The sequence below is a fragment of the Sciurus carolinensis genome, chromosome 2, assembly GCF_902686445.1.
Source record: "Sciurus carolinensis chromosome 2, mSciCar1.2, whole genome shotgun sequence".
Taxonomy (NCBI): domain Eukaryota; kingdom Metazoa; phylum Chordata; class Mammalia; order Rodentia; family Sciuridae; genus Sciurus; species Sciurus carolinensis.
The window spans coordinates 46,031,113-46,319,470 of NC_062214.1; the positions used below are offsets into that span (position 1 = coordinate 46,031,113).

The window sequence follows — 288,358 nt, forward strand, 5'->3', positions numbered from 1 at the left end:
TTGATAATTGCCATTTGACTGGAATGAGATGAAATCTCAGTGTAGTTTTAACTTGCATTTCTCTAATTGTTAGAGATTATAATTACACAATGGAATATTACTCAGCCATAAAGAAGAATGAAATAATGGCATTTTGCCAGTAAATGGATGGAATTGGAGAATAGCATGCCGTGTGCAATAATCCAATCCAATAACCCAAAGGCTGAATGTTCTCACTGATATGTGAATGCTAATCCCAAACAAGGGAGGATGGGGAGGGGAAGAATAGAAGTCCATCATATTAGACAAAGGGAAATGAAGGGAAGGGAGCAGGGAGGGGAATAGGAAGGACAGTAGAATTAATTCAACATAACTTTCCTAGCCTTGTATTTGAATATACCACCAGGGTAACTGGTCATGGACAATCACAAGAATGGGATCCTAAATAGAATAAGTTGTACTCTATGTATGTATAATTTGCCAAAAATACATTATGCTGTCATGTATAACTAAAAGGAACAAGAACAAAAAAAGGGATAGGTGAAGCAAATATGGCAACATCTAGGTAACTGGAAACTGAGTGATAGGAATTTAGGGGGTTGTTGTATATTTTTCTTTTGAATTCTTGGCAATTTTTATAACAAACTTTGCTTTTAGATGGCAGCAGCATGGCAACATAAATAATGGCTTTATTCAAATGGATGTATTTGCTCACCTCCCAAATCTTCTCCTTCACTGGTATCCTTTATTTTTGACCTGCCACTGTCCCTCCCCAAGACCTCAATGTAGACAATGTGCCCCCTTCCACCACCAAAGTCCTCTGCTGGGAAATTTAGGGCATGTGTGCTACTGGTTTCCCCTGGTAACCTGGACAGTAACAGGAACTCCCATGGATAAGGACTTTACCTGGAACTTTAAGATTAAAAGAAAGGAGTCATTTTGAGACCCCTGAAGGAAACTGAGAATTGAAAAAGGTTGTAGGGGCAGAGTCTGATCCTTATTCAAATCCCAAATCTACCCTTAGAAAATTACTTTTTTTTTTCTGAGCCTCGACTTTTTCAACTGAAGAAATGGGAATAACAATATTTATCCTAAAAGGATTGATGTGAGGAATAAGTGAGATGGCCTTTGTGACAATCCCTAGGATCTTCTCTGGGGCATGGCCTGTGCCCCCTCTCCATCCTCCCCTCTCTCCTTGAAGGAGAGATGTCCTTGGCATCCTTAGGCTGCACTTGTGTACAATCTGGATGGGAATTCTGTTTTCCTGGGACATAAGCACTGCACTTCCTGGGAAGTTTAAGTTACTTCTGTTTGGGTTTGTTGTTGTTGTTTGTTTGTTTGTTTTGTTTTGGTATCAGGGGTTGAACCCAGAGGCACTTAACCACTGGACCACATCCCCAGACCTTTTTTTATTTTTTATTTTGAGAGGATCTCACTAAGTTGCTTAGGGCCTCACTAACTTGCTGAGGCTGGTTCTGAACTTTTGATCCTCCTGCCTCAGCCTCCCGAGCCACTGGAATTACTGGCATATACCACTGCACATGGCAACTTGTTTTTCTTACACATTTATTGTTTCAATGACTTCAAATTCTGTTCTTCATGATTCTATAGGTCAAAAGGTCCACTGTTGAGTTTTTCTCTGGGAAGATTCTGGCAGTGTTTTTAACCACAAAGAGTCCACACTTATTGAATCTCACCTTTCCCTACTGCCTGTCTTGGAGGACTGCCCCCCTCCACCTGAGGTTGCCACTCTCCCAGGCCACTTTCTCACATTGCCTAAGAAGTACCAACTTTAGGTCCAGACCAGATGAGTCTACAGAAGAAAAATCACCACCAGTGTCAGACTTCCCACCTATAGACGTTCCAGCAGAAGCCTTGCTGAGGTCTCCAACTTTTGTCTGAGCTTCTGATGGCTTGTGGGAGACCCAGGGGATTCTGAGATGCAGCCCAGCCTGAGAGATAGAATCTGTTTTCTACAGCCACTGATTTTAGCACGCCAACAAAGTTTCTACTCAACAACATTTTATACATACACTTTTGTGTATGTATAAAAACATGGACATAGAAAATACACATATTAACTTTTTGTGGTTCTGAATCTATTAGCAACAGGAGTTTTAAACAGGAGATGTTAGCAATGACTTCAAGGAGGATGTGGTCTTGGATGAAGGCAAAGCTTGGAAGTTGAGCAGAATGTAGATAAAGAAGAAAAGGAAAGATGGAAGGCATTCACAAGCTTGACTTCCATTCAGTCCCTGTTTTCTTTGTATTACAAAGAAAATAAATTTTCTTTACAATTTGTAACCAGAAACCTCTAGAAATGTCATCTAATGGGTTCATTTTAGAGTGAGATGAAAAAAGGGAAGATAATATTGGAAAACTCAGATGATAGTTCATATCAAATCTTAGTGTTTCTGGAGTGTCCACAGTCATAGGTAGACTAGACCTGACCCTCTGAAACAGGCTTCCTGTGCTCCTACCATGCAGAAAGTAGATCAAGGATGATACAACATGTGTGAAACTAACATGCAGTTTCAAGATTTATTTTTCAGGCTAGTGTATGCTTGAAACAGTAGGGTGAGCAGTGGGTTGGAATAAAGGTGAAGGGACAATTATTGGAGAAGTTTGTGTCAGTAGAGGAGATCGAGCTTGACATTGGACAGAGTGACTAAGGTGTATCTGGTCTATGTACCCATGTGGCCTGAAACCCCCACTTCCCCATTGCTTCCTCTGAGGGATCCTATGATGCCAGCTCAGAGGATAAGAGCTCCCATAAGCAGCTCAGGTGCTTTCAGAAAATCCCAGAGCACAGTCAATGACATCAGAATTTCTGTGGTGGGACCCAACATCTATATTTTTTAAAGCCCTCTAGTTAATTCAGTGTGCAACCAAGGTTGAGAATCTCTATTCTCCATGTTCATACTGTGGTTCTTCTGGATTCTACCACATATTCAGACCACCTTTGAAAAATTACCCAAACTTTCAGGTCCAACCACAGAAATTCTGATATCAGTGTGGGGTTGGCTAATTCAGGCACTGCTAGTTTTCAAAGTCTCCCCAACATGATTCTATGGACCACCAAGGTTGAGGACCCCTGTTTTAATTTTAAAGAAAGCAGTTAACAACTGGCCAGAAACTCCTACCATGCCCCACCCAAGAGGTGGCAGAAATAGTCAACACTCCTACAGACTACCCTTCTTCTCATCGTTTTTGCCTCTGGAAGACTCTGGGAGGGGAGAATGGCCTTTGGGAAGGGAAAGCTTCATTAATCACTCTCCTTTTTGGAGAGTGGAAGGGTTGAGCATAGGGGTAAGGGAGGCTTTCATAGGACTCTGGTGAAGATAGGACCCACAGGAAGGGGTAGTGACAAGTGGTTGGTAGCAGCTTGTTCTTCCATATAGGAGAAATTTGGGAGGTGTTGCTGATGCTGGACAAACCCCTGTACCCCAATATACTCAAGTACCCTGTAGAAGAGTTGGTATATGACTTGACTTGTTGAGGGCCTTAGGGTCAGGCACTGTCAGAAGAGCAATGGCCACAGGAGAGAGAATCCCAGTTGCTTCTAGCTGAGGAGAGAGCCACCATCCTCTCTTCTCTCCTCATCCCAACGCCCTTCTCCCACCCTGTGCACCTGATACCCCCAAATTCCAGAAGTCAAGATTCCTACTGAGGCCCACCCTGTGAACAAGGGAAATGAGATTTCAGTGCAATTCTATGGACTGGATTTAATAACCAGTAGCAACTGAGGAAGTTCTGTGATGGACCTAAGATGTTAGGGACTAGAACGTTGGAGCAGAAAATGCAGAAAAAGACAATTACTGTCTAAGGCCTACTCAGTGGAGAAGCAGGTATAAATGGTTACCATTGTGTCATCCCACCAGGTTCTAAGGACCTTGAGGTCAGGGAATGAGCCTAAAGTTTTCAAAGTTCCCAGAGATCAGCCTCAGACTGGGCACAGGCCAAGGACTGTACTTTGTGAGGAGATATACACACAGAGCTGCCTGACAAGCTTTACATTCTCCTTAGTCAATTGGTGACACAGATTTTTGTTGTTGTTGTTTTAAACTAGGAATTTCTTATCTCTGTGGAGAAAGGAGGAGGCTATGATAAAATAAATGTGCACTCATTTATAGTATATTATTTATTGTACAGTATTTTACAGTACAGAACAATATGGCAGTGGCAGTAACAACAAACTTAAAAATCATTTTGGGCACTTACATTTAACTCTGAGGTGGAATATCTCTAAGTCCACAGATAGATATTCCCTGCCCATTTCCTGGGTGCCCCTTGGCAGCCAATGATGACACCTGGGACCCATGGACCTTGGTGTTTTTGTACTGACCCTCAAGCTGGAGAAGTCCTGGAGATCTTTAATTTCTTAAGTCAATCAAACTTTCTTCACTTAGAATGAGCCAGGATTCCAATGTGGAAAAGTCTTTAATAAATATATGCTTCAGTAACACACCATGAAACCATCGTGTTGCAGAATTAATTTACATGAAACATTGTAGGATTCCTACTACCTCATGCTCCATACTACCCCTGTTCTGAGCATCTGGAGGTTACCTGGGAATAGGATGGAGGATTTCTAAACTTTGGCCCCCTAAATCAAGAGGAGAAACAATCATGTTCTTTTCAGTGTTGAAATGAGTACATAGACTCTTTTATTTACACTGATAATCTAATGAGTAATCTGAAAATATGGCTGAGGGAGGAAGATTACCAAGAACGATAAGCATGAAATGAAGTATTTTGATATGTAGGAAACTGCTTCTAAAATATACTAGCTGGTGTTGACTGAGGAAAATACTCTTCAGATATACCAGGCTTCCATTATGGTATATCTCTTTATACAAAATTATCAATCTTTATGATATATGTCCCTGCAGTTTTTTCATATTCATATTTTAAAAGGATGCAGATTATCACATATATACAATTTTGCATTTTTCATTGACTATGTAGCATAAATGTCTTCATGTTGTTACATAGTCTTCCTAGTCATAATTTTAATGACTGAAGAATATTTTGTTAGGTAACTTTTAATAATTTATTTAAATATAATCTAATATAAGATCATGGGTTGGCTTCCATTTTTGCCATTGTAAAAATGCATTTTTATAAGCTCCTTTTTTATTATTCTGAATGATTTAAGAGTAGATTTCCTGGGGTGAAGATTCCCAGGCACAATGTTAAATTTGCCAAATTTTCTTCCCAAATAGGTATACCAATGTACAATTCTATTATAGACAACCTTCTTTTTATGGTCTTATTAAAATCTCCTTTTATTCACTGAAAAAAAGTGTGGAAGCCATGAATTTAATGGTATAATTACCATTATTTGATAATTTCTTGATAATTTCTCCAGAGATGCTCCAAAGTAAAAATGGAATTATACACACTTTTAGAGAGGAGAAAAGGTAGAGAAGTCTGGTGAGTACTATCACTGTGTGTGTGTGTGTGTTTGTGTGTTGGACTGTGTGGAGAATTGGGGCTTAATGTACCTAACAAACACCTAATCTTTTACCTAAAAGAGGCTGAGCTGATCAGATGGTAAATGGGATAAAATCACTTTCCTACCATTACATGCAAGATTTCTAACTCTTTGTCGTCCACTTGGTTCTTCATAGGCAGTAAGTCAATGGGGATGCTAGTGTGCAAATGACAGGAGGCAAAATCCCGTTTCCACCTTAATTTCTCATCACTTGTTCAGTACCTATTCATTTAGACTTTCGTTTTTAATACATGCATCTTCCCTTGGCTATACTATAATGCCTTTTTTTTATCCCTTTCTTCTTCATAACCATGATCATGAACACAAACATAATGGACATAGCATTTCTTCATTTAAATCTCTCTTTTATTCTATTAATTTTGAACTGAAGCTCTTCCTGAAGGATGACTGTATTACAAAAGAAAGGAATTTTCTAGACAATATTTAGTACATAATAGTTTTAAGAGGCTTCATGATTGCAAGAGACAAATTAAGCAGCCTCCCCTAATATATAGACAACATCTGTTACACAAAGTCGCCATTAATGATAACACCGGGATCTCCTTTGTGGCTGATTTTCATCCAGCTGTACCTACCCATAAAAGGTGCCAGCAGAGAGGGCTGCACATTTATCTGTCAGTTCAGAATGACTTTAGAAAACGGCATGTAAACCCAAAGCAAATCTTTGTTAACCTCTGAAATCAGAGCCTCCATCAATCACAGCTAAGGACAGCTTATAACCTCCTCACAGTCAACTTGCCATCTCCATGCAGTGTTTTATAAGATGCTCCAAATCTTAGATTGCTGATACAGAAGAAAGCCACACACTGAGAAACTGAGCATTATGTTGCCCATCTATAAAGGGACCAACATCCCCATTGATCCATCAATGACACGTTTTTGTTCCAAAGCTTTATTTGAGGACTGGGACTGTAGCTCAGTTGTAGAACACTTGCCTAGCACATGTGAGGCACTGGGTTCAATCCTCAGCACCACATAAAAATAAATATATAAAATAAAGGTATTTTGTCTACCTACAACTAAAAAATATTTTTAAAAGAACTCTATTTGAGACATTTATCTGAAATGTACCAACAAATTTGTTACTAAATAGCAAAAATCCTACAAAATCCCTGGTAGGACCAATTGTTTATGGCCAATAGTTTGATTTTAACTGTCATTATTCACTTTGATATTAAACATTGAAATCCTTTTTTTAAACTTTATTTTATTTATTTATTTTTTTTATGTTGTGTGAGAATTGAACCCAGTGCCTCAGATGTGCTAGGCAAGTGCTCTACCACTGATCCACAAACTCAGTCCTAAACATTAAAATTCTTAAATGGAATTCATCCAGAAAACTAATAGAAGGGCTCCATTTTCTTCTGCAGGTCTGAGCTGTGTAAAATCGCTCTCTTACAGTTTGGTTATGGAATATACATATAAACACTTTTTGTTTGTTTGTTTCGGTACCAGAGATTAAACCCAGGCATGATTAACCACTGAGTCATGTTCTCCAGCCCTTTTCATTTTGAGACAGATTCATTTGAGCAAGAGCTAAGTTGCTGAGTTTGGCTTTGAACTTGTGATCCTCTAGCCTCAGCCTCCTGAGTTGCTGGGATTACAGGTGCATGCCTGGTCTGATTTATTTTTTTCTCTGGATGTATATCTTATAGTGTAATATATCAATTTACACACTTAATACCTACACCAGTGCCTGCAATGTTTTAGGCTTGTTGTGAGATGCTGGGGATACAATAAGGAACAAAGTAAGCAAAGGCTCTGCCCTCAGTCAGTTTTATCCACCATGGGAGAGAGAAAAAATAAATGACTGAAATTATAAATGAAGCAAGAATGATTGAAAGGTGGTATTTTAAAGGTGGTTTTCAGGGAAGTACTCAATTTGTACAGAACCCTAAATGAAGCAAAGGAGATACTGATGTGAATATGCAAGAAAAGAGCAACCCAGGTAGAGGGAACAGCGACTTTACAGGCTGTAAACTTGACAGGGTCCAAACTTGACAAATGCAAAAAAGAACACAGAATCCTGCCTGGCTGGATGCTGATGTAAGAGGTGAGATGAAAGCAAGTTTGTGCAGGTCACCAGGGGATCAGATCTTGGATGGCCTTGAAGAAGTAGGGATTTGGCTTTGTGTGAAGGAATGCTGTTGAAGTTCTTAAGCAATGGTCTGTTATAATCTGGTTTATATTATAATTTATAGTTATATTATAGTTATGGTTTATATTCACTTCAATCCAATATTGAATTAACCCAATGGCATAATTTTTTCACAACAGCTGGAAGATTTCTTTGAGCCTAAAGAAATCATAATGTAACTCATTTTTTCCACCTGTAACAATGAGAAGATTTCCCTGGAAAACAATATCTTTTTTTTTTTGTACCAGGGATTGAACCCCGGGGTGCTTAATCACTGAGCCACATCCCCAGCCCTTTTTGTATTTTATTTAGAGACAGGGTCTCACTGAGTTGCTTAGGGTCTTCCTAGTTGCTGAGGCTGTCTTTGAACCTATGATTCTCCTACTTCCACCTCCTGAGCTGCTAGGATTATAGGTGTGCGCCACTGCACCTGGCTCCCTGACTCCCTGGAATATAATCTTAACCTGTATTTATGGATTTCCAGGGTGCTTATATAGATGGCTGTCAGGAAGTTCATAGAATGCCTATAAATGTATGTTTATGCATATATTTAAGAAGAATCCAGACCTTAGGAAGACTGAGAACCACTAGTATAGATGTCCCTAAATTCAGTTCCAGTTGTAATATTCCAAGATCTTCTAAGTCCTAAATGTAGGTGACAGTCTTATATTAGCAATTTTTTAAATGAAGGACTTAATTAGTTATTAGCTCATCCCTTTCTTTATCATTAATCAAGGGTATATTTTCAAGTCTCTTTGTCCCATCTGGTAGATTGTCCTGTCTTCATCCCTTTCTGTATCTGTGTCCTTTGCTGTGTAACTTCACAGTGTGGGGAGTACTTCCTCCCACCGTTTTTTGGGCAACAGGATATAAGCAGATGAGAAACAAGCAGAAGCTTGGATAGCACATGCAAAATCTTGCTCTTTGACTTCTACCATCAGCATGAGAAGAATATGCCTACGCTAACTAGTCAGTCCCATGAAGAGGACTGAGAGGCTGTGGAGCAGGGCTGAGTCACCCTAACCTCGATGGATTTGTTGAGACCCAGACATGTGAGTCCTCTGAAATCAGCCCAGCATACCGCCCAGTTTACTCAAAGATAACATGAGCTAAAGAAGTACTTACTGTTGTATGCTGCTGAGATTTTTTCTGAGGATGTTTATGCAGCAGTAGTTAACTGATATGCCTAATTGCTGCCACACTTGCTGCCCCTTTTTAAATGACACCAGATTTGAGATCCTGAAAGTTATGTTAATTTGTAGGGATTCAGAGCTGAATCCCTAATTTCAAATTTTATAACCATGTTAATCAATCCTGATTGTTTACACTTCCTTATGGGTACCCACTCTAGTTTTCTCCTTCAAAAACTGGTACAGCTGCTCCCAGAGCCCAAGTCCTGGAGGGTTCCACTAGTGGCAGAAGGGTGAAATTTGCAGGCCTAATCACATAATGCTGTGACTCAGCCTGGCAATGGTATATGCCACAGCATCCTAGCTGGATACAGGAATGCTAATGAAGGACACAAATCTTTATTCAGAGCAGGGGTATAAGCTGTGGAACCTTGCTAAATGGTTGTAATGAATGTAAACTACAGTAGACCAGCTGAACCTTAGGGTACACTTAATTGCCCAGGACAGCTTAATCTTCAGCCCTCCCAGTTGCAGGAGGATTACTTGTCTTTGGTGAACTCAGTGGAGAATTGAAAGTAAATTTGCTTAAACAATAGTAGGGTTTAGAATAGGCATAACAGAAGAATCCTAAATAACCACTACTAAGATACAAACTACAACCAAATCTAACTCTTTGCTAACTAAAGACTGTTTTCTTGAGGAAAGAGGGAAGAGAGCAGTCTCCTGATCCAGACTTTTATTAAACTATAATATGAGTCATGAGGAGAACAAGTGGTTTCTATTTAAAATAAAAGGCATGTTCAATTCCCAGTGCCACAAAATAATGATGATGATGATAATAATAATAATAGACATTGTCAAAACAGCATTATCATCATCTCAAATTTACCTTTACCCTGGATAAACCTTTAAAAGATATGGGATATAATGATTTTGCTGATTTTAAGTTTCACTGTCCTTAAAGCTCTTCAATTCTTCTTCTTCCCCAAATGAATAGAAATAAGGTACCCTTGGTTATTAATCAGCTCACTTCTTTTTCTTTAAAAATATTTTTTGAAGAGTTGACATAAGTAGATGGTGAAATTGCTTTCACATGATAGGAAAATAATGAAAATTAAGTCTTTCCCACATGTCCTTTTTCCTTAATCCCTCCATTCACCTGAAGTGAGTGAGCAGTCTTGTCTTCTGTAATATAAACATTCCAAAATTCATTGAAAAATTGGATAATTCTCTAGTCTTTAAGATTCGTGAATGCTGGCATAAAGGCCCAGAGATTATTTTCTCATACTTGTTAACAAGATAATTTCCTCAATTGTCTACCTAGCTTCAATTATACAGACTCAGATTAAGTGCAAAAAATAATGAGCATCCTTTTCAAATATAGACAGACACAAAGAGTTTTCAAAATACATCCAACTCTGTTAATAGACAAAAACATGTACTGTGGAGGAAACAATTTTTTAAATTTTTCCAGTGTATTTAGTTCGGCAGAAGACTACTATCTACATACCAAAATAACTTCTTTTTTTCCTCCTTTATTAAAGAAACCTCCTTCCTAAATAGATTTTATTTAGGTCAAAAATATGATCCATTAGAAATGTACATTTTGCAACTTCCTAACCAGATGTGAATGTGTGACTAGTTTTTGGCTAATTAATTGAAAGTAGAAATATGATACGATATTTCATTCAGAGCAGAGGCACGTCTTTCTCTGTTCCTTACTTCTCCAGTTGGTCTTGAATGTGGATGTGATGACTTGGCCTAAAACCACCATCTTGGATCATGAGGACAAGTGTTGTTCTAGGGCTGGACAGAGAACTTCAGAGAGCCAGGTTCCTGGATACTTTGCAGAGTTTCCCTGCCAGTCCTGGACTCTCCATCTCCAGATTTACTTTGTAAGAGAGAATAAACAAATTTCTGTCTTATGTAAGTATTTTTGATAGTCACTAGCTGAGGCATTTCCAATAGTTTAACACTAGATTCTTTTCTTCCCAGATTCAACTAACGTTCACCATTTTAGTCTAGAGTCCTCCCTATCTGTGAGAACAGGTTGGAGAGCCTTAGTTGATAAGTGAAGTTCATTTATCCTCTGATTGCTCCTTGCTGCAAATAACTGGAAACCACAGACGGACATAACCAATGGCTAGGTGAATAGCTCAGTGGTAGAGTGTGTGTCCAGCATATGCCAGATTCCATCTCCAGCACCTTGCTCCCTCACCCCGCCCAACAAATACAAGACAACACAGCCAGATTCAAATGTGCAAGATACATGTAAGAAGTGAAAAAGAGAAAAAAATCAGGGCTAAAAGTTAACAGTTGTTGATTCTAAGCGGGAGATCAGGAATACTCATCCTATTATTCTTTCAACTTTCTATGAGTGTAAGAATTATCATAATAAAAGATGAAATAAAGAGTCACATTCTTAAAAAATAAGCAATAATGAAGCAGCATACATAAAACAAGAGTTGGTGAATATGACACAGAATTAATTGGAAATCTTGAAAAAAATATAGTCCTAATAAAAATTCAAAAAAGGAAAGAAAAATTGGCTAAGTGAAAGCTAAAAATAAGAAATTCACATAGATGTGAAACAGATAGAAAGACTTTAAAATGATTCCATACGTGAGAGATACACATATATGAAAACTTATTTAAGATGTAGATGATCTCTGGGTCTGGTGGGCCAACCCTTATAATCCCAACAGCTAGGGAGACTGAGGCAGGAGGATCACAAGTTCAAAGCTAACCTCATCAATTAGTGAGGCAAAGCAACTTAGCAAGACCCTGTCCCTAAAGAAAATATAAAAGGACTGGAGATGTGGCTCAGGGTTGAGTGCCCCTGGGTTCATTCCCTGATAACAAAAAAAAAAAAAAAAAAAAAAAAAAAAAAAAAAGATATAGGTGATGGATTTGGTGATGGATGGAATGACTCCAGCAGTCACCTAATAGGAAACAGGAGAATAGCTCAGGGCAGAGAAACAGCATTTGGGGGGACAATAGCTTAAAATGTTCTAGTACTGAGAAAAGTCACATGCCCTCAAGTCAAAAGGGAACTTCTGGGCTCAAAGAGGAAAAATAAAAATAAATCAACATCTAGACCTATCATAGTGAGAATGGGAAAAGAAATCTCACTGTGAGGAAGTAAGTCTCTTCCTCGAGGAAGGAGAGAAAAACAAGGATGACTTACCATGTAAAAAATATGCTGGGGTTCTGGATACCAGGGTGATAGAGATGTCTTAGATCTTCATTAGGGAGGGATTACACAGATATAAACAGTCATCAAAATTTAAATCAATTGTATATTTAAGATCTTTGTATTTCACTATGTACTTTATCTTGCTTTAAAAAGATACTGAGGTCAGGGTTGAAGGAATTCTCTGCTTACCACTCAGAACTGCAGCTAGACTGACAGCAGAGTCCTCATAGCTACTGTAATGTCAAAGACAAGAAAACAGTGCCTTCAAGGCGCTGAGGGGAAAGCAGCTATTTACCTACCTTTCAAGAATGAAGACAGAATCAAAATATGTTTAATCATAACAATTTTATTTTCGGTCTAAGAAAAATGTTGAATACTATAAAATATGTGAGGGTAGTTGTGATTTATAGGAAGTGAGACATATTGAAAAACTTACTAATACAAAGTGTACAGATAATTGTTCATGGTTATATTTGAAATGCTGACATTAAAAGAATAAGGTTTCCAAATGAGCAGAGGGTCAAAGTGGTGTAAAATGTTATCAATTACAACACAAGACAGAAAAGAACAAAGGAAGCAAAGAAAGAGGATATAGCCAAAAAATATAAAGTGGGAGATATTAGTTCAAGTATTTCAGTAATCCTAGTATATAAATTGAAAGAAAAAGGAAGAAGACATCATGAAACATTGATCAAAAGAAAGCTGGTATAGCAATAATGTAAAAAAATTAATTTTAAGTGAAAAAATGGTAATGATGATAAAAGTACAATCTACATAAAAATATAAAAATCAGAAATCAATGGATAAAGAAACCGTAGTATATATATACAATGGAATATTACTCAGCCATAAAGAATAATAAAATTATGGCATTTGCAGGCAAATGGATGAAACTGGAGAATATCATGTTAAGTGAGATAAGCCAATCTCAAAAAACCAAAGGACGAATGATCTCGCTGATAAGTGGATGATGATACATAATGGAGGTTGGGAGGGAGGCAAGAATGGAGGAAGGAGGAACTGTATAGAGGGAAAAGAGGGGTGGGAGGGGTGGGGGGGAAGGAAAAAATAACAGAATGAATCAAACACCATTACCCTATGTAAATGTATGATTACACAAATGGTATGCCTCTACTTCATGTACAGAGAAACAAGTTGTATCCCATTTGTTTACACTAAAACAAATCAGAAATCATATTTCCTAGTAACATGGCTTTGAAATAGAGAAAGCAAAAACTGACAGAATTACAAAGAGAAGTCGACAACCAGACATTCTGTTGGGGGATTCCTGTTTTCATGTCAGGCCTAAAATAACCCTTGCATCTGCACAGTTACGAAGAGTTACATTTAGGCTTTCTCTGAATGCTCTTATCCAGAGGCACAGGGCTGAATCCTGGCCAACTCAACCATCACAATGGATTGCTCCTTGAGGAAGGAAAGTATTTCATTCTTACTCTGAGTCTACAGCTGCATCGTTGTCATTATTGCTTATTGGTGTTGGCCCTGTACCAGTAGGCCTCTAGTTTGTGCCTGCATGGGATTGAGAAGTGTGGATGAGTCACCTGTCTCTCCTATCACCTCAAAATGACCTTTCCCACTAGCTTCCCTTTTCTTCTTCCTGTCCTTAAGGAGCTATACTGCTATGGTTCGAATTTGTCTCCTCCAAAATTCAGGTGTTTCCAATGTGATAGTATTAAGAGGTGGGACCTTTCAGAGGTCATTAGATCTTTTTTTTTTTTTCAATTTTATTTTTTTATTTTTTATTTTTTATTATTGTAAACAAATGGGATACATGTTGTTTCTCTATTTGTACATGGAGTCAAGGCATACCATTTGTGTAATCATAAATTTATATAGGGCAATGTTGGTTGATTCATTCTGTTTTTTTTTCCCTTCCTCCCCACCCCCCTCACCCCTCCCACCCCTCTTTTCCCTCTATACAGTCCTTCCTTCCTCCATTCTTACTACCCTCCTTATCTCTAACCCTAAACCTAACCCTAACTCTAACACTAACCCCTCCCACCCCCATTATATGTCCTCATTTGCTTATCAGCGAGATCATTCGTCCTTTAGTTTTTAGATCTTAAAGTTTCTTTCCTTATTAATGGAATTAAGTGTGTTATAAATGTAGCTTACTGCATTCAGTATCTTGCTCTCTTACCCTCCTGCATTCTGCCATGTAAGTATCCAGCAAAAAGGAGCTCACCAGACTTACTCTTGGACTTTTCTGCTTCCAGAGCTGTGAGAAAATAAATTTCTCTTGTTTCTAAATTATGGTACTCAGTCTCAGTCTCAGTTATTCTGTTATATCAGCAGAGAATATATCATTCATTTCATCACTATGTCCATCTAAACCACCAGCATCCCAGATTTCTGTGGATCCAAGTCTGCACTACAGATGTGTTCATAGTTAATCCTCTTTTTCCTCATGCTTTTTCAAATGTTTGCTGACAAATACATTTGGTCCAAGAATTTTTTGATTTGTCAATGGTTTTATGGATGTACTGGAGACTATGTTGTAACCAGGATGCCACCATTTCCATCAATCCAGAGCTTGATTGATGGGTTCTAGTAATTAATTACACTTTAAATTTTACGTGTGTTCATGTGCTCTTGCAAAAATGTTTGTAATTTTCTCTTCTAACATGCTTTGGTGATGGGGTGACAGTGCCACTCCTTTTCTCTCTCACTACTTCATGTTGTGAATATGGCAAATACACAAGTAGAAATTGCATAGGGACTGTACAAGTAGCAGTAGTGATTAGTGTGAAGTGTAACCTTATTGAAAAATTTGGAACTTAATTTTTTTAACAGAAAATATCACCTATGCCATAAATGAAAGGAAATAATTTACCAAAGGAGATATTCAGTGAGCATTTTCCCCTTCTACCCCTTTTGCCCAGCTTCCATATTCTCCACCTCACGTGTAATCAGTGTTTTGTGTGGACGTTTATGTAAATGCGGACAAATAAAACTGTACACTCTTTATGTGGTGTCACACTGGAGGATTCAGCTTGCATTTTAATACTTCATCATATATCTTATAGATTTTCCCACATTGGTTCAAAAGGAATCTCCTTGTTCTTTATTTTTTTTTTTTGAAGAAGAGTTCAAAATAATTTCTACAGTTTTTTTAAAAAGTAGAATATAAATCTACACCCACTAAGTGAGGGCTTCACAAATGATTTCTTTCCAAGAAATGCTGTATAGAAACTTGCTGATATCATGTACTTTTGGTATTATGTGAGGAGAATGACACTTTTCCTTTATGATCTTCCTTCCCACTAATCTATAAATTCTGTAGAACCATGAAACAAACATCTCACAAACTCAAATGGAAAGGCAGTCTACAAAAGACTTAATTAGTATTTCTCAAAACTATTAGGTCATCAAACACAGGGTAGCCTGGGAAATTGTCACAGGTCTACAGAAAACCAAAGAGACATGGTACATTTCATGAGATCCCAGAACTAAGAAGAAAGGCTATTAGGAGAACATAGAGGAATACCACTAAAGAATTGTATTTAGTTAATAACATATGAATATTGGTTTATTAGTAATGAGAAGCATACCACAACAATGTTGGATGTTGCCAATAGGAGACCTTGGGGTGAAGTGTACATAATTGTCTACCGTTTTCACAACTTTGCAGTAAATCTGAAAGTATTCAAAAATATTCTTCCCAATTTCAATATTTTTAATTATCAACTACTTGCACATTTTTCTCTAGTTATTTTCCAAAGCAGTATAATATTCCATTTTAAGAAACTTGTTATCATTCATCTAATATTAGTGCCTTTATGGGCACTCAGGCTGCTCTTACTAACACTGTTGCTCAGAATAACTTCACACGTGTCACATTTTGAAGAGGATTGATCAAGCCAGGTATGGTGGCACACATCTATAGTCCCAGCTACTTGGTAGGCTGCAGGAGGAAGATACACTTGAGTCCTGGAGTTCAAGACCAGCTTGGGCAAAATAGCAGGACCCCATCTTAGAAGAGGAGGAGAAGAAGGAGAGTGACAATATCTGCCAGATGAATGTCTAAAATTGAGGGACCTACTGGGTCAGAGGACTTTGATGATTTAATAGGCATTATCTAGGTACAATATTAGGTTCTCTGTCTTTAGTGGACTAGGGAACTTATTGCACACAGAATAGTTTTTGAAACACAAATTTAAAAAAAAAAAGTTGCATTAAGATTTGTAATGGACTTGACTGGCAAGAACCTGATGGCTGTTTTGAAGGACAGATATTTCAGTCAATGCGCCCTCTCCTTCTCTGAGTGGATCTAATATAGATAAAGTAAATCTTGCAGAGATGCATAGGAGACCTCAGACTCATTTTGTCTCACATCTTCCCCTTAGTGATGCCTGGGTCAACTGAAGTATTACTCTAGCTAAACTTGGTCTGAAAATTAGAGGCAACTTAAACATTCAGTGGTCACATTGATGTGGCCATTAGAAAAGACTGATGTGAACATGTGGGGTAATATTTTCAAGCACTTAGATGATGGAAAGAGTGAATTATAAAATCTCACTTCCTTCATAGGGACAAAGGCAAAAAGAAATATACAAATGCAGAAGGAAGTATTTTTTAGGGTAAAGAGTTAAGAGTAATTTTAAAATTTATAGTTACTTTTTAATTTAATACTGTTTATTTTTAAATAAGACTCAAAAGAAGTTGCAAAAATAATACAGAGAGTAGCCTTTACCAAGCTTTCCCTAATAATAACATCTTACATCATCTCAGCACATGGTCAAAACCAGGAAATTGTCCTTGGGATGATACCATTAAGGATTGTAATTAAGTAATACTGTTATCATATTATTTTATAATAAAGTATGATTGAAGTTGATCTGTGTTTACTGTGTGGTTGTTTATTTGGCATAAATACAAACCACCTTATAGTCACTACAGAATATAAGGGACCACTCCTAGACTTCTGTTTTGGGGCCTATATGTAAAAAGCTTGACAGATCCCACTCTATTCCAAGAACAAACAAGAGGCTGGACCAATGAAAAATCAACTCTTCTTAGATTTGGGTCATAAGGCACACTGCTGCCCTCCAAATTGGAGGGACTGACAGGTAAATATCAAGAGTTACAACATGCCATGGCAGAAACTCATGAGTCTTCTCCATGGGAATCAGTGCCAGGATGGGGAACACCTGAGCTATAACTGAGGAGTTGTTGAATCCTCAGCATGAACACGTCTGAGTCAAAAACTCCAGGAGCACCCTGTCAGGGGGTGTGGGAGGTACACTTTTGTGAGTTCTACCTCCTGGAACTCTATCAGATTCTAAGTAAATATCAAAGAAAAGTCCCCCTGTGCTTCCAGCAGAGGAAGGAAAAAAGACATTTTGGAATTTGCCAGAACACTGTTATATATATATATATTATACACACACATATATATATATATATACACACATATATATATAATGTTATATATATATATTATATTATATATAAAATATACATATATTTTTAGATATTGATAGACCTTTATTTTATTCATTTATTTTTATGTGATGCTAAGAATCAAACCCAGTGCCTCACACATGCTAGGCAAGTGTTCTACCACTGAGTCACAACCAGCCCAGAATACTGTTCTTAACAAGGTCTGCCCTCAGGAGAAACTTAGCTACAGCCTAACCTGCTGGGTTTTTATCAGAGCCTAAATGATATTGGGGAAGGAAAATACCCAACTCCACCCCTTCTCTAGCCATTCTTTTCTTCGTAAGTGTGCGGAGGGAAGGAGAGGAAAAGAAACCTAAGGAAGCACAGGTGAAGTTCACAGTCCAGAGGTACAAACTCAAAGACTGAGACCTACCCATAGGATTGCAGATTGCTTACTTCCTCACCTTATCACCACATTACTAAAGGCTTGCTTACAGCAGTTCCTTTCATCTAGTACATGTCCAGCTGTTAGGAAAAAAATTCAAGGCAGACTAAAAGGTAAAACACAGTCTGAAGAGACAGAGGAAACACCAAAACCAGACTCAGACATGGTAGGGATTTTGGAATTATCAGAGTAGGAGTTTAAAACAACTAGGATTAATATGCTGAGGGCTCTAACGGATAAAGTAGATAGTATGCAAGATCAGATCTGGTGTGGTAGCAAACAGCTGTAATCTCAACTGCTTGGGAGAACAAAGCTGGAGTATCATGAGTTCAAGTATAGCCTAGGCAACATAGAGAAACCACGTCTAAACCCACCCCCACCACCACACACGGAAATTCAAAGAAAGAACCAAAAAGAAATGCTGTAGATTTTAAAAAGAAACAAAAATCCTCCACTATAGCAGAAATCAAGAATGCCTTTGAGAGGCCAAGCATGGTGGTACAAGCCTGTAATCCCTGCATCTTGGGAGGCTGAGGCAAGAGGATCACAAGTTTGAGGTTAACCTGGGGAAATAAGCAAGACCCTGTCTCAAAAAATAAAAAGGGTTCGGCGTGTAGCTCAGTGGTAGAGCACTCCTGGGTTCAATCCCTTAGCACTGAAAAAAACATTTTAATAAAAATAAAAAAGAATGATTTTTATGAGTCAATTAGTAAACTAAACATTGTTGAGGAAAGAATATCTGAGTCCGAGAATATCTAAATAGAAACCCCCAACACTAAAAAACAAAGAGGAAAAAATGATTGGAATAAACCAGACTGAATATCCAAGAATGGTGGGACTAAAAAAGGTAAGACATACACATAATGAAGATACCAGAAGGAAGAGAGAGAAGAAATGTTTTAAATAATGAAAGACTGAGAATTTCTCCCAAATTAATGTCAGACACCAAATCAAAGTTTCAGGCAATTCATAGAACACAAAGTCCAATAAATCCTGGAAAAACTGTAGGTATTTCATTTTCAAATTGCAGAAAATAAAAAATAAAAACCCTGGCAAAGGAACAAAGATAAGAATACCATTGGACCTCTCCTTAGAAACCATACAAGCAAGAAAAGAATAGAGTGACATACCTAAAGTGTTGAAAGAAAAAAAAAATCCCACCAAATTGGAATTCTGTACACTGTGAAATTATTCTTCAAAAGTAAAAGAGAAATAAAGATCAGACAAACAAATATTGAGAGGATTTGTTGCCAGTTACACCTGCCTTGCAAGAAATGTTTAAAAAAATTCTTTAGAGAGAAGGAAAATGATATGTTTATACCTGAAATGAATGACAGCAGTGATAAAAGGGATGGAAGAATTAGTATCATTTTGTTTTTATAAGGTATTCACATCACCTGTGAAGCAGTGGAATGTTATTTGAAAGTGGACTTGAATTAGTTGTAAATGTCTGTTTCAAACTCTAGACCAAACACTAACAAAAGTAAAGAATAAAATGCAACTAATATGCTAAAATGGGAAATCAAATCATATAAAATGCTCAGTTAAAAAACCAAAAAGGTAGAAAAAGATGGGAAGACAAAAATAGGAACAAAGTATAAAAATAATGTATTAGGCAGATGAACAGAAAGACAAGATTTATTATGGTAATTAGCTTCATGATTATAGAGGCTGAGAAAGTCCATGATATGCCATCTGCAAACTGGAGAACCAGGGGAGCTGGTTGTATAATTTAGTGTGAGTCTCCAAGACTTGAGATCACCAAAAGCTTGAAACCAGAGGCTGCCAATGCAGTCCTAGAGTCTGAAGGCCAGAGGACTCAGGATTTTGATGTCCTAGGGCAGAAGAAGATGGGTGTTCTGGCTCCAGAAGAGAGCAAATTCACCTTTCTTTGTGTTTTGTTTGGTCTGAGCCCTCAGCAGATTGGAAGGTGCCTACTCACATTAGTGAGGGTAGACTCTACTTAGTCTACTGATTGAAGTGTCAATCTTTTCTGGAAATACCTTAACAGACACACCTAGAAATAATGCCTTACCAGCTATCTGGCTATCCCTTAACCCAGTAAAGTTTACACAGACGACACACAGAAACAGTAACAAATACAGTAGATATTAATCCAATTATATCAATAAACTCTGAATGTCAATGGTTCAAATGCACCAATTCAAAGACAAAGATTGTCAGAGTGGGTTTAAAAAAAAAAACCTAACTATGTGTTACCTACGAGAACCTACCTTAAATATAAAGACATATAGATTAAAGGCAATTGAAGGAAGAAAGATAACCATGCCAACACTAATCAAAACAAAGTGATAGTATCTATACTAATTTTAGATGGCAAGACTTCAGAGCAAGAAATTTTATCAGATATAAAGAGGACCATCATGGAACAAAGGAGTCAATTCCCCAAGAAGATAATACTTACAGATGTGCCTAACTGCAGAGTATTGTGTTAGTCAGATTGGTGTCAGTGTGCAAAATACCTGAGAGAAATCAACTTACAGGAAGAAAGATCTATTTTGGCTCATATTTTCAGATGTGTCAGTCCAGGATCACTAAGTTCCACTGTTTCCTACCTGTGGTGAAGAGCATGAAGCACAGCAAAGCTGCTCACCTCATGGCACTGGGGAAGGGGAGAGAGAGAGAGAGAGAGAGAGAGAGAGAGAGAGAGAGAGAGAGAGAGAGGAGCTGGGGATAAGATATGACCTTCAAGAACATACCTACAAGGACTTACTTCTTCTGGTCAGTCCCACCTCCTAAGATTCTACCACCTTCCAATGGCCCATTAAATTGTGAACTCACAAATGGATGCATCCACTGATGAGGCTAGCACCCCAATCAGTTTCAGAGTCTGAGCCTCTGAACAGAACTGTGTTGGGGACCAAGGCTTCAGCATGTGAACTTCTGGGGTACATTTCAGATCCAAACCATAACAAGTATCAAAATACATGAAACAAAAACTATTAGAACTTCAAGGATAAGCAGAAGAATTCACTGATAGAGATTTCAACACTTACCTATTAGAAGTGGACAATCCAGCAAGCAAAAAATCAATAAGGACCTAGCTGAACTCAAAACACCATCAAATCAATTGGACACAATGGGCATCTACAGGTGCCCATTCCATTCAAACTCACATTCCTCTCAAACTCACAAGGAACATTCTTCAAGATAGATCCTATTTTGGGCCATAAGACAAACCCTCTACTAGACTTCTCCCAGGCTCCTGAAATAATTAGAAATAAAAAGTGCACATAAAGTAGGTTGGCAATTAAGAAACAAATTTATTTTTTGGTTTTTAGCTTTTTAGTTTTTCAGACTGCATTTTGACTCATTCTACACAAATGGGGTACATCATTTCGCTTCTATGGTTGTGCATGATGTAGATTCATACCATCCATGTAATCATATGTGTACATATAGGGTAATGATGTCTGTCTCATTCCACCATTTTTCATACACCCCTCCCTCTCATTTCCCTCTACATAATCTAAAGTTCCCTCATTCTTCTTTCATCCCCACCCCCAACCCCTATTATATATCATCAACCACTTACCAGGGAAAACATTCAGCCTTTGGTTTTCTGGGACTGGTTTATTTCACTTAGCATGATATTCTCCAATTCCATTCATTTATCTGAAAATGTCATAATATTATTCTTCTTTATGACTGAATAATATTCCATTATGTATATATACCATGATTTCATTATTCATTCATCTGTAGAAGGGCATCTAAGTTGGTTCCACAGTCTAGCTATTGTGAATTAAGCTGCTATAAACATTGATGTGACTGCATTACTGTAGTATGTTAATTTTAAGTCCTTTGGGAATAAACTGAGGAGTGGGATAACTGGGTCAGAAGGTGGGTCCATTCCAAGTTTTCTGAGAAGTCTTCATACTGCTTTCCAGAGTGGCTGCACCAATTTGCAACTCAACCAGCAATGTACAAGTGTGCCTTTTTCCCACATCCATGCTAACATCTATTATTGTTTGTGTTCTTGAAAATAGCCATTCTAATTGGAGTAAGATGAAATCTTAGAGTTGTTTTAATTTGCATTTCTCTAATTACTAGAGATGTTGAATGCTTTTTCATATATTTATTAATTGTTTGTATGTCTTCTTCTGTAAAGTGTCTGTACAGTTCCTTGGCTCACTTATTGATTGGGTTCTTTGTATTTTTGGTGTAAAGTTTTATAAATTCTTTATAAATTTTGGGGATTAGTGCTCTATCTGAAGTGCATGTGGCAAAGATTTTCTCCCACTCTGTAGACTCTCTTTTCACATTATTGATTGTATCCTTTGCTGAGAAAAAGCTTTTTAGTTTGAATCCATTCCATTTATTGATTCTTGTTTTGATTTCTTGTGCTTTGGAAGTCTCATTAAGAAGTCTGATCCTAAGCCAACATGATGAAGATTTGGGCCTACTTTGTCTTCTGTTTAGTGCAGGGTCTCTGGTCTAATTCCTAAGTCCTTGATCCATTTTGAGTTAAATTTTGTGCAGGGTGAGAGATAGAGGTTTAATTTCATTTTATGGCATATGGATTTCCAGTTTTCCCAGCACCATTTGTTGAACAGGCTATCTTTTCTCCATTTTATGTTTTTGGCACCTTTGTCTAATATGAGGTAACTGTATTTATGTAGGTTTGTCTCTGTGTTTTCTACAGAAATAAATTTCGATCTATCATGTAGAGATAGAATTTTAGTTCTTTGATAAAAAGGTGAACCATATCTGGGGATAACAGTTAAATATTTGTTGGCATGTCTAGAAATACATATGCTTCTTTATCTTAAGACCTTTCATTTTTCAAATATTTAAAATTGTATTGTATGTATGACTTATTCAGTCACAAATTCCTTTGGGAATAGGTATAAAAAGATTTTTAAAATTTCAGCAATTCTACTTCTGGATATAAATCCAACTGGAAAGTATACATCTGTCTGACAAAATATAAAAACTAACTAATTAGAGCAAATTGAAAAATAAAAAAATACAAAAACTAAAACATTCATTAAAAACACTGTTCATAATAGACCTGTGATACAATAAGAAATATAAATTGGGTGTTTGTTCCTGGTTCGACATAGCACTTTTAAAAACTTTGAAATTTCCTAAGTGATAAGGGTGCTAGGAACATCCTTTATTATTTACAATAAACCTCTTTCAACCACACCTGAGTTTATGTTAGTAAAGTGACTTCTAGTGGGTCCCTAGAGAGCATCAGGATGGGGCCTAGTGGCACAGGAACCAATTATGTGATCAGAAGATTAAAACTTTAGGCCCCATCTCCAGACTTCTTGGGAGGGGAGTGGGGTCGGAGATTGAGTTCAATCACCAAGGGTCAATGACTTACTCAATCATTCAGTGAACCCTCCATATAAACCCCTAAACAATGGGTTTAGGGAGCTTTCAGGTTGGGGAAACACAGAAGTGCTGGGAGGGTGTCATGCTAAGTGAAATAAGCCAATCCTAAAAACTAAAGGCCAAATGTTCTCTCTGATATGCGGATGCTGACTCACAATAGGTGGTGGTGGTGGGGAATGCAGGTTCACAGGGTTGGATGGGGGGTTGGGGGGAAGGGAGGGAACGGGAATAGGAAAGACAGTAGAATGAATGTCTGGAATGACAGTAGAATGTAGTGTGTCTGGAAAGGGCATGAAATCCTCATGCACTCTCTTCTCCTTTACCTTGCCCTGTGTACCTCTTCCATTTGACTGTCCTTTGTTGTATCCTTTATAAGAAACTGCAATAAGTAAAATTATTTCCTCAATCCTGCAAGTTGTTCTAGTAAATTATTGAACCTAAAGGGAATGAAAATTGTGGGAACCCCCAACTTTGTAGCCTAGTGAAACAAGAGTGTAGATACCCTGAGCACACAAGTACTTGTGACTGGCATCTAAAGTAATGACAGCCTTTCAGGACTGAAACGGTAAACCTGTGTGGTCTGACACTAGTAACTGTGGGCAGTTACTATCAGAATTGAATTGTAGGACACCCAGCTGGTGCTGAAGAGTTAGTTGGCAGTATAGAAAGAGTATACATATTTAGTGTCATAAGTGTTGTGAGTAAAAACAAGTTGGAAGTTCCAAACTGGAGTCTATCTAAATGTTCATCTATATAGTACAATGGATAAGTAAATTGTGCCATATTCATATTATGGGGACAACAATAAGAGTGATACAGGTGAATCTTACAGCTGTAGTTTTGCAAAAAAGAAGGTAGACACAAGAAAATACACATCATATAGCTCTATTTACATAAAGTACAAAACCCAACAAGACTAAGCTATGCTGACGGAAGTCAGGATAATTAATGGTTAACTTTGGGTGGGTAGTGACTGATCTGGTGAATAAGAGAGGAGGGCTTCTGGAGGTGCTGGGAATATTTCTTTGTTTATCTATGTGCTGGTTTCATTAGTGTGCTCACTTTGCAAAAATCCATCAAACCATATACTTATTGTGTATGTCCTTTTGGTATGAATATTAAACTTTTTCAAAAAAATGTTAAGAAAAAAATGTTAAGAAACAAATAAGCAAAAATTTGTTTGCTTTCTGTCTTTATCCTTTAAGAACCACCCTCACCTTTTAAACTGACAATTTTGTCCAAGTTCCATCTCTGGATCTGCTATCTTAATCTTTTTACTTCATATTCCTAAGAATTCCCAAGAATACAATCAATTTCTACAAATGCATCTTGGTGATCATTTGCTGTTTGCCTAGAGCTTCAATATCTATCCCACCCCTGGCCCACTGTCTTATCAATGTTTCTCCATTGCAGCAATTCTTCCAGAGATGCTTTGTTCCAGAAGTAGACTCAAAGCAATGCATTTTTTCCCCCAAACAACACAACCAATACAAAATGTTTTGTGAACCTTTTTGAAGGAGAGAAAAGAAATATACAATGAGGATATTAGATACTACTATTCCTCACTACATTGGACTATGATCCTTCCACATAGGATTCCTTCTTGGGGCTCTGATGATCCACACAATTTATCCCCTGAAATGGTATATATTTGAAGAGATAGTGGCTGAGGATTTTCTAGAACTGATGAAAGATATTAAGCCACAAATACAGAAAATTAAACTCATATCTATAAGATAAATAAAAGAAAAACACTTAATTACATTATAGTAGAATGCAGAATTCCAAAGTCTAAGAGGAAATCAAAAGTTATATCACCTATAAAGTAATGTAAGGTAGAGTTGCTACATATAGTCATTGCAAATTTGACATCAACTCTAGAAGTCATAAAAAAGAAAGTAAAGGCCAAACTAGAATTTTATACTCAGCACAAATATCCTTTAAGAATGGAAACAAAATAGACATATCCACTCAAAGAAAGCCAGACAATTTGCCACCAAGGAACTTCTAATGCGTATTCTTTAAGAATGAAAATGTTCTCAGCCAATGGTACAGAATAGAAGACACAGAGACAAACCCACATAAACACAGTTGTCTCCTACTAGGCAAAGGTGCCATAAACATACATTGGAGAAAAGATAGTCTACTCGACAAAAGGTGCTGGTAAAACTGGAAATCCATATGTAGCAAAATGAAATTAAATCCATATCTCTCACACTGCACAAAATTCAAAGTGGATCAAGCACCTAGGCATTAGACCTCTACTTACTAGAAGAAATTATTGGCCCGACTCTTCATCATGTCAGCTTAGGAACCACATTTCTCAACAAGATTCCTAAAGCAAAGAAGTAAAATCAAGAAGCAAGAAATGGGATGATATCAAACAAGAAAGCTTCTTCACATCAAAGGAAACAATCAAGAACATGGAGAGCCTGGAGAATGGAAGAAAGTCTTTCCCACACCCACCTCAGATAGAGTATTAATCTCCAGAATGTATAAAGAACTCAAAAAACTTAACACCAAGAAAACAAATAACCCAATCAATAAATGGGCAAAGGAACTGAACAGACATTTCACAGAAGAAGAAATACAGTTGGTCAACAAATATATGAAAAAAATGTTCAACATCTATAGCAATTAGAGAAATGCAAGTTAAAACTACACTGAGATTTCATCTTATTCCAATCAGAATCCAAGTAATAAATGTTGGCAAGGATGTGGGGAAAAAAGTACACTCACATTGCTGGTGGGAATGCAAATTGGTGCAACCACTATGGAAAGTAATATGGAGATTCCTCAGAAAACTTGGAATGGAACCACCATTTGACCCAGTTATCCCACTCCTCAGTTTATACCCAAAGGACTTAAAATCAACATACTAAAGTGATGAGGCCACCTTAATGTTTATAGTAACTCAATTCACAATAGCTAAACTATGGAACCAACCTAGATGCCCTTCAACAGATGAATGGATAAAGAAAATGTGGTACGTATACACAATGAACTATTACTCAGTCATAAAGAAGAATAAAATTATGGCATTTACCAGTAAATAGCTGGAACTGGAGAATATCATGCTAAGTGAAATAAGCCAATCCCAAAAAACCAAAGGCTGAACATTTTCTCTGATATATGGATGTTAATGCACTTTAAGCAGGGATGGAAAGAATAGAAATTCACTATATTATACAAAGGAGAATGAAGGGAAGGGAAGGGGTAAGAGAATAGGAAAAACAGTAGAATGAATCAGACATAACTTTCCTATGTTCAAATGTGAATACACAACCAGTGTAACTCCACATCATGTACAACCACAAGAATTGGAAGTTGTACTCCATGTATGTTTAATGTGTCATAATACATTCTACTGTCATGTATAACTAGAAAGAACAAATAAAAAACTTAAAAAAAGAAAATGGACTCGGAAGAAAACTCAGAGGTAGAAGAAGAAATATTAGTGAGCATGATATATCAGAAGTTTGTTCTGCAAAAATTAATAAAAATTCCTAATTGGGGGAGTCTTTCTTATTTCAGTTTTTCCCCTAAGCAGACCCTCGGACGAATATTTGAGTACAAGCCATTTATTTAGGAGGTGATGACAGAAAGTATTCCTAGGTGAGTGAAGATGCAAGACAGAGAAGAGAAGTATCCTAGTATTTGGGCTGTTATAACAAAGTACCTTAGATTGGGTGGTTTATAAACAGCATTTGTTCCTCATGGTTCTGGAGGCTAGAAGTCTGAGATGAGAGTACCAGCACGGCTGGATTCCAGTGAGGGTCCACTTCTGCTTGTATTCTCATATGGCAGAGAGAAGAAAGAGGAGAGAAGGTTGCCGTTGTGTGTGTGTGTGTGTGTGTTTAAATAAAACACTACTACTATTCACTGTGATCACCTCCCAGAAGCCCCACTTCCTAACACCATCACATTGGAAGTTAGGAATTCAACATACGAATCTTGGAGAAACACATTCAGTTCACAAAAGGAAACCAATGGAAGGTGCATGAATAAACAGGTAACTGCTGTTGACGACAGGGGCTCGATCTTACTAGGACTCTCTGGAACATATGCGTAGCACATCGCAGAATTTTCTCACAAGAGGTGATGAATAGGGGGCATTCCCTTTCTCATCGGCTGAGGACTGCTCTTCAGTGTGGACTCTTCTGGTCTGTTGCAGGTAGAGAATGTTGCTGCAACCAGAAGAAAAGTGTAGTGCCTGAGACAGGAAGCCATCAACATGTGGAAGATCTGCTCACACAAGCTGCAGGTGACTCTGGCTGACTGGGGAGATAGAGTAAGGCACTCAACAGTGTCAGTGTCAGGCAGGACTGGAACCAAACTGTACAGCGCTGAAATATTAAACAACAGTAGGATTTCAGTCAAGACAGGAGTGATCAGAGTTAAATGCTATAATGTATTATTTGGGAAAAATGTTAAGATATTAGCTTTAGACTTCATAAAAGTACATGTACAATATAAAATTTCAAGGTTTCCACTAAAAGAATGGAAATAAGTTGTACTTCTAAATCAGTTAAACAAGAGGAATAGTACAAAAAGAAAAATAAACTAATAATAAACACAATTTTTATTCTGTTTTATATTTAATTTGGGTTGACCTGTGAGAGAGAAATTCGGGGGAAGAGCCTACGTACATCTTACAAGTTCCCCAGTGATTCTTAGACACCTTACCATTTAAGAAGTGCTTGAATATGCTCAGAGCCAACAGTCTACATGGCTATCTAGAAAAGTTCCATGTGTAATAAATATACGACAGAAGCAGTCTTTGGTTTCAACAAGCACTCCATCACAGCAGCTTTAAAATATGCACACAATTCTTTACTTCTCTTTCCCTAAAAGATGTGTCTTAGTCTGTTTGTGCTGCTATAAGAAAATTATAAGAATGGGTAATTTATAATGAACAGAACTTTGTTTTTCACAGTTCTGGAAACCGTGAAGAAGATGAAGGTGTTGGTTGGTTTGGTGTTTGGTGAGGGGAATACTAGCTCTGACCCCACCATGCTGGCGAGAGCTGAGCCTGTTTTTCAGGGTCACCTTATACCAACCCATCACCACACATGAGAGTGAAGAAACCCTCTTGGAAGTGGATCCGCCTTTAGCACTAGCGACTCCAGACTCCAACTTAGGTCACATAAGGCCATAGACATTGAGGAGCAAAGATGAGCTGCCCCTCTTATGCCCTGAGCAGAATCCTTGTCCACAGATCAAATGGTATTTTATACTATTAAGTTCTGGGGTGATTTGTTTACACGGCTGTGTATGATCAGAACAGCTAAATTAGAAATTGATCACCTATAATAAAAATGCCATTGTGCTGCCCTACCACCACCCTTTCAACTCCACACTCACAATTTACTGGTACCCTTATGTGCATGAGAGACAGTGTGATGAAATGTGAGTTAATGCAATAAATGAAGGAAAGGAGATTCACCCAAAATGCACTAACAGCCATGGAAATGAGCTCCAACCTGGGGCTGGGTCCTTGTACAGAGCTGGTGTCTCTCGGAGATGGAATATTCTGTCATTATCTATTTGTACATCGTGTTCATGATACTTATTTGATGAGAACAGACTTCAACTGTGAGAAATTTGGGGGGGGTGTAAAAAAGGGAAGTAGATTTTCAGAGGTTACACTGGAGATAGTTATTAAGATCTGTTAAAGAACTCTTTGAGAGCATGGACACTGTTTTGAAATAGCAGCAGATCAATTCAAAAGTTCCATCAATGGAGAATAAAAGTTTGAAGAGAAACAGGAAATCTACAAAGTTTAAGTACCCCCTATCAAGATGTTTGTTAATCATGAAGAAGAAAAAGTGGAGAAACCAGGCAGACACCACCTTATTTATACAACAGATCAAGGTTAGCATCACCAATGATACCACAGAACAACATCAGGTAACCCTGATATCATATACAGAGAACCCAATGTCAGTTCTGTGGTATGCTTGCCAAACATGCACAATCCACTTTTGGTCATGAGAAAACACTGAACAAAGCAAAACTGAAATACATTTACAAGGTAACTGATTAGTACTCTTAAAAAGTTTTGTGGTCAGAAAAGACTGGGAAAGTGTCCCAGATAGAAAAAGAAAGACTAAATGGAAAGTAGGATCCCAGAGCAATTTCTGGATCAGAAAAAGGACATGAATAGAGATACTGGCAAAATATGAATTCTATACAGCAGTATTATAGCCAGTGCTAATTTCCTGGTTTTGATTATCACATTATGGTTATATAATATATTAATATTAGGGGACTGTGTTAGTCAGCTTTTCATTGCTATAACAAAATCCCTGAGAAAATCAACTTACATGAGAAAAGATTTATTTTGGCTCAGTGTTTCAGAGGTTTCAGTCCATGGTTGCTTGGCTCATTTTTTTCAGGCCGGAGGTGAGGCAGAGCATCCTGGTGGAAGGGTGTGACTGAACAAAGCTTCTCAGTTCATGGCAGCCAGGAAAGGGAGGGCGGAGGGGACAAAGAAAGAGAGAGGAATCCAGGGAAAAGATATACCTTCATGGACATGCCCCTAGTGACCTGCTTCCTCCAACAGACCTCTCCTCTTAAAGTTTCCATTACCATCTAACAGCACCATCACTTGGGAATCGAGTCTCCAACACATGACCTGGGGGCATTTTAGATCCAAACCATATCAGGGGCTCTGTGTAAAGGGATAGCTGGAAACTCTCTGAACTACTTTTGTAACTTTTGTTAAGTCTAAAATAATTTCAAATACAAAGTTAAATATCAAAAGAATTTAAAGTATCCTTTTAAATAGAAAGTGCAAATAAATACAGAGTGTTGCTTTGGTAGGTTTCACTGGCCTGGCAGATGTAAAGGCATAAAATTGCTTTAAAAAATAAATAATTGAACAGGGCATTGTGGTGCATGCCTGTAATTCCAGCAGCTTGGGAGGCTGAGGTCAGAGGCTGGTGAGTTCAAATACAGCCTCAGCAACTTAGCAAGGACCTAAGCAACTTAGTGAGACCCTGTCTCAAAATAAAATACAAAAAGGGTTGGGAATGTGGTTCAGTGGTTAAGTGCCCCAGCTGTAATCCCCAGTATAATAATAATAATAATAATAATAATAATAATAATAATAAATAATTATAGTAAAAAAAATAATAATAAATAATTGTAGTAAAAAACTATTTGAATATTTGAAGTAGATTCTTCCCACTTAAGGAACCATTGAAATACCCAAGAAAAGGAAAGCACCCTGGAGACAAAATGTGTCATTGACTGGTGTATTACAAAATGTAATTGTAATTGTGTAGAAAAACAAAACTCTATATTTGTGTAACTGACAGGATGCCCCAAATTCTGACTTTTCATAGCACTGTAAGAAACCAAGTGGTTTGGTTCAAGCTGTTTTAAATCCCAAAAGAAAAATAAACTTGAGCTCACATGACCTGCTGAAGAGGTTTTAAGATTTGACAATGAGGGGACTACAAAATATGTGCGTTTTTATTATTTGAGAAATTCCTTTTCTTTTACAAAGTTGGAGCAGAGTCTTTTAATAAGAGCACTTTCCCCTTATCTAGTAATTCCTTCTGGTAACCTGAGCATAGACTATTCCTTGGATCCACATTGAACTAGAGCTCTTAAGGGCTGAACATTTAAAATTCATTAGGTGACAAGTGCCAAGAAGAAAGATGGATCACCTGGAAGGATCCTGGACTCATTGCTGTGCACTTCGGAGTTCTTTCATCATGTTGATCATTAATAATCTATGAAAAGTGACATTTTAATTTTCACCTTCAATTTACATCGTGCTTTGTGGATTTGATGGCATTTTCCTGTTTTATTTCAGCAGCATCAGGGAATTGATTAAGTGCCTCCCAGGAGCGAGACCTTGAGATCCTGCCCTGCCAGGCTGGCGGAGGAGTGGGATGAATGCAAAGGACTAAACCCCAGCAGCAACCAAATGGAAACCTAGAAATTGGTGGGAAAGAGGTGTTGAATTTTAGAGCAGATAAAAAGACTTTGGGTTAAGGCTGAGGACAGCGTGGAATGGAATGGGTAGGAGGTAGCTGGGAATTCAGCTGGGGGAGTTGTTCAAAGTTTTTAAAGCCAGACTACAAAATTGAATTTATGAAGTTTTATTTGAAAGAATATGTAGAAGCAGTCAGGATAGGAAAAAACTTAAACCAGGAAGACCTACTAGTATCTGTTGCTAATAAAATGAACTGAACTTCATTGAGAGCATAGCTATCTAAAGCCTGTGCTAAAGACTTTTCATGATAATCATATTCAAACCACCTGGTATTTCCAGGCACTAGGTTACTACTATCCCCATGTTACAGATCAAGGCAAGGAGATTTAGAGATTTGCAATAATCATCACAGGGTAAATTTGACCTAAACTTGGGTTAGTTAATCGGAGAGCTGGGACTTTTATCCAGTACTCCAAATTCAAATAATTTTAATATTATTAATAGGAATAATGTAGAGGTAGACACAGATACTAGTTTATGTACTTTGTCTATATTTGGTTCTGGGAGTGGGGTTGTCAGGTGGGACTTCTTATCTACAAGAATGCAGATTGTCATGGTAAGTTCCAGGACTTGTGGTAAGAATGGGATGGAAAGAAGGGAGTCAGAACTCTGAATGTGAAAGTCCTTGGGAAGAAAGGAGCAGCTGGTGAAGCTGAAGAAAAGGCTATGTTGCTAATGGTCAGGGAAGACCAAGGGTGCAGATGGTTGAGAGGGAGGAGGGACATTGATTTGCTTTAAATAAGCTGGGGACCACTTCATGGCCTTGAGGATTGTTATGGTTTGGATCTGGAATGTCCTCAAAACTCTCATGTGTTGAAAGCATGCTCCCTAATGCAGCAAGGTTCAGAGGTGGGACTCTCAGGCAATGATTAGGACTGAGCTCCATTGATAGCTATCTGGTGGTAACGGTAGGCAGATGGTGCATGGTTGGAGGAAGTAGGTCACTGAGGATATGATCTTGGGCACTATATCTTGTCCCTGGACCCTTCCTTGCTTTCTGCTTCCATGAGCTTAGCAGCTTTCCTCTGCCACACTCTTCTTCCATGATGCTGTGCTTCACTCAGGCCCAGAGCAATGTAATCATCTGACCGTGAACTGAACCTCTTAAACTGTGAGCCCAACAGAACTTTTTAAGTTGTTCTTGTCAGGTGTTTTGGTCACAGTAACAAAAAGCTAACACAGGAGTGGAGAAAAAAAAAAAGATGCTTATTAGAAGAAGAAAAACAGATGAATCCCTTTAATTTTATCTAAATGGTATTAGCTGTAATTTTTTCAAGGTGTAATTAATTAATAGGCTGGCCTTTACTGAGGTTGAATTATTAAGAATAAATAATCCAATTTTTAAAAGAGGAGCAGGGTTCAGATAGCAATGTTCTTAATTTTCTGGTCTGATATAAAAAAGGGAATTTTCTTTCACATATTAAAATCATCCAGAATGGTTTGAGAATTTTATGCCCCAAATTACTACCTTTTATTTATTTTTGTTTAATTACATATTTGGGAAAAAAAAACCTTTAGATATTCTTGTTAGTTGTCATTGATGAAGTCATTACACATGTGGAAATATACATTTAGTGTAGAAACCACAAGGGGTACAGTTAAAATTGCCTAGTTCCACTTCCCAGAGATACAGTATTTGATCATGCTTGCTTGTAATTCTGCTGGTTATTCACACTCCATATAAATTATTTACCTCAGGAAGGACATATACTTTTAATGTTTATTTAAAGCTTAAATTGTGTACAAAATGGCATGGTATAGTGTTACTTCTAGTCAGAACAAATGGCCCTTCATACCTTTAGAAACAGACTTGACATTTTCAGCAGACTCTAAAATATCAAAATTCAATGTAAAAGTATGTTTTTAGTACATGACACAACTATGAACATCTTCATTCCATTACTACAATACACTATTCATGTCAATTCTATTGAAATAATTTTCATGCCCTATAAAATCTAAAATCTTTTAAATTCATGTGGTATTAGAATATTTAAGGAAATAAATTTGCTTTAAGACCAGCTTTATCAAAATCCACAAAGATTATATTGTGGCATAAATGTATGTATAATAAATGTTGGAACAAGATGGGGGGAAAAGTTTGAAAATAGATAAACTCCCACTGGGTATAATGTTACCAGTTTATTTTTCTGGGATCATTATTAAAGCATTCATTAGCCGTATCTTTTCTCATTTTCAATCACATAGTTGAACTCAAATTAGAGCATGGTCCTCCAACTTTCTAGTCATTGAATGTAAGAATTCAGACAAGTATGGATTGGCTTGTTTATGTTGCACCCTCTGCATTTAAACTCTCTGGGCAAGATGGATTTTTATCCTGTTTCCTCATTTGATTAATTAACCCAGCTGTGATAATTGTTGCAGCATCCCCCGGCTCATGCAGCCTCTCCAGCCTGAGGGACCAAGTCTCCATTAGAGCCTTTCATTGCACCAGAGGGGCTGGGGAGGACGCCTGATGATGGTGTTTCTAATTGCTTTGTCTAATTGCATAGGATTAGGGTGGTAAACTTTAAAAGCGTGTTTGCATCAAGAGCTGTATTTCAATTTGCCTTGTTAAATTATTTTCTCCTGTTGCCGATATCATGCCTAATTTTATAAAATGTCATCAGGCCCACAGAAGGGAGTGAAATGGGAATGGGGAAGGGTTAACTTAAGAGCAAATGCTGCAGCCCATCTCTTACCCCCAGCTTGGCCTATATGTCCATTAAGGTCACTATTCTGTTTGGGGGCAATACTGTCCCACTGTTCCACCATGCCACAGTCTATGGTGCCTTCATATACTCTACCTACTCCATTAGCACACCTTCTGGGGAAGAGGGCAAGTCCTAGAGCTTCCCCAGATTCTTCCTGAGTTGACAAAGGGGGACAGCTGGTGGGGGAGAGGCAAGAAAGCCTCAGAAACGGGACCTGTCACTGTAGAATAGGGGGTTCTTAATCAGCGGACCCTCATATTTCCACCTAATTTCCTTTGCATCCTAAATTCATTATTTTGAGAATGTTTCTATGGATTTTTTGCCTGACAAAGGGCATACATTTGTCCCTGGCATACAGACGATTAAGTCTCTGGGAGGTGGCTCCTGTCCTCCCACCAGCTGAGTTGTAATCCGCATTTCTGATCACTCCTCTTCCCGGCCCAACCCCAGCTAGATATACAGTAAGAAATCAACCAAGACCCATAGTATGTTTTTTAAACTTCTTTATTATTTATGGAATTTTGTCCAGCCTGAGGCATTTGTGATTGAAGGCATCAGCAGTGTATGAAGGAATAAATAAACATGGCCATTTCCATCCCATTCCTTAACCCTTGCCACTGTGGCTGTTCAATTCAGAGTGAGCTGAAGGTTTCAGAAAAGTTGATAATGGTGGTTAATTGCTGTGATGTTAATTAATTAATTAATTAATGGTTGTACCAGGGATTGAACCCAGGGGTGCTCTACCTGTTAGTTGCATCTCCAGCCCTTTATATCTAAAAAAATTTTGAGACAGGATCTTGATAAATTGCTGAGACTAATTTCAAACTTGTGAGCCTCCCAAGTTGCATTAATTAACATTTTATTCATTAGGGAGGTAAGAAGAGGTGACATATTTATTCTTTTATAGCTCCAAATGTCAGGTATTATCTAGACCTTTGATATCTGATATGGGAGCCACTGACTACATGTGGTTATTTAAATTTAAATGAATAATAAATAAAATTTAAAGATCAGTTCCTCAACCACACTAACCACATTTCCAGTGCCCGAGAGCAATGTGTGGCCACTGGCTATCATATTGGAAAGTGCAGGTAGAAAACATTGCCATCAGCATGGAAATATCCACAGATGTGTTGGTTACCTTGTTTACCATTCTCTTCCGAATTCTCTCTGAGCATGTCCCTCTAGCTTCCTTCTTTTCTCCCCTATCTCCTTTCTTTCTCACCCTCATTCATGTCTGGTTGTGTGACTCTCCACCTCCTGTATCTCACCCATGTCCCTGCTGTGAAAAGGTGTGTGTGATGGTATTTTCACTGGGTTCAACGCCACCATTTTCAAACAGTTCAACTCATTATCTCCTTGTGATGCACTTTTATTAGGAAGGACAGTTGTAACTTCTTCTGGTTTGGGTTTTTTTTTGTTGTTGTTGTTCTCGTTTTAACTAGTGGGGTAACAGACCCAGAAAGTGTAGAAACTGTAAGTAACTAACTTGTCCAAGATTGCACATGGACACCAGTCATCTTCTGATTTCTTTTCTTTTTAAAAAAAAATTTTTTTTTGTGGATGGACCTTTATTTTATTTATTTATTTATTTATTTATTTATTTATTTATTTATTTATTTATTTATTTATATGCAGTGCTTTGGATAGAACCCAGTGCCTCACACATGCTAGGCAAGCGCTCTACCACCGAACCACAACCCCAGTCCTATCTTGATTTCTCGTATGGGCTTCTTATGGTTTGTTCTTTATAACTATTTAGGATGGTCTCCTCCTCTGCTCTTAAATTTAAAAATAAGTCCAACATTTGCTGTGTCTCACTAACAGGGTGTCAGTATGAGAAGTACATTGAGGTGAGAGCTGGGAGACTAGTTACTAGTGTCCCTCCTCTGCCACAGGCCCCTTGGCTGTGTGACCTGGGACAGACTGTTTCCCTTTCAAGACTCAGCTTCCTCATCTGGAAAATTGGGGTGAGGGAGTCATTACAAAATGATGCTTAGATTACTTTTTACCCATACGACTTTTGATTTATTTCCCAAATGATCACTTTAAAGGTTGCCCACCCTTGTTTTGGGGTGATAACCATTCCAGCAAACATTCTACTGATAATTTAACAGAAGGTTACTTCTAATATGGCACTTGGAGTTGCACCTAGGTCTTGCTACAAAGTCTGGTCTCACCCCAGCAGCAACATCTGCATCCACAAGATACTTGTAAGAAATGCAAAACTTCAGGGCTGCTGAAACAGAATCTGCATTTCATAAGACCCCAGGTGATTCAACTGCACCTCAACATTAGGGAAACTGTGATCTAGGCACTGAGGAAACAAGAAGAAAAGCAACTCACCTGTGTATATGTGGCCAAAGGTAATGAAGGAGATATAGGTAAGTTGTCTATTACCCCAAACCTTCCCAGCCCCTCTAGGATACAGTCTCTACCTCCAGGAATTTCCAGTTAGAATCTGAGCCTCCTTCCATGGGCAGACTCCTATTCTCTCCTTTATCTGTCTCAGAAATGTGAGAGAATTTGTGGAGAGCATATTTAGCTCTGGAGTCCACTTATTTAGGGACTCATCATCTGCTCTTACAAACTTTTCCAACTCACCAATACTCAGACAGAGGCTCTTTGACCCAGAAAAGCCTTTTCATGCACACCCTGTTATCCTGCAATATTTTTAAAAGGAGGGATTAGAAAACTAGTTCTGTGGGATACACTTGGAGCAACATGGCCCTGAGTCCCTGAATGGCCCAAGGGAGAGCCAGCTATACACTCCCGAAGACCATAGGAGGCCTTCAGGAACATACTGTCTCTTACCATGAGGGAAGAAAGAACAGGACTTCATATTAGAATCTGGGAAATAACTGTTTGAACACAGTAGTGTCACATGTTTTCTGGGTGAATTATGGCTCTCAGTAACTAGGCTGTTTATGGGCTGATGCATGCTGGCTCCCTGCTCCTGAAGTTCACTGAGTCTGTGAGGGGAATGAAATATGTGGGAAAGCACCTGACCAAAGTGGAGGGATATGAGCTTTAACCTGGAATTGAGTTTTCCCGATCTGCCTTACCTCATGAACATGCCTTACCTCTGTCTAGAACAAAATCACCCATAAGAATGCCATTCAGTGCCATTTTGCTCACCAGCACACTTATTCATTGTGGTGAGACTGAAGAAGATCATATTCCAGTGGACAACATGGAGAACAGAATAATGAATTTCCTCCTGATAATTGACCAGGAAAAACTGAGGCTTGGAACAGTTGTTTGGACAACTGAGATGATCCTCCTTACTCCTGGGGAAATTCTCATGATCTTCAAAGGAAAAATCTCCCCTTGTAGAACTTCTCACCTGTGATGTCTAAGATTAGAATTGTATGTCAGCTCATGAACCTGGATGAGTTCCCAGATCTGTAGGGTTCATGTGCTAAGTTGGTGCTTTGGAGCAAAGAGCTGTCTGCCTGCAGACTAATTGCTTTTCAAGATGCCCATCAGAGGCAAGATGGCTCTAGGGCACAAGAGAATATGGTGTGCAGGAGGCAGGTTTTCCCTGCTTGTCTTGGCCCATGTAGTCACTGGGGTCTGTGTTCTATCTTCCCTACTCTTTTCAATAAATGCCATAGATTAAGTGAGAGAGAGAGAGAGAGAGAGAGAGAGAGAGAGAGAGAGAGAGAGAGAGAGAGAACACCATAGGTAGGTCTTTAAGTGTCTCCACGTATTAGTCAGCTAGGGTTTCCAGAATAAAGTACCATACACTGGATTGTTTTAATAACAGAAATTTATTTCTCATGGTTTTGGAGGCTGGAAGTCCAAGATGGTGGTGTTGGGAGAGTTAGTTTCTCCAGGGACCTCTCTGTGTCCTTGCATGGTCTTTCCTCCACACGTTTGTGTTGTAATGTCTTTTCATATAAGGACATTGGTGTCAGATAAGGTCCAGCCTAATGGCCTCATTTTAACTAATCACCTCTTAAAAGACCCTATCTCCAAGTGTAGTCAAATTCTAAGATACTAAGGATTAAAGCTTTGGAACATAGAAAGCAGCTCATGACACTTCATCTCCATAATCTCTTTTGAGGAATGAGAGTAGCTCTTTCTGTATATGGTTGTCACCCTGTGCCATGTGTTCTTGTGTCCTACATGTATAAGTCAAAAGTAACTACGTAGGCTGGACTTTAGAGAAGCCACCTGGTACCAAGTGTTTTGGACCTAGATCCTCAACAATGGAGGCTCTGCAAACTAGAGGGTGCTTCCCTGACCCAATCCACTCCTCCTTGGGAGGAAGGAAGGTGAGTTGCTCTCAGAGAAGTTGAGAGCTGCTTTATGGTGGGAAAAGACAAGTCACTGGCCCTGAGTGAACAGGAGCCATGTTCCCAGATCTGTAAGGACACCTGGATGTCCCAGGCATGAGCATGAAGAGCAAGAGACACTAACCAGCAACTCATTACTCTCTATGTGGCCCAGGGTGGCCACATAAGGGTTGGTATACAGGTTCTTAGGTGATGTATAGACACTGGCACAGCCCTGACCTTTGGGCTGGGACCTGAGTGTGGGCTAACACTGAACTGGAAGACACCTCTAGCTGCCTTCTCCAGAGTAGAAGGGAGTATTGGTCCTCTTCCATTCCTGCTTACCTTCACCTGAAATAAGATAGGACATCCTGGTAGGTGCATCCTCCAACTGGACTCCCCTAGACTTTTTCCTTTGTAAGGACACTGCCTTGTTCACCTGAGCAGGGAAATTAACTTCTCTGAAACTTACTCTTATTTGTAGCTCAGTCGGGGGTGTGATAATACGACAAGATGGATGTGGGAGAAGTGTCCAGCAAGTGCCTTAGAAAATAATAAATGACGGTGGATGTCATAGCCTTCAGGTGTCTGGGCTAGCATTAGAGACCTGTTTCTTGCTTTGTTCCACTTTATGAGGAAATGCAAAAATACCACAAGTGAAAACAAGTAACGAGGAAAGAGATGAGAGTTTATCTACATTTTTCAATTGATATTAGGCTATTAGTTTATTAGAATAAAACATGTTATCCTGACAGAAGAGGACATGCTGCGGTGATGAAAATGTTTTTTGTCCTGACTTGTGGCAGTAATGCGAGGTGTCCCACAGCAGCAGCCTGAGGAGGGAGGGAAGAAAGCGGTTGGCGTGGGTTGGATAATTTTAACCTCTTCATCACACTCCAGGCACCAAGTACAAAGGCCGAGAATTTTAATTCTTTGGGAACTGCGGCCCTGGTGTAAAGGGACCTCACGGAGACATCTCTTAAACCTGCAGGCGTGGGAACCGCATTCGGAGGCCCCGGGGGTTGGGGTGGGGTGGGGGTGGGGGGCTGGAATGCCCGATCTGGAAGTCTTTTCTTATCCAATCGCGCCACCCCGCGGACAGAGTTGGCACTGCATAATCACCAACCTGACACCCGTCGACTGGTTTTGAAGCGGGCGGGGGCTTAAGAAAGTAGAGATCAGCGTTTAAAACCACCAACGCCTTTGATGCGAGGCAATCAAGGAACAATCAGTGAAACAAGCTGTGGTTTCAGGCCCTGTTTTGGGGGTGAAGGGGAGCAGACGTTGAGAAATGTAACCCTCTCGGGCACTAGTCCACACACCCAAACAAAGCCAAAGGCCTGGGTGGAGGAGGTAGAAGGCATCCGCACTCTTTGAATTCCTGGATCCCTTGCACCCCAGTAGAGGCTTCAATACAGAATCGGGGTTACCTAGGGGGATATCAGTTGGGGTGAGGGGCCCAATTTCTTCCCTCGCCTAGACCCCAAAGTCCGGCGTCCGGGCGGCGTCTCCCCCTGGTGGCTAGGCGGCGCCACTGCCCCGCTCTCCCTGGCCGGGGGAAGGGGTGAGGTGCAGGAGGGCTTCTCTAAAGGTTGTTAGTCGTACTTTCGCCTAACTGAACAGGAGTAGCAGTAGCCGCAAGGGTGTCTCCTCCCTAGTACCCACCCCCGCAGAAGATCTGGACTAACGTCAGAATCCCTCTTTGGCATCGCTGCCTTCTCTCCTTGAATCCCCGCTGCTTAACAGCTTGGACACATCACATATAACTGCCCACCTCGCGTTCACCTACAAGGGCCGATGCGCGCGGGGACTGTTTAGGATCACGGAGAGCGCTCCCTGGTACTCCAAGGAACACCCCACCCCACACCCAGTGGCCCATAGGAAGTTTGCTGAGGTTTAGGCCGAAATGTGATGGAAGTTGGGGTGGGGAGCGCAGGTGGCTTGTGGGTGGAAAGATGGGGACCGGGTTACAGTAGTGGAAAAGGAAGGTCCGCAGGTTCACCTGAGGGTGAACTGAGGGTGCAACTGGGTGGGTGCTCCTTCGGCGGTCTGACTCTCTGATCTAATTCTGGTTTGGAGTCACCGACTCTTTCTCCGCTCTCCCACCAGCCTCCGACCAGAGGTGGACCAAAAGGCCGGAACCTGGGGAAATGCTTTCCGGACGCTCTCCGGGGACCAGGCCCCGCGCGCAGCGGAGTGCAGCGCTCCGGCGCCTCCTGGTGGCGCCGCCGCACGGAACGCGCTGGTTTCTCTCGCTGGAGGCAAACGCGTGGAGGGGGCACTCGGGTTCCGCGCGCTGGAGGCCCGCATTTCCCCACTTGCTCGGATGGCGGCGCTGAGGCCTATTCGCTTTATTAATAACGGTGCCCCAGGAGGGGAAAAAAAATGGAGCCTTTAAAAACCAGATTGGGTGGGAGAGGGGAGTGTGTGTGTGTGTGTGTGTGTGTGTGTGTGTGTGTGTGTTGGGGCGTTGGCGAAAGCAATAAAACTCAGATCGCTTCCTTGGCGAGATAGCGGTGGCTATAATGCGCCGAGGGGATCAGGGGTTTATTTGCAGATCCTGGATAAAAGATGATATATCGACACGGTTTAGAGTGTCACTGCGCCTGGCCTCTCAGGAAGCCACAAGTACATATTTCCTGAAATACCACCCAACACAATATCTAATCCACACGCCACTTAAGCACCTCACCAGTTTGCGCCTGGCTTCCAACTTCTGGGTGGAAGAGCAGGAGTTGGTGCGTCTCCATGCTCCCTCCCTGGCCTTTGTCTTCCGCCCAAGTAATCACTTAGCGATGGGTCTTAATAAATACGTCTGAGAACTGTCCTTATGCTTGGTAAATATTGGATTAGCTTTTCAATGACCGGGCTCTTGAAAAGGCTCGAGAAATCCACACCAGGTCTCCACTAAGCCCAACAGTCAATAGGTAAGGAAAATAAGTTATTTCCTTGGCTGGGGTGGGGAGTGTCGAGAAGGGGGTTCCCCACTCATATCAAGTTATCCAATTCTACAATGGCATTAAAAGGGGTAAAGGGGGATACCCAAGTTTTGGATTGGCTGGAATTTCCACCAACTCAGTAGTGTTCATTAAGGTCCAAGGGGTGCACATTTGGGTTCTATTTTTATTTACACAGCGCTCAGCGTTGAACTCTTTTGTTTAGCATATATTGTTTATCTGGGGAGCCAGGAGTTTTGACCTGACTCTTAAGGGAGAGATAGCATGGCCCAAATTATTTCCCACTACCGGCGTTAGCTCGGATGGCTTAGGGGAAGGCAAAAATGGGTAAATTCCTCGAGAACCCTGCTGTGTCTCCCCGTTACTGAATTTTGCAAACAAAAAGAGGCAGGTGACAGAATTAAAGCGGAAGGCTCTCCCACCTCCAATGTGGGGGAAGGGAAGGCTGTTGGAAGTTTCTGAACTGGTTTCCTGGTGGCACTAAGATGCAAGGAGGATTACCATGCGAAATTCAAATGAAGTTGCGCCCTTAGCTGGTTTGGTAAGCTCCGCCAAGATCGAGTACCCTTGGGACCTGTGTGGCCAAAACTGAGCCGGGCTGGGCACGCGGTCGGGCCCTCAGCCTCTCAGAACCTTTTTTGCTGGAACTCAAACGGCGACTCGGTCCTCAGGGGCAATGAATGAGCTGCGTTGGGTGTCGGAAGAAAACTCAATTTTCATCTGCTCTGCAACCGCGAAACCCGCACGGGACCGGAACAACCAGACTTTGATGGTTGCCTCCGGAGACCCGGAACCGTCGGATGGCTTCCACGACCGGCAGCCAAGCAGGGGAAGCCTGGCTGTTAGCTCCAACACATAGGAGCCTGGCAAAGGCGCGCCAAACCTGAGTCCAAACCCTGAAGGCGCATGGCTCACAGACCAAGACCAGAGTTTTAGATCCTAAATTTGGTAGTGAGGCGGAGAGGGGGCGAAGAGAGTGAGAGAGGGAGGAGGAGAGAGGGAGGTAGTAGGAGTGGGAGAAGAGAGAGAGAGAGAGAGAGAGAGAGAGAGAGAGAGAGAGAGAGAGAGAGAGAGAGAGAGATTTTCTTCTCAGTGTGTCACGGGGCCTAGGCGGGGCAAGCGCCCTCTGAAGCCATCAAAGACAGGGTGGCTTTTTTCCCCTCCTCCAACCTCCTCCCCAATAGATATAGCACGAATTTTTAATGCGTCTTCCTTTCACAGACAACAATACAGGGTTTGAAAGCCGGACACAATTTGGGTTTTGTGCGGGTCCCTCCTCGCGCTCCCTCGACCCAGCTGGCCATATGGAATCCAGCATGGAGTCCGAGGATGACAAAGGGACCCAGTGACAGGCCCAACAAAACCCCAAGGAGACTTCTGCCTGACTCCGGGATTCACTGCCCGCGATAAGCGCGCTGAATGGTGCGGGGTGGGGCGGGGGGAGGGCTAGCCCCTTCTCCCTCTTCCCCTCTCTCTGTCCCCTGAGATCCTTTCTCTGTCCCTTTTTAATATGCACGCCTCTAACATCTCCGGCTCCCAGCTTTCCCATTGTGCGGTTTTGTGCGGCCCGCTGTAGATTGGGCGAAGATAGACTGCCGAAGCGGACCCCGCGCCGGGTGCGCTCCCAGGGCGCTGGGGTTAGGGCCACACAGCGCTCCGCGGGAGCTTTTATTGACTCCATGGGGACCCGGGGACAGAGAGGCGGGCGCCAGGCCCACCTCCAGGCTCTTGGCAGTGTAAGCAGCACACCCGGATTGCAGGTCTGGGGGCCTGGTCACCAACCCCAATGTTTCCTCAACCCATACTCGGTGAAAATCTGCAAAGTTTGGGTGTTATGTGCCTCTCCCTTCTTCCCTCCTGGGTCTGGAAGGTTCTTGTGATTATTCTTGGCCCTCGGTAGGTCTAGGACCTGGAACAACCAAAAGCAACTCGAATCTTTCAAGCTCAGGCCTTTTGACAACCCTTCTTCAGGAGACTCTGAGCCCCCACTTCCCTCGCCCGAGGATCCCGGTTAGGGAAGTTGCAAGAAGGTTTTCAGTGGTTGCTACTGGGCAGGTTGGACATTGTACAACAAACGATTTGGGGGAAATTTTCTGGCCTTTAGGAACAGCAAGACAAAACCCCAAACATTTCCAAGCTTGTGAGGAGAACAAAGGGAGACTTCTCTGTATTTAGGGAATCTGCCCCTTTCCCGCGGATGAACCTGGATAAGTGAAAGGGCCTTTCCAGGGATATTAGAAAGACTCCGCGCCCTCAATTATCCTGGGACCAGTGCGCAACACGAGAATAAAGTGTAATCACGTCCCTGGGCGTGTTGCGCTGAGTGCTATTGACGCGCAGATTTGGTCACACGGATAATCATGTTTGCTTTAGATATTGAATTAAATCTGATCATCAACTGGAGGGAGCGAGAAAGTCAGCTGGGACCGCTTCCTTTGCCTGGCCTTCTCACCTTCCCCCTCCACAGTCTTGATGGTGGGAGCTCCGGAGAAAACCAGAGATACTATTTCCAAATGGGCTGACTTTCAATCTCCAGGCATCTCAGAGCGCCCGCTGGGCTCTGAGCCACAGAGCCACGGGTATTTTCAGAAATCCGCGAGATGGAAGAGAAAGGTGCACTGCCCCCGCCCCCCTTCCGTCCGCCTAGCCCCCTGAGACGCTCCCCCGCGTGGCCAAGTGTGTGCCAGCATCCGCCTAGGAGATAGGCTTCCAGTAACAAGGGTGGGATGGAATCAGTTCTCGGCTGGGGAAGAACGGATTGCAAACTCCCGGGGACCGCCAGGGGCTGTTTGCCTACTTTCCTTGGTCCCTACTCTAGCCCTGGAAGCCAGAGTGCCCCATCCCACCTCCAGTCTTTACTTTCTAACAATTCACCCAGTTCCATGACTAAGGACTAGCCTGGGGAGACGGTACCCCTGCCATCGCTGGGAGGGGACCAGGCAGGGATTCAGTCCCGGGGAAAGAGACTAGGAATCCTGAAAGGACGGAGGCCGAAAGAAGGAAGAAGGCTGTTGCTGGGATTGCCAATGACTCGCGCTCCCAGGCTCCTGGGGGCCATAAAGCTTTGAGGAGGATGCAGCAACCCCTCCCTCTCCTGCTCCCGGAACCCAGAGTGTCCCTACTTATAGTCAAAGCCTTGAGCGCTTACAGCCGCCCCCCCGCCCCGCTGCCAAAACAAAAACAAAAACAAACAAAAATCCCCACAAAACTCCTTCTGCGTCCAGGTCTTAGAGCCGGCTCCTACGCCTCCACTCGTCCACAGATTTTGAAAAGGGGGTGGGGAGTAGAAAGAAAGCCGACCAGTCTCAACCTCAGAGCCCCCCTCCCTTCTTAGTGCGAAGTAAATCAAACGCAACAAAGTGAAAGTCATCGAGTGTAGTGGCTTCAACAGCTTCTCAGGCTGAAGGAGCCACTCGTAGATTTGGGCGAGCGAGGGGGGCTTGGTCTCCTTGCCTCTCCGTTTCTCAAAGTCACTTTTCCTCCCGAGGCCGGGACGCAGGAGTTCACACAAGCAAGAAGCCAGGAAAGAGACCCAAGAGAGGCAGGGCCACCCCAGACTTTGGGCCAGCCGTTTGCAGGCTGGAAGCTCAGCGCTCCCACTTCGGCCCCGAGTTCTAGGCGCCTGGTCCGGCAGGTCAGTCCGGATGAGGCCTGTCCCGGGAGCATCAGCGCTCTGGCACCCCTGGCCTCCTAGCCTGGAGAAGCAGAAGCGGTGCAAGCAAGCGCTGCGGGCGACCAGACCTGGTTACTTGTCCAAGGCCTCTGGCCCGGTGCAGGGCAACAAAGTCAGACAAACGGGAAATCTGGGCTTGTTTGTTTGTTTGTTTTTTAACACAGGATTTTTATTAAAATTACTTAAAAAATCGAAAACTTTCAGCGCCCGGCGCTCTTGGGGAACCGCGCGGAACTGCTGAGCTCCAACTTCCGGGGCTCAGGACCCGGAAAATGGGGCAGAAGGCTTGTCGCCTACACACTTTTTTTCTTTTTCATATTTGAAAAATGTTTGCACTGAACAAAATGTTTTTAAAAAGCAAAAAAGAAAACAGGAGTAATCCAAACATAACCAAACCAAAATAAACCACCAAGAAAGGAGTTAGGCCTGCAAGGGGAACAAGCCCATCCTGAAAGTCATTTTGGCAACAATCACCACCGATATTTACAACGAAAAGCGAAATCTGCCACCAGTTGTCAGAACGTTTACATGGCCATAAATATGTAGCATTTTCTTATAAAAAATTCTCTATATTTTTAAAGTGTTCTCCACTTGCTTTAGAAGACTGCTGACAATATCGCTACTCACACAAACATATTTTACAAAATTCACGAAAGCGGGGTGGGGGTTCGCTCTTTTTCTCATTTTCAAGTGACGACTTTAACGCTGGGATGGTTTGGTCCCCCCCAGGGAGAGGCAAAGAAGCGAAGCTGCGCAAACATTCTGTAAACACGGCTTAAAGTTCAACCCTCTCCAAGGTTCAAAGGAGAGAAAGATGGGGGCAGAGTCGGGTGGATGGAATCTGCCACTTCAAGGAGTCGCAGGCAACCTCCCGGCGCCTCCCCAACGGAGCCGAGAGTCAACTCGACTCTATAATAATAATTATAATAATAATAATAACCACCATACGGACCAAGTCCTCCTCGCCGCCGCCGCCGCAGTCGCCGGGGTGGGGCCTGGGCCTAGGGCCGCGAGTCTCCGAGGGGCGGTGCTCACCAAGTCCACTGCTGGGCCTGGACAAGGGGGTGTGCTGTCGGGTACTGGGGGGTGCTGGCCGAGCTGTACTGGGCGTTGTACTGCATGTGCTGCAGTGACTGCGCGCTGTAGGCCGAAAAGGGGATGCCTGCCTGGAAGGTGGCAGCTGCCAGGTCCTGGGCTTTGAGCGCGTGGCACGGCTTGCCGTCTCTGACTAAGACGGGCACGGCCACCCGGCGCGGCGAGGGCAAGGGTGTCACCTCCATACCTTTCTCCGCCCGGGCGCGCTTCATCTTGTAGCGGTGGTTCTGGAACCAGATCTTTACCTGCGTGGGCGTGAGGCGGATGAGACTGGCCAGGTGCTCGCGCTCGGGAGCCGACAGGTACCGCTGCTGCCGGAAGCGCCGCTCCAACTCGTAGGTTTGCGCCTTGGAGAAGAGCACCCGCCGCTTCCGCTTCTTGCCTGCGTCCCCCCCGCCGCCCGGGGTCTCCTTGTCATTGTCCGGTGACTCGTCAGCCGAGGGCTCCGGGGACTTGGAGCTTGAGTCTTGTGGGGGCGCTCCCGCCGCCAACCCGTGCACTGGAGGGGAGAGAAGCGAGTCAGGCGCCTGGAGGCCGCGCGTCGCCTGGGCCAGACCTAGAGCACCTTGTTCCTCCGTGGGCCTTTGGCCCTCCGCTCTCTGCGGCCCAGCGCTGCTGCCTCTGCGGTGATCCCCAACCTGCGCCACGCCTGAGAACGCCGTCGGGGTCTTCCAGGGTAAAGGGGAAAATCTGTAGGAGTAGGGGCTTGGAATTTGCGGTTGTAGGGATTCGCACTGTGTGGGTGCGAATCGCGGGGGGTGCGTGGGAGATCATTGCGGGTTAAGGGCTCCGGCCCCCTTGAGCTGTTTCCTCTCTGTAGAGACGTGGGCAGATTTTTAAGAGAAACCCCCCACAATCCCAGCATTGATCGTCTCGGCCATTTAAGGCAGGTTTTGGGGGCTTTCTTTCTCTCTTTCTCTCTCTTTTTTGCTTTCGGTCTTTCTCGACGCCCCCTGCACTGCACAAAGCGTCCTCTATGATCACACAGGGGGCAGGGTGAGCTACTTATACCCAGGCCACCCCAAGCCTCCCCCACCCTCTGCCCGCAGCCGGACCAGGCTCACTGGCTAGTTCCAGTATGTCAGGCCAGTCCCTCCCGGCGGTTGGAATCTGGGGTCTAGGACCCAAGCTATCAGTCTCGGTTGACATCTGCAACCAGCCCTTGGGAGGCATTTCCTTTCTCCTCTGCCTCCTTAATTTCTCATGTTGAAAAAAAAAATATTGAGAGCAAGTCTTTTGCAGAGACTAAGGGGGCTTGACCAGGAGGAAAGAGGGCAACCCAAACAAATGTTAAAAAAAGCTATCTAGGAACCCAGGGGGAAGGATCTGAGCTTTGGCTTCTTTCCCCCTTTACTCCCAGCGTCCAGCCCGGGCTACAGCCACAGGAATGGAGGCTGTCACAGCCGAAGCAGCCAAGTTTCACTACTTACGGGAGTACTGGAGGCCCTCAGTGCTGGCCAGCCAGCGTGTATACGGGTTGTCGCTGCTGTCGTAGAAAGGGCTCTTCAGGGGCAGGCTCTGCACCGCGTCCAGGGCGCCCTGCCCCAGGGGCCCAGCCCTCTTGGCGGGCTCGGGCCCCTCGCTCTCCTCTTCCGGTCCCTCAGCCACCGAGCCCTCCTCATCGTTGGTATCCGGCAGGTCCAAGATGTCCTTGACCGAAAACCCCGTCTTTGTGTTGGTCAGCGACATGGTTCAGGACCCCGCAATTTATGCCGCAAAGTTGTAGCTTCACTTGGTCAATTCGTGGCGCTCCCCAGCCCTGGCGGGCGGGGGAGGGGGTTGGGGGGAGGGATTGGGGGAGGGGAGGGGGATGGGCTTTAATTATTGAGGTAATTATTATTTTTTTTAAAAAAAGAGAAAGAATCAGTGGGGAAAGGGAGGGGGAAAAGAAAGCCCAACTCAGAGCCTCTGTCTTCTCTGGAAGCACGCGGAAATGAGCGCAGGGAGCTGGGCTGCCTGCGCGCCGAGCGCCGGCCCGGCCTTAGTTTGTAACTCCAGGAGAGGTGCCAAGGCGGCGTCAGCTTGGGCTCCAGCGGCCGCTCCGCGCGCGGTGGCGGCTGGTGGCGAGGAAAAAATGGGCCATTGCCCGAGCGATCAGTCCATATAAGGCTGGGCTCCACTCACGAACCTGGGGAGGGGGGAGGGGGAGAAAGAGGGAGGGAGGGGAAAAGAGGGAGGGAGGGGGAGTAAGAGAGGGAGTGAGAGAAGGGTGGAAAAAGGGGAAGAGACATTAAAAACGCAAAGGTTGGCCACGTGTGGGCGGGTCTTGGGAGTCAAGTGGATGAAGACAGTATTTGCAGATGTGAAATTGTGGGTTTTGGGGAGCTCCGCGCTCCCAGCCAACGGCCCTCTAGAGCAAGATGAGAGGTGTAACGTGTCAATTAATTGCAAAGACCGGGAGAGCCTTTTTTTTCTCCCCTTCAGTATTTACATACAAAGGACCACCGCGTCGCTCGCGAGTCCACACACTTGAAAGGGCCGTTTTAACAAATTGCATCTTAAAAAAGAAAGGGGGGGGGGGAGGACCAAAACAGAAACCGGGAAGAGGAGGGAAAATATCCTCTTTAACATTCCCCAGTTCCTACCTCCCCGCCGCCCGCAACACCCCCAGCCGGAAAATTGGAGATTTGTGGAGTCTTTGGAAAAGGGGGAGGGGGCGAAGGCACAGTCGCGGAAATCTCTCCTTCCCCTTGCTGGTGGTTCCCTAAACAAGATCCGGTTCAAATGGCAAGAACCCAACTTCTGTAAGCCTCCTAGGTCAATATTTTGGTTGAGGCTTAAGGATGAGTACTAGAAATGACAAGGCAAGTAATTGATTCTAGTTAAACGCGAAAGAGCTCAAAACCCAGCAGAGGGCTAGGCTCAGGGCCGGCCAAAGCCACCACCAAGGACCACCCCCACCCCAGCCGCCCTTTATTTGCTAAAGGCTCATTTATTTCCTTCACTCCCCCCACTCCTCATTTCTTTGCGGCAGCGGAGGACACGTAGTTCACTTTCTGCTTTGCGGGCGGTCGAGGGAAGGGCGGGGTGGGAGTTAGGAGCTTTGACTCTGGCCGGATTCGGACCCAGGCCCTGCCGCCTTTGGCCTCCGCAGGCTGCTTATTCTGAGTAGAGGGAAGGGCAGACGACCCCGCTCCTTTCCTGCTCTCTATTATCCTGGTCTCTTCGAACCCCTCCCTCTCCAGTCTTCAACTAAAGGTGGAGCTGCAGGAGGGAAGCAGGCGGGATTGTGGCGGGGGCGGGGGAAGCTTGTGCTTCAACCTGGGTGAAGACTCAGAAAGCCACAGGGGAGGGGTCCCAGGATGGGCGGATGATGCTGAGTTTTCTTCGGAGTTTTCTATTCCCCACAAAAGTCCTTTAATTTCTTCTGGATGTCCCGGGGAGCGGGGTGCATTCCGAGGACGCGCTCTGGGTTCCCAGTTTGAATTAGGTTAGTGTTAACTTTCCAACCTAAGAACTGAACTTTCCCAGGACAAGCCTACTCCACCGCGCCAGGGTGGAAAAGGTCATTCCTCTCTTAGTGACCCTGGTTCCAGTTTAAATTTGGGGAGGGGGGAGAGGAGGAGGTTTGCTACAATATGCTTGTTCTCCCCACAGGAACGTGTGGAAGGAACTGTACCTAGGGGCGAGAAGGGGTGACGATTGCTTTCGAGGGTCCGGGTCTCTCTTCCCCCACTGCCGGCAGCCTGGGCAGCCTTAGCTAACACCGGCGAAGCAGAGTGCGCGGACGCCAGGTCCTTCTTCCGCGCAGCTGCTTCGGCCGCCGCAGCGCCCCCCGCTACCCCCGGGTTGCCAGCGCCGGGTGAGGGCGCCTCTCTCGGAGCCGTCCCTCGGCTTTCTGCAGCCTCGCTGCCTCGCCCCCAGTATGTGACGTGGGTGACAATGGCCCAGGTTGGAGCGAGCCCCTCGTCGGCGCGTCCTGGGTGGTCGGACCCGGGCAAACACAAATACAAACCGATTGCTAAGCTGCGGACAATGAGCGAAATGTAGACAAATGTCCCGCTCCCGTTGGAAGCCTTTGTCCCGGCTCGGTTTTTGCATTTATTTCAGTGGCGAAATAATACATGATTGACGCTCTCTTTCAATGTGTCCTAACTGTTTGGAATAAATCTAAGGTTGTTCCTAGTTGTCATGGTATTCAACCCTTTTCAATGGACTATCTCTTCATTCATTTCTGAATCCGTCCACAATATTAAGGAAACCCCTTCATGTCGACGCTCCCCGATTCCTCTTTTTCTCCTCCTACTTTTTCTTTTCTCCTTTCGCCCCCTTTTTCCTCCCGCAAGAATTAAAAACTGGTTTGAATCGTGTTCCTCAAACCTTTTACTTTTCGTGTTCCCCCTCCCTTTCCAGTCTCTGTCTTTCTCAGCCTCCCTGCCTGTTGCCTCTCCCTTCCCCCTTTCACGTGGGAGCTCACTGCTCTGTCCGGTTGGAGGAGGGAAATCGGTTTTCCTGGAGTCGGGGAAGCACCACCGAGTTTGGACACAGGGAGGGGGTGGGCCTGCCTGGGGCCATTGTTACTTGGCTCCTAAATAAATAACTGGCAAGAAAAAGTTCCTCAACCCAAGCATTGCAGAAAAGACCCTCCTTTTGTCCCTCCTCTTATCCCTCTGTCCTAAGGGAGAGAAGCTTTCTTGGGCACTAGGATTGCCTCCAGGATTGGGGTCTGGGGCCAGAATGAAGCCTGGTAGGGCTAGGCTAATTCTTGGGTTGAGTGGGAAAGGGGTCCTTTGGCAGGAAGTGTCCCTTATAAAAATCTCTCTCTCTCTCACACACACACACACACACACACACACACATCTCCAGAGCCCAGAACCATCTTTGTGGTGGTGGTGGTGGTGGTGGTGGGGTTGCCCCTGTCTTCCAGGGCCTGCTCATTTCCTGGGCTTGGAACTACTTAGTTCCCTGTAGTTTCCAACTTCTTCCTCCCTTCTCCCAGCATAGCGGGCTTTCTTTTCGATACAGTCAGTGCAGCTGTTGACTAGGTCTCCTCCCCTCTCCCCTGGGAGCTTGCAAGGTGCGCAGAGCACCTGAGAGACAACTGTTTTCCTACGGGAATCCAGCCTCCTGGGAATTAATCACCGGAGGGAGTGCTGACATAGGTGCCCTGGGACGGAAGTCCCCATGTCAGTTCACAAACGTCTGGTTTGCAACAGGGCCTGCCCTTTGGCCTCAACTAACCAAAACCCTAGGCATCTTAGCTCCAAAAGTCCCCATTCCCGAGCACCTGCAGGCCTACACTTTTCCCTGCGGGCGCAGGCACTCAGTTGGTATCTCCTTCCCCTCCACCCTCGCCCCAGGTGGTACACCCGTTTTTTCCTTCTCCGGATCTTGGGGCAACCGGGAGGCGAGAGAGAGAGCAGGAGAGGGCTCTGGCCTTGCCTGCAGTCGCAGCTCCCTGCCCTACCGAATCCATACAGCTCGGAGTCTCTCCAGGGACGTGGCGAGTCCATTTTCCCCATCCCGCCGGTGCGGTTCCCGCGTCCTCTTCCAAAGCTTTAACATTTGCAATTGAAAAGGCCCAGGGAGACCACTGGGAGGCCCATAATTGAAGGGGAGAAACTGGGCTTGTTAGAGGAAGATCATAAAATTCAAGTCCCCCAGGAACAGCCTGTGGACGTCAGCGCGGGCCCAGCTGGCGGCCGGGGGCAAGTCCCAAGCCCAGAGTTTACTCCAAGGTCTCCTGGATTTGGTGGGCCGAGATTGCGGCCAGAAGAGCAGAGGTCCGGGCGCTAAACGCATCTCTTCGGCCCAAATTAAACAGGTGATTGCACCCTGAAGACTCACCAAGAGGCGTTTCCCACGCCTCACTCCCGCCACCCAGCACCACATCCGGGCCTTTTGGAACCTGGGATCTCCTTTTTTCGCAGGATCCCGCACGCCCACCAGTTTGAGAGGCCCTAGTCCTGAGCCCCTTCCCCGCCGGGCGAAAATTATTTATTAACGCCTCACCTAAATACATCAGCGTCCGCTTGTACCAGTTTCAATTCTACGTGGTTGTCCCCCATTTCAGAATTCTTTAGTAAACTCTTTCCAGGTTCTATCTGGAGGTCAGGAGAAGACAATTTCCTGGGTTCAATCCGGTTTGGGTTAGGGCTTAGCTGTAATCTTCCGGAGAAACTCATGAGCTCTGCAGTGGGCCTTCTGTGCCGCAAACTTGGGGAAATTGAGGTGGGGGCCAGATGTTCTGAACCCAGCATGCCCTGAGCTACAGAGAGATTCTCCCAGCATCTGTGTCCAGAACGACATGCTCTTTTGATGGGGTCACCCCAATTGCTGTAGCCCTCCCCACCGCTGGCCTTAATTTTCTGCATTGGGGCCCCAGGTTCAGTACATATCACTAACTCTGTTCAGTCTTGCTAAGTTTATGATGGGTGCAATATGAGTCATAGGCTGGTGAGTGAAGGAAGAGAAATTCTCCCTGGAGGCTAGAGGAGAATCTTCTTTGGAGGCTCCTTGGAGCTCTTGGTCCACTGCTGCTGTTCTGGGTTTGGGGCAGACTAAAGCTCCAGCTCTGGAGGCTGGAGCCGGCAAGGAAGAGCTAAACAATTGCAGGGGGCCCGGGAGGGGAGGTGAATGTACACAGGGTAAGTGGCCCCACTTCATGACAAGTGGCCCTCTAACTCAGCCCAGTGTTTACCTGTTTACTTTCCCAGGTAGCTCAAACAGACGACCTTCTCGGTGATCAGAGCTTGGGGCGGCACTGATGTGTCCTGCCTTGTGGGCTTTTCACTTCCCCACACCCAAGGTTTTAGGCCCCCTGTTGGGTGGGGTGGAGGTGGGGAGTTGAACCCTAAACAGGAGCAAACAAGGCAACAGAGACACTTTAGGAAACTGGGAAGAGGCCTCTGCCCATGAATTGGAGCTGCTCTTAGTGTGCCTGTGGTTGAAGTGGGCATCCTCTGGATGGTGTCTAACCCTTTCCTCCCAATCTCTGTTCTTGGTTTTAAGGGCCTCTTGGGTCACTGGGCTCACATCTTCTTCTTTTAGGCTAATGAAAACTTGCTGGGTAGGTACATCCTCTAGGGGATTTAAGAGCAGAAGAAGTCCTAGTGGGGGAATCTTGGGGACCCAGTTTGAAGGAGGGGTTGACCTTGAGGGGTTCAATGCTTTAGCAGCCCTAGGTGGCACCCCTCACCCTCCTCACCCACAAAACACTTTCAATCATTAAAAACACTAGGTCTTTTTCTTTTATTAGGAAGAACTAATGTGTTTGACTTCATTTCAGTTCTTTTTCTTTTGGAATGAAAAGGACTGAAAAGAAACTCCTTTCCTGGTATAGTATGTGGCTGAGCTCTCAGGCGCCCTGCACATCCCATCTCAAGTGGAGTAGTATATTGTCTGGTTAGTGCCAAGGTGGAGTCTTCATTCACTCGGGAAACAAAGCATGTTGCACCTTCCTGCTTCAGTGAGGATTAACTGCGAGGACACAAAGGTTTTGTTGGAGGGGGAAGGTTTATTTTACCTCGGGTTGGACACTGGGAATGTGACATGCACTTGATATCAATAGGGAAGGAAAATGTTGCCCATTCTGATCCATGAGTATCATGATAAAGATGATCACCTAAAAGATGCCAATCTCCAAAACGGCATAAGGTGGCTTTGGTTTCATGTGGGGCAGCTGGAGCTGTGTCAGCTCCAGTATACTGAGTGAAAGAAATCAAAGCATGTGACCTAAGAGTAACACCCTACACAGAGATCTTTCCTGACTTAGAAAACTGAAAGTCAGTTTTGTCCCTGGCCAGCCAGCTTCAGTTTTGGTCTTCCCTTCTGTCTGAGGTCACTGGAAATCCTGCCTCCTGTGGGATAACTGGGTTGGGGGAGGGGTATAGCTGTGTGGATGGCAACTTTGGAAAGGCCAGGCCATGACTGGGCAGATCTTTGGCAGGAAAGTACCCCATTTCTTCATTAGCCACAGGTCAGATGAACCAGAAAGTTAGTCTGAAAGAAAACCTCAATTTATTCTGGGGTCAAGCCCCAGATAAGTCCCTGCCCCACCTTTGGTCCACATTGTGGTATTAACTTTTAAATACCAGGAGGGGAAGAATGAATGCCTCTTACACAGATAATCCCAAGTCACCAAGAAGGTGTTGGTTAAATAAGTTTTCCAAGTCCAGAGACTGAGTTCTGATTATGTGTTTCAGGAAAAGCTCATCCCTCCACTTTTTCCACAGTAGCAGGAATCCTGTGAAGCCATGGAGAGAAGTGATCTTGGGATCCTTGAGCCTGGAGTCCTACAGCAATTTACTTGTGGGTTCAGGAGGAAGGCATCTAAATAGGTGCCTCTTCCATATTCTTTTTCAAAGTGAAATATACCACACTTTGCCAATTATCTGCTTCCAAAGGAAGCACCCCACCTCCAAAGGAAAATATCTCCTGAGGACGGAAATTGTAATAGAAATTAGGATTTCTCTTTCTATTAATCAGCCTCATTGTGTGGGCACAAGACCCTGTGGGCATATGTTAGGACTTTGATAAATGCACTGTAATGAGATCTTTGAAAATTCATCCAATAAAATAAGAGGCAAGAAAAGCCGTTTAACTTTCATGGATGTTAAATTGAACAAGAAATGTGGCTCTAGGGGTTCTACAAAATGGAACCAGCCTCCCTCCAATATTGTCTTTTAAAACGTAGTTTTAAGCCCCCCTCGGGCCAAAGGAGCCTGTTCCAGGCAATCCATTATCACTAGTTTATTGGGGGAACCAAAAGCTATGTCCCCCGGGGCGAACCCCTGTGCTTTATTCGTTCGCGCTGCTCTAATGATTAAATATGTTACAATGAGATTACGCATCGTCAGTGTTGCCTTCAGGAACGTTCTTCCAGCCAAGCCCGACCTTCCCCTGATAAAGGCGATTTCAATGCAGGAGATTTGGGTTTCTCTGGGAAACAGAGTGCTCAAAGCACTTTCTTATCTGAATTTACTTCTTAACACGTGACAAAATCATTACCACAAGACTTTGGAAAACAAGCAGCCTCCCCTAACCGGTTAGCATTCCGCACTTAAAGCTGGGCCAAACGGGCTCATATGCTATGTATTCAAGCGAGGCGTAAGGAAGCCACGCTCTCTGCCTGGGCTAAGGGCTGGGGCTCGCAAGGACAAGGAACGCACCGACGGTCCCTAGGACAAGAAGAGGGGGTGCCTGGGGAATCTGTCTCTTATTTCTTTAATCTGGGTACCAAAGGTCTATACCTGTTCTCTAAACACACCCTAAGTGCCACCAAAGAGGGGAAGGAGCGAGAGGCGAGTGGAAGGGCCTTGTAACATTTGTGCGTGTGCGTGTGTGTGTGTGTGTGTCCGGGGAGGGGGGTCTGGAACCAAGGGGGCGCCCCTCCGAGACCAGACTTCAGCAGACCCCACAGAGGTTCATTTTTGATCCTCTGGCGATCTCTACTGTCGCAAACGAGAACTGTCCAGGACCGGGCGCGGCCCGGGCGGCACTCACTCCGCAAACCCCAGGCTTAGGTCTCCTTTCCAGTTACTGCCTCCTACAGCTCCAACCCTGAACCCTCACTGGTCCTTCTGACCTGAGACTCCTACCACTTGTCTTCCAGTCTTCCAGCTCCTCAACGCCCCCCACCCCGCTCCTGTCCCAGTTCCGCCTGAAGAAAATCCCCTTCCTCCGCTAGGCGCCATCTACAAATTATCCTAGGACTTTTGCCTCTGCTTTAACCCCCAATCCCAAACCCTCCACGGCGCACAGGGTGACTTACCAGGTAGAAGTGTAAGGCTGGCCCTTCCTTACAGCGGTCCTGGCAACTGAGGAGCATCCGACACCGGTTAGTGGGGAGGAGGCTGCCGAGGCGCGCGTTGCGCCCTCTCTGCCTCCCACTCCCCGGCGATTCAGCAACAGCCCCGCCGCATTTCAAGGCGCGTCTTTATCTAGTCCTCCACCTACCCGGACCCCCCTCCTACTGCGCCCTTCCCCCCACTGCGTGCCCTCTCGGGCGGGGCTTGAGGGTCCGCTGGGCTCCGGGAGGGCGGGGGTGGCTATGGGCGCCGCGCGCTTCCCTCCTCCTCTTCCTCTATGTCCTCCGCACCTGCCCAACCCCCCGGGGCAGTCCGGCTTTCCCCAGCCGGGTCGCAAGGTTCTCGGCAGGAGAGCCTGGCCTCGCTGACAAGTAAAACTTTTCCGACTGTAGGTGTGATTGGGGTGGGGGGCGAATTTCTCTCTAGGAGTGACCCCTCCCCCCAGGGACCAGCGAAGTCAGGGGAGGACTTGAGACGCCTAGCATTTGCCCACCTGCTGCTTCCTGACTCCGTAGCTTGGGGACCGAGCCGAGTCAGGAGCCGCCAGAGAAACGGTCAGGTCAGGGGGTCGCAGAGGGGACCCCGAAACCTGACAAATCCGGCGGGGACTGCGGTGCCCCGAGATTCCTCTCTGATGGTCCGCCTCGTGGACGGTGCGCTGAGCGCATTCCTGTCCCCGGCGGCTGCCGATACCCGTGGGTATCGTGGGGCAGGGGCAGTAGGTGCCTGACAGCGAGAGGTGGCGCCCGGGTTCCCCCATCTTCTCCACACGGTTCTTCTGAGGTTCCAGGCGCTCGGGGAACACACACAACGGAAACGAGCGCAAGCCGGGGGCTCACCTGGAGCGCGGCTGCGCCGCTGGAGCCCCGCCTCGGTCAGCGCGCAGGTTCCCGGCCGCTCTTTATCTCCAGCCGCCGGCGGCTGCCGAACGGCGGACGCTCGACTGTGGCTGAGCTGGCGGAGAGCCCTCCCCTCCTGGCTCCTGGCTCCCGGCTCCCGGCCCGGCGGCCCCACCCTCCCGCCTCGGGCCCCGCGGTCGCAGCGCAGCCCCAGCGGAGGGGGCAGCTCCCTGCGCCGCGCGCGCTCTGTTTGTTTTCCTTGCCCGACTGACGTGAGTCAAAATATTGGCCATATGTTCAGCGGCAATAAATTGGGTATGAGCGCAAACACACTTGGGCTTCGATGGCTCTTTCAGCTGCCACATGGCCAGCTTGGGAGGGAGGGGGTCCTACCCCGCCTTGACCCCTTCCCCCCAAACGCCGGGTAAGTACGTCCCTTAGCGCCCCTCTGAGCTGAAAATCTGGGACTCTGAATTTCTTCTCTCCCTCATCCCTCCTCAGTCCCCATCAGTGCCTCAGACCCTGTAGCTGCTGACAAGCCCAGGCTGCTGGTTAACAAGGTCGCCATCTATAAATTGCTTGGTCGCTAAGACGCCATAAAACCAAAGGGCCAGATGTGGCACGTTATTTATGTGTGAAACCGCGTTTACACTAGATACGCGGATCCAAGGCTAAGATAGCAGGACTTCGCGGGAGGTCGCAGACCTCTGGCCCTCGCCTACAGACTCCTCTCTCCAGTGAAGTCCCAGGTCCAGATTGAGGGGTGTCAGTCTTCCTGGGAAAGGGATTCGGCTCTCTGCAGCCTAGGAAGGAAGTTGGTTCAGTGCACTTGTGCCAAGGTGCCACCTGTCCAGGATTAGAGGCAACCTCTCTCCTCCCCGCCAGCTTTCTTGTTTCCTTGCTCTTCTCCTCAACCCCTACCCCGTCTGGAAGACTTTCATTTTCCAGGCGTTCCATGGGGCTCAGTTCTGACAACAGGAAAGATTGTAATTAAACGCTGGACTTGCTGGACCCTGCCAGGTGGGTAGAATTCAAGGGCCGGGAATTCTTGATCCCCAAAGGAAGAGTTTTTTGGGGGGCAGGATAAGAAGTGGAGTAGCTCACCTGGCTGAGGGAGCCCTTGAGAGTATTCCTGCCTCAAACCTGACCGATGGACACATGTCATGTGCCTTGTTTAAGTTAAATGGCATCCAAGGTGCTCAGAGAGAGGCAATGCTGGCATTGGATATGACATCCAGCCAGCCCTATGTGCTTCAGGAAAGGCAAGTAAATATTATGTCTTAATAGAAAACAATTGTTTTGTTTTTCCCCTTCAGAAGGCGGTCTGGAGGACTGCATATCCCCAAACTGATCACCTCACACTTTCCTCACGTGAATTCATTAAGTCATTGTCTCTCCTTGCTATTATTTCACTCTTTCTTGAAGTGAACCCAATTCTCTCTGTAGTTAATAAGCACTGAGCCAGGCCCCCTACCTTCCTTTTCATCTTCAAAACACCTGGGGTTCCCTGAATGGCATCTTCCTTCTGGCCAAGGAAAATAAGAGATGAAAAAATGTTACCCTACTGCAGGGAAAAACATAAGCATTTGACTTTACTATTACAAGTTACCCCAGGTCTGTGTTCACTGGATAACTGTCCTTAGGTGGCTGTTAAGGATGGGAAAATGATGCTACTGAAAGAGGGTGGGAGAGAAGGGGAGAATAAGTGTGGGCTGGGGATAGGGAGGAGAAACTTATTCAACAAGTGTAAAAAAGAACTATAAAGCCAACCTCTTAACCTTTAAGTCCTGAGTACAAACAGTACCTCTCTGAGTTTGCACTCCTTGGAGTTCCAAGGTGAATTCCCAGACTTCTTGTTAAAGTAGGAAAATCTGGGGCTACCTTCAGGCCTGCAGGATTTGTTGATCTTAGAAAATTACTACTGCATTTCCCTCTTGCTCTCTCTCTCTTTGCATTTCTCTCTCCTCTCTCTCTTTGCAGTTCTCTCTTTTTCTCTCTCTCTTTCTCTCCCTGCAGTGCTAGGGCTTGAACCCAGGATCTTGTACTACCTGGCAAGTGCTCTACCACTGAGCTGTACCTACACTAACCATTTTTGTGGACTTCAAAGTCATTATTTATGGCAAAAAAAAAAAAATCAAAATAAAACAAATATAGAGTCTTTTTGGGTTTACATCATCTCCTAGTGTAAACTCTGGGATCACTGATGAATTGCTTCTTTGGGTGAAAGTAGTGCTGCATAACCAAAGGTAGACAAGGAAATTTGAAGGCAGAGCTTTGTTGTCCTTGTGGGAATGGGAATCTTTGTCTAACAAGTGCACTGTGAAAATAAGCTTGTATTCCTTCCCTGCCTGAATCACTACTACCTGGTGGGCAATGAACTGAGATACATATAAGGAGTTTAGAAAGTCAGTATGTGGAGGGGCGGGGGATGTAGTTCAGTGGCAGAATGCTTGCATAGCAAGTGTGAGCCCAGGGTTCAATCCCACAGTCTTTTATACTATTATTATTTCAGAAATATTCCTATTCTACTCATGGACACAAACTTTATGACTTTTCACACTGGAAGAAACCTTCCACTAAGTTCCCCATAAGTATCAGCTACAAGTGTTTATGTTGTTCCTCTGTGAGAATGAGCAGTTTTCTGAACTTACGAGTAAACCATCAATTCAAATGAGTACTCTAGGATGTCTTGAACTGAGCTAGAATATAATTGAATTGTCTTGAAAACAAATATTCAGTGGTTCTGTCATAGAATAGTGTTTGCTTCTTATAGCTTTGGGGCTGCAGCATAGGCCATCCAAGTGAGGAAGCAAGGTGTTTTGCTTATGCCTACCTGGGCATCATATGTGAGATCCAGAGAGGCTCCCCTTGTGGTGAGAGCTGAGATGAATTCTGAGAAAAGTTGGCACTTTCCACCCCTGATGATGATGATGATGAGGAGGAGGAGCAGGAGGAGGAATTTGTCAAGGAACTCTGTAAATATACACAAAGGGATGCTGAAGATGATGATGCCCCTTCCTTCAACCTTAAGTGAAAGGGTTGGTTGTACTCATATGACATAGACTCCTGATCCACTTTATTTGAAAGCACACCTGCTTCTTTTCTTCAGTGTATCCCTTAGCACAGCTAAAAAGCAGAAGGCCACAGCCATTGTCTTAAGAAGCTCTTGGGCTCCAGAAGCCAAGATTGACATCAACTCCTTATCTCCTGCAGAGAATCAGAGTGAGAAAACACAGCAGGACATACGTTGTTTAGTTCAAGAGTTGACAGCTGCTGAAAACTTGGCAATATGTGTCAAATCTTCAAGAAGTAAAAGTCAAATACATGTAAAGACAGAAACTAGATTAATGGTGGCCTAGAATAGGGGGGATGGGAGTCTGAGGAGGGAAGTCCAAGGGGTATGGTGTTTCTTTCTGGGGTAGTGAAAATGTCCTAAAATTAGCCAGGCATGACAGTGCTCACTTATAATCCCAACTAGGGAGGCTGAGGCAGGAGGATCATAATTTCAAGGTCAACCTCAGCAATTTAGCAAGAACCTAGTGAGAAACTGTGTCTAAATAAATAAATAAATAAATAAACAAATAAATAAATAAAGTTCTGAGGATGTAGCTCAATAGTAGAGCACCCCTGGGTTCAAGCCCAGTTCAAAAAATAATCCCTAAAATTTATTTTGGTGATGGTTGCATAACTCTGTAAACATACTAAAGCCCACTGTATTGTACATATTAAATGGGAAAATTGTATGTTATATGAATTACACATCAATAAAAATGTTTAAAAGGCTAGCTGAGCACTATGACACATATCTGTAATCTCAGACTTGAGAGGCTGAGGCAGGAGGATGGTAAGTTAAGGTCAGCCTCAGCAACTTAGTGAGACCCTGTCTCAAAAAAGTAAAAAGAGCCTGGCATGGTGGTGCCTGCCTGTAATCCCAGTGGCTGAGGCAGGAGAATCATTGAGTTCAAAGCCAGCCTCAATGAAAGTGAGGTGCTAAACAACTCAGTGAGACTCTGACTCTAAATGAAATACAAAAAAGGCCTGGGGATGTTGCTCAGTGGTTAAGCACCCCTGGATTAAATCCCCAGTATCAAAAACAAACAAACAAACAAACGAATGAACAAACAAACAAGACCAATGTCTCCTTTCTTTATCTGGCTACAAAGCAGTGGACTAGAAGATAAGAGGAGATGAAGGAGAGGAGGAAAAACAAGTTATCCTGAAAGTAGTTTTTCATCTTTCCAGTTCTTATTCTGAGAATTTTTAAGCACATAGTAAAGTTAAAAAAACAGCAGAACTCTTGTATACCTTCCACTTGCGCTTCAATATTTGTTATATATTATCACATATACTTTATTACTCTAAATGCATTTTATTTTTGCTGAACATTTTTGCATTGAAAGTTGCAGGTGTTTTGGTATTTCTCCATGGAATATTTCAGCATGTATTCTTTACTGTGATCACAATACCATCACCACACTTTAGAAAATTAACAGTAATTCCTTATTATTGGATATTAATTCCTTATTCACATTTCTCACATTTCACCAAAAATAATATTTATTTTTATAGCCAGTTTGTTGTTTACAGATATAGGACTTATTCAAAGTTGATATACTGTATTTGATTTTTAAAAAGATTTTTATGTCCCTATTTCTCTTATTTTATAACGCTCTTCTTTCCCTTTCTCTCTCCCTCCCTCTTCCTTTCTTCCTCCATCTTTCCTTTTATCCCTCCCTCATTCCCTTTCCCTCATCTTTCCTCTCTTCCTTTTCTTTCCTCCTTCCTTCCATTCTGGAATTGACATTGGAGAACCCAGGGCATTTGGAGCATATTCCACATTCCGAATTTTTCAGACTGTTTTTTCCTGTTGTTATTTGCCTTGCTCCTCAAGCCCCTGCACAGCCATAAACTGAATGCCAGATCTGGAATCATGATTAGATGCATGCTACACATTTGTGTTAAGAAGGTCTTGTGTGGTGTGCCCTATTGCCTTTCATTAGGAGGTCAATCATGCCCCTCCATCAGTGAGGTTAAGTTTTTTGATCACTTGGGTTGAGATGGTGACCACCAAATCATCCCATGTGAATTAGTGCATATTCTTTTCTTTCTTTCTTTCTTTCTTTTTTTTTTTTTTTTTTTTTTTGTGGTGCTGGGGTTTGAACCCGGGGCCTTCTGCTTACGAGGCAAATACTCTGCCAACTGAGCTATAGCCCCAGCCACCTATGTGAATTAGTGAATGAGTGGTAAGTAAAATGAGGGTTGAGCAACTGCTGGGCATTATTTCCGTTTTCTTTATGGCTGTGTAGATATCTCCCATTGCCTACATTCTGTTTTTCCTTCTACTTGTGCTTGGTTTCCCTCCTTCATTCCTGCTTCTTTTAATTTTGTTTCCTCATTATAGTGTTTCTTTTTGATTGATTCTATTGATGACAATGAGGGACACTGTCTTAGCTGCTGGCATTTGGAACTAAATGACTGATTCATGGGTCATTTTATTGCTTTCCAGTAAAAAGATGTGTAGAAGACTCTGAGAGTTTGAAATGGAAAATCATGACACTTTTTAGTACCATTGGCTCAGAGGAATACTTTTTTTTCTTTTATGGTGCTGGGGATTGGACCCAGAGCCACATGAATGCTAAACACATGCTCTACTACTGAGCTGTATCCACAGACCCAGAATTATTGCATTTTAAGTCAGTTCAATTCTTTGGTTTCTGGTTGGAGAGTTTGTCTCCATGACATATTTTTGTTATAGACAAGAAGCCCCAAGGCAAAATTCTGCAGTTAGATTGGGCCCAGGCTCAAGGTAGTCTAGAGGGTGGGATGGTTGTCTTTTATTACAATGGATTTGCTGTAGGTCACTCCTTGTCTCCGTGGCTGCATGGATCATAGTCAGTGCCCCACTCACTCTTTTGTCCAGTTTTCCTCTTGTGGGTTATGAGTTCCCCACTAAGGAAGGCATATTGCTTTGGTATTTGCAAAACAGAGAAGAAACAACTAGTGTAGGTTTCTTTGCATCTGGCCACACTTGCCATATTGGAAGTGAAACACTTAGATAAAGTTATGGAGAGTTAAGTAGATTGCCATTTTCTCTAATTATTATGGATTCATAGTCACTGATTCTCTTGACAAGTTAGGAATAGGAGAGTGAAGGTAGGAAATTAGATTTGATTATACTTTCCCTATTCTGAGCATTTTCCATAGGTGGTGGGTAATCCATTGGCTGGATTGCAAGTTAACATTTGAGTCCTCTAGGGTTTTCTTCAAGAAGTTAATGTTTATCTGACATTGGTGGGTTTAGCTCTCTGAGGGATCTTTTGGGGAAAAGGTATCATGGCTGATATCACAATAAAGTAAATGATAAGGTCTGGCAATTACAGTAGCACAGGAAGAAAAAAATTACATTTGGACCCAATCACAAAATTGTCATCTAGATTATGGTTGTCAAATTTTAACTGGCGCTGATGTTGCTGTTGGGGAAAGAAACCTCATCATAAATCTCAGCGATTCTTTGACAGTTTTCAATTTCAATGGGAAGTATCATGGAAGTTGAATTTGATAAAGGACTTGGCAATGAAGAAAAGGTTTCCTTACCCCCACCCCTCTTGTCAATTTAGAGATCATCAGAGAATTTGTAAATCTTGTTTGGTTTAAGACTTAAAATTGCTTGTATATGAACTTTTTTTGTTTGTTTTTGTGGTGCTGGGGATTGAACCCATGGCTTCACTCACGCTAGGCAAATGCTCTATCACTGAGCTATATCTTCAACCCTTTCCCTTCTAGTCATACTAGATTAAGCACCATCCTAATGACCTTTTAATTTTAATAGCTCTGTAAAAACCTTATCTCCAAATAAAATCACATTTTGAGGTACTGGGGGTTAGGCCTCTAACCAACAAATCTCTTTCTAGAGAACACAGTTCAGCCCACCACACTTAAGATGGGCTTAAGGTGGGGACAGTGAAGATCATAGAAAGCCCAAAGCCCCCAAACCATCCCCTGAAGATGCTAGATTTAGTCCAATTTTAGTGCCTGCCTCTAAGTGTAAAGGTCTGGGGTTTGGATGTGCTATTCAATGACCATATGCAATTAAGGGTATATAACATTTTTAAGTGGATGGAAATAATTTGGAATAGTAATCTGGCTATAGTTTAGATCTTAAGTGACCCAAAAAGTTCCATGGGTTGAAGAATGGGTGCTATTGAACAGTGGTGGAAGCTTAGGTGCATCCTAGAAGGAGGCCTTCAGTTCACTGGAGGTATGTTTCTTTCTCTTTCACTTCTCAGCCATTAGGGGTTTTTTCTCCTTCATGTGCTCCCTGCTGTTTCTATCCTTCATTCTCACCAGGGGCTAAAAGCTTCATCATGGACTAAGACTTCTAAAATCATGAGCCAAAATAAACTTTTTTCTTTATAAGTTGATTATCTCTGTTATTTGTTATAGAGACAGAAAGCTGACTATCACAGATCCCATCAGGAAAATGAGAATAAGTGTATTGAATAAATTGGGAAAGACAAGAAAGTTACCTAGAACTGTTTTTCCTACTGTTGAAGCAACTATAAACTTTGCTATTTAAGCTCTGCCTATCATTGCTATTTCAACATCTTTTTTTCATCAAACCCACTTTTTTTTTGATATAGTAACATCTAACTGTATGTCTCTGATAGACATCTAATTCTCACTGCATTAATGGGAGATTTTAAGGCTTACTAATAACTTCCAGTGAATATTAAGATATAATTATAAAGCTTCTGTCTTTATAGAACTCATGACTTTTGGGAGATCATAGCATACCAAGCATGTCTTCATTACTATAATCCTCTTAACATCACTTGGGTTTGAGTTAAAAGTATCACTATTTTCATCTTGGGAAAGGAAAACCTAAAGAAAAGAATAGGAAGGTTTATTGTCTAATGCCACAAAGAGGAACAGAAAGGTCCACATTGTCTCTTTATCATATCCTTTATTCTGGGGAGTTCTGTATTTATCTAGATTGTCTCCCAAAGCAATCCTTATTCTTTATTTTAGCATCCCCAGTAGATGTTTGTGTATGCTGGCTGATGTCTGAGGTAGGAGCAGTTCAGGATGAATTGAGAAGAAAAATGACAAAACTTCCATTATAATGCACTGTTTATTATTGGATCAATATGATCGATGGCCACCTGTCAGATCTGTAACATTATCTGGGAACCAGCAGATGGAGCTGTAACAGATAGCATTCAGAGGTTTGTTTATTCTCCTGAGCACGTGTTTCCATCCTGGGGGAAATACCACTTCATTGTTAGAGCCACAGAGTTGTTTGTAGCCAGATGTTGAACACACCTTTTCTCTTGGCTCAAGTCTGCAGAACTGGAAGGTCGTTTAGGTGCAGGGCCAATCTTTTCACATGGAAAAAGCACCATGACTGTCTTTTACTTCCCACAGGCTCTTGCAGATGATTTCTAAGTTTGAGGAGACAATTAGGTATACAGTATTGCTTTCCGGAAACCTCACATTTAGAATCACTGAAGTGTTTACATATGGCAGACTGGAAGGGAAAAGAAGGACTTTGGTGGAGGGTGACTCATTTCATAAACACAGCATCCATATTGATAGACTCAGAAGGGTGCATTTGCAGACTGTCTCTTGGGATTTTGCAGGGACCATTTGTCCAGGTAAACATCCAGTACTATTCATTGAAGCCAGATATGACAGTTGTTTTTACTTGTGTTTTGAAGGGTGGTGGCAGATTGCTCTTTCCATCTTGCACTTTGGAAGATGTCCAGGAAACTTAAAATGTATTCACCTTCCCTTTTCTCTAGTAGGCAGTTTCTTTCCTAGGGGAAGGAAGGGAAACTTACTAACAGTTTTCAAGTACTATATAAAAGAACATCAGCAGTAAGGGAATGGGGCTCCTGATCTCAGCTTCTGAGATTAATAGGAGAGGAAACTCATTTGGGGGCAGCTTGAAGGACATGGAAGCAGCAAGGTGTTCCAATGGGAAGGGTGATAAATATTCAAAAGCATCCCCACAAACTTGTCTTCTAGTGTGGGTAATGCTGACTTAGAAAATGTCTGAAACTTCACAGCTGTTCTAAATGTAGGACAATGAGGGGCAGAAATAACACCCTGCCTGATGGCGTGTGAATGATGAATCTTTAAAACCTACTTATTGTTCTTTCTGAGGGAAGCCTGTGTGAAGTTCATCAACATCAACAACATTTTGAAACATTCGGCACTTAAAATTATTTTTTTTTCAATTGACGCTACAAGTAATTAGTGGGATTTGGGATCAAATATTCATTCTAGTTGACACCATTTTAAAAGGCAAAAAATTAAATTATAATAAATGCTTGAGGAAGGAGTATTTTTAAGGTGATAATGCTTAAAATTTAATTTAGAACTAATGTAATTATTTTGTTTCACTGTGTTGCTGAAAATAGTTCTAGAATATATCTGCCCATATTCTTACCAAGTGATTATAGTACATAGAGATAACAGTATTTTAAAGAGGCAGTCGGGGATCTTGCAATTTCTGGAATTGTTTCACAGTTTTGGAGGTAGGAGCATGGCAATTCCAGTGCTAGGGTGGAACCTGGAGTTTTCCACCACAGGGCAGGAGAGGCAGAGTTTCTGTCCCTGACGGGAGCCTCTTGACAGGTGGAATGTCAAAGGGGTTTCTGATCAGTTCCCTGCCAGTCAATTAGAGTTCTGTTGGAGCCAAGTCTGTTACTTAGAATATCCCTTCCCAAATGGTGGTAGGAGGAAAATCCATTTTTTGTTTAGATTTTTTAAAAAGGTTTGTTCATTTGTGACATTTTTTCCCCCCGAAATGAAACTAAAGCAATTTGATATAGGATGCCTCTTCAAGTTTGTCTTAAAATTCCACCCATGTGGATAGCACTGGGTATACATTTATACATATATAATATACAGATATTCATACATGTTTTATATATATATATAACATATATGAGTTGTATTATATGTAGATAATAGAAGCATGCAGCATGCATTGCTTTGTCTGCCTTTGTGTGTGTGTGTGTGTGTGTGTGTGTGCGCGCGCGCGTGTGTGTGCCCTGGGATCAAACCCAGAGCTTCATGCATGCTGAACAAATGTTCTACCACTGACTTAAATCCCCAGCATCTTTTTTCACTTGCCAATATCTTTGCACATCTTTGCACCTCTTTGTCTTGGAAATCTTTGCACGTCCTTGTTCTTCTTAATGACTACATGATATTCAGAATATCAACATATCACAATTTCTTTATCTCCTAATACAGACATTAAGTTGTTTCCAAATTTTTACCCTGATAAATACTGTACCACTACCACCACTGCCATCAATTAAAATTCTTAAATATTTCAATATTTGAACCCACAGGAGAGTATTCACTTAGAATAGTTTCCTAGAAGAATTATTTCTGGGTTAAAAGACTTTCTCTAGCATTTTTATACATGCTGCTAATCTAGGGTATTTGCCTATGCATCCACCTGTTGGTCCATAAGGTAGTTCTTGAAGAAAGCAGATTTTCAATGGGATGAATAATTAAAATTTGCAGTGTTCCAGACATCTCTTCACAGCATTTGAAAAGAACTCCCCTCCCTCCTTCACATTACCATTTCAGCCCTGATCCAGCATTTATCAATCACAGTCAAGCAGACAGGATATATATGCAGGAAAAGGAAAGCAGTTGCTTCCACTTTCTGTACCTCTTAGCATTGGCTGGTTTATAGATAATCCTGTCATATTTTTACACTAAGCTTTCATTGGTCTTACAAAGTCATTTCTTTTGTATTCTCCCCAAAAGTAGAGGATCTTGGATGGGGTGTTAGTGGTGGGCAGATATCCCTCCAGGCTCAAGTTCAGTTCAGGAAAGAAAGTTCTAGTGGTAGGGACCCTCTGACCATGGGATATGGAAGTGGCACTGGGGAATGGACCAAGAGTGGGGTTGGAGCCTATGCATGAGAAGACCTGAAAAGAAAGCACCTGGCTTCATATGTGATTCAGGAAACAGTAACAGACCCAAATGAAGAGTGTGTTCATTTGAAAGAAGGTAGCCTGGAAAGTGATATTGAAGAAACAAGCAAGCTGATAGGAAGCACCAGAAGACAATGCTAAGAGGCAAAGGAGGTGACAATATCAAAGGACAGGATGATGGCAATTCCATAATTAGGTGTGATCTAAAATCAATACAGTCTGTTTGCTTTGAGTTCCCTTATTCTTAATTCAAACGCTGCTCTCTGGTGTCATTTATTGCTAGGCTTTTCAGTATCTCCTTTGAGGTATGCAGTACAGCATGAGTGTGTGTGTGTGTGTGTGTGTGTGTGTGTGTGTGTGTGTGTATGTGAATCTGTCTACTTGTGCGTTTTCCTGGAGGGTTATTTATTTTTTGGTATCAGGGATTGAACTCAGGGGCACTTAACCACTTATTTATTTATTTAATTAATTTATTTTGCTAAGTTGCTTAGGGTCTTGCTAAGTTGCTGAGGCTGGTTTTAAAGTTGTGATCCTTTTGCCTCAACCTCCGAAGCCACTGGAATTATGGCATACCATGCCCTGGCCTGGAGGGTTATTTTAATGCAAGATTTGTGAGTCAGTTTGGATTCTCAAAACATGGTGGTACCAGAACACAGAAGAAAAATTGCCTGTTGCTCTGGTATACAGTGGTTGCTCTTCTTATGAAGGGCCAGTTTTCCAAAATCCAAAGATGTGTTTTACCAGTTATGCTACAAAACAGGTAAGGGATGCCCCTCTTTCCCCTCATGCTAAAATACTGGTAATACAATTTTTTTTTTTTGATATGGACAATACAGATAAAATGTGGAGGAGAGGGTAAAATTTCATGTGGATTTTTATGATAGAACGTGAGTGGTCAAGGAAAGTTCCAACCCACTGCTGGCTGTCTCAGACTGTACTTTTATGTCAAATAAAGACAATGTGGTCTTCATATGTGTAGATAGCAACTTTGTCTGCTGTAAGCAACAGAAAATCAAAATCCTGCCACACAGTAGCTATTATAAAAATGTTACTTTGTACTAGCTAAATAACCCAAAATTTTTATTGTCATATGTGCTTTAAATTCCGATTTTCACCATCTCTTTCATCAGGAACATTAGGTGGGGCACAAAGACTCCTTTTCTTTAACAGCTACATAATTACTAAAAGGCTCATCTTTGCTATTATGAGATGAGGATCTGTGTGTGTGTGTGTGTGTGTGTGTGTGTTACATGGAATTTATATACTCCCACTGCAATTCATCTGCTGACCAAGACAGGTTTCATTGAAAGAAAACCAGGAGACCAGGCAGACTGAGAAGCTTGAGATGTGCTGGCTTTCAAATAGCTTCTTTTCTTTTTCTTTCTTTCTTTCTTTTTTTTTTTTTTCCCTCTTCCCTTCCCTTTCTTTTCTTTTTGAGGTACTGGGTATTGAATTCAAAGGCACTCTACCATTGAGCTATATCCTCAGTTCTTTTTAAAAAATATTTATTTTGAGAGAAGTTCTCATTAAGTTGCTGGGGCTGACATGGAACTTGGGATTCTCCTGCCTCAGCCTCCAAAGTCACTGAGATTTTAGGCACATGCCACTGCACCCAGCTCAAAGTTGGCTAGGTATTCACTCTCATTCCTGCTAAGATGTGGCTCTCTGTGAAGAACATCAAACCTGAAGGACAGATATGCCATGATGAATTTTTGACTTCTTGAGCATTGGAGGCCCTTTCTCCAGAAGCACATGCAATACTTGCCAGGTCTGAACTCACCTGGACTAAGTTGTTTCAAGTGAAAATGCTATGTTTGTTCCAGATACAAACATGTAGGTGACTTACCTTATTCCAAAATGGATCATGATGATTCAAGAGCACAAAACCATATTCTCTAGCCACTCATGAGGCACTTTAGATAGAAACCAAATAGAAGCTGAGACACTAATCTCCCCACCCCCATCTAATTCACAGAACACACACACCTGGGCAGCACAGATGGTGTCTAGTGCTATTGTTATTTTACAGTCTGGCTGAATGGCAGATGGAACCGTCAAGGACAGTGTGTAGAACATTGCAGTTAAGTGGGGGATTGCATCCTCCCTGAAACAAAACAAAACAAAACACAAAACCAAAATAAAACCCCTAAACCAAAAACCAAACAACAACAACAAAACCAAGGACTTCACCATCTTGATCCACTTGATGAAGCTAAGTGTAGTTCCTCTTCACAGAGGAAGTGAGGACAGCAGAGATTTTCCAGAAAAAGCAATTTATACAATAACCCTTAATGAATGATTTCCAGGGCATCATCTGAAGCTGTTTGGGCTTCCTGTTAGTAGGTTTCTGGAAGATAGCTACTGCTCATCTGGATTTTGGTTTTCTATTGCTTACAAAGTGAGAGCTGCTGTCTGCACATATGAAGACCACATATTTTTTTATTTGACATTTCCAAAATACAACTACACTGTAAAATTATTTGGATGAAATATATCTGATTGACAAGCACATAAGCCTATGTGTGAGAACTTGGGAGGCAAGTTAACGAGGGACTCCTGGCAGGTTGTATTAATTCTTAACATGCAAAGACAGCCACATGTTGGAAGCTAATACTCTAGCAAGGCTGAAATCTATTATTATTTCAGAGTATTACCATTGTTTGGTGTAGAATAACTTAACCGTAATGACACATTGAGAAATCAATATGACACGAGAGCCAGTGTGCATTTTCTTAAAGATGAACTGGCTGATGGTTTTAGCAATGTTTTAACAGAAGGAATAAGCAAATTTTAAAAGTAAATGAATCAGAAACTGATAAGCAAGTAAGACATTTGTAGTATATAAATGATTTTACTTTAGCTTGTGATTATCACCATATTGTTCTAGAAATACATATTATGGCCTTTAACTCTGTGTTCAAATTATTCCATGTATCCTGTAGTTGTATGCATTTTATATGTTTTAGGACTTGTCAGTCATCAGCAAGAAAATCAAATTTTCTTTTCCCAAAAGACAATTCAGTATTGTTTTCCAAGGTAGTGTGAAAAGTTGTCTTCTTTAATTTTTTTTTTCCTTTCAAGGTGTTGTGAAAAGTTGAAGGTGGAGAGAAAAAGGATTGGATTATAATTTTAGCGACTGAAAGAGAAAATAGTATCCACTCCTAGGATTCCCTACTCCTTTTTTTTTTTTTTTCTTTAGTGCTGGGGATTGAACCTAGAGGTACATGCTCTAACATTGAGCTACATCTCCAGATGGAAAGTGGAAGTAGCTTAATGCATTTTCCTCTAATTAGGAGAAAATTAAATGCTTGTTGAAAGTAATTTAAATAGTGGTGAAATGTAAAGTATAAAGGGATGTACCTCTATAATCTTACCCGATAGAAATTTCAACTATTAACAGTTTGACACATATGTCCCTCCATTTTAAAGATGTCTAGATATAAGTAAATATATATAAACAAAATAATCATGGTTATTCTCTATCCGTTGTGCCATAAGTTGTTTTTCCATTTGGGTAGATCTTTAGGGCACCTTTCCATGTCAGTAAATATAGATCTGGCATTAAAAAAGATGCTCCATAATTTATGTCGCTACTTTTCTACTGACAAACATTTAGTTCATTTTGAAATTTCCACCTATGTAATTGATGTTGTAGGAATTATTTTGTATATATGTTAGTGTATATTTTTCAGTTATATTCTTAGGGATAAATGACCACAAATGCTTCCACTGGAATTTTTGTCTCCATATATTTTAACCAAAAGACCTGGGTTTTATAATATAAGTCACTCTGATGATTTACATGGTAGATTTTCCACAGTGAGACTGAATTTCTCCTGTCACCAGCTTCTAGGGTGGCCCTGAAGGTTCCAGCCTCCAGTACACATGTCCATATGATCTTTCCTGTGTGTGTGGATAGAACTGTGCACATGATGGATTGTTACTCCCATGACTAGGTTGCTTTGAGTTGTGATAGGGCCAACTCTGAGTTCATTCAGGGGCATTATCTGGGTAGGACTGATCTAATCAATGAAATCACAGAGGGTGAATCTTCTAAGAGATGCTCTGGTATTGCTCAGGAAAAAGCATACAGCCATGTGGGGAACAGCCTAGAGGCCACATGGCCAGGAATAGAAAGCATATTCTCAGAGTCCAGAGGAGTCCAAGGCTGAATATCTTGGTCCTATGACCACAAAGAAATGAATTCTACCACTACTAGTGAGCCTAGAAGAGGACTCTGATCCTCAGGGGAGATAACAACCCCAACTGACTGACACTTTGATTTCAGCATAAGACCTGAGCACAAGACCCCACTGACCTGCGTCCAGATTGCCATAAGTTGCTAACTTAGTGGTAATCAATTACCCAGCAGTAGAAAACTAGTATCACAGTGAACAGGGGCAGATGCCTAGAATGCTCTGGATTTTGCTTTTAACTTTTGTATCACAAGGAATGAACCCTTCCTATCCCATGCAGAGATGTGACAGGCCAGCCTGAGCCCCTGTGTCCCTGGCCGCCTTCCTGGAGACCGTAAACTGGGCACATTGCTCTATATTCCTGTCCTTTAGGAAAACTTTTCTTGGAGGAGAAAAATTCAGCATTGCTTGTCAGTTCTTAGAACTTAGATCTGCTACCTAAAGGGCTTTTCTTAGAGACTTTTTTGTTGCCCTCGGAATTTTAAATTCTTTGATTGACTTCACTTACCCAAGATATAAGTAGTTAATTAGTGTCCATATGAGATCATGAATTCTTAATTTACTTGTAGAATTATAAACTTCTACTATTATTATCACTTTTTAAAATTTTTTTATGGTACCTGGGATTGAACCCAAGGGTGCTCTACCACTGAGCTACATCCCCAGCTCTTTTATATTTTGAGACAGGATCTTGCTAAATTGTCCAGGCTAACTCCAAACCTCCTGCCTCATCTTCCTGAGTTGTTGGGATTAAAGTTGTGCCCCAGTGCATACTGCTTTGTTATCACTTTGATGCTCAGATCGTCCTGAATTTTTCCAGGGATGCCTCTTCCACCTGGCTCCAGAGTCCTTATGCTTCCCCTCCCCATTATATTTTGAGCACTTCTTTTATGTTTTCTGGTCAACAAGGTATTCAGACTCATCTTGTAGTGTCCCTAGAAATAACTATTTTCATATGAAATCCTGTTTAATTTTTTTTTTTCAAGTTGGGGATGGTATTTAGAAACCAAAGCCTGGGCACTAGAGGTGCTCATGGGTTTGAGGCCTTTTCAAACTGTAAAACATCTTCCCTCTTTCCCTCCATCTCTCTCTCTCCCTTTCCACCTTCCTTTCAGTTTGTCTGTATATCCAGCTACCTATGTCAAAAGCCAGGAGTTCGTCCTGAAACCTCCTAGAGTATTCTGGCACCATGGAGTTTATAATTTTTAACTCCCTTCTCTGGCAGTGGGAAACCTGCCTCCCTTTATTTGCACATTTCCTCAAAACTCAATAATGTAGAAAATCTTCAAAATTGCAAACCCAGAGCTTGCAAATTGCAAATATTAGAGCTTAATATTTTTCTAGTTATTTTTGAGTTTATTTATTTATTTATTTATTTAAAATCAGTGCTAGGTATATCAAACATGCTAAGCACATGCTCTACACTGAGCAAACCCCCATACCCTTTTTGGTTTTAGACTAAGGGTAGAATACTACATTCGGTTACTTGGGTTAGCTTTTTTTTTTTTTTTTTTCTTAAGTGGGTATTGAAGCCAGGGACCCTTTACTAACCCTGGGCTACATCATAGCCCTTTTTATTTTTTATTTTGAGATAGGGTCTCACTAAGTTGCTTAGGGCATTGAGACTGGCCTTGAACTTGATATCCTCCTGCCTTAGTCTCTTTAGGGTTAGTGTTTTTTTTAAAAAATATTTTAATTTAAAAGTTTTCTCTTCAATGTGGTTATGTTTATTCATTTGAAATACAATTAAGTTCATTTGTTTCTGTTTGGTTTAATCCTGTTTTAGTTTACTTTTAAAACCTTTTAAAATGATCTTTTGGTCCTTATTGAGCAGGAAATGTCTTAATAAGAGTTTATCCAAAGAAGTCCTTCTTGATACAGAAACTGAGTTCCACATCCTGGGATTTCCTTTATAACAAATGGAGTCCCCTAGAACAGTATGATGACCCCCCCACCCAGCTGCTCCAGGACAGACTCCTTGAACCCACAGTGCCAACTCTAGAAAAAGAGAAGTCAACTGTAGAACTGGCCTCAACTGCAAGAGGATTCTAATGGCAAAAGGACATGCCTCTGATGGTTAGTTCTGATTACAAAACAGTGCTCCAGTGCATGCATGTTGATATAGCATCCAAGTATAGAAAGCAAGGCATGCACACAAGGTAAAGGGAAATGCCCAAAACAGATCCATAAAGAAGGGCTCTTCCAAGTGGCTCTCAATTCTACAGATGAGGGGAAAATAAAAATAAGTATCCTGGACTGGATTCTGCATTGGAAAAATATTGATTTAAAGAAGAGTACTGGGAAAACTGATGGAATGTGAAGAGCAATAATATTGGATATATTTAATATTATATAATAGTATTATATCAATATGCAATTTCCTGAATTAAACATTTGCTCTGTGGTTCTTGTTCTTATGAGGCTTATGATGAAGAATCAGGGGGCAAAGGGTCATTGTATATGTGGTTTACTCTCAAATGGTTCACACAGGCACACACACATGCACACATCCACACATATCCACACACGTGCACATACACACACACAATATATACACGAGCCATATACACAGACATACACAAGCAAAATGGTAAAGTTTGAGTAGCTGGTAAAGAGCATATGGGAATTAATTGACACCATTCTCATGATTTTCCTGCAGTTTTGATTTTTTAAAAATATAAAACTATTGATAGTAAGAGATCTATTCTGAATATGAAAGATCACATAAACTTCTATCCTAAAATCTCTGTGCTTTTATTCAGACACCACAAAAAATCCACCACATTTTAAGGCACAAAGAAAACCTCCGTGAATGGATTCTAAGACATAGAAAGCAAATATTTTCATCATTAAACAAGAAAGAATGAAAAAATAAATTTAGAATTTTATTCAAGAAGTTTTAAAAAACCAGGTCAACAAAGGTTTACCTACATAAAGCATAAGAGTAGGATTAGAGAAGATAATAAAAACAGAAATAAGTGAATGAGCAAACAGGAAAACAGTCATATTAAAAAATAAATGAAGACACTGGTTCATTAAAATGAATAGTGATATAGATAAATTTTTCATTCATTTAATTAAAAAATTCAAAGTTATGGGAAAATCTATTTTTATGGAGAGTGATACAAAATTCTACCCATGGAGTTTACACTGTTAATAAAGCAATGAAGAAAAATTTCAACAGAATCTTGAGTTGTCTAAAGGCACTTAATAAATGTTAATGTTCTGTGTAAGTAAGGGGCCTCAAGGTTTAATCTTCATCAACTGCATACAAAATCCATCTGTTATGGTTTAGATCTGGAAAGTCCCTTAAAGCTTCATGTGCTCAGAGTTGGGGCTTTTGGAAAGTGATTATGTATCAGGAGAGCTCTGGCCTCATCAGTGGGTTAATCCACTGATAGTGGGACGGACTACTGGGAGATCAAATATAGTTGAAAGAAGTAGGTATTTGGGGTGTACCTATGAAGGGTTTATCTTCCCCCAATTTCCTTCCTCTTACCTCTCTTTGTTCCCCAGCTGCCATGTGATAAGCAACTTTCCTCCACCATGCCCTTCTACCAAGATGTTTTTGCTTTGGAGCCTGCCAATCATGGACTGAACCTCTGAAACTGTGAGCCAAAATAAATCTTTCCTCCTCTACATTATTCTTGGTAGGTATTTTGACCACAGTGACAAAAAGCTGATTAGCACACATCTAGGAGCTGAGGGAGTAGATTCAAGGGGACACTTAGCACAGAGAAGAATTTGCCTGAGCCATTGGGGACGACAGGAGAGAGTGATGGGCGCCTCCACAACCTTGGGAATATCCAAGTAGTTTTCTGTTTCCACTTCCTTACCATGTGGGTCTTTCCAGCATGGCAAATTGCTTCATTAAATCTAGCTAGTTAAGGATTTGTTAGCAAAGATGACAGTCACATCTTTTATAATCTAATCATAGAAGTAACATCCCATTATCTTTGCTATAACTTGTAACTTCTTAGGTTAAAGTTTTATAACTAACTTCTGAAGAGTGGTCAAAGTGAATTTTGAAAATGAAGCCTTACTTGCTTCATTTGGAATAGAATTCAATATTTAAATAAATATTATGAATATATTAAACTGTTTGAAGATTATTTTTTCCATTCCCCAAAGTGCGCTTTTGAGGAGTGAGTGGTTGTTCTACTGTGTCATTGCAGTCAGACTAGAAACAGTCAAACTATATATCACGCCCTGTGAATAAAATTGTCCATCTAATCTGGGTCACATTTTTTTTCTTTTTTTCTTAAAATACTGGGGATTGAACTCAGGAGCACTTGACCACTGAGCCACATCCCCAGCCCTGTTTTATATTTTATTAGAGACAGGGTCTCACTGAGTTGCTTAGCGCCTCACTTTTGCTGAGGCTGGTTTTGAACTTGCCATCCTCCTGCCTCAGCCTCCTAAGCCACTGGGATTATAGGTATGTGCCACCATGCCCTGCTTAGGGCACATATAAATAAGTAAGGTGAAGGCTCCTTTGTTGTATTAAAAACTATAAATATTTTGTTTAGTGTTTATTTTGGTTATTGATTATTGTATAACAAACTACCCCTAAAATAATATCTTCAATACAACAATTTTACCATATTTCATGTTATTTTGTGTTAGAAATTCAGGCATGGCTCACCTGAGCAATTCTTATGCTTTGTCTGCATTGATGGATCACTAGGTTCTATTCATCTGGAGGCTGCTCTAATCCAAGAAATCTTCACTCACATGCCTGTGATCTTGGAGGGATGATTGGAAAATGGTGCTCTACCCTAGATGGACTCAGGGTCTTTCTTCATGGTCACTTCAAAAAGGTAACTGGACTATGTACATGGGGTTTAGGATTCCAAGGGTAAATATTTGTAGATACAGGAAGTAGAATATTCTAGTCTCTTGAGATTTAAACCTGGAAGCTGATTACACTGCATTGGTCAACATGGTCACAGAGCCTGTCCAATTACAAGGGATTGGGGTGCCAAACAGAGTGTGACCCAAAGTAACTGTGCTGTAGTGTTGACTGCAAACACATTATGAGAATAACAGCAATTTTATATAATCACTATAAATGCTTTCAAAAAGATATGTTCATTTTTTAAGTTATTTTTCCTACTATGCTTATTTGGATTTTATGCATTGAAGGGTTATTTTCTGTCTAATTAATCTAAAAATAAAAATTTGTATTTTTTTCATTTTATTTTTCTGATCATTTATTATATTTATATTATATTCAGAAGTATTATTATGTTATATATTATGAATAGCAGTATTGATCTGAGACTGAAAGACCCTGGTCCTTCCCCTCAGGATAGTTTGCAAAATGCTGTCATAGAAGCTATGTTTGTCATACTGGGTGGACTATCAGATGACCTGAAATAACAAGATGCTAGATAGGGAGTTGGGATCTACCTTCTGATATCATTACCAAGACAAGCTCTCTGGGACCTCAGCATCCATTCAGAGTAGGGCTGTTTTGTTTCACAGATGTGGGATTTACTTGGCAGCCCTATTGGGCAACTTTCTCCCACAGTATGTGGTTTTTTCCAAATCACCCTCCCAGATCTTTGTCCACTGAGAAGTCATGAGTTGCCCAGTCAGAGAAGGATCCAACTCCAACTGGTTGAGAGGCCATAGAGACTCATGGTGCTGGTATGAATCAGAATCCCCAAAGGTTTTCACAATTGGGACAGCAAAGAAGTTACCCAGATTTCAATGTAAATCCTTGTATCTGGAGAGTCACAACGCAATAGCACATCACAGGATAGAGATGATATGCAGAAAAGAGGGACTTTAGTTGACAGGAAGGTGGATAGAAGTTAAGGTGCCCCCTTCCCCCCAAAAAAGTGAATATGTTCTTAAATTCCATTCATGGAAATTCATATGTAGAACAGAGGAAGTGAGATTTCCACTGTATTCTGCCATGCTGAGAAAATGTATTCATTCATTCATCAGTTATTAATGCAATATTTCCTGGGTTGGACAGCAGGAATAGAAAATGATGACATCCCGCCAGCTCTAGGGATGCTACAATTTCTCTATTACTCAGAATGTGGTATTTCTGCTTTGATAACTGCAGAGGGGCTCTGTTCCCATGCTATGCTTTCATGGATATTTGGGAAATTATAGGGAATCCCAGAGGATAGAACTGGAATGTTCTAAATTAAAATGAATTAAAATGAAATAATATGGAGTATTCCATTTCCTAATTTCAGTAGCACATATTGAATGCACATGCCTTGTGGCTGTTACTTCAGGTGCCACAGGAACGTTTCTATCAGCACAGGAATGTCTGTTGGAATGTGCTGGAATGACGATCATGTGGACATATCTTGTTTCATTTAGATTTGAGGGTTGAAACTATGAAGCTAAAGTGTGGAAATTTTGATCAGGATAGATTGTATTAGGAAAAAACTAAACAGAAATAGCTGCCCAAAGACTTCTTGTAGATGAAAAGTCCCTCGTTGCTGGAGAAATTAAGCTTTGGACTGGTGAGTCATTTGGTTGAGATTCTCTTGAGAAATTGCTTTGACTTTTTCCCCTGATTCTCCTTGTTGTGGAAGGTGCTCTTTATTCAGTGCCTATTCTGTTCCAGGTACTCAACTTCATGCTTTTCCTACACAATCAGATTTATCATGTTTAGTATTCTGAAAATCAGGTAATAGTGTCCCCTTTTTTACAGAATGAGGAAACTGAGACTTTCATGGTCAAGTTACTCAAGTTCTAGTAAATGGCAATGGATGGATGGATCCCAGGCTTATCTGTTTCAAAAGCTGGTAAGTGGCACATTTTATTTTTTCTGCTACTGGGGATTGACCCCAGGGTCTCGTGCAAGCTACGCAAGTGCTGTACACTAAGCTACACCCTTTGTCTTTATACTTCACACTTGAAACTAGCAGATGCCCAATAAATGCTGGTTGATTGAACAAATTGAACCAAGCAAACGTGATAGTTTCTGAAAAACAAATAATTTTCTTGTGTAGCTTGTGTATTTCAGCCAAAGTAAAAATAGATTACATACAGAAGAAAGGAATATTAATGACAAAATGTTAACATTAGTTTCTGAGAAACAATTTTCCTTGTGGCTTATATATTGCCACCAAACTAAAAATAAATGATGTAGAGAAGAAGGACATATTAATGACAAAATGTTCACATTGGTTCACTGTTCTTGGTAAAATTAGGTTTACTCTTTTTGTCCCTTTTAAAATAAATATTATTTACTGAACAAAATAAACTTTACTTCAAAATATACTACAGGCACTGAGATAGCTTAGTGCCCACATAGAGTAGCGATCAACTCTTCCTTTGTAATGAACCACCCCCAAAACACAGTGACTTAAAACCATAATGATGTATCAAAACTCATGATGGTGGATTAGTTGGGAGATTCCTGTTGTGGTTTCTGCTGGGCTCCCATGAAGCTGTACTCAGCTTGAGCTTGGCTAGGTTGGAAGGTCCAAATGACCTCACTGATATGGCTGCATTTGGTGCTGCTTCTTGGCTAGGGTGTCCTCCTCCTTGTGGTTCACCCTCTAGGAGGTGTCTTCCATTTCTTTGCATAGTAGTTCCAACAGTGGGCGAGGGTGGAGGCTATATGTTTTCTTGAGCCCTAAGCTATAGATATACAGCCATGTTTTTGAACCTACTATCTATCGCAAACATGCATTTAACTACAGAATAGGGACAGAGAATAATCTAGGGATTAATGATCTCAAATAGTATCTTGAAGTGTTGGATTAATTTCCTTGTGGTCTGGGGATGATTTATTTTGAATGTTCATAGCTTCCAGTCATGGTGTTCTTACTGTTGCATACATATCATGTTTTTAACCTGTGATGGCTATTAAGATATCACAGTGAACACACTCAAATGTGCAGGCACTTTACTTTTGAATGCGTATGCTCAAGTGGAAATAATTGGTGGAAGCCAGTAGTTTTTATCCAAGTGAAGGAACACTGAATGATACTTTCAGGAGGGGTTGATGGTTGAAATAGAAAAGAAATAAAAACTTGGTTAAAGAAGCAACATAAATGTTCATTGCTGGATGATGGATAAAGTACAATGGATTATTATTCTGTCACATGCTATAACATGGATGAAGCTTGAGGAAATTATGCTAAGTGAAATAAGTCAGTCACAAGAAGAGAAAAGATATGTGATCACACTTAAATGGGTTTCTTAGAGGAGTCAAGTTCATAAAACCAGAAGGTAGCACGGTAGTTGCCATGAGCTTCCTTCCTTCCTTCCTTCCTTCCTTCCTTCCTTCCTTCCTTCCTTCCTTCCTTCCTTCCTTCCTTCCACACTGGGGATTGAACCCAGGGGTGCTTTACCCGTGAGCTACATCCTTAATCCTTTAATTTTTTATTTTGAGACAGGGCCTCTCTAAGTTGCTGAGGCAAGTCTCAAACTTGTGATTCTCTTGCCTCAGCCTCCTGAGTCACTGAGATTATAGGCATGTACCACTAGGCCCCATTGGGGAGTTGTTTTTCAATGGGTACACAGCTCTTCAAGAAATCTGGAGATCTGTTTGAAAACAATGTAGTTATTCTTAACACTGTGAATTGTACACTGAAAATTGTTAAGAATATAAATTTTATGTTGTGGGTGTTTTAAAACCACAATTAAATAAACAAAAGAATTTAAGAAAAGAAATGTAGTGTTCTTATTCAGAGTGCTTATTGCAGAGACAGTTCATGCCCATGGGTTATTTCTGCACCTTTAACATGGGGAAACTTCCTCCTTACTAAGAATGAATCCAGAGATCCTTTGAAAGAGGAGAGAATGATATCCTAAGAAGATATTTGAGCATCTTAGGAAAGCCCAAATGCAGTTTGTCTACACTGGTTAGAGCGATTCAGTTAGTGAGCCACTCCACGTTGGCTGAGGACTTATTCTACATGTTGTGACATGGACACCAACTGAGTTCACAGCCCTAAATTCCACCTTCAACTCATGAAATCAGGGTCTCACCATTGCTGGTCCTGTCATCTGTTTCCCCAACCCCAGGAATTTGCAAATCCTCTTCCTTTTTGCAGAAATTTCTGTAGCGGGAGAGATAGGTGATATTCTTTTCAAGTTCATTTCAAAATTAAGACAAAGAAAATGACTTTCAACAACCTCCTTTTATGTTTAATGTTTGCATAACTTAAGGGTGCTAGGTATATCTATTTAGGAATGATATTTACAACTTGTAAATAGTGGAAGTTGGATTGAGGACCTTTCTTTGTTTCAATTCCACCATGCCTAGGGTTTCGGAATATGAGCTCATCCATATTGCCTCATGGTTGCTAAATGGCTGCTGCCTCCCAGGCAGGCCTCACATTTGTTTTCCAGGTAGGGAAAAAGTGGAACAGAACAAATGGCAAAGAAATATACCCTCTGAGACTGTGTATTTATCAGGAATATAAAGCTTTTCTGAGAGCTTTATCTAGCAGATATTTCATTGGCCAAAAGCAATCCCTGTCATATGACCATTGCTAGCTGTAAAGTGACTGTGAGGAGAGGAGGATAATAGGAATGAACTGGCTTAGCCAGTTGACAAACCTGCTGCTTACAGTGAGCACAGCCAGCACACCCTCCACACACCACTGTCTTCCAGAGACAGTGGGGAGGGTGGGGCTCCATTTCTACCCTCATGACAGGGAACACTTGTGGGTACTGCTCTGAAGTGCCATTCCATGTCCTACCACTGACTTCTTAGGTCCTGTTTCCATCGATCCTCTTTACAATAATAAGGCATTTAAGGACAGAGGACATTTTGCTTATCTTTGTCTAATTGCAGGCATAGCATACCTTGCAATTCATTTGCGCTTAATGGATATTAGTTGATTTTCCAGAAACAATTGGATTTTGCTATGGTTGGATGGGTTGAAAGTGTTCCTCATAGTTTCATGTATTGGAAACTTGGTCCCAGAGGGACAGTGTGGAGGTAGCGGAACCCTTGGTGGGAGGGGGCTAGTGCAAGTGATTATGTCATTGGGAGTGCTGCCCTCTCATGGAATTGAGAGTTCTTGTGAGACTCTGGTATGCTCTTGTGCGAGTTACTATAAAAGAGTAAGATGGGCCTTTCCTTGTCCTCTGGTTTCCTGTCTGCCATGTTGTTATGCTTTAGATATGAGGTATACCCAAAAATCTCAGGTGTGAGTCTGTGAAAGAAGGTTTAGAGGTGAAATGACTGGGTTGTGAGAGTTTTCACAGAACCAGAGTATTAATCCCTGATAGGGATTAACTGGGTGGTAACTGCAGGTAGAGTATATATGCGTATTGAGGAGTGAACCCATGGGCACTTAACCACTGGGTCACATCCTAGGTCCTTCTCTTTAATTTTTAATTTTGAGATAGCATCTTGCAAAGTTATGTAGGGCCTCACTAAGTCACTGAGGCTGGGTTTGAACTTGTGATCCTTCTACCTCAGCCCCCAAAGCCACTGGGATTATAGGCATGTGCCACCATGCCTGGCTGGGGCATATATTTTGTTCTTGGTGAATGGAGCTCTCTCTCTGTTTGCTGGTGGCCATGTCCTGAGCTGCTTTCTTCTTCTACACTTTTCCACCATGATGTTCTGCCTCATCTTGGGCCCAGAGCAATGGAGCCAATTGTGGATGGACTGAGACCACAAGCCCAGATACACTTTTCCTCCTCTAGAGTTGTTCTTATCAGGTATTTTGGTCAAAGCAAGAGAAAAGCTCACTAAAACACATGTGATCTCTCCATCTGCATGCATTCCCACCATTGCGATGCCATTGCCATGATATGACATAGCCGAGATGGTTCTCACCAGAATCAGCACAGTGGTAGTTAGACTTTCAACCTCCAAAACTGAGAGTTAAATAAACCTCCTTTCTTTATAAGTTACCCAGCACTCGTCATTTTGTTATAGTAAGAGAAAGTGGACTAATACAGATTTCTCTCTGGTCTTAAGATAATTCCAGACTCCTCTTGGGCTGGACATAGGGATGCTCGACTTTTCTTCCAGATGGAGAACTGCATACCATCACATTCACACAAGTTCCCTTTTGGGCTGGATATTTTATGCTCATGTCTCTCCCTTTAGCTTCCACTTCTTGCTGGCCATCTTTTGGCAGGTGCACCCAGAGACACGTGGAAGTTGACGTAGTGATGAAAAGAGATAAAAAAAAAAAAACCCACCCCAACCCCCCAAACCCCACAACCTTCAACTTCCCCATGATGAAAATCACAAGATTGTTTAAATAGCAGGTGTCATTAACATGTATTTGTGTGTTATTAACATATATCTGGGAGAGTAGACGGCATATCCACATAACTCTGGAGTGACTAATGTGGTGCTAAACGTCTAACCAGGATTGTAAGGAGGGACGATTGCCTCTCCAGGATGCTCATCTTGCTCTTGGATCCTAATGAGCACTTTAAAGCCTTGAGCTGCCGACATGGGCGGAACCCAGTCTGCTTTGCTGGGGTGATTTTTTGCCTCTGGGAACCACAGGCTGATTTGTATGTTCTCATTGTAACAATTTCTGAAGCCTCAATTTCTGAGGTCTTCCATGGCACACTATAATTTCAGGATTGACAATGATGCTGACAAGAGTGAAAAAGAAAACATATTTAGGGAAACAAGGAATTTCTCTCAACCTTTATTTTGACATTCAGCAGTAGATGATGGATGTTTTAAATTACTCTTGATAAGAAGCTATCAGTAGGAGTTATTTTGTTTCACAGATACCTGGCAGGTCAAAAACATACTCAAATTGAACAAATATTCTCAAATTAAGTATGGGGAATAGTAAGGCCAAGTAACTCGTGATGCAGAGAGTAAGGGAATTCAGAGGAACAGAAGCACATTACTGCTATAGTGCTCAAGGGAGCCAAACCCCGACCTCACATCCACTAAAAGCAGGTGACTATCAGAAGAAGCCCTGCTGGAATGTTGGTGTTCATCACAGTAATTTAGAGAGCTGGCATTGACTTAGGAAGGGGTGTGGAAACCCACAGCCCAGTCTGTCGGGAGGTCGGGGGGAGGTACAATAGTTTGGATCTTGAATGTTCCCCAGAGATCATGTGGTAAAGGCTTGATCTCCAGATTTGTGCTATTAGGAGGTGTTGGAACTTTTAAGAGGTGGGGCCTAGTGGGAGGTCTTAGGTCATTGGGGAGGTGACCTTGAAGGGGACTGTGGACCCTGACCTGATCCTTTTTCTTTTGCACCCACTAATAAGATAACTGGGCCCCCTCCACCACACTCTTATGCCATAATATGCTCCTTTGCCACAGCCCCCAAAACAATGGGGCCAACTGACCAGGGGCTGAAATAAACCATTTCTTTACAAATTGATTATCTTAGGTATTTTGTTATAGCATTGGAAAACTGACTAACACACAGGGCTTGGACTAAATGAACACATAATTTAAAATTTCTTTCACCAGTTAATCTTTCTGAGGCCTGACTTTGCCCATCTATAAAATGGGCTGGTAATATCCACCTTGTTACTGTGAGAGGCACAGGAGGGGATGTATATGAATTGGCTTTGGAAACTGTGATGAATTATGCATCTGCTTTCCTTTGGATCAACATCTGCTACAATAGTAAACATAGTAGATGTGGTTCCTTTGCAAACTATTTTAAACTTCTAACTTAGCTGTTGAAAGTCTCACATTTTATACAGATTGTGTGTGTGTGTGTGTGTGTGTGTGTGCTACTGGGAACTGAATCCAGGGATGCTCTACCATGGAACTAAATTCCCAGCTCTTTTTATTTTTCATTCGGGACAGATCCTGTCAAATTGCCGAGGCTGGCCTTGCACTGGCCATCTTCCTGCCTCAACCTCCTGAGTAGCTGAGACAACAGGTATGAATCATGGCAACTAGCAAGATTTTTAAGTCCTTTAAATGCATATTATCAAATTGTCCTCCAGAAAGACTTACTCCACCAAAGTGTATGGGGCGCATTAGTTCTCTGTCTCCCCCTCCCTTCTCTTCTCCCCTTCCTTCCTTCCTTCCCTTTACTTTTTTCTTTCTGGCATTGAACCCAGGGGTGTCTTACCACTGAGCTATATTACCCCCCCCCCTTTTTTTTAATGAGAAAGCAATTCCAATTTAATGGAAAAGATGCTGAGAGATTCAAGATTAATGTTATCCACTATTAGTATGTAAAACTGAGGGAAAGATCAGTGAATCGTGCTCATAGAATTCTGCCCCCATGGGAGATGGAAGGGTCAATCCAAAGCCACTGATGGAAAGATGAAGAAAGATGGACCCTCAGAGCATGAGTTTCTGGCTAGAATTTGTTCCTTACTCACTATGTCATTTTTTTCTCCCAGTCCCCTCAGGTTGATTCTCTAGGTTAACATGGTGATCATGTTTGCTGTAGTAGAGAAAGGAAGTGATGGGCTGAACCCAGTGGCAGTGTTGAAAAGCTTCCCCCTTTTTATTTATTTATTTATTTTTTTGAGACAAAGTGTCACTAAATTCTGATCCTCCTGCCTCAGACCTCCCCAGTTGCTGGGATTACAAGCATGTGCCACTGCCTCCAGCTTCCCTTTCACTTTTAAAGGCTGCTTTGGGTCTTTATGAGGCTTCTAAGTTCATAAAGGTGCCTGTATTGTCTTGGGAACCAACCTAACTCAAGAAATTGAACTGTCTAATTTCCTACAGCAGCATGGGGCTCTGTGGGCCATCCTGTCCTGTACATCTGTGCCTCCCATGAATCCAAGGGAGACAGGGAGACCTTTGAAGGACTTGGTAGGCTGAGAAGTGTTGTCATGCTTCCTCCGAACTTCATTAGAAGCTAAACCTGTATCTGCTCACCTGGGGCCTTTGGAGCCCAAAGTTGGCTTCTATATAAAATTCATCCTTCCTTTTTTGGGGGGGATGTTAGTGGGGTTTATAATGATATAGACATAGCAAAAGTAGGTGAAAAGTGTAATCAAACAGAAAAATATCTATTATCAGGTGAAAAATTTCCATTTGGAAAAAATTTATAACTGGGAGTATAGCTCAGTGGTAGAGCACCTGCCTAGCATGTGTGAGGCCCTGGATTCCATCCTCAGCATAGAAAAAAGGAAAAAAACAGTTTGGGCACTTAAAAATAATCATATATACCTCTTTATAAAAGTAGGAAACAGAATGGTCATTCTGTTGCAAATTCTAGTCCTGCACAGTGTTTAAAGAAATAGAAGTATTTTGCCTCCTCCTCTTTCTCCTATGAGGCTGAAATAGTTTATTTATACAGCTCTCACCTTAGGTGAGAACTCTAAATTAAACACTTATCATGTTATCAGTTAATGTACAGGAAACCCATCCAGCAAGGGGAGTGAGCAGGCTCTAAAACCAGGTGTAATTGAATTCATATAAAAGGGGTTAACAAGGTGACATTCATGTCCCGGACCCTGGGAGCTTTTCCTTGAACTGGTTCACGTAGTAAAAGCCTCACATTCTTTTCTGAAGGACGGTTGAGATAATTGTAATCATAATGGAGACTATATGCCGTGGAAGTCTTGAAAAGAATGAGCGAGAGAGTTGGCGTGGTGAAGGATACATAACAGGCCAACTCAGAGCTTGCACAGCCTCTTGTCTGGAAGCACAGTCTACCCTCACCAAGACTCGTGATAACTACGAAAAGTGAAGCGAGGCTGTATGAGAGGCCGTGGATGTTAAGCTTGTTAACATTTCCATTATGTCTAAAAGCAGAAAATGGAACAAATAAAGCAGGTTGAATTTTTTTCCCCCAGTATAATGTATGCCAGGATGTCACAAGAACTCATTGTCTGCAATGAATACAAAAATATGGGCAATTCAAGCTGAACAATGAGAATGTCGGTGATTCTCTAAAAGCGTCTCATTCGCATTAAGTTCATCTAGCATGGTTTTACCCTGATTTTTTTCCCTCCCAATAAGGCCGTTCCTTGAATAATATGATCTTTAAAGTTTAAGTTGCATGTAGAAGACCTGCTTTTTTTCTCTTGCTACTTACTCTGTTTCCGAAAAACAAGAAATATAGAATAAAATAACATCAGAACCACTGCATTTGTTTTTCCTGCCTCCTTGGCTCTCAGGTTAAATGCTGTTGTGATTTTGATGCAAATATCCTAATAATTTGCACAGGAAGCGGATGCAGGAATCCTAGTGGTGTGTGTGCTCAATGTACTGTTACTCTTTTTTTTTTTTTCTTCAAAGGAGGACTTGTTCTGTTGCTCCGGCTTTGGTCCAACTTGAGCAGGCATATGTCCAGGCTCTCTCCTGAGCCTGGGGACATGCTGGGCCACCAAGGAAGGTAGTCCCAGGAGGCAGACTGTGTACTCCAAGGGGAGACTGGGTGGTCTTTTCTGTCTCCTCCAGGTCTCTTGCTCTTATAGGAAGGGCCTTTTGGGAATGAGGACTTCAAAACTCTGAAGTGATTTTGACCTTGAGCTAACAGTTTTGGAGTGAATGAGCTTACTGAAAGGATGGCAATGTGGAATGTTTCACTCTCCCCAGGATTACAGGAGTGGGCTTAGAAGACAGAAGAGCAGACAACAGTTGAGTTTTTGTGAGCCTTGGCCATGTTCCTATCTTGCCCTCTTAGGAAATGACTGAAAATTCAGAATCAAATATATTATAGGTATACATTCCCTCTGGATCCTTCACCCTGGGTCCTTGGAGCCCAAAGTTGGTACAGATTAAGTTGGCTTTTGGCAATAGGCACAGGACATACGGCCATTTATGTCCTTATGTTGGCTACACAAGGCCATTTATCTGATTCCAATAATTAGACCCTTTGGGGACTCCCTTACATAGATGTCTACAAAACACCTTGTTTTCAACCCAAAAAAGGAAGTTGGTTTCTCTCAGTTCAATACAAAGTTTTGGTGGACTTCCCTATTCTTGTTTTCTTAGCTGTTTTCCTTTCCTTTTCTTACTTATTCTTCTGACTCTTGATTCATGAAATAGGGCAACATCCAAAATTGCCCTTAATCCTCTTCCCTTTCCTCCTGTGAAGATGACTCCCTACAGTTTTTCTCAGGCATCCCACTTAGTGTGCAAGATGAGCTGAAGGCTGGAAATTTCTGGAGGCTGATGCAGTTCTGAAACTATTCTAGACACCTGGGTGTGCAGGAAGGGAGTAAGGGGATTGCAAGGGGAATGTGGGTAGTATCTCCCAAAGGTCCATATGTTAAGGACTTGGTCCCTATAGTAGCATTATTAGGAGGTGTTGTGGACCTTCAGGAGGTGGGACCTCGTGGGAGGACCATAGGCTACCCCTTCTTTCTCTCTCTGCTTCCTGGCTTGAGATATGACCACTCACTCTGAAGTGTACACCTTGCCACTGCCATCCACTATGCTCACCAGAGGCAAAAGAAACAGGCCTGCCCAATTTTGGATTTTGAACCGTTAAAACTGTGAGCTAAATAAACCTTTTCTCTTTATAAGTTAGTTGTCTCAAGTACTTGTGACAGTGATGGAAAGCTGACTAACACAGTAAGTAAGGATAGAAGCCCAGAGACTTGAAAACTAGATTGGATTTGGGGCAGGAGATGAGGGAAAGAGGGCCAAAGCACGGCCATGAGGGGGTGCTCAGAAAAAATGAAAAAATGCTTCTCTAAAGCTCGGCTTGTTTCTGCTCCTCCCCTCACAGAGCCCTTCCTGGCTCTCCCAATGTCAGCAAGAAGCAGAACACAGGCAAGTTCCTCATTCCAACAAGACCTGGCCTCTGCCTTCTTTCCTAGGTTTCTCCTCTACCATCCTCCCAGGTCCTCCACTTGAATCCCTCTCAGTTCTTCCTTTCTTCTAGAACATGGCTTGTCCTGGTACCTGCTATGTTGACCTGAGACATCTTCTACATCCTTCTGAGTCACCACCTTCTTCCTGGCACCTCTTCTTGTCCCCAGTCAGATATTAGGATTTTCTGCCTATCTTCCTCCCTGCACCTTCTCCCCTGCTCTCTCTCTCTCTCTCTCTCTCTCTCTCTCTCTCCTGGGAACTGCCTTGTATCTTTCTATGTTCCCTATAGGATGCACAAACATATTTAAAGTTGTTATTATCATTTAAAAAATTTAAATTGATACATAATGATTGTACAGATTTATGGGACATGGTATGATAATTTGATGCATGTTGTGTTAGTCAGCTTTTTGTCATTGAGACCAAAATAACCCACAAGAACAACTTATATCAGGAAAAGTTTATTGTGGGCTCATAGTTTCAGAGGCCTCAGTCCATGGTTGGCCCACTTCATTGCTCTGGGCCTGAGATGATGTGGAACATTATCATGGAAGGGCATAGCGGAGGAAAGCTGCATACTTGTCATGGCAACCAGGAGGCACAGAGAGAGGGAGGAACTAGGGATAAGACAAAATCCCCAGGGCCACACTCCCAGTGGCCAACCTACTTCTTCCAGCCAAGCCTCCCTGCCTATAGTTACCACCCATTCAAATTACTAATCCATTAGTTACCTCCATTCAAATTATTAATCCATCAAATGCATTAATGCACTGATTAGGTTAACAGCTCTCATAAACCAATAGTTTTACCTCTGAATATTGCTGCAGGGCCTGACACATGAGCTTTTTTTGGGGACATTCCAGATCTAAACCATAATATATTTTATATATATATATATATATATATATATATATATATATATATATATATACCAAAATCAGGGTAATTAGCATATCTATCAAGCATTTTTTATTTCTTTCTGGTGAGAACATTCAAAATCCTCTCTTACAGATATTTTGAAATATAAATTAATTAACTAAAGACATCCTACAATGTTATAGAACATTAGAGTTTATTTCTTCTATTTTTGATCTTGATAACCAATCCTTCTGAATCCCCCTTCATATCCTTCCCAGACTACACCCTATTGTATTCCCTACATCTATGAGATCAATTTGTTTAACTTCCAATTGTGAACAAGAACAGATGGCATCTGTCTTTCTGTGCCTACCATATTTAACTTAACATACTGTACTCCAGGCTCATCCATGTTGCAGATGACAGACTTTTCTTTGTAAAGGCTGAGTAGGTTTGCAGTGTGTATATGCACCACATTTTCTTTATCCACTCATTTGCGGACGGACCCTTAGGCTGACTCCATATCTTGACTATTCTGAGTAGTACTGCCATAAACATGGAAGTGCAGATGTCTCTTCAACACGCTAATTTCCTTTCCATTAGATAAATACTCAGTAGTGGGGAAGGTGGATCTCATGGTAGTTCTAGTTTTAGTTTTTTGAGGCGCCTTCATACTGTTTTCCACAATGGATGTACTAATTTGCATGCTCACCAACAGTGTATATAAGTTCTCCTTAGGAACGTAGAATGGCACAAACATTTTGACTTCATCTTCATGTGTGTGCTCAGTGCCTCTTAGAACAGAAGGTCATGTACATGTCATTTGAAGGTGTTGAGCTGAGTCACCAGATTACACTCAAGTGACAGCATCACATCCTGCATCTGTATCATATGCTGTTCGTAAGCACCAGAATGCTTTGATGCAGGAATGCAGTGGGAATCCATAGCCTACTGTTCTTTTTGCAAACACACAAGACTTACAGCAGGTATGAACTCATTCTGCAAACTTGGTGTGTAAAGAAATAGATATTTTTTTCATATTTTCTTTGTATTTTTTCATTTCATTGGTAGTAGCTTCATTTTATAGCCTTGAGGAATTCCTGGTTTTCCAAAGTTTGCTGCTAAGATCAGGACTTCTTGGATACTGAGCTGGTGTGAGGAGTTATGTTGGTGTTAGCATTGCTTTCTGCCTGCCTGGGATCCCTGCAGGGTCATTGTTTCCTGTACTGATCCAGGAGAATAATGCTTTACCACTGTCCCTCTAGGCTGTCCGTGGGCACTTAGCCTCATTCTGCCAACTTCTCTCAGCACATGGTCATGGCCACTGTGTGCAGCCATCCCAGACCCCACACTGCTTCCAGCTGCTCATGGCTTACAGACATGGACAGCCACTTACTGGCGGGCTGTTTCAAGTCCATCCTTTGGCCTTACTTATCAGTGAGGTATTACTGCTTCCTGAGGACCTCCCTGGAAGTGGGGCATATCCTCCTCCTGCTACAGTATCCCCAAAGTTCTCTGAGGGTCTGTTGTTTCCATCCCACAGGGTAGGGCTCAGGGTCCCTTTATGGGGGTCCACCTTGGAGTCTAAACTCTTCTCAGTCACTGCTGCTTCTCCTTTCTCCATTCAGGGAGTCTGTAGTATAGTATGTGGATCATTCCACAATCAATTGTCATTGCCAGACCTTGGAGGGCCAAACTTTTGAAACTCAAAAACCAGGAAAATCTTACTTCCTTTGCTGGCCCTAAAATGCTGAGACAGTGGTCACATATTGGTTCAGCTGATTGGAAAAGAATAGTTGTAAGAGGTAGGGGAGAAAAAAACAGAGGTAGAGGAGAGAGAGAGAGAGAGGAAATGTTAACCATGCAAACAGACCTGCCATGCAAGGGTTTATCTCATGACTTCTAATTATTCATGTAGCCATCAGAGGAGGTTGTGCATGTCCTGGAGGGACACTATAGCAGCTCAAAATATTTTGGAAATTTAATTTTTTGAATTGTTTCCAGAGTAAGTTCAGGAGTATCTACTTATCTGTCTATCTGTCTGTCTGCCTTTCTTTCTCACACACACATGAGTGCTCATGCATGCACCTATGTACACACACACACACACACACACACACACCATTTTTATTAATTTTACTGCTTGACTTTCAAACTTCAGTCTGTGTTAGAATCATGTGGATCATTGTGAAAAGGGAGTTCCTAAGCAAATGTCTGGGCAGTTTGGTTCAACAGGATTGGGGTGTGGGGCCCCCTGACATCTCTTTTCCCTGATAGATTGTAAAGTGTCAATGAACATTAGATTTTAGCAATAATTCTAGCAATAATTACAGCAATTTTTTAAAATAAAAGCTTTTTATTTTGGAGTAATTTGTAGATTTACAGAGGGGTCACAAGAATAGTGCTGGTTACCTGGACCCAGTTTATCCCAATGTTAACATTTTATGTATTCACAGTATGAGGGTCAAAACTAGGCACTTGATGTGGATACAGTGCTATTTGCTGAACTCCAGGCTTTGTTTGGATTTCACAACTTTTTGACTATAGTCATTTTTCTGTTCTGGAACAGAATCCAAGACCCTGCATTCCGCTGATGATCCTATTTCTGTAGTTCCCTCCTATCTGTGTCAGTCCCTCAGCCTTTTCTTGTCTTTCACAACCTTGACAGTTTTGATGAGTACTGGGTAATTGTTGGTAGATTGGCCCTCAATTTGGGTCAGTCTGCACATTTGGTTTGTGACAGTGCCCAGATGATGCTGATGCAAGGAGCCCTCAGTCCTTAATCCTCCAAATTCAGGAGCTCCTCACCACTGGAGATATTCAAAAGCCTGTGTCCTAAGCCACCAAAATGCCTATTTACAGAGAGATGCTCTTTAGAGAGGTGATGGAATGCACCTTCCTTGCAGTGGGAGGAGCTGAGAGTTTGCCTACCTCTCCCTCTCTTCATCTTACCAATGAGAAAACTGAGACACATTTTGCTGTCATGATTTGTTCATGGTCTCAGAGCTGGTGGTTGGAAGAACCAAAAATAGAAAGCAGGTTTCCTAATTTGTAACCTTAATTTCTCCTCTGGCCCCTGATGGTTATTTATAAGTAATCTTTTGAATGCTTGGCACATTATATTTAGTGAGAGTGAAAAACTTACATGCCTGGACACAGGGGGTGAGGGGGTAGAATTCCTTATAGGACAAGGGGTAGAGTACATGCTTAGTGTTGGCCAGTGTCATCCCCCAGCGACCACTTCTGATTTCAGCCACACTTGTCTTGCTTCATTCAGTCCTTGCTGGACTGTGGCAGTGCCTCCCTTTTGGAAGCAGGTTGTAGGTGTGGGGCTCTTCCAGGCGTGGAGAGCAATTCTAAACCAATGAGAGACATGAGCAGGTAAGAGTAGCAACCTGTTCTATGAATGAACCACCAGGAAACTGATCCTACAGAGTTCCTCAGGGCATGCCCAAGGGGACTGAGTTCCAGGTCTGGATGAACTGAATTAACGTACCCTTTACTGGCTTTCCTCATTCCCTACTCCTGTTCCTGGGATTCTAACAGATAAACTACCTGCACCCAAGTTCTTGTTTCAGAAACTGCTTTGGGGGAACCCCCGTTTAGCAAGGTGAGTTCCTTTTGCTTGCAGACTCAGATTTATTCTACTCAGCTAAATTAGTGGTTGTGTAGACAAGTGTCCCAAGAGGACCAGGTTATTTTTTTTTGGTGGGAGCTGGGAGCAGGGAGAGAAGGTCGAATTTATTGAGGCTTATTTGTGTAGAGTATACTTCATCTTTTTTAGCGTGCAGTTCTATGAATTTTTGGCAAACACAGTGATCAGGTAATCACCACCAAAATCAAAATACAGAGAGCAGTTCTGTCACTGCCCCTACCTCCCAAATTGCCTCATATTCATTTCAAGTAAACCCTTCCCCACCCCAGCCCCTGGCGACTGCTGATCTGCAGTTTAGACTTTTCCAGTATGTCACAGACACTTCTTTTTCTTAGTTTGAGGCATCTGAGATCTGCACATGTTGTTCTGGTCAGTGGTCCTTTTTACTACTCAGTAATTGTGATAGTTCATTTAAATTGTCAGCTTGACTGGATTAAGAAAAACCTTGAAAAGTAGTCAAGTATTATTTCTGGGTGTGCATGATTTCTGTGTGTGAGGGTGTTTCCAAGAAGGATTAGCCTGTGGATCTGAGTGGACTACGTGGGGAAGATCCATCCTCAATGAGGCCAGGCACCATCTGATCAACCCGGGGCCAGAGAGAACAATTAGAGCAATGGCTGGTGTGTCCCTCTCTGAACTGGGCTACCCTCCTGAGCTGAAACAATGAAATCCAGACTTGCCAGGCTTTGGACTCCAAGGCTTACATCAGGGTCCTTTGGGGTCCTAAAGTCTTTGGCCTTAGACTGATACTTACTGTATTTGACTTCCCTGGGTTCACAGGCCTTCACATTTGCCCTGATCCATGTTGTGGATGTGCCACCATCTCTGTTTTGCAGATGGTCTATTGTGGGACTTCAGACTCTATCATTATGTGAACCAATTCCCTTAATGAATTTTCTCTCCAGTATCTCTATATGCTATTGGTTCCATCTTTTTGGAGAGTGCTGAATACAGTAGTCTTTCATGGTATGGATGGACCTGTGGGCTTCTCCATTGATGTGTTAAAGAACATTTGCATTGTTTCCAGGTGGTTATGAATAAAGTTGCCATTAATGTTTGTGTGTTCTATGTTTTTTGTGTGAACATAATTTTTGTTTCTCTAAGGAACAAATCAAGGAAAGGAGAACCTACAGTACGTTCATGTTTAGCTTTATAAATAGCTGCCATTTTGCATACCTCTGAGAGTTCTAACTCATCTGCATCCTTGCCAGCACTTACCATTTTTAACTTTGATCTAGTCATTCCAATAGGTATTCAACCGGTATCTGGTCATGGTTTTAATTTGCATATCCTTACCTAGTGATGTTGAGCATCTTTGTTAGGACTTCTTACTTTTGTTTTTTTTATCATCATTATTATTATCATTATCATTATTCTATGGTCAAGTTGCCCATAGTTTTTGGGTCTGTGGTAAGGCAGTGCATCAAGGTAGGACCATGTGGTGGAGAAAGATGTTCACCTCATGGTGGCCAGGAAGTGAAACAGAGAAGGGGCTAAAGTCTCCAAATTCCCTTCAAGGGCACATCCCATAGTGACCTAACTTTCTTACATTAGGACCTACCTCTTAAAAAGTTCTACCATCTCCCAAGGACTTCAATACATGAACCTTTGGGGAACACATATCCAAACCATAGTAATCTGCTTTGGTGAAGCTTTTCAAAGCTGCTCCCCATTTTTTTAAAAAATCAGTGTTTGCATTGATTTTTGAATTTTTCAAGGGAATCCAGTAATTTAAATTTCTACATGGAATTTTCTGAATTTTTGAAATAGGAACCAGTTTAAGAGATCTAGAGAGATTATATGATTCCTCCAGGACAACATTACTGGATTTTCAACCTAAATCTTCTGAATCCACATCCAATATGCTCACCACTCTACCAGGGACACCCAAATAAACATGGAACACAATATGGAACAAAAAGGTCCCCATCCGTGACCACATTTTGTAAACTCTGCTTTATTGTCATCCTTAGTATCCCAGAGAGAACTGAATCCAAAAATCCCTCACCAAATGGAGGAGACATTTTTACGATTGTTAGAGTTATCCAGTCATGTCATGACACACTCAGATACAGACTATGGTTGAATCCATGGACACAAAAAATAGGATGGTGGTTGTCAGGGGCTGGGGAAAGGAAACTGGAGAGTTGTTTAATGGAAGCAAAGTTTCAACTGTACTCAGGAGTGCTGGAGTTGAGTGGTGGAGGTGGCTGCACAATGTGAGTGTTCTTAGTGCCACGGACCTAACACTTCAGCATGGCTAAGTCCCACATGTAATTTACTATGTTTATGAAAAATTCAAAATGACATCAACAACAAAGAGACACAGACTACAAAGCAAGAGAACACTGCATGTTCATTGTTTTCACATCTTTTATGCAATATATGAACTGCTTTTTGATGCAAGAGCGTCAGTATATCATCACTACTGTAGACATATGAACCCTGGCTGGAGACAGCACTTTGAATTTTATTCTGTCCTGCCAGTGACTAAAGTTACTTTAGAGATTTTATGCCCATGCAACATTTTGCATTTGGAACCAGGGATATGCATGATATGTGCCAGAATATAATTGTTTATTAAATGCAAGTCTGCTGTCTGGTATCAGAGAATCCCAACTAGACATAGAAAAATATTTGAACCCTTAAGGAAGGGAGTCTCAACAAAGCACTCCATTCACCTATTCAACGGGAAGGTGGGTCCAGTGGTGGTGACAATGATTTTCACGAATGTAGGCCAAGGTCATTGTGAGCAGATGCATCAGATTCACCAGGGTCAGTGGCCCGTGGCGGGATGGGGTTCAAGCACTCTGAGGGGCCCCCGCCTGAAATCCGCTGTCTCTTTATTAAGGAAGCCACGTGTGTCCCTGGTCCTCTTTAAGAATCTGCGTTCAAGGTCATTATGGATGCTCTGTGATTGTGAAGGCCCTTTCAGGCCCACCCTTGTCATGTGACAGTGAGGAAGCCACGGGTCTCCGTGCTCAAGGTGAACTGGGTTTGTGTATAGGCAGCAACTGTCCTTCACTGAGAAATGTTCAAATCCTCAGGGCCAATAGCTATTTCTTTATGAGTTATAAGGACAAAGTTCCAAAGTCATCTGGGTAGATCATTCTGAAAGAGAAGACCCTTCCATTTCATTGTTTTCCAAATAGTGAGGGCTAAGTGGTCAGAGTAGGCAAACTCTGTCTCTAAGCAAAACAAAAATGATAAATTTCCCTGCCAGTACTGGGGGACTCTTGAAATGTTTGGGGGTGGGATTAATTTTCCTGGAGTGGGATAGGTATTTCTACCATTCAACTCCTAGAGGGTTTGGTGCTATAGAATGGCACTTCCTCAAATTCACTCACTCTTGTACCATTCTCTAGATTTTTGCAGACTTTACAAATCACTCATATTTACTTGGCATTGCTACTTAATTGACTTTCAGCCCATTTTTAATTTACTTAATCTCAGTCAGTGGTTCTTAAATTTGTGGGGATATCAGAATCACCCGGAGGTCTTGCTAAAAGACAGATTGCTGGGTCCCATCCTTGAGGTCAGTAGGTCTGGAGAGGGGCTGAGAATTTGCATCTCTTTCAATTTCTTAGGTGATGTCAATGCTGCTATGGGGGGAGTCACATTTTGATAACTACTGTTCTGAACAATAGTATCCTAGAAATCATGGCTTTGATATGACTTTTAAAAAAGTGTGTGTGATTTTTCTTTTTATTGCAGTTAGAAAAACAGAAATTGCCCTTATCAAGCAGAAGTGAGTCCCTCTCCCTGCAGCAGGTGTAGAGACTTGGTCAGCATTTTGGTCCTGGCTGTCATCACCCTCTGGTGTGCATGTAATTACTCACTGAGATCCCAGTTGGCTCTGCTGTGCATGCGACTCAGGGAAAGTCTCTGCCCCACTTGGGTTACCCCATGCCCTCATCTCCCCATATAAACCAGAAGGGAGGGGACTAAATGACCTGAGAGTTCTGCTGCACAATTCTGGTGTCTTTTTGAAGATGGTGCCTGATGGAAGCCACATGCAGGAGGGAAGCTGGGTTGTTCTCTCTGGGTGGAGAGGCTCTCCCACATTTCTCTCTGTCAGTGTTCTTTGAGCTGCACACAACAAAGCCCTCTTGGGGCTGGGGAGATGGCTCAGTTGGTAGAGTGCTTGCCTCACAAGCCCAAGGCCCTGGGTTCAATCCCCAGCACCGCAAAAACAAACAAACAAACAAAGCCCTCTTCAAACTGGTTTAAGTTAAAAAGAGAATGTATTGGCTCACTGAAAAATTTAGGTTTAGATTTAGGCATGGCTGGATCTGAAATAGAAGGGTGTTATTACACTTGGCCTCTGGTCTCCTGCTTCCTTTGCCTGCTTCATCCTCTAACAGGTTCTTTCCACACAAAGGTAAAGCAGTTAACAGCAGTTCCAGGTTTAAGTCTAGCCAGCTTATCACCTATTCCCAAGGGTTCCAAAGAAAGTCTCAGCTGTAACTATCCCTGGACTATATCAAGTGGGGTGCGCATTTGTTGAACTGATCATGAGAGGAGCTAGGGTTTAGATCCTGTTGATGGGGCAGACTTGGGCCTTTTTCCTGTTCCTGGTAGGGTGAGATTTACTTATACCTAATGGCCTAAGAGCTGAGGTGAGGGCTTCCCCAAAGGCATTAGGAGCTGTTACCTGAGGGGAAATAGATGCTGGGAAGGAAAAAACCCATAGAAGTCCTTTCAGGTTCATCCATACCAGTGGGTAACCTAAGTGTGTTTTCCAGGAGGATCTTGACAGTATCAGCATCACAAAGCAGCTTGTTACAAATGCATATTCACAGCCCATCCTTGCAGGTGATTCAGGTACACTGCAAAGTAAATACTACAAGACAAAATATTTACTACTGCAAAGGGTTAGGACTGATGTAAATCAGTGGAGTGCAACCTTGACTTCAATTAGCGTCACCTAATTTTTATCGGTGTATTATAATTATACGTAATAGCGGGAATCATTGTGGCATATGACAAAACTTGGCCAATTTTATTAACTGGGGAGCTTGTAGACCCCCTGGACCCCATTCCCAACTGATTTTGTCATGTTAAAGGAGGAGATGAGGTGTCACTGTCAATGTTAAAATATACCCCCAAGTGACTCTTACGGATGGTATTCTGGATTAAGAAAGTCAGTGAGATAAAACTTGTCCTCTGTGACTTCAAATTTATGAAGTAGCACAAACAAGTATGTGGACACTGTCTCTGCTGGTCATTTGTTGAAGAAAGGAGTTGGTAGGTGGCAACTTGAGTCAAGGACATGGTGCCTTTATAGCTTTTCTAATACACATTAAAATAAGGATAGAGCCAGGCATGGTGGCACATGCTTGTACTCCCAGTGGCTTGGGAAGCTTAGACAAGGAGGATCACATGTTCAAAGTCAGCCTCAGCAAAAGTGAGGTGCTAAGCAACTCAGTGAGACCCTGTCTCTAATAAATACAAAATAGGGCTAGGGATGTGGCTCAGTGGATTACTACCCCTGAGTTCAATCTCTGTTACTTCCCCACCTAAAAAAAGGATAGAACTGTTTTTGGATACCAGCTAAAATGATTGTGTAGGCCACTGAATACCCCTAGTGTAGTGTCAAGAACACTGGATTTGGATCCAGAACACTTAGGATTGAAAACCCAGGAAAAAAAAATAACAGAATGAATCAAAAACTATTACCCTAGGTAGATGTATGCTTACACAAATGGTATGCCTCTACTTCATGTATAAACAGAGAAACAGGATGTATCCCATTTGTTTACAATAAAAAAAAAAAAAAAAAAAGAAAACCCAGTTCTGTGTTACCTTGGAGAAGCCATAGAATCTAAGCCTGTTTCCTTATTTGTATGATAGGAAAGGGCTCAGACTTTTCACCTTTAAATCCCAAATAGATGGGTGATGGCTACAAGGAGGGATTTATCACAATAGTTTATTGAGTATGTATGGGTACTAGTTTCTGAGTGTACAATGACTTATAAAACATTGCCTCAGTTTGGGGACACATAGAAGACGATTGTGAGATAAGGATTCAAGTACAAGTGGTTTAGTTTGCAAGTGCTGCTAGGCAGGGGTGTGAAGAGTTGAACCTGGGAAGGGACAGTCACAGAGGTTGTTTTATGGACAGGCCACTGCTGTGAGTAATCATAGGTCATTTTTTCTGGAAAGATCTGGCAGTCAGTGGAAGTTAGTGTGATTCCTCACTAGGGGCAGGAAGCTGGACTGTTCAATGGACAAATCCCATCATCATGGTTGAGGACTGTTTCTGGGGTGTTAGCTCTCTGGCCCTTCTGGCATTCCCTGCAGCTATCATGACACAGGGTGGAGGATACATGGGCAGGACAGCTCCATGACTGGAGCAGACACTGGACAACAATGTGTCAGAAAGATGGGGTCTTTGTCCTCCAGGGGTTTTAATCTAATGGAGTCTTTCCAGGGACTGAGAATCAGAAATAGACAGAGCTCCAGGCTCTGCCCCGGGTTTCCAGCTGACTGCACTTCACGGTGTGTCCTGTTGGACTCTGACCTCTTGTTGTCACACTGAGGCATTTTAGCCGAGGTCAGTGTTTATATAAGTTACTTCCCCTTGAGTTCATCGGAGCAAAACATTGCCCTGTATGCAAACACTGACCTTGCCCTGTGGGATCTAGGATGGCACCTGCAGGGGACAAGGATATCCAGGAATGCCATGTAGGGACTCTGCCCCAGGCAGAAGCTCCTGCAGAACCTGAAGTGCTAAGAGCGGGTAAGAGGGCAGTGTGGTCCCTGGGTAAGGATGTGGGTCTGGCTTGCACTGCACGGTCTGAAGTCTTAACCTCTCTCGACTGCAATCCTTACTTGTGAAACAGGAGGGAATTTACCCTGATGGAGGTAAATGTACCTGCTGTATCGTGTGATACGCCTTCCTCTCTAGGACACAATTACAGGTCATCACCAGGTGATCATCCTAAGTAGTCAGACTTTTTATTTTTTTCTCTAGTTCTAAAACAAACATTTAAAACTTAAGACTCCATTTCGATTTTAAAGACATTATTCAAACTTAGTCCAATATTTCAGATTCACACTCAATTTTGTGCTTCCGGAACTAAAAGAATTCACCTCACAGTTTGCCTTCTGTTTCATGGTTTTGAATTTTAAACACAAACAAAAACCCCAAGCGGTCACATAGAATGAAAGAACTGAAATAACGGAAGTTTTACATCTCTGCCTCTGTAAGCACTGTGGCATCATTGCTTATTGGGAATCTACTGTTAATGTGTGAATATGTGGTGCCCCCCGGGTTGGAGACTTTGTGGTTTTGCCTGAAGCAAAGTAAAACAAAACAGCTGCAGAAACTCATTTTTGAATTTATTAATTTGCTTTTATTATTTTTATTGGTGTTATAATTATGTATGATAGTGGGATTTATTATGCCATACTTGTATATGTGCATAATATAATTTGATCATGCTTTAATTTTTATCTTTGATGGACATAATAATTGTACATATATGGGGTGCAATGTGAAATTTTGATTTCTGTATACATTGTGTAATGATCAAATCCAGGTAATTTGCCTATTACATCATATGGTTTTCATTTCTTTGTGGTGAGGACATTTAAAATCCTTTTTGTAAGCAATTTTTAAATTTGTGATGCATTATTATTCATTGTATTACTGCAGTGTAATAGATCACTGGAACTTATTCTTCTTATCTAACTACCTGTGTGACTGTTGACCAACTTCCCCTTTATCCCTTGCTCTTCCTTTCCCAGTTCCAGATAATCACTCTTTCACTCTTATTTTTTCTGAGATAAACTTCTTTTAGATTCCATTGTTTACAGTGGCCAAGAATCAATGACTGGAATCAACCTAAATGCCATCAAGAGAAGAATGGATGGAGAAAATACTACTAAGCCATAAAAAGATGAATTCCTATCATTTGCATCGGCTTGGGGGACAATATGTAAAGAAATAAACCAGGCAGAGAAAGAAATGCCACGTATTCTTACTCCTATGAGAGACTCACTTTCAAAACAGCCTAGATCCACGTGGTCAAGAACTGACTGTACAACTGAGGATTCTCTTAATTAACTGCTATATAGAACGCAATGTTTATTAAAGAATATCTAATAAGATATGCTAGTTTGATAACCTGGAAAGGTGATGCATGCCTGTAATCCCAGTGACTTGGGAGGCTGAGACAGGAGGATCACAAGTTCATGGTTACCCTCAGCAAAGTAGTGAGGCCCTTAGCAGCTTAGTGAGATCCCGTCTCAAAATAAAAGTGCTGGGGATGGGGCTGCTCAGTAGTAAAGTGCCCCTGGGTTCAATCCCCAGTACCCCAAAATAATAAAATACAATAAAATAAGCTAGTTTGAAGCTTAGTTATGTAAAATTAAAACTTATCATTATTCACAATGATTTAAGACTTTGATTAATGAAAGATTTTTTTTTTTCCAGAGAAGAGTATCCTATATCTGATCTTTTTTAGATTTGTTGGCCATGATGATAATAAAAAGCAGATGATTCTTCATCAGTATTGGTATTACTAATAGGAGTAGACCCTGCCCTTGGTATATCACTCAATCACTGGGCTATTGTGAACATTAAATGGACTAATCAAACAAATCACAGAGCAGAGGCTTGAAGTGAGCTGCCAGTCACTTTTCTAGAAGACACAGGGTCACTTCTTTAAGAATCCACAGGTATGTTGACAAGGCTGCCCACAAATCACAACAATTCTTATATTAACATGGAAATAGTCAAGATCCTCCTACAAAAGAGTAGTTCTGTGGGAATTAACACTAACCTACAGTCAGTAAGTATGACATCAGCACAAAGATAGGCACACAGACCAACAAAACAGAAGAGAGCGGCCACAAAGAGACCACCAGCATTTGAAACAGATCCCTAGAAAAAGTATGGATTACCAATATATAGTGCTGGATTGACTGTGTATCCATGCTGGAAAAAAAGTTAGATCTCTATCTCACAATCTAATTTAATTATAGAAAAATTAGAAAAAATGACCACAGTAAAATGTAAATACTTTTACAAAGACTGGTAGGACATCTAACTTCAGGTATGGAAGGTTTTGTTACATAGCACAAAAATAGTGCTAGGCATATGAGAAAAAATTCAATAAATAAAAGGTGGATAGATAAAAAAAGACTGTCATTCATAATCAGTGAAATGCAATTTAGTTGACAATAAGACACCCATTCATACTCACTGGAGTGACAAAAATGAAAGATGATGATATAAAGTGTTGGTGAAGATATAATTTGCTGAGAATGATTGAATACTGCTATTGGGAGTACAAATTGGTGCAACCACTTTGGAAAATAATTGCCTGCTTTCTTGGAAAAAATGAGTTGCATATTCTATGGCCCAGCAAGTCCATTCCCAGGATGTGCCCCAAATATGTTCTTGCACATTGTGTCATCAGACAGGCCCAAGAATATGATAGCTGCATCATTCTATAATTTAAAATGTTTTTAATATGAATTATAACACATTTACAAAAGTGTAACTGCTGTGTAATTATCACAGGTAAAGTTTGATCATCACTACCCCTGGAAGACACCTCCTTCTATCTACTAATCCCATAACTCTCCCAACACCTGACCCCCACCAACCAGGCAATGACTGTCCCGACTCATTGTAATATTGTTTTGCTTTGATTTTCACGGGTTTATTAACTAAGTATGAATCACTAAACATGTAATTTTCTCTTGCCTAACTTTGAACTTTCTGTAAGTTCAAAACCATATGGTAAATATTATTTTGCATCAGTTTCTTCTCCTTCTTCTTCTTCTTCTCCTTCTCCTCCTCCTCCTCCTCCTCCTCTTCCTCCTCCTCCTCCTCCTCCTCCTCCTCCTTCTCCTCCTCCTCCTCCTCCTTCTTCTTCTTTGTCTTCTTCAGTCAACATTATGATTTTGAGATCCATTCATATTATTGTCTTTTGGTTATAGGCCATTTATTTTTACTGTTTGTATTGTCTTGTGTGACTTCTCTTGAATTTATTTATCCACTCTATAATTCATGGACATGGGGACTGTTCTGGTTTTTGGCTGACATGGACATTATATTAAGTTGCATTTCCTTGATCACTAATAGATTGGGCATCTTTCACATACATGTTGACTATTTGGATTCCCTTGTGTGAATTCCCTTGTGCATATTCAGGGTTTTGGTGGTGGTGGGAGTCCATTTTTCTATGAAATTTTGGCCCTTCTTAGTGATTTAGAGGCATTCTTTATGTAGTTAGAACTGTCAGTTTTATGTGCCCCAAATATTTTCTCCCACTGAATCACTTGCCTTTTCACTCTTAATGTCCTTTAATGAACAAAATAATACCTTTCTTCTTCCTCCTCCTCTCCTTCCTTTTCTCCTCTTTCTCCTCCCTCTTCTCATTTTCCTCTTCCTCCTGCTGGGAATTGAATCCAGGGCCTCATGCATGCTAAGCATCTGTTCTAACACTGATCTATGCCTCCAGCCCTTTTTTGAGACAGATTCTCTTTAAGTTGTCCAGGCTGGCCTCCAGCTGGTAATCCTCCTGCCCCAGCCTCCCAAGTAGCTGGGATTATAGGCATGTGTCACCACACCCAGCTTATTTTTAATATAGTCAAATTTATCAGTTATTTCCCTTATGCTTAGCATTTTTAAATGCTTCTGATTTAAGAAAATTTTCTGTTTTCTAGCATTAAGAACAGTCTCTTATCATACCTTCTAAAATAATTATTTTTTGTCTTTTGGTTTGATTTTGGCATATAACCTTCTGGAATTGATTCTGCATATGGTGTGAGGTTGGGGTCCCATTCACATTTTCCATGTGGATACTTATATTGTCCCAGCCACATACATCATAAAGATGATTCTTTTCCCTTTGTTTTCCACTTTTATCTTTGTCATAAACCAAGTGTCCATATGTACCAGAGTCTCTTTAAGAACACTGTATCCTGTTCCATTAATCCTTGAACCAACACTACATTGCTTTAATTAAAGTTGTATTATTTTAAGTCTTGTCAGTGGATAGAGCAAATCCACTCTCTTCTTTCTTCTTTGGGAGTATATTTACTCTTTTCTGGTCCTTTCCATTTCCACATAAACTTTAGGATCTGGTTGTTAGATCTTAATTGGGATTTCAATTAGTCTATATACCAATTTAGTGCAGAATTAGTATTTTTATGACATTGAACATTTCAGTTCATGAATATTGGGTTGCTCCTCATTTAAGATTTCCTCTAAAAATTATATTTGTGTTTTGCACAAGTCTTGAAATATTTTGTTAGATTTATTATTAGGTACTTGATATTCTTTTTTTTTAAATATTGGTGCAATATAGTTACACATAAAATTGTAATTCATTGTGATAAGTTCATACATGCACATGAGCCACTTTGGGCTGATTTTTGTGTAGTGTGAGAGATAAGAATCTAGTTTCATTTTTCTACATATGAACATCTGGTTTTCCCAGCACCATTTGTTTAAAAAGGCTGTCTTTTTTTCAATGCGTGTTTTTGGCACTTTTGTTAATGATCAGATGACTGGAGATGTGTGGGTTTGCCTTTGTGTCTTCTGTACCATTGGTCTTCATGCCTCTTTTTTATGCCAATACCATTCTGTTTGTAACTTCATTCTGTAGTATAATTTGAGATGAAGTGTTGTGATACTTCCAGACTCACTTCTACTGCTCAGTATTGCTTTGGCTATCTGGGTCTTTTATTCTTCCATATGAATTTTAGGATTTCTTTTTCTACTTCTGTGAAGAATGTCATTGGTATTTTGATGGGGGTCTCATTGAATCTGTATATCACTTTTGGTATTCTTCTTGATGCAAATACAACACGTATCTTTTAATTTTATGTTTGAGATGTTTGTTACTAAAATAGGCAATTTATTTTTGCATGTTGGTTTTGTAATGAGTAACCTTGTGAAATATATAACTTCTAATATATTATAAATTCTTTTAGTTTTCTATGTACACAATCACATTATCTACTAAATAAAAACAGTTTTGCTGCTTCCTTTTTAAGTTCTTACAGTTTTAAATACAGTTGTGTCACAAAATGATGTTGGCACATGATTGACAGGCCAATGAGAGACTGCATGTATGACATTGGGTCCCTAAGATTCTATTAGCTAATGACATCATAGCCATCTTAGTTTGTGTTAATTCACTCTTTGATGCTCATGCAACATTTCCTAACAAGGCCTTTCTCAGAACATATTCCTCTAATTAAAGGTCACATGACTTTTTATTTTTCTCTCCTTAATGTATTTGTTAAAACCTCTATGATAAATGTTGAAGGGAAGAGATTATTATGGGTATCTTTGTCACCATCTTGATTTCCAAAGTAAAGCATTTAATATTTCACTATTAATTTTGATGTTTGCTGAAGGTTTATTGTAGGTACCCTTTATCATATTAATAAGTTCCTTTTTTCTAACTTGTTGATTGTGTTTATTTTTAATCATAAATGAATGTTACACTTTATCAATTAGTTTTTTTTTGCATTTATAAAATAATCACTTTTAGTTTTGCTTTTCTCTCTTTCTTTCACTTTGGTTCTAGGGATGAAAGCCAGAGTCTTATGCATGGTACTTAAGTACTCTACTTGTGAACTTTATATTCTTATTTTAAAAAATTAGAGCTTTGTAGTTATACATAGTAGTTGGGTTTATCCCAACAAACTCATATATGCATGGGATTTGATTTCAATTCATAATCCCCCTCTTTTCCCTCCCCCTTTTCCCTGTCTTCCTTCCTTCCCTTTCCTGTTCTCCTTCCTCTACTACACTTCCTTTAGCTTGTCTATTAATTTATATTTGATTGGCTTTTTTCTACTTGTGCATAAAGGCGAAGTTCTCTGTCATATTTAAATATGATATGATTTTGTAAGAATTCATTCTGCATTGCCTCTCCTTACCTATCCCTTCAGTCTGCCTCTTGAGCTCATTCTTCTATATTACTGATCTTCCATTTATGTTATCCTATCCTTTTTGCCCTCTTTCCTTTATTTTACTCTGTCTTCCATGTATGAGAGAAGACATTTGACCTCTGGGTTTGGCTTATTTCACTTAGCATAATAGTATCCATTTCCAACAATTTACCAGCAAATTCCATAATTTAACTCTTTTTTTTTTTTTCTTTGAGCATGCTGGTTTCCTACTTCAAAAAAAAAGTCACTCTTATTTTATGGTTGAATAAAACTCCATTGTGTGTGTGTGTGTGTGTGTGTGTGTGTGTGTGTGTATCTATCTATCTACCTATCTATCAATCATCTATCTATCTATATGTGTCACAATTTCTTAATCCATTCATCTGCTGATGGGTATCTGGATTTATTTTATAATTTGGCTATTGTGAATTGTGCTGCTATAAACATTGAGTTGGCTGTGTCACTGCAGTATGCCGATTTTAGATCTTTTGGAAAAATATCAGGAGTGGGATAGCTAGGTCATATGCTGGTTCCATCCCTAGTGTTTTGAGAAATCTCCATACTGTTTTCCAGAGTGGTGGTACCGATCTGCAGTCCCACCAACAATGTACAAGTGTACCTTTTCCTCCACAATCTCACCAGAATTTATTATTGTTTGTATTCTTCATAGCTGCCATTCTGATTAGGGTGAGATGAAATCGTAGTGTAGTTTTGATTTGCATTTCCCTGATTACTACAGATGTTGAACATTTTTTTCATATATTTGTTGACCATTCGTATTTCTTCTTTGGGGAAGTTTCTGTTTGGTTCTTTTGCCCATTTATTGATTGGATTATTTGGTATTTTTTTAGTGTCAAGTTCTTTGTATTCTGGATATTAATCCCTTGTTGGAGGAGGAACTGGCCAAAATTTTCTCCTGCTACATAGACTCTCTCTTTATGATTTTAATTGTTTCCTTTGCTGTGCAGAAGCTTTTTAGTTTGATGACATCCCACTTACTGATTCTTGGTTTTATTTCTTGTGCTTTGGAGGTCTTGTTAAGAAAGTCAGTACCAGCACCTATATGACCCTACATTTTCTCCTAGCAGTTGTAAAGTTTCTGGTCTAATTCCTGAGTCTTTGATCCATTTTGATTAGAGTTTTGTGCAGTGTGTAAGATAGGGATCTAATTTCATTTTTCTACATATAGCTATCCAGTTTTTCCAGCACTATTTGTTAAAAAGGCTGTCTTTTGTCCAAAGTACATTTTTGGCACCTTTGTCAAATATCAGATGGCTGTAGGTATGTGGGTTTATATGTGTCTTCTATTCAGTTCCGTTGGTCTTCATGCCAGTTTTGATGTCAATACCATGCTATTTTTGTTACTATAGCTCTATAGTATAATTTAAGATCAGGTATGGGTTGTCTTCTGCTTCAATTTTCTTGCTTAGTATTGCTTTGGCTATTTTTGGTGTCCTATTGTTAATTCTTAATTTAAGAATTGCTTTTTCTAGTTCTGTGAAGAATACCATTAGTATTTTGATGGAGATTGCATTGAATCTGTATATTTCTTTTGGTAATATGGCCATTTTGACAATATTAATTTTGCCTGTCCATGAGCTTTATACTTGTATGGTGATGAATTACATTAATTGATTTTTCTAATGTTAAACCAACTTTACATTCTTGAGATAAACTAAATATAATAAGGAGATATCATTCCATTTTATATCACTGGATTCAGGTTGCTTATTATTATTTTTTGCTTAGAATTTTTGCATCTGCATTCATGATATTCATCTGGGAATTCATGATATGTATTTTGCTTGCATGATCTTTACCTCTAATCTTCCTCCTTTCTAATGAGTTTTGATATCAAATCTATGTAGCCTCATAATGTGAGTGGAAGAATATACCCTTTTCCATTTTTCTGAAAGAGATCCTAAAATATTGACATTATTTATTCATTCATTTTGTGAAGTTTGCACATGTACAACCTCATTGCATTAAAAAGTCCATTCCCAAAATACACTAAAATTTACATAATTACATAAGTTTTCAATTTTACAAAGTTTTAGTAATGTTAAATTACAATTGCATAATTATAATATTTATAATTGCAAATAGTTAAAAATCACATAGATTATAATTTTACAAAAATTACATAATGAATGGCAGTTACATGACAAAATCTTCCCTGTCAAGACAGACTTTGGAGTCAGACTTTCTCCACAATGAATCATTACTCTGCTGATGGGCTATGCAATCCTTTGACAATCTCTTTACTTCTATAAGCTCTCCATGTCCTTATCGGTCATGTGAATTTGTTTAATGACCTCTCTACCTCCTGGAGATGCCAGGAGGAGGAGCAGTAAATGCAAAAACTATAATGAAACTAATTAGCCTTGAGCTGGGTATGTAATAGGTGTTCCATACATGGTAATGATTTTTAGGATCATATATTAACAGTTTAATTAATCACTCCAGTCTATTTCCCTCCCTCCCCTCCCCTCCCCTCCCCTCTTTTCCTCTCCTTTTCTCTCTTTCTCCCCACCGTCTTTTTTTTTTTTTTTTTTTTTTTTTTTTTTTTTTTTGCGGTGCTGGGGAATTGAACCCAGGGCCTTGTGCTTGCAAGGCAAGCACTCTATCAACTGAGCTGTCTCCCCAGCCCCCCCCCACTTTCTTTCCAGGGATTGATCCTAGGGGCACTTAACCACTGACCAACATCCCAGCTCTTTTAATTTTTAATTGTTATATAGGGTCTCACTAAGTTGCTTGGGGTCTTACTAAGTTGTTGAGACTGGCTTTGAACTTGTGATCCTCCTGCCCTAGCCTCCCGAGCTGCTGGGATTACATGTGTGTGCCATGTGGCCTGGCTTTCAGTATTTATTGAGCACCTATTTTGGACCAGGCAATGTGTTGGGTAGTGGGGGTACAACAGGAAGCAAAATCGAATGTGTCCTTTAATGCACCTGGAACAAGGTTTCAGAGGCTGTTCCCATAGATTGATGGCCTGCACCCATTGAAATGAAATTGAAGCTGATGTTTATGGTGCTACCTTTGCACACTTTTTTTTGTACTGGGCTGTCAGGAGTAAATAAACATAACTATTTCTGCTATGGGGCAATCAGAGCCTAATATTGAGCTCTTTGGAAATCAATAGTTACATAAAAGGGCCATTTTCTTTAAGAAATGAATGAATGAAAATGCCTTGCTTTTCTAACTAAGTTCTCTCTCTTTTACTTCCCTTTTTTTTCCCTCCTTCCCTTCCATTCCCTTCCCTGTCCTTCTCTTCTCTTCCTCCCTCCATCCCTCCTTTCCTTCCTTCCTTCCACTGAAGATTGTGCATGTTAGGTAAGTGCTCTGTTACAGAGCTGCATCTCTAGCCATTTTTACTTTTTTTAATTTTGAGGCAGGGTCTTATGAAACTGCTGGCTTCAAACTTGTGATCCTCCTGCCTCTGCCACCTAAGTTGCTAGATTACAGGTGTGCACCACTATGCCCAGCTCTGGTTGCATTTCTTGACAACGGTCAAAAGGGTAGGGTTAGGGAGGGGGACAAGAAAGGAGGAAGGAAGGACTGTATAGAGGGAAAAGAGGGGTGGGAGGAGTGGGGGGGAAGGAAAATATAACAGAATGAATCAAACAACATTGCCCTATGTAAATTTATGATTACACAAATGGTATGCCTTTACTCCATGTACAAACAGAGAAACAACATGTATCCCATTTGTTTACAATAAAAAAAAGGGTCATACAAAAGCACTTTCCATTACCTGTGCCTTCTACAAAGTTTCCTTCAAACAGAGTTTACTAGTTAATAGGTGCACAGAAGGTTGACAAACCAGAAATTGAATCTAACGACCTGACATCTAATCTGTCCCTATACCAGGTTATCTCTGTCTCTCATGCATCTGAGTTTATGCAACAAATAATTCTCAAATGGTCTGTGACTCCTTCAGTCCTCCTAGAAATCTTTGGGCCAATGCCTCATTTATTTCCTCCCATACATGGCTTTGATTCTCCAGTACCCATTTCTTAGATGATCTAGTGAGGACTCAGGGCTTTGTTGTAAGAATTCAAAGAAACAGGTTAGGAACGTGGTGATATAGAGCAGGAAGCATAGAATATGGGCTTATTTACTTGACTAGTTGTTGGTTTGGGTGGGCAAGTCTGTCCATTGGTAGATATGCATTTGTATAGATCTATGAACATAGAGTTGGAGCTGTAGCTCTGGATAGATAGATATACACACATGTATACATACATGGAGTATGTTCACATATATGCATTAATTCACTATTTTAACAAATAATTGAGTGTCTGCTATGTGCAATTCACTGTATTTATATTCCTGTGGGTGAATCAGTTGTTAGTCCTGTTTGCAAAACCTAAAAGAAGAATCTAGAATTTGACTTTGCAAGAGAAGTTTGGAAAATCATTTTCTAAAATGAGCCTTGATAGATCAACAGGACTTTTTTTTTGTGGCAGGGTGGAGTTGTCCATTCACAAGTTACCTGCTAGTAAGGGACCCTGGTGTTGATCTAAACCTCAGGACAGTGGGAGTTGACCATCTTTGGATACGCCTGGAGAAGAGCTGGCATCCTGCCTCCTGTTCCAGTCATCTTTTCTCCCCTGCAGTGTTTGCCATTGTGGGGATGTCAGATGCCAATGGGTGGAATCAATGAAGAGGAAGTTGGCTTCACTGAAGGATGAATGGCCACCACTGCTTTTGTGCCAAAGGGCCGAGCCTCCCTGGGAGGATGGACAAGGAGAAACTGGCTGGAGGAGGGGTGAACTTCTTCATCTTGTGAGAGTCTCGGCCAAGTTCAGGGCTGGTGCTCTTGTTCAGAAAGATTTAGCTGATGGCGAGAGACCCAGGAGCTTTCTTTTACAGAACTTTAATGATATAAAAGCAGCATGAGGTGCTCCTGAAAGTGGATTTATTTGGAGATGAACTTCTCCACTGAAGAGTTGCAAAAGTCTTGCAAGTTTTTAGGTCTGGTTCTTAAAAATGCACTTGTTTGGTATGAGAATGAAAAACAGTGACTGAAGAACAAATCTCTTCAAATGGCAAGACTTCTCTGGTAAGTTAAAAATAAAAGTCCAGGCTGTGATTCAGATGAATTTGTGTTCATGAAAGGATTAGGGTGTGCAAAAAACTTCAACCTGCAAAAGTCATACTTGCAGGCCCCTTAAAAATACAGATAGATACCAGGGTATCATTTTATAATTAGATGGGCAGAATAATTTCTGATATTCTGTGGCACAGGAGGGTGAATATAGTTAACAATGATGCATAGCATATCTCAAAATAGAAGAGAGGATTTTGAATGTGTTCACCATGAAGAATGATAAAAGTTTAAGGTGATGAACATGTTAATTACCTTGATTTGATTATTACGTAGTGTATACATGAATCAAAGTATCATGTTGTACCTCATACATATGTACACTTCTTATGTATCAATAAAAATATAAATACCTGCATCTGTTTGACAGACCTGGATCCGTTATTGTCTGCTGCTAAGATTTCTGCTACAGATGCATGAAAAAGTGTCCTCAGGGGCTGGGGTTGTGGCTCAGTGGTAGAGCGCTTGCCTTGCATGTGTAGGGAGGGCACTGTGTTCAATCCTCAGCACCACATAAGTAAATAAATGTATTGTGTTCATCTACAACTAAAATTAAAAAAGAAAGGTGTACTCAGGATTTCTGTCTGTCCTATTGTGGCCACCAACACTGAATAGGGGGGTGGCATATAGGAATTATAAAACCATGGGGGTGGGGAGAGAATTTTTGCAACTCAAATAACCTTGAAAACAGTGGAGGGCCTGTGTTATTCTAAATAAGGAATCTAAAGCTTATTAAGTTTACAGGAGAAGTGTTGGAAAAGTCATTTCTTCTACACGTTTGCCTTCTGGTTGATACCATTTCAAAAGTTTAGTTTAAACTAAATTAAACATTAAACACTGGGGATAGAAAAGAGATACCGGGGCCTCAGAGATTTGGGTTCAGGTGGATTCTGAAATTCATGTTCTGAAATTCCAGCAAGCTTCCGGGTGATGCTGATGTGATCTGTACAATAGTATTTTGAGTAGCACTGAGGAAGGGAGGTGTTAATTTTCAGTTTTGTAGAGAATGGTTCTCAGGTTTGACTGCATTGGAGTCAACAGGGGAACTTTAAAAACATCCCAGTTCAATATCTGCACCTCAGATAAATTCCAGCAGAATCTCTGGCTCTGGGTTTCCAGGCATCACTATTTTTTAAAGCTTCCCGTGGTTCACTGTATCCCAGGTGAGGAACCATTGCTCTAGAAGGAAAGCATTTCGGGTAATTGAACTGAAGTGGGCCACCAGAATCTCTTCTATTTATTTATTTTTTGATGGGATCTTATTGCCCAGGCTGCCAGGGTCTGGAGCCATCCTCCTGCCTCAGCCTTCAAAGTAGCAGGCTGGTGCCATGGCATCAGCTCTGAATCACTTCTTAGATGGCAAGTGTTTTGTAATAATTCCTTTCCAATCTTGAAATGAAATCAATAAATAGTATAAATTGCTTATGCACGTCATAAAAAGTTCTGTCTGTAATATAAAGGAAAAATAAAAGGGAAGTTAAAAGAGTAATTTTCTGTTAATTACACACACAGACACACACACACACACACACACACACACACACACACCATAGGTAAATGTTTGAGCAGATGTTCTAGAATATTCAAGAAAGTACCCAGGTATGTGTCCTGTGAGAATGTGACAAGAGTCCCCAAATCCAGACGAAGCGTGGAGCATGGTACCCACGACTCAGACGCCACCAGCTTTGTGGTCACAGTGCCCTGTTTTTCAAAACTGGGGAAAAACAGTCGGTAAATTTCCAGACACGACACAGCGCCTTAACTTACCCCACATCCCTACACAATTTAGCTTATACTAATCCAGGCAATAGTACTCTGATTACATGGTAGATAGCGACAGGATCTAGCGTAGGGAACTATCAACAGATTGTTCATCTCCACGCATTTCAGGCTTACTTTGAGGACCTTTCAGAAACGCTAGCTTGTACTGAGTAACCCCAAGCGTCCCCCACAGATTTCTCAGGGTTCTCCTTTGAACACGAACTCGGAATGGAGGAATGAAGATGGACTCTTGGAAATTTACTCGTAAGACAATGTAAGGCGGGAACAGTATCCTGCAGACCACCTCTGGTGGGCAAAAGAGTGCTGGAGGCTTGATTCTCATGCCCAGTGTAGCCGTAGAGGCGGGTTCAAGGTGGTGGGGCGAGAAGGGCGGTAAGCTTTGCCCACGTCCAACCCCAGTAAGTTCGTTCCCAGCCCCGGAGCACGTGAAGAGTCTCTTAAAACCAGAGGCGAAAGAGCTTCCTTTGCACGGTTACCTTCGCGCCCCCTCCCCGAAAGAGAAGTCTGGGAAATATTTAGCAATCTATAGTGCCCTCTAGTGGTGAATTCTTGTCATGCCGGACACCAAGAGCTTTTAAATTTTTATTGTTTAAAACCCACACAAATAAAAGTTCTGTTTATAAAAAGATCTATACAGTTAAAATATCAAGCTAACTTGCATTTACTTGCACATATTACTACACTCCAGGGTTTCTCCCATACTTTTTCTATGATTTACAGATGATATATATGTATGTGTTTTATATATATTCATTTCTATAGGTGCACATAGAAATGTTGACATGTAATAACATATTGTCACATTTCTATACACAACATATTGTCATGTGTTTATATATACTATAAAGTCTTAAAATACATAAGTCTTCAAAATATAGAAGGAATCCGATTGTTTTACTGCTGATGATGTTGTCCAGTGTGTATGTAACCTTATTTGATTTACTTGCTACTGCTGGACATTTTGATTGTTTTTGTTTATTCCCCACCATGAGAACCTCTTGTACATGTGACTTTGTGCACATATGTTTTTCTATAGCATAATTTTATAAATAGTTTCACAGAAATTTTCCAACTTGTCATTCAAGCCAGAAACTTGAATTCAAAATGTCCAAAACATGTATCCCATTTGTTTACAATAAAAAAAAGAAAAAATAAATAAATAAAAAAATGAGAAGTGTTAGAAATCAGGAAGTTTTATAAATTTGGAATGGGAGGAAAAGGCTACATATGGGTGAAGCATGGAAAGTGGTGGATTCGGTTTTTTTTTTTTTCCCGTAGTTTTATTCTGATTCTGGAATTTTTTAATTTGAAAAATAGATAATACTTCTGTCTGGTTCAAAATTAAAAACAACAAAATGGTGTGACAGTCTTCTTCCTTTTATCTTTTATTTTCCAGCCACATATCTCTTTTTCTTCACAGAGCTAACCAAGGTCATTAGTCTTTTCTGATACTTCCAGAGATTTTTTTTTTGCATAAGCAAAAAAAAAAAAAAAAAGAAAAAGAAAAAGTAATCTCTCTCTCTCTGTGCATATCTATATGGCTTTCCTTCATAAAACACAAAACCTATTAATGATTATATATCATACACAGTCTTTATGTTTTTTTCTATCAAATAATGGGAGTTTATGCCATTACAATGAAACAGATTTCTTTGTTCCCTTTTTTCTGTTTTTCATTATGTGAACCTGTCATATTTAACCAATCTGCTCTTGATGGGCACTTTGATTGATTCCAATCTTGGTTATTCCCTAACCTGCTACAATGAATAGCCTTGTACAATTGTCACTGTTCACGCAAGTGAGGGTTCATAGAAGATACATTCCCAAGTAGTGGAGCTACTGGTTCAAAGAATAGATACATTAATTTTTTAACTTTTTAATTTTTTATTTGTTCTAATTATATATGACTGTAGGATGCATTTATACATTTTGATAAATCATACATAAATGAAGTGTAATCTCTCATTTTTCTGATTGTATATATTGTCAGATCACATTGGTCATGTAGTCATATATGTACATGAGGTAATAATGTCATTTTTACTCTACTATCATTCCTACCCCCATACCCCTTCCCCTCTCTTCACTCCCCTGTACCTAATATAAAGTAACTCTATTCTTCCCTGTTCCCCCAACTCTTATGATGAATTAGCTTCTGCATATCAGAGAAAACATTCGGGCTTTGGTTTTCTGGGTTTGGTTTATTCGCTTAGTATGATATACGTACATTTTAAAAAGAATTGCAAGTTGCCCTCTGTGGATGCCTTGCTAGTTTGTACCTTTACATGATGTGTTTCAACTTCATCCACCCTGGAGTCACTGAGCATTGTGGATTTGCCAGTTGAATAAGTACAAAATGCTCAGTGTGTTACCAGGAGACGTGTTCTAGGAAAAGTGACATGTCTAGTAAGACATCTTTTCCAACACTGATGAGGCCCTGGAGTTCTTATCTGTGTCTTCAGAGGAATTCTGTGGGCTGATCTTACCATCTGCAACTTCTTTGAGGGACTTAATGCAGTGAGCCTTAGACTGTTTATATGAATTCTAAAAAGGATCTTTTAAGATCTTTTTTCTTTCACCTGCTTGGTCTGTTTTCCTCATTTTGGGTGCGACCTCCAAGGGTCACCATCTTCTAATTCTCCCTCTTCCCTCTTGTTTTGATCCTCTGTCATGTCTTCCCACTTCTGGTCACCAGTCAATCACTGAGGGGTTTAACAGGCTGGAATAAATGTTGTAGGGAGCCTGGCTGATGTGCTTGTCCTTCCATGGGCCCTGGTGTTCCTGTGCTCTGTCTTCCAGTGTATGGTCCCATGATCCTCTTGTGTCCCATGGGCATGGTCTATTCATTCAGTAGTATGAGCAACTCTCAAATGGCCAACACGAACTGCATGCTCTATACATGCTTCACACTTGCCTGGCTTTATGTCCTTGCCTATGCTGTCTGCTCCTGTTGTAATGCCCTCCCCAGGTCCAGCCATGCATGAGTGGCTGCCTTCTCCAGCAGGTCAGTTCTCAGTCCTGTGGACTCCCCCTGCACATGCTCTACCTCTCATGTGGCACCTGTCACCTGCTACTGTGTAACTTGGCTTTTTTCTCTCTTTACCTCCCATAACTGTGGAGAGGGTAGAATCTCTGTCTAAGTAATCTTTGTAATGTCAGGACCCAACATAGCAGCATCTCTTGTACAATAAATGCACGTCTTTAAAACCATTGGCCACACCAGGAAACACATCCCAGTTTCTCATTTCTCTGAAAATTGTGTCATTAAATCTCAGCACATCTTAAATGGTGATGATGATCATCAGGAAAACACGGTCCTGTTATATGCTCATATTAAACATTATTTCTCCAGAATCCTCATCTTGTATAGATAGAACATCACTCACCTGACTATCCACAATCTGAAATGTTCCAAATCTGAACAGTTTTTGAGTGCTGGCATGAAGCACAAATAGCTTGGCATGTAATCTCAGGTGAGATCACATCTGACCTCAATGATGGCCACTGTCAAAATATAGGTACACTAAAAATATGGTATAAAATACTTTCAGACAATGTGTAGATGTGTATGAAACATAAATGGACTTCATGTTTAGACTTGGATTCCATCTCTAAGATATTTCATTGTGTCTATGCAAGTATTCCAAAATCTGAAAAAAATCTGGAATCTGAAATGCTTCTGGTCTCAAGCTTTGGATAAGAGATATTCAACCTATCCCACCATCATCTCCCAATTCCAACTTCCTCTATTGATCCTGGTGTCAAGAACCCATCAAAATTTGAAGGAAAATTTAAAAAAAAAATAAAATTGAACATCTATTTGAGTTCAGCCTGTGGTTGAGGGTTAAAAATTCAGTTAGCTCAGAGCTTCTTTCCTTGTAAGAAGAGGTGGAGTGAGCAGAGAGTGACAGAGGATGGTTAGTTTTCACAGACTTTCTGTTACTGGAATGGTATATATTCAGGATTTCTCTTTGCACATAGACAAATATCTAATTGATAAAGCTCTTGAGGGTGCTGAGAGCACAATTGTTACAGATTGAAAACTTTCCTTAGTGACCCCGCCTTGAGACAGTTTGGAAAATATCATTGAATGTCTACAACGTCTCTCTGATGTGGGCATGATCACTCTTTTAATGATGAGATAGTGAAAGTCCCTGGGAGGCCTGGAATTTAGCCTTGGGCTGTAGGGTTTGGGGTTCCCATTCTGACCTGGCACCATCTGCTTTGCCAATAGTTGGCTTACTAATTCTCTGTCGCATAGCACCAGCTCTGACAGTTTTCATCACATTTTTGAATTGCATTGCCAAGAAGGATTTTAGGGAAAATTGCATTTTCCATTGATGGCGCTTCAGTGTCTCCCATGTTCTTGCTCTTTTTCAATGTGAGCTTGCCAATCCCCATCAAGAGGTGGTGTCTCACTCCCCTCCCTTGAATGTTGTGTTATGGTTTATATCTGAAATAGCCCATAGAGGTCAATATACTGAAGACTTGGTTACCAGTCTGTGTACTATTGGAAGGTGATGGAATCTTTAGGAGGTGGGGCCTAGTGGGAGGCAATTAGTTCACTAGGGCTGTGCCCTTGAGGGGAAGCTGAGACTCCATCTCCTTCCTGTCTTTCTCTCTACTTCCTGTCCTCCATGAAGTGAGCAGTCTTCCTCTATCACCTACTCCCTACATAATGTTCTGCTTCACCACAGGCCCAAAGCCATAGGGCAAAGCAAACACAAACTGAAACCTCTGACACCATTACTCCTTTAGGTTTATTTTTCTCAGACATTTTGTCACAGTGATAGAAAGCTGACAACACATCTGGTCTAGCTGTAGTGACAGGTTTGTCCCCAATGAAAAGTAGAAGTGATACTCCATGACTTCAGGTGTCAGGCTAGAAGGAGCCCTGATTCTTCTTGATGGTGGATTCAGGAGTGCCTACAGACCTGCTAAAGCATTATTTTGGGTGTGCTTTTGAGGGTGTTTCCAGAGATGTTTAGTATGTGAGTCTGAGTGGGTTGAGGGAGAAAGATCCATCTACAGCGTGGGCAAGTGCCATCCAGGAGACTGGGGGCCAAGAGACCACAAAAACAGAGGTAAGGAGTCTGGTCTCTCTCCTGGAACTGGGATACACACTTTTTCTCTTGGTCACCAGAACTCCAGGGTCTCTGGCTTTGGACTCCAGGAATTAACATTAGGAGCTTTTGGATTCTTGGAACTTGGACTTGAACTGAACCATGGTGGTAGCATCCCAAGTCCTCCAGCTTCCAAATGGCCTGTGGTGAGACTTCTCAGCCATAATCACATAAGCCAATTTCCCTAAATAAATTCCCTCTCACAGATCTATATATCCATAGCCTATTGTTCTGTTTTGTCTCTGGAGAACACTGTAAAATATAGATTTCTCCTGAATTTCTTGGACCTCTTCCTTCTCATCCCTTGAGGAGGCTTCCTTTCACGTCTGGCTTCAGTGCTGCAGAAGCCCAAGACTGCTGGAGAGAACAGTGTCAGTGCTCTGGACAGCAGCATCACTGAGCCCTAGCTCCAGAATCATTCCACCCAGATGCCCGATGTGGAGTGGAGGAGACTTCCCAGGACCAAGTGCCCAGCTGTTCTGGGACCCCAACCCTTCACATCTCTCCATCTGGGGCCCTGACCATCATTTGTCAGAGCCAAACCATCCCTTTTCTACCTATTATGAAGTCTGGATCCTTAGACTCCATTTTGATAGAATTATTGTCTTGTTCTCTGTGCTTGGAGTGGTTTCTTATGCAGTTATATTTATGCTCCAACCTACAATAAAGTCTGTGGGGGGGGCAAAATGTAAATTGCATAAATTGTGGAGTAGACACTGTCATGCCCAGGTTTAAGGTGGTTACACTTTGACTAAAATCAGAAACACTCTCACTACTTCGCCTTGAATTATTTGAGGTTTGAATTCCAGGAAGACTTCAAGGAGTAGCCATCTAATGAAATCCCATTGTGAATTTTCTTTCAGTGTTACCTGCCTGCCTTGCTTCCTCCATCTCCTACTTGCTCTGTCTTCCTTCCTTCCTTCCCTGCAGCTCAGAAATTTGGATGGATAGATTGGTACAGGGAAACCAAGGGGATCCTGCATGTCTCTAGTTTTGGAGGCAGATGCAGTGTGCATTGGGGAGAGCTGCCAGGGTTAGATTTGCATTCAGCTATTGAGATGTCCAGAGATGTCTCCAGCTGCTGCTTGGAAACCAACAAAAGCAATACCATGTTTTTGAAGCCCTGGAGTAAGCAGTGACTTGGCAATGATAAGTCTTTCTGGAGGAAAAGGAAAACACTTCCTTCTCATTATCTGCGAAGAAAGAGGATGCTCAGCTCTAGGTTACCAGTCGAGTACACTATGCAGTAGGAAGTTGTAGGTTCTTAGTGTGTTCCATTTTGACAGGGCTCTGTGTTGCACTTGGATTCTGAGTGAATGGCTTCTCCCCTACCTGGAACTGTGCAGTGCCCAGGCTGGGCAATTATATGCTTGAGTCCTGGATAGGTTAATTCATTCATGGAAGAGTATTTGATACAAGATGTCTGAAGATACTGTACTTTATTAACAGATTGATATCTTTTAAAGAGAGAAAGCTAGAAAAGCTTTAAGAAAGAAAAACAATTAATTCACCACTGTACCTCCCACTTCTTGATAGTCTGAGTACTTCCCAGACAGTCCTAGTCTGGGAAAGACCTGGTTCTTCAGACACTATCTGGGAGAAGGAGAAAACACAAGGTAGAGGGGAAGAAGGTTCTATATGGAGCTCCAGACAAAGGAAAATGGAACCTGGCACACACAGGTGAGGGGAAGAGAGCCCAACTGGCAGGGCAGGGCAGTCATAAAATTGGCACTGAGGCTAGAACCAGGGGGATGCTCCTGCTCTTTTCTGCACCCAAGGAAGGAAAAGGCAGACAGTTCATCCTCTGCCAATCCTTTCCTTGAACAATCCCTGCAGTTTGGAACCCTTAACACCAGGGAGAAAGCTTGACTGTTCTAAACTTTCTCCTGGCTGCCTCACTGTGGTGGCACTGGCTCAGAGTCTCAACATTCGTGGTTCTATGCTCTGTGAAGTCTGGTAAACACTGAATTAGCAAATACTGAACCAGTGCCACTAGGGGAAATGCAGTTAGGTTCCTGTTGGCTTCTGGCCATAATTTTATCAAACTATCAATATATCACCATACATCATATCTGTTCAGGCATGAGTTATAGCACTGTTGACCATGAGTTCCCTGTTAATGAATTAATAACATATGTTACAAGAGACATCTTTCAATAGAAACACAGATATGATGTGAGATTTTCTCTGTAAAGCATATTTTAACTTTCTTGTACTTAGGGGCATGAGGTGGCACTTCAGACCTATGCTTGGAACCATTTTAATGACCACTCCCCACACAGAAAATGAAAAAAGATTGGCACTATTTAGATCATGAAAGCACTGCTTATTTGCAGCTTGAGATGTGGAGAAGGCAGAGATTACCATGTTCATCCTCAGCTGGGAACAGGTGCATCAGGCCACTGAAAACTTCCTCTGCTCTGCATGTGTCCTCACAGTTGAACACTAGGAAAGTTCGAGTGTATCAATTTGGGGGTTAAAATACATTTTAGTGAGTAGCTAAAATCCCAGTTATGGAACCTACAAATAAGGAGGACTGACTGTATTTTGAGTTAAAAAAGTTTAAAAAACATTTCCCTTTTCCAGTTGGTCCAGTCCCTATGTTCTTAGGACTTAAAAGTGACAGTCACCAGGGACCAGGCAGGGCATGGAAGGGTCTGGTAGTGGCTTGGTGGGAAGCTGCAAATCTTTCACTCTGGTTGATTCTTGTTCTGGGACTGCAAACCTTGTGGGAGTAGGACCCCACATTTTTGCTTGAGAAGAGACCCCAGTGTAGCATTGGTATTACTGTGGCTAGGGAAGATGAGGCTACAGACTGAGATCTTAGGTTTATTTGTGGGCAGGTTTGGGCTGTTGATGGTGATTAAGAGCTCCAGGGCTCTTTATGTCATCCTTGGGCTCTATTTTGCCAGAGTTCCTGACTTTTGATGAGAAAGCTAAAAATCCAGATTTTTAAACTGAAACACCAGGATTTTAAGTTATAGTCAGTTAAGTTAAAATGAAAGACCCTGAACATTGTGCAAGCTGATTAAATAGGAGCCATCTGGACACAAGTCTGTTATGTTCCTAGGTGCCACTGTCACCTTGGACATAGGTGAGAGGCTGGCGGCAGGCTCAGGTAACTTACCTGCCTGTTACCTGCCCATTCAGTTCATTGTGGATGGCATCCATTAACATCATCTGCCATGTTTTTCCCCTTTAAGAAAGGCCCATTATGAATCTTGTCTGTCTCAAGGCAGGATGGAGTTGTAGTAGGTTAAAAACTTCTGCCCCTGTCAGTGGCATTATATACATTTTTATACCTGGGACTACATAAATCTAGCCCACAGCTACTGAAGACTGGTTTATGCCAATAATGAGGACAATATGATTTCAACACAAGAATAGAGATTTCACCAGTGCTTTCAAGTGTATCCAGTGTTTTTCCAATAAGAACACCACAGATTGTACCATATATTGTGCATCTGGGGTCTGAAAGCTTTCTGTGAGGTTATGTCCATGAGAACAAACACCATTTTTTTCTTTTTCTAATAAAAGCTGGGTAATGAAGGGTGAGGATACAGTTATTCCACAGTGACAGTGGTTGTCAACAAGCCTTTTGAGAGCATCTTTTTCTGTAGAAACCAGTTAATGAATTGGAGTTTTCCTCGGAGCTCACAAAAGTTGACTTTTCAGACCAGGGAGTGAAAATATCAGAGCCTTTTTTTTTCATGTGGCATGTCTAAGAGCATCCTTTGGTCTTGTGGCTACACCAGCTCAGTCGGGTCTGGGATGGATCTTATTAATTACCGTGAGGTGAATCTTTGACCTAAGGAAGAAAATAAGGCTTCCGGGCACTTCTCCGTGACCGCCTTGGGACCCTTCAGAAGGCACGAGCCGCGATTTGATAGCTGCTTGGGTTTATAATGATTCTCGAATGAGCTTTTATGTGGACAAGCAACATGACCTAAGGCATCAGGGACACCAGAAAGGACACTATTTATGCAACTTGAGATGTGAGTAGAGAGCAAAAGAGATTTCAAAAGATCAGCACCATGGCTCTCTCAAACATTATGAAGTGTCTTCCAAAGGACACCAGTGTATGCTTGTTAAACCTCGCAGTTTTGGAAAATAACAACCTGTATTTTGCACTTACTATGGACCAGTATGGGTCTGGATGTTTTATATTTGTAAGACCTTACACATTTAACACTTTCATTGATCTGGGGGTGGGGGTTCCGAGCCACTTTTGCCCCCATTTTACAGGGGAGGAGACTGAGATCATTGAGTTAGTGAAGGGCTCAGCTGGGTCTTGAGCCCAAGTCTTTTGATCCCAAAGCTTATGCTCCTTGAGGTTCAAGAGACAATTGAGCTGACAGTGGGGACAGAGTGACTTGGATATGACACAAACTCATTTCATTGACCTGTTCTTATGTCTTAGTAGTAGGAGGAAACAGGATGCTGGAGCCTTGGTTGGAAAGGGCTTTAACCCCTTGAGTTGGGGGTATAGCTCAGAGCTAGAGCCTTTGCCTGGCAAGTGTGAAGCTCTGGTGTTCAATCCCCAGCGCTGCAAAACAATCAAGCAAACCACAAAAACTGCCCACTCAAAACCAAAGGGCTTTCACCTGTTTCACCTGTTTAATAACATACTCTAACATAATATAATACCTCATAGATTTGCCTTAAATAGTGGAGATGGTTGCAAATTCATTATCAGTGGTAAGAAAAAAGCTGCTCATCACTGAAGCTATGTGATGTCATTACAGATGCACTACTTGGTTAGTAGTGCTGGAGCAGGGTAATTGCTCTCCTTTCTCTTTTTGTCTTATTTCTATAAAGCTCCATTTTCTTTTTACTTTTTCTGACAACTAGACGCATCCTATTCCTTTTTAAACCAGTGTTGTAAAAATGGAAAAAATTATACAGAGACCATCATTATGCTCACCACCTGGAAGATACAAAAGACCTTCCTGCATTTGTTTGATCTCCTGTTTATCTTTCTGTCCATGCTTCTAGTCATTCATCGATTCTTTTTTTTAAAAAAATTGATTTCAGAACCAAGTGTGGTGAGGCTTACCTATAATCCCAGCAATTCAGGAGACTGAGGCAGGAGGATCACAAGTTGGAGGTCAGCCACAGAAACTTAGCGAGATTCTTAGCAACTTAACAAGACCCTGTCTCAAAAGAAAGCATTTTAAAAAAGGACTAGGGATGTAGCTCAGTGATAGAGCAATCCTGAATTCAATCTCCAGTGTCCCCCCTCAAATAAAGAGATAAATAATAAAAATAATAAAAGTACAAGTGTGTCTCTGTCTTCACTTAGGCATGCATATCATTGTCCAGATTTCAATATCTTTTTTGTTAAGAAATAAAATTACTTGATCATGATGCACTATCTTTTAAATATGTTTTTGTATGCAATTTGCCAGAATTTTGTTAAGGATTTTTGCAACTATGTTCATCAGGGATATTGGTCAAAAGTTTTCTGTCCAAAAAAAAAAATTACTTAGAGCAAAATGCACAATGCTTACAGCTTACATATAGCATTGGACAAGTTTTCTACAATAGTTTTTATCCATCCTTAAATTCATTAAAAAAATTAAACCATCTCACAATCTCCCTTTCAGCTGTTGCTCAGTCTCTCCTCATTTCCAACCAGGTTTCTTGCCAGTACTGTCCCCATTTCTTCCCTTCACACTCTCCCTGAACCTACCTGGCTCCTCCCCTACCCACCTTTGTTTTTTTGATGGTGCTGGGGATGGAACCCAGGATCTTCCACATGCTAGACAAGTGCTCCATCACTGAGCTACATCCTTAGCCACCACCTTCATCTGAAGTGAGGTTGCCAGTGAAATCACATCCAAAGGACGTTTTCTAGCCATCAAAATCCTCCATGGTCTCTCAGTCTCCTTCTTTCCGGACACCCTCACTTGCGGACTTGTGGGGGTCATGCACCTCGACTTTCCCTCCTAGCCTGGTACACCTGTTCTTTCTTTCATTTGAAGTCTCCTCCACCATCTTCTCTAGAATTAATCGTAGGAGTTGTGTAATGCTTTGCCGTGAGCCTTCCTTTCCTTCACTTTGCTTGCTTCTGACCTGATCTCATCCATATTTATGGTTTCAATTTCTACCCACACATGTGACTCTCAAATCCAGGTCCTGGTCAGTATATCTCCTGGAGCTCTGGCTTTGTATTCCCAGCCCACTATTTCCTCTTGATTACTCAGAAGCACCTGTAAGTGTCACGTCCAAAGCCAAACTCAGTCTTTCCTTGGTATCCTAGTCCTCCTTCAGGACCCTCAACACAAGGAGTGCATTCATCCAGGGTCCAGCTCCAGCCTCTCCTTATTGGATCTCATTTTCTACCAAATTCTGTTGATTTTGTTTTCTACCTCATCATTTAATGCCGCTATATGCTCTCTTCACTTCCACGGGCAGGATTCATACCTAACTCAGCTCCTACCCTCTCTGGATGCCCTTTCGTTGTTCACTGAGCACACTACAGTCAGTAAAGGACAAGGTTAGTGTTTAAGAGTCCTGGTGCTCCCCTGCCTCCACCCCTCAATGGCTTCCCATGGGTTCCCAGCATGGGGGTTGCAGGCCTGTCTCTTACCCTCTCTCCATCACTGCCCTGCTCTCCCACCTTGCTGGCAGGTTCACCTTGGTCCTTCCCAGCACTGACTTTGCTTTTCTCTCTGCTATAAACTTTGCCCCTCTCTTCCTGCTCAGCCCCTTCCCATATATATGACTTGTATGTAAATATCTCTCAGTAGTCATGTGCCTCATGATTCCATATACTTCTCTTCACATACAATAGTCCCCCTAATGCTCGAGGCATATGTTCCAAGACCCCCAGTGAATATCTAAAACTGAGGATAATACCCCAAGCTATGTTTTTTCCTATACATTCATATGTATGATTAAGTTTAATTTAAAAATTAGACACAGTAAGAAATTAACAACTCATAATGAAATGAACAAATATAGTAATTTGCTGTAAAAATTATGTGAATGCTGTCTGTCTTCTCCCTCTCTCTCTTTCCCTCAAAATATTTTATTGTGCTGTATCACTCTTCTTGTGATGACATGAGATAAATACAATGCCTACATGATGAGATGAAGTGAGGTGAATGATGTAGGTCTTGTGACATACTATGAGGCTCGTACATAAGGATTACTTGAACACAAGCACTGAAGTACCCCAAGCAGATCTGATAACCAAGATGATGATTAAGTGACTAATGGGCAGGTAGCATATATAGTGTGGATACCCTGGACAAAGGGAGGATTCACATCCCAGGTGGGAGGAAGCAATATAGATCAAGATTTTATCATGCTACCCAGCACAGCATGTGGTTTAAAACTTAACAATTGTTTTATTTATGGAATTTTCTATTTAATATTTTCAGACTATGGTTAACCTCAGGTAACAGAAACTATAGAAAGTGAAACCCTGGATTAAAGGGTAAAAGGCAGTACTTAGCACAGTCATGCAGCCATCCTGTGCCACACTTTTACACTTCTTAGGGAACATCTCTGATTAATGTTATCTTGATTATGTCTTTTTTTTTTTTTGGCTTTCTTTGATTTCCGGAACCTAGTGCAAAGTCTGACATACTAGATACACAACAAATATTTTTGGACTGAACACATGAAATTTCATTCATCTTTTTTTTTTTTAAATGCACTTAATGCTAGCTAAGTTTCCAAAATTGAAGAGTTAGTATAATAACTGCTAGTTCAGATTAAAGAAATTTTGAAATAAAAGTAGGGTATCTAGTTCCTGGGACAGTAAACAAAGAATCACTCAGGGCTCCCTCATCTTTTATTTTGAATGCAGTGGCATGCACTCAGTGGCTTAGAGAGTATGGGCAGGAGACCTGGAGCCTGGAACCAGCTTGGGAAATACCTCTTAGAAAGGGCAAATGCCTCCTTGTCATGCTGTTCGCCTCAATTTCAGAGTAGGACAATCATGTACCCCTGGAGTCACCAGGACTTGTGATGATGCAATAATATTTATGCATCTCTGCAAAATGTGAAAATCATGTTGACCCACTGGGAAAGGGCAATCATGTTTAGGATCAGAACAAAGTCTCCTGTTCTGTCTTGCAGGGAGCAAGGCACCACCCCTTGAAGCACAGTGAGAAGGGGCCACTCTGTTGGATGCTGCTTGTTCTGGAGACTTGAACCCTGAGCTGAATCAGTGTTGCTCTTATTATTGTTATTATGATTAGCCTCTTCATAGGACTGGCTCTCAATAAATGTTAGTCATTCTGCTAGGCTTCTGAGCTTTGGTCATGAGTCTGCACTTGTCCTGAAAGGTGGTTTGGTCCCTGTTCTCTGGGTAGCCAGAAACTCAGCAGAAATATATCTGTATTTGAAAGTACAGGGAGCTGGTAATATAGGGATGGGCTCTCTAGCAAGCTGCTAACCGAGGCACTACTGGGAATTCTTTCTCTTCTTGTGGAAACCTCACCAGCTGCCTCATGGGGGAGGTTAATTAATGCAATTAGCAAGGGATGCTTTAATTGCAGATGTTTAGAGAGACACTTTACTATTATCATTGTTTTTATTGTTTTGTGTGCAACTCTCTGTACACTTGGATATCTCTTTATTAAAGCAAATAAAACCATAATTAGGTGCAGTCCAATTCAAAAGGTAGCAGCCGCCTGGAGCTAGAAACTATAATTCAAGAACAAGAGGCATTCTCGACAAATATTATGTTGTCCGCCCAGTAACTGGTCGTGTGCCAGAGAGCTGTGTGTTGTTCCAGGAAGGCTTTTTCCTGCTCTACCTAAAGCCTCAGCAGAGAAGGAAGACTGAATTGAAGGCAACAGACCTTGGGGATCCAGGGCCATGATGGTGGGACCCTCTGAACACAGGGAGATGAGGTCAAAGTTAAATGATATGTACCCACATCCATGGGCCAGGACAGCTTGTATTCCAGGAGGCTTGAGTAGAATCTGGGAATTACAGATAAGCTAGGAATTTAAGGATGAGCAAAGAACATTCACTGCACTGAATTTTGATTTTGGATGATTAGAAGGATGGAATTGGAGATCAGATCAGCATTTTCAAGCTGAACATTCAGAGAAAACACATACTCTGAGCCTTGACTATGGATCGAGGACTTGACTGTGGAGTCTTTAGTTGCATTTCCCAATAGCACAGAGAGTTTACAATGGGAATTCCGTGCATCAATATGCTAATGACGGCCTCTTTAAGTGAAATTAATGCCCGGATTTTGTGCCTAGAGCAGTCCTTCATTATTCCCTGTGATATGAAGATGTGTTGGAGATTCTTCCCGGCCTCTCAGTGACACTCTTCATACAAAATTTATCTCTTTTATGGGTTTGAAGCTCTTTCAGATACATATCAAAGACCTTTCCATGCCTCTACCATGCATAATATATTCTGCAACAGCTTATAATAAATCATCTTCCTTCCCTGACTGGTTAGCCGTGAGCAAACTTAGCTATTGCTAGCACCTCATATTTAATGATTTGCCACTGTGTTATCCCTCCCTGTCCTTCCTTCCATCTTTCCAAAGGAACCCCACAAAATGGCAAGGAACTGGGATCACCCCAAATGCTATTCTGATATTAAAGCTATTAGGTGAAGAGATGATTTAGAATACATAACATGCTGTTATTTGATGTTGAAAGGATCTTTCCCTCTCTTTTGTCTCATTTCCTGCTTTCACAAATGGATGTGGTGCAGGTGCTTGTTGTATTTCCAAAGGACTTAGTTTGGGTCAAAGGAGACCATACTGACGGTTGTGTCTGAGCCCAGCACAGAACGGTTTTGTCATGTCTTGATGAGGAGAGAAACAAAATAGGATAAAGGGAAAGATTGTCCAAATTAGTGGCCTCTGGACCTGCAGCACTGCTGCTGTTTGCTAACATGGTATGCAGGTCCCAGTCTGGTGGCTTGGGAGAAAGCTGCTATCACACAGGCTCCTGTATGAACCCAAGGTGATCATTTTCCAATCCTCATGAGTCAATGGGACTTTGTGTGTGTGGAATGGTATTTGAAAAAATAAAGAAACAGAACTTTGCTCTTTGTGGGGTTATGCTCAAAGACCAAAATCTGTTCAAGGAAGTGTACCCGTGGTAGAGATGGCTAGATGCACTCCCCTCTCACTGAAAGTTGTTTTCTTCTTTTCTATTAAGAGCAGAACCCAAATTTAGAGCTGGAAAGATGATTGCAAAGAATACATATGACACACTTCCAGGACTCCCTTGCAGCTAGGTGTGGCCATTGTAGAGGACCAAAGATGAAATTTCCAAAGTTAAATAGCTGGAGAAGTAACAGAGGCAGTGTGTGAACCTGTAACTATTTGCTTCCCCAAACAGCAGTCTTTATTTCCTCCTTTTATTTTCTTAGAGGTTGGAGATTTTCAGTTGGTTAGCTTTTATAATTTCTAGAAAATAAGGAAGATGCCTCACAAAAAAGGGATGTGGCTTATTTTTAATTTATAGAAATTTGATTAATTACAGATGTCAAACAACAAAACTACAGCACATCTAGTTTTGCAGATGCTAGTTGGTTCTTTTTATGTGTGTGTGATTCTAGAATTAGATAGCTGTCTGGACAAAAGTGGTTCAGAATGCCCCATCCCACCACATATGAAGGTTCTTTAACCAGAGAAAATGAGTTGATTGATGTACAGAACATAGAAGTGAGGTAGAGACAGGCCGATTGGTTACAACTTGCACCTGTCTTTTTGAACATGGTTTGAACAGTTGGCTGCTTGTGGTTGACTGAGACTGAGTTACTTGTTTCAAGAGTAGGTTACAGTTAGTTTGCACATCAGGTTAGGTTATTTACGGCATGTGGACAAGACAAACTTACAATGCGTACAGAGGCAGCCGTAGGCTAAACAATTAACTTTAACATAGATAATTGATTTTGTGAGTAACATATATTGCTACATCAACACAAAGGAATACATCACAGAAAATTACTGAGTGGTTTCTCATAAATTATAAAATGTGCTTTTAATTAGCTGTATGTATTGAGTGTACAATTTATAAGCAGTTAAATTTGTGGAATTTTTATATATGACTTGATTAGCTGGGAAATGTACATGGTCATGGCATAATCAAGATATGGGACATGTCCATCACTCCATAATTTCCTGTGCTGCTTGGTAGTCAATCTTCTATCCTCTGCATCTTCAACCTGGGTAACCATTGATCTGCTTCTTGTGACTATTGTTTTGCCTTTTCTAGAATTTCATGTATGTGAACCAACTCTTGTTTTATGATTATTATAGAGGTAAGGGTCTTATTAGAAGACTGTTTTGGGGTAGAAATTTTGGGGGTTTCCTTTACAATGCTACATATTAAAGTTTTGTAGATAAGTTGGTCATTGCTTTATAGACTTGAAAGAGTGTTCATTTTCTTTCTGTTGTAGAAGGATTGGAATTTGTACTGTGAGCAGCCCTGTAAAAATGGTCATGCTGTTCCTCAGAACCTTTATTTCAGTTATCTGAACTGAGCCACCAAAGTTTGCTGATGACACTTCTGAATCAGGGAATTATTTATACACTTAAAAAAGGAAATATACATGTACATATTTTCAACAAATACCTTGGAAATGTCCAAGTTAGAGCAGGTTAATTGGATGCATGAACTGGTAAGTTTTGGGTTAAAGATCTGTACTCTCAAAATTCTTCCAAAAGTTCCATGACTGACCTGAGACCATGCAGTTCTCTGCTAAATGAGGAAATGTTTTGTTCAAGTGTAAACCTGAGAAAACAAAGAACCATCTCTCTAGAGTCCCAGGAAGCCAGCACTCTAGTCAGCTGTGTTGAGATAATATTCTTGGAACTCTGTGGACAGCACCAGAACTTGATGTCAAAAACTAGTCACAACTGAAGTACAGATACCTCCCCAATTATAAGATGTAATCATTTATATTTCCTGGAACTGAACTTTGGCAGATATATGAAATTTTATCACATATGTCTAACTGCTTCCAGAGCAGTTTTATATTTATTTGTGGGATTACACAGAACTGGTATCTTCTATGAGGAGGTTTCACAAAGATGGACCCTTATCAGCTTTTGCTAGTATAGTAAACATTTTTGGTCATCACAAGTAGGAAGGGTGATATTAGCATCTAGTGGATATAGGCCAGAGATGCTGTTTAACAGCCTATATCCATGGTACAGTCCCCTATAGCAAATACTTTTTCTAGCCCAAAACGTCTACAGGACTGAGGTTGATAAACTCTCATATATGGATTTCTCAAAATACCTTAGGTAGTGTGCAGGATGTCCAGGAGAGCAGAGAGCTTGAATGGTCCATCACACTTTGGGGTTGAGATGCCAAGACACAACCCAGTGTGTTTCAGGAAGCACCTGCTGGTGCCTTCTGCAGAGTCTAAGGACTGGATACCACATGCCCTCCCAGGCCATGGTGTCCTTACTGCTACCTGTTGTGCAGAGAAGGATATAGAGACCAGAGGAGTGATTGAAAGCCAGGTCCACACTATTGCCTCATCCTCCCCTTGTAGGACCTCCACTTGGGGAAAATGGCTAATAACTTCACTGGATGACTTTTACATTTTGGCAGGTAATGCAACAGCATTTATCTTTTTTTTTTTTTTAATCCAATTGAGGGAATGGAGGTACAGTTTGGTGGTGGTAGAGTGGTTGCCTAGTGTAGGTGAGATGCTGGATTTGATTTTCAGCACTGCAAAGATAAAACCAAAACCAAAAAGTTATCTAAACTATTTCTTTGAAAGATTTTGTGACTTTAAGGTAGTCATTTTGTTCAGATACATAAATAGCTATTTGTGCATGTATGCACACATATAAGCTATTTAATTCATAAGGAATTTAAGAACTACCATCATCATAGAAGAAATCAGACAATAAATAAGTATGCAGACAAAAAAGTGACTATCGCACTGGACTCTCTTTCTTTCCCTTCTTGAAATTCCCCTGCCCTTTTCAGAGGTACCTGCTGTTATATTTCAGTGTTTATTTTAGAAATTTGGTTTCTTTATGATTTTTTTGCATTTATATGCACAAATAAGCATATAGAGATATCTTGCTTTATGGTTTATTTGATTCTTGTGTTTGATCATAGGTACAATTATGCCACTTCCTTTCTTTACCCTTTTATTTTCCTTTCATTTGATGTCTTGAGGAAGTTTTCACATGGGAATGTCTGGCTTCACCTCATCCTATTGAATATTGTGTAGTCCACATATTACCAATGTGTCGTGCACTTTTAGGCAACTATAGATAGAGACTACAAACCTTCAGCCTTTAGTAAGCTGGCTTGGGTCTAAATTGGGGCTTTACTTAGTACATATACAGCCTTGAATGTGTTGCTTATCTTCCCTATGCCCTGATTTTCTCATTTGCTCCATGGTTCTTTCATCTGTAAAAAACACGAGATTGTTGAAGTCATTCTCTTCCAAAAAGTTAATAAGAAGTGCTTATACAGTAGACACCAGATACCATGTTTTCCCTGGAGCTTGACCTAAGAGGGAAAGCAGTTGTAATCCCCTTGCAACCTACTATGGTTAAGACATGAAGTGTCCCCACAAAAGCTCATGTGTGAGACAATGCAAGAATTTTCAGGGGTGAAATGATTAGAGCTTTAGGGTAACTGGATGGTAACTGTGGGCAGATAAGGTGTGGCTGGAGGGAAAAGGTTACTAGGATCGTGCCTTTGAGGTTTATATTTTGTCCCTGATGAGTGGCACTCTCTCCTCTCTATTTCCTAGTTTTTATGTCCTGAGCTGCTCTCCTCTGCCCTGCCCTTCTGCCATGATGTTCTGCCTCACCTCAAGCCCAGAGGTATGGAGTCAGCTGACATGGACTGAACCTCTGAAATCATGAGACAAAAATAGACTTTCCCAACTTTAAAGTTGCTCTTGTCATGTCTTTGGGTCGTAAATTAAGACATAACCTTATTCCTTCTTTTCTAAATGTTCTTTTACCCAGCCATAGAATTCTAAATAGATGTAGTTGAAAACTAGGCTTAAAAAATTCCAAGCTTAATAAACTATATTTTTTTGTATAGTTTCCTAGGAATTTTCCTTTCACGACCTGCTGGGCTATAGGCAGGATAACAGTTGATTCCAATGATTCTTTATTTCACCTTGGCATGTCTGTTATCAGAAATCATATGGAAACTTTTTAATTTATGGGCTTTTATTGCAATCCTCAATTCACCCTGAGTAGTCTATTATTAAGAGTTCTAGAGGTTCTTATTGTCCCTTATCAGAGAATTGTATCTGGGCGCAATTCATCTGTAGTCATTCTTCACAGAGAAAATCTTTCATATTACCTTTCTTTCATCATACAACGACAACTCTTGAATACATCATTATTCCACAATGAGCTTATAAATTATTATCATTAGGCAATTTTTCATATAATCTGATTTTATAAACTGTTTCTTTTTATTATCGTTAGAGGGAAACCAGTAAATGCATCTGTCTGTTTTGATCCACCAAGATAGCAGTAATAGAAAAACTAAGTAAGGACATCTTACTGAGCTACAAACATACTGGATGTGTAATGACTTCAGACTAGGACATTCATGTGCAAATGACCAAGCACTGGGGCCCTCTAATGGGTCACAGTTGCCACCTACGATGGCATCTTAATTGGTAATGCTGAGTTATCAAAATGTCCTAAACAAGATTTCATTTTTATTCACAGAAGTGAGTTCTAACAATGTAAATAAAATGTTTTTATTTTCCAGTACTGGGGATTGAACCCAGGGGTGCTTTACCACTGAGTACCGCTGGGTTCAATCCCCTAGCCCTGTTATGTTTTTTATTTTGAGACGGGGTCTCCCTAAGTTGCACAGGCTGGCCTCAAACTTGCAATTCTCCTGCCTCAGTCTCACGAGTCATTGGGATTAGAGGCATACAGCACAATGTTTAGCTAAATAAAATATTTTTAAATGAAGAAAAATCAATGTGGATTATGCAGAAATATATGGTTTAGTATGTGAAATGGTAATCAAAGAACGACCACCTCTCTCCCATCATCATCCTGCTTGTCTGTTTTCAGAGAATGCAGTTTCTTTTTTAAAATTGGAAGTCAGAAGGTACATTTTCCACATGGTTTTTATTTTATTTTGGTGCTAGGGATTGAACCCAGAGCTTCCTGCATGCTCAGCACACACTACCACTGAGCACAAACCCTGCCCCCCGACATGGCTTTTAGAGTCTTATTGTGCAATTGAACTCACTGCAAGGGCAGATATATTTGATGTCACTCTGTCCAATATGATAACTGCTATCCCCCATGTGGCTCCGCTCATGCAAAATGTGGCCAGTGCCATCAAGAAACTGAATTTTAAATTTTATTTAACTTTAATTATTTAAAATGTAAACTTAAATAAATTCACTTGGTTAGTGGGTTTGGTATCAGATAGTACAGTTTTAGATTGTTCATAGTTTGTGGTATTTACAGTTTGCATTAATGCTTGTTTCCATTAGTATGGGCAATTGAGAACTGACTTTTTCCCCCCTTTTTATTCTGGGTAATTCTTTAGGTTAGTGGGACAAAAAATGTTCCTTAAGATGAACATAATAATAGTCAGCCTTCCCAGAGTTCTGACCACATGCTGGGCTCTGTTCTTACATACCTGGATTAGTTCATCTAATCCTCCCATCAGTGTATGAGGGAAGTACTGTTGGTATTCGTTTTGCAGTTGAGGGAAAGAAGTGCAGAGAGGTTAAGTGACTTGCCAAAGATCACAAAGATAGTGACTGCCAGGCTTCCCCCTCTCTCCTATCCCATTTATGTGTGGGTTTGGCTCTTATTTGCTACATTCATAACTGTTTCTATCCCCGTTCCACTTCCAAATGGCTTTAATTACTGAAATTTTATGTTAATCTTTGATATCTGGCAAGGCAACCTTTCTTGTCATATCTATTCCAGAATCTTTGCTCTTTTATATTGAAGTCTCTCCAGTATGGACATTTAGTGTTAGGTTATTCTTTGTGGTAAGGACTGTCCTGTGCATTTTGCATAGTGAGCAGTACTTCTGGTCTCTACTGGCTAGAACTCCAGTCATGGTCAAATGTCCACATGGAGGCAAAATTCATCCCTGGTTATAAACTGTGATTCTATGTGAATTGTAGTTTCATTGTATAAAGTTCCAAAAAAAGTTTGGTTTTGATGTTGATTGAAATCCTGTCAAAAATAAAAAAAAAATTTATTTAGTCTTTTCAGTTAGGTAGGACAGGACAGTATATTTTGATGTATTTATACAAACACGGAATACCTCTTAATTTAATTAGGATCCTGGTCTTGTGGTTGTTCATGAGGTGGAGATTCACTGTGGTGTGTTCATATATGTAAAATTCTGTCAAATTTATACATTAGTTTTGGGAAGAATCATTATTATTATAACACTGAATCTTCTTAAATGTGGTATTGTAGTTTGAATCTGTGAAACTTCCCACAGGTATGTGTATTAAAGGCTTAATGCTAAGCTTGGTGCTGTTGGGAGGTGGTGGGACCTTTGAGGCTGGGCCTAGTGAGAGAAAGTTAGGATGTTGCGGGCATGCCTTGAGGGGATATTGGGCCCCTGACCTTTTCTTTTCTCCTTTCACTTCCTGGCCATCATGAGATGAACAACCTCCTCTCCTGCCATTATGTGCCTTACCCTAGGCCCCAAAGTAACAGGCCAACTGACCATGGACTAGAACCTCTGAAACCATGAGTCGAAATAAATCTTTTCTCCTTTTAGTGGTTTATCTCAGGTATTTTGTCACAGTGGTAGAAAACCAACTAACACACACAGGTGTTTCATTTCTTTACATTTTCTACATTTTATTTCAAATCTTTTAACAACATTTAAAAATTTTCCCCATGTTGGGTGCATTTTGTTAAATTTATTCCTGGGCATCTTGTAGTGTTTTTGCTGTGATTAAAAAAAAAAGAAAAAAAAATGACCTCTTCTTTTTTTGATTACAGTCTCTAATTGATCATTGTTAGTGTAGAGGAACATCATTAATTTTTTGTGTGTTTATCTTGCACCTGAAAAATCTTGTTGAACTCTTTGATTAAATCTAATTGTCTGTACCTCTTCTAGAATTTTCTATGTAGATAATCATATTGTCTGCACATAACCACAATGTTGACCTTTCATTCAATATTCTTACATGTTTAACTTCTTTTCCTCATTTCATTGCATTGGCTAGGACCTCCAGGAAAATGCTGAATGACAGCAGGGAGAGAGAAACACTTTCATTTTACAAGCAAGGGAACAAAGACTTGGGCTTCCCAAGGTCACTCAATGAATTATAGCAGAGCCAAGGCTAGATTCTAATGTTTACAAACTTCTCTTTCCTTCATTCCTTCTTGCTTCTTTTGTTTTGCTTAATTTGGTTAACATAAAAACACTTCGCTGTTGGAACTCTTTGGATTTTAAACTTATTACAGCCTTAAAAGAAAGTTAAATACAATCTTTTGTACCAGCAGAATATAATGCCTCAATGTACTGACGCTGGCATGAAACCTCTGTCATCCTTTCTTTACAAAATCAGGTCAGCTATATAAAACTACTATCTGCTAGTTGGTGAGTATGTTTCCACTTTGAAAATCCATGAAGTAGGTAGTATCTTGTTAGTGAGAGACACTGAGAGGATGTGGGTGGGTCCTATAATAAAATTAGCTGTGTTCAATCCATCACTTAAAATGAAGCAGACACTGTGTTGGATACTTTACAAGTATGCTCTCATTACATCTTTATAACAATGCTCTGAATTGTATATTATTTTACAGGTAAGGAAACTAAACTTCAGGATATTAAATAACTTTTTCAGTGTCTCTCAATTTTAAGTTGGCAGAGCCCAGAATTAGACCTAGATTGGACACCAAAGTATATGCCCTACTTACTACATATTTTTGTTGCCATCAGGTGTATACATATGTGAAATAAACATCAGACAAATTCAAGTTCATTTTGAAGGGCTTAGGGCTACATTCTTTTCACTGCTTTATCTAAAGAGGATGCATTAATGGAATCATGAGAAATAAAAGCAAACAAAGTTGTTTTCTATTGTCTCTTCCACATAAATGTATTCAAAGTAATAACAGATTCAATTTAGTAGATACCTTCAATAGACTGGGCACATTATGTATATTACTTCTTATTTGCATAACAAATTTGGAAGGAAAGTCTTCTAGTACCAATTCGGGGATCAGAAAACGGGCTCACAGACATGTAGTAATAGCTGAGGAGGAGCAAAGTCAGGTTGCACCCAGCTCCTTGCACCTATCAGTATGACAAGTTGGCAAAAATGTATTTTGTTCACATTAGATTTTTCGGTTGAAACAATGTGTTCCAGGAGCTGAATTTGAAAGAATAATTTCCATTATTATGCAGTACATGGAACCCAAGAGGGGCTTCTATAAACATGAGTACATGTTCTCAGACAAAGGAGATAATATCTGTGACAAACAGCCATTATCTAGAACATCTGGTAGGCTGTTTCTCCTGGCTTTAATAATGCATGGCGTGCTGTACTTCAGGTGTAATCCTGGAAACCCAGCAGCTCCCACAGTGATTTCTGTGATCTCGGTATGATGAATGAGAATATCTGTTGATCATGGAGTACAACCACTTAATCAAGCACTTTGGCTTCGGATCAAATTTTCTGTATTTTTAACTGTAATTATAGCTATAACCAATGCTACTTATCTTGCTTTATAATTTACATAGTGATTCCACATTCAGTGTCTCATAAGCATTTAATCCTCCAAGCAGTTCTGTTAGGCCGACATTAATATGGTTCTCACAACAATGCTTTTGAGATTGTTCACATGTATCGACAAGGAAAGACATTCAAAAGACATTGTTCTCTGAGAAGAATAGATGTTTACAATGTGGTTCAATGTGGTCCTGTTTTAGTTCAATTGCATCCAGAAAAGAGGACAAAGGAACATATATTAAACAGACACTAAATAATGACTCTGGGGATGTTTCAGAAAATCTTTACTCTATTTTACATATATTTGAATTTCTTCATTTTTTAAATTTAATTCTAATTTCATACATCTTAATATTTATTTAAATACATTAATATGAAGTGACATGGTATATTGTTTAAAAGTTACATAGCTCCATAAGGCTGCTAAAAAGATTGTAGTATTCTACTGTCACCTCTCTCACCTCACCATTAGCAGGAGGCAACTAGTTTGAACTCTTTAAGCTTTTTTTTTTTTAAACTATTTGTAATTTTTTACTTTATTTCAAGTTAAATGAATTTACAGATATTTTTATTGCTGAGTTGTAGATATTGTTTATTGACTTACTACTATAGAAGATGAAGATTTAGAATACTTCCACACATACCTTCCATCCCCTCATCCCATTGGTCATATCATTAGTCAAAGGGAAATGTGGGTATTATTATGACATTAGGTCAATGCCCCTTCCAGTCAAGCTATAAATGTGATGTATATAACTTTCCTTGTGTATGAATTTTCTTCCAGAGTTGGTAACAGTCTCTTTTTAGAAATACTATCTTTTAAAATTACTAATTACTCATTCATTTTCAAACTTTCTGCCAAAAGTCTGTTTCTTCTTAAAACATCAAACATTATAGGAATTCTTTTCTGGATGACATCTATTGTGGTTTAGATATTATATGTCCCCACCCCAATCCAAAGCTCCTGCATCAATTCAGAAGTGTTCAGAGGTGAAATGATGGGATTGTGAGAACTGTAACTTAATCAGTCCACCCTAGTTTGAATGGACTGACTAGGAGGTAACCATATGCATGTGGGGCATGGCTGGAGGAAGTGGGTCACTGAGGTTGTGCCCTGGAAGAGAGCACCTTCTATGCATTCCCTTCCTCTTTCTCTGCTTCTTGGGTGCTATGAACAGAGCAGAGCTTCTCCACAATTCTCATCCACCCTGATGTCCTGCTTCACCTTGGGCCCAGAGAAATGCATTCAGTCCAACATGGAATGACCCTCTGAAACAGTGAGCCAAAATGAACATTTCCTCCTCCAACTTGTTCTTGTCAGATGTTTTGGTCACAGTGACAGAAACTGACTAACACAACATCCTTTCTGGAGTTCTTCATCCTCTCAAGTTCAAGTTTGACTTTGGCCTTTTGGAGGGCCTTGCATTCAAGAGCAGGGGCTTTGAAGACATCCTTACTGACAGTAGTTTTGTCCAAGGGGTATCTATAGAGGTGATTGTAGTTGCGGACTCTCCTGAAGATTTGATCTTTGAACTCTTGATGATATTTTTATAATGGCAGCTGTCAATTGAGGGGATAGTGGATGATTCCAGCCACCTGAGCATGGGTGGGGTGGTGCCCTGAGGTTCATCATTGACATCCTTCACTATGATGGCTTTGTGTCTGGAGAAGCATCTGGCTGGGACCAGTACCACTTCCATGGCTTTATGAAATAGCCCATTTCAACAGCAACCATCAAGGCCTACGGCAGAAAAGTGATTCTTACCTATTTTGATGGGCATATGATGATGGGTGCTTTTAATTGGAGACTTGTATCTTTTGGGTATGGTAAGCTTACTATTTATGAATTTTAAATATAACAGTGTCCTCTGTTTTTTTTTAATTCTTGAACACTCATTGTTGATTTTTTGGGTTTCTAGTGCTGATCTCATTTTAAAGGTATTTTTAAATTAAATTTTATTTTTTTTACTTTAGAAAAAGACATTTAGCTATATTACTTTCCAAGCTTCTACTGAGTTTTTCTTTTCTGATATCATATTTTTAATTCATAAGAGCTCAGTTTTTTCTTTCTTGTCATTTCCTTTGTTGAGAATACTGTTCTTATTCATTGATGTAATAATTTTTCTTGAGTTCTCTGAAAATATTCTGATAATTTTTGGGGTGATTTCCCCCTGAACTCTGTTTCCTCTGATTTACTTTTTTTGTTTGTTTTTTTGTTTTGATCTATTTCATGTCAGAGATTTTCTCATATGGCCATGATCCTTGGCTCTCTGTTCCAATTTAAAAGCTGAGCACCAGAAAGCTGATTGTGGATTATGTATAGATGGGGCTTAATATATAGATGGAACCGGGCAAGTAACTCAATGGTAGATAGCACTTGCTTAGCCTGTGTGAGGCCCTGGGTTCCATCTCCAGTCCTGTAAAATAAATAAGTAAATAAATAAAATAAATTATGCATTCCACTGTGGGGCAATCTTCTTAGGTCATCTTAGGAGATTCCCAAATATCAGAATCTTTAGGTCTTTTTAAATTTTGGTCAAATTTCCCTGAGAAGAATTTTCTCAAATCCTTTTGGAAGGTGTATGTGATGACTAGTGAGTCTGGGGGTAAATAGGGTTGAGGATCCCAATGTTCAGCATGGTAACTTCACCTGTTTGTAGTATGGGTCTCTGCCTTCCTTTATGTCTGCTCTTTCACAGGTCACAGGCCTCCTACTTGAATCTCCCAGAGGGTAAATCCTAGTCTTCTGCCAAGGTGAGAACCATGCAGCTCTCTTGGAGCACATTTTCTTCTTTGATAGTCATTTATTCAATTTTCCAACTGGATTCCCACTCTCTGAAGTTTTAGACTTTACAGGTTCTGTTTTTGCTTTAGCTTCCCCATCTCCAAGGTCAAACTAGATAGATCTTTCTCAGGTAGGCATAAGTCACTAGATCTGTTGTTAACTCCTATTCCTTCATGAACTCTCCATTCCCCTGAATTATGTTGCTGCTATCTACTCCCCCATTCTTCTTGTCTCTTTTTAAGACTCCCCCCACAACATTAAAAAAAATTCTAGAAAGGTATGAGGAGGCAGCAGTGATAAATTCTTGTGTTCAATCTTCTAGGCTTAACTTTAAATCTCCTGTGGTTTGTGGTCAGGAAACAATATATATTTTTTCCATTTTGGCAGAGAAAACTATAGCATTTTAAAATTCCATTACTTAGTTGACTTGTCTTCATTGTATCAGCATACCATTCATTAAGAATTTGTAAGAAGCCAAATGGGGAGTCATTTTTAGTTTCATGTAATGAGAAACAAAGCAGACTAGGAAGCACCTCTAGTTCAGAATTTTTGAAGTGAGTCCTCAGTTTATTAGTAGGTTATGAAATTATTTTGGAATAGTGGATTATGGTCAGTTTTGATTTTATAAAAGAATGAAATTAAATAGACTAGAACATAATAAAGTAGGATAGAAAACATCAGGATGTGTTACACATGGCTGCTGTAAGAATTATCTTATGAAAAATTATTTTTATTTATTTATTTTTTTGTTTTGTTTTTTTGCGGTACTGGAGATCGAACTCAGGGCCTTGTGTTTGCAAGACAAGCACTCTACCAGCTGAGCTATCTCCCCAGCCCAAAAAATTATTTTATATGCATATTGAAAGTACATGCGTATTGGATTGTGATATAGATAAAACTCTTATAACAAGGTATGTCCAAAAAGTTTGAAACTCATGCTTTTACTGAACCTAGTTAGAGTATCTTTGATGTTTGTATTTCCAAACAATTGATTGAATCAAATTGAATTCAGTGGTTATAGAGTATGCTTTAATGGGAGGGACCTCTGGGGAAATCTCTGTAGGTTAAGTGAGAAAGTAAATGTGTTTTGGGCCTTAGGTAACTTCCTTCACCCATCTGAACCTTTCACTTTTCTATCCTGTTCTAAATCTATACTTTACCAACCTGGAAGACTACTACATGTCTGTGGTTGTTGAGAATTCAGTCTCAGGACACTTGTCTCATGATTTTGATTGAAAACTAAGCCAAACCACAGCTAGTCTCAACCTAGAGATTATATAAGGACAAACATATAGGCTAATGGAATCGTGGTCTTCAACTTTTAATGAATCTCAAGATGGTCTTATATAGCAACATGGGAGTGAGGTTTCATTCATTGAAATCTTAAGATAGTATGGCCTATAATAAGAGAAAATGATATTTGTAATTTTGGTATAAATTTTATCACAGAAAATTTTTATTTTCTAAAAATGGCCCCAATAATATTTTTCATCTCTCATGCTCTTCCAAGCATCATACCAAACCCCATGAAGAGATAGGATATTTGTCCACTGGGGTTGGCCTTTGTGATGGCCTCAAGGAACTGAATATAATGAAGGGGATGCTACGTGACTTCCAAGGCTTGGTCATAAAAGCTATACAACTTGTGTCTGACTCCCTCTCTTCGGATGCTTGCCTTGAAACCCGGGCATGGTGTTGTAAAGAAGTCCAGGCCTCATGGAGCAGCTCCCTGTGGAGAGGAGACAAGAACCTCAGCCTTTCAACCATCTGGCAGTCATGTTAGTGAGCTCACCCGGAAGTTGATCCTCCAGCGCTCCATCAAGTGTCCCAGAGGATGCTGTGTGCAGCAGAGATGAGTCATCCCTATCAAACCCTGCTCCAAATGCAAATTTGTGAGCAAAATAAATGGTTGTTGTTGTTTTAAGCCAGGAAGTTTTGGAGTGGTTTTTAATGCAACAATAGAGGGTAGAAAGAATAGAGGACAGCACTCAAGCAGAATAGAGTAGCAACAGGCTAAAGCACAAAAGTCACCTACAATATCCACTCTCATGTTCTCTTTTTCACTAATAGAATTTCTACAATAACATACCTGTCTAGAAAATAACATTTTCCCATCTTCCTTGTAAAGAAAATTGGTCTATGAGACAAAAGCCAAAGTTAATGGGTGGAACTTTTGGAAAAGATCTTCAAAGGGCTTATTCAACAGGATAAGAACAAAAATAAGCAAGAGACTGGAACTAATGATATATGGGAGTCATCAAACTAGCTTTGGAATATCACCAAACTTTTAATGTCAGAGGAAACAAACTGCTTCTCTTTGACCCATTATTATTTTGGTTCTCTGACCAACAGCCTAATGTAAACCTAAATGCTATAGATGGGTAACAATGGAGGTCATTCCAATGTTACTACTACTGAATGTTAACTACAGAATATTAAATAAAGACAGACTATATGAGGTTTAGTATGCTCAAATATTTAAAATATTTCCTACTTGCCTATGCACCAGAGAACTTTTAATATATGTTATTTCATTTAACAATGAAACAGTTCTGAGAGTTATTTACAAGGATATTCTTAGTTCCCCATTTTACATAAAAGACTACTAAGAACCAAAGAGTTATAGAGGATTAAATTCAAAATCATCAAGCTAAACGACAGAGTCAGTTCTAATTCCAATATGCTGAGTCAGAAGTTATGGCTATTTTGTGGTATGTGGACTCATATGCACTTAAAAATGAAGGACTTAAAGCTGGGCATGGTGGTGCCTGCCTGCAATTCCAATGATTTGGGAGGCTGAGGCAGGAGGATCACAAGTTGGAGGTTGGCTTGAGCAATCTAATGAGATCCATTCTCAAAACAGCAATGACAAAAAATAAATAAAAAGGGCTGGGGATGTAACTCAATAGTAAAGTACCCCTGGGTTCAATCTCCAGTACCAAGAAAAGAAAACGAAGAGGAGTTAGGGCCACAGAGACTTGAGTTTAAGTCTGCCATGTGATTGTACTTTGATTACAGGCAAATCACAAGAATTCTTGGTCTCTTTCTTGGGAAAGGGTAGGTGAACCATCTGCCTTATAAGGATGCCATGAGATCTAAATGGGGGCAGGGCCTATGTGGAAGATGGTGTTGCCCAAAGATGGCCACAACAATATCTCCAATCCCCATGGTTATTGTACAGTGTGGTTTTTGATATCCTTCCTATTAAAAGATGAGTGCTATTCTCCATCCTGGGCTCATGTATATGGTGGAAATGACATTATGACACCTTTTAAGCTAGGTCTTAAGAGGTGGTACAGTTCCTACCTAGTCATCTGGTCATGCTTTTTTCTGGAGCCAACTGTCCATGATTGGAGAAAGCCCTAGCAGCTCATGGAGAGGCCCACATGGAAGGAACTAGAGTCCTGGTTTCTACTCCTGAACTCTTAGCAGCACCCATTCACCATCCACAGACCTCAACAATCCTGGAAATGAATCCTTAGGCTCCATCTGAGCTGCTGTAGCTGATACCAGATGAAGCAAAGATGACATTCCACCCTGAGCCAGGATGAATTTTCAGATTCATGGACAAAATAAATGATGTATTTTAAAAGCTACTCAATTTTGGAGTGGTTTATTTATGCAGCAGCAGATAACTGGAACAGATGTACAGCATGGTATCTGACACTTAACTTGATTCAAGTTAATATTGACTATTATTATGAATATTATTCTTTTGGTTTAAACTCTATGTTTTTTCTCCTGACCACAACTACAGATATTTGGAAACAGACCAGAATGGATCAGAAGACAAACCTGTCTAGGGACTTTTTCACAAATCCTTAATGGAAAAATGTAGGATTTGGGCTTATGACAATAGTTTAGTGACCAAAGGATTGTATAACCAGAAAGGGGTTCTTGTCCCTGTTTTATCCATTCCTGGTCTTTCAATTGATCATGATGCTTCTTTCTACTATCTGAGTTTCTTGAGAAGAGAGGCTATAACATATTCATCTGGAGACAAGGAAATCTCTACAAAGCTCTTCTCCATGCATGGAGAGAGTTGAAGAAGGTTTGAATGAATTGTCAGTCAAATAAGGTTCCCTGGACCAAAAGGGAACGTACATTAAAGATGATGTATACCGTGGCATGGATGATATCATGGGAATTTGGAGGTTGGAGATAACCATACCCAAGGGTTCTTTCAACCTCCCCTCCTTTGAATAACTTAGTATCTGGCCAGGGTTCCTTTCACAATAACCTTTGAAAAGCTTGAAGACAGCTCTATTGTCTTTCTTTTTGTGGGCTGCAGTGCAATGTCAACTTTCTTCATTGATATTGCTGAGTCTCCTCTCCTTTTTTCCCTCTCATACACTCTAAGATGAGAAGACTAAATCTAGACATAATACCAGTTAGACCAACCAAGGCTGCTTCAAACAAAATGAGTGATCCTTGACCCCAACAAGCACTCTCAGAAGCATCTTTCTCACATGCTACATTTCTGTCTTATATTGAGCTTGGGGTTCACTATGAGTCATAGTTTTTTCCCTACCCCCTGATATTTGTATTGTTTTACTTTAATCCTCCCAGTTGTTGCTGCATCACGGTGGAGCCCACCTCAACTAATACCTTTCAGGTATAAGGTCTTCCATGATATTCTTCCTGCCTACTACTTTTCAGGCCGATTTTTAAATTTTATTATTCCCCCTTGTGCTCATTATATTCTAGTTATATGGCTTTTTGCTCAGTTTCTTTAGACCACATACCTCATTTCTTTTTTTATTGGTCCATTATACATATACATATATTATATACATTATATATAATATACATATGGACATGTTTTATACATAGTAGTGGGATTCTTTATACCATATTTGTACATCTACATACGTTGATCAGTCCCATTCCACAGTGCCTTCCTTTTCCCTCCCCTTCTCTGTCCCCCTGATCTGCTTGTCCTACTCTATTGATCTCCCTTCTATTACTACTTTAATTAATGTGATATATGTATATTTGTGTATACACACACACACACACACACACCTATATACAGGATTCATTATGGACATGGACATAGGATAAACACAAAATGCAGTAGATTTCATCCCCCTTATTATTATACCTGGCGTACAGTGATCTGTAGCAAATGCCATCTGTGCTCCATTCATATCTACTTTGTATTCGCCAGCAATGGCTTCTCCTCATGCATATAAACAGGCATCTACCTTGGAGGCAAGCTCTACCTGTGTGCAACAAACCTGGAGTTGAGGATTGGGGGTGGTGGGGTGGGAGGTGGAAAGGGTTGATCATTGGGAGCAGAACCTCAATGAATGATGGATGGGAGCTTATGGGTCAAAACTCCACTTTCCTCACCCTTCTGCTGAGATAACTCTGAGGTAAGTTCTAAATCATTTTCTAAAACTCCCTAACAGGACTGAGTCCCCATTGCATAAAACCTGCTTATTAACATCCTGCCCTATCCTATTTTCCAACTCTCCTATCTGTGCTTGAGATAATCTCCCAAGTAACTACTTACACACAATCCTTGTTTCAGATCTAAGATGAAGGCATTTGTTAGGTATTTGTGGTTATTACTAACATCGGAATGGCTATGGTAAAGCAAGATGTCTCCACAAGAGGCAACTGGTTTCAGTTCATAGAGGGTGTTTTACAATTGAAACATCTGACTGTCTCCACTCTGAGAACATTTTCATTTATCCATCCATCCATTCATCCATCCATCCATCCATTCAGCAAATATATACTGAGTGCTCACTCTTAACCAAAGGTAAGGGTTTCAGCATCAGAAATAGTTATAAGAGTTTAGAGTCACTGCTGGGAAAACAGGAAGCACCAAGCACTTAGCACTTGAATCTATTCCCTTCTCCACTTGAACAGAAATCAGTCAATTCTATTTTCAACCTTCTTCATTGGACTTTTACACCTTGTTCCCTACCCCTTATTTATCACCAAACCCTCTAATTCCTTAGCCTTAACTGGGCTCCTCAAGAACAGTTCAGCTTGTCTCCCTGTATACCCTTATATAACCATTAAGTTTCATTTTCTGCTCTGACATCATCTATTCCATGTGTATGTCACATACTATATTGGGGTATGGGCCTGCTTTGAGCTATGTCTTCTTTTCTAATTTTAATCAAGTATACATAGAAGACATAAATTTTGCCTTACTTACATCCCATGGCCCTTTACTACTTGGGTGTGCATTGGCCCAACCTCCAACTGACAGTGCTGCATGGACTGACCTGAGTCCCACTCAGGCTGCATCACCATGGTGCCACCAGGCTTCACACTGAGCCCTTTCTTGGCTGCCTTCCATATCTCACCTCCCTATTCCTCCTCCAATTTTGTCTTCCTCCAAATAAACCAATCCTGGCTGGTTGTTTATTTTAGGATCCAGCTCTGGGTGAACTCAAAACAAGAATGAGTTTTATGTCTATGGTTAGTTTTAAAAGCAAGATGTATGGAATTCTGTTTCTTGTTGCATCAAATCTAGGCACTAGTTCTTTATATTTCACAATCTAAGATGAAATATGACTTTTCCATTCCCTATCTTTGGCCTTTTCTTCTACTTTTCCATAAGTAAATTTTAGCTATATCTTTATTTTTACAGTGTTTATGTTATTAAACTTAGCATTCTATAACCATATGTGAATCCTGATTTTTCCCCCAAAGGGTCAATACTACATATTTAAAACCAATAAACCAAGTATCCATTATTATGCCTTTACAGCTGTCTTTATTATATTTTTGGTACCAGGAATTGAACCCAGGGGCACTTTAACACTGAACTACATTCTCAGCTCTTATTAAAATTTTTATTTTGAGATGGTTGCTGAGGCTGGCCTTGAGCTTGCAATCCTTCTGCCTCAGCCTCCTGATTTGCTGGGATTGCAGGGTTGCACCACCTTGCCCAGCTATAGCTATTTTTAATTACAGAGCCAAGTAGCAGCTGCCTTATCTTCATCAGGAGTTCACAGTCAAGAATCTCCACAAGATGCCCCATGAGAGGCAACTGGTTTCAATTCACAGAGGGTGCTTTGCGGTTGAAGCATCTGACTATATCCACTCCGATAGCACTCTTGCTCATCTATCCGTCCGTCCATCCATCCATCCATCCATCCATCCAGCAAATATATACTGAATGCTTACTCTTATCCAAAGGTAGTTTCTAGCAGTAAGGGCAAATGGAAACTTCTGATTACACTTTATTCACTTCTTAAAATCACGCCCTATCTTAGTTTACTCCATAGTAAGAAGTAGATTTTCCTGTATGTGTTGTTTCTAATGATTTATCTTCTTCTTTTCTTGTAGAGATATGTCACCATGACACAAATATTTTCTGACTTCTTTCTCTATTCCAGCCTTTCTTTCTCAAGTATGTTCCTTTTGGAGCCTAGTTATTTTCTAATGTGGACTCACTGCTCTGTAGACCTATTTTACAAGTCTTATCTTTGCATTTCTTTTCATTGCACTTCAGGGTTGTTTCTTCTGTTTCTTTTTATACTATCCTTTAGTTTCTATTTGTTTTCATTCTTCTTTTGGCGTGATGCAGCTTTAGGTGATTTCTATAGAAAGGCGACCTTAGATGATTTCCATAGAAAGTATGCTGGAAAGTTTGCTTTCCAAGTCTTGAATAAATTCATAAAAATGAATTTATTTTATCTCAGACTTATTAATATTTGGTTGCAAAAAAAATTCTTATATACATTTATTTGAGTATAAACTACTGGTAAACTAATTTCCCAATGGGACTCTTGAATACTTTTCAGCATGGACAAATAACACTCAGTATTGTTGATATTAATATAAATCTAAATCTTTTGTGTACGACCTACTTTTTTTTTCCTGTTTACAAGCATTTTATATTTTCTTTATATTCTTAATATCTTGAGCATTTTGGATGTGTCTATGCAGTTTTGAATCATCTCCATCCATTTGCTAGTACCCAGAGGATCATTTAAATGTGAAGACTCACATTTAATCTGGCAATCTTTTTTCTCTTACTGAATGCTTTTGACAATTCCTATCCCCCCTCATTTTCTCTGAAACTCATATTACTCTTATCCGTGTCCTGGCTTGCCTCTGCTCATCATACCTTTTTTGTTCTGTTTTTGGTCATTGCATATTTGCTCTATATTCCAAGGAATTATCTTGGCATTCTCTTTCAACTCTTCTATTTAATTTTTAAAGTCATAAAGCACACTTTTTAGTTCTAAGAGTCCATTCTTTTCCTTTGTTCTATTTTTAGAGCATTCTATTTTTGTTTTATAGATATGATATATTCTAAAATCCCTCTAAGAATAGTATTTAGAAGTTGTGGGTTTTTTTCCCTCAGAAAGTCTTTTTGATTCCCCAATTATGTCTATTTTCTCTGGGGTCATTTATTCCTGTTTGTTTTGCTGGGTACCTACTATTACATATAGGTAGCATTCCCTATATGCCTTATGATCTGTTGTTAATTTTTAAGAAAAAGGAAATGGATCAATTTCTCTAGGTAGCTGGTGTGCCTTTTCATTGCATTTCAGGGCTAGTTCTATGGTTTCTTTTCATGCTACCCTATTGTATCAATTTGTTTTCATTCTTCTCTTGGAATGTTTCAGCTGTAGGTGATTTCTATAGAAAGGATGCTGAAAGGTTTACTTTCTGAGTCCTTGCATGATTATAAAAGTATTTATTTTATCTCATTTATTAATAGCTTGGTTGCATATAAAAGTCTTATATACATTAATTTGAGTATAAAATTATTGGCAAATAACCTACACAGGTCAGTTGCCTTTACTTGTGTAGATTGGTGGTAGGGTCTTGGGGAAGAATAGAAGAATCGACTGACAGAGAAGAGGCAGGGCAAGAGAAATTAGGCCAGGGGGCCCTCAACTGTCAGAATGGAGAGGGCTTGGGTGTGGGTGACTTCTAACCCTAGGGCATTAGAGCAGACAGTATGTTGCTGTTTTGTCCTCTTGTCCTTGCACAGAAATCAGAGGTACATACTGTGTACCCTTTCCTCTTTGGACTCAGAATTGGAACAAGGCAGAACCAGGACAGGGGTATAAGGAAAGTATGGCTCAGTGGTTTGGGGAATAAATCATCAACTTCTGTGCTTTGGCAACCGCCTTCTTGCCCACTCCTGGGTCTGCTGACCCCTGAGCTAGAAGTCTCTTTGAAATTTGTAGGCAGGTTGGCTCTTTCTCTCTTGTGCATTTTGAGCCTGTTTTCTGGGTACAGCTATGTCAACAGCTTCCGTTCACTCAGTCCTCAGCATATTTTTTCCTCTTAGGAAATCTCTTATCCTTTGTTGGTTTCCCTACCATTATCTTTTGCTCTGAAGAGAGTTCTATTCCTCTACTTCTTCACTGTCACTCTAAAGGGGCAAAAGAGAAGACAAATACTGATATTCTGACCCTATTTACAGTTTGCTCATTTTTTGAAATTAGTTTGGATTAATTTTCCTGGTTTTAGAGCAATTCCCAGTCTTAGTCAGGAACAGGTATGGATAATAATTTGGTGTTCCTTTGAATGGATGCTCTTTAAATACTTGTTCATTGGAGAAGAGGTGGGGAAGGTGGTAGAAGATTACTGATGTGGAGGTCTTGGCCTCCCATTGTGCCAGGTGTCTGTGGCCCTCTCCCTCACATAACTGTTCCAGCCTACAGCACAAAAGCCACCTCCTCAACAGCAACATTGCTCTAGGTAGAAATTCATTGTTTGCCTGTTGTTACTAAGTCTGACACTGGGGTGCTCTGATTCCCACACCAAGCAACTTACTGAAAATCACCCCTTGGGGTCACACTTGGTAAGACAAGCTCCTGTGGATGCGATTTTCTTCCTGGGACTCCATTTCCAGTGATATCTGAGTACCTCTCAAGTACAGTGCCCAGCTGGCACACCCTGCACTCCAGCTTTCTCTTCCGGGCACTTCTGGCCAGGTGGGTTTCCCGGGGGAACTCAGCTGCAGACATGATTTGGGAGGGTGTCGGAACCTTTCTTCTGTGCCCAGAAGAGTAGCTCTGAAACCCACCCGTGCTGGGACTGGAAGCTGTTCTTGGCTGCCTTTCTGGGTCATTCAGCTGCCCATTGTTTTCATACCCACACTCAACTCTCTTGAGCTGTGCCCAGTTTCAGCAACTCCGAGCAGGGTCACCAATTAAAGTAGGAAACAAAAAGTTTCCCGAGCCCATGTGGCCTCCAGCTCCCTCTGCTTCCTGTTGCTATTTGTGTGTGTGTGTTTTCTGCTTTTGATCGCTTGCTCCCACCATTCTCTGTGTTTGTCCTTCTTGACATCTTCATTATTCCTCATAGGCTTTGGTTTCCTCTCTCCTCTTTCCCTCTTTTACATGCCTGTGATTTCCAGCCCTTTAACCACACAAAATGAGGGGTGCCCCTTTTCCTGTCCCCTCGGGAGTCACTCCTCCCTCAGCATTTCAGAACAGAGCCATCACCTGCGGATCCAGGCGATGGCTCTCAGCCACTTCTCGCCCACAATGGGAGCTCTCAGAGCCGGGCAGCGAGGCCTGGGCCAGGTGCCAACATGCCACAGAGAGGCAGCTCGGCCGCGCAGAGGGAGTGTGAGCCTGGCAATCAGACCCTCGCAGAGCTGCCACCGACTTGCTGTGGGGTCTGGAGCAAGTCACTTGACCTCTGCTTAGCTCCTCATCCCTGAGAGGAAGTCAGGATGGCCTCCTGAGGATGCTGCAGAATTCCTAATGAGGGAGGACGCCTCAAGGCCCAGCCACAGACCTGTGGCCAGCTTTCTGTAGGGATGGTTTTGTGCACATTCTCTTACACACAGAAACACTCACTTGTGTTTACAAAAAATACATGTGCACACGTACAGACATGCAGGCACACACAAACACACATGTACTCAGACACAATCATAAATATTCATGTGCACATGGACATAGACATATGATCACACACAAGCATTCACAAATTCATTGATGCAAATGTCTAAATGCAAATGCAGGTCAACATGTGCCTTCTGAAACACATAAATATCCTCACACCCACACAAACACACACGTATGGACATATACACTTTTCCATACATGGACTTACCCATTCATGACTTAATCTCACACAAACATATGCACATAACGCGCATAAACAAAGATGTACACATTCATGCACAAAAGCATGTTCCCCACACAGGCTACACATAAGTTTGTGCATACAAATGGGATTCCCAATGAAACAAACATAAACTAAACAAAATTTCAACTTCTCTTCCTAAAAAGAAAATCTCTGGAATTTTGCCCAGTCTTTTCTCTCATTCAGCAATCAGCAACCAATGGTCCCTACGTGCTCCTCACTTCACAGGCACACGGTGGCAAATGTGGCCCCAGACCTGGAAGGACTTAGGGGCTGTTCCTGGAACGCAGACAAATCAATGGCTCAGAGCAGTAGAGAGTTTATGGAAGGGTTCATTCGAGGCACAAAAGATGGAATGGTGTCTCCCTCCTGGGGAGAAAGATCAAGGAAGGCTGCCTGGAGGAGAGCACTCTTTATCCGGTTAGTCCCACTGGGAACAGCATGGTATCAGTAAGCACTGTGCAGTCACTTAGTTGAACTTGGTTCATAGCCACAGAGCCACAGAGCCACAGCCAGCTCTGACTCTAGAAAGGCTTGTGGGACATGTGGCAAGGAGAAGGCCCACCAATTCTTTCTTCTCTGACGTGATCTCATGCATCTGCTGTGATCACAGTGGCCTGGTAGGTTCTCAGCCATTCCTGGGTCCAAGCACAGCATCCAAGAATCTTGTACCTAGATGAGCTAAAGCATGCAGTTAATATCTTCACATTTTTCTTCTGTACCCATGTATCTGTGGTGATAAACTGTGATGTGGCTTAGATGTGGTTTAAGTGTGTCTCCCCAAAGTTTCATGTGTCAGAGCCTTGGTCCTTAGTGTGCTATGTGGGAAGAGATGGAATCTTTAAGATACAGGGCCTAGTGGGAGGTCCTTAGGTCCCTAGAGGCATGCTTTCAGAAGGGATTACAGGTGTCCTGGGAGGGAGTTCTCATGAGAGTTACAAAATCCTGGACCTGGTCCCGTTTGGTCTCTTTTTGGCTTGAAGATGTGATTGTTTCCTTCCACACATGCTCCCACCACCTGCTGCATAATCCTGAAAAGAGCCTGCACCATGCTCTTTGGACTTTTGGGCTCCAAAATTGAAGTTAAATAAACCTCTTTTCTTTTTAAAGCTAGCCTGCCTCAGGTAAAGCATAGCAATGAAAAATAGTCCAATACAGATTGTAGTTTCTGAAAAGTATTGCAGTTATATTTCTGGTTCCATATATTCTCCTTGCTTTACCCCTATCAAGATGCAGAGTCTCTTATCCTTTCCTGAAACTGAGAATGGCTTTGTGACTGCCTCCATGGATAGAATGCATGACTTTGAGGTGCTCATGAAAGGGTACGGTTTCCTCATGGTTCTCTCTTTTTGAGACAGTGTCTTGGGATCCTGGTGCTTACATGCAAGAAATCCAGTGGTCCTAAAGCTGCTATGTTGGAGAGACCACGTGGAGAGACCAAGCAAGAAAAGAGAGGGAGGCTGGGGGAAGCCTTACTACCCCAGTCCAGCTGTTTGCATCTTTCTAGCCCAGGTGCCAGCTATGAGTGAAAGAGTCTGCTGATGACTCTATCCTAGACTTTGGGCTGCACAGCTGATGCTAAGAGGAGCAGAGATGCAAAGAAATGCTCTTCCCACTGAGATCTATCCAAATGGGCATGTTCATGAGCCAAAAATGACAAATCCAAAACCCAAAACAACAACAATAAAAACAAATGTTGGTGTTGGCTTAAGTCATGAAGATTTGCAGAGGTTTTTTATTCAGCAATAAACAACTGGGGCATCAGTTCAAGGAAATCTTCAGTCACATTTGTCCTTAAGGACTGAGACAAACCTTGAAAAATCTTGGCTAGTCTTGAAGGTGTTATTCAGATGGGCAACATATGTGAACTTTTGAAAATTTGTACTCCTACTGAAAACACAAGAGAAGAAAAATGTCAAGGATCCAGAATGCCTGTTCACATGCATGTGGCTTTATATAAACACATGATCATACAAGCCACCTGCTGTCTTGCCTCCTTATAAACTTGGCTTGTTTCCTTCCAGGTGTGTGTAGGATAGCCATCAGACATAAATCAGTATGTTTCCTGAATCCAGAGAGTCCAGTGAAATGAGAAGTGACCAGACTTGGCATGTTTGGGATTAGTCTTTGAGTCTACATTGGTTATTCTGTGAGGCTAGCTGACTTCTCCCATCAACAAAGTGGATCGTCCCTTACAACTGGGGATACCTAGAAGTTTTTGGGACAACACACTTACACCATATAACTAGGCCAACAATTCCTGTCCTACCTGCTCCATGATGCACTAAATGTCTTGTATATGAACAGAGCTGCTTTATAGTTCCTGGGGAAAGCTGAGAGACAAAGAACATGTTGACTTAAAAATACACGTTTAAAACCATCTCCAATCCATAGTGAATGGGCATTTTTGTAAAATGAAATAAAAATGAATTACTAGGAAAATGAAACAAAAATAGGTGTTAACAAACTCAAATTTATTATTAGATTTAATAGATCTCAAGTGATGTTTGTCAAATTGTATCAAAGTCTCTAAATGTTTGCCTTCCTTATCTCACTTATGTCCTTGCAGCCCAGCATAGGTGCCAGGGCCACACTCTGAATCACACAGGTCTGGAGAGCAGACAGGAGCCATTTTTATGGAGGCAGGTTTGGAAAGGCAAAGGTGTGAAGAAACAAGACATAAGCTTTGTGAGATCCAGGAGTGAAAAGCAAGAGAAGTGGGCAGTCTTCAGCAGGAGAAGCTCTAAGAGAGGGAAGTTGAGGTTCTGCAAACAATGACAGTTATTCACTTTTCGATTTTAGCCTGAGGTTGGTCTTAAGATCAGACAAGAGACTCCACTTGGAAAAGGGTAGAAGGAGCATGATTTATAACAACACTTGACATCTTGGCAGGGGCTGTTATTACATTTCCCTCAACTAAAAGTCATAGATGCCAAATAGGTTCCAAAGAGACTGGAATGCCCTCCAGGTATGTGACCAAGCACACAGTCCTCCTTCTATCATGTGGGTGCAGAGACCCATATCTGAATCTTGGAGTTGAGGAATTCTAAGAATGCGTCAGGGTCTGTATGTGGGCACGTGTGCATGCGTATGTGGTGGCGAGTGCCAGTCCAGGGTCTGCCAACCACCTGATCAACAGATATCCTTTCCTTCTCAGGTAGTGTCTGTTCTGACACATGTCAGGAATCCCAGGGAACCTTTATGTGTAGAACTGGTTGTTGCCTCATTGAATTTATTGGGGGACAGAATAACTACTGCTTGACCGCCTGGGCTGTGCAGGAAGATAGAACCTACACATTAATCACAGTGGACCTCAAGATATTTGCTTGTAAGCTACTTTAAACTTTTTCGATTATGAATTTAAGGATTTTCACCATTGATATTCTTTTCCACTCCTCTTGCATCCTGATACGCTTTCTTATATGAAAGCAAACAGCGTGGTCTTACCATTCCTATGCATTGACCTTATACTCTCTTATCATTATTGCATCTCAGTGCCTGCAACTCTTACTGATATTTTGCTACTACTTATAACAGTTTAGGATTATTGTAGAGTTTTGATTCCCTGAATATCTTAGGGGAGCATTGTGAGAATCTTGCATGATATTTGTATTTGTTTAAAAAATATGCATACCTTTTATTATTTATACTAAAGAAATGTTTTCATATATGTACAAGGAAGCAAGTGAAAGGAAATAAATTACATCAGTGTCTGGAGTACTACACATTTAGAAGTAACCTAAATATTCATCAAAAGTGGAATGGAAAAATAAGCTAAGGTTTACCCACACAATAGAATGCCATGTAATGGTTAAAAGGAGTGAGGCGGATCTGAGTAGGAACATAGAAAGATCTCAAGATGCATTGCCAAATGAGCAAGGTGATTTCCACATGATATATCCAGCATGATAATATTTCTGAAAGAAACAAAAATCCCCACAAAGTAAAAATCACCACTACATGTTTTCTAATGGTACACTTTTCATAGAAAATACTTTGTAATTCTACATCCAAAATGAATACAGTAGTTCTTCTGGATAGGAGGAGAGAAAATTGGAAGTAGAGGTGGTCAACAGTAACTTTCAATCTTATCTACAGTGCTTGTGGTATTTTTTTTTAAATGGGGAAATGTTACTCATATCTTATTTATGTACATGTTGAATAACTTTCATCTGAAATGTTTGGGACTAGAAATGCTTTGGAATTTGGATTTTTAAAAGATTTTGGAATAGTTGCAGTACCTAACGAGATATCTTGGGATTGGGACCAAATCTAAACATGAAATTGATTTATGCTTCATATACACCTTGGATACACAGTGTATAGGTAATTTTATATACTATTTTTAGTGCACCTGTGTTTTGACTGGAACTTGTTGCATGAGTTCAGGTGTGGATTTTTTCACTTGTGGTGACCTGGGTTCTCAAAAGATTTTGGCTTTTGGAGCATTTCAGATTTTGGAGTCAAAATAAAGACGAAGGAAGGGAAGGTGGCCAGACCATTTGCAAAGTGGTGCCCAAAGCTAGGGGCCATGACGCTCCAACAGCCAGAGCAACTAGTTGCAGCTCTGCTCTTCAACCAGCCCATGAGGCGATGGGCCTCTGGGGTCACTTGGACTGGTGGCCTACCAGGAGTTAAGAGGTAAGAGAAGGGGTTCTGGAGCCAAACCACCTGGCTTCAGATCCTTCAGCACCTTACAAGCTCTGTGACCCTGGGGGGAGATTATTCAACTTCTCAGTGCTTTAGTGTCCCTGAGTGTAAAATGGGCATCTCGTGGGGGTGTTGTAAAGATAAAATTGATTCGTACAACAAAACCTTTAAAATGGCTCCTGGTACAGAAAAATCTCCACGTAAATATTATCTATTACTATTAATATTTGAAACCTTATCCCCCTCCTCAGAAGATTCCCTGGGACTGAGATGTTTAACCTCCACTAAGGTCAAGCCCTCATTTGTGGTCACTGATGGCTGGAAGTTTTTAATGCTCTAGATTCCCTTCTAGATGGAAGGGAATGAGCAGCGTCATTGGAAGGATTGGGACTGAGTGGAACATTTTATTGTGCAATTGGAGGAAATTATGCACAGAGAAGAGAGTCTTCCTGGTGGCTACTCCCACTAGGAAGTTGGCAGCAGAGATGGCTGCCAACTCCCACCTCCCAATGCCTCGTGGGCACCCTTTCTATGGGCATCACACATGGCTCTGACAGAAGGAAGGAAGGTGGCAATGGCTAGGGGAACAACAGAATTCAAATTTTCATCAAAAGACTGGCTTATTCTATTTTGAAAAATGCACAAAAATCACTGGTCAGTGACAGACAAGGTAAGACAGTAGTGTCATAAAGCCTAGGTTTGTAATAGGCTATACCATCTAGGTTGTGAAAGTACATTTTGATGCTTATACAATGACAAAATGGCCTAATTATGAATTTCTTAGATGGTATACCTGTCATTAAGCGACACATGACTGTATTCTTTCAGCTCGGGCAACGTTTTCCATTCTTTGGAGTCGTCAGTTATTGCCATGATAATGGCACCGACAATGCCCCAGAGCAGACAGTGGGGAGCCGAAAGATGGGCATATATGTCCCTAGGACAGAGGGGAGGCACCTCTGCAGGAGGATAGGAGATTGAGATGTGCTCTTTCTAGGCAGGCAACTGCCCCCCGCTGGGGGGGAAATAACCCCCTCTCATCTTCAATATTGACCCGCAAAGAAAAAAAAAATCCATCTTAATACTTTCTCAGTAGATCATGAAGCCGTTTATTTAATATTATTTGGATAACAAGCCTCCACATGAATGGGATTCGAATGTCAGTTGTCTTAGGGGAAAAAAGATTTATTGGTTGGTAAATATTGAGAAAGAAAAGCTGATAAAGAACGGCTTCAGCTGCAGCTTCTGCCGGGAGCAGGAGAACAGGCCTGTGTTGTATTTTGGGGCCCTGGGAAGGCAAAAAATTGTGAATGTCTTTCTTTGTTGGTGGGTGTTAAAGTAGAGCCTGCTACAAATAATTTTTTATTTCTGTTCGCATAGATTTTAAATTATGTAGCTTCCCTACCTTGTTAAGTATTAAAGCAGTCTTGTTTAAGGAAAAGTCATTTAAATAATGAAGCTTATGTATCTTGTTTTCAGACATCAATATCTGGCTTTGAGTGGCACAAAGGGATAAAGGAATGTGGATTCAGAGCTTGCTGGGATGCTTGGCAATTCTAATTCCACCCCAGGCTGCAAATGGACACAAAACTGTTGTGACTGTTGAAGAAGAGAGAAGGCTGGGTGAGCACGTGGTGTTGGGAAATTGTATATTCTTCTTCGAGTTCTTCTGTTTCCGAATATTTAATCTTACTGTTCTCTTTTTCAGTGAAGGTCTCTTTAGTAAAGAATCTTTTTCCTGAAATTGCTCCAGGCAACACAGAAGCGGGATTCAGCAGCGCCCAGGCCCGGGAATGCAGGCTTTAGCAAGGCTCATGTGAGGATAGACTGCCATCTCGTGGTCATTTTGGTTTTCTACACCCCAGCCAACAGCTAGGCTGCAGAAAGTCAGAACCTGGGTTGAAAATGATGCTGGGCGCTTCTACTGCACTGCTTGGATGCCTTTAAAAATCACCCAGGAAATAGATGAGTACCCTCAATCCAAGGTAGGTTCCAGTGAACATTCTGTACCTTGTCGTTCTGTGGGCTGAACTAAAGTGAGGTGGAATTGTGGGGAAAATACAATTCCCTCGTGAGGAACATGTAATTACCAAATGTTTCCTGTGTTCCTGGCAGAGAGTTGGGGGAATAATGCCCAGGTTGAGGAAAGGAGAAGGTAACTTGTGTCAAGGGTCATTGAATGCCAGTTTATATGGGCAGAAGTGGCCAGAAGTAACCTGTGGTCTTTTGTCTAACAGGGCATCCAGTCAGCCCCTCAGACAAAGCCAGGCCTGAAGCAGGCAAGATCCACGGATCTGTGATTTATTTATTTTTCCAAAATTAAAATCTGATTATAAAAACATTAATGTTATGTTAAAAAAGGAATCAAACAACATATAATGTACAAAGAAGAAAATAAAAGATTGGAAGCCTTGACATCCTAGGCACCCATTGCTAGCCCTTAGTCAGCCAAACTTTCAGACAGCTCACCATGAATGCATACGAGTAGAAATTAAAAGACACTTTTTAATTTGGGGGAAGTGCAGAGGATTGAACTCAGGAGTACTCGGCCACTGAGCTGAGTATTTTATTTAGAGACAAGGTCTCACTGAGTTGCTTAGTGCCTCGCTTTTTCTGCGGCTGGCTTTGAACTCACCATCCTCCTGCCTCAGCCTCCCAAGTTGCTGGGATTATAGGTACGCACCACCATGCCTGGTTTAAAATACACGTTTATATGAGTGCAGTCAAACCTTGTACTCTATTCAGTAACCTGCTTCTTCATTCAACACTATGCCAAAGGCATCTTTCCAGGTCAATAAATACAGGTTGGCATCATTGTTTTTTAACAATTGCATAATAGCCAATGATAAGTAATATTGATTTGATTCCTGCTATGTGCTAAGCACTGTATTAAATGCATGAGTGATCTTACATAATCTCACAGTAACTCTACAAGTAGAGATTTTTATTATGCCCATTACACAGATGAGGAGACTGAGACATGAGGAAATTAATCAGCACCACCATGGTGTCTAACTTTAGAGTCCATGTTCTTAACCACTTGGCTAGAGATACTCCATCATTTACATACCAGTTTTCCTGATGGACATTAAATTGTTTCCATTTTTGGGGCATAAAACATAAGACTGCAATGAAATGTTAGGGCATATACATCTTTGTACACTAGTGAATGTTCCTCTTTAAGTGAATCTAAAAGTGCATTGTCTGAGTCACAGTATTTGCTCCATTTATACTTTGATGAGTCCAGCTTCCCTCCAGACAGGTTTACCAACTCATATACCCCACCAGCTGTATATGAGGAATTCCAGTACCTCATGTCCTGCCAATACTAAGCTTTTTCATCATTTTTTCTTTTTTTCTCTGCTTTTTTTTTTAAATAGCCTTTGAAAAAGTAGAAAGAATAAGTACAACATGTCCCTTTAAACACTTTACCTATTATATATGCATCAATTGCTAACCATTTGCTACATTTGCTTTCTCTCTCATTCTGTATTCATTTTTATTAAGCTTTAGAGTTAGAGACATCATTACATTCAATGCCTAAATATTTCACCACACTCCTTTTAAGAAAAAAGACATGCTTATGTATTAGCATAATATAACCATTATACTTGGGAGGCATTACATTGATAAACTACAGTTTTCCAACACAAAATCCACATCAAATTACAAAATATTTTCTGAGTGCAGTGGTGCATGCTTGTAGTCCCAATTGCTGAGGAGGCTGAGGCTAGGGGGATTGCAAATTCAAGGCCAATTTAGCAAGATTCTCAGCAATTTAGTGAGACCTTGTCTCATAAGCAAATATAAGAAAGACTGAGGATATAGTTCAGTGGTAAAGCACCTCTGGGTTCCATTTCCAATACTAAAAAAAAAATTACAGAATCTTTAATAGCTCTCTGTTTTAATCCAGAATAGAATTCAGGTTCATATCAAGTTTTGTAGTCATGTCTCTTTATCTCCTTTAATCCAGATCCATTCTCCAGTCTCTGTGGTCTTTCATGACCTTGGTAGCTTGAAGAGTACTGTAGATTGGATCCTAAGTGGCCCTGTTGAAGACGTGATCTCTGTGTGGTGTGTGGGAGGTTGTAGAACCTTTAAGAGATGGGAAGTAGTGGAAGGCCTTTAGGTCATTGAGTATGTCATCTGGAAAGGATTACGGGACCCTGGTCTCTTCCTCTTTTTCTCTGTTGCTTCCTAGACATTAGGGGAGTGATTTTGCTTCATGTGGAGCGAAATCTGATTCCTTTCATTTAGAAAGTCTTGGTGATTCATCTATCCTCTAATTTTTCACTTTGATAGGTAGATAATCCCAAATTTGGCCGGTGGTAGCACCTTTGAGTTGAACCTGTGTCCTCAGAACACTTTCTTGCTTACTGGCATAGTGAGATGCTCCAGGTTCATCTTGCACTTTCAAGATGGAAAAACCTGGGCCTGGAATCAGTCATTTCTCCAAGAGCCCACCTGTCTTTGTTTATATGTTTATTTAATCTCTCTTACTGTTACTAGTTTTCAAGTTCTTCTGTAATACAATTGACATTTTTGGTATATAGTTCCAGGAATTTTAGCACATGTAGATTTATGAAACTACCACTGCAATAGAGATACAGAACAACTCCAAATCATCAAATTATACACCTCAAAGATATACAAGTTGTAATTATTAAGCATTTCTCCATAAAATTGGAAGAAAAAAAAAAGATACCCAACAGTCCTGTTATGCTCAGAAATTGTTCCATGTGCCTGTCTTTCCTCTTCCCTGACAACTGCTGCTCTTGTTTCCATCTTTATAATTTTGCCTTTTCTAGAATGTTATGAAGTATGAAATCACACAACATGCATCTTTTGAATCTGGCTTCTTTCATTTAGGATATCTTTGAGATTCATCCATCTCAGGTTGCTGCTTCAGGAAGGAGCTGCCACTGCCTGGACAAAGAGTCATTGTGAAATGATGTAGACAGGAACAGGAAGTACTCAGAAAATGGAGGTACTCAGGTACAGGAAGTGCTCAGAAAGAGGAAGTACCAGGAGCAGGAAGGGACAGAGACCTTTTCTCTCCTTCAGCCTTGGTTTCCCTCTATTAACCCCTGTTGACTGATCCCAGTGGAAAGCAGCTTGACTGAACCAGAAACTAAAGGCAGAATCTCAACGCTAGCATCACAAACTGAGAATAGAACAATGGGTTTAGAACCTACAAGAGCTTAATAACTGCATTGTTCTTTGGATATATTTGAATGACTGCATAACTTTGCATTCAATAGAAGAACAAGCTTTTACCTTCTTTCAGAATTTATTACCAGTCTCTAATTGCTCTTTCATTGGGTAATTCTTATTGATGCCAGACCCACCTACCTTCCCTCCCTCCCTCTTTCTTTCTCTTCCCCTCTCTGTTTCCTCCCTCCCTTCCTCTCACTTTCTCTCTCTCTCTCTCTCTCTCTCTCTCTCTCTCTCTCTCTCTCTCCTGTTCCTTCCTTTACTTTCTTTAGTTCTTTCCTCTTTGTGGATCATTTCTAACTACTAAAATAATTAGGCCTCAAGAAACCTCTGGGACAACCTGGCATTGTCAAGTGTTTCTACCACCTCAATCTCTACTCCTTTCTGAACTTCCCTGTGCCCTTTTGGGGGTATTGCAAGTTTCAGGGACAGTGACATTACATGTTTAATGGTACTCCTTAACACATTGCATCCCAGACCAAGATTCAGAAGCTCAGACTATATCGTTGGGTAAAGCATATGAATTATTTCAGTCTCAGTTTTCCTAAAATGGGAATGAGAGAATATGGTCGTCACCCATCTCATGTAAGTAGTATTAAGATACAAATGAGACACAAGACAGGTAAGTGATTTAAAAGCTTTTGGATATTTCTAGGAAAAGTTTGCTGACAGAACTAATTTCTTCTGAAACTCCATCAGAAAAAACAATGCTCTCAGGGAGTCTTTAGAGGGGCTGTAAATTTGTCTGTTTTCTCCCCATGACTGTGCCACTCACAGAGAAAATAGTGGGACAGGCAACTCCAACGGCCCAGGAGTTGAGCAGTGCACATCTTGCACAGCCAGATATAATAGACCTTGTACCTCTGAAGATAGGGGTCTGAAATCAATTTCATTGAGCTAGATTCAAGGAATTGGAAGGGCGTGTTCCTTCTGGAGGGTCTAAGGAATAAGTTCCTTTGCCTTTTTTGGCTTCTAGAGGTGCATGTATTTCTGGGTTTGTAATCCTTTCCTCTTTTTGTCAAAGGTCCTCATTCCAATTTCTGTTTCTGGTGTCATACGGTCTTCTTTCTCTTTTGACCTTCTTGTCTCCCTCTTATAAGACACTGATGATTACATTTAAGCCTTTTCCTGGATAATCCAGGCTAATCTCATCTCAAGATCCTTAACTTAATCTGAAAAGTTCCTTTTGTTACATACTGTTCTGGAGATTAAGGAACGGATATCTCTGGGGGGGCCATTATTCAGTCTATCACACATCAGGTTACAACATGATGGGTAGAAATGGGCCTATGAGGAGTCACATCATCACTGGGGTCAAAAAAAGTAGATGGATAGATGGTGGATAGATGGGTAGGTAGATAGATAATAGAGAATATAAACCCAGATTTAGAAAGGACTTGAACTTTGCAATGTCAACCAGAAGGTAATGGAGCCTGTGTACAAACTAGTGAAGGAAAATGATCTCCAGCTAGAATCCGACTGTGAGCTATACTACTGCCAATCAGGTGTGACAGCAGATGAAAGACATCAGCATGTAAACAAAGTCCCCAAAGCTACTTTTGTGTTCCATTAAAATCAGGGAGTGAACCAAGAAAAAGGAGGATAGGAGGTGTGGGAATTAGGAGATCATATAGGAGGTCGCTGAGTGACAGCAGCCCTGGGAAAAGGGCTATCACGTCTGGCTATGCAGGACGTGCGCTGCTCAGGAAGTGCCATTATCATTATTTTCTCTGTAAGTGGCACAGACATAGAAGGAAATCAAACCAATTCAGAGCCCCTCTGATGGTTCCCTAAGAGCTGTCCTTAGGAAACTGAAATCAAGGGAAGGGATTTAGCCAGTGGATAGAATTTGTGAGTGAATTAATGATAAGTACACAGAAATCTAAGGAAATCAAAAGGAAATACTAACTTTAGGATGCTAACAACTATGAAAATCAAACCATAATATCTCAGTTCTGAGGAGTATTTATGAAGTCACAATAATTTAAGCAGTAATCATCAATCTACTGTAAATTTTGAAATACTTACCTTGTGGGGTCAGGGTTGTGGGAAAGTGGTGTGCCTGTGTGTAGAGATGTGAGGTGAAAAATCAAGAAGTAGGAATACAAAATTATTATCTAAGGGAAGACAGTAAATGCCCAAATTTTTAGTGAGTATCTGGGAAGGGGTGGAGAAGTTGGGGCCATTATATTTTATAACTAGTCTTGAAGTGTTAGACTATTTAAAAATTTTTTTTTATTTTTACAGACTGCATTTTGATTCATTGTTCACAAAGGGGTGCATCATTTTGTTTCTATGCTAGTGCATTATAGTTATACCTAGAAGCATGGTTCATTTTGACGTGTAGTCATACATACATGGAATATAATTTTCTCCATTTCAGTCCCCTCTTCCCTCCTCCTGTTTCCCTTCCTCTACTCTACTGGTGTTCCTTCTATTTATTTATTGTTTTTTAAAAATTGGTGCTTTATATTCCCTGTGGTGTATTCATATCTATGCATAACATAATGTGGTCAATTTCATTTGGCAGTTCCTTCCTTTTTCCCATCCCTTCTCCCTCCCCTTCAATCCTCTTCCTCTACTTCACTGATCTCTCTTCTATTTTCAGGAATTCCCTCAGCCTTTCCCCACCCATATTTTGCTCATTTTCTTTCTGAAAATGAAAGGAAACAGTTGACCTGTTAGATTCCTTAAACTGTATGCATTTGTAACATTGCTCAAAATATAAACTGCTAAAAGTTTTAAAATTCTCTTGACTCTGGACAAGCCATTTAATCTGTAATTGTGTAGGTGTGTGTGTGTGTGATGTCGACAGAGACATGAGTTAAAGAGTGAAGAGTTATAGAGGAAAAGCTACTGTTAAGTATATCATTGGTATTACTGTGAGCCCAATGTTTATTGCCATGGTATTCTAGACCTCTCTGCTGATGGATGTTTAAAGCTCACTATGCACAGAATTGTTGTTTGAATCAGAGCAGCAAAACCGGGTCCTTCGTATACACCATTTAGCACCCTGCACATAGATGTTGGGTTTCTGTTGCTAAGACTGAAGTTTTAGATTTAGACTAATATGAAAGTCTCCTGTGCACAGAGGAGTCAGAGACCAAATATTTGTGTAGATGTTCCTCTGGAACCTGTCCCTCCAGCATACAGACTATTGTCCAAGCACTGGACACAGCACAGGTTCTGAAAAGTACTGGGGTTGAGAATCAGACTCACAAGTGTTCAAAACTCTGCTGGGTCCTAGATGTGATCTTGGCATATTTCAGTCTTGACTGAACCTTATATTTCTTTTTTGAGCATTAAATGAAATTGTGTGAGTACGCCAGCTTGAATAGTGTTCCCCAAAATTCACATCTGCTTAGAACTTCAGAATGTGACCTTCTTTAGGAATAGAGTAGATATCAGATGTAACAAGGCAGGATGAAGTCATACTGGATCCTAATACAAAGGGTCCTAAGTCCCATAACCAGTGTCCTTGTATGTACAGGAGACAGAGATACAAATCCACAGGAAAGGCAACCACGGAAGTAGAGGCAGAGAATGAAGTGATGTGTCCACAAGTCAAGAAGCAGGAGAGAGGCAGAATTTCCAGAAGGGACCAACTCTGCCAACACCTTGATTTTGGGCTTCTTACCTCCAGAACTGTGAGAAAATAAATTTCCATTGTTCTCAGCCACCCAGGCCTGGGTAATTTGTTATGGCAGCCCTGAAGTAGCACAGCACATAACAAGCCCAAATGGGGTCAGGCCAGTGTAGATATGGGGTTGCTGTTTGCTCCCCTCTTATTTCTAGGTTTGATAGCCCTGATATTGCTCATGAGCAGAAGTTAACAGCCAGGCATCCTTGATGGCCTTGTTAGTTAGCATCTTTCACTATAACAAATACCAGAGTCAATCAACTTAAAATAAGAAAAAGTTTGTTTTGGCTCACAGTTTGGGAGATTCCAGTTCATGAACAGATGGACACATTGCTTTTTAGGGCTCTGGTCAGGAGGGCAGCAGCATGCCATGATGGGAGAGCATGGTGAAATGAAAGAAAGGAAGGGGCTAGAGTCCAATGGTCTTCTTCAAGGTCATGGCCCCAGTGATCAGAAGATGTCCCACTAGGCCACACCTATTAAAGTTTCTACCATCTCTCAGTAGTGACACACTATAGACCTTTGAGGACATTTAGGATTCAAACTATAGTAATGGCTTATGGAATCCTGTCCATGCACCGTGGCTGAGGAAAAGGAAGGAGTTTTCTGGTCCTGGAGATGAGGCATATGCTTGGCTGTTGGAGAAAGATCAGAGAATACTTGTGTGGAGGTGATGATGCCAAGTATTCAACACAGCTTTGCGGATGAACACTGACAATCAGGAGGTCGTTATTTCATTTTGAAAACAGTTAGCCATCAACGCATCTCCTGAGGGCAGGAAAACTTGACCTGCCTCAGCCCATTCCTGATACTGAGGCCTGGAGTGGCATAGATGGCTCTGGATGCTCTTTTAGAAATGTGGTTTCCTGAAGACGTGTTGAGGATCATATCTCTGGTTTTGATGAGCCATGGCTTGACAGGTTTGTCATTGCCTAATCAGAATGTGGGGGTGCAAGAATTGGAACAGGAAGGCCTGGCACTTACACAGAGCCAACCCCACAGACATTCAAGGTGGGCTGCACTGCTCTTCCTTCTCCCAACATCTGAGAAACCTGGTAAATATCTACCATCATCTGCAGGTGTGGTGGTGCACACCTGTGATCCCAAGCAACTAGGGAGGCAGAGGCAGGTGGATTGCACATTCTAGGCTAGCCTGGACGATTTAATGAGACCCTGTCTTGAAACAAAAATAAAAAGGGTTGGGATGCAGTTCAGTGATAAGAGTGCTTGTCTAGCTTGTACTAGGCGCTGGATTAAAAAATAAATAAAATCCTCCATCATTACCCCTCATATGTATCTTTGTGTCTCTTTAACCACATTATTATATCTTCAGGGAGTGTAAGCAACATGGGTTTAAAAATTTGAAAAAGAATATACTGGATTCAAGAATAACCCATGGCACCTCCTGTCTGTGTGATTCTGAGCAAGTTACTTCATCTCTCTGGTTCTTTATTTCATCATCTGTAGAATGGGGATATTAATCACTTCCTAGGTACTGCAAAAACTGTTTGGTAAGGTACTAAGGGAAAGGAAAAAAAATTAACATTTAAAGAGCACCTCCCAAGTATCAGGCACACAGTTGCTGCAGTGATAATTGCCTTCAGCATACTTTCCTCTTCACATTGATGTGGGGGTTTAGACCTTATGGCCTCTTCTAAGGAAAAAGAAGCTGAAGGTTGAAGGTAGACCAATTGCCTAAATCACTCAAGAGTAGAAATATATAAAGATGTTTCAATGGCACAGTCACTGTTTAGATGATAGGGATTTCTCAACAAACAAGGAATTACATTCCATGGGTGAAAAATGAATCAAAAAGACATTAATGAATAAATCAGATAATTACAGTAAAATCGCTATGAAAAAGAAATAACAGGTGATGTAACAGAGAGAACCTAAAGGTGGGGTCATTTCAAATTGAGGGATCAAAAAAGGCCTCTTTGAAGAACTGCATTTGCACTGAGATCTAAACAAGAAGCATCCAATCATGTGAAGATTGCAGGGAAAAGCATCCAGGAGATGGGAAGAGCAAGTACAAAATCTCCAGTGGGATCATGAGGTTTGTGTATATCAGAGCAGAAAAACTACAGCAAATGTAACATTTTGAGCAAAAGTGTGTGTGTGTGTGTGTGTGTACGTGTGTGTGTGTGTGTGTGTGTGTGAGAGAGAGAGAGAGAGAGAGAGAGAGAGAGAGAGAGAGAGAGAGTGAGAGACAGAGAAATGTTGTAGAATGTTATGATGTTATGATTTATGCAGCAATGCTCAGAGGGAGGTATTTGGAGAAGTGATTGGATGATGAGGACTCTGACCTCATCAGTGGATTAAACCATCAAGGGATTCATAGCTGAATGGATTATTGTGAGGTAGTGGAAACTGTTAGGAAGCAGAACCTGGGTGGAGGGAGTGAGTCCCTGGGTGTGCACCCTTGGGGACTATATCTTATCCATTACCCACTTCCTTTCCTTTTGCTTCCACACAGCCATGGTGTGACCAGCCACATCCTCCTGCCATGATGTTTCTGTCTCAAAACAGACCTAAAAGCAATAGAGTCAACTGACTATGGACTGAAATCTCTCAAACCGCCAGCCCAAATCAATCTTCCCCTTTTCTTTTCTTTTTTTTTTTTTTTTTTTTTTTGCGGTGCTGGGGTTTAGAACCCAGGGCCTTGTGCTTGCAAGGCAAGCACTCTACCAACTAAGCTAGCCCCAGCCCATTCTTCCCCCTTTAAAGTTGTTTTTCTCAGGTATTTTGTCACAGTGATGAAAAGTTAACACACAGAAGATGAGGGTACTGAGGTGTACAGGCCATTTGTGAAACTTCAAGTTTAAGGCAAGGAGACAAATGAATTTGAGATGCATTGGGAAGTCTGTGGACAAGTGGAGGCAGAGGAATTACTCCATCTTCCACTCTTGATATGGCTATTATTATGTAATTTTGCATTTGTCAGACATCGTCATGCTTTGTAACCATTGAAGGAAACCAGTGAGCTGGTGGGAAGAATGTGAACCTGGGTTCTCTCAGATCACACACTATCTTGTTTGTGTATATCATACACTATCTTGTTTCCTCTCACCAACTTTCAGCATTGGGGTGGCTTTAAAGATAGGGATGGCTATGAGGAAAAAAATAAGAACAAAATCCCTTCTTCCTGCTCAATTGGACTAATCATCAAATCAGGCAGCAGTTGATCACCGAGGAAGCCTTTCTTGAAAATCTCTCAGAGCAAGAGTCAACTATGTGGTCTATTCCACAGCCAAACAGTTCTGCTGCTGTAAACCAGAGCCCTCTATCCTCTACCTGCCAGGGTGTGCTTTCCCTGCCGATAACAGACGCACAGAATTTCAGAACCTCCCCTTCTAAGACTTTCATCGATTTTCTACTGAGAACAAATACATAAAGAATATAAATAAAAATAATTTAAAAACTAAAGAAACAGTTTTGCACAGTAAGTATTTTTGTAAAGTATTCCTATGTAATAATTGATGACTATGTGTAATAGATTTTATTTTTAATTTGTATTAGAGGAACAGAATCAGCAGGAAGTATGATTATTAAAAGGGGATTTATTGGGACTGGGAGACAGCTCAGTTGGTAGAGTGCTTGCCTTACAAGCACAAGGCCCTGGGTTCGATCCCCAGCATCTCAAAAAAAAAAAAAACAAAAAAACAAAAAAACAAAAAAACAGGGGATTTATTAGATTGACTTACACAATCAGAAGTTGGAAAGTCCACAATAGCCACCTGTAGGCTAGAAGAACCAGAGCTGGAAGAACCAGTAGATGCACACAGTCCAAGAGGCGAAAGCCCCAGAACAAGAGGGATCAACAATACTACCCTAGTCCAAGACCAAGGCTTCTGAAAACTACCTGGAGAATCACTGGCAGAGTCCGTTTTGAAAGAGTGAAGAAGCAAGAGTCTGATATCCTCAGACAATCGAAGCAGCAATCAAGAGCCTGTTCAAGAAGGGTTGAACTTGCATCTGCATCTGCTTCCTTGTTCTTCCAACTTTTATTTCATCCAAGCCACCATACCATTGGGCAGTGCTGCCCACGCTTAGGAGTGAGGGTCTCTACTTCAGTTCACTATCCCACATTCCAGTCATTCCCAGACACACCCTCATGGATACACCCAGGAGCCTCTTAATCATCAGCATCTCTTAATCCAATCAAGGTGATAATTCAAATTAACCATTACATAATTGATGAAGCATTATGTTAAAATTAAGCATAGAAAACTTCAGAAGTCATATTTTGCCAAAATGGTTAAAATTAAGTATGTGCCTACTTCTGTTTCCCTTTATTTACCTTCTCTGAGAGATAACCACTATCTCAAATTTTACAGAAGTCTAAAATTGTTCCTTCTCCTTTTAAAGAGTTTCCTTCCATATTTTTTGGTTTGAAAATTTTTAAACTTAATAGAAAAGTTGCAGAATAGTACAATAAATACCCACTTACCCTTCCTTGATTTGCCAGTTGTTAACATTTTGTTCCATTTTTTTGTTATCTATTTATCTATCTATCCATCCATCCTTTATCTATCGCATCTATCCTATCACATCTATCTCATCTATTGCATCAATTTTATCTATAATTTATCTATCACATCTATCCTATTTATCTGTCGCGTCTATCCTAACCTATCTATCCATCCTATGTATCTATGTGTCTATCTTTCTTAGTCCATTTTGTGATGCTATAAAATCATACCACAGACTGTCTAATTCATAAGCAAAATGTTCACTTGGCTTATTGTTCTGGAGGTTGGGAAGTTCATGATGTAGGAGCTGCACATGGCTAGGGGCTTCTTGCCACATCATCCCATGGTGGAAGGCAAGGCAGGAGACCAGGAATGAGAGACAGAGACTGAGGGGGTGGTGCTGAACTCACTTTTATAACAAACCCACTTTTGTGATAACAAATGTGCTCCCACAATAATGGCACTAACCCATTCATGAAGGCAGAGTCCTCATGGCATAGTCACCTGCTAAAGTCCCCACTTTTCAATACTGTTGCATTATGAATTAAGTTTCCAACACCCCAAATTTGGGGGGGGACAGTCAAACCATAGTACTACGTGTCTCTCATTTGCCAAAATATATCATATCATATCATATCATGTCACATCATCATCAATCTGTTTTTGTTGAACCCATTTAAGATGTAGTCACACATGTACAACCTTTCATTTGTAAGTGTTCTATACATCTCTTAAGATGAAGGACATTTGCCTACATCAAAATCAGAAAATTCAGTATGGTGTGACACTATTATCTAATATATAGTCTGTATTCAAATCCTTCTGTTGTCCCAATGCAGTGCTTTGTAGCTGTTTCTCTGTTTCCTTGTTTCAGGGTCGCATATTCCATCTTTTTTCCTGTCTCTTTAGCCTCCATTACTCTAGAACAGTTCTTCAGCCTTGTTTCCCCATGCACTGACAATTTTGAAAAGTCCAGGCCTGTTGTTTTCAGAATGTCCCTCAATTTGGATTTGTCTGATGGTTTCCTCATGAGTAGGTTCAGAATAATAAAGAAATCACCTTTTAAAGCCCCTTTAAAGGCTTCACACTGAATGAAATCTGCTCTCAATTTGCTTTGACACCAGGGACTTTATTGCATAGGGGAATTGAGCTGGTATGGGAAAATCCACCTCTGGAACAGATTTGAGCTAAGCTAAGCTGAGTAAGGCTGGTAGCTGAATTGTATGTTTGACACTTCAATTGAGCTGCCAGGGCACTCAGAGATCTCTGTTACAGCTTGAGTTAACTCTTTATTCCCATTCATCTCTGCCGTGTGCCTTCCCAAACCAGAGCTCTGCTCTGCTCCAGATTACTGAGGGCATCGTTCATGAGGAATCACCAAAAAGAGGCCTGGGAGCCAGCAAGTTGGGCCCCATGACTGGCAGATGCTCACCACATCAGCTGCTGGGACAGAGGCCAGCAAAGTGAAAAGGCATGTGGAATCCCAATAGGCAAAAAGCAATTTCCTGCACCAAGGCTTGGCCAGGAGACTGCAGTTTTACACCTCCTATATTCAAAGACTGTGGGGAGTTTGAAGGAAGGACTTGAGCCTAATGCTTCATTTCCAAAGGCCCAGCAGCCAGAAACCTTTGTGCCCTGCCCAGGCAAGAGGTACTACTTCTAATCCATAAGTGTCCAGGGCTCTGCAGTTCTCCTGGGGGCAGCTCTGGCATAGGAACCAGATCCCAACTCATAGGTCTCAGGGTCTCACACTAGGTGGCACAATTTAGCTGTAGGTCTTGTCAAGCAGAATTCTCCACATTTTCCCCACTAAAGAGTTTCCTATATTCCTGTTTTTATCTATCTCAGAAGGAATGTTGGGGAGGTGGGAAGGAGGAGAGAGACCTGCAAAATTCCTTGTTGCATCTTTGGCATTAGAAGTATGAGCTCCCCTTTCCATCCTCCACTTCCTGGAGACCGTGCTTGAGACATTGGCTCCTCTGGATGAGTCCACTTAGACACAAGAACTTTTTGCTAATGTGGGTCGACCAGAAGGACAAAAGTTCCAGAACTGTGTCCACTCACTGCTGTGCCATCCCATGGCTTAACCTTTTCCAGCTTTGGTCTTCTTAGCAGAAAAATTGAGATAATATTCACAGAACCCCCAAGAGAATGGCTTCAGACAATCATACATACTCTTAGAATAACAGAGGTTAATATCCTGAGATCCACCCAGAGCCCTCAAGAAATCTGCAGGTACAATTCAAGGGACTGACAGACTTGGATAAGAAATAAAATTACATCTTTACTTTCCATAAAAATCTCCCAGCAACTCACTTCAGGGTATTGTTTGCAACTAATCTTGAGCCATCCATGTCTCCAAAAATGGTACTTACTCTCAAATTTCATCCTTATAGGTGAATTTTGTGGGTCCAACATCTCATGGGAATTTACTATGTTGGTCGAGCTTTAAGCATGTAACATGTACCTTGTACTACAGTGGCCCTCATTCACAGTTTGCTTTCCAAGATTTCAGTCAATCTCAGTCCAAAAATGTTACAAGGAAAATTCCAGAAATGAGCAATTTATAAGTTTTAAATTATGTACCATTCCAATTAGTGTGATGAAATCTCAGCTGTGCTGCTCCAACTCACCTGGGACATGACTTGTTCCATTGTTTAGTGCATTCACCCTTTATCCATTCATCAGTCACTTGACCATCTCAGTTATCAGATCTACTGTTGTGGTATTACAGTGCCCGTGTTCCAGTAATCCCTTTAAAGGGCAATAGTAGTGATGCACAGGAGGCACCAGTGCATAAAAATGTGATGCTGTATGGCAAAGCTGCAGGACATATAGGGAAAATACATTATATGCAGGGTTCCGTACTATCTGCAGTTTCAGGCATTGACTACAATCTTGGATTGCACACTCCACAGATAAGGCAGGACTACTGAAGCTATATTTATCTTATTTAATCTTACCCCTTCAAGTAGTAAATGTTACACCATTCTACAAATAAGGGCATTGAACTCAAAGAGGTTTGCAACTTGCTCCCAGTCCTTTGCATAGAAGGAAGAGGAATGAAACTTCTCTGTGATGGTCTGTGTGACAGGTAGTCTTTAAAGATGGCACCTATAATTCCTCCCTGCCATGTAGGCTCATATTCCATTAATGGAGTCTGTCTTGGTGGAGTCTGTCTCTCTCCCCCTTAAATCTCGACTGGTCTATGACTTGCTTTGACCAGTGGAATGAGTTAGCAATGACACTGTGTCAGTGCCAAGCAGAACTTTTGGGAGATCTGGGAATTTCTGCTTTTGCTTTCCTGGAACTGGGCTACCAGGTTGTAAGGAAGTTCAGGTGATACTGAGAGACAGGAGCCATGAGACAAGTTCTTGGAGGACGAGACACCACATAAAGAGTGAGGCTGCCTTCCAGGCCTGCCCAGCTAAATACCTGAGTGACTATAGCTGACACAATGTGGAGTAGAAAAATCCCCCGGTCAACCCTCAGAATGGAGAGACATAATAAATTGTTGTCTACATTCAATAGTTTGTTTTAACTCAATAATCAATTGTTGTTTTAAATCAGAGCATTTTTGGAGTAGTTAGTTGCACAGTGATAAACAACTAGAGTTTGCCCATCATTTTTCACTGAAAATTAACTGCTTGTGGCCAATAGTCAACTCTGAAGTTTTTCAAAACAACAAACAATTGGGTTATTTTCTTCCAGGAGCAGTGACAGGATCCTTGTCTTCTGAGAAATATCGGTGTTCACTTGTGTCTCTGCAAACTGTTCTAACCAGACTTTGGCGGGAGGTGGTTAGTGGTAGTGGCTTGAACTCAGAGCGGAAAATTTCCATGCAAGTCCTCTGCTTTTGGTGGGTTGGAACAGTTTGCTTTGTACTTTAAGTAACGCTTGTGTTTTCTGGGGATAGTTTATTGTATCATGTGAGGTTCTAATGCAGTGGTGTCCTTATGCTGATGCAATGTGAATAGAAAGGATGGGCTGGAGACATTAGGAAGGTCTAGATGAGACTTGCTTGGCAAGGAGTTGTATTTTAAGCCCTGACAAGGACAGGTGATCTAACAGCTATGTCATGGATAAAAATTTTGTTGAAATGAGGTGCGTTGGAAGGTGGGCCTAGAATGGTGGTTTTCTCAGAAAGTAGCTTACTTCTCTATAACCATTTGATTTGTAGGGGAGGGTGTCAAACCTGTTCTTATGTTTTTAGTACAAATGCTGGTGCCAGGTCTGAGGTCCCTAAGCCAACTTTGATGAAGGATGAGAAGACAGAGTCAAGATGCAAAATGCAAAATCATTTCTCAGGCATCCTATGTCTACCCGATGGCTTTTCTTGAGCATTTTTCTAGTCCCCAAAAACCTCTTGGAAACTCAGATGGAAGAACATACCCTCAAACACATTGCTCATTTTTGTTTCCTCCAGGAGCCAATAGGTGGTGGTAACGGGCCAGCAAAGGAGCATCTAGTAGTTGAGTTCAGACTCCTTGTCAATGCGATGAGAGCAGCTCTGTGATTGGAGTGAAAAAATGCATCAGAGAAGAATTGTAAGTCCAAATGCCTGTGAGGTAGACACTAACTGCTCAAAATTGGCTTAGTGAGGATGCCATTTTTCATGGCTTGCCCATTCCCTTTAGCTAGGATTTCAATCAACCTATTATCTGGGCTATACAGTTGGAGTAGTTAGGCTGCATCTGAGCATTCACTGTATTGTGTGCAATCTTCAGGGTTTACCAAGAATGTGCTAGATGTGGTCTTTGCTCTGGTAGGGGCTGGAAGTTTCTTTAATATATGGTTCAAGCCCAGAAGGAGGCACAAACATGCAGACGGCCAAAAGGGTATAGACACAAATAATCCCATACATGGTGACTGTTAGGGAATGTGGAGGTAGAAAAGATGAGATATATGATTGGGAAATTGGATAAGGAGGGATGGATGTGAGGCTGGGCTACTCAGGAAAGATATGACGAAGGTGTGAAATCTGGGGGGAATTTGGAAGAAGACAGGAGAGGTGGTGGGAAAAGATATCATGAAGCAGGAGGAAGCATTGCAAGGTCTAAGAGTGATGGAACTTTGATCATTTTGATCAGGTAGAAGATGAGAAATTTGGGGCCAGTGCAGCTAGCTGATAGGATATGGTGACCAGGAGCTTAAGATGAGAAACTTCCAGTGGGGTGTCTCCTGTGCATTTGGTACTGGCCATGCCAGCATGGATAATCTGAGTGTCAGTGGTATGCCAGATTCGGAGGCACTAACAGGGTTTCACTTGTGTGACATGTTCTATCCAATATTCCTGTTCCTTTCAGCTTTCTGGAGCTTTCTAGATTAAAATCTTTATTAGCAAAGGTGGCACCACAAAAACTATATCATTGTCCCTAGGGAGTCTTCTGTAGCTCCTTCTCCAATCCCTGTAAATCCTTTATTTGATGTGATTCTGCAAATATTTGGTGTGCTCTATAAATCTTTTATTGGGTGTGATTTACACAGAAACACACCGTGAAAAACCCCACTGGACTGACAGGACCAAAGACATCCCAATTTGGGGAGAAGTAATATTTTTTAAATAATATCTTTCAAGGATTTTTGATCACGGGTCATGCACAAAAATACATTTTATATGTAACCCAGTTTATAATGCATTATGTTATAATGCATAATTTATAACTGAAATAAAAATTACAAACTTTGTCATATTCTATTTAAAACAATGCTGGAAGTGGCATACTAAATTGATCTGCTGATGCAAGAAATTCTCTTTTTTAGTTTGTATTCTCTCCCAGAAAGATACCTCTGGATTATCTTCTAAAAATAGAAGCTCTCGCTGCTTCAGAGACCCCCATAATTTGCTTTTGGTTATGATTTGAAAAAAAGTGGGACAGAAGTTTATTTATTGTTGCAACCTTTATAAGAAAAATCTAGGCAGATTGAAAGACCTGTGACAAAATCAACATCAGAGAACTTAAAAACATTTTATTTACTCACGTGGAGTTAATGTGATTATTTATTTGGCAGTTATTACCTTTGCTGGCTATATTTGGGGAGGGCTTTCCCCGTCCACCAATTATATTTCAGAACTCTTAATTTCAAGAAGCAGGCAGCTCAGTGAAAAGTGGGCATGTGGTATAAATACCATGAACTCCTAATGAGCAAGTTACTGAGAACACCAAATAAGGTAGCTTTTAGATGCATTCAGCTCAGTCCTGGGACCACGTAACAATCACCTGCTAGCGCCTGAGAGGGTTCCTCCAGGCTCTCTCATAATATCTTGACTGGAAGTGGCAATAAATCCATACTCTTTCTCTAAAGAATACACACACACACACACACACACACACACACACACACACACAGTGGAATATTATTCAGCCATAAAGAAGAATAAAATTATGGCATTTGCAGGTAAATGGTTGGAGTTGGAGAATATCATGCTAAGTGAAATAAGTCAATCCCCAAAAAACCAAAGGCTGAATGCTTTCTCTGATAACTGGGTGATGATACATAACAGGATGAGGGAGGAAGTAAGGGAAGAATGGAGGAAGACTGGATTGTGTAGAGGGAAATGAGGGGAGGGGGGAAGGAAAGATAATAAATGAGACAAACATCACTATCCTATGTACCCTAGAGTCATACGCAAATGGTATGATTCTACTTTGTGTACAACCAGAGAAATGATAGTTGTACCCTATTTGTGTACAATGAATCAAAATAATAAAAAAAAGAACATATAAATCTAAATTTTTTATAAATTCTGATAGGCCTTTCCAAAAGTGGGCTGGTTTTCTGGATCTCTCACAAGTTTTTTGTTTGTTTGTTTGTTTGTTTCAGTGCTGGGAATTGAACCCAGGGTCTTGCACATGCTATGCAAGTGCTCCACTATTGAGCTACACCCTCAGACCAACTCCCCCTCCCTACCTTTTAAAATTCTGCTTGTTAATAACTCATAGTGAACTCAGTATCAATTAAATAGGGAAGTGCAACATGTGCACTTTAAAAATATTAGCCAGTGGGCTGAGGCTATACAGCTCCCAAGAATGAGGCCCTGAATTTGATCTCCAACACTGAAGAAAAAATTTGGCGAAGCAGCAATGTCACTTATATTCCAGATTACTAAAAGTTATTACTTTCTTGAATTACACAGAAATAGACTAACCAAGAAAAAACAGTACATTTCAAAAATCAACATAATTTTACCCAGATTGCATGAAAAAAAGTTGCTTTGAGATGTTTATGTCAAGCACACCATTAAACATACCGATGCATTTTATTTCTCTGTATGTGGCATTTTCTCTTCTAATAATTCTCCTATTGTGTCATATGAGCATCATACATATAGAAATACCCAGATATGGTCCCTCCCCTACTTAAAATTGTAAGAATGCCATTTTTTTTCCTTCTTTTTTCTCATCCTCTCCAGCTCAGTTTTATACTGACCGTAAAACTTCTGGTATTAAACCTGTCAATGGTGTTGCATGTTTTATTCCATCAGCATTTTTGTTTTTTGATGTGTGTGTTAGCCAAACCAAACAGCCTCTTGTCTACAGTGAGCGTGCAAGGGCAAGTCTTTTGGAGGAGCTTGGGTAAGCGCTGCAAAGGAACTTAAATTTCAGCTTCATGTGTATGACTGTTGAAGTTTCCCTGTCAATCAGCCCCGCATAGCCCAGGAATCTAGGAAGAAAACAGTCCTGGTCTCCTAAAGGCACAATAGGAGGTGGAGTGAAGGGGCAAGATATCACAAGGGAAGCCATACATGAGACTCCTTTGACCTAACAGAGCACCGAGAATCTGGTGTTGCTTTCCAAGACTCCTGAGATCAGCAAAAACTCAGTACAACCAACCTTCTGTAGCCACAGAGTCTGTATCTGTGGATTCAATCAACAGGATTGATTGAAAATATTTTTTAAAAATAGCATCTGTACTGAACACATACACAATTTTTTTCTTGTCATTCACAAAATGATACGATAATATTTACATAACACATTGTTATTAGGTATTACAAGTCATCTAGAGATGATTTAAAGTATACAGGAAGATGTGCATACATTATATACAAATACTGTGCCATTTTACATAAGGGACTTGATGTTGGTATCTAAGAGGGATCCTGGAACTAATCCCCCATGGATGCTGAGGACAACTGCATATGCATATCCCACATGTGCATATGTGGTGCACATGTATCCATATCCCATACATGCTGTGGGTCTCTACTTGGGTTACCTGAAAATACAGGAATAATCTTGTGTGATGCCCCACTTAATACCACTTGGGTTGCTTTTCTGAGGTTCACTGTGATGGTGTTTAGATTTCTAGGTGGTGGGAGACATCATCTTCTCCTTCCTCTTCGAAACACCTGCTAAAGATGAACAGTCACTTGTTGTCTTGCTGACTGGTCCCTTCACCCTTTCTCATGCCTAGACCAGGCCTATATTGCTCTTGCCTGGATTATGACCCCCATAACTATTTCCTACATTGCTTTTCTAATTTATCCTCTTTCTAAAATAAAACTCTGGACCTGTCACAAGCTCATCTTCCCTTAGTGGGCATCCACTGCCTTCAGGGTAGTATTCTAAAGCCTTGGAGTGTCAAGAGGCCCTTTAATGTCTGACCAGTCTTGCCTACTTATTTCAGCCACACTTCCCTTGTGATAACATACACACCTGCTCTCCGTGAGTTCGTGCTTCATTTCCTATGTAGGTATTATCTCCTCTCTTGAGAATGTACCTGCTCCCCATCCATGACCATTCCCCATTGTTTTGTGACAAGATCCTACTTATACACACTCAGCACAAATAGCACTTCTGTTAATCCTTCTCTGAACCCTGCCCACCCCAAGCTCAACACGTACACAGTAGAACTTGGGCCTCTGTGCCTCTAGGGTAGGCACTTATGTGTCACGATTGCATTATCACTGGTTTGTATGATTGGCCTCCTAATTGACTGAGCTTTTTGGGTGGGGGTGAGGTGTTTCTCTTTCCTCAGTGCTTAGCATGGGGCCCCACATATAAGCAGCCCTCCATGAATGCTTCATTGAAGAATATCATCTGTTTTGTTCTCTATTGTATCTCTGGTATTGCCTGGTACAGAGTAGGTATTTCATAAATATTTATTGAATGAATGAATGTGTGAACTAGTTATATAACCTTTTTGGAGCTCTACTTTCAGAAAACAAATCTCTGCCTTCTGTTTGTTCTTCCCTACCTCATTCTCTCTTGGGGTGATGAAAACAATAAAAAAAAGATGTTACTGAAAGAAATTCAAGAAGACCTAAATAAATGGAAAGACATTTTATATTCATGGAGTGGAAGATAGCATTGTTAAGACGACAATATCACCCAAAGTGATTTATAAATTCAGTGATATTGCAGAAATTAAAAAAATCCTAAAATTCATAGAGAATTTCAAGGTACCCAGAATAGTGAAAACAATCTTGAAAAAGAAAAAGTGGGAGAAATCACATGTCATGACTTCAAATCTTAATATAAAGCTATCATAATCAAAATAGTGTGGCACTGGCCTAAGAATAGACATATGGACCAATGAAATAGAATTGAGAGCCCAGAAATAAACTCTTACATTGAAAAGAATGCTAAGAACATTCAATCTGTCTTCAACAAATAGAATTCTTAACCATGAACATATGAGAGGAGAATGAAGTTGGATCCTTACCTAACACCAAGTACAAAAACAAACTAAAAAAAAAAAAAAAAAAAAAAAAAAAAAAAAAAAATCAAAGACCTAAAAATAAGTGCTAAATCTGTACAACTCTTAGAAGAAAACAGGGGGGCATTTTTATGCCCTTGGATGTGGCCATGGTTTCTAAAAGAGGGTATCCAAAGCACAAGTAATGAAAGATAAAATAGAAGAAATGGTTTTCGTCCAAATTAAAAATTTCTGTGCATTGATGGATACTATCAAGTGACATCAGGAAAAACAGAAGAAAGTTACAAGAATCCATCTCTCTATCTAGAAAACAAAAACACTGGCAGAATCTGCCTGATGTAACTGCATTCGAATTCTGAAGTCTATTCAAAGACTTGCGACTTCCAGGGGAAGAACTGGAAGGTAAAGCATAGCTAATTTTGATCAGTTTCAGTTCAGCATAAGCCCTTCCTGCCTTAGCCCATGGCAACCATTCAGTTGCTCCTGGCAATGCTTGCATGTGGCTTACAAGAACCAGGGTAGCAATAGGGGTTTTCTTTTAATAAGTGGAGGTGGCAGTCATTTTTGCGACACCACCACTGTTTTGGCCACTTGCTCTGGATAAAGCATTTTCCGTGGGATTTAAAGGGCCAGTGTCCATTTTTAAAAGTCCCTTTTCCCTTATTTTGAGAGTTAGACATTTAAGGTCCAGAACATTAAAAACAATTGTGTAGATGTAGAAATTTAGATGGCAATCATGTATGCCCAGAAAGGATTTAAGGGGACATTCAGTTTACACATAAATCTAATTCTTGGCACAAGAATAACTGAAAACAATTAAAAGAAAAAAGCAAAATTGCAAACCATGTTGTTATGGTTTGGATGTAAGGTGTCCCCCAAAAGCTCACATTTGAGACATTGCAAGAAGGTTCAGAAGAATGATTGGGTTGTGAGAGTCTTAACCCAATCTGTGAATTAATACCCTGATAGGGATTAACTGAGTGGTAACTAAAGTGGAAGGGGGTGACTGGAGGAGGCGGAAATTGGGGGAGTAACTCTGGGTATATATTTGTATCTGGCAAGTGGAGAACTCTCTGTCTGCTTCCTGATCACTGTGTGAGCTGTTTCCATCTGCCACTCTTCCACCATGATGTTCAGCTTCACCTCGAGCCCCAAGGAATGGAGCCTGCTTTCTAAGGACTAAGACCTCTGAAACTGTGACCCTTAAATAAACCTTTCCTCCTCTACAGTTGTTCTGGTTGGGTCCTTTTAGTCACAGCAGCCAAAAAAAATAAAAAATAAAAAAATAAAAAAATAAAAAAAATAAAAGCTGACTAAAATAACATGGGGAAGAAGGGGAATCTGATTTTCAAAGTTTCCCCATTATAATATTCCAATGTTAATTTTTAAGTAAAAAAATGTGAGCATAAAAGAAATAGGCAAGTCTGTTTAGAAAACATCTCTGGGACATATAAACAGTAGACTTACTGGACAAAGGCTTTAAAAGAGTTGTCTAAAGGATGGACAATGAAAGAAAAAAATATAAAAATTGGTTTTCATCAAAAGGATGTTCAAAGAGATAAGGAAGATATGGATAATATAAAAATGATGCAGCAATAAAATGAGAATATCAATAAAGAGATAAAAACAGAAAAAGGAACAAAAAAGAAAATGTGGTATCAAAGAAGTACAGTAACTGAAGTGAAAAATTCAGTAGGGGGATTCAAAGTAGATCTGAATAGGTAGAAGAATCAATTGAACTTCGATATTCAAATTCTGAGCCTGAGGGACAGAGATTAAAAAAAAAAAAACACTAGGGAAAAGAACAGAACCTAAGGAACACTGATCTAATGAACCAACATGGGAGAATATTATTTAAATAATGACTAACTTTACATAATAAATAATGGGTGACATTTCTTGAATTTGAGCAAAAATATGAAACATAAAATTGAATCCCATGGATTTTAAGTAAGATAAACTGAAAAGTTCAACAGTGAGACACATCATAATCAAACTGTTGAAAGACAAAGAGAATCTTGAGAGCAGTGAGAGAGTAAGCAGTAACATACAAAGGATCCTCAATAATATTTGCTAGTAGGTATCTCATTAAAAACCATAGAGGGAAGAAAACAGTGTATTAATATATTCAACATGCTGAAAGAAAAAAAAAAACACTGAATCTTCTATTTGTTAAAACTGTCCTTCCAAAAGGGCATTTCCAGGCACTCAAAATACAAGGGAGTTCATTATGACTACTGTTTCCTTGCAGTAGACACCAAAGGGAGTCCTCTCAGGTTGAAATGAAGGGCACTAGGAGTAATGTGAAGGCATATGAAGAAATAAAGATATCTGCTAAAGATAAACTCATGGGAAATGACAAAAGCTTGTTTTTATTGTAACTTCAGTTTGTAACTCCATATTGGCTTTTTTATGTTTTAATAAACTAATACATAAAAATTATCAGTGTATATATTTTTGGACACAAAATGCATAGAGGATAAACATGTAATTTTGTAACATCAACAATTGCAAAAGATCAGAGAAAGGGCTGTCAGAGCAGGGTTTTTTTTATGATACTGAAGGTAATCTGGTATAAAGTTAGAGTGTTACGATGTTAAGATGCTCAATGTCATAAAAAAAACCTTAAAAACAGTAAAAGAAGGGTGATTACTCACACGCAAAGAATTCCCAATAATGTAGTAATCCTAGTGATTTGGGAGGCTGAGACAGGAGGATCACAAGTTCCTGGTCAGGCTCAGCAACTTAGTGAAGCACTGTCTCAAACTAAAACATAAAAAGAGTTGGGGATATTGTTCAGCGGTAAAGCTTTCCTGGGTTTAATCCCCAGGACCCCCCCAATGTGATACAGATGTAAAAGGTAGTTATTGAATATACAAAGGAGAAATGAGAAAGAAAACATTTGAAAATGCAAAATCAAGTAAACTGAAGAGAAACCAGTGAGGTAGGAAATGAGAAAAAAAGCTACCAGGAATATTGGGGGGAAATAGCAACATTGCAGAAGTTGGTCTTTTATTTTCAGTAATTACTTTAAGTGTAAATAGATTAAATTCTCCATTCAAAACACAGAGACTGAGAGAATGGATTTAAAGCAATATCCAACCTTACATTATTTGCAAGAGGTTCACATTAAATCCAAAATCACAGAAAATTTAAAAGTGAAAGGGTAGGAAAAGAAATTCTATGCAAATAGTAATCAAATGAAAGCATGGCTATCTAACTAATAGAAAAAAATGAACTTCAAGTGAAAAAAGTTTATAAGAAACAAAGACATTATACATTAGTAAAAAGTTGAATACAGGAAAAAAGATACTAGCTATTGCTAATTATAATAATAACTAATAACAGACCATGAAATATATTGAAGTAAAAAATGACAAAACTGAAGGGAAAAATAGACAGTTATATAATAACAGCTGGAGATGTGAATACCCTTCTATCAATAGAAGATAGAAAAGTCAGGCAGAAGATGAGTAAAGAAATAGAGGATTTGACCAACACAATAAAACCAAGTAGATTTAATACACATATACAGATCATTCCATATAGCTACAACAGAATACACATTTTTCTTAAGCACAGATGGGACATTCTCCAGGATATACCATATGTCAATTTATAAAAAAATATCTCAACAGATTTTAAGAAATAGTTACAATAGTGAAAATGTAAATGCAATGTAAAATGTAATGTGATAAGTGTGAAATGGTAGAGCCACCATGGAAAACGGTATGGCATTTACTAAAGAAAACATAAACATAGTTACTATCTGATTCTGCAATTCTACTTCTGGGTATATTAAAAAAAGAATTAAAAGCAGGGTCTTGAACAGGTATTTTTATGACAATGTTCATAGAAACATTATTCACAATAGTTAAAAGGTAGAAACAAACCAAGCATCATCAACAGATGAGTGAATAAATAAATATGGTACACATGTATGGTGGAATATTATTCACCTGCAAAAAGGAAAGAAATTATGACACATACTTCAACATAGATGAACCTTGAACTCATTGTACCAAGTGAAATAACACACAGAAGTACAAATATTGTACGATTCCACTTACATGAAATAAATAGTATAGGCAATTCATAGAGGTGGAGAGTGCACTGGAGGTTACCAGTGACTGGAGCAGGGATAATTAAGAGTAATTCTTTACTGTGAACAGAATTTCTGGTGGATGAAATGTTTTGGAAATACTGGTATTGGTTGTGATATTGTGAGTATAGTTAGTGCCACTGAACTGTACACTTAAAAACGGTTAAAATGGCAAATATTAACTTCTGTACATTTTTACCACATTTTTACATTATTTGTAAAAACAAGTTTCCTCCCCATAAAGAAAAGATTGAAAATCTGGAATAAAAGGGTAGAGAACATTTGTCTGATCGCTACATGGAAAAAGGTTATTCAGAGGATGAATCTAATGAGGCTCATAAATAAAAAGGATATAAGATTATCCAAATAGAAATTAAAACATCTTTAATCCTCGAAAGGGTGTATAAACAAAATGAAAATGCTGACAGAAAGACACTGAAAAATCTATAACATATTTGACAAAAGTTTAACCCTTAAACTATAGTGTCATATAATTTAATAATAAAATCACACTAGATCCTCCAAAATTTATAGGGAAAGGAAAAAAATAGATAATTCACCAAAGAGTAACCACAGGTATTTAATAAACTAATACTATTTAGTCTCATTGGTAAACAAAATAAATTAAAATTTAAAATAACATGACCTACCAATTACCATGAAAATATTCAGAACTGGTGAAAGATTGCAAATTTCTCCACAGATTTTTGAATGCCTTTTGAATGGTGTGCACCAAAAGAATCTTCTTATTCTTTTTTTTTATTTTATTTTATTTTTTTTTACGTTTACATAGGGTAATGATGTTTATTTTATTTTTCCCCTCCCCCCCACCCCTCCCACCCCTCCCACCCCTCTTTTCCCTCTACACAGTCCTTCTTTCCTTCATTCTTACCGCTCTCCTTAGCCTAACTCTAAACCTAACCCTATTCTTTAAAAGAGTAATTTCACTTCTAGGAACTTAGCCTAAGACATGTTTTCCTAGCAGCAGAGAATGTTTTACGAACAATTATGTTCATTTCAGCACTCTTTAAAATTGTGGAAAATTGGCAACAGGAGGAACAAGAGGGAAATATTTTGGAAAAGTATATTTCATTGTATTAGGGGAAAATAAATAAAATTGGATACTGCGTAGGACCACAATGGACTACAAAGTGTGCACAGAAATACACCAGTATGTTCATAACTGTTGGTGTTTGGTGTTGACACTTTGGCTATTTTTTATTTTTTCTATTTTATTTCTTCCCAAAGTGTTTGTAATGAGCTGTACTTCTGTAATGAGGAAAATAATTTAACCAAGAGTATTGTTTAATAAGAAAATGACCTAGAACAATGGCTGACGGTATCCGAAAGGATATTATTTATCTGGATGGAGAATAAAATCAATGAAATCTTCTAATTAAAAAGAAGGATTTGGGAAGAAAAGAAATTGGGATAGAATAAGAGAATGTGAACATTTCTATTTCAAGAGATCTGACTTGTAACTTTTCTAGAATCATGCATTTGTTCATTATAGGCATAAGTCCCCCCCCAAATATTTCTCCATTCATGGTTGATTGAATCTGTGAATGCAAAACCTAGGGATGAAGAGGACTGACTGTCAATATTTATTGAGACCTTACCATGCATTTTGTATTGTTCACAGAGGGAAAAAGGAAAGTTTAGTAAGAACAGTTACTGTTGATTAACAATGTGAGTGCTATGGCTGTTAGGACTCCAAAAGGCAGGGACCATCATTCCCCCTTTACCAAGAAGGTAACTAAAGACCTAGCAGAAATTTGCTCTCGTCCCATAGCCACAGAGCAGGTCCTTAACCCATCCCATAGTCTGTCAAGGGTGCCATGCCATGCTTTCAAAATAGTGAGGATGTTCCATTTGGGATTATAGATATATTACTGTGTGGCAGAACTTGCTTATGAATTCTGTCTTGGTCTTGGTTGTGCTCTCTTCCTGGACATGCTCTCTGTCTTGTGCTGAATGTACCTCTTGCCTCCAAAGTACATACATGCCAGTTTAGTAAAACACCAGGTCCCCAGGAGCAGTGCAGCACAGGCAGCTTTTCTCCCATGCATGCTGGTCTGACAGGTTTCCTTTGGTGCCCAGATCCTATCTAACTTTTGCACCTCTTCGGAGGGAGGGCTGTTGACAGAAAGGTGTGGAGGGATGACATATTTGTCAGCGAAGTCACAAAGCAGTAAGCAGAGCTCTGCTGGGCAGCCCAGTTTCTGTGGGACAAAGAGACACACGCCTTTAATTGATGTGTATACAAAGCGACCAATAGGCCCAGCCCTTCTAGCTCTTCACCAGCTTAATCAGAGTGAAAAATCACTGAGGTATTAAAACATTTTGGAGAAACTCAAGCAATTCAGCCCTCAGGTGCCTTATGTAGTAAAATTTGCATCATGGGCCAGAATGAAATAATTTCTGATTTCCTACAGCCCAAAGATCTTCATTGCATAAGACTTAGAAAAGCATTTATAATTTAATATGAAATGAAAACCCAAGATATAAAATTGTATTCCCAGGATAATCCCAAAAGGATTTAAAATAAATTACATTTGCATAAGAAAAAGACTGGAAGAAAATTCTCTAAAAATATTTACAGTGTGTGATCACAGGTGATGTAAATTTTATTTCCCTCATGGGTCTTATGAGTTGAGTTATTAAATGTCTGTATTAAGGTGTTAATTACAGTTGAATGTAATCTAACAAATAGAAGAGGTTCTATTAGAGTCTTTGGGGAAGGCTCTCTGAGCAGGTGATATTTGAATGATGCAAAGAAGTGAGCAATGTGAAAATATGAGGAAGAACATTCTTGGGAGATGGAACAAGGAGAAAGTTGGTCTGTTCCAGGAAAGCAAGAAGGAAAGACAGTGTGGCTGGTGCAGAGGGAGGTGAGAGAGAGGTCATCAAAGTGAAGATAATGAGAATGATCTCAGTGAGAGTCAGAGCTGGGGAGGGGTGTATGGACCACATAGACCTTAGGGCTATGCTATATGATCTGTGATTCTAAGTGCAGGTGGAAGTCACTCGGGTTTTGAGTACAGTGACACATTCTGATTTATAGTTTAAAAATCTAAATCTAATTGCTATATGTAGGAAGACCAGTAGGCAGCTCTTGTAGTAGTCCATGTGTGAGATGGTGGTAGTTTGGACCAAGGTGGCAGGTGTGGAGGTGACAAGAAGTGGTCAGATTTAGGCTTTGTTCATAGATTAGGTATGAGGTGTGGAAAGAAGAGAGAAATCAAGAATGACTCCTAGGTTTTTGTCTGAGCCATTGGATGTATGGCAGTGCCATATTCCAGAAGGGCAAGATCACAGGAGGGAGAGATTTGGAGTAAATGCAAAGTTTTGCTTGTGCATATTGAGTTTGAAATGCATATTAGACAATTGTGTTAGAATCTCAAGGAGGCAAGTGGCTATTGTGTATGGAGCTCATAAGAGCCAGAGATGCACATGTGGGAATGCTCATCATCAGGGATGGTGTTCAGAATCAAGGGGCAGTGATCACTAGAGAAGCAGTGTAGAGAGAGAGGGGAAGAGCCAGGGTACTGCACCCCAGTAGAAGAGGATGAGAAGGGTCAGAGGGCAGGGGAAACCAGGAGAGTGTGGCATCTTAGAAGCATGTGAACCAAGTGTTTCAATGGGGTAGGGGGTTTCCACCCATGGCAAACACCTCTTGAAGTTTGAGTATGATATTGTCCACTGTATTTGGCAAAATGAAGATCCATTACAACATCAAAAAGGGTGAACAGTGGTGAGGATTAAAGAACAAAAGAGAGATAAAGAAATGGAGATATCGAATATATGCTGTCAAGGAGGTTTGCTCTGAAGGTGAGTGGGGAATTAGGAGAGTAGGTAGAGAAGAACATGGAGTCCCAGAAGCTCCTGAAGAGGGAGGTGCTGGAACAGCTTTGTATTCTGATGAGGAGAGTTGAAAGAGAAACCCAGGATGTAGTGGGGAGAGGAGGGAGAGAAGAGAGGGAGGGAAAATGCTTGGATGAGACAGATCTGGACTGCAGGAAGTCATCCATGACTTGTATGAGAACCAAGGGTATTGGGCCATTAAACAGGAGGATCTGGACTTAGAAACTCTCAGTTATTATAACTAGTGGAGACCACCTGAGTCAAGTGGTTATCCTGTGTTAGTTCACCGCTGAAATTCAAATACAAGCTTTGGATGTGGGAGTGACCTGCTAGAGCCAAATGGTTTGCTTACCTCCACCTCTTTTCCTGTTTTTCTTGAAGAAGCTCCTTCAGGTCCCTTTTGATCTGTACCTCTATAAATAAACCAATTGCTCCAAGGGCTCTTTCCTCTGTTAGAGTCAGACCCCTCTGGGCAACTCAATTGGTCATGCCCCTGCTCTTAAGATAATTCTGTCTTCTGTTGTTATTCCAATAAATAAATTTCACAACTTTTAGTTCACAGCCAGTCCATCCCTCCAACAGGAACCCTTTCCCTCACCCACTTGGGATGTGCAGTGAGACTGGACACAAGAAGAGGGACTAAATTTGGGTAGGAGATGGATAAATTTATGCATGAAACTGGAAAGAAGGATGGCATGTGGGATAGATGTTGCTGGCCAGGAAGTTTGGTTGTAGGAATATGAGGCAGTTTTCCTCTCTTCTTATTGATTTTATGTTTTCAGGGAAATGAGAAACAAAACCATCATCTTGGAGAGTCGGAATGACTGACCATGATAGGCAGTTCTCAAACCTTTTGATCTTAGAATCTCATGGTACCCTTAAAGTAAAAGGTCTTAAAGAATTTGTGTTTATGTTTGTGTGTTCTCTACATAAATATACTGTTTTAAAAATTTAAATTAAAAATTTTAATGTACTTATGCTCTGAAAATAAGAATAATAATTCCATTTCATGCTCACATAGTCAATTTATAACAAATAACCACTATCCAAAACAAAAATAAAATTAGTGAAAGGAGTGCAATTGTTTTTATATTTTTTCAAATTATTTTTGTCAAGCATAACAAAAAATAGCTGTATTCTCATAATTACTTCTGCATTTGATCTGCGGCAATATGAGGTTCAAATAGGTTACTACGGGACGTGCTCCTGTTGACCTGGTCTCTTTGAAGTTGTGTTCACCCAATATGGTGCCCCAGAGAGATCTAATCCATCTTGAGTTTCTATAAGTGTAACAATAATCTTCTTAATGGTATGATTGAAAATGTAGGTGCAGCCAACTTTAAGTACCAAAAAATTTTCAATCTTGGTTCCCAAGAAATTGCTGGTTATTTACCTCTATGGAGCAAAATTAACTGTCATTGGTGCATTGTTTCTATGAATTATAATAGGATTAGCATTTGTTTCTACCCTTTATACAACACAGTGTTTCTTGTGTGACCTCTACAAACAGTGGAACTCATTTTTTTTTGGTAATTTATTTTTTTGTTGTTCTTTTTAGATATACATGAGAGAGTAAAGTGTATTTTGACATATTATACATACATGGAGTATAATTTATTTTAATTAGGATCTCATTCTTATGGTTGAACATACTATAGGGTTACTGGTCAAGTATTCATATGTGAACATAGGAAAGTTATGTCTGATTCATTCTACTGTTTTTCCTATTCCTATCCCCATTCCCTTCTCTTCATTCCCCTTTGTCTAATCCAATTAACTTCTATCTCTACCCCACTGCTGATATTGTATTTTAGCATCTACATATCAGAGAGAATATTCAGCCTTTAGTGTTTTGGGGTTGGCTTATTTCACTTAGTATAATGGTCTTCGGTTCCATTCATTTACTGGCAAATTCCAAAATTTCGTTCTTCTTTATGGCTAAGTAATATACACACTGGAATACCACATTTTCTTTATCCATTCATCTGTTGAAGGGCACCTAATTTGGTTCCAATATTATGCGTAAATATTATGAATTGAGTTGCTATAAACTTTGAAGTGGCCAAATCACTATATTATGTCAAATGGTGATTCCATTCCAAGTTTTCTGAGGAATCTCCATATTGCTTTCCAGAGTGGTTGCACCAATTTGCAGTCCCACTAGCAATGTATGAGTGTACCTTTTCCCCCACATTTTCACCAGCATTTAATGTCATTTGTATTCTTGATAATTGCCATTCTGACTGGAGTGAGATGGAATCTCACCTGGTTTTAATTTGTATTTCTCTTATAGAGAAATACATCTAGAGATGCTGAACATTTTTTCATATATTTGTTGACCATTCATATTTCTTCTTCTATGAAGTGCCTGTTCAGTTCCTTTGCCCATTTATTGGTTGGGTTGTTTGTTGTGTGTGTGTATGTGAGTGTGTGTGTGTGTGTGTGTGTGTGTGTGTCAACTTTTTTGAGTTCTTTGTCTATCCTGAAGATTAATGCTCTATCTGAGGTGCAGGTGGCAAAGATTTTTTCCCATTCTGTAGGCTGTCTCTTGTTTCTGTTGCTGTGAAGAAGCTTTTTAGTTTGATACCATCCCATTTATTCATTCTTGATTTTACTTCTTGTGCTTTAGAAGTCTTATTGAGGAAGTCGGGTCCTGAGCTGACAAGTCAGAGTGTTGGGCTTACATTTTCTTGTAGTAGGTTCAGGGTTTTTTGTCTAATGCCTAGGTCTTTGATCTACTTTGATTGAGTTTTGTGCAGGGTGAGAAGTAGGGGTTCAATTTCATTCTGCTACATGTGGGTTTCCAGTTTAGTGGAACTCATTTTTAAATGAGATGCTCCTTACTGACCCTGTCTTCTATTTGTTTACTGCTCTTATTTGTTCTCATTGATTCAGATCTGGATGCTCACTCCATGAACCAGACTGGCAACCTTGCAGAACTTGTGTTTCCACACTCTTTAGATCAAAGCTCTGGTTTTTTTTTCTTGCCCAAACTGTCTCCTACAAATGGTTGGTGATATCAACGGAGGATGAAATTGCTTACATGGATCATATTCTGACCTGCTTGTAGGTTAATCATCCAGGAGTCACAACTTTTTCAAAGATGTTTGCTTATCAAAAGCTCAAGATAATACCTCTTCTGGAAAATTTCACCTGAGTCACCATCATGTTCTTTTAAGAATCTCTAAGCACTTCTGACCACAAGGAAACACCAACACGGGCAAAGAATAGGAAAATGATTTTTTTTCCAAGAAAAATAGTGATAAAACCCAAGTTGAAGGTATTCAGGTGAAATATTTTATTTATACCCAAATGTTCCTCTTGACTTCTAACATTTTCCATATAATTTGATAGTCCTGCAAGACTCAAGTATATTTTTTTCTTTTTCTTTTTTCTCTCCCTCTGTTTAACAAGGTCTCATTTGTTGAACCTAGTTGGTAAACTTTATATCTTTTCAATCACTGAACTATAGTATCTTTACATATTGGTGATAACACTATTGCTGTTTGACAGTTATTGAGTAAATACTCTGGTAAGCATTTTTTAGTATTACCTCTTTGACTCCTTGACACAAAACTATGATTGTCTTCATCCAATGCCTGAGGAAACTGGGACCAAGAAAAATTAACCAATTCCCAAGGTCACTCAGCCTGTGTATGGAAGAAGTAGAATTTGAAGCCAGGTAGTATAATTCTGGAGCCTTTACTTTATGTAATTCTACTTTACTCTGCTAGTACACTGCATCCTTTTTGTATCTGTACTGTAGAGGTACTTTGATTGATTTCACCAATACTGTAAAGTACATTTCCATTGGTTCCAGTTTTCACTACTGCAAACTGCATTATGATGAGTGTCCTTGTGGCCAGATCTTTCCAGGTCATGGGTAATGCTATCCCTAGCATACTTTCAAAAGCCTGCCTTTCTTAGCTCAATGTCAAGGCAGCTCACACCCATGGAATTATACAGTAGCATCCTGTACTCTTCACCCATGACACTGGGTCGCCTCCATTTTTTAATTTGTTGCTAACATGATAGAAAATTCTGGCACAATGTTGTTTTAATTTTTTGGCTAGAACTTTGTATTGCCTCTTCCCTGTATTCCTTAGGTGTGTTTCTTGCTTATGTCCTTGGCTCTTTCTGAGATGTTTGACTTTTTTATTATAGATTTTAAAGCTCTTCCTATGATTTTTATTTTAAAAATTAATAAATTTAGGAAGTAAATTGGGTAAAAAGTCAATTTATTCTGTGTTTTTGCACAGCATCTTGCTTTTTGTTCTTCCTCAGTATTGATAATAAGCAAAAAAAAAAAAAAAAAAAGATGAAAAAGTATACCCATTTTAACAAAAAGTCACTTGGAAGCTTTAACTTTCTCCAAAAGAGTCTCCTACCTCTTCTTCCTCTTCTCTAGTCTCAAAAAAAAAAAAAAAAAGAAAAAGAAAAAGAAATGTTGGAAAAAGTACCACGCTTACTCCCTAGAGGGCCACACGATCAGAAATCCAGCTTGGGAAGGCCTATGACATCTTTTCTTGATAACCATGACTGAGCAAGAGGGTCCAGGCCTGATGGGTGACTTTTGGGGGTGACTCAAATGTGGTGTCATCTTGCACTTGCTTGTGCTTATTTCCCTTTGTTATGATTTTGTCACCACCATTGACAATTCCATAGGTCTGAGATGTAATTTCAGCGGAATTAAACTTGAACAACTCAAGATCTCACAACTGCTTACTTGCAGCTTTCATTTCTAGGTGCTGAAGTCCACTGGGAAGCCAGCACTGGGGAGACTGATAGCACAGGTAGGCCCAGTGGCTGCTGTGGGCTGTGGGAATCTGGGAATGCAGATCTTTAGGTAGATTGCTGTTCAGAGCCAGTGGGCTGAGACCGATGGCCTGCTGCTGGAAACTGGCTTCTCTTACAAGACTGGCACCTCCATCCAGCCCTGGAGATCCCGCAGATCCACATTGTTCATCTTGTGCACACAAGGGCCCTTGAACTAATTTGTCATAGGAGGGCTCCTCTTCAGGAATCTGATTCTGAGGTAGAGTATTATGTGCAGACCTTTTAATTAAGGAGCACCTTTGTAACCTGCACCTGTAGAAGGGTGAGGCAGGAAGCAAAAAGTAGGTACGGGTGAAGTGGAGCCACAGTCCAAGGAGAGCCTCAGGCAACTCTGTAAAGAACGGCCCTTGCAAATTTCCTGTACTGGTCAAATGGTCATGCTTTGCACTTCTTCAGCAACCACTTGATGGACTTGAGAAAGCCTGAGAAGGGATTTGAGTGTAGTCTAGATGGTTCTCTTACCCAGATTCTGAAGAGTGACAGTGGAAATTCCCTGTTAACATCCTGTCTCCAATAGGCTATTGAGTCTGGAAGGAGGAGCTGAGTGTCACCACACAAAGTCCCCTGCATCCCTTGTCTATCTCAGATCCTCCTTCTCCTCCAGGTCTTCTTTGTCCAGGTTCTCCCCAACTCCAAGAAATCTTTGCTTGACACCTTGTTCTCTTTCCTTCCTTCTGCTTCTAAGTGGAACTCCACTTTGGCATCAGCCTTCCCATCTGGTTTCTCTTTCCACTCTACTGAAAATATTCCCCCAGGTGCCTGACCCATCTCCCCCCAGCCAGCTCTGACATCAGCTGCAGCTGGGAGACCATCCCTTGAACCTCTGAGTTTCTTACCTCCTGCAGGAATGCATCTTCCAGACCTTCTTCCTCAAGATTTTCTTCAAGGTCAACAACAGACTGTGACTTTTCCCCTTCCTCTCCTTATGGAAAGCAAGTGAGCAAGTTGAGAAAGCTCAAATCTGCTCTGATTTATGAAAATTACAGGCTTCTCAGTATTTTAACAATTGATGACTTGTGATGAACTTCTAAGCTGACCCAATAGTGCATGCTGGGCCAGCAACTGAATTTGTGCACCTAGGGTAAGATAAAAAATGTGGGGGTAGGGAAGTTAATGTCCACATCTCATGAATCCAGCTGCCCTAACCCACAGCAGAGTGGTGAATCCCAAGTGATTACAATCTCCATACCTGAACACTCAGGGTACCTGAATCAGCAGTGAGCACAGGAGGCCAAATGTGTTAGTACTTCACCCTGCCCTGAGATGGTGTGGGGTATACACTTGATTCTGCTTCTCCTTACCTCATACAAGTGCCCCCTGTGAGCAGAAGGCCATGGTGGATCTCAGAGTCTCATGATGATATGACTTGGATATTGCCCCACATGGAGAGTGGCAGTGGTCATGGGTCAAAGGCAACAAAGGGAGACTAGTGGTCCAGATTTTGGGCATGGGACCATGTGAGAAATGATGCTCCAAGTCCCTGGCACATGCCCCCCTTGTTACATGGGATTTCACTTATAAAACACAAATCCAAAAATAATATTAATAATTTCAAGATGGCTGACTCAGAGCCAAGCGTGAGTTACTGTATCTGGCTCTGCCAACTTTTTTCAGATCTAGTTTCAGATTTCTGAGTGCCTGGTGAATACTTCAGCCTGAATCTCTGTCATTCAACAGGTTCATATTCTAGGTTCTCCAAACTAGCACCCTACTGTCAAAAGTACCACCAGTCAACAGACAAATGGATAAAGAAAATGTGGTACATATACACAATGGAGTTTCACTCAGTCATACAGAAGACTGAAATTATATTTGTTGGTAAATGGATGGAACTGGGGAACATCATGCTAAATGAAATAAGTCAGATCCAGAAAGTCAAGGGTTGAATGTTTTCTTTCACATGTGGAAGTTATATGAATATACCATAGTGAATTTTACTTTTATGTGTATCTATACAGCACCAGTTAAAAAAAAAAACTACAAATAAATAGAAGAACACCAGTAGAGTAGAGGAAAGAGATCAGAGGCAGGGAGGAAGGGAGGGAAATGGAAAGTACTGGGGACGAAAATGGAACAATTTATACTCCATGAATGTATGATCATGCCAGGATAAGCCCCCAAATTACCCAGAGCTATAATGCACTAATAAAAACATAAACGTACAATACAGTGTACCCCCCAGAAAAGTAAACAGTTATTCATGGTGGGTTTTATGATTTTAAAAAAAATCATTATTTTTTATTTTTAGTTACACATGACAGTAGAATGTATTTTGGCTGAAAAAATATATATATATACATAAAGTATAACTTAGTCTATTTAGGATCCTGTTTTTGTGGTTGTACATGATGTGGAGTTACCCTGGTCATGTATACAAATACAAAGCTAGAAAAGTTATGTCCAATTAATTCTACTGTCTTTCCTATTCCCCTCTTCCCTCCCTTCCCTACATTTCCCTTTGATTTCTCTATTTCCCTCCCTGACCTCCCTTGTTTTGGGTTAGCATCCACAAATTAGAGAGAAAACTTGGCCTTTGTTTTTTTGGGGTGGAGGATTGGCTTATTTCACTTAGAACGATATTTTCCAGATCCATTCATTTACTGGCAAATGCTACAATTTCATTCTTCTTTATGGCTGGGTAATATTCTGTCGTTCATATATACATATGTAGTTTTCACATTATGGTGATTGTGAGTTGAGCTGCTATAAACATTGATGTGGCTGTGTCACTGTAGTATGCTGTTTTTAAGTCCTTTGTGTATAGACCAAGGAGTTAGATAACTGGGTCAAATTGTGGCTTCATTCCAAGTTTTCTAAGGAATCTCCATATTGTTTTCCATAGTGGTTGCACCAGTTTGCAGTTCCACCAGTAATGTACGAGAGTACCTTCCCCCCATGTCCTCACCAACATTTATTGTGACTTGTATTCTTTATAACTCTCAGGCTGGGTTTTAAACTGGAGAATCACCTTTTATCCATCTTTCAGAAGACTGTTATTACATTCTCAGCTCTGTTGTAAAAAGCACACACACACAAATACACACACATACACACCTTCCTTAGAGTCCATGGGTCCTGGTACAACCTGGGCTTGGCTGCTTTGTAGTTAGTGTGGCCCAAATCCAGATGGGCTGAGGGTACTTCTGTGACTGGCATGCTTATGGTCACATGACCTTCCAGAAGCCTTGTCTTTTGAGTAGCTAGCCTTCTATAGTTCAAGGAGAAACTCCACAGACCTGGGGATTAATTTTCCTTTGTTTTAAAGGGACCAAAAATATGCAATGGAGAAAAGATAGCCTCTTCAACAAATGGTGCTGGGAGAATTGGAAATCCATATGCAACAGAATGAAACTAAACCCATATCTCTCACCATGCACGAAACTAAACTCAAAATGGATTAAGGATCTCGGAATCAGACCAGAGACCTTGCATCTTATAGAAGAAAAAGTAGATCCAGAGCTTCAACATGTCGGCTTAGGACCAGACTTCCTCAACAGGACTCCCATAGCACAAGAAATAAAAGCAAGAATTAATAACTGGGATAGATTCAAACTAAAAACCTTTCTCTCTGCAAAGGGAACTATCAGCAATGCGAAGAAAGAGCCTACAGAGTGGGAGAAAATCTTTGCCAATCATACTTCAGATAGAGCACTAATCTCCAGAATCTATAAAGTACTCAAAAAACTCTACACCAAGAATGCAAACAATCCAATCGACAAATGGGCTAAGGAAATGAATAGACACTTCACAGAAGAAGATCTACAAGCAATCAACAAACATATGGAAAAATGCTCAACATCTCTAGTAATAAGAGAAATGCAAATCAAAACCAACCTAAGATTCCATCTAACCCCAATTAGAATGGCGATTATCAAGAATACAAGCAACAACAGGTGTTGGCGAGGATGTGGGGAGAAAGGTACACTCATACATTGCTGGTGGGGCTGCAAATTAGTGCAGCCACTCTGGAAAGCATGTGGAGACTCCTTAGAAAACTTGGAATGGAACAACCATTTGACCCAGCTATCCCACTCCTCGGCCTATACCCAAAGGACTTAAAATCAGCATACTACAGAGATGCAGCCACATCAATGTTCATAGCTGCTCAGTTCACAATAGCCAGATTGTGGAACCAACCTAGATGTCCTTCAATTGATGAATGGATAAAGAAACTGTGGCATATATATACAATGGAATATTACTCAGCCATAAAGAATGATAAAATTATGGCATTTGCAGGCAAATGGATGAAATTGGAGAATATCATGCTAAGTGAGATAAGCCAATCTCAAAAAACCAAAGGACGAATGATATCGCTAGTAAGTGGATGATGACACATAATGGGGGGTGGGAGGGGTTAGTGTTAGGGTTAGAGTTAGGGTTAGGGAGGGGGGCAAGAATGGAGGAAGGGAGGACTGTATAGAGGGAAAAGAGGAGTGGGAGGGGTGGGGGGGGAAGGGAAAAAAATAACAGAATGAATCAAACAACATTACCCTATGTAAATTTATGATTACACAAATGGTACACCTTTACTCCATGTACAAACAGAGAAACAACATGTATCCCATTTGTTTACAATAAAAAAAAAAAGACTAAAAAAATTTTTTTCCTTTGTTCTAACTTTGGGTTTAAAAGCACATTCATTATTACTTGGATACCATATCTGCATTGATGTAGAATTAAATCATAAAGATTTTCTTGAGGATGTTTGTTAGTGGTGTCCATCCTCACCTTATTCTTGTTTTCTAATAATAATTCTGCTTAATTTCATCTGCCATCACATAAAAAAGGGTTGTATTGTCATTGGGCTTCCAAGGCTGGGTCATGATAGGACATGCAATTTCAATTTGCACACTGGGACATTGGAGTCTTGAGACATGTGGAATGTGCAGAGATGCTGAGGTCACCATGCTGTGAGGAAGCACAAGCCACATAGAGAGGCCTTGTGTAGGTATTCTGGTCAGAAGTCTCACCCTTCTGTCATTCTTTCAGTGTGAGTGATGATGCCTCCACATGACCCCAGCCTCCTGTAACTGGAATCAGTCCTAGTCAAGTGTCCCAAGTTGAGGCCTTAGTCATGGAAGAACAGAGACAAACTACCTTCCATTTGCCCCACACAAATTCCTTGGACAGAATCAAATGGTTATTTACATTCAAATGAGTGGTTACACCACTGAGTTATGGGGTGGTTTGTTATATAGCAAAAGACAACAGAAGAGCAAGAATAAAGTTGTTCTTACCACTGTATTCTCAATTGCATAAAATGCCCAATATGTAGCTGGAAATTTAGGACTATCTGCTCTTCATAACACTTAAAAAACAGTGATGTTTATCTAACCAGGCTCATTTTTGCTTTGTCTGATGCCCCTAATTTGAATGCATTTGTCAAATTCAAATAAAAATGAACTGGCAAAGTGGTACACACCAGTAATCCCAGTGGGCTGCTGAGGCAGGAGGATTGCAAGTTCAAAGTTAACCTCAGCAATTTAGTGAGACCCAAAATAACTTAGTGAGATCCTGTCTCAAAATAAAAAATAAAAATGGCTGGGGATGTGGCTCAGTGATTAAGCCCCCCTGGGTTCCATCCCTGCTACAAAAAAGAAAAAAAGCCACAATTCTACCTTGTGAAGAATTTCTGATGGCCTTACTGGGAGGTCAATTTCCTTTTATATTAAAAATAAATATGGCAACCCATACAGAAACCCAAATACCCCCCAAAACACAGAAAACCAAATAGGCCACACATAAATATAAACTCAAAGAGAGAGAGACACACACATGAACACACATGCATCCATATATATCCAAGGTCATAAATTCTATTCTAGCATTTTTGCCTAATGTAACTAGAGTTAGGTAAGACAGAGGCCCAATGTTCCACAATGAGAAACTCTTCACATGCCAGAAACCAAGGTGGGAGGGACACAGTATTGGAAGCCTGTCTGTTACAGCCCCTTTGCCTTGGTATGTCCAAGTCCAGCCTCTGTCCCTATTATGGGTGTCCTTCAGTGCCAGACCCTTGGCTGGAATCCTCACTCTGCATTTCCCCACATTGTGCTTCAGTATGTAGAGGGATGCAGTGGCACAGGGTCTGGAGTGACAGGTTGTCAATTCAAGCATACAACTGGATTGTAGATGGGAACAAGAAGTAGGAAGTGCTAGGGAGGACGAGAGGGCAGGCGGTTTACAGGAAGAAACAAAGTTCAGAAAGAATGGGAGTCCCGGGCCTCTAGGCCAGAGGAACGTGGTGGCAAGGTGAGTGGAACAGGAGGGGTGCCTAGTCTGGAGGCTCCAGGGTGGGGAACTCTGGGGAGCAAGGCTAGTCGCTGGGAGTAGATAGGATCTGGGCTTCAGAGAATGACAGAAAGGATTGGGGGTGCTAATAAGCCCAAGCCAGCCCAATCAGCAAGTCCACAAACACAGGTGGTGAAGCCTTCTCTTCCCTAAGGTCAATTTCCTAGAATTGTTTTTGAAGTCACAGTGAGATTTGAGATTTTAGCGTCTAGAGAAATATGATAAGCAATGAGCACAGCTTCTCCCTCAAATCCTACACTGAGTCTTTTGATAAGCAAGTCTGCAGTCCTGAGTTGGGGTGTAATGTGTCTGTTTACAGAAGACCTGTCTTTCTTTCCTTCTGAGAAACCAGTCTTGTTTAAGGCCAGTATTTCTAAGCTGCACAGAGCATCCCTGCCTAACAGGTCCCTTCCTCCATCTTCCCAGGTGTTTTAGACAGTTTTTCCCACTGCTGTGACTCAAAGATCTGACCAGAACAATTTTAAAGGAGTAAAAGTTTGTTTGAGGGCTCATAGTTTCAGAGGTCTCAATTCATAGACAGAAGGGCCCATTCCTTGGGGCTCAAGGTAAAGATGACAATCATGGTGGAAGAATGTGGCAGAGGGAAGCATCTCACATGGTGATCAGGAAGCAGAGAGAGAGAGAAAGAGTCTCTACTCTGAAGACACAAAATATATACCCCATAGCCACATCCCAATTTCCACCCCTACAACCACACCCTACCACTTCAGTTACTGTACAATTAATCCCAATCAGGGGATTAGTTTGCTAATTGGGTTAAGACTCTTATAACCCAATTATTTCTCCTCTGAGCCTTCTTGCATTGTCTCACACATGAGATTTTGGGGGACACCTCATATCCAAATCATAACACCAGGCCAACCTGACACAGTGGGGCAAAGGCATTCCTAGGTAGGACATTCTCGAACACTTGCTCTGCCCACCCTGGCTCCACATCAGGAAGCTAGTGGGCATGTGTGGCTTGTCAAGTGTCTTAAAGAGAATGTGTGCCAAATAGTTTCCTTTTTGCCCTGGAGCCAAAGCTTTGGGAGTTTTCCCCACTAGACTTTTCTCTTGGTAGAATTTTCCACTGAAACATTGCCTTGATGCCAGATGCAAACTTTTGTCTCCCGACCTTTCCAGTGTTGCTTTCAATGTGACTGAATCAGCACATGCAATTGAAACATCATATATGCACAAAAAAAGGATTTAATGATATATAGTGATAATGAAGATAATAATGGTTTATTGATTGCCTACCATGTACCTAAATTCTTATTTAATCCTTACAATGCCCTTATGAAAGTGGGTGTTATTATAACCAATTTTACAAATGAGAAAACTAAAGCACAGGGAGATGAAGTATTTTTCCGCCCAAGGTCATACAGCTAGAAAGTGGCCAAGCAAAATTCAGGCAAAGAAAGTTTGGCCTCAGCATTCATGTTCTAATTAAACATTTTTGTTGATACACTAGGATTCCCTGAGCCCCACTCTCTAATACCATCACATTAGGGATTAGATTTTAATGCATAAATTCTAGGGGTCACAAACATTCAGACCATTGTACCATATAAGTTGTAGACACAAGCATACATCACACTGAAATCCTTCAGCATTCATATAATTAACTAGTGTTTAATATTTGTTGCTGGTCTTTTTCTTAAGGAAAATTTCCACACAATGAAATGTACAGATCTTGAGTGACCCATTCAGAGTTCTGACAGATGAAGATATCTGTGTAATACAAACTGCTGTCAATGTGTAGGCATTAGCATCAACCAAAAGTTTCTCTCATGTTTATTCCTGGTCAATTCCTTTTCTAAAACCAAGCCAGTATATTCATTGCATATTGGTTTTCTGATATTGTTATGAGTTTGGTTGCCTATTATTCCACTGTATGGACATATTATAGTTCAAATAATTTTCTATATTTAGACAGTTAAGTTGTCTCCATTTTTCACTGCTATGAGCAGTATATGGACTTCCTTGTGGGTACCCAAGTGGTCCCCTATACATATTTGGTGGTGGTGTGTTGCCAGTGTAAAGTCCTTGTAAGAAAATTTTGTCTAGTTGCTCCCTCAAAGGCTATCTTCATCTACCTTCCCACCAGAAAAATCTTAGAGTGCCCCAACTTGTCCTTGATTACAGCTGACTTTGTGCCTTATCCTGGATGTGCAGAGCATGCTCAAGTTGTTCCTGGAGACTCAGATGCCTTGAAGATGGGATAGGTAATCCATTCATATGGATTCTAAATATTTCCAAAATGAACCATTTAGCAGGGAAGTAGACAAGAGACAGGATGTACTTTTAGGACCTGTGTTCTCTGGACCTTCTTATGGCACAAAAGATGAATGGGTTGGTTTATGGTGCGGGCTTATGGGGAAAAGGAAACAAGTTTTATTTATTGAAAATGAAAGAAACATTGCATTCTCAAGAGTTTTAGGCCCCCAAATTAAATCGACACATGTCCATATCACTATCACAAGACAGACACTCTAGTCTTTTAAACACACTCCATTTATTTACTTTTCAAGTCTTTGAGCTTCACTCTTGGAAAAAGTCCCATGTTCTGTCAATAGACTAGGTGTAGGGTAATGATTTTAAAACCCAGGAAACCATAAATTCCTCACTGTCAGCATCTTTTGCATGGGTGGCCACTATATTACTCCCATTTTGCTGATGAGGGGATGAAAGTGCCAGGTTGTTAACGGCCTGCTCAGGAACAGCTTGGAAGTGGGTGTAAGGAGTGAGACTGGAGCACTGTACTCCCCTTCCTGCTGCTTCTCTCCTGAGTAACATGTAAATCAAAATAGAAGGAGTCTGACAGGTTTCAATTCTGGACTGTGCTTCTCCCTGTAGGACTGGTTTTGAAGAGGACCACTTCCATAGGAAAATCATTCTTGAAGGAATTTGCCCTGGATTCTAGAGAAACCAAGGTTCATTATATGGATTTCTACATTTAAATCCCCCAGGACAGGTAAAGTTGCCCACCCACCAAAGGCACACAGGATGTCTGTCATCCATCCTGCAAATGAGGCATCTGGGAGATGGAAAGGGAAACCCAAAGTTCACGTGGACTCCCAGCAGCCTCAGCCACCAGATTTCTCTCCCTTCCTTGAATGCTGCAGAGATGTGCATGTGTACAGCCTATTGAGAAATCCCATTTTGGGCCAGTCAGTCTGAATTCCACTCACACTTTTCTAAGGCCTGGAGCTGAGACGGGGCTCCCAGATGCAGATGTCTAGGAACTGATGTCAAGCAGCTGGTGGAATTTGCTCTCTGGTTATTCCACATGCCACTTCCATCTTCCTCACTGTTGGATCCACTGTCAGTTTCAGACACATGGTCTTCCGCAGTCTCTCCCAAGCCAGACAGGAGGCAACACCCTTCTACCGCAGATTGTCTGCCTGGGTTGAGGTGGTGTGAAAACCCAGTGTCTCCCCACGATTTCCTAATCCCAGAGGCAGTGACAGCCTCTTGGCCCACTCCACTGGCAAATGTTGCCTTGGGGTCCCACAATTCATCACGGCTTGAATGTGCAGTTGCTGCAGGGAATGAGATCTCTTGGCGCTCTGCTGGGCTGCCACATTTGGAAGTGATTTGGGATTCAAAAAGGCTGCTGATGGAGGAAACTCTCAAGCATTGTTATTGTCTATTTCTGGCCACCCAACTTCTGATCCGAGAAGGTGGGATCTGGCCAAGTTGAGATGAAGTGAAACTGTCTGATATCAAGCAAGATGGTAGCCAACGTGATGGGTGTGGGTGGATGAGAATTCTCTTATCCTTCTCAGTTTAGTTGGTTGTGAACTCAGAGTCTTGGATGGGGCTCCTCCATTCCCTCCTGCCCTCCAGTCTGCCAGGCCTGGCATCCAGTTCTTATCTTTATATGATTATTCTGTCTGAGCCCTACAAGTACCTTCATAACTGCTGTTTCCACAGTCATCAGTCTGATTTCTCAAACTGGATATCAGTTGGACCCAGAGACCAAGCCACGTTCTCTCCTTCTTCTCACAAGCTCAAGCATCCCTCTGCAAACCCTAAAGAAAGCCTCTTCACACTGTTGAGGTTCTTTGCAATTCTTCCTTTAAGCCACCTCCCCTTCTGTTGTTACTTCCGAAATCCAACCAGATGTTGAACTTTCTCAACATGAGTTTCAACTGGACATCACCAACTGCATGTCAAATGGTGATGTTAGAAATGACTTTCTCTAAATGATCCAGAAAAAGTCCCATTTTTCACAAAGTATTTTTTTAAAATTTCCATGACTGGTTTTACATATGACTATTGTTCACTATAAAGACCAAGTTTTTCAATCAATCATGTTTCCTTTCCAATTCCCTTCTCCCCATGGTACTGTCTCCCCTTCAATGTTCATTTGCCCTCCCCCTTCCCTCCAACCCCCGCCCTTTTGTGGGCTGTGCCAACCGTGCAGCAGGAGGAATTTCTGGAAGGAGGCCAAATTTGGCTTCAGATCATTTCTCTTCAACACACACTGGCCTCTGAAAACCAGATTCTGTTTGTCATTTGGTTTGCTCTCCCAGTATTGTGTCATTCCGATGGTAATGCTGATGGATTTCAAGCTTGCCTCGTAGAGTAACGCACAAGGTTTTCATAAGCACATTAATCTTAAAAGAAAAACTGTCAGATGCAAACAATACCCATATGACTGATGTTGTAAAGACACAAACTAACTCCTAACATCCATTCCTAAAGAATATTATCTTACAGAGGCCTTATGTTACCTTTAACTCCCTTCAAGCATATGTACCAGGGCTTCATAACACCTAAAAAGCTTGCTTTCTGCACCAAAAAGTCAGGGATTAATGGCATGTCTGCTCACTTGCCAAGTCCAAATAATAAGCTTGGTCACATGGCAGTGTAAACAAGACCATGATTACAAGAAATATGTAATTTCATTAGTTTTCACAAATGTAATATAAGCAGTCCTTATGAAAACCAAATTGGAAAGTCATTATACCCCAAGATGAGGGACTCTGGTCTCCACAAAACACTAAAAACTCATTAGCAGATGAGACATGCTGCCCAAACTCCCTCGTGGAAATGTTCTTAGCTCACAAGCAGATTTTGTGCAAAGTGTTTGCCCATTTTTGTCCCAAAGTTAGAAAGATGTGTGGTATGAATTATGTATCTGATAATAGTGCTATAAACGTCATTTGGAAGTGTGCCAGGCCACAATCAAGAAGAATCTAGTAGCTTGGTTTAATTTAATGGTGTTGAAGTGTTCCACTATAATTAAGCATCTGAAAATTAAATAGAAACAGTCATTAGGCTCAGTGATACAAAGCCACCAGACCAAAGAATATAAATTATTTCAAATAGAATCCCCTGAAGAGCAGTATGGGGTTTGAGAGGGGGTTTGTTCTTCAACAGGGGTTTGGACAAGTCACTGGTATTTAGGATCATCAGAGTTAATGAACACAGGCAGTTAATCTAAGGAGTCAAGTCTTGTCAGCAGGGGAGCCTAAATTTTCTGGCAGTAGCCATATTTAGTTTACAATTTCTAGACAAGGTTAGGTCCAGATATCGTGATGCCACCCTACAACTCCAAAGTTGATATGAACCATTACCCATGATAGACCTGTGTCCAAGTAAATTAACTACATAAAAAGATAATGGAGATGGAAACCATCAACACTCACTATGATGCTCTGAATTAACTATGAGAATCTTTTCTCACTGCTGCTATTCATCATGGTGTTTAGAGCTGCTCAGGAATCCAGAGTCCTTGCAACCTGAGAGAGTAGCAATATTTCCTTACTTTCAACATAAGAAAGGAAAAGTACACAACTTTGTATTAAGTATAAAGTCCACCTTTTATAGAAGTGAAAGATACTTTAGGCATTTGACCAGGCCAGAAGATCATTGGTCCTTCACTTTACTTTCCAAAGGTTAGGAAAATATTGTATAAATATCAATGACACTTCCCAGGGTTAAAAAACTTTCACAGGACAATTTTGTATTTTTTAAATCCACAACTGAACCATTGATTTAGCAGGCAGGGCAAATCTTATTATACTTCTTCTACAAGCTAAGCTTGCTGGAACTTTGAAGATATGCAGGACTTTCCTTGGGACACACAGTTAGCTGGTCAATGGCCCAGCTGGTACAAAAGCCAAGGTCTTCTGATTCCAAGTTCAAAGTGGTTTTCAAAATGCTAAATTGACTCCTGGTAGAAAACAGTAAAACTTATCATGCTACTTTAAGTGATTTGTATTTGCCACTAAGTAGCTTATTTCACAATCAACTTTTATTTATGCACAAGGTTGAATAACAAAGACAGTGAGGATTTTAGAACTTTTTAGTTAGATCCTTTGAAAAAAGGATGAAAACAAAGGATATTTTCCCTAGAAAATATGAGACAGAAATTTGCAATTAATTTTAGAGGATTTGTGGGCCCATAACCCATCCATGGGACCCCAAACCTGCAGTTAAAATGTAATGGACAGGGAACTGGGGGTGTAGCTCAGTGGTAGAACTTAGCTTGCACAAAGAGCTGGGTTCTATCCCCAGCACCGGAAAAAAAAATGTAATGGTTGGGTAATTGAAATCTTTAAATTATATCAGGTCCTCCCCTTATAAATTATCTCCAAGAGTTCCCTCTACCAAGTATTTTAAAATATTTTTGAGTTGTCAATAAATTTTTATTTTATTTATTTATTTATACGCAGAGCTGAGAGTCAAACCTGGTACCTCTACACATGGGAGGCAAGCGCTCTATCACTGAGATACATTCCCAGCCCCTCAAGAGTTCCCTCTACCAAGTATTTTTGAAGAGTTCATTTCCTCTTTTCCTAATAGCTGTCTCCTGGTAGGGGCGATAGTGAGCACTCAAAGCAATCCCAGGTGGGATGCTAGAAGGTGATGTCAGTCATTCAGAGTCTGGATAGCCTAGTGTCCAGAAATCACACTGGGAAATCCTAAGTGTGCATCTTAGACCTTAAGAGAGGATTAAAGGTTTCTGAATTCCAATATTTTCATCCCTGGTTAGCACTAAAACTGAATGTATGCTCTGGAACCAGATTCCAGTTCAAAATCCTGGCTCAGCAACATTGTGGTTTGTGTGGTCAGAGAGAAGTTATGGTCTGTGTGCCTCCATTTCCTCATCTGTGCACTGAATTAACATTAAATTCAATGTTCATTTACCCTCCAAAAGCTGTTGTGAACACTAAAGCAAGATATGTGCAAATTCTTAACACCATGAATGTCTGGCACAGTGAGGGTCCTCAGCAAGCTTCAGCCTTTACTGTCAACGCCTAGAAGGATCATGTCCGTTTCAGGCAATATTGTTGCCGGTGAGTGCTGCTTAACTTCTTCAGTAATCAGTAATCAGCAATTAGCCTGACCTTGAGGCAGCTTCATCAGCTGTGTTTAGTCTGTGTAAGGACTAAACATCCAAGTTGGCAATTTTTCTAATTTCAGTTTGTATGTGTCCCCAAACCACTGGTCAGGTAAAGAATGTCTAATAAATAAAGGACCTGTTTTCTTCGGAAGTGACCGTGTTGTCTCTTTCTTAACCTCCTTTGGCTGTTTATTTGCTCTGTGCCTGAGGCTGCTATGATCTATTTCAACTGTCTCTCCTCTCACTCAGGGGTTTAACATTTGGTTTATAAAACTGTTCCAATCTTGGAAGTTCAGCACCAGAAACACCTTCTATTTCTATGTAGAAGGAATGTTCTCCCTATTTTTTCTTTTTTAATTTAAAAGCACAGTATCTTCACTTTTTCCCCTCCCCCTGCACTGGGAATTGAACCCAGGAATTCTCTATTGCTGAGCTACATTTCTGGCCCTTTTTATCTCTTTTATTTTGAGACAAGGTCTTGTTAAGTTGCTGAGGCTGGCCTTGAACTTGCAATCCTCCTGCCTTAGTCTCCTGAGTATGTGGGATGACAGGTGTGTACCATTATACCTGGCTCTTGTTTTTTTTTTTTTCTTCTTCTTTTTTTTTAATGCAGGAAACCTTTTTGATGTTTCTGAATTCATGACATCTATACTGCTATTATGATCTGAGTTTTCTGTATAATGCATTTCAGGTTATTCTTAACTAGAAATAGTAAAATACGTTTTTTAATGCTCCAGGGGATATTAGAGGGCTATTCTTTACTAACTGGGCACAGTTGAGACACTGGCATGAGAAGCCATTTCTCTATGGGAACACTTGTTTAGGGAAGCTCAGGTTTGGGAATGGAAGGGACTCAAGACAATTAACTGGTGATGGGGCACTTAAGACATCCTTGAGCTACCAAGAACCAGCTGTTGTGACTCAGAAGAGGGACATCTCTAAAGCCTCTGCAGAGGCAAAGTGCAGTCGGAATAAAAAGATCAAGAAGGAGTCCAGAGCTGACAACATTGAAGGACATGGTCATGCATTGGTGCATCTGAACTCCCTGCCTCTCTGTGGTTTCTGCTTTTACTGTGCAGTAATGACTAGAATCTGCTTGCAGGTATCAGGAATGAAACAATGATCTCTTTGCTGTCCAAAGTGGTACACAAAGAATTTGTAAGCCTAGAGGTAAGGAGAATAAATGTTGAAAAAAAATGTAGTCACAGTAGGGTGTTTTATGCAACACCATTATCAATAGTGAGATCTCCCTCCAAATGCCAGGCCAGCACCCATCTTTACCCTCCAAACCAGGCATTTGTCACTATCATACCCAGTAGCATCAGGTAGGTACTTCACATGTTAAGCTTCCTTAATGACCCCAAACATTTGTTTTATTTTCTATTGGCTAATCAATAAGTTTCTATATAAATAAAATAATAAGGGAATAAAATTTCTATATAAATAAAAGTAAAATTACAATGTCACAAAAGGATGATGTGGATACTCTAGTGATTACATTCAATGTAATTATCACAGTTGAATACTGAAGATGGGCAAGGTATGAATATTATTGTCATATTTTATATCAGAGGTGATTAAATCCTTATGGAATTTACTGCATTAGTTATGCTGTGAATTTAATAAAGGACTTAATTATATCTTTTTTTTTAAAAGACAATCTGGGAATGGGAGTCTAAAAATAATTTTCCCCAGGGATAATATGCAGAGAATACTGCTGCACAATTATTTTTAGTGTCCCCCATGCTGATTTAATGATAAAATCAAGGCTCAAAAACTGTGCTTCATATTATATGTATAGACTTAACATCAAACTTTGGAACAATGTGTTGTAAGTGAGGAGGAATTGTAGGCCTATAAATTGCATGTAAGCAGGAAGTTCACATCTATGAGGAGAAACAGAACAATTGACTGTCTGGTCCTTGGGGAGCCATTTAAGTTCAATCATGTTTGGGAATGAAACAATAAATGTCTCAGAAACAAGTTTAAGATGACTACATAGTGTTTTATTTTCCTGTGCCCACACAAGGGGGTTGGATGTCACAATAATAAAGCTCTTCCTGCTACCATTTTCTAGTCTCCTATTGAGAAAAAGAAACTAGTCACTGAAAGATAGGAAGATAGGTTGGACAATATTTAAAATGGAAAATATTGTCTTATCAGACTACTATTGTCTTTTCATATTCATGTGATAACCTAGAAGCAGCCCTCAAAATGAGGAGTATTTGGAAGCCAAATTATGCTCCTGTGTTAATGTGACTCTCTGCTCAGGAAATTCAACAAATACCTCCTCCAAAATCTATGTTTAAGTCCCAGGGAAAACTATAGGACCTGATTCATGACATTGAATAGCTTCTGATGTAGTGGGTGGGTATGGGTAAAAAAACATACTGGAGTACATTTTCTGGATTATGTTAAAGCCAATCTCAGAATGCCATGTCATTGAAGATATTTCAATATGTATCACTATGAGAGAAGGAGTTTTTAAAGACAAAACACAACAGCATAGTATAATTAAAATAATTAACAATAGTTTCTTAGTGTTTTCTAATATTTCAAGTGTCCATGTTTCTAAGACTGCTCAATGTGGTAGTCTGCTTTCCATTATTGCTATAGAGTACCTGGGGCTAATTTATAAAGATAAGAAGTTTCTTTAGCTTACAGTTTCAGAAGTTCAAGGGCATGGTAGCAGCATCAGTGTGACTCAGGACCTTGTGGCAGATAGCATCACCATGGGTGGAGTAGTATAAGGGGAATCTCCTAGTGAGACAGGAAGTGAAGAGCCTAGTAAGGGGCCAGTCTTGTTATTTTACAGCAGCTCTCTGGTGAGAACAACTCACCCTCTGAGACCAAAATTAATCCCTTCCAAGGGCAGTGCCCATGATGACCTAAGGGCCTCCCACTAGACCCATCACATCACTAGGAACCAAGCTTCCAACACATGAACCCTTGGAGGATGAATCATATCCAAACCATAACGTTCAATAAAAGAGGTTTTGTGGTTGATTTGCTTGAATTAGGATTTAAACAAGGTCAATCCTTTTCATTGGTTAATCTGTCTCTTAGTTCTCTTTGATTTCATTTTAGTTTTATGTATTACATACCTTCCTTTATTTCCACTTCCATTTATTTATTGAATAAATTGGGTCATTGTTTTGTAGATTATCCCATATTTTAGATTTAGCTAATTGCATCCCATGAAGTCATTGAATAACCAACTTTATTTTATACTTTCTGTAAGCTGGTGATTAGATTAGAGTTTTGATTAGATTCCAATTTATTCTCTGGGTCTGGGGCTTCCTTCTGAATCATGAAGAGGCACATAAGCTCTGGTTGTTTCCCTCTTTCTTTTTTAAAATTTTTTTGTTAAGATTGATCATTGGATTCAGATGTTGTCAGTCTTAATGATGGACAGGATTTCATTAGGGAGGCTTGCAGACTATTTTGAACATGTTAATGTTCTTGTTATAGCTAATAGACTACTAAAGAAAATAGAGACTTCATATAGGAAAGCAAGGAAAAATGAAGCTAAAAAAGCAGATAATAATGAACACATATAATAGGCCCTGAACTAGATGCTTTGCCTCTGTGTAAAATACTTAGTTAAGTTTCTGGTGCATGGCAGAACCAAAGAGTAAATGATATTATTGCTATTTTTAGTTTGAACTACTTTATTCTGCTGCCTCCTAAAGGAATCTGGTAATCCAGTGAAGGGCAGGATTCATTTTGGGGCAGAATGATCAAGTTGGTTAGAACTGATAAATGAGAATTTCCATCTTTTATAGTACTGATCCTGGACTGTTTGTTATAGGGTTTGGCCATAGGTGCTACAGAGTAGGGATGGAGGAACACTGAAAGTTTCAGACTGGAGAATAGCATGGGAAAGAGACATTGGATTGAAACTTGGGGTGATCACTTATACATGGGAAGAACAACATGGAATAGCAGGGTTTAAGGCTACTAGAGCAGGTTGGGAAGACTTTGGCTTCTAAAGACTCCTCATTTTGAGGAGTATTTGTTCAAACTCAGAGAGACAATTGTATGAATAGTTTCTCTATTAGGTGGTCTTTTGGAGAAAGAAAGCTCTAGACCTCACACCACATACTTGAGTTAATTCTAATGTATTGCTGATTGAAAATGAAGCCATGAAAATACCAGATGGATACAAAAAGACTTTTTTCTATTATAGTGGAAGGAAAGCTTTTCTAGGTATGACACAAAATCCAGAATCCACCAAATAAAAAAAAAAAAAGACTAATCTAACTTCTAAGAGTCCAGACCTTCTACATGAGAAAAAATTGTTATAAGCAAAGTCAAAGACAAATGAAAGAGTGAGAAAAATATTTGCATCTGATATCACAAAGTGTGAATATCTCTTAAAATATGAAGAGATACTAGAACTTAAGAAAAGGGCCAATAATCCAATATACAAATGAGCAAATATATGCCACTGAAGAAGAACTTCAAAAGACCACAAACATGTGAGTAGATGCTTAGTCTCATTTATAAGGAAAAAAATGCAAAATCTAGCTACAATAAACCATCTAGCCAGATTGGCTAAAAAAAAAAAAGTCACTGCTAGAATACAAAATGGAACACTCCTTGAAGAGGACTATTTGGGAATTTATTGAAATTAAAAATGCAAATGCTTTTTGGCAGTTCTATGCCATAGATGCATACCTGTGTCCCCACAGAATAGCCAAAAATTGGACACAGTTCAGAGGCTGACAAGCCCCTGGTAACTTAGTCAATAGAACACTATGCAGCTATTTAAACAAAGCAAAACAAAACCATGAGGCTCTTCATGGGCTGATATGGAAAGATCTCCAGAGTAAATGAACACAGCCAAGTGCAGAACAGTATGCTTAGCATGCTGCCTTTGGGGTAAGAAAGGGACAGGGAGAAAGGCCATGAGCTCTTATTTGCATATATTTGCATAAAAAGATTCAAAAGAAACTGATAAAATTGGTTCTCCTCGGGTGAATATGTTTCAGGGAAGAAATGGGGCAGGGATCTGGATCAGAACAAGGCTTCACAGGGCGGGCCAAGATGGCGGACTAGAGGGCGGCTGCGTTTCGCGCTGCTCCAGGACGCAGGATTCGAGAGAGGAGATAGTGAGAGATTTGGGACCAACTCAAAGCTGCCGGGTGAGTCTCTCCTGTTGGGGAGGCGTCCCGGATGGGGCGGTAGCCCCGGAATGCAGGGAATTTGTGAGGTGGAGTTGCTCGGTGAGACGCCCCTCCCCCCACTGGAGCGGTAAACACGGACGACTGGGATCAGCGTAGAGGAGGCGGCTCAGCATAGCGCTTGGACTCGAGCAGCCGCTGGGGCTCCGGTCGGCTGCCTGGGGAGGAGCTGCGTGGTGAGCTGTTTGGACCCAGAGTGACCGCTTCCGAACACCGGGGGGTTGCCCGGAGGAGGAGGAGAGGCCCGGCGGGTCGCTTGGGTCTAGGAGTGACTGCATCAGAGCCACGGGCGGTTGCCAGGGGAGGAGCTGCGTGGTGAGCTGTTTGAACTCAGAGTGGGCGCTCCTGAGCGCCGGGGGACTGCCCGGAGGAGGAGGAGGAGCACGGCGGGACGCTTGGTCTGGGAATGACTGCATCAGAACCACAGGCGGTTGCCAGAGGAGGAGTTGTGTGGTGAACTGTTTGAACTCAGAGTTAGCGCTCCTGAGTGCCGGGAGGTTGCCCGGAGGAGGAGGAGGAGCGTGGCTTGTTGTTTGACCTGGGAGTGACTGCATCAGAGCTGCGGGCGGTTGCCGACGGGGGAGCTGCATGACGAGCTGTTTGAACTCGGAGCAGCTGCTCCAGAACACTGGTGGCCTGCCTGGAGGAGGAGAGCGGTGGGACGCTTAGTCTGTGAGTGACTGCATCAGAACCACAGGCGGTTGCCAGAGGAGGAGGCGAGTGGTGAGCTGATTGGACTAAAAGCAACCGCTCCTGAACACCGGTGGCCTGCCTGGAGGAGGAGCGTGGTGAGTCACCTGGTCTCGGAGCCACCGCTCCTGAACACCCGGGCGGCTACCCCAAGGAGGAGGAACAGGGCGGGTCACTTGGACTTGGAGTGACTGCCTAGGGCTACAGGTGGTTGGTGGGAGGAGGAGACCCAAAGTGAGTTGTTTGGACTCCTAGTGACTGCGTCGGAAACCGGGCGGCTGTCCGGAGGAGGAGGTGTGTGGCGGGTCTCTGTGTCTTGGAGCTATTGTACGGGGCTCCAGGTGGTGGCTCAGGGGAGGGGCTGCATAGCCAGGCGATTGGTGCAGAGCAGGGTCCCAGGAGCTAGGTGGCTTCTTGCTGGAAGAGCCGCACAGAGACACGCCTAGGGGCGGAGCGAAGTTTCCAGGGCGGCGGACAGACTCTCTGGGAGAGGCAGCCTAAGGAGACTCGCCTGCGAAGGGTGAGGCTCCCAGGCCCAGGACGTAGGTCCGGGCCCCTGGGATCGTTGCAGAAGAAGACAGCCCAGCCCAGGGGGTAGTTGTAGATTGAGGGGAACCTCTAGGAGGGCAACTGACTAGCGAGACGTCCACACCGAGTGACTCTTCCCGGCCAGGGGAGGTTTTCCCACAGGGACAGTAAAGTCAGAGACATAGGCACAAACAGGCCTTGCCTCAGCCCGCAGCCTACTTCCCCGTTGAATGACCATTGGTCAACAAGTGGAGACACCTCTGCCCACTAGCAGGGAATATACGCCACCTGAGGGTCACCACCCTAGAGAGGCAGCTTCTTCGTGGAGCTCTGCATTATCAACCTCCTCCAAGACCTCAGGCTACTGAAGGATAAGAGGGGATATACTAACAATCTTCAGGGACATTATAAGTTGATAGAGGAAATCTGCAATATCTTAATGACCCACTGATCCCTGAACAATATGAGAAAACAAGGGAAGAAAATGTCCCAAACAAATCTAGATGTTACATCAATAAAATCCAACGACAGCATGCCAGAAGAAATGACAGAAAGGGAGTTCAGAATGTACATAATTAAAATGATTAGGGAAGCAAACGATGAGATGAAAGAGCAAATGCAGGCATTGAACGATCGCACCAATCGACAGTTAACAGAGCAAATTCAGGAAGCAAAGATCATTTCAATAAAGAGTTAGAGATATTGAAAAAAAACCAAACAGAAATCCTTGAAATGAAGGAAACAATAAACCAAATTAAGAACTCCATAGAAAGCACAACCAATAGGATAGAACAGCTGGAAGACAGAACTTCAGATATTGAAGACAAAATATTTAACCTCGAAAACAAAGTTGAACAAACAGAGAAGATGGTGAGAAATCATGAACAGAATCTCCAAGAACTATGGGATATCATGAAAAGGCCAAATTTGAGAATTATTGGGATTGAGGAAGGCTTAGAGAAACAAACCAAAGGAATGAACAATCTATTTGAAGAAATAATATCAGAAAATTTCCCAAATCTGAAGAATGAAATGGAAAATCAAGTCCAAGAGGCTTATAGGACTCCAAATACACAAAATTACAACAGACCCACACCAAGGCACATTATAATGAAAATACCTAACATACAAAATAAAGACAGAATTTTAAAGGCTGTGAGAGAAAAGAACCAAATTACATTCAGGGGAAGCCAATACGGATATCAGCAGATTTTTCAATCCAGACCTTAAAAGCTAGAAGGGCCTGGAACAACATTTTTCAAGCTCTGAAAGAAAATGGATGCCAACCAAGAATCTTATACCCAGCAAAACTTACCTTCAAATTTGACGATGAAATAAGATCATTCCATGATAAACAAAGCTAAAAGAATTTACAAAAAGAAAGCCAGCATTACAGAACATTCTCAGCAAAATATTCCATGAGGAAGAGATAAAAAACAAAGAAGCAAATCAGCAAAGGGAGGAATTATCCTAAAGGAACTGTCAAATAAAGGAGGAAACAAGATGTGTCAAAAATTTTAAATATGAACCAAATGACTGGGAATACAAATCATATCTCAATAATAACCCTGAATGTTAATGGCCTGAATTCATCAATCAAAAGACATAGACTGGCAGATTGGATTAAAAAGAAAGATCCAACAATATGTTGCCTGCAAGAGACTCACCTCATAGAAAGAGATACCCATAGACTAAAGGTGAAAGGATGGGGAAAAACATACCATGCACATGGGCTCAGCAAAAAAGCTGGAGTATCCATCCTCATTTCAGATAAAGTGGACTTCAAGCCAATGTTAGTTAGAAGGGATAAGAAGGACATTTCATACTGCTTAAGGGAACCATAAATCAGCAAGATATAACAATCATAAACATCTATGCCCCAAACAGTGGCTCATCCATATATGTTAAACAAATCCTTCTCAATTTTAGAAACCAAATAGACCATAACACAATAATACTAGGTGATTTTAACACGCCTCTTTCACCACTGGACAGATCTTCCAAACAAAAATTGAACAAAGAAACCATAGATCTCAATAACACAATCAATAATTTAGACTTAACAGACATTTATAGAATATACCATCCAACCAAGAGCGAATACACTTTCTTCTCAGCAGCACATGGATCCTTCTCTAAAATAGACCATATATTATGCCACAAAGCCAATGTCAGCAAATACAAGAAGATAGAGACACTACCTTGTATTCTATCAGATCATAATGGATTGAAGTTACAAATTAATGAAAGAGTAAAAAACAGAAACTACTCCAACACCTGGAGATTAAACAATATGCTACTATATGATGAATGGATAACAGAAGATATTAGGAAGGAAATTAAAAATTCTTAGAGGTAAACGAGAACAAAGAAACAACATATCAAAATCTCTGGGACACTATGAAAGCGGTACTTAGAGGAAGATTTATTTCATGGAGCGCATTTAATAAAAGAAGTAAAACTCAAAAAATAAATGACCTAACACTACAGCTCAAAGCCCTAGAAAAAGAAGAACAGACCAACACCAAAAGTAGTAGAAGACAGGAAATAGTTAAACTGAGAGCTGAAATCAACGAAATTGAAACGAAAGAAACAATACAAAAATTGACAAAATAAATAGTTGGTTCTTCGAAAAAATAAACAAAATTGATAAACCTTTAGCCACACTAACAAAGAGAAGACGAGAGAAAACCCAAATCACTAAAATTCGGAATGAACAAGGAAATATCACAACAGACACGACCGAAATACAAAACATAATTAGAAGCTATTTTGAAAATCTATACTCCAACAAAATAGAAAATTTCGAAGACATCAACAGGTTTCTAGAGACATATGAATTGCCTAAACTGAACGAGGAGGACATACACAATTTAAATAGACCAATTTCAAGTAATGAAATAGAAGAAGTCATCAAAAGCCTTCCAACAAAGAAAAGTCCAGGACCAGATGGGTTCTCAGCCGAGTTCTACAAAACTTTTAAAGAAGAACTCATTCCAATACTTCTCAAAGTATTCCAGAAAATAGAAGAGGAGGGAACTCTCCCAAACTCATTCTATGAAGCCAATATTACCCTGATTCCTAAACCAGACAGAGACACATCGAGGAAAGAAAATTTCAGACCAATATCCTTAATGAACATCGACGCAAAAATTCTCAACAAAATTTTAGCAAATCGCATACAAAAACATATTAAAAAGATAGTGCACCATGATCAAGTGGGTTTCATCCCAGGGATGCAAGGTTGGTTCAACATCAGGAAATCAATAAATGTCATTCACCATATCAATAGACTTAAAGTCAAGAATCACATGATTATTTCGATAGATGCAGAAAAAGCATTTGATAAAATACAGCACCCCTTCATGCTCAAAACACTAGAAAAAATAGGGATAGTGGGAACATTCCTTAACATTGTAAAGGCCATCTATGCTAAACCCATGGCTAATATCATTCTTAATGGTGAAAAACTGAAAGCATTCCCTCTAAAAACTGGAACAAGGCAGGGATGCCCTCTTTCACCACTTCTATTCAATATCGTCCTTGAAACTCTAGCCAGAGCAATTAGACAGACCAAAGAAATTAAAGGGATACGAATAGGAAAAGAAGAACTCAAACTATCCCTATTTGCTGATGATATGATTGTATACTTAGAGGAACCAGGAAATTCCACCAGAAAACTTTTAGATCTCATAAGTGAATTCAGTAAAGTAGCGGGATATAAGATCAATGCACATAAATCGAAGGCATTTTTATATATAAGCGATGAATCTTCAGAAAGAGAAATTAGGAAAACTACCCCATTCACAATAGCTTGAAAAAAATAAAGTATTTGGGAATCAATCTCACAAAAGAGGTGAAAGACCTCTACAATGAGAACTACAGAACACTAAAGAAAGAAATTCAAGAAAACCTTAGAAGATGGAAAGATCTCCCATGTTCTTGGATAGGAAGAATTAATATTGTCAAAATGGCCATACTACCAAAAGTGCTATACAGATTCAATGCAATTCCAATTAAAATCCCAATGATGTACCTTACAGAAATAGAGCAAGCAATTATGAAATTCATCTGGAAGAATAAAAAACCCAGAATAGCTAAAGCAATCCTTGGCAGAAAGAGTGAAGCAGGGGGTATCGCAATACCAGATCTTCAACTCTACTACAAAGCAATAGTAACAAAAACGGCATGGTATTGGTACCAAAATAGAAAGGTGGATCAATGGTACAGAATAGAGGACACGGACACAAACCCAAATAAATACAATTTTCTCATACTAGACAAAGGGGCCAAAAATATGCAATGGAGAAAAGATAGCCTCTTCAACAAATGGTGCTGGGAGAATTGGAAATCCATATGCAACAGAATGAAACTAAACCCATATCTCTCACCATGCACAAAACTAAACTCAAAATGGATTAAGGATCTCGGAATCAGACCAGAGACCTTGCATCTTATAGAAGAAAAAGTAGGTCCAGAGCTTCAACATGTCGGCTTAGGACCAGACTTCCTCAACAGGACTCCCATAGCACAAGAAATAAAAGCAAGAATTAATAACTGGGATAGATTCAAACTAAAAAGCTTTCTCTCAGCAAAGGAAACTATCAGCAATGCGAAGAAAGAGCCTACAGAGTGGGAGAAAATCTTTGCCAATCATACTTCAGATAGAGCGCTAATCTCCAGAATCTATAAAGAACTCAAAAAACTCTACACCAAGAATGTAAACAATCCAATTGACAAATGGGCTAAGGAAATGAATAGACACTTCACAGAAGAAGATGTACAAGCAATCAACAAACATATGGAAAAATGTTCAACATCTCTAGTAATAAGAGAAATGCAAATCAAAACCACCCTAAGATTCCATCTCACCCCAATTAGAATGGCAATTATCAAGAATACAACCAACAACAGGTGTTGGCGAGGATGTGGGGAGAAAGGTACACTCTTACATTGCTGGTGGGGCTGCAAATTAGTGCAGCCACTCTGGAAAGCAGTGTGGAGATTCCTTAGAAAACTTGGAATGGAAACACCATTTGACCCAGCTATCCCACTCCTTGGCCTATACCCAAAGGACTTAAAATCAGCATATTACAGAGATACAGCCACATCAATGTTCATAGCTGCTCAGTTCACAATAGCCAGATTGTGGAACCAACCTAGATGTCCTTCAATTGATGAATGGATAAAGAAAATGTGGTATATATATACAATGGAATATTACTCAGCCATAAAGAATGATAAAATTATGGCATTTGCAGGCAAATGGATGAAACTGGAGAATATCATGCTAAGTGAGATAAGCCAATCTCAAAAAACCAAAGGAAGAATGATATCGCTAATAAGTGGATGATGACACATAATGGGGGTGGGAAGGGTTAGTGTTGGGGTTGGAGTTGGGTTTAGGGAGGGGGGCAGGAATGGAGGAAGGAAGGACTGTATAGATGGAGGGGAAGGGTGGGAGGGGAGGGGGGGAAGGGAAAAAATGGCAGAATGAATCAAACAACATTACCCTATGTAAATTTATGATTACACAAATGGTATGCCTTTACGCCATGTACAAATAGAAAAACAACATGTATCCCATTTGTTTACAATAAAAAGAAAAAAAAAAAAAAAAAAAAAAAAAAAAAAAAAAAAAAAAAAAAAAAAAAAAAAAAAAAAAAAAAAAAAAAAAAAAAAAAAAAAAAAAAAAAAGAACAAGGCTTCACAAAGTAGACTTTCTTATAGTTTTTGGACATTTGAATTATATAAATGTGTGACCTACACACAAGAACACAAGAAATAAAATTTTTAAACATGAATGGTCCATAGTCTTCACAGTGTACAATTTCTTCAGTGAGAAGGCCTGTCTACCACTAGGTGTAACTGGAAGCCAAGGTATGAGAGGCATGAAAAGCTACCCCATGCAAAAAGCACTTTTGGTAGAAGGGTTCCACAATTTTGAGTGGATTTATAAGAACTGTGTCATGGGACGTGGCGCCTTTGAGGGGGCATGGTTTCAACAGGTGTTGACAGAAGTGGAACTGGCAGGTAGAGGACAGCAGGAAGGAAAGCTCACAGTTGTGATGTCTTGGATGAATTTGGATAGTGGCTAAAACCTCCTCTATCTGGGAGCAGAAGGCAGCTGAGGACAAAGATGGCCATTTGATGTCAGCATGCGGAAGGCCCCAGCTGCCTGAATGGAAGCAGTGAGATGCAGTTAAGAATCTGAGTCCACAATGAAGCCCATCAGAACTGCAGTTCTATTATTCCATTCAAACATTTTCTGTGTACCCATGGCAAGGGCACTGAGCCAGCTGCAGGGGTACTGAAAAAACCAGGGCTCAGTACCCACCTGGCAGCTAGCATTGCTCTCTGGAGAAGGATCATTAACAAATGTGGGGGGCAATGTGCTGAGGGCAGTGTTATCAGTCTGAACCAGGCAAAAGGAAATAAGTTTGAATGAAATGAGTGAATTTATCCATTTTAGGTTGAGACAGAGACATGGAGAGTCTCAGGATGGTTGAAATGCTTTACTAAGAAGAGAAAATGCTCATCAAGTGGGTGGTTAGTGTTGTAAAGATTTGGAAGGGGAGCAGTTACTGGAGTGGAACTCCAGTCAGCACAGGTGAATCAAGGCATCTGGAAAAGTGGTTCCTGCTGTAGGAAAAGTATCCATCAAAACAGAACAGACACTACATCACGCAGAAGAATGAGAAGTTATACTCTGTTTATGTATGATGTGTGAAAATGCATTCTACTGTCATGTATAACTAATTAGAACAAATTTTTTAAAAGCACAAGTTAAAGGAACACATTTAAATAAACAAAAAAAAGAATAGACAGACCAAGCACAGTGGCACACACCTGTAATCCCAGTGACTCGGGAGGCAGAGGCAGAAGGATTACAAATTAAAGACCAGTCTCAGCAACTTAGCAAAACCCTGTGACAAAAAAAAAAGCCCAGGGATGTAGTCTAGTGGTAAAGCACCTCTGGGTTCAATCCCTGGCATCAAGAAAAAAAAAAAAAAGGCAAAAATTAATAAGATGATGCTGGTGGAGAGATGAGGAAAAGAAAGTACTAGATCCAAGTGGGATTCACAGGTCATTCATTCTAAGTCTGAGAGAGCATGCAGCTTTGTGGGTGGGGCCAGACCATTGGAAACACATAATCAGGGCTCCAGAAATGTAGCTGCATGTGAAGTTGGGATAATGAAAATGGTTTGAAGCAGTAAGTACAGAGGAGATCATGAAAGGAGAAAAATCTGAAAAATAGGGAAAGATTAGGAATTTTAGGGTGCAGAGGGCAAAAGGAAGATTGAGCGAAGAAGCAGAAAGTAAATTTCAAAACTCAAAAGAACCAATAAATCTCAACCTGAGGTCTAGAGAGGAAGAAGAGATGGAAGAAATGACTGTGCTCATAGGCGGGGATGATGACCAAGGCTAGGCTCGGGGGAAACCTTGAGCACACTCTTATACAGCCAATGGCCCTGAGGGCCTCAAAAAGAGAGGAGGATGGAGGAGAGGGTGAGGGGAGGAAATCAGAGCACTGTCCTCCCCTAGGAACCTCAGAAATGGGAGAGAAGACTGAGAAGAGAGAGGACAGAACAGGGGTCTGTAGGAAGCAGGGTCAAGGTCTTCTGGCAGTTCTGAAGATGGGGCTGACCACACTGCAGGGTTGACCCCACAGTCACATAGGCAGCCCAAGACCTGAATCTGGATCTTGCCTTTGGGGATCCTCCAGTTACTGGCATCTGGGAAGAGACCCAGAAGACTGGCTATGGGGGAAGAAGACGGTCTCCCAAGAAAGTCAAAGCTGAAGAAAGCAAGCAGAGGTGATTCCGCTTACAGTCCTTGTTCATAGATCCGCAGGGGGGTCCTGGATGGGACATCTTCCTGTTTTGCTTCCCTCAGCAGCCCCTGGAGCCTGTCCCTCAAGCAGTATTTTTCTTTCCTGTGGCCGTTCCCAAGACTGAGTGTCTTGGGGTGGGGGCAGGGGGAGGGAGAAAAACATTGTGAAAGTACAACTCAACTCAGAAGAGATTTTTTAAAATGAGGTCCTGCTGTTCTCCAGGGATAAATACACAAGAGGCCAGCAGGCTGCGGCTTGCAGAAATTCTGCCTCAGTGAATAACTGAGATCGATTTACAATTAGCCAAGCAAAATGCCTGTCTGGACGTCTTTCCCTTCTTGGCATTCCCAGTTCCCAGCTCATCTGGCTTCCTCTTGATTTTTCACTGCTTCACTGATTTGAGAACCATACAATGATATATTTTAACATACTTTAAATTACTATTAGAATCAGCTATTATTAGAACAATAACGATTTATCCAGCACGTGCTGTGTAGAGGGCGTGTTCTAAGCAACTTAGCATCCTCCCTTCATTTAGTCTTTGGATGTCTCATGTAATGGGGTTCTACTGTGATCCCATTTTCCAGATGGAAAAACTGACATTCAGAGATGGAAGACCTGCCAGGACAAGAGTGGTTGAGTCAGGAGTCATCTTCAGTCTGTACCCTCTGTGTTCTGAGGTCAGAGCTCTGGCTCCCAGGTCCTGACCATGAGCTTGCAGCTCTCCTCTCTCTAACCTGCTTTTCCAGCCTCCCACAGTATGGCCTCCACCCTGTTTCCTGCTTTCTCAGCTGCCACTTCCGGCATCATGCCCGTTCCCCTGCCAAGCCAACGTTGTTGACACTTCAGCCCTGCTTTTCTGTGATCCTTTTCTAGATCACCACCTTTTCTCTCCTGAAAGTCACTTCATGCCCCTCCTTAGCCCTCTGGGCCTCCACCTGTCAACATCCACCCACTCTTTAAGGACCATCTTGGAAGCAAACTCCCGCCCTCCAACGCCCTGTGGTCCTGACCATTCTTGACCTCCTCCACCTCAGAACCATGTTCTTACCTCCAATGTGCTCTACTTAGAGATGACAGTGCTCAAAGTTTTCCTCCATGGCACTCCTCTTGACATCCCAGAGGCAAACACCCTTCCATTAAACACTGGTCCAGGTAACCAGCATGACATTTTTGACACTCTATTCTGTCCTTCAAATAGACAAAAAGTTTTTATCCTATGCCATGAAGAACCCATATATGCTTCAATATCAAAACAGTGTTATTTTCCATAATCATGAGGCGAGATTGGAATTGCTCCCTTGACCTCCAAGTGCCCAGAGGATTTGCAAATGCAAGTTTAAGAAGAAGGTGACCAGAACATGAAGTCCTCAAGGGCAAAAACTGTGCTGATCCCTGCTTTATAAACCATGGGTTGATTATACAAAGAACTTTCTTTATATTTGCTTAAATAAATTGCATGTTAACACAGGCTCCAAAAGGGTCTGAAAATCATTTATTTCTCAGTAGATATGTTTCCCTTGTAATCGAAACTACTTGATTAATTTGCTCATTGAAGCTATTTTGTAGAGCTGGTACAAGCCCACCAACACAGTTCACATTCCCAAGTTCTAATTTGTGGAGTCCCTCCGAGGTTCTGTTGTATTTCCATTTCAGAAATTTACATGTGTTGGAAACAGAGCCAGACCACATTTTAAAATCACTGCATCTGTCCCGGAGCCCTCCTACCTCCCTACTTGTTGAATTTCTGTTGCTTCTCAGATTCTAAGAACCCCCCAATGCTAATCTGATGTGGCCGCTGCAATTCTGCCAGGCTCCTCCTCGCCCTCAGGGCGCCACAGGCTAAATCATTTCCTTCCAGTGAGAACTCCCACCTGCTTAGAACAAGTCCCTCAGCTAGGGCAGGAGGATGGCAGGCGGCTGGGAGCCACCCCAGCTTCCATTCCTGTGTGATTCAGTGGCAATGATTTATGTCTACGCCTGCATCTTTGTAGCAAGCAAACTGCCATAACCAGCCCACATGGTTGGCAGAGGAGAGACTGTTCACAGGCTGGGGACTCAGCCCTGGGAAGATAACTGAATGGAGGATTTGTGGCAGGCTGTGTTCTTGGGATTCAATACCTATAAGGGACTAGGGGCAGGACTGAGCAGGACAAGTTGGACTATGACACAGATACTGCAAAGGCAGCTGATCCTGCTCAACCCTAGCATTGGGATGACCCTTCTGAGCTGTCCTCCACTGTGGCTTTTATACTCCCATGGTGTGGAGTCACTGGATTGTGAGCTGCCGCTAGCAAGGGAAGCATTTCCTTGGGTGTGATGGTTCCTTTCAGCCTGGGAAGGATGTTACATCAGCAATGAAACTCCAAGATACAGTGCTGTGTATCTTAGTCCTGCGTAATGAGATCCTGGTAGCACCTAACATTGTCCACTACAGAACGTAAGTGCCTGGCTCCACAATCAATGGAAGCTACCCATTATTAAGGCACTCTGGCCAGTTAATAAGGCAGAAGTAACTAGGAGTCCAGTTGTCCCCAGAGTAATAGAAGATGTCACTTAGCAACAATAGGTGTTGGTGAGAATGTGGGGAAAAAGGCACACTCATACATTGCTGGTGGGATTGCAAATTAGTGCAGCCACTCTAGAAAGCAGTGTGGAGATTCCTTAGAAAACTTGGAATGGAACCATCATTTGACCCAGTTATCCCATTCCTTGGCCTATACCCAAAGGACTTAAAATAAGCATACTACAGTGATGTAGCCATAACAATGTTCATAGCTGCTCAATTCACAATAGCCAGATTGTGGAACCAACCTAGATGTCCTTCAATTGATGAATGGATAAAGAAACTGTGGTATATATATATATATATATATATATATATATATATATATGCACAATGGAATATTACTCAGCCATAAAGAATGATAAAATTATGGCATTTGCAGGCAAATGGATGAAATTGGAGAATATCATGCTAAGTGAGATAAGCTAATCTCAAAAAACCAAAGGACGAATGATTTTGCTGATAAGTGGATGATGACACAAAGGGGGGTGGGAGGGGGGCAAGAATGGAGGAAGGAGGGACTGTACAGAGGGATAAGAGGGGTGGGAGGGGTGGGGGGGAAGAAAAAAATAACAGTATGAGTCAAAACTATTACTGTAGGTAAATGTATGATTACACAAATGGTATGCCTCTACTTCATGTACAAACAAAGAAACAAGATATACCCCATTTGTTTACAATAAAAATGAATTAAAAAAAAGAAGATATCACTTAACTAAAATCTTGGATTTGAGGCACTTCAGGGATATGGGAAAAGTTAAAAATGTGGGGCAATGACAGAAGTAAATATTTTGGGAAATGATAATTCTTGATGGGTGGAAGAGAAACCTCATTCTTAGGAGCACCCTGTTGCAAGCAGGGGCCTGTTTAGAGACACGGTCCTGGAGCCCCAAGCCCAAGTTTGGTTCACCGGGACTGGGCCCATTACCTCAGGGGGCTCGCTGTGAAAGAACATGTTCAAAAGGCAAACAAGGAAGTGGAAAAACTCCACTTAGGACTAAAAAGTAAGAAAGTAAATAGAGAAGCATAAGATCTTCTTTTCTCTGACAAAGGAAGAGCCCAGTGTTACAGTGGGCAAAGTTAGAGCAGATGGTAATTCCCATTTAGTGCTGGGACCAGTGTCTTCAGATGACACTGCCTCAGTAAGAGCCATAGTTCTCCAGTGTTAATGGAAGACTCTGGGTCCCCTATGGATTTCCTTCTTCCTCAGTTTTCTCAAACTAGAGAGTGGATAGCTGTCACTGGATACCTTAGTCACTCACCTTCTCCTGGCAGGAGATGCTGCTGATCCTGCCTCCCAATAAGTGTCACTTCAGTGTCTTGAGCCACCTGTCATGAAGTGCCTGGCAACCATAAAAAAATGTGGCAAGCAAATGAAAATACAGGAAAACACTTCAAAGCTGCTTTCTCCTTAAGATGCAATGAGATATATCTTAATTTATAAAAATTGCTATTAGTGATTCATCTTCTGCCTGTCTCACAGATGTTCTATAAATCAGACAAAAATGTAAATGCATTCATTTCTTAAAAATATAAGGAAATTGGAGTTAAGGATGTGGCTCAGTGGTAGAGCACTTGTCTAGCATATGTGAAGCTCTGGGATTGATACTCAGCAGTGCCAAAAAAGAAAAAAAAAAAGAAAAAATATGTACACACACACACACACATGCACACACACACACATACACACAATCTAATAAGAATAATGACCAATGATTCACCACCTCTCATTTTCCATGGTTAAGTAATTTAATCCTTACAATGACCCTATCTTATAGATGAGGACATCAAAACTCACTGAAGTGACATCTCAGTGAGTGGCAGAAACTGCATTCCAAACTGAGGCTTTTGAGTGAATTAAAAGGCTTCGACTTGTCAATATTCTGAGTTTAAGGTTTGTATGCAATTTTGGACCTATAGATATTTATCTTTGAAGAGATTATGTAAACCCCCTGTGTGCTAACTCCATGATGAAATGCAAACACACATACACACAAACAAACACAAGCAGTCATGTGTGCACAAAAGTTCTTGCCAGGAGTAATAGCTCTAGTCACATCTAATCACAAATTTCTCCAACCTTTCTAGCAGTTAAATGCTAGACGTGAAAGAGAAGCTGTAAAGGCGCAATGAAGGCCATGTAGTTAAGTCCTCTTATTCCACTGTAACGTACATTAGTGTGAATACAGCCTAAAACAACCCAAAGACCTCAAGCCCAGAGTTCTTAAAATGTCACTGAGCCCCACCTAAGGCTATTTGTCTAAATTGAGGCTCTGCTATATGCCAAGCCCCAGCCAATTCCACAGCCCCTCTTCCAGAGTTACCTATGCCTCAGTTTAAAGAGAAACTAAGATGAAAGTGCCAGATTCGTTCTGCCCAAATCAGTTGGCTGACGTTGCAAACATGAACACATGTCGCACATATGCAAACACCAGCCCCTCGAAAAATGACCTGGGATATATTTTGTGTAACGTAATTGCAGAAGAGAGATTAAACCAAGGCAGGGTTTTGGTTCAACTAAAGGTGTCATTAGACAAAATGGAATGGACAGCACCCTCAGATGCTACCCGTTAGAGGGGAGCAAACTTTTCCCCTGTTGGCCTGTCAAGAGGCAATATTCCAAATGCTGAATATTTCCCGGTCTGATGGATATTAATTCTGTTATCCATTCTGCTGATGTCTAAATGCCTAGATGTCTTGTCAAAACTCATTTTCTCAGTGTATCCACTTATACAGTTTACAGCCTTGTAGCCCTGTTCAGCATCTGTCACTGCATTTCAAACCACCCTATAACCTTTAAGCTTTTGATTGCTGCTGAGAAATACTGAGCAGTTTTAAGGGTGTTTAGTTTTTTGTTATTGTTATAAATATTAATTTGCATGTACTTTTAAATTATTTTGATACTATCATATAAAAACTATAATTTATTAAAGTAAATGAACATAAATTTTTTATAAAATACTTCAAAAAACTGATAAGATTTATAAATTACACAATTCAAGATCTCCTTAAAAGATGTCTGTGAAAGGGTTTTAAAAATAATCAAGACCAATGAGCCCCATAAGAATTTTTGTATCTGTTCTTTTAGTCTTAGTGGTAGGTATATGCATAACATTTTATAGCAAAAAAGGGATTTTTAAAAATATTACAAGCAATCCTGTATTTTAAAGTTGTGTACATCAAGGTCCTGTAGTGACAAAGTTACTCCCAGATTTTCTTGCAACTTGTTAAAAAGTGAAATAAGGTTTGCATTTTGGAACATAAGCTTAAAAAACAATAAAAATCAAATCAGATGAAGTAATTTGGGTCTTAACATTTATTACCAAATGAAGTTAATGAAAATACACAATTTTCTTTAATTTTGGAGGCTCTGCAAAGGATAAGTGAGGTGTTTTTCTTTCTTTCCCTTACCTCCTCCCTCCCCTTTTTAAACCGATAATCGTACCCCTATCACAGGTATCCATATGGGGGAAAAACAAAGTTCAGCTGTACAATGTAGTATTGCCATAGCCAGTGTGAAAAAGGTTTCCCTCTGCTAAGGTTCATGGCAATTAAATAATGTTAACTATAGCAATAATCATAAAAATACAAAACTATGTTGAGCCCTCAGGACAATTCCATATTTCTCAGATGCCATCAGAAGTGTGAGGATTGTGTTTGCCCAAGTCCATTCCACGTCTAGAGACCTGTGTTATTTAACATTGATTTCTCCCCTGTAATTTTTATTGGTGCATAAAATGCACATAATGGTAAGACTTGTTGTTACATATTTGTATATGCACATGATATAGCAATATAATTTGACCAATAACATTCCCCCAGTATTTCCTTTTTTCCTCCCCATCTCCCTCCCGCAGGTCCCTTTCCCCTACTCTACTTGTTTTAACCTTGTTTAAAGGCAAGTTCAGCTCCCAAATCCTTGGATGATTCAATTATCCTGACAACCTATTGCCCCAAATTGAGTAGTGTTTGTGACTTGTTCGTTGCCACTTCTCCTGAAGTCGAATCTGTCAGTGCACAATGCACGCATGGCTAAGTCAATCTCTGACTCCAAGGCTGCCACCAGTTCACTGTGCAGATCCTTACACTTAACCGGGAGACAGGGATCACCTGTGCAAGAGCAGGAAGACAGAGGAATCTTTAAAGACAGCCAACCTCTGCAGTGAGTGGAGACTTTGAAGGTAGCCTGCTCCTTTCTCAGCTGTTTCCAACAGGGGCCAAAGTAGTACAGTGTGAAAGACATAGACTGAAACATGTTTTCCTGTATCATCATAGGGTGTCCACAGATGTGAGGCCAGTCAGTCCCAAGCTTTTCCTCTCACATCGTGGAAAAACAGTTGCAAAGCAAAAATACCACATTACCCTATCTCTTCCCTTCAGAGAGTCTCCTAAAGGAGAAGTTCTCACATTTTAATGCACACAAGAATCACCTGGACAGTTCTTAAAAGTCCTGATGTCCAGACTGCAGCCCAGACAAATTCAATCAGAAACTCCAGGGCTGATCCCCAGGCATCAGGATGTTCTATGGTTCCTCTAGCCACCGTGGAGCATCAGTACTTTAAAAAAACCCTTTGGCAAAAGCAGGACTGGTTGAATTGGTCTTTAGTTGATGGCATAAGAATTGAACATTGATTCTAGATGTCTCTCCACTGGCCTTATTGCAGTGCTGGGGACGAGTACTTTTCCCTGCGGTGATGATGCGGGTCTTTCTGCATACAATCTGCAGACCCTGTCTAATATTTTCCATACCGGGCAATGAGATCACAAACTCCAAAACACTAAATCAAAACCGGAGGCATTACGGGTCTTCAATAAAACTCCATAGCCCATACACAAGGGGGAGGGAAAAGAAAATTAAAACCATCACTGAACTGTGGACATATTTTATATGTACATATATGTGATACATACATATATTTTGAGAGAAAAGGATACCCAACAATAATTAGTTAAAAAAGGGGTAGGAAAACAATGAAAAGCTGCTTGCAAATAAAAAAATTCCATTTGTACCTTAAAGAAAGCTCATCATAAAAGACACTTGATTTCTGAAAAGGGAAAGGGATATAAATGTTATTGTGGGGAGAAATAATAGAAATACGCATATAAATAATTGAATTAACATGAAGGAGAGCCTACTTTGATAATAATATGCAATTATAGAGAACTTAGGGCATTTGAGTTTACATGAAACAAAACAATCCATAACTCAGTAACTCTTTTTATTCCAAAATAGTAATTCTAAATAACATGCTGCATATGAAAACAAAGCCATTGCTATCTAATTATGTGTCATAATTTTAATCATGGAAGAAATGGATAACCGAAAGTGGAGCCAGTACTTTTGCTTCACTGTACCTTGCAGGAGGGGAATCTGGGCTCTGTCCACCTGCAGGTTTTAGTGTTCTTCAGTGACAGAACTATTATTACAACAATAGTTCTGCAAATCTACTTTTTTTCCAGGTGCTAAATTATGCTTTTTGTGCTGAAGGATGAAGAGGACTGATCTTTAATAAGTCAGACAAATCCAAGTAAACAAGGACTGGCAGGACATTATCTTTAATCAAGACAAATGACTCCATAAGTGTCCTTTGGTTACCATGACTGCCCTCCAAGTTCTATGGCTACGTAGAAGCAGAAATTTCTAAAGCATTGCCCTTGCATTTGAGTGCAGTACACTTTAAGCTGGTTCAAATTAGGCTAGGCTAGTATGGATGTCTCACACGTGTCAATATTTGCAGGCAAGCAAATCTGATCAGCAGGGGCATCCTTTAGGCAGCAGGAGACCGTTGCCTGCCCCTGCCTTTGCAAATCATTTCCAAAACAGTCACATCACCACTGTCTCTGTTCCCTTCTGTAAATGCTACTTCTTTCCTTTGTACACTACCCGACCCCATGACTACTCTTAGGACTCCCCTTTTCGAAGTATTCAGGAGATAAGCCCCATGGAAATTTGAAACTTCCCAAACATTTCTATTTTAATATTGCTATTTAGACTTAGCACTGTCATATAAACATTTTTGAGAGTTCACTGCAAAAGTGGAATTTTGACCAGTGCCCTGGAGCCTTCTGCAGGTTTTTCAGTTAATGAAATGAAATAAAATAGATCTTATTTTATTGGATGGGTGATTTTGTACAAGGGGAAATTGAAATTTATGCGACATGCCCTTTTCAGGGCAAATGAGGGAGATATACAGTAAATGGAACTCGGATTTTATTCAGGTGAGGATATACACACAAGAACAATTAAGGACATGAGCCCTTCAAAGACTCAGAGAAATTATTTCTTACTACAAAGGGCAGTAGCCTTCTGTAGTTTGTTCTTAGCACTTAAATGCAACGTTCAAAATGATTCCACTCTAAAAGCAATGTTATAAATGTAGTACTCAGGACCTCACATCTCAAGGTAAAAAGTATCTTATATCTTTCGTTAAAGAAACTTAATTTTCCCAGTTTATTTCTAGTGGGAGTTTCAGAGCAAATCTATTTTCTGATATATTTTTTCCCCTATGCCTCTGAACGAAAACAAGGAACTCTGGCCATCAGTGTTGTATCACACGAAAAACATTCATCTATTTTCATTTATTCATTTCATTTGAGAAAATGAAAAAAAAATTTTTTTTTTTTTTTTTTTTTTTGCTTTTCCCGTGCATTTCCAAGGACACAACCCACCGTCAGTCGTCAGGGTAGTGCAAATGGCGATCCAACTCACTGCAGCTGACCGGACTTGCTTTCAATAATGAACATTTCCCGCCCAGCAAACAAAAAGCGGACCTAGGCAAAGAACCGACTGTGATCCCCGTGGCCACAAGCAGGCCATATGAAAGCAGGCCTAGGGAATGGGTCCATGCGAAAGCAGGACGGTATTTCGTGCCTCTGGGTGCTGTGTTTGAATGTTAATTTGCACCATCTTCAGTACCTTGCATTTGGGATTTGTGGAAGTCTGTGTGTTCGGGTTTGGAAAGCAGGTGCTGTGCGCAACGCATCCCCCATCCCTCCTTGTGGGGAGGACGTACTGGCCTCGCGCCCTGCAGCAGCGCTCACAGAGGCCGATTCCCTCCTCCCTAACCCCCTCCCTTCACGTCGCAGTCACTGTCCTGGGGGGTTTTGTTAATGCAACGTTTCGGTTTCCCGCTTGCTAGTTCGCTGTTTATAGGCTCCCTCAGGTTTTGCAGTTCCCCTTTCTGGCTCAGTTCCTTTCCCCAGACGTTTCCATGCAGCTAATCACTTCTCAGTTCTCTTTTAGTCATTTTTTTTTTTTTTTTTGTTATTTTGTGTGTGGTGCGGCGGGATCTCCTATAACAAATATATCTGTGGACTGGAGTGGGGTTTCAGTATAACCCTGCACATAAAGCTTGTCCTGCTGTAACCCGACTTTTTTTTTTTTTTTTTTTTTTTTTTTTTTGTACCCGGGATTGAATCCAGGGGTGCTCAGCCAATGCATCACATCCCCAGGTCCCCTTTTTTTAATTTTTAATTTTGGTACAGGGTCTCACTAAGTTGCTTAGGGCTTCACTAAATTGCTGAGGCTGGTCTCGAACTTTTCATTCTCCTGCCTCAGCTTCCCAAGCCACTGGGATTACAGGCGTGCGCCACCACGCCCGGCTTTTTTAAAAAAGGTAAATTTAAAAAGAAAATTAAAAGACTCGGTTTATTTGACCTCAATTTTGAACCATACCCCTCACCACCGAGTGCTCTTAAAAACAGAAAATGTGCAGAAATTGAGCCAGGCCGGGACTAGCGTGAGCAAAAGCCGACTCCGCGATTCGGAGACTCTGTTTTAAGAAGGAAGACCCAGAATCCCAGACTCGGGTCCTCGCGGGCGGCTGGAGGGACCAGAGTGCGTGATTATTCGGACTTTCCCCAGGGTTCTCTGGGAATGCCGCCTGCGTTTTCTGCTCTCGTTGAGTCCAAGGAGATCCGAAACGCGCACCTGTGGGACCCGAATGAGACTTCATTTGCTGGTTTGATTTTCTCTTGGGAAGCCTGAAATGCGTGGGCCCCGGGGAACATTCCAGACTGTTGCACTTTTCGTTTTGCAACCAAACAATTCCCGCAAACAGTTTCATCAAAAATCAAAGGGACGCAGGAGGCGTGAAGTGGGGGCTACTGTAGCTTCAAGGACGGCCTTGTTAACTGAGCCCCTAGCTAACTCGCAGCTTGAACTTTTGGGTGCTGAGTTCATGGTTCAGGTAGTAAACAGCTGAGAGTACTCATCCACAAACCTCTCCTCTGCCAGCACCCACTACCCCCAGACACCCACTTCGCGCTTGCTTTTTGGCTCGTACAATTTTCACACAGCTTGCCTCTCCTTTCTCTGCTTTAGGATACCTCGCTCAGGTCCCGAGGTCGCTCAAGGACCCTCACATCACTGCTGCCCCCGTGGGCGTCCAGCCCCAGGCAAAAGAGTCAAGTCGTTAATTCCTGCATGCACCCTCTGCTGGGTAGTTTCCGCGCCGCTGGAAGCCACACTTCACTTTGTTGCAAGTACCATCCACAGCTCGCAAAACTACTGTGCCAAACCCAACTACGCAAAAACGCGGAACCCGCGAGCTCTTTACCTCTTTGCTTTCAGTGCTGACCAGTAGCTGCCCCCAGGCCCTGGAGAGGGTCAAGCTGCATCCGCATAAGTGGAAGAGATGTTTATTTTCCTTTCGCAATCCCACCTCTGGGTCATCTCTCCCCTGGACTAGCCGGCGGCACCGGAACCCGCGGAGCCCAGTCTGGGGCCGACAGGGGGCGACAAACTGTAAGATTTTCCTGGTGGCTGGCTGGGCAGAGGGCTGTAGAGCGCTGCTGAGTGGTCCCGGCTAAGCGAAACTGGCTGCCGGGAGGGAGAGGAGGGGTGAGGTGAGGTCAGGGCCCTGCTAGTTCTGCTATCCCAGAGAGTTCCCCAGGTGTATCCCCCCAAATCTTTCTCCAGCACTTTCCCAGCTAGGGGCGGCCTTCCCTGGAGGAAGAGGGGTGATGTCTGGAATTTGTTGCCTGCGCCCCGCGCTCTGCTAGGCAGAGGCAGGTTGGATGTTCCTCTGAAAAGGTAGTACAAATTGCTTTATTTGCTTTTTGAGCGTGCCTGTGGGGGAAAGAAACGACCTTAGCTGCTTTTTCGAGTCACCAGAGTGCACTGGATTGAGGTGTGGATGCTGTTTCTCACATCTCAAAGACCTCACGTGTAGGAATCCACCTTTCTTGGTATCCCTTGCCTGATTTGAAATCTGGGCAATGAGCTTTCAGTTCAGAGTTTAACAGGTTCCAAAATACCTAGAGGGAACTGAACAGGGGTATGTCATCCTCACTACCCAAAGTCCCAGAGCACCCAGCAGGCATCCTCTGTAGTCCGGTGTCCTCTGCTTGGTGCCTTCCCAGAACTCCTGTCTCCGATCTGCCCACCATAATCCAAACCATGTCTTTGATCCTTACCCCAGCGCTGCCATGTTCTGACAGGTCTTAACTTCCAAATGAGTTTTCCTGCTCCCAATCTTGCATCCTCCTCCTAATGCATTGACTCCCAAACCTCTCTACTGTCCTGGAGAACTTCCTGAAGTTACCAGAGGGTGCTGGAACTCAGGAGTCAATTTTCTGGATCCTCCTCTTCCCTCTCTTGGGGTAAATCTTGCCTCAGTTTCAGCCCCGCTGGGACTTGCGCACCATCTCCTGAGAATCCAGGATTTATGGCTCAGACCCTTCAAACTAACACTTTGGGATAGGTTGATTAGGAGCCAGCGATGATCTCTGGCCCCGCAGTGGAGGGAAAAAAATCTGGGCCTCCACTGCTATGGCTCCCCAGGCAGAGTCTTGGAAGGCATTAGTAAGCTCGGCGAGATGCCAGGGCTACTCTCAACAACTATAACTGGAGGATTGTGTGTTTAGGGGAGCAGGGTATTTTCTTGTTTTCTGAGGAGTGCTGTGAATGCTTCGAAGTACAAGGAACCATGGCTGTTTCTAGTGCCTAAGTTCTCCCTACTCTGGTGCATTCAGTGCAAAGCACTGAGTTTACTTTCCCCACCTTGAAACTCTTAGATTCTGGTCTTGGTCAGTTCAGGTGCAAAATACAAGATTTTCCCTTTCACTTGCTTTCTCCTGGCCCCCTTTTCATGGCTTCCTCTGGGACTGTCACAGTTAGCAATACAGGCTGACAAGTGTAGAATAATGCTTTGAAGTGGAATAGAAAAGATTTAGTGTTTATCACCAGGGTCAAAGAATGCAGGGGTCCCTAAACTCCGCTTAAATGAAGGTCAAAGGACCATTCTGTGGTTTAGCAGAGGTCTCCTGGAGGCTGCAGGTACTGGGGAAAGGCGAGGCCAGACCTACTCAGGATGGAAGGGTGCAGGGATTCCACGACCTGAAAGAGAAAGAGACTATTCTTCTGACCTAGAGTTATGCATTCGGTCTCCTGAGAATGGTCAGGACACCTTTGGGGACCAGAGGCAGCAGGTCGGAATCTCTTTCCCTTTGCTCCTGTGTCACCTCTTTGATTGAAATGAGTTCTGGTGGGTGGGCTGCAAGACAGAATCTGGAATGTGCCCCTCTCGGGTCATTGAAATTGCCCTGTATTTCAAGGGAGTGGGTGGCTATTAGACGTAAAGATTTCCTGAGAGCAGCGCTGGGGAGTCGACCAGAAATGGGATACACAGGAGTCAGCTCCTCATCGAACCAGAGGACCCTCCTCCCCAGAAGCCCTGTATTAAACTAGACCCTCTCTCCTCTTTCATCTTGATATTCGCACCCAGCTGGGATATTGACCCCATTCTTGCAGTGCTCCAGCTTAGGAGGGAACTGGTTGAAGTAGCCACACCCTAAACACCTTGCCATAATCAACTTTTACCCTCTGATGTCTCATTAGTATCGATGGTAGGGGTGGTAAGAAAACTAAAACCAAAACTAAAACTAGTACTAGTACTAACACATATAATCGGTTTGAAATGACTTCCCAATCATTCCCAAAGTCAGAGAAAGGAAGGGGTTGCAAGGGTCTGGGAGCAAGTGCCCTGTCCCAGGTCCAACTGGTTTTGGAAATTGGGGCGGTGTGTGTTTTTTTGAAGTGTGTGTGTGTGTGTGTGTGTGTGTGTGTAAGTAAGCGGGGAGCTGGTTCCGGAGTGGGGTGGAGAAAAGCCTAGGGGGAGGACAGAAGGAGGGGGTAGAGTTTCAGGGCGGGGAGGGGGGCGCCTGGGCGCAGTGACGGGAACCAATGAGCTGCCAACTCGCGCGTCTCCTGCGTGACTGCAGAGATTGACGTGGAGGACACGTCAAATTGATTCCCGCACGCTGCAGCTTCCCGGTCAGACGAATTTCTCCCAATCGGATGAAGTTCACCCTGGGCCTGGGGTCGCGGGCGTGGAGAGTGTCCTGGGAGCGGGCAACAGCGGAGGGGGCAGGCCCTGGGGCGGGCGGTGGCGCGCTCCGCGGCGGCGCACTGCGCGTCTCCAACCCGCGGCCCGGCCGCCGCGGATCTAGGCTCGCGCACGCCCTCCCTCTATGCCTCTCCGGTGGTGGCGGCGCCCGAGCTCTCCCGGACTGCTCCGGGCCCAGCCCCCGCCGCCCCGGCGCCAGGCGACTGGTTGGCTCACGCGCTATGGGTAAGAGGCGAGAGGCCGGCAGGGCGCGGGAGGGCTGATGAGGTGGGTCACGACTCTGCGCCTCCTTTCCCTCCGTTCCGCTTTTCCTGGGTAAAACAGTTCTGGGTCCTGGACGACTCTTATTCTCCTCATATCCCCAGTCCTGGAGGGGTAATTCCTCAAGTTGTGGAGGGGGATTCAAGTAGGCGCGCCAAAAGTAGCAAATCCGCACTGAATGCTAGAGCGCGCAGTGCGCCCCTCCGCGGTCCCCATGACTGCTCACCCTCTTAGAGATGGACCCAGGCGGTTTGCCTTCGGACTCTGAGCTGTCTGGGGATCTGTGGGTCACCTTCGGAGGCGCGCCTGGGTACAGTCCATCGCCCCGCGTGGACACCCTTGACTAACACACCGGTGTTTTCTCCCCCTCCTGCTCATTCTCGACCGGCGCGTCCGCAGAGCAGACGTACGGCGAAGTGAACCAGTTGGGCGGCGTGTTCGTCAATGGCCGCCCCCTGCCCAACGCCATTCGCTTGCGCATTGTGGAATTGGCACAGCTGGGCATCCGACCCTGTGACATCAGTCGGCAGCTCCGCGTCTCTCACGGTTGCGTGAGCAAGATTCTGGCGCGCTACAATGAGACGGGCTCCATTCTACCGGGGGCCATCGGGGGCAGCAAACCTCGCGTTACCACCCCCAACGTAGTAAAGCATATCCGGGACTACAAGCAGGGTGATCCCGGCATCTTTGCCTGGGAGATCCGCGACAGACTGCTGGCCGACGGCGTCTGCGACAAGTACAATGTACCCTCGGTGAGCTCCATCAGTCGCATCCTGCGCAACAAGATTGGCAGCCTAGCGCAACCCGGCCCGTACGAGACAAGTAAGCAGCCGCCGCCGCAGCCTGCGCTGCCTTATAACCACATCTACCAGTATCCCTACCCAAGCCCGGTGTCGCCCACCGGTGCTAAGATGGGCAGTCATCCCGGGGTGCCGGGCTCTGCGGGCCACGTCAGCATCCCACGTTCATGGCCTTCGGCACATTCGGTCAGCAACATCCTCGGCATCCGGACATTTATGGAGCAAACAGGTTAGTTGTGCCTTCTGTAGCCCTCTATTAAAGAATTAGCGGCGGGCAGACATGCGGGTGATGGGTTATACTCGCCTTCGTTCTTAAACTGGTTCTGGCTCAGAAAAGCGTTGAGGGGGAGCTGGGGGTCCAGATACTTCTGTGGGAGCCCTCGGACATCTTGAACTTTTTATGACAAATATGGAAAATATTTCCCAAGTAGAAGAGCAGTCGCCGACCACAAATTCGAAGGCCTGAAATTGCTTTTTTTTTTTTTCTTTTCATTTTTGCAAAAAGAATGCAACCCCTATCGCCAAATCTAAGCCAAACAAACCGCTCAGGCCATTCTGCTACTCTGTCTTTAGCTTTCTGAATCTCTCACCGTTCCCCAGTATTCTGCCCACCTTCTCAGACCCAGGGACTTTTCTGAGTAAAAGGGAAAGAAGTCGTGTCTTCAGTCTTGTCCAGTGGCCTAGATTTCTATCAGGTTCCCCGAGACCTTGCAAGTCCTGGATCTGGAACTGCCAGTAATGGCCACCCCCAGGCTGCAGCTACAGTCACAAGGACTTGTCCTTTGACTGTAATTAAAACACAACCAGCTGTTGATCATCTCTGGTGAAGTGAAAAGTGGGGAGGCTTGAGGCAACTATGGTGTCTGCCTATGGAAGGACATAGGTGGGCCAAATTTGGCAGTCTTCACATTGTCCTCTGTTGCCGGCGTTTTCTTATGGTAGTGGACTCAGTAGGAGGGTCAGAAGCAAAATCCACCATAGCCCTGGAGAAAGGAGGGGCAGCGAGAAAGAAACATGAATGCTTTTACCCTTGTTTCAGTGGGGCACACCTCTGTTTGTCCTGGTAGCTGTAACTGAGCTGATGGTTGGGTCCAAAGCTTCTCATGGAGCTGCAGTGGCTGCTGGTTGGGAAGTGACTTCACTAGGCCAGCACTCAGATCCGGAGCTTTTCCTCTTTTCTCCAAGTGCACACAGGCACTAGGAGCAGCTTCACTGTGTCCTAAGGTTGACTCCTTTTTTTGAGTTACCCCTAGGCTGTTCAAGACAGAACCATCTCCCAATCCCCTAGATGCTTATTGAGACGTTAAAATCCATACACAATTTTCATTAGGCTGCCACGAATTTGAACTTGGACCTTTCAGAATACTGCCTCTGGACAGAGAAGGGCCGTCCAGAGGCCTTGGCCTGTTGTGCCTGGTCCCTGCTCATGGGCGGGGTTTCGTGGGAAGCGGGTCCAGGGCTGAGAGGAGCAAAGAGGGGCCCCTTCACCTTTCTTTCTCCTAGCCCGCTGGGAGTGAAAGTGAAACCCAAGTCCAGCTGCCTCTCTGCCTGTGATTGCTCTCCTCCGGAGTGTTTGATCACCTCCACGTTTTCCACTGCACGCCTAGTTGAACCCCTGGATACTAGCGTGGGTAGTTGGCAGTCTGTAAACGTCTGGATTGGAAGGTCAAGCCCAGATTCAGATGTGTCTTTTAATCCATCCTGTGTCCCCAGCAGGGGCCCTGACCGGTAGTGAAGGCTCCGCCTATTCCCCCAAGATGGAAGAGTGGGCCAGCGTGAACCGCACGGGCTTTCCTGCCACCCCAGCAGTAAATGGGCTGGAGAAACCTGCCTTGGAAGCGGACATTAAATACACTCAGGTAACCGGGAGGCAGGGGAAGTAGGTTACCTGCACTAAGGGAGCAGAAGGGGTTTCCCAGGAGAAGTCTCCCTGGTAGGCAGATCTTGTGTCTGGCACCCAGCCGCAAATTTCTGTCCTTTCCTCAAGCGCCCTAGTTTCGGGCAGACTGGCTTTTGAGGAGATTGATTTGCCTTTTGCCAAGGTTCCTATGCAAGCAAAGCTGAAAGTCCAGACCATAGATGGTCGAGAATCCCCTTTCTCCCATGGTGTGTACCATGACTTCTTCGTCTTTTATTATCATTTATAAAATTTGAGCAGATTTTTGGAAATCACTTTACCAAAAAAGAGCCCTTACTAGGAAAATTAGAGACCAGGTCTTGTGTAGAATTAATTGACGGCGACAGCAGTGGGAAGTGAAGGCCCCCACTCCCTCTCCAGGTCAGCAAATGGCATGTACTGGAGAAGACAGGGTCTTCTGACTCTCTGTACCTCTTTACCCCGCAGTCGGCCTCCGGCATCTCAGCAGTAAGCGGCTTCCTCCCGGCCTGCGCTTACCCTGCCTCCAACCAACACAGCGTGTATAGCGCGCCAGGCGGCGGGTACCTTGCTCCCGGTCCGCCTTGGCCACCGGCGCAGGGACCCCCGCTGGCGCCCACCGGGGCCGGCGTCACAGTACATGGCGGGGAGCTTGCCGCAGCAATGACCTTCAAGCATCCTAGTCGAGAAGGTGAGGGGCACAGGCGGGGAGGGGATCAGATGTCTGCTCGAGGGGTTAGGAAGGGTGTAGAGGAGAAGGGTGAGCTATGGAAAAGGAGGGCTGGAGTTGGGGATACAGCGCAAAGAGAGGAGGAAAAGTAGGAAAGCAACTGAGCATACATTCTTCCTTTAAGGTACAGGTTAAGATGTTAATCTTGTCGCTTCTTGGAGCAAATGTATTTCTAACAGGTGTTCCTAAGGGACATCTGAGATTGAGAGAGGCTCTGACTTGTAGACACTGGGCAAAGAGGGTCAGTTCTGCAAACAGGGCTCCTGGGTTTGGATCTGGTTCTTGCACCTTGGTCAAGTTATTGCTCCTCTCTGGGCCTCAGTTGCTTCATCACTAGAAGAGCCTAGAAAGCACCTTCCAGGCCCACATTTCTGTGGCCTGCTAAGTTTTGCTTTTCCTAATGCACCTGTCTTGGCATTTGAACCTTACAGGTGGGTTTGAACTTGACAGTGGCACCTGATCTCCACACCCTCCAAATTCCCTTTTTTGTTTCCTTTTAAAACCAGACCCCAGTCTTCTTTAAAATTATTTTTCCATAAATACATCCTGTAGGAAAGACTAGAGCATTTTAATTATGGGTTCATAAGTCTGGAATCTTTTTGAACTATGTTTTCTGGATTTCCTTTCTGAGGGCAGTGTGACCAGAGGGTCTTCCTCTCTCCCGCTTCTTCTCCTTGTTTATAAATCTGTTCCCCGGTAAATCAATTAAGAAATTTGAGGGATTTAACACATGGTCAGGATCATGAGGGGCATCTTTCTACCCTGCCCATCAGATTTTGATTTTCCTTATAATTTGGGAAAAGTTTACCTACACTTGAGTCTCAGTTTTCTCCCTTGGTAAAAGAAGTGAGTGGATTTGCTACTTTAGAACCTGCCTGTGTTTAGCTTCTGATCACCAGAAATTTGCAGTTTCACCTACTTCAGGCAAAATAAGGGGGAGGCTGTCATCTCAGGGGATCCCAGCCCCAACAGAGAGAGGGACAGAGCACAGACCTGAAGGATGTTCCTGGATTACAGACCTTTACCAGTTGATTTGCCTCACCCCTATTGAGGGGGGTGGGGGTGTAGCAATGGCAGGTGGTAGTGAATTGGCAAATGACCTGAGGGGCTTCCTCTTTGTTGCCTCCTAGACAAAAGTGCTGTTTCCAAGTAGTTTTGGTGAGACATGATGGTATTCATCTATGTGTGTGGGGGGGATTAAGTGTCATCCATAGTGATGAAGGAAAAACAACTTTCCTATTTCCACCTTTCTTAAAACATACACATCCTGGAATATTAGGATAATGCTGATTTGCCTAATTATAGACAAATTTTCCTAATTATAGACAAGGCAAAATGAATTTTCAAAAATTGAGAATTAGAACTTTAAATTTCAAGTAACAGGATAATACCTCTTGTTCATTTAAAGGAAAACTCAGGTGAAGGAAATTTTAGAAATAGAGACACCCATCCTTCGTGACACCCAGGATTGTCCCTTGAAATTGAAATAAAAATGGAATTTTCATTGTTGCACAAATCATTTAACTGAGAAGGCACATTTGAATTCAAAAAGTAAATCCACAAATTTAAATGATTTATCCTGGGTTGATCCCAAGGAAGGGAAGACTTAGAAAAAGAACCCATTGTCTTCAAAAGATGCAGTCATTTTCCAGTAGAGCCAATTTGTCCTGGAGGCATTTCAAAACTTCACAATTTAAATAAATTTGTGAAGTGTAAATAACTAACAATCCAAAGGTAAAACATACAATATTCTAAACTACTTCTACTTAATTTGGGAGGGGATGCAACTTTAACATTAGGGCTTATTGCTTATTGACTTTGGTAGCTATATTCCTTTTCAGAAACACAGACCCATTCAAAGGCACTGGTATTCTTGTCCTCCTACCATTGTATCTGCTTCCTATTATAAAATAGCACATCTGTTTTCAAAATCCAAAGCCATAATTAGCTACATTGGTGATTAATACTATTTTAATGTTATGATCCTTACAGTTCTTTAAAGGTTCAGGTAGAGGATCAAGGAATAACTCAGGTTTATTATTAATAATGGTTTATCAAACTGTTTTTGTTTAAAGAGCATAAAATAATCACTTATTTTGTGTATTTTTCACAGCATGAGAATTATATACACAGTTGGTTTTGAATTTTTATTCTTTCATTGATAGAAAAACTGACTTTGACCCCTGCCCCTAACTGGTCTGTGAAAAGACAAAGCAAAGTAATACAAATTACTGTCACTTATTTTCTAAAATTTCTTAAGAAATTAATATCTTCAAAGAAACCTACCCCATAAGATGGTTTGTTATTATTAATTCTTCAATTCGTTATGGTAGGAATAGCATTTACTAAGTTTCTTTTTAGTGAAAAAAAGTGTCATTAGAAAAACTGCAAACAAGTCAATATGATGAATTCTCAGAAAAAACGCTTTTGATCATCTAGTGCATACACACGACAATGCCATATATATATATAAATTAGGTATAGTTAGACATCTTAGTTATCGGAAGGAAAGCCTTTTCAAATGCCAAATTATGTTTCACAATTTATTAATTTTATCTTGGGAAAGATTGTGGGTCTGGGTTCTCTACTATGTAGGCAAGAAAATATGATCTACATTTCCCATCTCCTGAAAGAAAGCTTACTTTTGGGAACTGAGAAAAGAATAGGAAAATCCACTTCATCTTCATTAGAGGGACTGATGTTCTAGAAATGTCAACACTTACCCAAATGTCTTCATAGCCAGGAGAGACTCCCTCCCAAAGTGAAAGAACCCACCAACCTCCCACCAGACATTCCCTCAAGATAACTGGTATTTACAGCCTGTTTTTGGCAATCATCAGTCAGGGTTTAAAAATTCCTCACAGCAGGTTCTAGGAAGACTAAAAATTTGGAAATCAAATCTGTAAGATACTGCATACACACAAAGAAAATGTGTTGTTTATATTTGTTAAAGGTATCTTGAGGTTTTATTCCCCCTAGTTATTTCTGCCTCAAGACAGTTTTTGGAGGATCCTGAAAACGAATTTTTGTGAGGGATCACTAGGGTGCTGGCCTTTGTTCGCCATAGGACTCCGCTGTTAATGCCAGGCTCATTTGACCTTGCTCTGGGAGACTACTTCCCAGATCCCTGGTGCCTCTGTTCCAAGGTCCCGGTGCACTGGCCAATTGCAATCCCTATATTTTAAAAAGGCCTGTCCCTATTCCTGCCCTCCAGCCCCGCACCCGAGTACATGACCTTGCAGAGCCCCTAGCAAGAGTTCAGGCTTCTGAATCCCTTAGACAGACCCATCCACATTTCCTGGAGTCCTGTGATAGGAAATGGAATGGAATGGAAGTGGGGAGTGGGTCCTGAGGAGTTATTACAACAGAAAGAACTAAAAATGCAGCAGGATTTGCCTCTGAAGGTGGGGTGGAATCTATCTGCGGGTTCCCTTGTGTTTATTTTTCAGGAGCCCATTTTCTCGCTTGTCTCTTAGGGAACCGGCCTTTGGCAGAGGCACCTCCTCCCCCTCAGATGTTTTCTAAACAAGTCCTCACTTTGAAGCTTGTGTATAGGGTGAAAAAGAAAAGGTCTCAATACTTCCGCTGACTTGGCAGTGACAACTGTGTTTAGGAAAGAGCTGAGCGGTGGGTGGGGAAGAGCCCAGGGAGTCTGTCTCTGCTGGAAAGGTCTGTAGACCTCTTTAAAATCTCTGCGAATCCAAATGTGTGTGCTTGTTTGTTTTTCCCTACAACTGATGTGTGGGTTTTTAGTTCAGGTTGTCATAGTAAGTTGAGCCTGGGTCTCGGGTGAGGACTTCGCAGGAGAGAAGAGGGAGGGATGAAGGTGTGGGTGGAGTGTGTGTGGGGATACTTCTTTCTCAATCCAAATTGAGGCTTCCAAACTCTTCCTTTAAAGGAGGATTTATTGGTGGAAAAACAGAAAATTGAAAATAGGTCCCTTTAGGTATAAACAACTTGTGCCTTCTGGTGCAGGAGAAACTGAGCGGCCCTGGCTTGGGAAAGGAAAAATAGGGTTGCACAATCGCATCGTCACTTTTTGGCTTCCAGTAGCAAAACTTGGGCCCCTTCCCAAACCCCCAAATAATAGAGCAATACGTAGAATACCGCCTGATCTGGCAAGCTGACTGTCACTTAATACAGAGGCCCGTGGGTCCTAGGACGTGCTGTGCCGGCAGTGGTGAGTGTATCTGGATCCCCCATCTCATGGGTACAACGGACTCTGCTGCTCACTCAACGCGCTACCTCCTCCTAAGTCAGAGGGCGCTTCAGGCTGCGCCAGGAAGGAATGTTTGGTGGCTCGTTTTCCACATGATTTCCCTTTACCCACCGCGAGAGCACCCGGAGCCGAGCCTTGGGCATCAGCGGAGAGGGTTAGGCCTTGCACCTATATGCTCGGCCAAGGTCTGGGGTGGGCAGATGGGTGGGTGTCCAGAGGACGCGCAGCACCGATGTCAGCTCTTGGCTCCTCTCGGCTCTGCTCAGCGGAAGCCTCCATCGGATCTGAAAACCTCTCCCTCCTCCTGCGACAATCACCCCCTTTACTAAGCGAGTGGTGACAGAGTTGAGGGGTAAAAGAAATAGCACCCGGTATACACCACCAGGGATTAATGGTGGTCCAAGTGACCGTTTGAGGAGATCCACTTGCCAAGCTCCCCTTACACTTGACTCCCTTAACCCATTAAGTCCTAAGTTTTCAATTCTACATAGGACGATGGTAAATAATGAGTTAAGGGGAGAGGGAAAGGTGGGCATCTAGAGACTCACAAGGCCTTTGGGGAGCACGGGTTCCTGACTCCTTCCAAAGCATTGGAAGCAGCGAGAGCGTCCGGCTCGCGTCCTGAGACATCCTGGCTCTCTCCCGGCGAGGCGCTAGGCAGTGACCCGATGATCCTGTGCTTCCTCCCGCAGTGGCTGACCGGAAGCCTTCCAGCCCGGGCGGCAAGGCCCCAGACGCCCTCAGTAGCTTACACGGACTTCCTATCCCGGCCTCGACCTCCTAGGGGCAGCTCTTCCTCGAGCCCCAGCCAGAGCCTGAGGAAACTGCGGACGGGCGGGCGGCCCGGGGCGCTCCGCTCCGCAGCGGTGGCGAGCCGCGCGGAGAGACCCTAGGACACGCAGAGGAGGAAGCCGACCCCGGCCGGCGGGGACACATTTGGTCACCCCCTGGCCACGTCCTGCCTCTAGCCTGGCCCGCACACTTCCTTTATGGGCCGGAATATTTTGGCTTTTCTGAACTTTGGCTTTAGACTGTTGCATCCTTGTCGAGATTCTTGCTTCGACGTGGTGTCCCTTGCCCTGTCAGACTCAAATTTCCTTTTCTTTTTTGTCCTCCTTTTCTGCTCTTCCTCCCATCTTCCTCCCTCTTCTTTCTCTCTCTCCCTCCTCCCTCTTTTCTTTGTTTCCTTTTCTCGTCTTCCATCTCATCCTACTTTATCTTTCCCTCCCTCCCTTTCTTCACTTTGCCCTCTCCCCCACCTCTTTCCTTCTTTATTCTCTCCTCCTCCCCTTTCTCTACTGTCTATTGGTCCACGCTTTTCTCTTTCTGTTTTTCCTCTTTTATCTTTGGGGGCTTTCTTTCCTTTCATCTGTACAGCTTCCCTCAACCCCCACCTTTCCCAATCTGGAAAGCCCCAGACCAGTGTTGTGACAGTTCCTTCTCTGAAACCCCCAACCCTTTGGGTCCCTCAGGTCTAAGGGATCCTGGAACCTAGGAAGTGGGCAGAGAAGCCACAGCCTTTTTTAATTTTTTATTTTGGTAGTGCTGGGTATGGAATTCAGGATCTGGTACCTGCTAGACAAGACTTACATCACTGAACTACATTCCCCAGTCCTGCCATAGTTTCATTTTATGTTTTTTAATAACAAACCAGAACACAGCCTTGATGTTCAAACTGTCTTCTTTCCCCAATATATTGGTGGAAGTCTGTATTTTCTCAGTGCTCAGTGGCTGGGCTTCTCTTTGCTTCTGAGATGATGTCATTCCAAAGAAGATTGGGGTAAGAGTAAAGGACAGAGTAAGGGACACTGGGGCTATTGGTGTTTTCAGTAATTAGAAAACTGGGTATCCTGGAGGAGGCTCCTCCTACCCCTTCACTCCCAACACTTGGGTAACTGACAAATGGTAAAGGCATTGGCATTGATTTTGGTGTTTGGGGACCAAAATGATTGTTAATTTAAACCACAAACTGCTTCCAAGTACCAAGGTTCATTTGGGCTTCTTGTTCAAAAGGGTGGGTGGGTGGGCTCAGAATGTGTCTGCTAGAGCCAGATACATGGGCTGTTAACTAATTTCAAGTCCAGGCGCATTGGTGGTGGGACCCCCGGGGGTATAATGCAGTTGTGTAGTCATAAAAAGATCACTGGTGAAGAGTCTGCATCACCTGTTAAATGTGGCTGCCTTTGAATAAAGGAAAGCATCTGAAACTTGCTTGGTAGGGTGAGCAAGCCTGTGTTGCTGTGTTGTACTTACTACAAAGCTAACTCGGCCCCTGACTTCAAGGGATGAATACTATCAGAGGAAATGTTTTAACTGGTTTACTCATGAGTATTTGCAGCCCAGGTTGGGCAACAGATAGGAAGAAAAAGTGGAATGAGAGGAGTACTTGTTAATGGGTGGGTACCCTTGATATGCCTGATAGCTCCCTTCCCCCTTAGTTATGGTCTTGATAGCTAGAGTTCTAGAAAATGCCAGATTAGCCTTGGGGAACTGAGATAGGCAATATGCAGAAATCCTAAAGTGGGCAAAAGGCAATGAGCAACAACAGAGGGTCCCCCACCCCCGGAACATTTCTAACATTCTAAAAGCTAAAGGAAATTATCTCAGTTTTCCAAATAATCTAGGGGTTTTTTAAACTACAAAGCAGTTTCTGGCTAGTGGTTTTGTTTTTCCTTCAGGTTTTTCTAAAACTGATGGAAGAGATTTTTGAATTGAAGTTATTGCTTGTAAGTAGAGCTGCCTACTTGTGCATGGTCTGCTCTGGACTCATCAAGAAAACCAGTGGGAAATGGTTTTCATTGCAACTTTTTGCCATAGTACCTAATTTTTTCACAAAGATTTTTCTTCTCAGGTTTTCAAAGCCTCTTGTCTTTACAAAAAAGTTCCATTGTATAGACAGAGATACTAAGGGCTAGGATTTGATTTATTTTTTCTAGACCATACAGCAAGTTGTGAATTGCAGTGCTTGGAAATGGAAAGTGGGTGACATCTGCTCATTTAAGAATCAGGATTGATACCTGAACTTTGAGATGGGAGTTGTCAGTCTTCTGAGTGCCAGCCTATCCTGCAGAGAAGCTGGTTAAAATAACGTGAAAAGAAGTGTTTTCCCAAGTCCCTGTGACCTCAGCCTGTCTTTGTGTGATAAGAGGAATATCACACATTCAGTCATGACATTACAGACAGGATTTTCATGTGTCCATCTTGCTGTCTGGTGAAGGACTGGCACGCTTAGTCCAGGAGCAATACAACACAACACTTACTGAAGAAATGTGAGGCATTTATACAACAATCTCTATCTTTGACTTGTCACCACCTCATTTCTCTGCCACTCTCCACTTCTGTGTTCAGACTGCCTAGGGTTAAGGCAGAGAAGATCTGGGAAATACAACCCAGGGTAATGAAAGGTGCCTATATTTTAAATGCAGCAGCAATGGAAAGTATTTTTCTAGATCTTTCCCCTAGGGTCCTCCATGTCCTGTGGCTAAAGGTGAGTTTTTCAGAGTTCTTTTTGTTGACAGAGGACAGGTGGCCTTCAGTTATAGTGCAAGTAAACTTTGGCATTTCATGTGAGATACAGAGGGAGGGGCATACCTTTTCTCTTGAGATTGTGGCTATGGAGAGTCCCAATAAATTTGGCTTAAATTCCTGTTCCACTGCATGAAACAGAGGACTGTGGCCTCCCTGTGCTTCTGTTTTCCCATCTGTGAAGAACACACTTCAAATGTAGTAATACTTGCAGTGACTTGACCTGCAGAAGACTAGCACTGGTTTACTCATGAGCATTTGCATTGATTTACCTCTGTGGATGATTTTGTTTAGGTGTTAAAAAGGGATTTGTTGTGGGGAGGGTGGCGTGGGGGTGTTGTTCAATGCTACAGCACTTGCCTAGCATGTAAGAGGTCCTGGGTTCCATCCCCAGGAAAGAACACACCCATGCACATGCAACACACACACACACACACACACACACACACGCACACGAGTGTTAGAGGAATCATTTGTAAGGTTCATGAGGGGCCCAGAATTTAAATACTTTTCAAAGGATTCTATTGGAAGATTGCATTTTTGTTCTCTATGCATCTGAATCTGTGGAGTTATTGCAGACTCATAATACAATTATTTAGCACTGTGCCAGGCAGAACAATTTGAGAAGGAATCACTTCTCAAAGATAGCTTATCTTTGCATAAGCTCCTGCCTTTTATTTTTTAAATTTAGGAATAAAATTGAGATAGGTAAAAGGGATGTTTGTATCATATTTAAAAAAAATATAGAGATCCCAAAGAAATTAAACAAGGACAAACATATGTGCCCTTTAATGGTTTTGAATCAATGAGAGTAATATAAATCCATCATTAAACCCAGTCAGTATTGAGACATTAAAATGGAATCTGAGCTGCATGGTGACACACACCTGTAATCCAGCTGCTCAGGAAACTGAGGCAGGAGGATTGAAAGTTTGAGGTCAACCTGGGCAACTTAGTGAGACCCTGTCTCAAAATATAATAAAAAGGGATGGGGGTAGAACACAGTAGTAGAATGTCCCTGGGTTCAGTGCTCAGGAAAACTTGAACATGCGCGCACACGTGCGCACACACACACACACACACAAAACAAAACAAAAAAAGCCCTGGAAGTTTCTTTCTGCTCTCATGTCTCCTTAAAGGTGGATGTTTTATAAACACAGGAAAAATACATGCAGTCGAGTATGTGTTTCTGTCCATCTGCTGTTTAAAGGTGCACACCAAAATGTTGTGCAATACACACAAATATGGTCTGCAGATCTGCCTTCTGCATACCAACAGCTTTAGCTCCACTGTATTCACTTTATTCCCTTGAATGGATGCATATCAACAAGGGTTTATTAAAACCACTGTATTTGTAAAGAGGGCCAGCTTCGTGCTTTAAGTGAATAAAGATAGGATTTTGTTGCCTTCATTGTTGGAGGAAGTACTTAGAGTGGGTTGTAGTAACTTCCCTGGGAAAGGTGGCTGCTTTTTGGCAAGGAGGAGGGAAAGCAAACCAAAGAAGAGGAGACTGGAGGGACAAGAGACACAGAGCTTTTGTCTTTCTTAAAGATATCCTGACTTTTTCTACAGATCACTGAAGGACACTGGAAGCTGCAAGGGGCTGGGGAAGGCAGTTTTCCTTACCTTTGAAGGGAGTCAGCCTCTTTGGGCCAGGAAAGAGAAATAGGCAAAGGAGTGGGGGAAACAATAATATTGATATAGATTAAGTGAATATCTAATATTGGCACAAGCATCCCTTTTACCTATCCCAAATCACTGAATTTTAATTCCTCCATGGGAATTAACCTCTTCAGGGGTGATCCCTGCTCCCTGACAATTGTATTTCTCCTATTTACTTACTTTTTTTTTGACTTCTGTAAAGAGATTGGGATTTATTTGATTGAACTATGATCTGGGTAAAGCACACTGTGGATTTCCTGGCATCAGCTTCCCTGACTAGAATTACATCGACTTGGGTTTCTTTTCAAAAGAAATCCTACCTGCTCTGTGTTATGCGGGATGATATGAATTTAGAATCTTGCCAGAATGTGCCTCAGGAACTCAGTTGAAAGGATCCTGAGTCCAGACAGGCCATGTAATGAGAAACATTTGATTCCTTTCTTTTAATGGGTAGGAATTATGCACAAAATGCTATTTGGTCTTCACCTTGACCTTGCTGTCTGAACTATAGCCTCCCTCATTTGAAGAAATATCCTGTGGCTGAGATATCACTAGCCAAACCTTTGTTTCTCAACTTAAATTTTTTCCCTGTTTTTGAATTTCCTTTTTCTTTTTTTAAGGGCAGAACAAGGAGAAATCTCACTGTCTTCTTTTTCAAGGCCATAAAATGAGAACCACACATTTAGCCCCAATCCAACTTGGGAATTCTAAACACTTGGAACAATTGTACTCAATTTAGTCTAGTCCCTTCTTTGGAGTCGAAACCCCTGTTTCACTCTAAAGAACATTTTTTTTTCAGGAGAAGCAGCCTGTGATTCTCATTGAAACACACATCTGTTTCTGGGCTGGCCAAATCCAAAAGTGGAATCCCAATTACAGTTTTCATGGGTGATAGAATTTCGACTGTATTACAATTTAACCACCTGGGTTGCCTCCACTCTCCTTTTTTCTTCTTAAGGATGAAATAAGCCGATCAAATGTTCATTCAGCTATTAAATTACATTTCCATCCTGTAACGATTTATTTCCTTTTTCTTTGGTGAGATACACTGACTTGATGGATTATCTCTAGTGTCTTTTCTTATATTAACCACGCAATTTTAACTTACAAGAGTTCTCCCAATCTCTGGTAGATGTGGTTTTAGCTTTAAAGATTTTACTTTACCCAAAACAACAAACAATAAAACAAAATCCTTTAACTGAGTAACTAGATGGTTTCGATCTAAGGAAAAATGTCTTCGTTAAAAGCTAAAGATAAGTTGAATTATATTTCAATGAATTAAAGGAAATTGACTTTTTTGGAAAGTTGAATTGAAACCTGAAACTTGTGAGACATGAAAAGTTAAAATGGTCTTTAGGCTAACAAATTGTGATAGGATTAGCTTAATCTAGAAAATTAAAGATATCATACTGGCCACCAGGGGGAGCACATATTGTTCCATGAGAATAAAGACAAAGGCAAAGATTATACTGAACACAAAACTATTCACCATTCTGTCAAAGTTAAAACCTTTCCGGTCTCGAGCATCTACTTGCAAGAGAAATACTCTTTTGTTGTTTATATTATTAATATTGTTTTCAATAACCAGAAGTTTGGGCATGTGGCAAAAAAAAAAAAAAAAATGGACTCCTATGTGGACTCATCAGACAAGCTGGTTGAGATGTTAATAGCCACTTAGAAATAAATTTCACTTCTAAGTTTGACTTTATATTGTATTCAATTCTTTGAATATAGATCAAGCAGTATGAGTTTTAAAAGCAACCTAATCTAAATTGATATTTTTAGAAAGTGAAATCAATTTCATTCATATTTTGGCATTTTGATATTTTTGATGAAATTTAAGAAACATGCCCCTTTTTACTGATCCTCTTGAAGTTTTTAATCATTTAAAGTCACAATTCAATATTTTTCTGTTGATATATTACCGAGGCAAGAAAGAACAAGAAAATTGGCTGTCTCCTCATTTTTCTATTTATTTTTAGGATAAAATCTAGAAAGAGCATTACAATTGGGGCAAAGAGAATTTTGTTCTTAAAGAAAAAAGGAGCCAGGTGAGAAGGTACATGCCTGTAATCCCAAAGACTCGGGAGGCTGATGCAGGAGGATTGCAAAATTGAGTCCAGCCTTACCAACTTATCAATTTAGTGAGACCCTGTCTGAAAAAAATATAAAAAGGACTGGGGACATAGCTTAGTAGTAAGGCACTTCTGGGTTAATTCCCAGTACCAAAAAAAAATGGAATGGAAAAAAAATTTAAAAATGGAACCTCTCTTACCACGTCTCGTGAATTTTCACACATTTTGAATTCATATGCCAGCTGTGGAGCTCCTTTTAACAGGAAGCAGTATGGAGGAGATGGGGTACATAAGTGGTGACTGAGAGTCATCTGGATTCAAGTTTTGGTTTTACCCTTTGCCAGTTGTGTCACTTTGGATAAGTTTCATCTAGTCTCAGTTTCATCCTCTATTAAATGGGATAATACCTCCCTCTCTAGGCTGTTGTGAGGATTAAATTTGATAATATTTGTAAAGATTAGAGACGCGCTTAGTGTTGCTATGATTTTGGTTTTGTCTTTTTTTTTGTACTATTATTATTACTTTTTTTGTGAATTAACTCATGTCCCTGTCCTGTAGACTCTAATTGCAGTATATCAGGTTTGTGAAAGATCCAGAGCCTATCAAGACTGCTAATACTGAATTTACTGGAACAGTCAACAGCACTAGAAGGGGCAGCCACTGTCAGACTAATCAAATCTGATAGCCCCGGGACATTAAGATTACTTGATGATTTTATGGCTACACCCATGAAGATTAATGACTTGCAGGTAGCCAGCATTACCGCACTGAAGTAGGTGTTTTGTGGAAAGTCCATTTAGATCAATTTTATGTGACCATGCTTTGTGTCATGTAACAGAGTCAGACACGGGTGCACAGAGGCCTCTTCCTACTTGGGGAACAGGTTCACTCAAGGGGACTGAAAGGCCTGTCATATCTGCTGCTCATTTTGGCAATGCTGACAATGGGCAGCCATATTGGGCTTTGGCTTCTGTTTTTCCCTCTTTACCAAGTACATAGCTTTTGTTAAGACCAAGCTACCCTCGTCCCTGACGTTCTCTTTCAGGCTGGCTACCGCTGGGGACACCAAGAGATAGCACACAAGCTGTGAACTTAATATCTTCAGGAAGGGATACATGTAAAACCTTCTCCCTTTGGAAGATTCTGTCATTCTTCTAGGGCAACTGGGAGAGAAAAATGCCCTGACCCTCTCAGGTGTTCATATATGCTCAAGGCCTTAAATATACACACACACCCATCCCAAATTTGTGACAAAATATGTTAAGGATAGCTGTAGAATTCACTATTATAAAAACATTCACAAGCAATCATTAGATCTTCTTAGATAACAATGCTTCTTTGCTTCAGAGGGTGTTCATGTATGTATTCCACATGTTTGCAGGTTTGTCAATCATGTGTGAAGGGTGCCTTTTAATTGAATGTGGCAGTTTGGTTCTGATTCCAAATTATTTGGAGTTTATTCTCACAAACTGGATGTTTTCAAAAGTAAATAAAGACATTAAAAGATTTATAAAAAGACTGTCACACATTCTGAAGTGTAAAGTGTAAATGAATTTTTATAGGCATATGGATTTCATTTCTCTGATAATATGCATGAGTAGAAAAATTAAAAGAAAATGTGCTGGGTACAGTGTGTTTTTACCTCTCGTTTAGACATTGAAAACATTCAGAGGTCCCCAATGTGCAAAACCGAGGAGACTCTTCTATTCTGTGATGTCATGTGAACCATTGGACACTGATTAATATTGCCCCCAAATGGTGTTTTCCTGAAGGCAGCAGCAGAATGGCACTTACAGTTTGAATTTCTATTTTTTAAGTACAATCTACGGTTCACGGCCAGACTTATTTCTTCTTGTATAAACATCCAGGGTGTTATGCTCAGCACACTATCATTCTCTTTTACCTTTGACTTTACACAGTCAAGCCAAACAGTTGAGGCTTCATGATAATATTTACACGGAGGCTGAAGAGGACTGAGTGAAGTAAAAAGGGTGGGGAAGCATATTACGGTCCTGATGGCCACATGGAATGGATTCTGTCAAGAATGTAAAATAACATTTATATCTGAGTTATGTTTGAAACCAATGAAAGATCAACCCATTCAGTTGAGATTGTAGCTAACATTTTATTTTTAATTGTCATGATAACATAACCTTAGAAAATCATTCAGGTTAGCTAGGCTCAGTCTCAGAAGAAATTTTGGCTGTAAGAATATAATTTCTTTTAGTTAAATAAAAATGAATTAGACTTTTTTTCTCTTTTTTGCATGCTCCACTTTGAGCTGTGATGTTATCAGTTGCAGTAACCATGGTAAGTAAAAGTGGTCCAGGAAAAAGGTTTCCTTTGAGAGTTTAATACAAAATGAAAATAATAAATGGTCTACTTGAGTTCCATCTGTTTTTATCAGTGTGGAGCCTTTAGACTCAAATCTTTCAGATAAAAATGAAATTCCCATAACCTTATACATGTAAAGTATTCAAAATTAGTATTATGACTTAAAAAATAGGTAATAGGTATTGAATTTTCATTAGATAAGGAATTGGGGGACACTTATGAATGGATACCAAATTTGATATAAGTGAGAATAATGAATAAATGTCTTTTAAAAACTTTTGTTCAGTTGTCTGAATCCTGATGGGACCATGGAAATTATAAAAAGTTTAATGTTTTGTTTTGATATCTATATGTAGGAGGTAATCAGGGAAACCGAAGGAGTAATTTACTTATTTGGCTAGATCTGTAAATGAATATATAAATGTGTGTGCCCCCTCCCACTTTCTCCTTTGATTTGGATTCAATAATGTAGATAGTTGAATTTTCATTTTCAGACTTTGCCTTGGGTCAATAAAAGCAGCCATGAAAGTTGACAAGTTACATGTAGTGCAATGAATAGATCATTTAGTTTTAGTTTATTTTTTTAATTGTAAACAAATGAGGTACAACTTGTTTCTCTGGTTGTACATGAAGTAGGGGCATACCATTTGTGTAATCACACATTACCTAGAGTAATAGTTTTTGATTCATTCTGTTATTTTTCATTCCTCCACCCCTCCCACCCCTCTTTTTCATCTGTATAATCTATCCTTCCTCCATTCTTGCCTCCCTCCCACCCCCATTATGTATCATCATCTGCTTATCAGCGAGATCATTCGTCCTTTGGTTTTTTGAGAATGGCTTATCTCACTTGGCATAATAGTCTCCAACTTCATCCGTTTGCCTGCAAATGCCATAATTTTATTCTTCTTTATGGCTGAGTAATATTCCATTGTATATATATATACCACAGTTTCTTTATCCATTCATCCATTGAAGGGCATCTAGGTTGGTTCCACAATCTGGCTATTGTGAATTGAGCAGCTATGCACATTGACGTGTCTGCATCACTGTAGTATGCTGATTTTAAGTCCTTTTGGAATAGACCAAGGAGTGGGATAGCTGGGTCAAATGGTGGTTCCATTCCAAGTTTTCTAAGGAATCTGCACACTGCTTTCCATAGTGGCTGCATTAATTTGCAACCCCACCAGCAAAGTATGGAGTGTACCTTTTTCCCCACATCCTTGCCAATACCTATTGTTGCTTGTATTCTTGATAATCACCATTCTAATTGGGGTGAGATGGAATCTTAGGGTAGTTTTGATTTGCATTTCTCTTATTACTAGAGATGTTGAACATTTTTCCATATGTTTGTTGATTGCTTGTAGATCTTCTTCTGTGAAGTGTCTGTTCATTTCCTTAGCCCATTTGTTGATTGGGTTATTTGTATTCTTGCTGTAAAGTTTTTTGAGTTCTTTATATATTCTGGAAATTAGTGCTCTATCTGAAGTATGATTGGCAAAGATATTCTCCCACTCTGTAGGCTCTCTTTTCACATTGCTGATAGTTTCCTTTGCTGAGAGAAAGCTTTTTAGTTTGAATCTTTCCCAGTTATTGATTCTTGCTTTTATTTCTTGTGCTTTGGGAGTCATGTTAAGGAAGTCTAATCCTAAGCCTACATGATGAAGTTTTGGACCTTCTTTTTCTTCTATGAGGTGCAGGGTCTCTGGTCTGATTCCGAGATCCTTGATCCATTTTAAGTTGAGTTTTGTACAGGGTGAGAGATAGGGGTTTAGTTTCATTCTGCTGCATATGGATTTCCAGTTTTCCCAGCACCATTTGTTGAACAGGCTATCTTTTCTCCATTGTATGTTTTTGGCACCTTTGTCTAGTATGAGAAAACTGTATTTATTTGGGTTTGTCTCTGTGTGCTCTATTCTGTACCATTGATCTAGCTGCCTATTTTGATGTGAATACCGTGCCATTTTTGTTACTATTGCTTTGTAGTATAGTTGAAGTTCTGGTATTGTGAAACCCCTGCTTCACTCTTCCTGCTAAGGATTGTTCCAGTTATTCTGGGTCTCTTATTCTTCCAAATGCATTTCATGATTGCTTGCTCTATTTCTGTGAGGTACGTCATTGGGATTTTAGTTTTAGTAGAATCAAAAAGCAGAGAGCTCACACATGCCTGTGATCCCATTGATCTGGAGGCTTAATTAGAAAGGAACTCAAGTTCAAGGTGAGCCTCAGCAACTTAGTGAGACCCTGCCTCAAAGTAAAAATAAATAAATAGAAAGGGCTGGGGAAGTAGCTCAGTGGTAGAGCATCCCTGAATTCAGTCCCCAGTACCACTGCAAGGGGGAAAAAGAAAGCAGAGAGTTAATATAACACAAAAGCCTATAACTGTTAGTGTTTGAGCATTATTGGGTGAGGGCAAGGTTTAAGTATGCACCTGAAATGTTGGTCACTTACATGGAACCCGAATGCTTATGTTTTTGAAACTCATTTGCTGAATCCTTAATGTTTTATGCAAGAATGATTTTTTTTTTTAAATTGAGGCTTGGCATTCAGTTAAGAACTAGAAAAACAACCTGCTGTTTACACAAGAAGGGGAAAAAAAATTCCTTGTTTTCACATGAAAACAGAGCAACCTCATGGCCCTCACCCCTGAAATGTGGGCATACAAGTGCAGATGTATTCAGGAGCTCTGGGTCCTTTATAAGCAAGAGACCCACTTTAAGCGTGTGTAAAGTGCAAGGCCACCAGGGGAGCCTCCTCATAATCTCCTCAAGTCCAGACTTCCACTCATGTTTGCAGAATTAGGACCTGTGATTATAGTGTCAGGGCATCACGAAGGCTGAGTGTGAGGTCCTGGTTTCAGACCTGAATCTGAGCCCTGTGTACTGCTGACTGGTAATGCTGACAGGGGAACTTAATTCCTCTCTTCTAAGCCTCAGGTTTTCCATCTGTAAAATGAATCCATATACTGCCTGACATGGGATTGTCATGAGGGGTTCCCTGTAAACACTCTTAGCTCAAGTTCTTGGGAGAGGATAATTATTTGGAGTTATTAATCATGTAATCATGTCTTCGGGCACTTTAAAGATAATAGATCTTGGGTTTTCACTTCAGATATTACACCTAAATTGTTTGCAGAATTCTCAGTCTGATAATCTCTTCATTTTTTTCTTCCAACCCTAATAGATTTAGATAATTGAGTCGGAAAAGAATTCAGTCATGTCCTTTTAGCAACTCCTCAGGTGAAAAACTAATGACACAGTTTTTGATTGACTTGATGTGATTGATCTAATTGGTCAAAAGAGTTGATTTTGAAGGCTTGGTGTCAGGGTATCATGAAGGCTGAGTGTGGTACCTGCTTTTTGTTATGATAATAAAATAATTAAGAAAACTAACTTATAAAGGGAAAAGGAGTATTTGGTCCACAGTTTTGGATGTTTGATCCCATGATTGAGTGGACCAATTATTTTGGGTCTGTGGTGAGGTAGCATATCATGGTAGAGGCTGTGGTGGAGCAAATCTGCTTGCATTACCAATCAGGGAGCAAAATGGGAGAAATGGGAAATGAAAGACCAGTGTTCTACCGCCCTCTTTGAGGGTACCTCCCCAGTGACCTACGGGTCTCCCACTATGCCCCAACTCCCAAAGGTTCCATTACCTTCCATAGCACTACCCTGGGTACCAAGTCTTTAACACATGGACATTTTGGAACATTAAGATCTAAACCACAGCATGTGTTGTCTATGTTCTGGTGGCTTCATGGATGTGAGACTTGTGTCCTTGCAAAGGTCCCACGATGAAAAGAATCTCATGCTTATTTTAATTCTCTGCTGTTTCCCTCTTGAAAATTGTTAAAAACTTCTGAACAAGCCCCCTCCTCTTTTCTTTGTAACACAGATTTTATCATTGGTCCTGGACCTGGAAAAGACATTTTAAAAGGCAAAAAGGTCAAGATAGTGCTAGAGAAGGTTGCACCAGGACATCTGCTTGGCTTGTGAAGATACCTATTACTTCAGAGTCTACAGGAGAGAGAGCACAGAATCTTCTGGATGACATAGCAGTTGACTTTTATTTTTCATCTAGACAAAGTAAGATTAAAAACAAATTGACAGGACACAAGACATAACATTTTTTCCAAGTTATATGACAGTTTCCTATTCTTTGACTCAGTTATGAATATCTTCTGCCTTTATTGAATAGTCATATGATGCTGGAGGTAGGAAGGAGTTTTTCCATTCTATATTCAGAACACAAGTCACAAAGGAAAAAGACTGAGAGATTTGACCACATACAAAAACTTTAGCTTATTTAAAAGTATTATAACTAGAGATAAAGAATGAAGAAGATAATTGCAACATAGTGTTAACATTCATTTAGAAGTTTCTACTAAAACTAGGAGAGGAGTTCAAAGTTTCCCAATGAAGATAAATAATATGTTGAAGGATGTGGAAATGTTAATTAACCCTGATTTGATCATCACACATTGTATTGTCTATCAAATCATCCCACTGTACTTCATATACACTGTACATTATTATGTCAAGAAGGGAAGGGAGGGGGGAGGGGAGTAGGAAACACAGTAGAGTTAATCAGACATAAGGATTCCTATCCTTGCATAGGAATACACGACCAGGGTAATTCTACATCATGTACAACCACAAGAATAGGATCCTAATTAGGGTAAGTTATACTCCATGTATGTATAATATGTCAAAGTACTCTCTACTGTCATGTATATCTAAAAAGAACAACAACCAAAAAAGAATTCTTGACAAAAAAGAAACCATAAAAATTAACTTCCACTTTTAAAATAAATTGATGAATAGAAAAAGAAGTTCCTACCAAGCAGTAGGAGAAAGATGAGTACTGCATTAGAAAACTGTCAGGTGAAATAGAATTTAGATAAATCACAAAAAGTTGAGTGCAAATGCCCAGTCAACAAGTAAAACAAAAGTCCACTTTACTAGTACTCAAAGAAAGGAAAAATAAAACCAGTTAACTATTTTTTTCTTGTTCACTGAATATACAAAGGTTTCGTTAGAATGTTGGAGAGGAAGGGGAATGAAGGGAAGGGAGAGGGGATGAGAGTAGGAAACACAGTAGAATGAATTGGTCATACCTTTTCTATGTTTGGGTATGAATACACGACCAGTGAAACTCCACCTCATGTACAACCACAAAAATGGGAAGTTACACTCCATGTATGTTTGGTATGTCAAAATCCATTCTACTGTCATATATAACTAAAAAGAAAATAAAAAAGAATGTTGGAGAATCCTGGGTGCAAGAGCTTGGTGGTTGGCAGGGAAGGAGAAATTGGTGCTGCTGTTTCTGCAGTCCTATCTTACAGTGTCCTGGTGAAAACCTCAGGAAGCCAATTTAGATGGAGATTAACCTGCAATGACTGCATGCTGGTGAGATATGCACCCTGGAACGGAAGGAAGGAAGGGTGATCAAGGGCAGAATTGGGGTGTGATGCTGGTGAGGGATAACCCTGAAGGTGGACGAGTTGTCCCTATCTTGGTTGGGAGAGCCAGGACTTTAAATCCCCAAAGAGGTGACCCTCAGGGTTGACTGCTGTGGACTGGATGCCCATGTCTGTGGTGGGCCCTGTGTTCCAGCACATTCTACATCATCAGATGGGCAGTGCAGAGGACCCATGAGGTAAGGACATGTGAGGGTAGACATGACTTCCTGAGCACTCCTGAGCTTCTCAAGAGCCCATTGGCAGCTCACCACATGTTCCACATGTGTGCTGTACAGCACCTGCATCCCCCTCCACCCTGAGCTCTACAACCAACTAAGGCTCATTGCTGCTTCTGGTTGGAAATTATCTTATTGAATTTTTTGCAGCTTCACTTGGCCTACTCACAGGTATCAGTTTATAGTATGCTTACCTTTTTATAAAATAACTATTTACCTCATTTGACCCAACTATTTCACTCCTCAGTTTATATCCAAAAGATTTAAAATTAGTGTACTATAGTGATGCAGTCTCACAATCTTTATAGCAGCACAATATACGATAGCTAAGCTATGGAACCAACTGAGATGCCCTTCAACAGATGAATGGATAAGGAAATTGTGATATGCAAACACAATAGAGTATTACTGATCTGTAAAGAAGAATGACTTTATGACATTTCTGAATAAATGGATGGACCTGGAGACTATCATGCTAAGTGAAATAAACCAGTACAAAAAAGCCAAAGGTTGAATGTTTTCACTGATATGTGGAAGCTAATCCACAATAAGGGGGTTTTGGGGAAGACTAGCTATTCAGTAGATTAGAAAAAGGGAGAATGAAGGGAAGGAAGGAAGGATAGGAAAAGGAAAGACAGTGGAATGAATTAAAAATAATTTTCCTGTGTACTCACAAGAATACACCATAGGGAATCCCACCATCATATACATCCATAAGAATGGGGGTCCTAAATAGAATAAGATATATTCCATACTTGTATAATTATATCAAAATGAATTCTATTGTCATGTGTAACCTAAAAAAATCCAATAAAAATAACTATTTACATATGTTAAGAAAAGATCTGGAAATGTACGCATCAAAGTACTAAAGATTCCATCTTAAGTAGCTGTCTAGAAATTTTTTATAAATAAAAGCTTTGTATTTAGAATTTTTTCCAATAAGATGATGTTCATTTAATAAGATGAAGTATAACAATAAGTTTCTACTAAGAGTCATATAGGAAGAATGAAGAAAAAATGACAATTGAATCATACAAGTGTAAGAAATTAAAAAAAGGATTATGAAATTAGAAATCAAGAAGATTTCAAATGAAAAAGAAATTAAAAACTCAAGAAGTTAGAATGTTTTCTCTGATAGGTGGAAGCTAACCCACAATAAGAGATGGGGTGAAGGGAAGACTAGAAGTAAAGTAGATTGTAGACAATGGGGAATGGAGGGAAGGGAGGGAGGATAGGCAAAGGAAAGACAGTGGGATTAATCTGACATGTACACCTGTAAGAATGGGACTCTAATTAAAATAATACATATTCTATCAAAATGGATTCCATTGTAATGTAAACTAAAAAGAACCAATGAATAAATAAGTAAATAAATAAACAAAGAAAGGAAGAAGGAAAGAAATGAAGAAATGAAGAAAGGAGGAGAGAAAGAAAGAAAGAAAAAAAAGAAAGAAAGAAAGGAAGGAAGGAAGAAAGAAAGAAAAGAAGGAAAGAAAAGAAGGAAAGAAGGAAAGAAAGAAAATCGGTTGGCCAAGATAGATGGATTCTTTTCTGGAATTTCAATTATCTTTCATTGCTCTATATACCTATCCTCAGGCTAGTACCACATTGTTTTTATTACTGTAAATTTATAGTAAGTTTTGAAATCAGAAAATCTATGCCTTCCAAACTTTATTCTTTGTCAAGATCAGTTTGGCCATTGCAATCACTGTTTTAGTTTCTGCACAAAAACTGGGAAAAAAATGGAAACTGGGATTTTTATAAGGATTGTGATGAATCTATTTACCAATCTAAGGAATATTGGTATCTTAACAATAACACATGTCCCAATCTATTGTCACAAGGTATATTTCCATTTATTTAGAACTTCTTTTTATTTCTTTCAATGATTTTTATAGTTTTAAATGTACAAACATTACACTTATTTTGTTAAACAGATTCTTTAATTTTTATTATTTTCTATACTTCTGTAAATGCTCAATGCTAGTGCATAGAAATACAATTAATTTTTTTATGTTGATCTTGTAATTTAGAGCCTTTCTGAGCTACTTTGGTAGTTTTAAAATATTTTGACTTTGTGTGTGTGTCTATTTTCCTGAATAAATTGTGTACAACTCATGCCATTCATGACACATAAGTAAAAATAGTTTTACTTTTAAAAAAAGGAAACGTTATTACACAAATGATATGAATCTACATTGTGTACAACCATAGAAAGGAAATGATGTACCCCATTTGTGTACAATGAATCAAAATGCAGCCTGTAAAAAGTAAATAAATAAATAAATAAATAATAAATAAAAAAAGGAAATGTTAGTAGAAAAGAACAGTAAAGTATATAAAAATAGACAAAAAAAAAAAGAACGCAGGCAGGGATGGTGAGAAAATGTAGAGAAATAAACTTTTAAGTACAATTTTCCTTCTCTAAGACAGTAAATTGTCTAGAAGGTTAGAGGTTATTGAGAAAACAGAATGAGAAAGACAAAGTAGATCCAAAAATTTCATAATCAGTAGTAATAACATTTTAATCAATATAGAAATTGATTTTTTTTCAAGAAAAAATTATGTGGATTTTTCTCAAAATACTTGAAGACAAATAGTCTAGTCTTCTACTATTCAAACAGTTTTAGCATCAGTAGGCCTTGGGACAAAGGCATTTTATTAACACAGGAGCAGAAAAACAATGAAATGGAAAATAGTACTTAAACTGGAAAATAACTTGATCAGTTAATTTTATTAAGACAGAGGAAGAAAAAACATTACAGTGAAAATTTAGTTGTGTTAAAAATTTTCTCGGAAATGTAAGTCATTGGTTTTCAAATATTTTAAGTTGCAGAACATTTTCTTTCTTTCTTTCTTTTCTTTTTTTTTTTTTTTTTTTTGGTACTGGGGATTGAACCCAGGGTTGCTTCACAACTAGGCCACATTCCCAACCCTTTTTTGTATTTTATTTAGAGACAGGGTCTTTCTGAGTTAGTAAGTGCCTTGCTAAGTTGCTGAGATTGTCTTTGAACTCAACGATGCTCCTACCTCAGCCTTCCGAGTTGCTGGGATTACAGGCAAGCACCACCATGCCTGGCTGGTTTTGTTTTCTGAATGGATTTTTTCTGCACAACTCTCGTGTGTGTAGCCGGTAATGAGATGACATTGGCTGTTGCGGGTGGTGATGGGAATCAGGCAGCATGTACTGCAATAGTTATGCACCCTCGAATCTCCTTCTTTGTCCTCCCAACACCCTGCTTTCCAGCCCAAAGCATAGATATTAATATTAAAGTAACAGACCTGAGAGTCCTTGAGACCTGAGACCTCATCCCTGGCAGCACTCCTGAACGTTCCCTTCAGTGCACATAACTCAGGCGAGTACAGGTTGAACATCTGAAACCTGAAAGGTTTTGAGTACCAACATGACACTCAAAAAATTTCAATGGGGAAGTACTGCAGAATGAGATCTACCAAATTATACTATGTCCCTGTACGAATATGCCAAAATGAATCATATATATATATATGAATATTTATAGTGCATTAATTAAAATAACAATAACAGTAATAACGGAAGATCAGTAGAGTGAGCAGATCATGGGGAGGGAGGAGAGGAGGGAAAGGAAAGGCACTGGGGAATGAGATTGACCAAATTATTTTATGTGCATATATGAATATGACATCATGACTCTCACTATTATATGTAATTATAATGCAACAATAACAATAAAAATTGGATTACAGATGCTTAACCAGTAAAGCCTATTGCAGATGTTTAAGATGTTTGAAAACAAAAAACAAAAAACAAACTACAACAAACTTTGAACTCTGAAACCTGCTGGTCCCAAGCATTTCGGATAAGGGATGCGCAACCTGTATGACATTTGAACTTCTTCCACAGCCCAAGAAACATGTCCTTCAAATTGTGGACAATCTCATATTATTAAAGAAAATAAATAAAAATAGATATTTTCCTTCTCATTAGGAAGATGTAAGTTCCCACAGGAGATGATCAATTTCATTTACTGAAACAAGCAGGTATGGGTTGAATTGTGTCACCCAAAAAGATATGTTGAAATCTTAACACCCCACCCTCCTGGTACTGTGAAAATGATCTTGTTTGGAGATAAGTTCTTTGCAGATGTCATTTAGTTAAGATGACATCATGACTATGGGACCTAACCCCATATGACTTGTGTCCTTATAAGAAGTGGAAAGTGCCATATAAAGATGGAGATCCTACAATATGTATAATCAGAAAAATGAGAGATTACACTCCATTTATGTCTGATCTATCAAAATGTATAAATGCATTCTACTGTCATGTACAACAAATTAGAACAAAAAAATTAATAAAAGGAAAAGATGGAGACATACTGCTGGGTGTGGTGGTACACCCCTTTAATCCCAGTTACTTGGAAGGCTGAGGCAGGAGGGTTCAAAGCTCCAGGCCAGCTTCAGCAACTTAGCAAGATCCCGTCTCAAAATAAAAGGACTGGAGATGTAGCTCAGTGGTTAAGCGCCCCTGGGTTCAATCCTCAGTATGGGGGGTTGGGGTGGGGAAGGGGTGGACAGAGACATACAGAATGAGACTGTGTCACCATAGAGATGGAGATTGGAGTGGTGCAGCTATAAGCCAACGATCAAGGAATGCCAAGGATGGAGGCCACTCCAAACTAGGAAGGGCAAGGACAGATTCTGCCCAGAGTCACAGAGGTTGCATGACCCTCCTCAGACCTAGATTTTGGACTTCTAATCCCCAGGGCTGGGACACAATAAATTTCTTTCTGTTGTTCTAAGTCACTTAGTTTGGGGTCATTAGTTGTGGTATCCCTAAGAAACTAATACAATACACAAAGATTTTAATACCAAATAATTTCTATTGTCAGTAATAATCTTTAAAATGCACGGACAATATTCACCCTCAACATCCTAAGAAAAAGTAAGCTTCTCAGAGACATTTTCTGTTTTATTTATCTTTCCATTCATGTAGTGTATAGTACTGTGCCCGGTACTAACGCACACTCAGTAATTTCTGAGTGAAGGAATGACAAAAGATCCAAGTGAAAGATTTGAGTTGAGTCCCGGTAGGGAAGGGTTATAACATAAATTAACACAGTGCTGAAATAGTCACCTCAGAAGGGGAAATTTCTGTCAGTTATCTAAGTTTTGGGTCTTGTGTGACAGTAACATATTGTTTTCTGAGATGAAATAAGGGAGAATGGGTTGCAGAAAATTTATCTTTATACTATGATTTTGGTTTTATGTAACTTAAAGCTATGTGGCACAGGAGCATTTTATTAAGGGTTGCATTCCTTAAAGTTTAGATTTGACCAGAATTTTAGCCTGAGCTGTGGGAAGAATGGAGGAACCAATGATGAAGTTCTCTGGAGAAATAATCTTTCCCCACATCCCATTTTAAGGTCAGACGCCACAGGACAATCGGATTTTCAAATGGTACAAGTTTAGGCACATTTTGTCTTTGGTTTAAATTTAGTATAGCACTGGTTTCTAACCATTTAAAAATTCATGAATGCTGGGCTGGGGATGTAGCTCAGTGGTAAAGCATTTGCCTGGCCTGCACAAAGCCCTGGGTTTGATCCTCAGCACCATTAAAAAAACAAAATGAACAAACAAACAAAAAAAACTGTGAAAGATGAAGCAGAGTTTAGTAAGGTGGTCCAGACCTGTAATCCCAGTCACTTGGGAGGCTGAGGCAGGGGGAGCAAAAGTTTGAGGTTAGCCTGGGAAAATTAGCAAGTCTGTCTCAAAATAAAATATAAAAACTGCTGGGGATGTAGCTCAGTGGTAGAGTACCCTTGGGTTTAATCCCTAGTACCAGAAAATAGAATGCATGAATAAGCAAATAAATACATTTGATTTTTCTCAGGTACTATGCTAAAGTGCTTTCACATATACATATATGCATTTTTTTCTTTTGTTTACTTTTGGTGTTGGGGATTGAAACCCAGGGCCCACGCTTTGCCACTGATTTACACACCAGACCCCAATGTATTTATTTTTTTAGACGCAGAGTGTTTATTATATTGCTTTTTTCTTCTGTTAACTTTTTTGTTTTTAAATAGTTCTAGACTTGCAAAAAAGTTGCAAAAATGAAACAAGAAATCTTAACTGAGATTGCTGATTTATGTCTAAATAGTTCTGTGTATTTCCTAAGAACAAGGTCATTTCTTTCTATAACCACAATAAGATTATTGAAATCAGATCATTTACATTTGTACGTTATGACTAACAAACTGATAGATCTTATTCAAATATTAGTAATTAATCTCTTTATGTGAGCCAGGAGCCAATCAAGGACCACACATTGCATTTAGCCTCCTTTAATCTGGGTCAGTTCCTTGGTCATTGTCTTACATGATCTTGTGACTTAGGTACAGAGTAGTTATTTTGTAGAATGTAGCTCAATGGAAGTTCTTCTGATGCGTTGTGGTGTTGAGATTCAGGTTATGGTTTCTGTTTTTGTCATTTTTTTCACTGCTGTGACTAAAGAACCCAACCAGCACAATTATAGAGCTGGAAAAATTTATTTGAAGGCTTATGACTTCAGAGGTCTTAGTCCATAGAACGCTGGCTCCATTCCTCAGGGATTCAGGTGAGGCAGAACATCATGGCAGAAGAGTGTGGCAGAGGGAAACAGCTCACAGGATGATCAGTAAATAGAGAGAGAGTCTCCACTCTCCAGATACAAATGTACACCCCAAAGTCACACCCCCAATTCCCACCTCCTCCAATCACACCCCACCTGCTTCCAGTTACCACTCAGTTAATCCCATCAGGGATTAATTCACTGATTAGGTTAAGGATATAACCCAATCATTTCTTTTTGAAACCTTCTTGCATTGTCTTACATGTGTCCACATAACAGAATCAGGATGTCACAAAATGGTGCTGTGTCCATTACAGTTTATTCCATCTTGAGGCACATGTGGTTCAAATATCCCATTACTGGTACACATTGTTACAGGCTCAGCTATGTCCCTCAAAATTCATGTGTTGAATTCTGACAGCCCCCAGTATCTTAGAATGTGACAGTATTTGGAGATAGGGTCTTTATAGTAGCATTTTTTTAAAAAAAAAATGAAGTCATTAGTGTCTTAATCCAGTATGGTTGTGCTATTTTAAGAAAAAGAAATGTGGACAAAGGTACAAAGGGAAGATGATGTACAAGCCAAGGACAGAGGCCTGGAAGAGGCCTGGAAGAACCAGTCCTTTCCTCAGGGTTCCCAGAAGGAACCAACTTTCCCAGAACTTTGATCTTGAACTTTCAACCTCCATAAATGTGAGGAAATAAATTTCCGTTGGTTAAGCCCACCTGGACTGTAGGATCTTGTTATAGCAGCCCTAGTAAACTAATACACTTGTTAACTTTGGTCACTTGATGAGATGGTGTCTATTGAGTTTCTCTACTATGGTATTCTATTTTCCCCTTTGCAACTAACAAGTACCTTGGTGGGAGATATTTTGAGGCTTTGCAAATATCAGTTTCCTCCTCCTATCTCACTCAGTAAAGCATCCATTGATGATTCTTGCCTGAAACAATGATTACCAGAGTAGTTGCCAAATGCACTTTTAAAATAAACTATTTTGTCCAAGTAAAATGTATGCAGAAAAAAATACAACTCACAAGTTTGTATTTCAAAGGATTTTCACACAATGAGACATCCTCATGGCCTCTAACATGCTCCTGCAGTACAACAAAATCAGCAGCAAGTTTCCACATCTCATTTGCCCTCAATCCTAATAACTCTCGTGATTCATAACACCAAATATCAGTTTTGCCTGATACAGAGACATTCATGGCTAATTCATTACTGATTATTTGTTGCCTGATTTCTTTCAATCAAGATTTATTTCATTACTCTGTAATTCCATCATATGAATATATCACTGCTTATTCATTTCAATGTTGATAACCATGTGGGTAGTTTCTAGCTTGGGGCTGGTATGCATAAAACTTCTGTGAATACTTTTTAAGTCTCTTCATCCACATGTTTTCATTTCTCTTTGATAAATATCTAGGAGTACAATTTCTGGATATGTTTCTAAAAAACTACAAAACTCCTTTCCAAAATTATTGCTCCCACATACTCCCCCCACCGGCAGTGAGTGAACATTCCATATCCTCAGCTGTGCTGAGTAATTTTCATCTGTTTCATTTTATCTATTTGAATGGGCATGTAGTAGTATCTCATTGTGGTGCAGTTTGTATTTTCCTAATGACTAAGGATGTCTTCAAGCAATTTTGATGTGGTTATTGAGTATTTGCATATTTTCTTTTGGAAGATATCTGTGCAGATTTTTTGCTCCTACTTTAACTGGGTTGTGTTTTATTGTTTTGAGTTGTAAGAATAGTTTATATTTCTTGTACAGGCTCCCCTAGGTATGTCTGTTTTTATTTAAAATTTTAATGATTATGCTATGCCTCACAATATGAGTTCCTCAATTGTTAGAGTTTAGCCTGACGCATCTCACTTTCCACTTTACAGCGTAATAACCTTACAAAATTAAAATTCCTGTAACCTACACTCCACCTATTATGGCAGTAATTTTACTTCTTCATACATTGTAAACCTAATCTTTCAGCGTTATATTTTTCTTTGTATATTATGTCTTATGAGTAGCAAACAAACTGTTATTTTATCTTTACCAACTTCTTTACCCTCTTTCATGCTCTTTTTCCTTTCTTTTAGATTGGAATTTCCGTATGGAATTAGTTCCTTTCAGCCTGCAGAATATTCTTATTTTTTTTTTTTTGGAGTAATTAAACAAAATATTTAATACTCATTTTACATAATTTAACTTTTGACAATGAAACTATATATTTGCTTTACTTGCCTAGTTTGCAAAAGTTGATTATATATTTATCAACAGGACATGTAAAACGTACTAAAGGGAAAAATAATGTGATTTTTAATAATGCAGAAAAACAAACCAGAACCGAATACTTAATTTCCAAACATAGAAATTTAAATATATTCTCACTCATAAAATTGAAATTAAAAATTATAATTATGAATTGATTGCAAATAAAGTAAATAATACTTATAAATCTCAGATTTATAATCTGAGATTATAATTATAATCTGAGATTAAAAATGCATTTAAAAGTAATACTGTGACATTACTATAGAAAAGGAAAATGAACTTAATTGAAATGTTAGACAAAATATATTGCACACGTCTATAAATATATGAAAGTACTGAGGAAGGAATAAATATACAAGCAGAAGTTAGTGAATCAAAAAAGATACAGCAAGTAAAATCAGTAATTAAGAAAATAGCTTACCATGATCACATGATCAAGTAAGATTCATTTTTTTTATTATTATTGTATACAAATGGGATACATGTTGTTTCTCTATTTGTACATGGAGTCAAGGCATACCATTTGTGTAATCATACGTTTACATAGGGCAATGATGTTTGATTCATTATTTTTTTTCCCTTCCCCCCCACCCCTCCCACCCCTCTTTTCCCTCTATACAGTCCTTCTTTCCTTCATTCTTACCACACTCCTTATCCCTAACCCTAAACCTAACCCTAAACCTAATGCTAACCCTTCCCACCCCCCAATATATGTCCTCATCTGCTTATCAGCGAGATCATTCGTCCTTTAGTTTTTTGAGATTAGCATGATATTATCCAATTTCATCCATTTGCCTGCAAACGCCATAATTTTATCATTCTTCATTGCGGAGTAATATTCCATTGTATATATATATGCCACAGTTTCTTTATCCATTCATCAACTGATGGGCATCTAGGTTGGTTCCACAATCTGGCTATGGTGAATTGAGCAGCAATGAACATTGATGTGGCTGTATCTCTGTAGTATGCTGATTTTAAGTCCTTTGGGTATAGGCCAAGGAGTGGGATAGCTGGGTCAAATGGCGTTTCCATTCCAAGCTTTCTGAGGAATCTCCATACTGCTTTCCAGAGTGGCTGCACTAATTTGCAACCCCACCAGCAATGTATGAGTGTTCCTTTTTCACCACATCCTCGCCAACACCTATTGTTGCTTGTGTTCTTGATAATCGCCATTCTAATTGGGGTGAGATGAAATCTTAGTGTAGTTTTGATTTGCATTTCCCTTATTACTAGGGATGTTGAACATTTTTTCATATATCTGTTGATTGTTTGTACATCTTCTTCTATGAAGTGTCTGTTCATTTCCTTAGCCCATTTGTTGATTGGATTATTTGTATTCTTTGTGTAGAGTTTTTTGAGTTCTTTATAGATTCTGGAAATTAGCGCTCTATCTGAAGTATGGTCGGCAAAGATATTCTCCCACTCTGTAGGCTCTCTCTTCACATTGCTGATAGTTTCCTTTGCTGAGAGAAAGCTTTTTAGTTTGAATCTATCCCAGTTGTTGATTCTTGCTTTTATTTCTTGTGCTATGGGAGTCCTGTTAAGGAAGTCTGATCCTAAGCCAACAAGTTGAAGATTTGGACCTACTTTTTCTTCTATGAGGTGCAGGGTCTCTGGTCTGATTCCGAGGTCCTTGATCCATTTTGAGTTGAGTTTTGTGTAGGGTGAGAGATAGGGGTTTAATTTCATTCTATTGCATATGGTTTTCCAGTTTTCCCAGCACCATTTGTTGAAGAGGCTATCTTTTCTTCATTGTATATTTTTGGACCCTTTGTCTAGTATGAGAAAATTGTATTTATTTGGGTTTCTGTCCATGTCCTCTATTCTGTACCATTGATCTACCTGTCTATTTTGGTACCAATACCATGCCGTTTTTGTTACTATTGCTTTGTAGTAGAGTTGAAGATCTGGTATTGCAATACCCCCTGCTTCGTTCTTGCTACTTAGGATTGCTTTAGCTATTCTAGGTTTTTTATTCTTCCAGATGAATTTCATAATTGCTTGCTCTATTTCTGCAAGGTACATCATTGGGATTTTAATTGGAATTGCATTGAATCTGTATAGCACTTTAGGTAGTGTGGCCATTTTGACAATATTAATTCTGCCTATCCAGGAACATGGGAGATCTTTCCATCTTCTAAGGTTTTCTTTAATTTCTTTCTTTAGTGTTCTGTAGTTCTCATTGTAGAGGTCTTTCACCTCTTTTGTGAGATTGATTCCCAAGTATTTTATTTTTTTCAATGCTATTGTGAATGGGGTAGTTTTCCTAATTTCTCTTTCATCACTTATGTACAAAAATGCATTGGATTTATGAGCATTGATCTTGTAACCTGCTACTTTACTGAATTCACTTATGAGTTCTAAAAGTTTTCTGGTGGAATTTCCAGGTTCCTCTAAATATATAATCTTGTTGTCAGCGAACAGGGATAGTTTGAGTTCTTCTTTTCCAATTCGTATCCCTTTAATTTCTTTGGTTTGTCTAATTGCTCTGGCTAGAGTCTCAAGGACGATGTTGAATAGAAGTGGTGAAAGAGGGCATCCCTGCCTTGTTCCAGTTTTTAGGGGGAACGCTTTCAGTTTTTCACCATTTAGAATGATATTGGCCATGGGCTTAGCATAGATGGCCTTTATAATGTTAAGGAATGTTCTCACTACCCCAATTTTTTCTAGTGTTTTGAGCATGAAGGGATGCTGTATTTTATTGAATGCTTTTTCTGCATCTATGGAAATAATCATGTGATTCTTAACTTTAAGTCTGTTGATATGGTGAATTACATTTATTGATTTCCGAATGTTGAACCAACCTTGCATCCCTGGGATAAAACCCACTTGATCGTGGTGCACTATCTTTTTAATATATATTTGTATGCGATTTGCTAAAATTTTGTTGAGAATTTTTGTGTCGATGTTCATTAAGGATATTGGTCTGAAATTTTCTTTCCTCGATGTGTCTCTGTCTGGTTTAGGTATCAGGGTGATGTTGGCTTCATAGAACAAGTTTGGGAGGGTTCCCTCCTCTTCTATTTCATGAAATACTTTGAGGAGTATTGGAATGAGCTCTTCTTTAAAGGTTTTGTAGAACTCGGCTGAGAACCCATCTGGTCCCGGACTTTTCTTTATTGGTAGGCTTTTGATGACCTCTTCTATTTCATTGCTTGAAATTGGTTTATTTAAGTTGTGTATGTCCTCCTCGTTCAGTTTAGGTAATTCATATGTCTCTAGAAATTTGTTGATGTCTTCAAGGTTTTCTGTTTTGTTGGAGTATAGATTTTCGAAATAGCTTCTAATTATGTTTTGTTTTTCAGTCGTGTCTGTTGTGATGTTTCCTTGTTCTTTCCGAATTTTAGTAATTTGAGTTTTCTCCCTCTTTCTGTTTGTTAGTGTGGCTAAGGGTTTATCAATTTTGTTTATTTTTTCAAAGAATCAACTGTTTATTTTGTTAATTTTTCCAATTGTTTCTTTTGTTTCAATTTCATCGATTTCAGCTCTGATTTTAACTATTTCCTGTCTTCTACTACTTTTGGTATTGGTCTGCTCTTCTTTTTCTAGGGCTTTGAGCTGTAGTGTTAAGACGTTTATTTGTTGATTTCTACTTCTTTTTTTGAATGCGCCCCATGAAATAAATCTTCCTCTAAGTACTGCTTTCATAGTGTCCCAGAGATTTTGATATGATGTGTCTTTGTTCTCGTTTACTTCTAAGAATTTTTTTATTTCCCTTCTGATGTCTTCTGTTATCCATTCATCATACAATAGTGTATTATTTAATCTCCAGATATTAGAGAAGTTTCTGTTTTTTATTCTGTCATTTATTTCTAATTTCAATCCATTATGATCTGATAGAGTACAAGGTAGTATCTCTATCTTCTTGTATTTGCTAACAGTAGCTTTGTGGCATAAAATATGGTCTATTTTAGAGAAGGATCCATGTGCTGCTGCGAAGAAAGTGTATTTGTTCTTTGTTGGATGGTGTATTCTATATATGTCTGTTAAGTCTAAATTGTTGATTGTGTTATTGAGATCTATGGTTTCTTTATTCAATTTTTACTTGGACGATCTATCCAGTGGTGAGAGAGGTGTGTTAAAATCGCCTAGTACTATTGTGTTGTGGTCTATTTGATTTCTGGAATTGAGAAGGATTTGTTTGATGTACGTGGATGAGCCAATGTTCGGAGCATAGATATTTATGATTGTTATGTCTTGCTGATTTATGCTTCCCTTAAGCAGCATGTAATGTCCTTCTTTATCCCTTCTGACTAGTTTTGACTTGAAGTCCACATTTTCTGAAATGAGGATGGATACTCCAGCTTTTTTGCTGAGTCCATGTGCATGGTATGTTTTTCCCCATCCTTTCACCTTTAGTCTATGGGTATCTCTTTCTATGAGGTGAGTCTCTTGCAGGCAGCATATTGTTGGATTTTTCTTTTTAATCCAATCTGCCAGTCTTTGTCTTTTGATTGATGAGTTCAGGCCATTAACATTCAGGGTTATTATTGTGATATGATTTATATTCCCAGTCATTTGACTCATATTTGTTTTTTGACATGATTTGGTTTCTCCTTTATTTGGCTATTCCTTTAGGCTAGCGCCTCCTGTTGCTGATTTGCATCATTGTTTTTCATGTCTTCCTCATGGAATATTTTGCTGAGAATGTTCTGTAATGCTGGCTTTCTTTTTGTAAATTCCCTTAGCTTTTGTTTATCATGGAAGGATCTTATTGCATAGTCAAATTTGAAGGTAAGTTTTGCTGGGTATAAGATTCTTGGTTGGCATCCATTTTCTTTCAGGGCTTGGTAAATGTTGTTCCAGTCCCTTCTAGCTTTTAGGGTCTGGATTGAAAAATCTGCTGATATTCTTATTGGTTTCCCTCTGAATGTAATTTGATTGTTTTCTCTCGCGGCCTTTAAAATTCTGTCTTTATTTTGTATGTTAGGTATCTTCATAATAATGTGCCTTGGTGTGGGTCTGTTGTAATTTTGTATATTTGGAGTTCTATAAACCTCTTGTACTTGGTTTTCCATTTCATTCTTCAGATTTGGGAAATTTTCTGATATTATTTCATTGAATAGATTGTTCATTCCTTTGGTTTGTTTCTCTAAGCCTTCCTCAATCCTAATAATTCTCAAATTTGGCCTTTTCATGATATCCCATAATTTTTGTAGATTCTGTTCATGATTTCTTACCATCTTCTCTGTTTGGCCAACTTTGTTTTCAAGATTAAATAATTTGTCTTCAATGTCTGAGGTTCTGTCTTCCAGGTGTTCTATCCTATTGGTTATGCTTTCTATGGAGTTTTTAACTTGGTTTATTGTTTCCTTCATTTCAAGGATTTCAGTTTGTTTTTTTTTCAGTATCTCTAACTCTTTATTGAGATGATCTCTTGCTTCCTGTATTTGGTCTTTTAACTGTTGATTGGTGCGATCATTTAATGCCTGCATTTGCTCTTTCATCTCCTCCTTCAATGCCTGCATTTGCTCTTTCATCTCCTCATTTGCTTCTCTGATTGTTTTAATTATGTACATTCTGGACTCCTTTTTTGACATTTCCTCTGCTGTGCTGTCATTGGGTTTTATTGATGTAGTATCTAGGTTTGTTTGGGACATTTTCTTCCCTTGTTTTCTCATATTGGTCAGATGTCAGTGGGAATCTGAGATATTGCAGATTTCCTCTATTGGCTTATAGTGTCCCGGTAGATTTCCAGTGTATCACCTCCCAGCCTTCAGTAGCTTGATGTCTTGGAGGAACTTGATAATGAAGTGCTTCCAAAGAAAGCTGCCCCTAGCCCCCTACTGGTTCCAGGGCTTGGAGCTGGCTCTGTGCAGAAAGGCTCTCACTGGGGGCCTGCACTGTGCAGCTGGCCCTGTGGGGGGAGCCCACCGCCGGAGTGTGGAAGGCTACCTTGGGAAGACTCTAGCTGCCCTACCGTGCTATGATAAGCCACCCCTATCTGTGCCTGGCGCCCAGGCCAAGTTTCACCCAGTGGGGGAGACTCACCCCGTGACTCTATTTTTGTCCAAGTCTCTCAATGCCTCCCCTTCTTTAGTCCTGGGTTCTGGAGCGACTGGAGATACAGTCACCCTCTAGGTCGCCATCTTGGATCGCCCTGTGGAAAGAGCCTGCGGCCGGAGTGGGCAGAGCTGCCTGAAGAAGTCTCTGGCTGCCCTACCCTGATCCCAGAGGCTGCTTGTGGATTGAATCTCTCTGTTGGCTGGGGGACTTGTGGCTGTCTCTATGTAGAAAAGCTCTCACTGGGCGGTCTGTTCCAAGAAGCTAGCCTTGAAACGCACCTCCCACTGCAGGGGTCCAGGCTGCTTGGGGAGGTCGCTGGCTGCCCTGTCCTGGTCCCTGAAGCCGCTTGCGGGCCAGAGTATGCCGCGCTGGCTCCGGGTCTTGGAGCTTGTTCTGATCAGAAAGGCTCTCAGTAGGGGGCCTGCTCCAAGAACCTGGAGAAGCTGGCTGTGTGGGAGGGGCCCAGCACCGGAGTGCGCAGGGCTGCCTGTGGAAGACTCTAGCTTCCCTGCCCTGCTCCGATAAGCCACCTCTATCTGGGCCTGCCCCCTGGGCTGAACTTTACCCAGTGGGCAGACTCACCCGTGGCTCTGTTTTGGTCCGAGTCTCTCAATGCCTCCCCTTCTTAACTCCTGGGTTCTGGAACGACTGGGGATGCAGTCCCCCTCTAGTCCGCCATCTTGGATCGCCCCCCAGAATATTCTTAAATTGGTTCTTTTTAGTTATACATGACAGTAGGATTCATTTTGACATAATTATAAAATCATGGATTACAATTTGTTCTAATTCAGTCCCTAGTACTGCCCCTTCTCCTCCTCTTCTTCCCTTCCCTCTACTGATCTTCCTGATATTTACTTATTGTTTTCTTTTTAATTAGTGTCTCATGGATGTACATGATGATGAGAGTCACTGTGGTATATTTATATATGTACCTAGGAAAATTAGGTCAGATTCATTCCACTTGTCTTTTCCCATCTCATCCCTCCTCCCTTCCCTTCATTCCCCTTTGCCTACTCCATTGATCTTGCTTCTATTATGGCCCACCCCCCCACCCCCTGCCATTTTGGATTAGCTTTTGCTTATCAGAGAAAACATTCAACATTGAACTTTTGGGGACCAGCTTATTTCACTTAGCATGATAATCTCTAGTTCTAGCCGTTGCCTGGCAAATGCCGTAAAGTCATTCTTCTCTATTTCAGCCTGCAGAATATCTTTGGTCTGTATATTTTTTGTAGTACATCCATGGGTGATAAATTTTCTCATTTTAAAAATTTTGTCTGAAAACATCTTAAAGTTTACCTTCATTTTTGAAGGGCTTTTTTACTGGATATTTCACTGTGGGTTGACAACCTCCTCCTCCTGTCCCTTTGTGCCCACATAAGAAATATGTTGTTCTCTTGCCCCTTGGCCTCTATTGTTTATAACCTGAAGTAAGCTGCCATCTGTGTTACTCTTTTTCTTTCATGTAATGTACCTTTTCCCCATTCTTCCTACTTTTGAACTTTTTTTTGTCTTTAATTTTTAGGAGGTTTACTGTATTATACAAGCATGATTTCTGTGCACTTTTTTTCTATTTGAGATTTGCTGAATTTCTTGAATCTGAAATTAGTATATTTCATCATATTTAGGAATACCTTGGTTATTATTTTTTCAATTTTTTTCTGCCTTATACTCACTCTTTTATTCTGTTGGGATCCAGTTACATATATATATTCAGTGTTTTGATATTACTTCACAGGTTTCTGTGAGTATTCATTGTTCTTCAATCTTTTTTTTTCCTTTCTAATTTTTAGATTGGATAATTTCCCTTGAATTGTCTTCAGAAAAAGGAAGTTCCAATACTATTAATATTGGAGAATATAAATCTTCCAATTTTTTCTTTAAATATTTCCTTGATTTTTTTGACACTTTTCATTTATGTATAAATTCAAAATTTCCCCATTGTAGAAAAGCTTGGAATGTTGGTTGGGACTGTATTGGATCTATTAATTGGAAATAATTAATCACATTATAATATTGAATCTTTTAATCCCTGAACATGATACACCTCACTGATTAGGTTTTAATACCTCTCAGTTAGTGTTTTGTAGTTTCATGTGTAGAGATCTTGCATATTTTTGTTAGACATTTCTAAGAATGTGATGCTATTAGTAATATCTGTTTAAAATTTTAGTTTCTGATCGTTTACTGTTGCATTTTGTCCTTGTTTCTATAGACCTCAGTTAAATTCACTTACTAATGCAAATAATTTATAAGTAGGTTTTTGGGTATTTAAAAAATCATTATTTATTTATTTTGTAGCATTGGGGATTGAACCTGGGGGTGCTTCACCACTGAGCTACACTCTTAGCCCTTTTTATTTTTTATATCAAGACAGGGTCTCAGTAAATTGCTGAGGCTGTCCTCAAACTTGCCATCCTCCTTGCCTCAAACTCTGGAGTAGCTGGGATTACCAGGCATGTGCCACTGTGCCTGGTTGATTTTTGAGTATTTTGCATGCATGCTTTTAGTATTCTGTGAAGAATGACTTTTGATTCTTCTTTTTCAGGCTGTATTCTTTACATTTGTATGTATTTTGTTTTTCCTCCTGGTACTGGGGATTAAATCCAGGTGTTCTCTGCCACTGGGTAACATCCCCAGCCCTTTTAATTTATTTTCTAAAAATTTGAGACAGGGTCTCACTAAGTTTCCCAGGCTGGCCTCTAATTTGCAATTTTTCTGCTTCAGCCTTCTAAGTAGCTATATTATAGTTGTGCACTACTGTGCTGTTGTAGTTTCTACATTTTTTTGTGTGTGTGTTCTGGAATGATATTTAGTAGTAGTGATACAACTGGGATTGCCTTAATCCTAGTTGCAGGTGAAAACTTTTAGCATCTCACCATTATGGATCATGTTTGTTCAAGAGTTTCACATAAAACTTTTATTGGGTTATAATTAGGAAGTTGACTTATCTTTCTAATCTGTTAGAAATTTCTATTTTCTCTTGTGAGGGTAGTGAATTTTCCCCCAATTTTTTTCTATATTACTTTCATAGTCATATGATTTTCTATTTATTCTACAATGTGGTGAACTATATTTATTAATTTTGAATGTTAACATTGCATTTCTGAAATAAACACAAACTTATTATGATATAGTAGTCTCTTTATGCATAGCAATTTGGTTTTTTAATATTTTGCTAAAGTTTTTATATCCATATTTATAAGTGATATTGGCCTGTAAATTTCTTTTTTCATAATGGCTTTTTCAGATTTTGGTGTCAAGTTTATGCTGGCCTCATAAAATGATTTAGGAACTGTTCCTCTTTTTCTGTGTATGGAAGAGTTTGTGTAAGATTGTGTTCTCTCTTTATTCAGTATGTTTTAGATTTCACTGATGAAGCCATCTGGGTTTGCACATTCCTTGAAAATTAGTTTTTACGTATTCAATTTATTTAATAGTTTTAAAATTTGTTAGTCAGATTTTTATTTTCCTTGCCTAACATTCAAGTTTTAAAAATAGTTGCTTTTAATGTCCCCTCCTTATCTTTTTAATGTTCTGAGATCTGTAGTAATCTTCTATTTAATTCCTGGTTTTGGTAATTTGTGTCTTCTTCTCTTCTGTCTTTTCTTCCTTTCTAGATACACTATTTCACTCTTGAGATTTTTATCTGTTGTGTGTTTTCTGTTTTCATCAATTTCTGTTGTTCTCTTTGCCATTTCTATCTTTGTGCTTTCTTTGGGTTTAACTTGCTGTTCTTTCCTAACTTCTGAGATGCTCATTCATTTTACTTTTCTTCTTTCCTAAAATATCCTTTTAAGGTCATAAAATTTTCTCTAATCGTGTATTTACCTGACTCCTACAAATTTTGATATACCATTTTAAGTACTACCGAGTTCTATATAATTTATGATTTCTATTGTGATTTCTTTTTTGGCCTATGCAGAATTAAGAGTGTATTACCTAATTTGTGAACAACTACAGATTTTGTTAGTTATTTAAAAACATTGATTTATGGCTTAATTATGCTATGACTAGATAAGTGCTATCTCTGATTTAAAATTTCTGAGATTTACCAGACTTATTTTTTTTCCCCTTTCTTTCAGGGATGGGGTTTTACTAAGTCTCTCAGGCTGGGCTCAAGCAATCCTTCTGCCTTAGCCTCCCGAGTAGCTACTTTGACTGTTATCAAAGTACATTTACTTTTCTAATTTTCCACATGGTCTGAAAAAGAATGTGTATTCTGCAATAGTCTATATATTCAAATAGTAAAATGTATTAGTGTCTCATTTAAATCTGTATCCTTACTGATATTTTTCCCTGTTTGGTTTAGGTAGTAGCACCATGATAGGTCTAGATGTGTTTTTCTTTGAACATTTTTTCTCTTGGCATCTATATCCCTTTCTAAATCCAAGCATAATGTCTTGTGATACTTTTGGAAGGCTTTTGGTTTTCATTTAAGTATTGTTTCTGTCACTACTTTTTGTCTCCTCTACTTCTTAATTCTAATTATACTATATATATTCCACTTTTTGTCTGTGTCCTTGTTTCTCTCCTGTTCTATTGTATATCTTTTATCTTTTTCTTTCTGTGTCTCAGTTTAGTTTATTTCTTCTGATGCCAGCTTTTCAATTCCTTTTTTTCTTTTTGTGGTACTGGGGATTGAACCAGGGCTACTCTACCATTGAGCTACATCCCCAACCCTTTTTATTTTTTGATTTTGAGGCAGGGTCTCCCTAAGTTGCCCTGGATGGCCTAGAACATGAGATCTTCCTGCTTTGGGCTTTCAAGTTGCTGGAATTACAGGTGTGCACCACTGCCCCTGCCCTTCCCTGTTCATCAATTCTAATCTGCTTTTTAGTTCATCTATTTGGTTTTTATTTTTAATTTCTTCATTTTTTAAATTAGAGAACCTGTATTTTATTACTTTGCTTTTTTTTTTTTTTTAGTTATCTGTTGAAATTGTCCCCTTTCATTTTCTAGAACACATTTGTCAATGTTAAAGTTCCTTTTTGACAACTTGTGTACTTGGGTTTCCCATGGGATTATTCTTCAAACTTGTATATTGTCATTTGGTCTTATCTTCTGGAATACCTGGCACACTTCATTAAATTCCATGCAAGATAGATGATAAATTTTAGAGATCATTTGAGAGTCTGGGTGGTCTTTTCTTCTAGATAGGCTTTACTTATGCTTTAGGTAAGCTTTGAAGGAAGGAAAGATCACGTGAGTACAATGGGGAGTTGACCTCAGCCTTTGTCATGGCTTGTCTGATTCTGGTTTGCCTTCACTCCTAGGATATGTTTCTTCAAGGGTCCCATGCTATGGTCTATTGTTATTGTGTTTTTTTAGTTTTTTTTCTCCTTTTTCAAGCTGTGAATTCTAAATTTAATTCCCTCCACTCAGATTTGTGATTCTTCTTAAAACTCTGCAAAATATATCTCAGAATTTTGGTTTTAACTTCTTCCTTTAAAAGTTTTCTTTCTTTTTATTTTCTTTTTCTTTCTTTCTTTCTTTCTTTTTTTTTTTGGCCACTCAGTTTCAAAGCCCCTACGTACTGCTTTGGAATCTATATATATCTCAAGGAAAAAGTCTGGATCTGAGTTTCTTCCATCTTGGATTATGTCCTCTCAGATTTTTGATGTCTTCATAATTATCTGATATCACCAAACAGATATTTTAAATATTCCCCCCAACTTTTCTGATTGTTCTGTATAGGAGGTTTGCTTTGTTATAATTTACCAGAGCTGAAATCATAGGTAAAATTTTTAGAGAAAATATTCACTTATGGTCATCTTGTAGGTTATGAACCTGAGATTTAAGAATAATTTTCCTAAGGTGATGTGTTTAGTTAAGTGCAGAACTAGGATTGGACTGGATCTTCTGAAGGTAAGTTCTATATTCTTCTTAAGACTCCACAGCTCCCAGTAGCAAGCACATCTAAAATTTGATACCTCACTCAAGTGTTTGGATTTGTCAGAGGGGAGGGAAGGAGTGAAGTGTGGGTCAGCTGAGTTTGATCGTTCATCTCAGACAGTGTCCTTATCCTGAGTTTGGCTGAAGTCACACTTCATGTGACTGCCACATGAAGTAATGTACTTCACTCATTCAGGAACACTACCTGAGACTTGTAGTCACACAACTTATGATTATGCCTGCAATAGATCCAAAGAGGCATATACAGTAGAAAAGCTTTTAGGCAACATTGACCTTTAGCAGTCAATTGATTAAACCGGGCCAGGATCTTTATTGCCTTTGGACATGTGTGCAGTGATGTAAATTGTACCTTTGGCCTGAAAGACGAGTGACTAAGCCTGAGAGAAACTAAGAACACAAATGCTTTACCCACAACATCAGAAAGTATATGCCACGAACCTCTTCCATTGTCATTTTTCCTTCTATAGGAACTGAGTCGACAGAGTTCATCAACATGGTTTTGAAGTTTGGTCTCAGTTGAAGGCTACATGGAAAATGCCTCTTCAGGTTTGGGTGCAGAGAGAAGATAGTAGAATAAAATAGGAAGTCAGTTTGCTTTTTTTCTTTTTAGAGGAGGTAAAATCATAAGAATACTTTTTTAGGAGGCCCAGGATGGCATGGTATTGATTATTTCCCTCATTTCTGGCCCAAAAGTTGTGGAGGTTGACCAAAGGCAATTGTCATGATGGAGGCTGGCATGAGGTTCTTGTCCCAATTCCTTTCCTTTACACTCCCAAGAATGAGGAATATTAGCTATGTCCGTAAATAAAAACATCTCTTCTGTGTTTTTTATGCATCTTCTAGCAAATGCATGTAAAATGAGCAGAATTTCCCTCCTCACATTTTATCTCTGCTTTTCAGTAAGTAGCAAGATTAGAATGAAAACTTTCAGTTCTTCCTCTTCCTCCAAAGAAAGGAGATAACACGCTTGTTTAGAGGCTGCTGGCTTTTGGGTCTGTGCTGCCCAAAGGTGGGGTTAATGGGCCTCAACAGTAAAAACAAAGCAAAACCAAACAAAATCCAGGCCTTGCTGCTTCTTCTCTTTTATGCTGCCTTTCTCTTGGATGAATAAAATGTGCCAGGATCCCCTGGCTCCTGCACTGTAAGTGACCCAAGTAAGTCTTTCTCCTTTCTTCTGAAGGCCTGCACAGGGAGACCCACCTACTCCATGTGAAACTGGGTAGGGAGCCAAGAAGCAAGAAGGTATAGGTGTCCCCACTTAAGGGACAGAACAGGAAGCCCCACTGTGGCCTCAAATCCAATTTACATCCTTCTCCAACTACTGCCAAATCGCCTATTAAAAGCTATTATTCTGATCCCCTTGGGTCACATACTCTGGGGAGAATCACCTGAATGTAATCTCTTGCAAGAAGAGCATCTGAACATCTGTCACTCCTTTTAAGACTTTTTTTTTTTCTCCCAGCAACTGAATGTGCATCCACTGGCACTTTGACAAAAGTGGGAAATGCTGTCAATATTTCTTAGTGTGCTGATGCATTTATTGAACTTGTAATACATAAAAGGTTGAATCATCATGTTGTAATCATAAAAAATTTCTATTTTTAAGCATGTCATTTTGGTTTCCTAGATTCCTAAAACATAAGTCTCAAGTCATTTATGTAAATGGATATAGCAGAATAACATTACAACTGTGAGTAGCAATAAGAGAGAGAAAGGAAAAAAAGAAACCACAGCGGAAACAGAACTGAAGAATCCAAGTGAATAGGCGTGAACAGAAGCACCATATATAATGCTGACTAGTGCTCAAACAGTCCCCGGGCCTCCTTGGAGAAAGGTGCTACCTAAAGTATAAATAAAATAGCTATTTCCCCCACATTCCTCATATCCTTTTTCCGGTGTTGGTTACAAAATGTATAGGGCTTCAGGTTACTGTTTAACCAAAATTATATTACGGAGACCTTGAAACAGTGACTCTTGGGAACTTGGCAGTTGATCCACTAGTTCTCTTAAGTCCACCTTGTTTTCCCATCAGTTCTGATGCCTGTTTCTTCTGGAAGTGAAAATTCTGGATTTCTGGAAAAGGAACTTGAAGGATACACACCAGTTTGTATCCTTGTCAATCACTAAGAGCAGTGACTTGGAACATTATTCACCCATCCCAGGCCATAAGTCTTTAGTCCTGGTGCTGGAAATTACTTACTGTGGAAAACTAGATTCCATTCTCTACCTTCATGTAATGGTTGTGCAAATTCTACATTGTGAGGCTATGAAATTTTGGAACTCTGCCCATAAATATCATGTTACCTGTTTTCTTGACTATGCTTAGTACTTAGCAGGAGGGCCTAGTAAGTAACAGGTACTTAATATGAAAGCATAAAAATATTACCTACCAAATGTAAGTGCCCTGATTGGGAAAGGCATATGTGGAAAAGGTAAGGAATTGACAGCCTGAAGGAAGAAAAGGGGAGGTGGCCTGGGATGCTCTTCTGCAGGGGCTGGCACCAACTTGCCCTCTACTCTCTGGGCTTTACACATATACACACATGCTTGTTAGGTCATCAGAGCCACCAGGTCATCAACATTGTCAAATAGGAAAGAATTTGTTCCTTAGTCTTTGATGGAACGATTCCCAGAATGGCTTGGAGGGATTCAGCCACCTCAAATATGGCACAATATATTCAGCAACAGCCTCTGTGGCTTCCTATTTGGTTCTCCACTGAAACTCCAGGAAGCAGTTGGGGGCAGTTAGCCATTCCTATAGATACCCATGATGGTCAGCCTCCAAGAGGCCCCCCTCACTGATTATCCCCTCCTGGTGTTCACCCTTTTTTGTAGCCTCCTCCCACACTGAATAGGGCTGAACTGTTATCAACAGGACACAACATGCAGATATAACAGCATGTGATTTCTGAGGTTGGATCACAAAAGATATGTGGCCTTTGCTTCTGGTGGAACATGGGCTCTGGGAGAAACTGGCTGCCATGTCATGAGGACACTCAAACAGTCTGGTAAAAGATCCAAGGCCTCCTGCTAATAGCCATGCTTAGCCTCAGTTTCCTTCTTTGTAAAATGTGAATCATAATAACACACATCTCATAGAGTTCGATGAGTAGTCGAACAGACAGAACCAAATATTTAGTGTTTTCTCCAGTGCATGTTCTTGGTTGGATAATGCACCATGATATGGGCATATTGTATCCCTTTAGGTGGATACACAGATCACTTCCAGATTTTTCCTTTTTAATCAATCACATTGCAGTAAATTTGAACCTATGTATTTGTATAGGTCTTAGATTTATGATGCATTGTTTACTAGCCATTCATGTTATGAAGTCTTTCTATTCTTCCTCATCTTCATCTCACCAGATATCTATCATCAAAAGCTGAAAAGTGAACACCCAAGAGACTTTGCTGTTGTGCATGAGTCTATAGAACCCTGAGGACACATTATCTCCACCAAAGGGGATTGAGAAGAAGATGGTTTAGCCAGGAAATAAGAAAGGATGATTACAGGCATTTATCCTTTGGATAGTCTCTGAAGCCAAGGAAGAGGAAGATCTGTGACTATTTCTAAGAGCTGCCAATATCAATACAAACATAAACTTCTTCTGACATATTCTTGATTAACTTAGTTATCAAAATTTGGAAGTGTCCCTCAAGGACCATGTGTTGAGGGCTGGTCCCTAGTTTGTGGTGATGGTAGGAGGTGATAGAATTTTAGGTGATGGGATCAAGTGGGAGGAAGCTAGTTCATTGGTGGCCCTTCAAGGGGATATTGGGATCTCAGTGCCTTCCTGTCTCTCTTTTTGTTCCCTAGCCAACTTGAGGTGAACAGGCCTCCTCCACCACATGTTTCCACCATGACGTATTATGCACAGGCCTGAGGCAGTGGGGCCAACTGACCATGGGTTGAAACCTCCGAAACTCAGCCAACATGATCTTTTCTCTTTTTAAATTGGTTGTCTCAGGTATTTTATAACAGTAACAGGAAGTAGAAAGTTGACTAACACTTCAGTATTCACAAATGATATTTATTTCAACTTTTCCACTTATGTTTATCTTTCCTAGTAATTAGACCTCTGAATAACTCGATTATTGTTTTGGTCCCTCAAGAAACAAATCTGGTTCCACATTGAGAGAGATATCTAGGATTTAACCAATTGTAGTAACATTGTTTCTTGAAAATTTTCCCCATCCTCATTCATGTTCAGGAATTATTTTAAATAAAATTAAGTGGTATGTTTCAGAATTCTCCATTCCATTCTCTCGGTTTGCCTGTGTGCTCTTGCACCCTTGCCACATTTTTTTTTTTTTTTTTTTTTTTTTACTATTCTGGTACGTTTTGATATTTGATCAGAAGATCACTTTCCTCTACCTCTCTTCTTTTTTACTCCCCCAAGTTCTAGCTCTTATTATTAATTAATCCTTCCTAAGGAGAAAACAAGATATTAAAAGATAGGTGTGAAAATATTCTAGATTATATAGGACTCAGTTCAGGTTGAGCACACAGTTCATTCACTTCCTGTCTTTCACTAAAATTTGTGCTTTTGTGCTTCCTCTCTTCCTCCTTTTCTCTGTTTTCATCTGTTTTTATGTTCTCCATTTATTTCCCAAATTGTTTCCCACTTATTGATTTGATATTTTCTACAATTACTATTTCTTATTTTAGAGTTGTTTACAATCATTTTTATTTTAGTTTTTTTTTTTAAATTGAGGGTTAGTACAATAAATTTCATATACCATACAGTACAATATAACATCATACTCTTGTTTGGTTCTTAAGAATAGATTGATGGATTTTTATAAATGTGTAGAATCATGTAACTACCTTCAAGGTCAAGAATTCATACTTTTTTTTTTTTTCACTCTCTTTCCTGGTTTATGCTCCATCTCCACCTAGAATTGACCCCCATCCTTTCTTTTGTCACCACATGTTAATTTGCCTGTTCTTCAGATTCACATGAATGGAATCGTGCTGTTAGCACACTTCTGTATCTGGCTTCTTTTGCCCAATGGTATTCATGCTTCACGAGTACCAGTAGTTTGTTCCTTCATACTGCTCTGTAGTATTATATGCAAAAATGAACAATCATTTATTTATTCATTTCCTTGTTGATGGGACAATCATTTTCTCACGTTTTAGTAAGCTTTATTACCTATAAACAATAGCTCTTAGAGATCTTTGCATTGTGTTAACAAATGCCTTTCTAGAGTCTTCTGTCAATTTTCTGATCTAACTCAGCAAAATGATATAACCACCAAATTTAAGCCATCCTTCTCAGTTCATTGCCACAGAATTGACCTAAGTAGGTATCTTTGCACTTGTGATGTAGACACCTATTGTCTTCATTTTATTCTGGTGACCTTGAGATACTAAAACTTAAATATGCTTTACTCCAAGTCCCACAGACAACCGTGGAAGAACTGTGGTCAAAGATGGAGAAGAGTGATAAACACTTGTTTGCATGTCTTTAACATTTATTCATTAAATTACATTTCAGGTAATATTCTTTCCTCATATAGAGAGTGTCAGGTGATGTAAAAAAGTTGAAATGAAGAGGTCTATGTAAATTTTAAGAGATGATCACACGAGACAGACAGTGGCCCAAAGGTTTGTCAGCTGGCAAAACAGGTTCTCCCAAGGCAGGAACTAACAGACAACGGCCCTATTTTCTTTGGAAACCTTTTATCACTGTCAAACATACACAGGGGCCTCTCTTTTAGCTGTGTTCAAACAAGAATAGTTTGTATCCTGACATTTCCCTGAAAGTGGCAAGTCGAATTTATCATCCGGGTAGTTTTCAAGTCTCACATCCACTATTGTAAAGGTGAGTTGAGTTTTTTAAGGGTGGCTTTGTTGAGCAATGTTATTTCCTTGTGAAAATCCATAACTTGACTTTTCAAACTTGAGCTCTTCCACATCCTCTTGCAGTCTCAATAAAACATGATAGTTATTTTTTGTATTATATGCTTATTGTGCTCAACTTTAGTCTGTAAATAGTCAACGAAGTATTTGTGTATGTAATCGTGGATCACTGATTCTTAAACTATAACCATTCATTGTATCTCTTCTTATAAAAGAAGCTTATAATTTAAATATGAGTCAATGGTTATATTTAGATGATTGAATTATGGAGTGCTTTTCTATAATAAATATAATCAAATAAAAAATAAATATATGAGTCAAAGATGAAATCAAGACTCGAGACCATTTTTTAAGGATGATTACCTAAAACTCAGCTTGGTATAGAAATGGCTGTCTAGTTATAGATAAAACTGTGGTCTTGCTATACCTAAGGATAAAATGAATTGATTTTCACATGAGATAGGAAAATGTGGAAGGATTAGAGACTTTCAGAATAATGGCAAGAAAATGGCTAATATATTATTACATGTGTAAACCTCATACAGCCTCTATTTCTTTAATCTAATTCTTAAAATCATGAAAAAGAAAAAATTATGGAAATATTCTTTTTAAAATGTGATCTGTATACACAATGGAATATCCCATAGCCATAAAAAAGAATGACTTTATGACATTTGCACATAAATGGATGGATCTGGAGACTATAAGTGAAATAAACCAATACCCCAAAACCAAAGGTCAAATATTCCCTTTGATATGTGAATGCTAACACAGAACAATGGTTGGGGAGAGGAAAGAATAGAAGTTCAGTGCATTAGACAAAGAGCAACGAAGGGAAGGGAAGGGGAAAGGAACAGGAAAGACAGTGGAATGAATCTGACATCCTTTCCTATGTAGATATATGAATACACCACAGTGAATCTCCACATTATGTACATCCATCAGTCTGGGATACTATTTAGACTAAGATATATTCCATGTTTGTATAAAAATATCAAAAATGACATACTGTCATGTATAACTCAAGAGAACAAATTAAAAAATTAATACATTTTTATTATAAAGCAAGTGAATTTAATAGATTATTAGATTATTAGAAGGAGTAGAAAATAAACAATTTTATAGTAGAAAAAATTCATGTAAAAATTCCAAAAATTTATGGAGATTAATCCCTGTATTTGAATTCTGGAACTTGATGATGTGTAGGAGATATTTTAGAACAAACCATGGTCTCTGGACCAAATCCAGTCTGGTGCTTATTTCTGATGAGTAAAATTTGATTAGGACATAGACACACCCATGTGTTTATAGATTGTCTGGCTGCTTTTTTTACTGTACAGTGTTATTGAGTAGTTATGTTAGAGACCAAAAGGCCTGCAAAGCCATCTGGCCCTTTACAGAAAATATTTTCTGACCCATCATCTAGTACCTGCTAAAGATCTGATTATGCAAGAAAGTCCTCTGGAACATACTATGATGTGACTGGGCCTTACCCTCAAGGAACTTACTGCCTGCTTTGGAAAGATAAGACAAGGATATAAGTGCGATTCAAAGTACAAAATGTGACTAGTACCAGAGAAGGTACAAAGGGCTTTTGGATTTCGGTGGGGCACTGGGAAAACATCACCTTGGAGAAGGTGAATGGTTGGATAGGATTCAACTATGCCAAAATGGTTGTAGAATTTTCCTGTTTCAAGGAACACAAATAAAGAGATTCAGAGATGGGAAGGCATTATACATGTATGCAGACCACAAGTTGAACAACTGGGTTGGTAGGAGGGCATATGAATGAATGGGTTGGTGAGTACATTTGGGATGAAAGGGCTAAGGGGATCTGAATGCAGGCTGAGGCTTAAAAGGATTTGGAGGGGAACAGGGTCATTATGGACATTTAAGATGTGTTCCTACGTGCTTTGATTTCTTCAAAAGGGGAGCTGAATTCATCTCTCTTGAGTGTGGATTGCCTTGGATTTGGTAACTTCTAAAGTGCAGAGGTAGGTGGGTGAGATGGTGTGCAACTTTTAAGACTAACTTATGAAAGGCACAGTGACTCTCCTCTTGCTTTCTTTTGGATTGCTTATCCTGTTGTTATGGTTCAAATGTAAGGTATCCCTCAAGGGCTCATGTGTGAGAAAATGCAATAAGGTTCAGAGGAGAAATGATTGGGTTGTGAGAGACTTAACCCAACCAGTAAATTAATACCCTGATAGGGATTAACTCAGTGGTAACTGAAGTGGTAGGGTGTGACTGGAGGAGGTGGGAATTGGGGTCTTGGCTTAGGGTATATATTTGTATCTGGTACATGGAGGTCTATCTCTGCTTTCTGATCATCACATGAGCTGGTTCCCTCTGCCACACTCTTCTGCCATGATGTTCAATCTCACCTTGAGCCCTGAGGAATGGACTAATGCTTCTATGGACTAAGACCTCTGAAACCGTGAGATCGCAAATAAACTCTTCCTCTTCTACAATTGTTCTGATTTGGTCTTTAGTCACAGCAGTGAAAAATCTGACTAAATAGAAAGTGGAGTGAGTTTGTTTCTGTGACTAACCTGAACATGAGGTTCAGAAGTTTTTAAAATTTTTTGGAATTGGCGGGAGGAATTTTGAGATATGTAACAGTGCAAGCTGGAAAAGCTTTAGATTGTTGTAAGTGGAGATTAATGACTGATTCTGGTGGGAGCTCAGAAGATCAGAATGCCAAAAGGACTGTGGACAGTGAAGACAGGGCTCAAGAGGGTTCAGAGGAGAACTTTACTGGAATTTGGAGCAGAGGTCATTTGTGTTATGTTCTGGCTGAGAAGTTGTCTGCATTTTTGCCCATGTCCTGAGACTTTCTTTTCTTTTCTTTTTTTTTTTTTATGAGAGAAATGGATTTTATTGGCTATTTAATGACCTTTAATCAGAGAAGATTTTGGAAGCTTTTTTTTGAAGAAGAACTTTGTTTTGAACACAGAATTCTCTGGGTATGTTTCAAAATGGTGACTTTTTTTATTTCCTCCTACCTGAAGCATGAGGGAATTTCCCCCTGAGTCTTCATGAAAAGAAGCTGGTGAGTCTCCTGGGGGTAAAACTCACAAAAGTGTGGGGGATCTAAAGGTTGGGTCCCAGAAGTGTTCAACTCTTTAGGTAGTCCATATTCCACCTTCACTGGTCAATTACATTTTTATTGGTTCTACTTGTTACTGGGTCCAGTTCTTCTGCTCTCCATAGACTGATTCTTTGAATTCACCTAAGTGTCCAAATTTCAAAAGTCGCTCTTTTGTTATGGATCTAAGAAGTGTTGTTGCTTTTCTATTTGGTTAGATTTTTTTCTTGTTGTGAACATGAGAGTGAAAACTTCCAATCTTCTCTTCTTTTACCTTTATTTTATTTATTTATTTTTTAATGTGGTGCTGAGAATTGAATCCAGTGCCTCACATGTGCCAGGTGAGCACTATGCCACTGAGCCACAACCCCAGCCTCCAAGCTCCTGATTTTAACTCTTGTTTCCTTTTTCTTGCTTTCTCATGGTTATTTGACCCTTTATTTTCCAATTCCATTTTGATTTATTCACAGTGATTTTGAATATATATTTAGAGATTACTATTTTTGTTCAAGGTATTTTATTATATATACCTAATATTTCAGTCTACTAGTATTAATATTTTTAGCAGAGCAAGTGAAATGTAGAAAACTTACTTCTGTTTATATCCCTTTATATTTTCCCATTTATGATATAATTCTCTCTGTATACACTGAGAATCACAACCAACAGAGTTATACTATTTGCTTCAACTATCTACCATGATTTACAAATTATAAGAGTCTCTTGTGTTCTTTCTTCTGGCCTGATATTCTAAGATATCTTTTTTTCCTTTTCTTTCTGTTCAGAGAACTTCTATTAACCACTCTTAGCATGGTCTTCTGGTGACAGATTCTTCTCTTGATTTAAAAATGTCTTAAGAACTGGACCATATCTATAGTCACAGGTACTTGGCAGGCTGAGGCAAGAGGATCATGTGAGCCCAGGAGTTTTGGTTTTTTGTTTTGTTTTGTTCTTTGGTTTTGGTACCAGGGATTGAACCCAGGAGCACTCAACCACTGAGCCACATCCCCAACCCTTTCTATGTTTTTTTCTTTTTTCTTTTTTTTTTTTTGAACAGGGTCTCACTAAATTGCTGAGACCGTCTTTGAATTTGAGATCCTCCTTTCCCAGCCCCCACAGCAGCTGGGATTAGAGGTGTGCACAATGCCCTACCAAGTCCAAGAGTTCTAGATCACCCCGGGCAATACAGCTTGTTTTAAAATAAAAACACCCATCTCTGAAAATAAAAACTATCCTCAACACTCAAAAATAATTTCTGGAGTACTTCATCATTTCTGAAGGGTATTTTTCCTGGATTGACCTTTCTTTTACTTACGTGCTTGAAGTCTTATGTCACCATCTTCCCCACTTTCTTTTTTTTTTTTAATTTATTTTTATTGTAAACAAATAGGATACATGTTATTTCTATTTGTACGTGGAGTAAAGGCATACTATTTGTGTAATCATACTTTTAAATAGGGAAATGGCGTTTCATTCATTCTGTTATTTTTTCCTTCCCCCCCACCCTCCCACCCCTCTTTTCCCTCTATACAGTCCCTCCTTCCTCCATTCTTGCCCCCCTCATACCCCCCATTATGTATTATCATCCACTTATCAGTGAGATCATTCATCCATCGGTTTTTGGGGATTGGCTTATCTCACTTAGCATGATATTCTCCAATTTCATCCATTTGCCTGCAAATGCCATAATTTTATTATTCTTTATAGCTGAGTAATATTCCATTGTATATATATATACCACAGTTTCTTTATCCATTCATCAACTGAAGGGCATCTAGGTTGGTTCCACAATCTGGCTATTGTGAATTGAGCAGCTATGAACATTGATGTGGCTGCATCTCTGTAGTATGCTGATTTTAACTCCTTTGGGTATAGGCCGAGGAGTGGGATAGCTGGGTCAAATGGTGTTTCCATTCCAAGCTTTCTAAGGAACCTCCACACTGCTTTCCAGAGCGGCTGCACTAATTTGCAACACCACCATGAGTGTGCCTTTTTCCCCACATCCTCACCAACACCTATTGTTGCTTGTTTTCTTGATAATCGCCATTCTAATTGGGGTGAGATGGAATCTTAGGGTAGTTTTGATTTGCATTTCTCTTATTACTAGAGATGTTGAACATTTTTTTATATATCTGTTGACTGCTTGTAGATCTTCTATGAAGTGTCTGTTCATTTCCTTAGCCCATTTGTTGATTGGGTTATTTGTATTCTTGGTGTAGAGTTTTTTGAGTTCTTTATATATTCTGGAAATTAGTGCTGTATCTGAAGTATGAGTGGCAAAGATTTTCTCCCACTCTGTAGGTTCTCTTTTCACATTGCTGATAGTTTCCTTTGCTGAGAGAAAGTTTTTTAGTTTGAATCTTTCCCAGTTATTGATTCTTGCTTTTATTTCTTGTGCTATGGGAGTCCTGTTAAGGAAGTCTGATCCTAATCCGACATGTTGAAGATTTGGACCTACGTTTTCTTCTATAAGATGCAGGGTCTCTGGTCTGATTCCAAAGTCCATGATCCATTTTGAGTTGAGACTTTCTGTGGGGCTGATTTTAAGAGTGATGGACTTCTTAATCTGGTGGAAGAAATTTCTAGACAGCATAGCATTCAGGCAGTGGCATGGATATTGTTAGTACTTTTTAGCCAAATTTATTTTTAAAATCAGGGGCAGAAAGCAGAGCAGAAAGACTTGAACTTGAAAGTTGGGAGTAAAACTGGGGCTAAATCAGTTGCAGTTGTTAAAGACATTACTGCCACTAAAGAAATGTTAAAGATTGTTCAGAGACAATAAGAGAGATGGCTTGAGGGCATCTCAGGAGCTGGCAAGAGCATCTATCTCAGTTTAAGGGAGTAATGG

At 40.6% G+C, this 288,358-nt stretch overlaps 2 protein-coding genes and 1 long non-coding RNA gene across 8 annotated transcripts; 2 read left to right on the forward strand and 1 right to left on the reverse strand.

The window, feature by feature from the left end:
- Positions 1-44,963: 44,963 nt before the first annotated feature.
- Positions 44,964-56,559, reverse strand: Nkx2-2 (NK2 homeobox 2). Of its 2 annotated transcripts, XM_047541853.1 has the most exons (5): positions 56,488-56,559; positions 55,612-55,657; positions 52,540-52,692; positions 47,330-48,027; positions 44,964-46,398 (listed from the first exon to the last, which is right to left on the reverse strand). In XM_047541853.1, the coding sequence occupies exons 4-5, from the start codon at positions 47,586-47,588 to the stop codon at positions 45,836-45,838; spliced, it is 822 nt and encodes a 273-aa protein (XP_047397809.1). In that variant the 5' UTR covers positions 47,589-48,027; positions 52,540-52,692; positions 55,612-55,657; positions 56,488-56,559; the 3' UTR covers positions 44,964-45,835. The 2 variants fall into 2 exon arrangements, with proteins under 2 accessions (XP_047397809.1, XP_047397808.1); XM_047541852.1 differs by lacking the exons at positions 52,540-52,692; positions 56,488-56,559 and having other exon boundaries at positions 55,612-55,746.
- Positions 56,560-73,461: 16,902 nt separating this feature from the next.
- On the forward strand, positions 73,462-200,624 carry LOC124977917 (uncharacterized). Of its 4 annotated transcripts, none has more exons than XR_007107284.1 (8): positions 73,462-73,720; positions 75,161-75,294; positions 76,332-76,464; positions 78,327-78,420; positions 154,775-154,969; positions 156,458-156,601; positions 156,732-156,963; positions 199,923-200,624. It is a non-coding gene; the product is annotated as an uncharacterized LOC124977917 (long non-coding RNA). The 4 variants fall into 4 exon arrangements; XR_007107285.1 differs by lacking the exon at positions 199,923-200,624 and adding an exon at positions 166,309-166,433; XR_007107283.1 differs by lacking the exon at positions 199,923-200,624 and adding an exon at positions 159,848-166,427 and having other exon boundaries at positions 156,687-156,963.
- Positions 200,625-232,526: 31,902 nt separating this feature from the next.
- Positions 232,527-242,428, forward strand: Pax1 (paired box 1). 2 transcript variants are annotated; one of them, XM_047541317.1, is made up of 5 exons: positions 232,527-232,800; positions 233,236-233,865; positions 235,353-235,495; positions 235,981-236,216; positions 241,168-242,428. In XM_047541317.1, the coding sequence occupies exons 1-5, from the start codon at positions 232,527-232,529 to the stop codon at positions 241,352-241,354; spliced, it is 1,470 nt and encodes a 489-aa protein (XP_047397273.1). In that variant the 3' UTR covers positions 241,355-242,428. The 2 variants fall into 2 exon arrangements, with proteins under 2 accessions (XP_047397273.1, XP_047397274.1); XM_047541318.1 differs by having other exon boundaries at positions 235,981-236,203; positions 241,154-241,370.
- Positions 242,429-288,358: the final 45,930 nt, after the last annotated feature.

Excerpts from the sequence above, each read along its gene's own strand:
- Nkx2-2 (XM_047541853.1), bottom strand. The coding sequence starts at position 47,588 with ATGTCGCTGACCAACACAAAGACGGGGTTTTCGGTCAAGGACATCTTG. Across the intron at positions 46,399-47,329 it reads TGAGGGCCTCCAGTACTCCC|TGCACGGGTTGGCGGCGGGA; the intron begins GTAAGTAGTGAA and ends TCTCCCCTCCAG.
- Pax1 (XM_047541317.1), top strand. The coding sequence starts at position 232,527 with ATGAAGTTCACCCTGGGCCTGGGGTCGCGGGCGTGGAGAGTGTCCTGG. Across the intron at positions 235,496-235,980 it reads CGGACATTAAATACACTCAG|TCGGCCTCCGGCATCTCAGC; the intron begins GTAACCGGGAGG and ends TTTACCCCGCAG. Across the intron at positions 236,217-241,167 it reads CGAGAAGGTGAGGGGCACAG|CCTTCCAGCCCGGGCGGCAA; the intron begins GCGGGGAGGGGA and ends GCTGACCGGAAG.